Genomic DNA, 224,839 nt, shown 5'->3' with positions numbered 1-224,839 from the left:
TTTAGACTCAACTTCAGATTCAACACATAATACACACATTTTTATAGGCAGCACGAGTACTATCACTTTATTTATAACTCTCAGTGACAATTGGGATGTTTTTATGCCCACCATTGAATAATTTTGCTTTCATATACTTTCCGCTCATGATCGTGTCTTCCCCAACCTTCCCCAATCTTGAAGTCCATCAAAGCGTCAGATACCCGAAAAGTTATGCCAAATATTTATTTAATAAACAAACTGGCATTGGAAAAACAGCAGCAGGAACAGCAGCAGTAACATCAGCAGCAGAAAATAACTTGGACAACTTTCTATGGGCAAATTTAATAAAAAAGTTGAAATACTAAATAGAATACCCTGAGACGAGTGCCGGTAAAAGTTTTACTAGGGATAAATATTACGTTTTTGGAGGCAACAGTGGAAACGGGTATCCAACAGATGGAATTAGAAATCAGAGGAAAAAAGTTAACGTGCGTTGGCATTAATTTGATAATTCAAAACACCGCACGATACTCATACGGCCCATTAAACAATCTGTGAGCTATTGCCAAGCCCCGATTCTGTGTCTCCTTCTCTCTCTCTGAAAATCTCTTTTGAACTGGGGCTCGTTGGTTAAATGGCCTAAAAGTAGACAACAAAAGCAACAAAGCCAAGCTGCGTTTAAGTAGCTCCCTCTAAGCATCCTAATCAAGGACATTAAAAGCAATTGCTTGTCTGCTCGTCTTCTTTGAGTAGATTTCTTGTTTCCTCTGCCACTTTATCTGTGTTCGTTTCCGTCCGTGCTTCAACCTGCAGGCTATTCCCCGGCATAATCGTCAAAGTTTAGTGTGAAAATAAATATTTGCATATTTGTTGTGATTTTACTTTATGCTCCAACTTATCGGTAATCGCTCAGGCAATCAGCTAATTTGTATTAGACCGGAATTAGACAAGACAAGCAGCGTTTACATTTGTGTTTGAATAGTCACGTCGATAGGAGGAGTATGGAGTATAGGTGTTGGAAGTACTCGTATTGGGGAAATGCACTTGAGATATATTAAATGTTGATACCAATCTGTCCTGATTAGCAGAGGGAGTTTTACGTTCGAGTTGCACGTTCTTTAATGATTTTAAAGAGAACTGTATAGAACAACGATAAAATTAAATAAAATTATAATAATTTATAATGGCTTCTCCCATGTAATAAATAATTAGGTAGAATTACTTTTTACTTTCAGGATTTCCATTATTAAATAGAAAGCTCCTGGTAACTTCTCAATTAGCCTTTCAGCCACTCAATCCACCTTATTGAATCTGATTTTCCTTACTGCCGGTTCCGTCTTCCCTTTCTTCAGAAATCGTTTTCACTGCCTCAACCGTTGACCGACTTCGTTCCACGAAACAAACTAATTCATCATTATTGTTTGCATTCGTCTTAAATTGTCCATGGTTAATTAGCAAAGTTTTCGATTGCAAAAATCCAAACAAACAGTGAATGAAAGCTATTGCGACTCCCCCACTGTTTGAGTCAATTTTAAAGTTTAAATGAATTTCGCCAGTGAAGGCAATTAGTTGGACTGTCTAAATACGGAGATAATTATTTTTTATTGCCAGTTTTTTTTTTTAATTATGCACATTTCCATAGCAGACACCAGCATGCTTTATTTATATTTTTGTCGCGTTTTCAAAAGGAGACAAAAAAACCATAAAACAATGGGAAAGCTGATACGTTTTGTATGGGTCTTCATTTGCATGAAAAGCACAAAGGCGACCACAAACACATATGCAAATATACTCACACACATATATTCTTAAATATATATAAATATAGTATATTCAACACATACTCATACATACATATGTATGTTCTGTGTGTGTAAGAACAGACAAATCCCCAGGCGCGCAACAGGACGACACTGAAACCAAAATCCAAAGCGACATTCCAGAAGCAGAAGCAAAAGCAGCCGCAGCAAACCTGAACAAAAACAAATTAGGCTTAATGGAATATGTATTAAATTAAATTGTTTTATAAAAAATTGAAAGAAAAAACCTGAAGTCGTGGAGAAAAAATTGGTTTGAGCAGGAAGCCTCCAACTCTGGAGTCTGTTATGGACAGAAGAAGTAAGAATTGAAATCGATTTTGTGCGTATTAATGCTACAAATTGAAAGGAAGTACGACAAATAAGGGTAGTGGAACAGAATCCATACATTACATTGATATTTTGGGAAGGAGATTCAATTACAGGGAAAGGGCAAATCTTTATTGAATGGATTTTCAGGTTATGTAGTATGTCTTCTGGCGAAATCTTTTTTGTATATATGTACATACTTAAATAAGTAGCAGATTTTGGAAACACGAAATCGAAGCTCTTCAATAAATTATTTATTTTTGGTAATCAATCTGGCGAAGAAATGTTGAGTCTACCTTTTAAAATTCCATGGAATTCCACAGGTACCCTCCGTTTACTTAACTCCCAATCAAAAAAGAAACATGAATAAAAATAATAAAAAGAGGAACAAATTCCCTTTATAAAGTTGCCTGCGAAGAGTTTTTCTTCATATTTTTGCACCATTGTCGCATGCAATAATTTCCGGTTGGCAATTTCCGTTGACAAGTGGAAAATTTGCCTGGCAAATGGCCTATAAACGAAGGAAGACCTCTGATCAACTGAAGCTCTATGGCGGGTGAGGATTGGAAATATTTTTACGGCTTATTAAGGTCACAAAAAAAGCTCTTTCCAAGCTCCCAATCCCGGCTGAATATGGCGGCTCATAAAAAAATGGTAAGAATATTGTTTGCTATTTCCGCTTTTGGGGGAAAATAAGAAGACAACAAGTAAAGGTTGACACTACAAGGACACGCCATGTCCTGGGCGAATCGGAGCCTGCAACTTATCGCTTTGAGATGGGTCATGTGTTGCTTTCGGTTCAAGGACTCGCGATACAATTAAGAGGGGCGCGCAGGAGGCAGAACAACGATATTACGCATACGCCTAGTGGCTACTTGGCCTCAGGGCCCGTCACCCAGATAAAATGAAACGTAATGCGCTTAACAAGAAGTTGAGAGCAGAGCCAAGCCAAAAGGTAACTTTATTTTACACATTTTATTCTTATTTTTTGGCTTCCTTATGTGGCTTTGCCTGGGGCCCCAATTAGCAGCTTGGATTTCACTTGAGCCAACCAGATAAGGCCCAAACGTAGTAGTTGGCTTAAAAACCCTGCCACGTTGCGAAAATGTGAAAAGTTTAATGAATGTAAAACAGTTGCTGAAAATGTGAGTTTTATTCGCAGAAAATATTATTCGCAGTAACAGAAAACTGGAATTTCAGTTCCAGAAAATGTTAATTAAGGCCGTTCAAAAAACCAAAGTAAGTCCCGGAAAGATAACCAGCAGATGAGTCACTTAAATCAGGTTTACTTTGAATACAATATGTTTGGCTGAAGCTAAGCATAATTAATGCCACTCTTAGATTTCAGGGAAATGTGATTTGTGAGAGTTTAGAGCACGATTTGTCACACAGATTTCACTGACAGATTGCAGACTCTGTTCATATATCAAGTCAACTGTGAGTCAGGATCCACAGTTCCCAACTATTTCTAACTACAATCCGCTTATCGTACAAGTTTTCAGGCGTCTATCTGGGAAAAAATCTAGGGGAAGAAGAAAAACGAAACCAAATTCCACATTATTTAATAGCTTTGTGATATGAGAGCACAGGGCAACAGCCAAGAGTTGGCCAGCTTTTGTCATTGAATTTATGTGCTCGTTAATATACTATATAAAAAAACCATGGGACATATATAACTTTTCTTTTTGCTGCAGTTTCAGGGTGTACTTTTAGTTGGTTGTAAATTTGAAAGCCAAAATTCTGTCGCAAGCGGCATTCTTTTCGACGGCAGCTTTAATAAGGGAATTCTGTGAGAAAGGCAATCATTTACAGTTGATTTAATAAATAATAAAAGAAGGTAATAAGAGATTGATAAAGGAAGAAAGAGGGAAAGATAAAGGCGGTATGAGAGGTTGCCAAAGGAAGAATCCACAAGATAAGGTGTGGGAGTAAAGCTGCCAAAAAGGACAACGCTCTTGAGCGTCCAACCAGCTGGACATTGGACATTGAACACTCCGCTCTCTACAGAACTCTCAACAATTTCCGGTACATTTATTTGCTTGAATGGCTCTCGTTGTGTTGTTGCTGCTGCTCCTTTGCCCAAACAATCCTTGTTCGCACTCTGCTTCCCCTGTTTCACTATCTCTCTATCTCTCTCATTGACTCGGGCTTAAAGCCTTTTGCTCTGCTTGACTTGACTAGACGACCTGCAGCTGAGCCCTTGAATTATGGAAGCGCATTAAGCATACGCCGCGTGTGACGAAACTAGCTTTCTGACTCTCGCCTGCTGGTCGACCGCCGCATGCGACCACCATAAATAATAATGGCTCATTCTCTTTTTATCCTTCGACTATGCGACAGCACTTTCGCTTCCGCTTAAAGGCCAAACAGGTTTGGGGTTAATCACTTGATTGTCAGTGTTTCTTTCTGGGTTGTTTAATTGTGGAGTAAATATTCTACAGTACTGCAATATATTTGTATGAATGAAAAGGACTTAAACTCTTTTCTACTTGCATTTTTCTCCAGTTCAAATGAAAGAGTGAAATCCACCTGATACATTTATGTATGTATTAACGCCTCTGCTGAAACCTCATTGTTCCAGTTTGGTTTGTTTAATTCCATGAATTAAGCATACATACACAGCCACATACACATACACAGATATAGCTTCCTGACTGTTTTTCATGGACAATTAATGGTTTGCTCATGTAAATTAATTGTATACCACCGCAAATTCATGATTCATGTGGGGAATGATGAAAGTATATCATTAACCTCATTCATTGTTAATACGATTGTTGTTGTTATTGTTGCTGTTTTGTGTCGGTGCAAATTAAATTTCATAATTGAAAATGTATAATGCTAAAAATGAGACGTTTCGCTCCCCTTTGCTGCCTTGCGGATTGCATTCGCTTTTCATTAAAAGATTAAGCGGAAATGTGCTTAAAAGCACACCAGCACACACACCCATATACACCCATACATACACCGTTTTTAATAACTTCATGTGTGTTGAGACATAAAAATGATTATTGTTAATTTTGCAGCTTGGCGGCGATAATGAAAAGTAAAATGCCGCAAATTGAATCACTGTGCGGTGTACTTGTATTCATTTTTAATGCTCTTCATTCTCGTGTGTGTGTGTGGTGGTAAGTGTGTTGTATCTGTGTGTTTGTGTCTGCTTGTATCTGCAAGGTAATAAAGTAAACCAGCGACAGTTTGTGTTGTACATTGTTGTCTGGCATCCTGATGCCCCTGAGGCCACACAAGAGAGAGAGAGAAAGGTGCTAAAGTAGATTTACCCAGACTGAAAGACAGTTCCACCTTCATTTCATAATCATTATCCCAGGGTGTATGGAAATGCCAACCGAATACGAGTACCATTGTTCCCCCTTAATATCAGGGAAACATAAAAATGTACACATTTATTTACATAAAGTACACACAACAAAATTTCCTGCTGCATTGAGGAAGACAGAGAGTGGCAGGATAATAATGTCTGTGCCGCATGATCCCAACAATAATTTAGCTGATAGCCGAATTCCAAAAGCTGCTGACACTGCGGCTCAGCAGTTGCGCGTAAAATTAAAAGCCAATATGGGGCATAAAATCCGCAAACGTGGCGCAAAAACCTCATGCGGGGCACACAAGATGAGTCTGGGGCCATATACTCGTATACAGTGGAGACAGCATTATTGTATCGTTACAATGTGTGAGCAGGAGTAACAGGAGGAGTATGTATCTGCAGACCCACAGGAGTATCGCTTTTGATTGCCGCCTGCCACTTGATATCCTGAAGAAATAGGAGGAGGCCTCCCCGTGTGCTGGTATTCCCACGGGTTCTTAGACAATATTTGCCTAGCCCATACACCTGTCGCACACACTCCACTAAAGCCATCTGTCGGTTTCCTGGAAGTTCAAAGGCATACACACGGCGCTGTATCAAATATTTGCACACCGTGCCCGCGTTTGCCCCCATCACGTACTGCCTAACAAGTTTAGTTATTTAGTTATGGGTATTCATACTTATTTATATTCATATGGATCGCATGCCTAGGCATCTCCTTTGCCTAATAAATGCGTATTTATTGACATTTGTTCTCCTTTTATTGGGGCATATCTTTGGGGAAAGCAAATTCCATTCAATTGTCCTACAGACAGCGAGAGAGAGAGAAAAGGTCCAGCGTGAAATGTCTAAAAATATTCATAACAATCATCATTGTATGTTTTTGTAACGTGAGGACCCAATAAAAAAATATAAATGCGAAACACACATTTGTGTCTATAGCATATGCTTTAAAATTTTCTTTCCAATATGGAAAGAAGGTGGAGTTTTTTGGGTGGTAAATGTGTGTTTTACAAGACTTGACACTCTCTTTGGAGGATTATGATGTATAAGTTTAATCGCTGATGAGATGTACGGAAGTTTTAGAGATCAGACTCATTATACTCTGCAGTTACTTTCAAACAAAAATTGTACAGCCACTGCTTCTAAAAAACATCAATTGGGTTCCACGTGTCCCCCTTGAGGCTTGCTTCACAGAATTGGTTGCATACTTTCCAGCTGGCTGACTGCCTTATGAATCACTCTCTTACCTTGATTGATTTTCACTCATTTGCAGTTTATCTTGCGTGCGGCGGCATCTGTGATGAAAGCTGCTTTCCTCAACAGCTCAAGAGAGACGCCACCATTCGGACCATTCCCTCGCTCCCGATTAACGTGTCTCGCACTGAATGCCAGGCAATTTGCGAGCACCGTTGTGGAAAACTTCGCGGGGCAAGCTCGTCGCGGAAACCCAAACCGCGACCACCTTTTAAATACTGTAAATAAGTCGGGAGTAAGGCGGGATGATGTTCTGTACTGTACTGTTGCTGCAGGTTCTGTTGCTTTTGCGGCTGTTGGAGGCAGCTGGCTGACAGGCTGAGATTTATTACCTGGCACGAGGCTGGCTAACGTTAATAGCCGGGGGCTTCGTCGAGCTGCCTGTTTCAGAGCTCCTCCGCGTGTCTCGTTATTGTTTTAAATGCTTAAAAAATGCTAGGGAATTTAGCACGTGTCCTCGTCGAGAAGGTCCATGTAACAGCTGCCAGGGCCAGAGTGTTATTTCTCTGGCATCATGTGACGACGCCGCTCAGTCTCACCCGTGTCCCCGTTCCCGTTCCCCCGTTCTGGTCTCTTATTTTTTTCTGCCTTGGCATTAATTAAATTTCGTGTTGACTTTAAGACGTCCTTGAGGAGGACAAACAGATGATAAGAGTTGCCTTCGATAGACACCCGAAGCGAACTGAACTGGGATCATCTTGCCTGATTGACATCTTGCATTGTGCGGCTCTTGCCGCATTGTGTGGCATCAAGCAGCTATTGTCTGTCATGCATTGTCAAAGTTTTACATCGCATCTGCTGTTTGCCCCTATAACTCCTCTCGCATATCGTGCCATCATTGTCCCCTTGCCTCCCCCTTTCCTATCCTTTCTCAAAATCAAATCATGCCCTGGTTGCGTTGCCAGTCAAATTCCATTAACGAAATTCCTTCAAATATTTGCATACGCATGCCAGCGATTACAACGGAATGGAGTTCCTGAATGTATGGGGAAAAGTCTGTCTTCCTCTCTGCCTGTCGCCCTGTCTGCATCTTCATTTTCATAATTTTGCATGGCAGGCAGGCAGGCTGCCACATGTGGCAGGACCGAAACGCCGGACTCGGGGCCAAATCAAAGCAACAGAAACTTCCACTTATGTAAATTTCTGAGCGATGGCGACGACATCTGCAACTATAAATTGTGCAAACAGTGGAACAAAAGCACATCTTTTCATTTATAAAATGGTCCTTTCATAAAGAGGTTTATTTTCTTAACAATTGCGCTTATTTTTTCCACTGTTCTGAAGATATTTCCCTTCGGTTTGGGCATGAAATATGTGCAGCATGCATTCAGGCGCATTGGCAACTTGTCTGAGAGACAAATGTAATTTAAATTGTAGAAAAACATATAACTAAAATGACACAGAAAGAGAGGCCAGATATACATAAGAGAGACTTATAGAGAATACGAGAGGAGATGGAGATTTGTAGTTGACATGCAAGATGCGGCTGGGCAGGGGATTATTGATTGAAAACTGTTGGCAGGAATACGAGTAAGTGTATACTTATGTACGTATACGAGTAATGAAATGACATGTTTGTGTTGCACATGAGAAGGATCTTAACTGAAGTGCAATGGAAACTGATGCTGAGGCTTAGGCTCGGCTTAGGCTCCAGGGAAATGGAAAATGAAACGCTTACATTTCTCAAGGACATTATTGACTGCCAAAATCTTAGCAAAATTCAATATTCAAACGCACAAGTGTCAATCATTTATATTTAATAGAAGAAGTCATCGCCAGATGTGGCTCTGCTCCGACTCTCCCCCCTGAAATGTTGTTCATTTAATTAAGTCAAATAGAAACAGAAGCAAAACACGAAACACTTTTAATTTAATTGCCCACAATTCCTGGCCAGGCGCTGGAAGGCAGAAACACTTTTCATTTAAATTCTAATTGACAATGTCATGTTGATTGCAACAGCAATAGCAGCAGCATCGGCACTCGAAAAATAGCACAATTTCGACCATTTGCCTTCCGCTTATGGGAAATTTCTCATTTTCGCTGCGTGTTTTCTATTATTTCCACTATTTTTTTGTAGTAGTTGGAAATCGTTTTTCGGGCCTGCTGGCAATCATTTGCACAAAATCTCTCTGGTATGCGGGCACCTGCGGGGCCAAACAGACAGTGGGGACCTGCAACATTCAATAGCAGTGGTCTGGATTTGCATAATCAGTTTGAACATAGTGCAATTAAGCAACTTAATTCGAGCGGACTAAAATAATGAAAAGCATAATGAACGAGGGCCAGAGATCGAAATTGAAATGAAATGTAATAATAGTAACAAAGAGGTGGTCCCGCGGGGTGCTCCTAAATTCTGCGCAGGTAGCAACGCTGAACAAGTAGAGGCAGAGCAAAAACTAAAATGCATTTGATGTTTAATTGGAGCATTAGCTGGGTGGAGTCGCAAATGGTTACAAATAAGTGGAATGTCTTGTATTGCTCTGGGAGTCTTATATTCCATTGTGGTCACAATAATTTGCACTAGACTGTATGGCAACACTGGAAAAGGCCGAGCAAAAGCTATTCTGAATGGTTGAAAATGTTTTGTATATCCTTCACTGACCGCAACATGCTTCTAATCATTCCCAAAACCCATTAATAAACAAAAGTCCAGCTTCAACATTGAAACGATTTTACATTTCATTAAACATCTTTCCGCGAAATCAGTTTCATGCAATACTTTTAGATCCACAGATCTTTTGTTATAATTACAACAATAGCATGGGGTATCAAAGACTGGCACAAACAATTATTTTGTGATATTTAAAAAACCATTAGGCTAAAAGCTTGGAATTAGGAAAACCAGTCAGACGATATGTAGGAAGGAGTGGAAGGAGGGGAAAAATAGAGACCGAATGGAAGAAAAAGTATAAATCAAAACTGGAAAATATTTAGCAGACTTTAAGGCGCCCACCAGTCGATTTATTTGCTTAGCATTAAAGAAAGGAACTGTGAGTTTTCCCCCATTTCCTGTAGCCTGCCGAAGTCCTCATCGATGCTTCGCGTGGCTCGAGTGGTCTTGTGGCCGACACACGTTCGAAGCATTCATGCAGCTCGATTGGGTTCATGCCGGAAACAGTTTGTATTCAGTTGGAAAATGAAAGGACAGATGGGTAAATTTAAGCTCTTTAAGAGTCAAACATGTGGCCTAGAGGTGGGGTCTATGTTCATTAGCATACTTGAGCAACTGCAGCATACATAAAATGCACTTAATTGTGCCTGGCCATCCAACGTGCTGGCACTTGATGAAGGCTGTGTGGCCAACACACAGTCACACAAAGCTCAGAAAAAGTATATGGAGAAAAAACAGCAGTCATCCCACACATTCTACCCTCAACAAGGCCATACACACACACACACACACACCCATTCATAGAGACACAGACAACCGAAAGAGCTTTAAATGTTTCATGACGGGGCTTAGGGGCACACAACAATGGTCTAGCCCCATGTTCTTGGGGCATATAAACAGTATAAACAGCAAATTAAAACTTTAAATATGCATGCGACACGGAAAAACACGACACAGGGAATTCCATTATTCAGGACAATTGCCAGCTCTTTAAACCAGCGTCACAGTCAGTCAGCATCATCATTTTTGGGGGAACTCATTGAGCACACAAAATGTAATGCACTCAAATGAGGGGCAAAACGATTTTGGTTAACAATTTTATTTGCATAAATCACTCATACGCCAAGGTGTACACGCAGGGTGTTGAAGGGTGTGGGTGTGAGGTTGTACCAGGGACTGGCGGCTGCGGCTCCGGCTGCTTCTGACTGGTAGCCATTTTGACTCGAGCACACAACGAGCAACGAAACATGACACGGCCAAAATTATGATTTATGAATTTGCTTTCAAGGCGTCTGCGGATTGCATGGTACGGGGAGGGAAAGTTGGCTTAAACTGAGGTTGGATTATGTTTAAATTACTGTTAGCGCTTTTGAAAAATAACTAGCTTAAATAGGGTGACCTGAAAAGAGCCAAAAAGGGATACTGAAAAGGAAGGAAATATTATAAGAAAGAGGTCGAGCAGAAATAATAAAATAAAAATAATAAACAATAAACTTTTAACCTTCCATCCACAAGTCATGAATGTTGTCTGAAACAGAAAGAGATTTAAGTTATTGCAATGGCCATATGACATGAAAAAGATATCAAAAGCTATACAATTTCAAAGAAGATACCCAATCTGTAAGAAACAGTTTAGAAATATCCAAAGTTTGGCCACAATTCAACTCTTTCTATTCCACACAGAACTGACAACAGACTCGACTGTAATTAAAGCCAGCTGAGTGAATGTTTTGTCATAGACATTTCAATTTGTCTTGCATTTTGACAACCACAAAACCCAGACCCAGGCAGAGACCTGGACCCAGACACAGACCCAAAGCCAGACCCAACTTATAATTCACCGCACGTGAGCCGAGGCCCACACGTCCAGGGTGAAGGATCCTTGGGCTTGGGCCCCAGGATTGAGGTTGGGGCTTTTTGGCCACAAACAACTTTTCCCTGCAGTGCGAGAGATCGAAAAAGTTTTAAGCTTTTCTCCTGAATGTTGTCTTGTTTATTCGTTCGGGGTGTAGTTTTCCCTTTTAGTTTTTTTTGGACAGAGCTAAGTCCCTCTCTACTCTATTCTCCACTATGTCCCTGTATTATTTTAATGTGAAAAGTTTAATGAGTATGTAAATATTTATTGTTGTGCAATTTGCAGGAATCCGGAAACGTGTCGACAAAAAGTGTGGACAACTTTTAGTAGATTCTATTTTTTGCATTGTCTCTTGTGTGAACATTTAATTAAGCCGGTGCTAAAAGGGAAATATTTACCAATTTGTGCGTAGGTTAATTGTTTTCACAGGACACTAATCCTGCACTGAGAAAAAATATTTTCTATGGTAAACAGTACAAGTGACACACCTACCTTTCTTTTTGGAAATGCTGACCCAACAGCAAAGTTTCAGTTTAATTTTTAGTATTTCGGGCCATTTACTCAACACAATTACAAGGAAACTCCTCTGTTGGCCAAAGATAAACCTCTCGAACCGGTACAAAAGCCAAACAATGGACAATAGTCGGTCTTCTTGCGTATGCCGAGCACATAGCCCCGGCTATGGAAATTGGTAGCATTCTCTGGTCAGCAAATTTGAAACTGAGTGACCTGGGACAGCAGTTACCTTTTAGGCAAATGAGAAAAGAAAAGAAATTTTGCATTTGCATGAGGATTGGGACTTACTGGAGAGGATTAGGCTACCTCTAACACGGCCAGAGATACGTGATCTAAGTCCAGAGCAAGAGGGGCTTCCAGTTGTTTTTTGGGGAATTGATTTAATGGGTCTGTGTATCCGGTAGTTCTTTGGGTTAAAGCACTTTATGTGTGTGTGGGATTTTCCCAAAATTCTGTGTAACTTTCCAACACCACCCCCCGACTGACCAGAGAATAAACACAACCAAAGTTTGGAAAACCAAAATACAGCCAGACTAAGCACGTAACAGATTTACTTACTCGTTTACAGTCGAACACTCTCTACTTCGTAGAGGGGACACTCTCCCACATAGATTTTGCCACTCGTTCGCACACTCTCTCCCATAGAATTGGGTGCCCACATCTTGCCGCAATAAACATTGACATGCACTTAAAAACTTTGTCGACAAACTGCATAAATAAAACCACCAAAAGGCAGAGAGAGAGAGGCCTTCTCTTCTCCTTCGAATGGGAAAATCACATGCACACATTAGCCACAAGATTTACGAGTTTTAGGATGTGTGCGTGTGTGTGTGTGTGTGTGTGTGGGAAAATGCAATTTAGCAACGTTTCGGAAAAATGGTTGCAAATTACAAATTACGAGTGTCGACATTTACCAGAAAGGATTTCAGTCCAAACGGGACACGCACCTGTGCGGGGAAGGTCGAGAGCCGGGGAATCGCACACAAAAGTTTATTAGCTACTAAAATGGGTGTAAGAGTAGGTCGGAAAATTGTCGCGACCGCAGTGGCTTACATAATTTCGACGTCAGAGAGGGGCAGAGCGGAGGAAACTGGGTATAATTGTAAGTTATTTATACACTTGAAGGCTTTTCCTGTACACGTTGCGTATACGCAACAATTGTATAGCCTTCGGGCCTTGTTCTGTTTAGCTCTTGCTGTTGCTGTTGCCTGGCTGCCTGGCTGCTTATAACAAGCTGTTAGCAATGCCCTTTTAATGTGGCAAAAGGCCTAAATGGCTTATACGAGCATAAGGCTTGAGCCATAATTAACGCACAAAAACGGAAAGAAGTTTCGTTTTCATTTAAATTTATTTAAATTCAAGCCTGGTATATGTATATATGTATGTATGGTATGTATTGATTGTCAATTTCTTCTACAACAAATAGATTTCCTTTATTACAAAAAAAAACCGTCCAGAAGTGCTAGTTTCAGCAGCTGGCACATGTTGCCCCTGGAGGCATGCCTGTTGCAAGTATCCTCACACATTGGTTGTGACATGAAATGGATTTGCATAAGTTTTTGACTTGTTGAGACTCGATCTAACCCATGGCCGATGGCCATTTATCCAGAGCGACACACAGAATCTGTTCTGTTGACACTACTCGTACGAGCACCTCTAGGAAAATTATTTGCAAAACAATAAATAATCTACAATTTGATACTGTAAATTCTTAAATTAAGGTGAAGCTGTGGCTTTATTTGATTGCTGAATTTCAGTCAGAAATATTCAACAATATTCAATTTAATCAGCAAAAGGTCTATAAATCTATTGTGTCTTTCATTCTCTTTAAAATTATTTTGTTTTTCTTGCTTAAGAGTTCCAGGTAATCTCTCAGCCAGTCAATATTCAATATTCATATTCAACTTTTACATTTGGCTCCTCTGTCCTTTTGGATGTCCATGTAGATAGCATCTGTGTGTGTTTGAGTAAACTTTGTACGTTCGTTAGGCATTATTGCATACGATAATTTTTGTTGACAGAGTACTACTCTCCTGAGGCACTTTGGGCTTCCGAATTGAATTGATTGAATTTTGTGTAACTTTTGCACAAATAATTGAATTTGCCTTTGTCCACAATAACTTTGTGCTCTCTGCATAATTAGTTTAGTCGCTGGACAATGTTTGTGTGCAGACAAATCAGCTTAGCAAAATTGACAAAAGGTACAGCGTGTCCAGGTCAAGACTAATATATATTTTAAAATTAAAGTTTGGCTACAAATGGGACATCAAACTAAGTGGAAAAACATGGTCGGTAAATAAGGAGAGGTTAACAATTCAGACGCCGAAAGCGTAAATACTCTTAAAGGTAGGTATTTAAATATTTCTAGGAAAAGGGACTTTATTTTTTACAGAGATTTGTTTTTCGAACTATTTTTGTTATGGTAGCCATCTGACATTGACGTTAGATCTTAGATAGGGTCTGTGTAAGGTTACAGAAGTGTTCATTTAGAAATAGAGACATTTATTGTTGCAGTTCATCAAAGATTCATCATATTCCTCAAAATCCCTGCCAACACACTTGCATAGCCCTTATACCTCGCATTAGTGCATAAAAAACTGCGACAGCGAGATAATAAGCCTGGGCATAACATCGAACAGCGTCTAACCGACTATGGGCCCATAAACCGTCAGGCTACTGTCGCATCTGTCATGTGGAAATCTGTTGAAAAGTGCACAAAAAAGTAGTGGGCTGGGTGGCAAAAACCCATTGAAGGACAACTGCAAAAATTGCCAAGGGTGCAAAAACACACGCACCCACACAAACATACTCACACACATACAAATAACAGATGGTGGGGGCAGCAAAAAGTTGGCAATGAAATGAATAATGTATATGTGGGTGTGAGGGGAAGCCTCCTTCTGTGCCGCCTATTGCCTCATGCCTCCGCCATATATACACGATTTTATGCACAAATTACCTGTCACTTGTGCTTACGTATGCGTGTAGTAGTGCATACCCATACCAACACACACACACACATATACGGCTATGCCACTTGGGTGAAAGTTTCTTTTTTTTTTTGCAGAGGTGCGAAAGTGGCGAAGTGTAGAACGACGCTTGGGACCGGATAGGACAGACACTTGTGGCAGCTGCTCTGCCATAAATCTGCACTAACGGAGGAGGATAAATTTATGTCCCACATTTGCCTGGGTACTCCATCCCCCGAAAACCCACGCCTGTAAGACCCCAACCCTCTCTGAGGGGTGTGCAACTGTGCGTGCAAACGCTTAATTAACACGCAATCATCAAAATGTCAGGGCAAGGGCACAGCAGCTATGTAGCGGGGCAGACATATGTTGATATAGAAGGGAGATCTACTCACTATAGATATAGTTAGAGCCACGCATAGTCAACCTATAGTTAGAGTCCTATACACACCATATATCCCCGTTCAAGGCTGTAAAAATCCATATAAATATAGACCAATTAACTCAGATGAGAGTGTGTGCGAATGGTCCAGCCCTCGGGCCAATTGATATGAGTAATGAATGGCCACTGCCCACCTCTGTGTGCCCTCCAATGACCCTCTTTTGCATCCTACCCCCTGGCTTGTTTGTGGGCATGGCCAGGAGTCGAGAGTAGCCATCAAGTGGTTTGTCGATGCCATAAATAATGCTCAAGATGTGGGCTGGCATTATTGCATGTCTATATATACCTAATCAAACAGACGCGACACCTGGATAACCCATATTGAGAGCTCTTACTGTGGTCAAGAGGGTGAAGGAACACACTGGAAGTGCTTGGGGTCACAGAGAGGCTTGTTATTATGTCCATAAATAATATAAAAACATTCAACAGCTGTTTTGGGGCTTATTTCTTTAGGGTTTTCGTAATCTGGCATCAATAAGGATATTCGCAAGGTCTATATAATTCAGAAAATAAACGATTCATTGGGGTATAATAAGATTAGGAGTTATCCCTACTATTCATGTAAGAGAATACCCTCTGCTACCATTCTCTACCATGTATTTTCTATTAGAAAACTCTTTTCTATTGATCTTTTATTCTGCCCCATCACAAGAACTCCCTTTGCCACCTATCGATGCCATTGTATACATGCATCAAGTGGGCATGCCACAGACATTTTCCATTATTTTTACATTTCACAGCATATCAAAAACTGTTTCAAAACTTTTTCTAGCCCCGCCCACCCACAGTGCTATACATTTTAATTTGGAATTTTTCCATTTAGAAAGTTGGGTGGCAGAAAGTTTTTCTTCCCCTCCCCCCGGCAGCGTATGCAACGCTTTTCACCAGGGAACTTTGTGCACCATGCAATTACATAATTCAATTAAAAAGTTGACAATGTAAACGGGTTGGCCCCGTCATTGGCATCGGCTGCGACAAAGCAACATGTCAATGAACAATTCAATTAAACGTCACGCATACGCAGCGCTGTTAGCGATAGCGAAATAAAGCAACAAAAACATGCGGAAAAAATGTGCACAGAGTGAGACTCTAAGAGAACGGGGAAGTACTTCCGTTAAGGGAACCAATATGAAAGGATATTAATGATGGATCCTCACAGCGGAGAGGTCGCACACAAATCAGGAAACACAAATGAATGTAATTAATTATGCGAACAATTATTCGGGCAAGGACCTCTTTCTGGCACGTGTCTGAGCCACCTGACAGCATTTGAATTGATGACAAATTAATGCCAGCCCCCGAAATTGAATGCAACCATTTATTTAACACCCTGTCTAAGTCGGTCAATGGCCATCAACATTAATTATGCTGACCTTATCCCCACCAGCTTTCCCCAATCTAGATTCCACTCTCTGTTTTTTTCTCATTGTCATAGCCGTATCTCAGGCAAACGCTCAGGCTGAGGCTCAGGCTCAGCTGATGCCTGATCCCCTGTCTGGAGGCATTTCAATTCAACTAAAAGCTTTGGAAATCCCTTCGAAATCAAAGACTTTCCCTTTTTTGTGCTGACGGGCAAAAACTTTTCTGCAAAACTGTGACTACGACTACGACTACGAGCATGTGTCTCTGGAATTGTCGACAAGTTTTTGTGCGCCTTGTCCTTGCCGGCTTGGCATTGGCATAATGAAAGTCTTCTGAGAATGAAAATATGTCCGGCAATTGGAAATAAGCCAACGAAAATTTTAATAGCAAAAAATTGTTATAAATGCAATCAGCCAAGTGACAGTGAAAACTTTATGGCCAAATGAGTATTGCACTCGCACGATGTTGCTGCCCCTTTTTGCAGGGTCTGGTCTGTCTGTGGGTTTGGTTCCAGGCAATTGCCAAGACCCTCCTGGGCTCATGGCCGTTCAATAGCATCCTGATATATGCATGGAAAATGGTAAAAATCTACAAAGAAATTGTTGCGCATTTATTTTCATGGTAAACGGAAGAAAAACACGATGAACAGAAAGTCTGTTTTTTTTAAGCAACGAAATGGAAATGCTCTTTAAGTCGGTGACTTTTCAAGCATTTCGAGGGGGAAGAAAGGAAGTGGTTGTCTTCCAGGAATTATCGAGAAAGATACAAGTATTTATTTAGTCAATATTGAAGGAATAATATTTCTCACTGGTATTTAGAATCTTGGGTAAGGATTTCATAACTTTATTCCACTCAAAAAGCATTCCATTAGATTCCAGCTTAGTTCCTTGACAAGACCAATGTACCCTTTATCAACTGCATACAAATGGTAGGTTTCAAAACTCTGAAAAACATGAATGTGAAAGGTGCTTTATACAGACATTCAAACATTTGTTCCGCTTGCATATTTGACTTTGACTTTGACTTGATAAAGATGGCACCGGAAGCAATTACTCGTGTGTATGGGTGCAGACGCAGACGAGGGCCAAGTTCCAGCTGCAGACCATCTACCTCTCCTTCTTCATTGGCCATCAATGTCAAGGACACTCTATGACTCTTGACGGGCGCCATTCGCACTTATATATCGAACTGTTTTATGAGTCCTTTATGGCTATGGCTTATCAGAAGAGCACAAAAAAGAAAGAAAAAAGATAAACTGCAAATGCGATATAAAGGAAAAAACTTTGACCTGGCCTTGCTGTTCCCATTGATCCCTCCGTCTGGCTTTGTAGCTGATTCGGATTCTCCGGGCACATGGCAAATTATAATCGTCTGCCAATTTGACAAGCCTATCAATTGAATTCCGTTTGGGATTCGGATGCGTACAAAAGTATATCTCAATTATTTTGAGAAGGGGAGATCGTCCCTGATTGACCCAAAAGATGAAATTACAGCGGGAGGGAAAAGTCCTGCAAATTATGTTTATTGTTATGTTTAGTGTGCGATTTCGGCTCTCTCCCCCCAAAACAAATGATAATGTTATGAAGAGAAATATGTTGACTGTCAGCTAATTGGATGGTTAGACCCATGGGAGTAGGTATTGTTAAATAGAAAGAGAAACCTCAGCAAATTTAGCATTGAAATATTCCTCGGGCTCTTACTGTCTTCCCTATAGCAAAAGTTTCTTCTGAAAAGCGGTTAAATTTATATAAAAAACAAAAATCAAATGAAGATATTTATAAAGTTTTCATATAAAGATTTTGAAAGAATGTTTCCTTTTTTTATCACAAGAAGAACCAATATACCATATCTCAAAGCAACTTTATTGCTACTTTTGGCCGTAGAATATAAAAAAGACTTGAATCATTTTCTGACCAAACTTAAGGGTAATTTTCTCTTGCAACCCTCACTCTCTTTGATTCGGGGATTCTCTTGAATACTGGTTTTTGATAAAGTAGGGAAATTTGTTTTCTTAGTTCATTGGCAGTTGACTTTTTTCCCCCAACAACACACATTTGATATTTATGAATGGAACCGCATTTACGGCTTGTCTGAATGCCTCAACATTCTCGATTAAATGGAGATTGTTTTATTATTAATGTCATGTGGCCCTTAATCTTTATTAAAGTGAAAACTATTAGGACAAGCTTTTAGTTAATCGTTTATGTCAGAAGAAACGATTAGTCAGCCTTTATCCATCGCTTAAATTTAGATGGAATATAATGATACAGAAAGCCGTCTGGCTGGAAATTAAAGACAATGCTCCACTGTGTCCACAATTCATTTTGAATATGCTTTTAGACCTTTTGTAGCTTGTACTTTCCTTAAAAAGTTTCAATTGAAAACACAAACAAAATAAAGTTGAGTTAACAAAAGAATTTTCTTGGAAATCGTACTCTCATTTGGCTTCTTGGATTGCCAGGACAATGTCGCTAAGTTGCTGCCTTAAATGGTTTTGATGCCTCATTTTTATGGCTTCTACAGTTGCAGCTGTTCGGAGGTAGTAAATTATGACGGCGTGTAGGAATTTCCGGCTCCATTCGGCTGCTCCTTTGGGCGACACAAGTGGTAAAACCCCTTTGTTATCGTCATGGACAACATGGCGTATGCGCAATTACGAATACGACATGTAGGCGCTGACATTAAACACTGACCGCTGTCTAGTCGTTCGGGTCTCATATTATTTGTCAACTGCCTGGACCAGGCCTATTCCAACACACTCATTGTTGAGCCCACTTTGCGGGAGGGCCATAAAAATTCCACAATGTTGATTTTAATATATCCTTAATGGATGGTCATAAAAAAGAGTTGATGTCCAAGGGGAATCGGCAAGAAGTATAGACTTTGGTATACTCTATAGATGAAACATATTTTTATGGAGAGCGGAATCAACCACTTCGTATTATAGACTTAGGGATGCTCTTTGAATGGAGCATTACTTAATAGATAGGGGAAAACCATTAAACATGTAATGTAATTTTGCACCATTTTCATTACTTTCTTCATCACCATTCAGCTATACCCAACTTTCATGCCCATAAATTGTTCTCCTCAAAATTTATTGAATCCAAATGGGCGCGTTAATTGAATGAGTTGGCCTTCTGAAAGACTGACTCATGCAATGGCTTCACATTTATCAGGCGAAAAGCAACAGCAACTTTGGCTTTTGAAATTAAGCAAAGATTCATTATTTATCCCCTTGAAAATATTCATAAATCCATTGAAGATGGATCCCCTGATGGGTTGGCGAAAGTCATTTCAAAAGTTTCCCAATAATAAAGCCACCGCATATAAATTGGTCAAGGTGAGGCGAACGGCAGCAGGTGGATGGAAGCAGCCCTCCAATATTAAAGCTCTCATCTCAGATAAGAAGATGCTTGAAGTTAACAAGAGGAAACATTGAAACTTTCCTTATAGTCTACGTATCTTATATACATATTAACAAAGTTGACTTGTTCAGTTTTGAACAAATATATATATTTCCCCAAAAAGGGGGAAAGCCAGCAGGAAGCTGGAAATGAGTTATGTGCCTGGCATGCAAAGGCAGAGTCTGACCAAAACTTTTCCCCGAATCGAATCTCCGTTCGGAGTGGCGGGGCCGGTGCCTGCCAGGAAGTGTAAACATGTTCGCAGGTGTTGAGAACTAAGCCAAGTTTGTGAGTCAAGTTTTCAGCGGCAGGCAAATGGCTGGCCAATTTAATTAGTTTTTTTTTGTCTGCTGCACCATAAACAGTTTCCAATTTATTTAAGCGAATCTTTGGCAAAATCGGACCGAACCGCAGGGCCTGGTCGGAAAATGTATCAGGGGAAAGTGTAATCAAGCAGATGGCTACTGTCCCTCTCATCCTCTCTCTCTCTCTCTCCCACTGTGCGGCTTTTGGTCAGCCGCAGCTGGAAAATTAAAGCGATTTTCATGGGTCTTACCTACGTCGATCGAGCTGCAAAAGTTTGCGGTTTGCGGCTTCCGTTCGGGTCGCTTTCCGATTTTCGGTTAACTCTTTTTTTTTTGGTGTGTGTTTTGTTTTCTACTTATAGAAATTTAATTTCTCTGTTTTATTGCTCGCCAAAGCCCCAAAGCAAACAATGTGTATGGGTGGTATTTGCCACACGCCTACCCCCCTGAGGAACTTGTCATATTGTTATGGGGCTCATCCAAAATATTTTCTTTGACCTGTGTAAACTTTTGTGGGGGCATTGCTGGGGTCGTTTTGGGCAGGAGCACACTCCTGCCAAAAGGTCAGTTGGCTGCTAAAAGGCTTCATGCCAAAAAGTTCGGCAATAAAATTCTGTTAGAGGGAGGGGGAAATGGTGTATTGAAAATGTAAGGAAATATTTGGAGGTATAGAATGTGGCCTAGAAAAGGTTTCTATTGGCTAAGGGATTGGTTTTTGTTTAATGATTGAGGTTTTGGTGGGTTAATGCTGGAGTTCCGTTGGGTTGTGGTTGTTGTTGTGGCAAGTGATGTTCATTCTTGGTTATTTTTTGTTTGTTGCGCCACAGTTTGAGAAGTTAGTTCGGTTTGTCTGAGGTCTTTTGTGGTTGGATGAGGTTTGAATGCCTAAGATTCGGTTATTTTAAGTTTAGGCTTAGGTTTAAGGCATCAAAATAAAGCTAATCTAAGGAAGTCAGATTAAAGCTTAATCCTGAGCTTACCTACGCTGCTATAAAATATTCCTGCTATAAATTCAACCAGCCAAAAGCTAATTTGGAAAGCTTTTAATGTTATTTTGAAAGTTTTCTTTTGGTTGCTGTCCAATAAGTTGTTCAGCTTTCAAGCTCCGTTAAAAGCTATCCAGGATATACGTACGATATATGGTATTTTTAAAGTATTACTAAAATATGATATACGAAATTTCTCAAGCATATTCCATCCTTTTCTTAGATGTACCTTTTCTCGGAACCCTTCAAATTGTAATAATATTTTAAAATCAGCTCCGCTCTACATACGAATATTTCCCCTTCTCAGGGATCATTCTTTGAATCCCTTTTATTCATTTTATCCCCTGTTAAATACTCGTACTTTCATTTGCTGACTATAAACAGCAAGCTCAACCAAGCATCAACATCTTAAGCCCCAGTATAAAGTAAACAAGATAATTGGATAACATACTCCCGACCTGACATCGGAATGTCCTGTCCTGTGATATACATATATCACACTCCCTGCCCATTCTACTGGAGTGTATGCTAAGCTGCTCAAGTAATTAAAATGCTTTCATTATTAATGACTAAATGGGCCAAATACTCGTAAGAGGCATATTTTTAGTCAACGATTTTGACTAGCTGAAATAAATGGCCCAGTCACAAGAGCCAGGATGTTGAGCAGGGACATGAGTAAATATATACATACGCACACATAATTAAATTCCTATTAAATGCAAGGAATCGACAAAGGCACCTCAAAATAAGTGGAATATAATGGCATTCACAGGGCGAACAAAGCCCCGGAAAAGCTCCGACAATGCGAATCAAATTATCAACATAATGGCAGCCCAGCAGCTCAGGAACGCAACCCAAACAAAAACGAAGGAAGACTGCTTTATTGCTTTCTACCTATACATAAATATATATACGTATGTATAGGTATGGCCTGTTCATTCATAAATTGGCTTGTGGCTGGAGGGAGTACGTACTGGTTGGCGCGTGTGCTTAGAAAGCTTTTAGTGGGCTAATTATTGGGGTGTCAGCCACTTATAAGCCATAGAGTGGAGTTTCAAGAAGGTCTTACTACCTAATTACTCAGGAATTAAAGTTGTTGCTAGTAAGACTTAAGCCTAATGCGATTAATCACTTTCTCAAGTCTGTCTTTCATTTTCTTCTCTACTGTAAGCCCTATTGGCCAACCACAAAAGACATTGGCGAGAGGCTCTGAGCCTGAGCTAGCTTAAGGCATTGATATATATTTTTGGGCCCAAAAACTCCATTGAGCGTGACCTTGGCTGTGTCAACAAGAGTCAAAATCGTAAATGCAATCAATTACTTAATAATCCCCTAAGAAAACTTTGCATAAACAAAATTTCAGAGCCAATGTGGAATAACAACAAGAAAAACACTCCAATGGTAGGCCGCCCGGCAATAACAAAAGTCAGCTGTTCTGAGACTCTACCGCTCTCTGAAAGCTCTCGGAAAGGAAGAGCAAAGCTTTCGTTATGACCAAGTGGGGAAGCGGGTCAACGCTGCGTATGCGTTACGTTTCACTTTCGTTGCCCACACAGACGAAGTAATGTTGGCTCTGTCTCCGGCTTCGAAGGCTGCTGCGATTGCGACCCAAACAGACTCGTTTTGATTTCAGTTTCAGTTCCCGTGCAAATCCCGAAGCGTTTGGTTGTGTCTCCGCACAACATCACATCACATCCTACGCTCGGTCGCATCCAGCGATAGTCGCGCGCGTATTTCGACTTTTGTGCTGCCCGGAAAGTAGGCAACACGGTTTGTGCTACTAATGCCCCGGAAAACGTGGGAAATGTGAACTGTAGGCAACGCGAACCAAACTGTGCAAGAACTGTGCCCCCCATGCGCTGCCCCTTTTGTTTGGTGTGTTCTTGCATGTTCTTAAAGCTTTAACATTGCTGCAGCGTAGGATTTTTTATGAATGAACCGCTTAGGCGGCAGGCGGTACTGGAGGCATCGGCTCGACTCTTGGTAATTGTGTACTGCGATCCGAGAGTGTTCTTGTGCTTGTGTGGGGGTACGGTCGGAAAGTCATGGCGTGCCGGGCATATCAATAGCTTCAGTCGGCTAGGATGTGTGTTAATGAGCTTGCCTGAGCTGATGCTGATGCTGCTACTGGTGCTGCGGCGGCTGTTGCTGTCTTTGGCCAATGAAATGCCAACAATGTTGGCCACAATTTGAGAGTAAACTCACTTGATGAGCGTTTGAACAGAGGGAATCATGAATGATGGATAAATATTGAAAGTTCAGAGTCCCATTCCGTACAAGTGTTTTTATGTAATATAATTTTAACAGGATCCCTTTTGGGAATCGACATTTCTATAGATATAAAAGGTAACCTTTCAAAACTTCCAAGAGTAGTTCGAAGTCTCAAGAATGATCTAGGAAAGCATTAGGGGTATAACTTTAAGGGTCGATCTATATTTAATTCGAATAGAGAAGTATCTATATTCCTGACGATTAAAATTAACATTAAATCATATTATTGTGATCCGAAATGATGAATACTTATTCAAGTCAATCGTATTACTGTACGTTTCGTTTCCGACGGTTCTATTACCTATGCCCTTTCTCCAGGGCACACTTTTGTACGATCCAGGAAGTGCTGGGGCTATTGAAAGTTGATCCCTCTTATATCCCACACAAAGCGTAAAAGATTTTAAAATATTTTCTGACGGGTCTCACGTGCCCCGCATTTTTGAGGCAGCTTAGCAGTGAGCCACAAGATTAAGGGACCCTTCCTTTGCCTTTCGTCTAAAAGTAGAACATTTATTTGTAAAATGTCTCCTCTGTCGGTGCTCCTGCTGTGGGGCCGGCCCGGCCCGGCTAATACGTGATCAGATCACACAACAAACCGCAACAACAGGAAGGACATACCTATCCCTGTCCCCCTGTAAATGCCCGTCGCCATGGCTGCTATTAAAGATGACACACGCCAGCCGGCTGACGCCTGCTTACATTACGACGTACTCGTAAGGCATTCCGATTCTGCCATCGCCGTCGCTCTAGCCGTGGCCGCCACCCGCATCACTCATACGCACCGTTTGCCGACGCTCTCCCATTGAACTTAATTGCCGAATATTTGTGAGACGTTTCGGCAATTCTTCCACGAAAATCTCCGCCTCAAAACCATAAAAACCCAAAATCCTAAAAACCGTTTTCATTTTTCAGTGAAATTTTGTGCTAAAGCGCTGAGGCTGAAGGATATATGAGACTCGAAGACGGAGCTTGTCCTGTGTACAATTACCAAAAAGCTTTTGCTGGAAATAACATTTGATACACGACGAAAGTCAAACGGCCGAAGCGTTTTAATTGCCTCCGGCAGAAAGGATTTCCTGCTGCTGTCCGAAAGTGCGTGCGAGTCCAAGTCCGCCTCCTATTTCCTCGAAGTGTGCGTATACGTGTGTTCAAGTGAAGTGTGCGTGTGTCGCAGACAGGCAAAGGACCTCAAACAGGCTAAATCTCCTAGGCCAGACAAGCCTTTTTGACCCGTCGACAGCGATCAAAGCGGCTTACCCCATCAGCAGGCAGTGTGGTGTCTGGACAGAAGCACTCACACACATCAGGACAGCGACAGTGTTGGTGGGTGAGTATGCTTTTTGTAATTGTTACGCATACAACATGTCGCACAGCAGGGATTTGATAGGGTGGCATGGTGGGCGAGAGAATAAAGCAAGTCAGTTAAGCACTTAGCTGGGGAGAGACCGAGACCAAGACCGAGACCTCCTTCCTACTTGAGTTATTTCTGGCATTTAAATAGTAGCAACATAACTCTGTTTGCTCTTCCACTTTGAGCTCATAAATTGCAGGGGATTCTGACACTTCGTTCCCTTTCATCTTCTGCTTGTTAGCCAAATCAACCTGCTTGTTATAACAATGACCATAACCCCTCCAAACAGCAGCAGCATTAGCAGCAGCAGCATCCATCCACTTGAGAAAAGAATGAAATAAAATAAATAAAGCTTAGAGAAGGAACAAAAGCCAGGGACAGCCATGCGACACGCGCAAATTGAAGCGACAAAGTCACACAAAAGTCAGACAGACAAATATTTCAACAAATAACAAATGACAGGCCCTTGGGTACGGCGCTAGTCGATAAACTTCCAAGAATATAAATATAGCCAAACAAACAACAAAGGCCGTCTGACTGGAACTGTAATCATTCGCATGAAAAGGTTAATAGAATACTTTTCGGTTGATGAAATGCCTAGCGATTTGCATGCCACTTGGCAGTTAATATTCAATGAGTATATCTTCTAAGAGAGTTTGAGTTGGGTCAGAGCCATGTGTGAATGCTGTGTTGATTAAGAGTTCTGTAAGGTGCCAATTCGGCATAAATCATTTGTGAATTGCCAAGTTTTATTTGATATTCCCTTTTACTTTTGTGTTTAAGAGATATTTAGAGCGAATTTATTATTTAATAGGCCATTTTTGCTAATCAGTTTGGATAGAATTCGACAACCTTTAGGCAACCTTCAGCCGACATTTCACTCAAAAAGAACCACACCACGAAAGCCCTCAATCTATTACCCTTAAGGATTATCCATTAACCCACTTTCACTTCCTGTAACCGCCAAAGCTGTCGTCATCCTCAAGGCCATCTCTTTAAATTAACCAACTAAATGTCTTCTCCAAATTCATCCTAATTTCGTTTTCAGACTATGGTTTCACTATATTCTCGTTGTAGACAAAGTATGGCAACTTCTTAGCTAGACTTAAGCTTTTTCTCGTGCCACTGCCGCGTGCTGTCGCAAACTTTTCAACTTGTCACATACAGCACATAAATCTACACACCGACACACTGGCACACACTCTCTGAAATTCTCTAGCACATACTATATATATATAGGAGTATCCCTATGTGCATATACAGAGCCTATACCCACGCTGCGATGGGAAAACAAAAAGTTCTTGGCAAGGACACACGCTTGTTTTCTTTGTTGTTCCTGTAATTTTCGGTACTCAAGTTAGAGCGCTTTACGAGAGGCTGTCAAAAGGCCAAGTGAAACATTTGTTTTTCCACTGCCTTTACAACTTCCGGCTTGTGGCTTTAACTACGCTAACAATCTACAAAAATTTTGCATGGCTGCCTCTGCCTTTACCTCTACCTCTACCTCTGCCTCTGTCTGGGTATGCAACAGTATGCCGTGCTTTGACATCTTTTCCACAGAATGTCGAGATGGAGACATAAGACAGTTACATATGCTACGCTTCACTGGTCCCGGGACTCCATCAGGATTCTCTTGAGAAAGAGACGCCCCTGTTGTCTAGCGTAACATCATGTTTGTGTAATCATTAGACACGAGGCTTCTCCTCATCCATCCACACATTAGGACTTACGCAACAGAAATGCACAAATCAATGCCACATTGTGTTCCCCGCATCATTGTTTCGCCATTGTTCTCGTTCTCGCTGCCAGACCAGGGGCTCTGACAAAATGTTAATCAAATCTCTTGTTCCGGGATATAACAGAAAAAGACAAATCCCTTGTGCCGGCGTTGTTGTTCCGCGTTGCAATCTGTTTGTGTGTTAAGTAGATTTATGCCACTCCATTATGCCAATGCCATTCGGCAGGCGGAGTAGAGTCCAATTAAAAGGTGTCCTCTTCAACGATCCGCTAGCAGGGCAGAACCAGAGCCAGCCCCCCTTTAAAAAGGCATCCACTTAGCCAGGCAATAACCAGGCCGAAAGCAGAGAAAACAACCTTTTTTTAATGCCAAGCTTTTGTGGCAAATTAAAAAGGAAAAGGCCAAAGAATGACAATCTGTGATGCTCTTTCTCTAGATATTTGTGGGGTAAATAAGAGAGGAATTTGTCGAATTCCCCGTATTCCCATCAAGATAATCGAATTCCTCTCCCCTATAACTGATCCTCTCTGACATTGCCAAGAACCATCCTCTTCATAAAGTCCGCTGTACCCTTTGCCCTCAACTCTTTTTAAGCCTTACATTTTATGCTTTTACCCCCAGACTAAAGACCCATCCAACGTAAAAGCAAATCCAAATCCCGAATCTGGCAATATGAAAAGAAACTCGTTACTCAGATCAGAAATACCGGCGGAATGCTAATGAAATGATGGGCGTGGCCGCTTTTCTCTCTCGGTCTCTTTCTGTCTGTTGAGGAAAGATGCCCCTCAATTTCAGGTTGGCTGCATTTCATTTGACCTAAGCGGCTTTCCTCCAAAAAATTGTATGTTAATTTTTTACGCTGGATTTTCGTTTTTCTTTTCGGGAAAATTTTCCATAATTATTTCTTTGGGACTTTTAACCTTTCCCTTCTTTATCCCCGGCCTCTTTGCCACTGAGAATTGGCTGAAAAATCGTTTATTAAATTTTTTATAAGCTGGCAAAGCATTTTTTTTCGTTTCCCCCTTAGCATTGAAATTTTATACGGCTCTGGTTTTTTATTTGCTTTAATATTTAAATGTAGGTATTTGTATTTCGGGGCAAACATAAATGGAGCATATCAGGGGGGAAATGGTGGAGGATTAAACATCATCATATAGGATGTTTATTTCACAATTTAATGAATTGGTATTTTATTCAATTTTTTCGCGAAAGCTGTCGGTTGTAGCTGTCACAAGTATTTTTTGTTTTTATTTTTCGTTAATTTATGGCATTTTTTTAATTTTTCCACTGCGATTAATTAAGGCATTTTATTTGAAATTAAAATAATTAATTATATTATTATAAACTAAAACAAAAGAGAGGATAATTTACGAAATATAATTATTTAAAAGTAAAACAAACGCTCAATTATGCAGTGGATTATGGATAATGGTGATTGTTTTCCCTTTTTTTTTTTCATTGTTATTTATGGTCTTTTTTAATGAATTAAATCATTTTTAAAAAAGAGAATGAGTGAATGGGAACTGACACAAAAAGCTGATAGATTTATACAATATTTTTATCTTTGAGGATTGTAAAGCAATCAAAAAGAGTCTCATTGGCACTCCTTGAAACAAACCAATTCGACAGAACTATTATTGATTTATATTTCTTATGTCCCTTTTTTTTCCAAGAGTTCTATCCAATTGTTTGCCTTGCGATTCTCCACAAATATGTTCACTCCTTTTCCATACGAATATTGTTTGCCATTTTGTTGACTCAAATATCCGTTTCATATTCGACACCCGAATGCATCTAATTTTTTGCCCCGCATTGTATTTCCGAGCACATTTGTTTACTCCTCACACAGATACGCACGCACACACACGCACTGAAGCAGTGCTTGCAATCTGCTTTAATGCCATATTAAGGCAAACTGAATGGAATTGAAAACGCAAAAAAAGACACAACACACAGACACATGAAGATAGTGGGGGGCGACACTGCCAAAGGACGAAAGGAGGGCACACATTCAGAGACAGACGGACATGGGGAGAGAGAGACACATGAATAGTTGAGCGTTGGGCGAATGCGTAAACAGTCAACAGAAGAAGATGGCCAAAAGAGTGTACACGGGGTTACAGGGAGGAAGGTGGAAAATTGTGTGTGGAAAATGGGGAAACTGGAACGGAAGCACAACAAAATTTTTTTAAAATAAAATCTCGCTGTAAACAGACAAAAGAAGCAGCACGAAGGGGAGCACAGACGACACCAAAGGCAAGGAGTATCAGCAGGCAAAACAAAAAAGCCAGAAAGCAGCGCCACAATTTAAAGCTGAATCTATGGATACCCTTGACGGTGCATCCTTTCTTTGTCTCCAAGGATAACTAGCATACCCTCTGCTAGAGGTTTAAACAAGCAAACAAATTCGAATAGACTCTTAGTTGGCATTTTGAATGTGTGGAAGGTGCAGAAGGTTGGAAAATGTACATACAGATAGATACACAAGTGCACTGTACAGTAGGTTGCATTTACATCTTCCATTACTTCTTGTCTTTTGAGCATTTATTGCGAGAGCTGAAACTTTTTTGTTGGCACTCATTGTTTTTGGTTTCTCTTACCACCCTGACACTCCCTTATGCTAATTTATCTTGTCAAATATGATTTAATGCCCCACATATAAAGCCCCGCCCTTCTATGGTAAACAATTTGCAAAGTATGAAGCGTCAGGGGGTACTCCCCACCAAAACCAATACAATAATTTATTACGAATTTGCTATGTAAAATGATAAACGGCGTCATTTGTTCTACCTCGTATTGTATTTGCAATTGCGGTTTAATTAGAAAATTTATACATTTGCATGCGAACGTTTGTGGAAACAGAATATCTATCCCAAAACACCCACAAAATTAGGGGTATCTTTAAGATAAAAAGCACATTATTTTGGCTAATTACACAGTCTAATTAGGCGACTAATCAGCCAAACAGAACGCAGACCAGCATGCGATTAACAGTTCTAAAATCATTTGATTGAATATTCCAGTTCGAAATGTGAAAATGCTCGCATGTGTGGTGGAAAACGGGAAATCCATGCCACATGTGTGTGTATGAAATACGATATAATGTGTGCTCTCGTGGTTGTGGTTGAGAGTTGAATGTTCTGCCATAATGAAGGCTAAGTGACGGTGGCGTACACGTAATGCATCGGACAATTGACGAACATTACTGACTTTTTTGTGTTTAATTTATTCTCATTTAAATTTTTCATAATTCTTTGGCCATAATTTACATGAATGCGTATTTAAAAGTTCATGATGTTTGGTTAATACATTCATGATTCGAATTGATTGATTTATACATAGCATGGCCTTGGTGAAGTGATGGAAATTTATTATGTTTCTGACGGAGACTATTCGATAGTAGTTAGTGGTATGTATGTCCTACTGCTCTCCTGACTCCTGGCTGGAGCTCCACCAAATTAAACGGTGTCAACCATTTAGATACTCCATATCCTGCTGATGTGGTTTCGCCTTCCTTTGGCAAGTAATTCCTTTCTCCCAAAAGCAATTACAAGTATTCAGCGAAATTAGGGTCGAAGCCAAGGCACAAATTAATGGACTCCAAGCCGTGATTTATGCAGTCTGGGCAGGTGCCAAGCCCCTTTCCTCCAGACTCCTAATTGCATATATATATAAAGGTATATAGATGGATGTACCGGGCCGCGCCATCAGCCATCTGGTTAGCCCTATCTCTCCTCCCCACCCCACCTCCATTGGTGGTCAGTAATTTGCACGACACGACTTGGGGCGAGACGAAGAGGAAGCCTCTGACGATGTCATTAAATGCGCCTAATTAGCGGATGCCCCCGCAGGATTGTTGGCAGCATCCTGCTGATGATGCTGCTGCTGCTACTGCTGCTGTTGCTGATGTTGCTTCTGCTGCTGTTGCTCTTGGAATAAACACAAATTAACATGGACAAATAAATGCCTTTAATTAAAAACTTTCATAGAATCAAAATTGCACTCCTAAGCGTTAATTCAAATAGAAACCAATATAAGGAAAAGCAGAAGGAACAGGCTAAAGAATAGAAAACTGGCTTGAGGAAAAGGCACGAAGGCAAACAATTTAATTTCACCTAACAGTCAACAGAATATAGAGCCAAACCAGAGGCAACAGCAAAGTCAGAGCCAAAGTCAAAATCAAGCCAAGTTGGGGGCGCCATTTTCCAACAATTACGCAATAAACAACAGTCGGGTAGCAGGACCAAGGAGCAAGGACCAGCCATAGAACCCAGAGAGCAGCCTCATAACAAGAACCAGAAACAGTTTTATAACCAGGACCCCGAAAGAGCCTCAGAACCAGGACCCAGAAACAGCTTCATAGCCAAAACCAGGGACCAGGGACCAGGGACTAGCTTTAAAACCAGGACTACGCAGAGAAGGACTCACCATTCGAACAATGAATGAAAACGTAAATTGTGGAAAAACAGGATGGAAATTCTTTCTGGGTAGAGAAAGGAAGTCTTTAAAAATATCCCAAACGACGGCAGTTCGGCCTTTCTCCCCCCAAAATTTTGCTTTACTTTTCACTTTGTTTGCATTTCTCCTAACTCCCTACCTCCCTTTCCACCCTTTTTTTCGGGGCTGTGCCCAAAATTCATTTCTGCCTGACAAGGGAAGTCCCGAAAAAGGAAGAAAATAAAAGGGTTAAATGTGAAACTTGCCGGGATTTAGAGTGTGTGACACTTGGCCTATGTGTGGACGAGATTCGCTCAAACTGGAAGGAATGGTTTATGTAAGCGAAGTTGAAAGAGATATTTGCCAAATGTGAAGGCAAATACTACTTTAGAAAGTTATTTAATGGCAACTGGATGAGGTCCAAATGAAGCAGGATATGGGTTTTCAAATGGTTTAAAAGTGAAATCAACAAATGGAGGGATACCAAAAACTGGAGGATGCCTTAGAGCCACAACCTGAGAGCTTTGTAGAGGATATACTGCAAGCAGCCTGATCCTTGGGCTCGGTTTTCTTTTCGTGCCATAATTAAGGCTGGCAAGGCCTTGACTGAGTGTTTGTTTGCGGTGCATAATTAAAGTCACGCAAGCGAGTTCAATGAACTCATTAAAATGCTCGGTAAACCACAGAAACACTCACAAAGAAAGAGAGGAAAATACAGCGAGTGAAAGAGAAGGACAAATAAATATTAATGGTGCGTCAGCTTATGACATACATGAAGGAGAGTAGAGTAGATATCATCCTCCTTGAGAAAGAAAGCCATAGCGCCGCCAAAAACTCATAAACTTGTCACACACTTTGTAATCTTAAAATGCGGTCTTTCTCTATGCTCCTCTCTCTCTCTCTCTAGATATATCTGTCCACTCTCTATCTCTCTCTTTGAACCACTCTTCCAGTTGGCTGGCTGCCATGAGGATTGCGTGCTGATTTCCGCCGAAACGAAAAGGAAAAATCTAGTGAAAGAAATTCATTAGGGCCGACAAACGCTTGACGTTGGCTCTCCGCCATGTCCATTCAGATCTAGTATATACGAGTATATAGTGGATCTTCACATAACCATTTATTATCGCCTGCAATTTGTCAATGTCGCACTCAAATTAATTCATTAAAGGACATTCAAAGTGATTATGGTTTCCCCATTTAACCAACCAAAAAGCAAACCTGTCCGTTCGGACTCTGACTCTGACTCGGACTCGGGCACTCGTATGCGAGCTGGACAAATTAAAAGTTCTCACACGGCCACAGGAAAATGTGTGACATTTTCCCTCATTTCCATTTGTGTTGAATGCAAATGTAAATGAGCTAACTGGTCGGCGCTCCAGGTGTCCTAAACATGTCCTGCTACCACCACCACCAACAGGATCAGGAAACAGGACCACACAACAAAAACTTGTGTGCTTAGCGCCTCGTATGCCCCCTTGAAAGTCCCGCCCCGCCCCGCCGCTGTGTTGACAATTTGTTTCAATTTTCGCTGCAGTTACCGGAATTTTTTATGTGCGGGTCTAATGCGCTTAGAAGTGGGCCAAAACAATTACACACACACGCATGTACATATACGAGCGCCCTTTTGGCCCAAACAGTTTTCATTGCATTTGGCGCTAGTTTCTCAGTGTTTTTTTTTGGTTTGTGCCAAAACTTTGTTCAACAAGTTTTACGCATAGTTTGACTGTATTTCAATTAGAAAACGCAATGAGAATACGAACCAGATGTGGTCACAATTGAAGAGAAAGCAAGATATAGAGTAGAACGGAAAAACCACCTAAGGAAAATGCTGCAGTAAGATTTCCTGCAGGCCAAGAAACTGTCAGAACAACATCCAAAATTTGTAAGCTTCTCAAAAATACATAAAATCTGAAACCGGCCAATGGAAAACCTCAACAGCTTGGCCATCATGGGGCCATATATAACCGAAAAGCTGTCCCACGTGTCGTATATGGCCTAATCCGGCCAACATGGCATGGCCCAAAGCCAAGGACACACAGGCACACGCCAGAGAGATGGAGCTAAATGAAATTAGTTGACAGCCAGATTGTCGCAGGACGGAGACGAGTCCTAAAGCAGTTTAGTTCCAGTGAAAGCAGTGAACTCTAGAGCTCTTTGGCCAGAAGAAGGTACCAAAAGTGGTAGACCCAGAAGGCGCTCTTGGCCCAAAAAAGGACCCAGAAGAGTCTGCTGCTCGACTGAAAATTCAATTAACCCAATTGGTGGCCGACCAAAGGATGTCACCTAGCCATATATTAAAAGCCAAGCATTGAGGCTGCGCAGCGCATTAAAATCGGCTTAGAATCAAGGAAGAACCCTGAGAAAAAAGAAAAAAAGGGTTACCACACACACGCACACGCCGATACGTAGACACCTAACCCCTTGAAAACTCATTAAAAGAGTTGCCCCAGCAAATAGCAAAAATGCAATAAAAATCGCCAAAAGCCCAAAAGGAAAATGGGGAAAAACGAATACAAATGGCAGACACACACACAGAGACAGACAGAAACAGATAGAGGGAAAGAAAGACCTAAAGAAAATAGGGAAAGCATTGAGGAAGGAAAAACAAATTTGTTGCGTGCGCATAATTAAATTTTTTCTCAGAGATACGAGTGCGAGGAGGAGAGTTGCGAATGTGAGAATATTTTCTGTGGATTCGAAATGGAACTGCAAAATGTTTATGGTCCGGGGAACAGCCCAAATTTATGCAAAGGCCAAGGGGGCCAGGCAGTGGCAGTGGCAGTGGCATGGGCCGCCTCTCACCGAACAAACAAACAAATTTGGCTGCATAAATTTTCAGGCACTCGACCAACACTTTGCCCACACAGTTGTTGGCCAACTAATGAGTGGGCCAAAAGGAGGAGAGCTCTCCGCCGTCGATGCCTCCCCATATAGTATCTATGGGCGTACAGTTGTGATTGTTGACAAGGGTGGTGTGTGGGTGTGCGGTCTCAGCTGTCAGCTAAGTTGGTTAAGCCATCGAAGATGTTCGACCTAAGCAAGTGGTGAACCGAAGGAGGGCTTAAGCTGAGTGAGAAAGGAAATGGATAAAATAAACATACAAATATAAGGGTTTAAACAGAACTGAAGAGGGTATTAGGCAGAAAGAGGGTCTCGAGGAGGTTGCTCGAAAAAAGTTTTGTTGAATTCGAAGGTGACAACAGATAACTACAACTGAAAGTGGTCTACGAGTACATTATTAATATCCGTCTAAGGGAGATGGTTGCAGAAAATCAACAGTTGAATTGGAGTATGTTTCTAATGAAAAGATGAATGTAGCAGAGAAAAGCCTTAAAGATACACTTATCTAATACACTTAAGAGCCTATAGCTCAGACTATTTACTTGTTTCTTTTCTTGTAGTCCTGTGTAAGATGACACAACCGAAAAAGTATTTCCTTAGTCATTCCACCTCGGCCTGCCATCAAACTCGATTTGTTTCTTTGGTGGGCATCCCCCTGAAAACACTTGCCACCCACAAAGATTCATGTATCTACTTAGCCATACTCGTACACAATTCACTTAATTGGCTAACATTACCCGACAAACAGTCGTAAATCATTTATCATCCTATGTATATGTATCGTATATTGAAATCCATAGATATCAACCTGAGGCAAAAAGGGGGAAAAAAAACAGAAAGGGAAAGGGAAAACCAAACCAAACCAAAGCGCAGGAATAAGGAATCGTTTGGCTCTGACTTTTCCTCCTTTATTACCTTTACACGGTTTAAGTGCCCTGCTCCCAGCCTCTTTATACCGAGCTCTTTTTTTTCCTTTAGAGCTCCACTTAAAGCAAAACCAAGAGGTTGGAGATGAACAAAGAGGGCAAATGAGAGAGAGAGAGAAAGAGAGAGACAGCCAAACGCAAATCAAATAAAATGCGAATAAAATTGTTAGGGAAGCTCCGCCTGCACCTCCTGGAAAAACGAGTAGCGTTTTTGCAATTTTCGTCTATATGCAAATTGCTTTTAGCGTTGATTTGGTTTCAAACTGTAACTGAAACCAAAAAGCCCCTAAAGCGAAATGTTATAAATATTTATATATATGTACAATATATATATAGGTAAGTGTATTTATTCTCTATAGATTATATGAACCCTAGGGCAGGAAAGGAACCCGCACATAGATTTTTGTATAGCTGTTCGTATATATTGAAATGATGATATTATGAGCACATTTCTATGTTATATTTGTAGCTCTGAGCTTTCATTTGTGAACTCTCATATTCCTCTTATATTTTAATGAAGGACTGGATGCTGCAAATGCTGACAAACACGAAAAGTTCTCAACATTTCCATTTACATACATATATATATTTATTTATGTGAGTGTAGGAGGCTTCAAAATTTACATAAATTCGTGCAAATAATGTGATGGAAATTATTGTAGATTTTTGTTGCCATTACAGAGTTTTAGCTTTGCTGGAAAATTAAATTTTTTCCCTTAAAGCGGGCAAAAGGAAATGAATGAAGTCTCAAGAAAAAGAAAGAAACGACCCATCATAAATCCAATTCAAAGGAAATCTGTTTATATACAAAAGTCCACTAATAAATGCAAAATCAAGGACACGACGAACAACTTTTTAATATGACGAAAAGTTTGGCTTGGAGTTTCCATTTCATCAGAAGTTTTCCGCCCTCTTTAAGCAACTACAAATACAGTCCCTTAGAATTTACTATAATCCTGGGAAATCCCCTCGTATGCTTCGGTCTGCCATTGATTTAAGCCAAGGTTAGGCAAAGAAAACCCATTCATGTCAATTGGCATATATGGCAATCAAAAGGCACAAATATCATGGGAAAAGTTTCCTCCTTTGCCTACAATTACGGCACTCCAAGAGGGAAAATTCAGCAACAAAAACACTTCAGAGGAGAAAATTCAGCAACAACAAGACCAAAAGGAAAATTAACTAAGAACTGTTCTGTTCCCTAGAAGAGGAGCCTGAATTGTGGGGCATGGCATGGATTTCCCACATGTAACTAAAAATTTCTGCAGACGCCTTCAAGTTCGTTTGTTGTTGCCGCATGCCCCCCATGCCACTTTGCCACTAATTTTTGCACAAACAACAAACGAGACGGAAAAGACGAAAAAAACAAAACGACAAAAACGCCCCCACAGATAAATACATACGCAACGCGAGCGAGCACGCACAGACATGCACAGACACGCTCAGACAGGCAGGGCCAACAGCTGTAACGGTAATAAACAACAAAGCAGCAAAACCAAAGCGGGAGCAATCCTTCCGCCCCTCTCGCTCTATAATCGCTCTCTCTCTCTCTCTCTCTCGCTCTTTCAAAGTTGCGCAAGAGATTTTTGTCGCCAAAAGTAGGCAAAGAAAAAACAGGAAAGGCAAAAAAGGGAGCCCTAGGGTTCGACGCCTTGGATACCCTGAGATATCTATCCTTTGCATTATATGGTCATTCAACTAATATCAGGATCAAGTACGAGATAGTGATCCGATTTGATTGATTTTCTATAAAACCAATAGCTTTACAAAAACAGTCTTAAGACCTGTATACTCTCTGCCTTCCCAAATATGTGGGCCACATCGTAATACCCTCTTTAAGGAGCATACAAAATAATATAAAGATAAAAACACACACGCAACAACAAGAAGAACAAGAAGTGGGCAAACCCAAGGCACAAGGCAGCGGGTGGATGGGTTGGGGGATGGGGAAAAAGCGCGCGCGAATGTTGAAAAATTTCGCACGACGCTGCAAGCGTTACATGTGTCACACGCCACCCCTCTTTCACACCCGTCTCTTTCTGTTAGACATGAATAACCGCCAGCAGGGCGAAAAGATGAGCTGGGAAGAGAGGGAGGAACGAACAGCACTCGCGTGGCTTATACGGCAACCAAAACAAGACACATGAGTAGCACACGCGAGCTGGGATCGGCATCAGCATCGCATCGCATCGCATCAGTAGCGCAGCAGCAACCCTTTGGGCGGATTTTTATATAAGTTCTGCCTCTGTTGCTGCTGCTATAGCAGCAAGAACAGCCATAACACGGCAGCAACAAGAACAACTACAAGCAGATAAAACATAACCACGGAATGCAATCAGAATGATACTCCTCGTACCACGGACATAACAGCTAAAGGCTGTTGGATTCTGGTAAAGATTTATGCCAGGGAATTTATCAAAATGGTGGAAATTTAAAAGTTTAATCCAAAATGAGAGAAAGAGAACTGGATTGCTCGTCAAAGGAACTGAAAACATTTAGCAGAATAGTAAAACAAGTTTATCTCAAGAAATTCTGCGCCAGATCTCTTCCTAAATAAACATCAAAACTGAGATGAAAATGTTTTCATTCCATTACCACCAAATGCCACCAAAATAATACCAAGAATTAAGCCAGTGGAATGGTTTTGGGGTTTGTCAAAGAATCCCTGAAATTAAAATCATGTGGGAGATTAAAGAGAACTCTCCAAAGAGTGTCAAAAGAGCCAGCCAAATGGGGCTATATTTAAAGGCAATTAACACTAAAGAATACTCTGCGTATATCTTATTATTTTTGCGAATGAAAATGTTTGCATGTTTTTATTTCATTACCAGAGAATTCCCTCAAAATGTTACCAAGAATAAAACATTTAATGGTTAACATGTGTGTTTATGATATGTGGCAAAGGATTACAAAAACTGAAGAACCTTGGAGACACCTTTTAACAAACTGATGATAGAATAATGATTTATCTTTACATTGGGTTCGGTTAAATTTCCACCAAGTTAACATGTCTATTTTCAAATGACTCAAATCTAGCTTCAAAAGCAAACAAGAGCGAGTTGAAAATGTTTTCTTTTCATTATCTTTAGGCTCGAGCCCATAAAGATATACAGACCTTAAGGCAAAACCCAATACAAGCCAAAACCAACCTTCAGCCAAAATCCGTCGGCATCCCCATCCAACCAAAACTCCGCCAAAATTCCACCCAAAACCGCATCCAAAAACGCGAGACAGTCAGGAAGCCCTTACCTCAAACACGACCGCAATCAACGGGGAAAATGTTGCCGCCAGCACAGCCGACAGATTGGTTAGCCGCATTTAACGCGACAAAGTTTTTCGGGCAGCCCCACAATTTAAATTGAAATTAGTGAATGGGCAAACAAATAATCCCTGAGAAACTAAATTCTGGCAGTCATTGAGAGGCAAAGAACGAAGATTAGCAAGAAAAGAAATGAAAGCCTTGGGGCCAGGATTAGACAGCCGTAAGATAAAAACACTCAACACAAAAGAAACCCAAGAGGGCAGATCGGGCGTGGGGGGTGACTACATATGTATGCAACCAGGACAACCACATAATTGAGTTATTACACTCACTGACAACACGGCCCAGGGCGCATATAAATTTATCCCCCGAACAACAAAATAAACTAACAGAAAAATGAGGAAACCAGAGAACCAAAAAAAAAGAAGCAGTGAGGAACGCCGAAGAGAGAGGCAATGCATGACAATTTATGGATTCTTGGAAGGGCAGATCAAGTCGCCATATCCATGCGCTACAGCAACAAAAAGAATGTGAAATGGATAAGGAAGAAACAAGACAGTTTAATCTGTTTGGGGAGAGCGACTGCTACGAATATGCAAAAGGGCGAAAACAAATTTCTTGTATACAAGGGAGAGCTTTATGGTGCCACCTTGAGGCACTTTAAAGATCTTTGTCGCACGACATGTGCGTGTGTGTTTGTGTGTGTAGGGTCAACAACAGCCGTTCATAACCGAAAGCATATGATAAATAAAGCCGAAGCACTGACAAGCAGACACGCAGACACCTAACAGACCCTTGATAAATGTGGCTAAGGGTTTGTTTGTATGTCCTAAGTGCCAGCCATCCTACCACTCTCTCTCTCTCTCTCTCTCTCTAGAGAAACCATATCCACTCCTCCATTGTTAGTTTGGTGAAGATGTCAACGCTGATGCTGGTGCTGGTGCTGGTGCTGGTTCTGCTGCTGCTGTTTGAACGCAGACCAGACCCGGCCCTGACTCGACCTCAAGCCGTGGCATGGCCCGTCAATGCATATGTATGCGTATTAAAGATGCTTCAAATACACACACGCTCGCACACTCACTCACACTAACTGCCGCTTGTGCTGTGTCAATATGTATGTAAATAAGCGGGAAAACAAGTGGTTATACATTTACAAGGATGATGAAGGCAGGCGGCATTGCGTATACGCACCATCGACGCCAAAAGCCGTCAACCAAGAATAAAGATAGAAGCATATAGAAGGCCGAATCCTGGGATACCCTGCATAATGAAGCCAGGATTAATAACTATTGGATATGGGCAAGCCGATTTTCATAGATTCCACAGAAATAAATATCCGCTCAATGCTGATCAGTGGGAAAAATTCCATATAGGATAGAGAGTTCTACCTTTTCTGCATCACAAACATTACAAACAAATAATAATAACCTTCCCTACAGAGTAAAATATAGCCATAACTTCCCTATCTCTATGCTTGTGTATACCTTAATAATACCCTTAAGAAAGGACGAGCCGGGCTAAAACTCAATAACAAAATGAAAATAGGCAACATTTCTCAGAGACACAGAAACAGAGAAACAGAGAGAAAATGAATGGAAGAAGGAAAATAAAATAGAATAAACACGAAGCGTAAGATGAGAGATGAGAGGAGAGTGCCAAGAACTGATGAGTCGTGCAAAAGAGAAAAATGTCACAGCACCCAAGATCTATCAGCCACAATACGAAACAAAGCTTTCTTCCAGCGAAGCTACCAGCGTTTTCCCAGCAAGCATTGCTCCACTCACATTTTTATGGCTCGCATCCTTGAAAGTTTTTAATATGTTTATTTATATAAACGCTGGAGCACTGCTACCACCGTTGGCTCGTCAATGTTGTTTATCACAGCAATGGTTGTTATACAACCCCTCCTGCCCCTACCCCTACCCCTAAGCAGTCCTTACGCAGTGTACTACCGTTCTCAAACCACCCCCTAGCCGCTGGTAACCCAGTGCTGTCCACTACAATTTTGCTGCTTTATTACGCTGCTCATAGAATGCCATAAAATTAAAAGCAATTTTGTCGTTGCTTTAACTTTCGTTCGTTAGGGTAAAAAGGTTTTTCATTCTGCTTCGGATTGCATTTACAGTCGAGACACAATGGAAAGGTATAAGAGGTTGAAAGGTCAAGTTGTTGGGAATTTTTCTTTGTTTTGAGGATGGTTTGAGAGCACCTTTTCTATTGGCAATTTGTGTCGAAATAAATTTAATTGAATCTCCTTTAAATAGTTGAATGTAGCTAGCCTTTTTTGGGTGGAAAATAAGACTCATACTCCTCTTAGGAATTGCTGCATTTAAAACCAAAGAACTTTTAAGGTACTCTGTTAAAAGTTACCAAAACTATAATCGAATAAAGGCACAAGTGTGTTGTAAACATTTTAAAATGCTCAGAACTATTTATATTAATTAGAAATTTAATCAAACTTAATTTGGGCACTTAATTCCCCCACAAATGTTCCATATTTCGGCCCCAAAAGTTGGCTTTATTAGAGAGCCCACCCATTTTCATTTAGTCCAGCATTTAGATAGGTCCCCAGTCTGCTCCTTCAGCTTCAGCACAATCCATCATTAATAAAAAGCTGTTGGGAGGCCGACATGCGTGTGTGTCTGGGCCCGAGCCGTGGCCCCATTTTAACCTTCACACTTTTGACAATTGCCCTCTGGCAGCCATATCTTGGGGCATTGTCATTGTATGGCAATTTGCGTTACCACCGACAACTGGAAATCTTTTTTTTTTGGTGGGGGCGGCAGAATTATTTATTTTAGCCCATTGACAACAAAACAGGAGCATCAATCATTTCCGGGCAATCGGATGACAATGCCCCAGAGGGCCTAAGGCAAAAGGCACAAGGCTGTTGTATGCCACAATATTTTTTAATATCTAAATGAAAGTTTAGACTGTCATGTTGATGAATTGAAATATTGCCGCACGAATGCGTTACGCAGGTAATCAAGCATAAGAATTGGCAGGGATTCAGGCGAGAGAGCTCCCCCTCCCGGCATCCAGGAATAGAAGAGAGAGAATGAACTTTACACTTTAAACGGATTTCAAGTGGGTGAGAGTGTGGGTGATTGGGTAGGCTAGGGGGTCCTTTTCCTCAATTGGGTGGCTGCCTACTCCTCATTTAGCTTTGAGTGGCAAAAGGGACAATAAAGCCCAAAAAGAGTTGTGCCTGGTCTAGGTCCAATCCCTCAATGAACTCAATGTTATTTTGAGGCCCAAAAAAACTCAATGAAATTCTAGGAGCAATCGCTCAATGAAATTCTAGATGTGGAAGACGATATGTAAACCTACAAAATATTTATTTAGGCACAATCAATTTTATGGCAATACGGTTTTTATGGCCCAGAGACAGGCCTAAAAAAGAATTTGCGACCTGAATTATGCAGAGCTTGGCTCTCTGTTTCTCCCTCTCTTTCAGGATATTCACATATATGTATACATATATACATCGAATTTAAAGGCTGTGTGGGTGTGTGGAGGTGCTGTATGCTTGTGTGTGGGTGAATGCTTAAGCGTGCATGAAAATGCTGCCAACAGTAGAAACATCAACGGAAGCGCGTGCGTGACAGACTGTGTGAGTGTCTGGCCCCTGCATATACATATGTATATGTGTGTGTGTCTATATCCGTATCCTGCCTGGCTGTACAGCGTATGGATGTTCGTGTGCCAGCGGAACTTTTAAACTAATTTGAAATTTTAATTTAATTAATTTGTGTGCGCATTTTTTAATAAATGTGTGTGTGTGCGGAGGAGATGGCAGAGTCCTTGAACCCGGATATAGATGATGGTGATAAAGAACTCTCAATAAATCAAGGCATCAGGTGCGTGCCTGGGAAATTATGTGGAGCAAATGTGCCGTTGTCATCAAACAAATTGGAAATTGGGGGACATAAAAATGGTATAAAGGAAAATGATTAAGGGTAGAGGAAGTCATCAGAATGATGGGTAGATTACGAGTTGCTTATTGTCAGTTCTCCTGAAATACTCTACCCCTATACTCTTGCAATCTGCTCCTGAATACTGCTATTCTTACTTGCAAACAACAATTGAGATCTTTTCAACTGAAAACTTTTAATGAGAAATGCAATTTTTCCCCCGTCTTTTACATTTTCAGACAGCCTGCAATTTGCCAGCAAATAGAAACACAATTATGGGAAATTCGAATCAAACTACGTCAACGTTCATTAACAACAAAAATACAGGAAACGCAAACAGGCAGAACAGCAACTACAAAAAAATGTAAAGGGCCCTGAGAGTGGACTTTAAAGAAGGGGCCCGCTCAGCTTTTGATTGGAAGTGGAAGTGGGCTTAAAAGTAGAAGGCAACAGGCACCAGAAAACCAAGAATCTCAATTGCAACGACTATTCAGGGGACAAAGGCCGCATTCAACAACAACAGCAACAGTAAACAACCTTCAACAACCAAAAAGACCTTCAACAACAAGAAGAACGAACCGCCAGAAACCACAGAAAAATACGCAACATAAATGAAGTTAACAATCTGTCAAATTGCTAAATTATTTCTGCTGTTGACAGCCTTCTTCTTTCTCAATTCCCCCCATAGTGTTGCCTCTTTAGCCATCAGCTCCTCCTCGACCACCACCACTACCAGCTCCTCCATCAGTTCCTCCTCCCCCTCATCTTATGCCACTTCCAGTTTTATATCTCAGCCAGACAACGTTTCGGTGTCCTCATTGGGTGTCCTTGTCCTGCAAACGGCCAAGAAAGCAAGTGAATCTGGTGCAGCATCAACAGCTGTGGCTACGTGGACTTCCGCAACGACAACAGCCGCAGCAGCACCAACAGAGACAGCAACAACACTTAGTAGCAATTCAATTTGGAAACCAGCAACAGCCAGAGAAGCGACATCATCCACAAGAAACCCACGTAATGCGCGTGAAGCTGAACGTCAGAGACGTCAAAATCAACAGGACACAGAGCGACAGCCACATCCAGACGAGGGCCAAGAAGAGCAGCAGCAACATTATCAGCAACAGCAGCCAAAGGTGCAACAACTGCAACACAAGAAGGAACAACGTCAAAAAAGACAGCACAAGCAACAGCAAAAACCAAATCCCAAGGCCCAACGGGTGGGCGTTTTAATACCCCCATCATTGCACACTGATATGATGCATGTGCAACAGGGCTTCCACAATTTTCTCGACTTTTTCCAACTGCACTTTTCTAATGTCAGCGTCGATTTTCTACGTGATGTGGGTGAGTACACAGAACAAAAAAAAAACAACCGAAAACCCAACAAAAACCCGACCTAGAACCGACATCATCAGGCAGCATCAAAAGCCTGTGTCTGGTACACATTTTGTTGGCTGTAAACCCCTGATGGAAATCCCTGCCAACATGCATTTACACATCGTGTTTTATCGATGATTTGTGTTTGTGCTCAAGTTTCCCTTCTAGCCGCAAAAAAGTGATGGCCCACAGCATGGTTGAGGGTTTCTGGGCCGTTTATGAAGATGAATTGGCAGCTTGTTTGCTTGGGGCTAATGTTTGGGCAAGGCAACAGAGTGGAAGCCATCAGAAAACTTTTCTAATTGAGTGGGAATATACAAATCAAGCGATAGAAATTAAAGATGAAGTTATCTGATGGCCAGCAAAGATGCAAGAAAGACGATTACACTAACCAGAACATTATAAGAATATTAAAGGAATGATTCAAAAAAGATGATAGTTGAAATTCACAGCATCTTTGGGGGGAAAGCCTTTCTGTTAGCCTCAGCCTTCTGCAAACTCAATTTGCATGCATTATGGCTGCCTTCCCTTTCCGCTTTTCGCGCTTTTTCTTCTGCCCTTGGGTTTCTGCCTGTATAAATATTCCACGCTTTTTCCCCCATCAATTTAAACTAATTTAAGCACGTCCTTTCTTTGAGCTGCCGGACTGCTCAATAGTCTTGACTTTTTTATAGTTTCCAGGGCTTCTACTTACAACTTTAATTATAGTTCCTCCAATTAGGAAGCAAAAGGGGAAACTTTCCAGCCTTCCTTCCACCTCCTTACGCCTTCAATTCGTATCATAAATATTTTCGTAGCCTGCCTGTGACAACTCACAATTTCCGCACTCGAAGTTTGTTCTGAACTGTCGCTATGGCTGTGGCTGTGGCTGTGGCTGACTTACTATTTTATTAAAGCCAGGCAAAAGAAATCCTTGGCTTTGAGGGCCCCCCCAACCATTCACAGCTCAAGTGTTTTATGATAGTTTTTCACTCCTGCTCGAAGGGAGAAGCAGAGGCCAATGGCTAAGTAAGAACCAAGAATACTTGTCAGTCGAGAGGAAGAGAAAAAAGAATTGAAAGAAAATTTAAAAGGGGAGATTTTTTTAGAAGATTAGCAGCTGTCGTTGCTTGGATATCAATTACGAGAATAATTGCACAACATGGCGTATGGGCAATTCAATTGTAAATGGACTTGGGTGAGCAGCATCCAAGTCCAATCAATCCTCGGCCATTGTACGGTCTCTTACAAAACATATATTATCCAACTATTTCCCAGAACCAGACCCGGACCTCGAATCGGGTATCCTTTTAATTTCATCCTGAGGTAGGCAAAAGCGATACAATTTATAGATTTTTTTCCTGCCAGCTTTTGTGCACTTGCCAACCATAGGGTCTTCTCTCTGCCCCATAAATTGTCACCGGCAGAGGGAATCAGAGGCGAAAGGGAAGCCATATGCAACTAGATTCAATTTCAATATTTTGCAAAACATAAAAACCAGCAACAACCAGCAACAACGAGCCATATGTACATTAAGGAAAATGGAATTTATTTGTCGCATCGCATGGGATGGTTTGGTTTGCAAATTGAATTTCCCTGTCAGCTCTCTGGAACTTAAATCAATTTAGATGTACTGCATTCGTTAGAAAGTTTTATCTTTTATTTATGACACCTCAGAGGACAGGAGGGCAGCACCTTGCATTGAAATTAAAGATATCAAATTTAAACTTTCCGCCACGCACAGAAATTGTTGCAATTGACAGAAACTTTGGCGCCAAAAGTTTGCCATGTGTAGAGGATACTCGCGCACACCCGTGTTTACTTTCAAAACTAACTGAAAAAGAACTGAAAACTAAGGACAGTGAAATGAAAACTGAGAGCCAAGAAAGCCAAATGAAAGAATAAAACAAATAGCCAGACAGGGGGGACGGCACAGTCAAGGCAACTTTCTAAGACAGTCAGCGCCCATCTCCAGACCCCGACAAAGTCTCGCAAGTTAAAAGAGGGTATTTTTGCTGACTGAAATAAACTCTGCGCTTATCGCGATCTATGGCCAAATTCATTTAAAGAGCTAATCATCAGGGCAAACCTAATTTCGGGTATAAATATTCAGGGAACATAAGCTGAAACTTTGGCATTTTGCACGCAAAAGTTTTTAATTTATCACGAACATTATTTACCAGCGAAAGTTGTTAAGCTTTCGGGATTAGCACAGTATTTTATGTATTTAAGATTACAGATAGTTATATATAGTTTTCATGGCATACTTTTACTAGCTGTGGAATTATATATGGAGTATAATGCACCGACAATTGCCAGTGGCCTAGTGGCTATTGCTGTTGCTGTGAAGTGTTGATCCCGTTTCCACTTGAAGCACATCAAGAACATAGCCTAGAGAGCTGGGCATTCATAATTCTGGCCACTTGTCGGGTGCTTGGCCAGTTACTTGGACTGCCAGACGTTAGTCCCCCGTTAGCAGGCAATGCCCGTAGAACCTCAAAGAAGAGGGGCACTTGAGGAGCAACAATTTTTGCTGCTGTTGCTGTGGCAGACATATTCTCCACTGAGGGCATGGCTGTTGCCTTCATCAGCAGTAACAGTTACTACACCGCTTAAGCACACACATACACACAGAGACACACTGCGTTCTTGGCTTAAATATGCACAAGTTTTTTTATATGCCACATAAAATGTTTCTCTTTCTTTTTCGGTCTGCCCTCCACTCTGCCACCATGCCACCATGCCACCATGCCACACTCTGCACTCCAATGATGACGACGATGCCAACGCACAGATTTAAGTGGCTTCATTAAATTACTGGAGCTACCGAAATACACCAGCGTTGTAAAGACTTTAAATGCGGCCATTAATGCAGACACCGACGTGGACCTGAACCTGAACCTGATCCTGAACCAAAATGGAAACAGTGGGAATAGCTCTGCGAATGTGGACATTGACCCAGCCAAAAGGCAGCTGCCACGTCAGCAGCATCAGGAGGAGCCACAGGGGCAGCAGCATCAGCAGGAGGCTAAAGTGAATCAGTCGTCAGCAGGAGACTGGAATGAGAGGAATCATTGGAACGATGCCCGCAGCTTGGGTCACTGTCATCAGCTGGCCGAACAACTGGCACACGATTATAATAAGACCGTCGTCCTGTGGCCCTGTCCGCGAATGAAAGTGAGTATGTCCCTTTCTTTAAGACCTCCCTCCGTTTTTCGTGTGTGGCAGAAAGAAGCAATGCAGGTGGTACGGCAATCATTAAAAGGAGATGTGTATGGAGCAATTGATTGAAAAAGGTTTTCAAAGGGCATACGAATTTAAGAAGGGATTGAAACGGTTCAAACGAAATATCAGGGAATCTGGGAGAACAGACAAATCTAAGATAATATCAGAATATCAGAAATATATCTTTGAATTCAATAAAGACTTGCCCGAAAGGTTCATTAATCCCCTGATGAATCATTCGTGGCCAGTTCTCGACCACCTCGTTGCTCTTTTCAAGTCAACTTCAAATACCACAAATCCATGTGGCATTCCCGTCGCTAAAGCCAAACATTTGCTGCCTTACATAATTAGTTGTAAAAATATTTGCGGTCTAATGCGAATGTGTACATATTTATTACCTTATGTAGGAGGATTACATGTCGTGTATTAATTAAGCAGCAATTGAAAGGATATAACTACGTAAAAGCCTAGGAAAAGCCACAGGCATTTTGCAGCTAAAATTTGCAATTTCGCAACCCAAACCCTGAAGCAGGCGACAGGAGATGGAAAGAGCAGTCCCCATCCATAGATGGGGATAGTGGGGTGGGATCCAAGAGACAGAAGACTAGTTGGCACCACAAAACTTCATCAAGTCAAGTCTGTGGTCGGAGGAGGTTGAAGGTTAGTTGGCAAACAGGAAATGGAAAAGCAGGCTACGGCCCTGGAAATGAAGAAGAGTTTTCGTTTGAGTGGTCCGGGTGGTGGTGGGGGTGTACTACTATCCGAAATATGCTGGAAAATTGCTTGATGAAAGTCGACGCCAGCATGAAATTACTTTCTGTGGCAAGCGTTGAGCCGAAGGGGCCGAAGGTGAAACAAGGCGCAACACTTGCCACACTCTCTGGAAGTGCATGCCAACAAGTGCCCCAAAGAATATTTTATGAAATTTTCCAAACTCCAGCTGTCACAGAAAAACTTTTGCCAAGTACTCGTAAAAATTCCCTTCGTTACTTTTGCATATTTTTATGAGGATTTTTTTCTGCCTGACAATTGATTGACAAGTGGAATTTTCTCCTTAATCTGGCCGAAAGTTTGTTAACTTGTTGAGAGTGTCAGCCAAGTTATTAATGAAAATCTGAAAAGCGATGAAATCCACTGACAAACTATGACAAAATGATTGACAAATGGGTTTGCCAGTGCCAGTGCCAGTGCCAGTACCAGCACCATAGCCAGAGCCAGTCCCGAGAAATGAGCAATGGCCTTATAATGAACTGCCAGCTTAGACCCCCGAGAGGTTATTGCTGCGAAAGATGTATGGCAGCGAGAAGCACCAAAGAGAGCAAAACGCATATAATTTCCATGCAAATCAGCCAATAATAATGATGCTGATGGAGGAGCAAGAGCGTCCAGGCAGCTACAATATTTCATTCTTATTTTTATGCATGCCAATAACCATGGCCTGCTGCTGCCGTTTAAAGCTCTTCAAGGATGCTCCTTTCCTGAAGAGATCTCTTTGTCTCTCCCATAAAAATGCTGCAGAATCATCAACAAAAATGTTTCTTTGCCAGCCAGCTGTGTCTGTCTGCCGTTCTGTACATTTTTATGAGCTGACTAAGGTTTATGTCAGTTGCAAGTTATTATTGGTCTGGAAATGCACAAATGCACATCAAATGCAGAAGCAGAGGCAGCAGCAGCAACCTACACTGGCAAGTGCTTGGTCAGTTACTAAAAAAAAGCATAGTACTCGTAAAAGATATAACCCACTCAGGGGAAGCACTTAAAATTCCGTCACAGAGCACTTCAAACAACTTGTTACAACCAGCCAGAGCGACATCTAGCGCCGCAGAAAGCCGCAAACTGTCGCAAAAGCTATATCTGACCCAACTAAATCCACCTAATGACTCTCCACATCTCCCTTCCCCTTTATACCTCTCTCTTTTGGGTATTTCCCTTGTGGCAGCTGTAATTTTTCTGCTGCCCTTATAAGTATGCTATGAAATGTTTTCGCTTGGTTTGCACAAAAAACGAAAATGGAGACCCTGCTTAAGTTTTTTATGAGTTCCATTTTATGAGTGCGTTTTTTGGGTCGAAATTATCTTTAAAATTAAAACAAATTTTGTCATAAATTGCGCATAATTAATGTACATTTTTAGAGGGTTTTCAAAGGTAATTGGATTACATTGAAAGCTGCAAAGATATATGCGACTAATATAATGGAACGGCAGCTGAAATATAACTACTTTTGTTAGAGCAAACAAATCTTAAAGAACTTTAATAACTTTAACGCCAACATGTACCATCTCAGACAACACATGATAGCAACAGCAATCCCCCGCACACGTGTACGATAGAACATTAAACCGCAGTTGTTGCAGCCACGGAGCCATGTCTTGCTATATCCTGGCGGACCCCACAAAACAATGTTGCAGATAAAAGTGTTTTTAATTGACAACAAAGCAAAACCCGAGCAAGAAAGGAAGCTTAACTGGTAGCAAGGTGCAGCTCATATACACTTTTGAGAAAAAGCACAACCGATTTTCCATGGATTTGGTTTTGCGGCGAGCCACGAAATGCCTCACATCCAGCCACAATTCGGAGATACCAGAAATATCTGATGCTTTAATAAATGAAAGCCTGAAATGCAATAACAACAGTAGAGAGAGACAACAGAGATAGAGTGCCGCAAAGTATGTTGCAAGACCCAAACTGTGCCACAGGAAAACATACACCCACATACCAAACATAGACAGAGACAGCAGACAGCAGACCATAAACGACATATTCCGCCATTGAATAGTGGACCGCGGGGGATCATTGGGGAGTATACCAGCAACAATGGGGAGTGGACCACAGACCATGGCCCGCCGACCAGCGACCAGCACCACGACTGGCAACAAAGTAACAAAACGTGCAATTAAGTGTGATTTTTATGCGCTCTGCAATATTTATGCGCTGCTGTTGCAATAGCACACGCCTACCGCACAGTCGGGTGCCCTGGCATCGGCCACGGCACCGTCACCAGCTCCGCTCCTAAATCAGCGACACAAATGCCGCACAAAAGTTGCAATTGATGCGCTTTGTTGGCCGCTCCTTCGCCGGGAGTGCGGGAGTGCCGCCAGAGAGTTGGGAAAATTTGCAAACTGCCAGGCGCCTTGGGAATGTACAGAGTGCAAACTGAAAGCGGGATGGGGCGGCCTTTAAGTACGGGCAGGGAATATACCGAATAGCGTTAGGAAGTAGCGATTGGGATAGGGAAAAGGGTCAGCTTAAAGCGTTGACATTGTATAGCAGGGAATTGCGCATACGCCACTTGGGCCAGGCATTTTTGTCGACACTCGCACAGACACTGCAGTGCACTGGGATGAAACCAATTGAAAATTGTATTCACATTGTTGGGTTTTCCCATGGCTAAAGTCTGCTGAAACCACTGTGCCACTGTGCAAATACAGTGCTTGCCGCAGCGGAGCATACATGCACATAAAGACACGCATAGAAGCCCGCATCAAACACATTTCGGGCTTAGTTTTCCATAACGGTCATTGAATCTGAAGAGCCCTGGAAAAGCGCCCCAAAACCGAGCAAAGTTTTTCACCCTCTCAGAGGCGGGGTTTTTTTTCAATACCCTTTTCCAGAGAGAGAGTCGCTTGATTTTGTACAGATGCAATGCAAAATGATGATGATAGATATATTCTTCAGAGGCATCAACCAGCCATCGAATATATTCCATTGAAAGACTTCGTCAATCAAAGGGTATCTAAGACTTCGATCCATTCGGTTATCCTTTCGTTTCTTGGCTTTTTTCCACCCATATCAATTTCATGCAATTTACATCATTTTAAACTTTTGCTGCATTTTGTTAACTTTTGTGGGTTTTTCAACTATTGTTTGAATTGTTGTTGTTTGTTCCGCTCGAATCGCTTAATACGGTAAATTGAGTTTGACCCTGCAGCACACACACACACACACACACACATACATTTGAATACTACATCTGCTGGTATATGTGTGTAATCCAAAAGAACTTGAATAATCCCCAAGAGAGAGCGAGAGAGAGAGAGAGAGACAGCGAAGTTGCAAATAGTTTAATGAAGATTAATGTTGCATTTGAATTGAGGGGCAGGATGGCATTCCATTCCCGCGAGACATTTGAAATCACTCAAAGAAACGCTTGCCTTGCCAGCAAAACACAGTGCAGTGCCAATCTGGATCGACTTTGCCATTTATCTAACAATTTGCAATGAACGCAAGCGAAACAAGACACATGGGAGAAAAAGCAAAAGTGGGAGTCTGTCAAGTCAGAGACGGAACTGCATTCAAGCGTTTGTCAGTCAGTCAGTCATTCATGGGCGACTCTCCCTCTCTCTCTCTCTCTCCCTCTCTCTGTCAGTCAGTCCGTCAGTCATACAGTCACTTGGCATTGCAGTTTTTCATGGCGAAAAGTGTGTGGATACCAACAGTCCGCATACGCTGAGCATTTGCCTTAGACTCAATCAGTTTGACAATTGACAATCGCATAGCCAGTTTGAGAGCTGCCTCGATGATAACGATGACATCCGTTCTGGCTATGCACTGATACTGATATGACCATTCCAGAGAGTGCTGTGTGCATGTGTGCCTGGGGAGGGAGACCCTAACAATGGATCTGTCAACACGATTGGGTTAGGAAATGGAGGAAAGAGAACGCTATTTTAATAAATAATATGTGGAAAGATCCTTGAGCTGTTTGGCTTTTGTGGGGTGTTCTGATGATAAACTATTGTTTGGCTTCTGCTGTGTGATGGATTTCTAAATGGGAATATTTATATATTCAGGGGTTTTCAAATGGTACATTCTCTATAGATACGTCAATTTCTGATTCCTTTATAGGATTCTTCATATTTTTCTGGGACACTTTGGCCTTGGCCTTGCATCCTGTTTGGTCATTGATTTACCGTTTCTAGTTGCGTTATCGCTGCTGTTGTTCTGCTGCTGCATTGCTCTTATTTGCTACCGACTGACGCTGCTGCATGCGCCATGATTGATTGCTGTTTACGCGCCTCGGCTTCGCTCACCAAATGGAATGCTATGGCATTCCATCGCCCGTTCCACATGCCCCATGCTCCATGCCCACGCCTATACCCCTGAGGGTAGGGAGCATTTAAATTGAATTTTGGCACTTCAGTGAATCCCCCTTTTTTGCAGCATTTTTTTAATTCGATTTCGAATCGCTGGGAAGGATTGAATTGCAATTTTTGCATGCCCTTCGTAATTGTGTTTTCCAGACATTCCTATCAGGAGGGCGAGAGCCCTGAAGCCCTAAGCGTGGAACCATTTGAAAGTCCAATAACGTTGCTCATACGCCCCATTGTCAGCTAATCAAACTTTAAGCAGCTTTCCACTTTCCACTTGGCCACTTTTACTACTTCCACTCTCCATTTTCGGAGTCATGGCAGCTCAAATGTGAGTCAGCAGACACAAACACAATTAAGTGCACTCGTGACCATGCCCCATGTGCAACTCTGTATCCTTTCCCGCTGTCCCTTTTGTTCGTTTCTGCTTTGGCCAAATTCATGCGACAAGCTAACAACAGAACTTACAACGCAGCTGTCAGCATGTCATGCTTCCACTCATATCCCCCTTCATTGCAGTTTTCTGAAAGCAGCGCTAAAAACCCGCTGCTGTCCCGGTCGACGACAACGACGATATATACGTAATATTTTGCAGTAGATATCAAAGCAAATGGAGCTTTGTTTGCCAGAATCCACAGAAATGGCAGTAGCAGCAGTCAGAGATAGGAGTGAAGCATCAGCGGAAGATGGAGGAGGTGCTGGAGAAGCAGCAGCAGCATTGTATAAAGATGGGAGGGAACCTGCTGAAGATGACAGAGAAGCTTCAAAAGTAGCTGAAGAATGAGAAGGAGCTGCAACAGCGAACTGAAGATGGAGCTGCAGCAGTATCATCATCAGCTAAAAGAAAAAATTGGCTTATTTACAATGAAGCCAAGAAATGTTGCCATATTTAGGGTCAATGAACCATCACGCCCCTTTGAAGTCAGGCACACATGTGGCACAAATTTCAAAGAAAGCTACATTTTTGGGGCATAAACTTTAAGAGATTTTGAGATTGAGTGATGAAATGAAGATTTGCCTTTGCTGCGAAACTATTAATATCAAGCAAACACACTCTAGCCTCAATTGAAAATCACGTAGACTTTTCCCACACTTAAATGAAAATTACAGCGGGCATTAAATACTCGAAGGCTGCGCCCAATCAGGACCACTTAAGCCTCGGTCACAAGTGCCAAACACATTTGCCTTTAGCCGGATCAGACCCGGCCATAATTCCACTTAACCCTCCTGTTGACTGCAGGTGGCACATTGCACATGCAAGCCAGTCAGTCACACATTTACCAGAGTATCTGTATCCGTATATGTATCTGCAGGTATCTGCATGTGAATCTGTATCTGTGTTTTCAGGTTTGTGTTCGTGTTGATTCCACACTTGTGTGTGCCTGGCTCCTGGGGGATATTGATTTGCGGCTGTATTCTCATTGATTTTTGATTCGCATCACGCAAATTAAGAACAATTTCATTTGGGGGGCTTCTGTGAGTGGCATATTTGATTCGTCTGTGGCAGGAAGTCAAATGCAGGACAAACAAACAGCAGGAGGAATTCCATTTCCATCTAAATAAACTATTATCTCTGTGGGAGAGAGATTTGCTGTGGCATACGTGAAATTGTTGCGTATGACATGGCACTTCCAATATGATAATGCCTGCCTTCATAAATTCACATTAAATGTGCATTAAATAAACAGAACATCTCCATTTATTTACCACAGCTTTTAGCCAACTTTCGAAGCACTTCATTTCATCCCAGAATTATCTTAACATATTCAAAAGCTTCTGTTGAATATTGTTCCCAAGTTTATCCCCCCAGCCACAGCTGTCAGCATCCAACATCTTCGCTGCTAAATCCACTCCTGGCTCGACTTTCTCGCACTTTCTCCGAAGAGATTTGCAAGCGGGAGACAGCTGGCAATTAGCCGGACAGAAACATTCTCTGGATGGTGACCTTTTGCGAAGGAATCTTCGTGGATGGCTGGAGGGAAGGGAAAAAGCCCTTCGTTAGGCTAAGTGGCAGGGACATAAAACCTTTTTGCTTTGCCTGCCATGCCACATTAATTGCATTCATCGTGCGCCCCTTTGGGGATGCAGGCAGCAGCGGCAATTTGCATAAAAATCATAATAAATTCAATGATGCTTATTTTGTGAAGAGTGAAACCTTTTTCCGCATTTTCTCCTTACACTTTCAGTCCTTTATTTCACACAGTGAAAGCGCGAGAGAGTGCTGCTCATAAAAAAGGCAGCACAGAGAGGCTGCCGACCTGCCTGCCTGCCTGCCTGCCACTTAGGGCACCGCTCAATTATTCATAAAGTTGGCTCCACAAAAGTGCTGCACATACGTGTGGCAAGACGAGGCATAATGGTCAGGGGCACAGGACTTTGGGCAGGGTTAGAGCTTCATTTCGTTAAAAATGTAAACGTTTAACAAGCCATCAAATCACTTTCCTAGTCATATCCGCTGGGGACCATCGCCATCACCTTATCCATCCGTCAATCTTTATGGCCCTTAAAACCGTGAACTTTGTCGAGCTGTCGCCAGCTTTAATTCAATTTAAATACAGACAAAGTCCCCTACAAACATATTACCCAACAAAGCTCAACCATTAGCCTATCTATCGTTTTGTCTGAAAATAAACTATAAATTACGGCAAGAGATAGAGTGATTACTCTTCTGGCCAAAAAGCAAATAAAATTTGGCCAGGAAATTACATGGCACAAAAAATGGAGCACATAACTATGGCATTAAAAAGCAATTTGTCGGACAGAAACAAAAAAACCGGATAAAAATTACAGGCAAGCAGAGGGAAGTGCTGAAACTCTTGATACCCTTGAGGATTGATTGTTCTATACATGCCATCTCTGCCGGTGCGAAGCTCTCCTGAAAACCATCATGCCCCCGCATACAAAAGGGTACAGAAAAGCCGATAGAGAGCAAAAAAGAATACATCAAACAAACATTTCGTAATTCAAATCGTATTCAATTTGTGTACAAGACAGCTGAGGAAAAAGTGCAGACATTTGCCATGTGCTTGGGTAAGAGAGAGAGAAAGTGAAAACAATTTGGGAATGCCAGCACGTGCGCATTTGTGTGATTTGCATTTGTATCTGTGTATGTGTAGCCATGTATGTATATGTGTGACAGCCATTTTGGACACTCAGTCAGCTGTGGTCTCTTCCTGTTCCTGTTCCTGGTGCTCCTACTGCCGCTGCTGCTGCTGTAACTTTATAGCACCTCAATTTTTGTTGCCACTTTGCCACACAATAAAAATGCTCTTTCCTCTGTCTATGCCTCTCTCGCTTACACTATCTCTCTCCGTCTCTGTCTTAAATTGAAAAAAGAAAAGAAGCAGAAACAGAAACAGAAAAGTCGGATGTAGGCCAAAACTTCATCCTTCGTTTCCGCCTTCTGTTGGTGTTGGCTCTGCGGCATCTTAATGGGTTCGGTTGCAGCCGCATGTCTTGGCCATTTATTCCCCAGTTAAATGACAGCAAATTAAGTGCCCCATCGGGCAAAGTTTTTGCCTTATGCTTTTCTTGTATTGTATATTGATAATAATGATGGCATCTTCCACCAAAACCAAAAAAAAATACAACAAATAAAATATATTCTCGCATTAATTTTTATCTGCAAGCGCCAGCTGTTGGCTTTGGTCCTTGCGTATTGAAAAGGAATAAACCTGCAAAGACCCTCTAAAAAGTGGGCCACACAAAAAGAGGACTCAAATTCAGCTTGGTCATTGAAAAGTTCCTTGAAATGAAGTTCACGTTTTAACGATCTTTTTGGTACTCGTCTTTTGATAGTATGTATCCTTAGGGAACTTTATAATATTTATGGGTTTAATATTTTTTGTCAGAGTTTGGTCAAAGTTTGCTGGGAGCAAAATCATTAAAGGAAGGGATTGTATTCTTCCATTCTGTCATACATATGCCATACTTTTCCTCTATTAGTTTCCTCTACTGAGGATTTGTAACAATAACCTTTTATGAGAAATCTATAAGAGAATCCATTTCAAGCATTAAAAATCACACAAATCATACACCCATATCCAAACGCAAAGTTCAATGCCAATCAGTTTAATAAACCCGCATAAATAATTCCATTTTCACCAAATGCCAGTATAAGGATATAGAAATCGCCATAAAAGATCAATCGAAATTTGAAATTTGGTTAGATGCCCCTCCGTATACCGATTGTATGCGCCTCCTAACTGAATTATTAACATGTGAATAGGTTTACAAAGCTGTTATGTGTAGCGAAATGTGAAGCATCCAAAGATACAGGCACACGCTCGCACAGAAAAACATGAAACATGGCAACAAAAGATGATGCTTGAGTCGGGATTGGGGATAAGCCAGACCCATGCCTCCATTTCCACATCTGAGCGATTGGTGGGCGGAACTTCTCTGCCTGCCCCCGTTTGACAATCTGCCAAAGAGGCTGGCAAATGTCAAATATTTGCTGAGCTGTGATTAATGTTGATTCTTTTTTTCCCCTGTGCTCACGTTGCTCCTTTGCATAACATCTTCCTTTTTTTTCCTCTGAGGGCCAAGGCCAATTCACCTGTGAACAGACAAAAGGAAAACTCAATAAGGAAAAGCGCAAGGAAAACTCATTTTCCGGCTGCTTGGTCAAAAATAATATATATTTCCACCAGCTGCTTGGCAAATTAATTAAGTTGATTGAACGTTAAACAATTTGTCGTGCCATAAACCAAAGTCCAAGCAATAAAAACTAAAATAAATAAGCATGAGGCGCCTCCAATATACAATGGCCGCAAAAAGAAGCTCATGGCAGAAAGGGGGAACACAGGAAGCGAGAACCAGAAAAGGGGAAAGAGTGGAAAGCTCAGTAAATACTCAGTGTACGATGGCTGGTCACGTTGTGTCAATAGAGCACCCCAAATGCACTTCGACGCCAAATTGTTGCAATTGTTTTAACAATTTGCTGCATTACCTCTCTTCCCCCACAGCGACAGCCACAGCCACAGCCACACTTCCTGTTTCCTGTCACCCTACTTTCTGACACCCCACTTCCTTTGCTGCTGTTTGTATTGAATGGAAAAAGTTTCCTGAACTTTGGCAGCAGCTTACTGGAGGTGCACGGAGGGTAAGTGCAACAAACAGTCAGCTGTAATAATAGGGAGCAATCATAGTAAATCACAAGATTAAAGGGTTCAATCATTCGTTTTATTCGAAAGACCTTGACGGTTCCTTTTTCGATACTTCTTTTGAGGTTCCCAAATGGTTAATACAGCCAATAAGAATTCTATTGAATAGTTGACCCACAAATGAAACCAATTCCATTAGAAACCTCTCCCTTCAGTACCAATAGATCCATTCCATATGCCACTACGTATACGCCTTGTTAGCCCAAAACTAACTCTCGATAACGAGCAATTTTTATTTCTCATAAAGCATAAGTAAAAAAGAGAACAACAAGCCAAGTGAAATTGTGAAAAATCATTGCCTAATCACATCAGAAACCTTTCAATTTCGATCGAAAAAAGTCACCCTCTTATTCAGGGCCTCCTTCACTGATTGCTTCCGGTGTTGCTGTTGCTGTTGCTGTGATTGTTATGGTTGTTGCTGCTTTTCAAATTCAATTTCGTAGAAAATTGTATGTGTCCAAGCTGCCTACACGTATTCCTCTCTCAAAAACGTTTTTCAATTTATTTCGTCTGCCAAAATAATGAAGCCAGGCCTGGACAGGCAGCTGTCCTGCCAGCCCAGCACAAGACAAAAAAAAATAAACTCCATCGCCAGCTCGAATCAAGCCAACAAATGAGTCTAAACAAAAAATGAAAAACAAGCCGACACACACGGACAGCAGCAAAAAGGTCAAAAAGGTACAAATACTAACTTAAAGCTGTCAGCTACCACCTCCCCAGAACCCCCGCAGGGCCCTCCTTGGATTTTGCCCCACATCAATGCCAATGGAAAATCGAAGTTTTTCCCGCCACCCAAACGCGCAAGGACCTTTTTATGCTCGAGCACGACGATGATTATGATGATGAGAGAGAGGGGAGCATAATGAGGGGCAAATGCTGAAGGGAGCATAATAGAGGGATATATTGTATGTATAAGGGGGACCCAGAGTCACAGCATAATAGGGGTAGATATATGTATGTAAGAGGGTCTAGGGGGACTAAAAGTCAGGCCCGCCCCCGATTATTGATTGAAGTTTCGCTCGTTGTGGAATGGGTCTAATGCTTTGATTAAACATGATTGAATTGTCTATGGCCTTGTTGCAGATTTATTTGTCTGACGAGCCTCGTAAATAAGCAAGAGGAAAATCCCTGCCAGACGGGGACTCTCATTATCTGAAGTGTGTCTTTGTTCATTTTTCGAGAAACAGAAGAGAAGAAACTTGAAACTGTTGCAGAAATTGTACATCGCATTGTACAATGGAAAGCAGGATTACATTATGTATTTAATCTAAGCAAAGGGAACAGGCAGAACCGATCAGAGCTTAATTTAACGAGAAAAAGAACTGAAGAGGCAATTGGCCTAACAGATTCATCAACTGAATGTTTATTTTTTCCACTGTATTTCGCACACAAAAAGTTACCGTTCGTATTTTAATTTGTATCACCTTGTTTGCAATTTAATTTTGATTTCTTATTGTATTTGCAACTCATTCTGTCGAATCACAAAATGGATTCCCACTGAATTCTTGGCTTTAAATTGATTTAATTACCTATGAATATGCGGTGCTAGAAAGCAAGAAAGTGTTGATTTAAATCAAAATTTAATTTCTATCAGTTTATAATCCACAAATTGTTCTTCCCCACACACATTCTCGGCAGCCAAGTGGACATACCGGCTGCCGTGTACCCTCCTTAGCAGTTTGTATTCTTTAATTGCTTAAGCATTTAATTTGTTTCACTTTAACAAACAAGGCACTAGAGTTCGTGTTTAGATTTTCATTTGCCTGCCCACAGAGACAAAAGGTGATTGTGGATGGGAAATGGGGAATGGGGCAAGGTAGAATGGGTGATGAGGTTTGAGAATGGGCCAACAACTGGGCTCTGGCAGCCACTGGAGTCTGGCGAATGGGGGAAGGAGGGAGGGAGCAACAACAGAATCAACAGAACAACAGAATGAACACAATGAAATGCCACAAAGATAGACAGAGTTGGGGGCACCGGTAGAGTTATGTTTATAGAGCTGCCATGGGGTCTGGGGACCGGGTCTCAGTGCGTCATTTAAGTTCTTTTATTTGGTGTAACCTCGGCACAACATCTCTTCCCTCCCGCTTACCATCTAACAATATATACGTATCTTTCGTTGCAGATCTCGAGCAATTTTCTGCCATCATTCGAGGCAATTTCCCTGGCCGTGCAAAGCATTGCCAGCAAACTGAATTGGTCGCAGGTTGATATCTATGTTGGCGGTAAGTTTTCTTTCCTCCTCCCCTTTTCCCCCACCCACATTTTCTACAGATTTTCCTCTCCTGATCACTCGGCATTTGCATTGAAATTGCTTTTTGTGCTTAAATGCTGAAATGGTAATGGAAATTTTCGGGGCCGCTGGAGTTGGAGTTGGTGATTCAACTTTTTAAATGGTTTTTATTTTTCTTAGGTATTTTACACTTAATCTAAAGAGTGATACGCGTATCTGCTAGAAAATGGAGGTGGAACGGGTATGCAAATGAGTGAATATTTAGTTTTAGGGGGTGGTACCTTTTCTGAAGATTAAAAGGAAATCGAAAGGAAGCTTAGATCCACTTCGAAAAGATAATTGCTAAAGGAAGCTTTAGCATTTTTATTAAATACATTATAGAATATATTAATCGCATCCTATCTACACAGATTCTCTTCAATGTCCCAATTCATTTTTTCCTTCAGGAAAAGTGTTTACACAAACCCACTTCTTTCTTGCGTTCTGTAAATATTTCCGGCTAGAACTTTTTCCCTTATGTTAGCGAATTTTGACAATCCTTATCCCCCATTCCATTCCCTGATGTATCCCCTACCATCGCATCGTTATCCCAACCCACTCACTCTCCACGATTCCCCTATATGGTTAGCGGGGAAAAGCTGTTTGCTTAAATGTTAAATAAACACATTTCCCCGAGCTTCGGGAGAGGGAGAATCAGCTGTGGGCGTGGCACTGGTGGCGGTCGCGCCCACGTAATACCAAATTATGGGGTCGCCAGCGAATTAAGAGGCAAATACACAGAGAAACAGAGAAAGAGAGAGAGAGTGGAAGCAGGAAGCTGCTGCTTGTAGTCGACTCTAAGTACACGTGTGCGTATACGCAATGCAATTAGTGGTGACATTATTATGATTAACGTTGCCTCTGTGTTCGTGTGTGTGCGACTGTGTGTATCTGTGAGTGTTTGCTGACAGCTAGAGAAAGATAGCAGGAGAGCCGGCAGTGAGGCGACAGAAACCGAGGACCATTAAGTTGACACTGCGCTGCATTTGAAATTTAATTAGGTGACTGAAGCTAATCAGCCGAAACAGCCAAACAGTAGAGCGAGAGAGAGACTGGCTCTGGCTATGGCCCTTGGCCTGGTCTTAAATATTCCGCATGTTGCCTAATTAATTTAACTGCCAATCAAATGCAGCATTTTAAGCAACAGCTGCGGCACGCCCTCTGGCAATCAATTAAAGATTTATCGAAAACACAAGTTGCTCTAATTAAAGTTTTTATTGCATACAAAATGAGTAGAAACCATCCATCCAGGCAATGAAGATGAACTCTGAAATCATCCAGAAACTATACATTTTCTCGGTGTAAAGTCTGCAAATGATTGAGCCAATAAAGCCTAATACTTTTCCATTCTCTCCATAAATTCAGCCACTATTCCTCTGTCTCCAAAAACAGAGATACTCTTCCTTCATAGCCACTTTTCTCCACCCACCTCTTAACTTAATTGTTGGCCATTATTCAACTGTAGCCAAGTTTGTTGACCCGCACTCGAAAAACAAAGCAAAGACCCCAAAAGAAGTGCAAATTATGTGACAGCAGCTGAACAACTGGTGAAATGGCATAAAAACAAAGTTATAAAATAAAACCGCAGAGAGCCAAGGAATCTCCCAAGTAAAAATGTAAATCCGCAGTTCCAGAAGAACACAGACAAAAAAAAGCAAGAAAAACTCAACCGAAATTGAGATGTCCTGACTCTGGTATGGAGATATAGCAGATCGAGGAGGAGGTTGGGAAATCAAATGCCAGCTAATAAAATCAGTCGGACGGCAGTTAAAGTTCTATGAGGAGAAAGAATAAAACCGTTGCCAAAAAAAAGAAAGGAAACTTTAGACGTACTCCAGAGGGTTGCTCAAGGAATAAGGGCAGCTCTAGAAAAGAAAGTTTTGCTAATTTAATTTCAATATTTTGAGTTCTTTCAACCACCACAGAACTTTGTCAATTAAAGATCTCTGCTCTACCCCTATAAACAATTGCATGTTTTCTGAATCACTCCGCCAGGAAAAGTCCTTAAGCCACCCCCCAGACACAAACACACACACACACACACACAAATGGAACACAGTCAACATCTATAGAACGTGACCTCCAGTCCGATTCACACATCTGCGGAGGAGCAGCTGGAGAGTGGAGGGGTGGCAACGAACAGGACCAGAAGTAGGATCTAGCAGCCCCTGATGGCCGCTTAGTTGGGCAAACAGGAGGCAACACGCGCACCTCCTTTGATTTATGCCCCACATGAATCCTGTGGGGGATGCGTTAGGCGGCGGAAGACCCTAACTTTTATGAATAATGCTGCAACATCTTTGTCTATAAATTGGCCATAAAATGGTGGCAAGAGAGAGAGACTGAGAGCGGTAGGATGTGATGGTCCAAGCCCAACATTAATCTCAAGTGTTTAACAATTAACGTGATGGGTCCTGGGCCTTGGGACAGGGCTGGACCAAGAGCCTCGCCCCATTAACATTGCTGATGGGAATGCCTCCCTTTTTATGACAGCATAATTAGGGGAGAGCTCTGCTGCTGTCCAAGCAGCATTTATGATTTGCTTTACACTAAGTGACAGCTAATGGAGTTGGCGACCATAAAAAAGGTGGCCGGCCATATGGCATAAGCTTTTCCATTTTCACTGATTGGTTTGACTTTCACATTGACTTTGGCTGAAAGGCAAAGACTAAAAATTGCAATCTGTATCGGAAATCTTTATATACTCTTGGCAATGCGAAACAAGAAATCTCTGACGGGTCGACGTCTGCTGAGTAGAACCCCTCCATCCAATCCACTCAATTGAACTATGGGGCAAAAGTTTCTGTTCAAAGATTATATCTCTGCTGCATTATGTAAATTGTGTGTATAGCAAAAGCAATTTGCAACTTTAATTGCATTTCAATGGACTGCAGCAACTTTTCCGCCGCCCATTCCGTACCATCCCATACCATCCCATCCCTCCCACAATTGAGCAACCGTGCAACAATGCGGGAGAACTGTCAAGAGTACAGCTGCAAAGTATGCCATAAGTTTTGCACTCACCCCCTTTCCCACCCCCCACACACGCACACGACACGGGCACGAACACGGACACACACACAAGAGTCCATAAAATAAACTTAATTATATTTAAGTTTTTATGCTGCCTGTCACCGTCACGATAAGGTGTCTGCCGCCTCGAAAATGTTGCAATTAAATAAAAAGAGAGAGTGTGGCATATCTTATGCGGCAGAAAGTAAATTATGGCTTCATTTTGAATGCCACCCTCTTCGGAAGCATGCAAATGTGCGAATAATTTTAAAGTAATGTTTCCACAACTTTTCGGCAGATCAGAGGCTGTCATGTTAAGTTGTAAGCCCATATCCCTTAATGGAACTTTCAACTACATGTTGAAAGGGGGCCATCTGTGATGTGAAAGTGGTTTTTGATGAAGGGACAAGTTTATGATGACAATTTAATGGTCAGCGGTCAGTGGATGGGGAGTGTGGAACATGTGGCTTGACTTTCGAAAATTAGGGTGTGTGCTCCGACATATTCCCGATAGCATTATGTATGTGTGTTTAATTCTCCATGAAGTCTGGGTGTTTGAAATTCAAGAATAATTTTCTTTGAGAAGTCAGTTTCCTTGCTTAACTGCATTCGTGAATATTTTGCCTTTGAGAGGAGTTACTTTCACACAAATTATGCACTTCAATGCTTGCTATATCAACTATTTAATTCACAGAAAGATGTTTTCAAAATATGTACATAAGATATCTGAAAGTCTTTGTGGTATCCCCTTCCCTACTCATCTGCTAACCCTTCATAAGCCATATAATGACATCTCGATCTATTTCCCATAAATTTTAAAGCCAAACAACAGCAGCGTTGACATCATCTCTTCTTGGCATACGCCTATGCAAATGATATAACGTATACGCCACGTGTGACATGTGTTGATTACATTTCAGAGAAAAGGAGCAATAACAGCAGCAGCAGCAACACTGCACTGCACTGCATGTGGCTTCGTTTAGATAAATGAATGCGGATCCAGTCAGCGCCCCACAATCTGCTACAATTTCCACAGCATCCCACAATTCCTCTGAGGACTTGCCCCACTCTGCGTCGTTCTGTTTTATGGTTTTGGCCAATTTATTTACCTGCCCGTCCATTTATTTGTGCTTTTGTATATTTTCAGCCAATTTTTTGTTGCTTACATTTTCCGATTTTGCAGTGTCCAAAAAAAAAACAAGAAGAAATAACTTTCTAACTATGTAACCCTAACGGAGAGGAAAAGCGCAGCACGACGCATTTATTTCGTTTACCCGCTGGAAATTTTTGATGTGCGGCACAGAGAGAGGAGGTGGGAAAGGAGGCGGCGGAGGAGGACAGTGCTCTAGGTTGGCGGTGCGCTGTGGCCTCTGTTGTATTATGGATTTTCCAATGCATTTTTTTCCTCTTTACCTATTTTCTTTGAGGGTTTTTTTTGTGTGTGTGAACGCCTTTTTACCTTTTATACACTTTCAAGGGGTATGGTGATTATTTTTATTTAAGTTTTGAGAGAAAGTATGTGCTAACTTCTGAATCAGGAACTTAAGTTCAGGTCATATACTAGTAATATCATATGAATTATGACCCGGCCAGTGCATCTACAGCTTCGGCTTTCGATTCAAGTATTTCTTTCTTGTTTTTTTGGTGTATGTCCGCTGCTGGGGTTTGAGTAGTGGGTGCTGGGTGGTGGGAGAGTTGATTGTAAATAACAACGCCTGGCTGACCAGACTCGCTGGCTAACCCATACTCACACACGCAAATGCTGTGGATTTAAAAGCACTATGCATACACGGATATAATCATATGTACACAAATGTAGGCACTCACACACCAACACAGATACCCACACTGACACAGCTTCGAATGAACGCGCCGCAATTTAAATTTTGAGTCGAGCGCATGAATATTTAAATGTATAAAAATGAGCCAAGGTCGAGGGAATCGAACAACAGATACCCAGTAGGAAGTAAAGCTCTTCGGGATCATGTGTAGAGAGTTCTCGTAATCACAAATCAGACAGAAGGTGGGAAAATATACAATAACAATGAATATTGATATTAGAATATTTCAATATAGCATTGGAAAAATAGTGACAAATATTTGAAAAATAATTGAAAAAGTACATTATAATCTGAAATATTTATATATTTTTTATAATTTCACCGCCATATTCTATGCATTTCTAAGAAAAAAAATGTTATCTTGCCTCATTTAAGACCAATTTTTATCATAATTCAATTTAACATTTTTGCTTTTTTTTCTGGATTTGTTGGTATTTATTGTAGAGTCTTCTAGTAGTTAGTATATATTTTCAAAACATCTTGCATCTTTTAATTACCCCTCGAATAGCATATACCCTTTAACTCTTTGAGAGCTCGGTATGAAAAGCACAAGTGCAAATATGAGCATGAAGAGCGCTCATCTGTGTGGGTGTGCATTATGTGCGAGAAAGGAGGAGGAGAGCCCTTGTGTGCCGGAGAGAGTCCAATGCATTTGCGCGTTATGTGTGTGTGTGTGTGCAACAGACAGTCAGCGATATGCTATGCGCCTTTCCTACAGTCCTACCTCCAACTAAAGTGAGCCTTGGCCTTGCCCAAAAGAATACCGAAAAATTAACCACAGTAGAAGTGAATGGTTCACTGAATCCCAGGCACAGATGCCACAACCATAATAAAGTAAGAATTCATTCCATCATGGTGAAGAGCAGCTCTACATTAATCAGAAACCGTATCCTGCCTTCAGGCCTCGGAAGAACAGAACAGCTGCAATGGCTTATCAGGCACTCACTCACTCACACGAAATGGTTGTCTCTGCTCTGCGCTGGCAGTTATTACATTTTATTATCGTTCGCGAGGGGGAGCCCTATGCAAATCGCCCTGAAGTATTCCTGCCGCCAGAAACTTTGTCTTGAATATGGCCAAGAAAACAAAAAAAGGAAATCCCAGCCAGCGTTCCATACTACGTATGACTAAGACGAAGGCTGCATTGCAAGATGTCGTCTTCGTTCTCGTTTTCGTTCTCGTCCTCGTTGTTGGTATATCTCCGCAGAGCTGCGTAATTGCACAATTTTGCACTTGGGCAAACATGCACTTCCATGCCAATCGCAGAGGCGAAGGAGCTCCGCCACTCTGCGCAGCTCAGCCATAAAGTTTTTGGCCAGGGCAGGCAGGATCTTAGGTGCTTCTTTTCCTGTTCCTGGCCAAGTGTTTTGGCAAGTTTTCCCAGCTCACATCTCAGTTAATTAGCGTGTTGTCAGCTGCATTGCTAATTGAGTTGATAGAGGCCCAGGGACACAAGAGAGCGAGGGAAAAGTGATAGTAAAATTGCCTAAAGCAGCTTCTAGCTGCCACAAGTTTTTCCATCAACTTTTTGTACCACACAGAACGACCCCTTCACGTCAGTTCTAATTAAATTTGTAGCTCACACATCGCTGAACAATTTCAAAAATGACACGTTTGACAACGCTGCGTATGCGTAATGTCATATTAGCTTTTCGTCAGAAAATTATAGCAATTTCCTACCCATTTCCAGCCACAAATCAGACAGCATTCGAGTGCCTTGCGTGTGATATTCATAAATTATGTCTAGAACTCTGCACATTGAGCATGATAATGCAGCGAAATCTATTGGCGGGAGTTTATGGGCATTTGCATTTGCTTTCATGATCTATGGAACACTTTGGGCCAGAACCATAAGACAGTTTAATGGAGCCCTTGGGGCCACCGCTGCGGCGGTGCATTGTGTGTTTGTTTGTCTTGTGGATTGCACCTCCGCCATTGAGTGGCGCATTAATCATGCAGATTTTGATGGCGAAAGAGCTTTGTTGTTCAGGAAACTTGGGGGAGAGAACTGTTTCAGTATGTTAAAGGTAGATTTTGGATCCGTTTTGACATGCCTTTGCCTTTCCCTTCCATATCTGTCCCTGCCCTTATTCCTACTCATTCCGGAACAAAACGTAGACACAACTTGAGAAATTCAGAATATTTTCCATAGTTTCTTTTTTACAATACTCTATACTTTGGGCAATATATATTAATCAATTGTGCAACATGCAAGAGTCGGGTCATGGCCAGGAGCACTTCCAGTTCATCCAGCGAACGGATCGAAAGAGTTTGCATTCCCAAATTGGTTTGTTGGTTAAGAAGGCCAAGGAAATTACCGCGGCGGAGCTGAACGAGCGGAGTCTTCGCTTGAAGAACCTTCTCGAGACGGAGGACAAGTTCTACGAGGAGGAGTTCGCCAATACGGTGAAGAACCGCATCGATCAGGACATTAAGGACCGCAAGGAGCATCTGCATGCCATCACGGAGGACCACCACAAGGTTCAAAATAAGTTCCTCGAGGAGAAACGCATCCAACAGGTGATGCTCAACTGCTACGAGATACGCGAGGCACTGCGTCACCAGGATCTGATCGAGACAAAAATCATCCAGGAGGAGCAGATCCTCGAAAATCAACGCAAGAAGCGGCGCGAATGCGAGCGGGAGAAGTACTGGCTGGAGCTGAACCGCAGACGCTGGGAGGAATACGACTGCGCTCAGAAGTGCGAGAACGAGCGACGCGAGAAGATCAAGGAGCAGATGAAGAACGTCCTGGCCGTCCAAATGCTCGACAACGCCGAGAAGCTTGCGCGTGAGGATGAAGAGAAGCGCGAGGATGCACGCATCCTGAACAAATTAATCGAAGAGATACGTCTCGAGGAATTCGACAAGGAGCACCAGGCTGCCCCTCCCAAGAATCTGGCCTACCGGGACGAGCTTCTGAAGGAGATCCATCGCCGCAGGTGCGCCAAGCTGGCCATATGGGAGGCCGAAAAGGCCGAGCATGCCGCCTTCTGTCGCGAAACAGAGCGCCTGGAGGCGGAGGCCAGAGAGAAGATCGCCCAAGCCAAGCGGGACTTTCATCGTTCCACCCACGAGTATCTGGCCTATGTGCGGCGCATGCAGGCCCTCCAATTGGGCATCGAGAAGATGCTGGACGACCGCACGGCCGACCTCTACAAAGTGGACATGTGCACCAAGAACAACATTGCAGAGACGATGCGTCTCAAGCGTGAGGAGGCGGCCCGCTGCCATGAAATCCTCAAGCTGCAGATCTGCGAAGAGGCCGAGCGACGTCTGCGCCTGGAGGCCGAAGTGCGGGAGAACAAAATGCCCGAGAATCGCTTCGCTCATCCGGAGGTCACCCACGCAATGAAGTTCTGCGCGAAGCTCCGTCATCGTGCCGCTCTGGATGCCCAGGTCATAGAAATGAAACGCCTCCAGGCGGAGGAGAACGCTTACTTCGAGAGCCAGCTCCGGGATGCCGTCGATGATCCGGTGGCTTGCCAGAAGCTGGCCAAAGATTTTCTGGAGAACGGCACCGACTACCTTCGCGCTCATCCCAACTGGAGGATCATCGCTTGTGATCCCAAAAAATATGTGTCCCGTCCCCCCATCACCGAGCAGCAGTACAAGGCTCGGCTAGACAATGCCAGCCTGGACAAATGTCCGTGTCCGGAGGCGGCTCGCAGAAATTGCCACTTTATGGCTCAGAAGGGTTGCGATTTGCCACCAGAGGCGCCCTGCCAGAAACCCGAAAAGGCAGCCGCCGGACCCCCAAAGAAGCCTGAGCGCCCTGGCTTCAGAAATTGCCACTGCAAATTCTATTAATTTCTTTCTTTCTTCTCTTTAAATTGCGTTGAAATTTTGTTTTATTCTTTCAATATCTTGATGTTTGCGATATACATATTTAAATAATTGTTGCTGCCTGTAAACCCTCAAATATAGTGAGGTACTAGTGGGAATAATTGTCTAGAAATGTATATCGTATGATATCTATGCTAATAAATTCTGTTTAAACCTCCCAGTGAACTCTTTCACTCTCAGAATACTCTTAAATAAACCAACAACAACAAAAGTTTGCTCTATCAACTCTTTGGTTGACCTTTCGTTCGCTGACATTTGCATAAGCAAACCACACACAAAACCCCTCAAAACAGAGCTCATTATGAAACCAGAACGAGTCCGAATGCTGAGCCTAAAACAGGGTCTACCACTGCCATGCCAAATTATAAACCCAATAAAAGGGAGCCAAAACTAGAGAGGCATCAGATACAGCAGCGTGCAACAAAACAGAACAGCAAAACAGACAGATACATGACACCACCAACACTTTACGTGCCACAAAAACGCAATTTAATTTCGACAGCATACATATCTCTATCGCTCCGTGTCTCTCTCTTTGCAGACGACAATTGGGGCCTAGGACTGGCCATAGCGGCCAACTTGCATGTACCATATCGCATTGAAATTGGCAGGACAGTACGTGACCTGCATGGCCAGGATAAGCCAGGCAAAGGTGAGTACCCAAAACAAAAAAAAAAACCCACTGTAAGGCTGGACAGGCTACTGGCTACTGGGTGCTGCTACTGTTGACGGGCTCATTGCATTGGGGTTTCGACTTTCAGCAATTATTATCACGGCCCCACTGAACGATGACAGTACGCTCCGTTTGCTGGCGAGCATGGAAAAAGTGGAGAATGGGGCTGACTACCAACTGGAGGATGCGACGCCTCCGACCAAACAGCATACGAAAGTACTGCTCATCGATATGGTGGCCAGCTCATTGAATGTCGAACATCGTTTCTACAAATATCTGGCCCGCCTTCGCCGCCGCCATCCACTGCCACTGCCACTGCAGCATGGCGGGGGTGGAGGGAACTCGAGCTCTGTTTCGGGCCTGGTCACCAGCAATCTGTTGGTGCTGACTCTGCTAAGCGATAAGTATCGACACTTTCTGAATGCCGCCGGTCTGATGGCCACAATGCAGAATTTTCGGATGCCACAGGGAGAGCAGCACAACGATGACGCTTCGACTAGTGGGACCATGACCGGGGCCCATCACAATGCCAGTGTGGACAAACTTTACCCTTACATAAAGCTCTTTCCCCTCTACGATCTGATTGTCACGCACATTGCCACAGCGGCGGTCCAATCGAATGCCAGCCGAACGGAAACCATTCCCAAATATGATTTCATAGTTTTGGACATTGTGCGGGATGCCAACGTTCAGGTGGTAGACACCAGCTACAAATGGCGGCCGCTGCTCATCCTGGAGTGGAGTGACAGGAGGAGGATGGTGAGTGCGGATGGGGGCAGCGGCGACTCCTACATTACCCATTCCGTGCAACCGGGCTACGATGAATGGCTGCTGGTGAGCAGCGTCCAATTGTGGCATTGCGGTGCCATCTGTTGGACCATCGTTGCCATCTGTGTGGGCCTCCTGATGATCATTGTGGCAGGCAGCGTGGCCGCCGGCATAGCCCTGAGGTGAGTCTTGATTTATCTAGTACATAACCAGCCATCATAGTGGGGAAGGACACTCGTAAAGCACAAATCTTAAGTGGAAATTCGTGTGAATTTGTAAGCCGGAACACGCTCTTCAAAATTCAAGATGAAACAGAGGCTTTTGGGGCGTAATTAAGATTCGGTTTATTCCAGCAGCAACAGAAAACTTTTCCCTCGCCAGCAAAATAATCAATTAGCACGCCCCAAAAAGGCTGCCACTCGTTCATCTTTTCTGTAAATCCATTCCTTATCCCACGCAATGGCCTCCCAATATCCATGGTATTGGGCATAAAATATATATTTTTGCGCTTGGCAATTTTCATTTTCATCTCGCTGCTTCGCTTTTCCTCTGCTGTTCCTCCAACCACCCACCCCCCACCATTACTATTGGTTGGATGCTAATTGCTTTACATCGCCCCACACCGGGAAATTGTAGTGTTGTGCTGTGCTATCGAATAAAATGTAATTCAATTTCGCTTTTAATTTTATTAGCCACGAAGATGCATCTGCGAATGAAACATTTTGTGCATTTGTCATGGAATTTAGGAACTCTTGGGGGCAAGCAAAGTTCAAAGGAATATTAAGTAACTGAGGTCATGGCTTGGTCTTTTGATGCCATTCCTAGGCGGCATATATACTATGATAACTATATATATATCCACTTTTGGTAATCCCATTTTGATACTTCTATAAAGAGTGCCATATACTCTAAAACAAATTCAATACATCTATAGATATCATTAGGATCCAAAGACAATCAGAAACATCTGTAGACTATGATACTTAACCTTGAAACTATTATTATTTAAGTACATCAACTGCTAATCAATTCTGAGTGCTCTATAGATGGTCTGCACTCATCTCAAGTGATACCCAAACCCACTTTGATTGATCCAAAGACGTCGCCACTATGCTTTTGATTGCCTTTAAGCCACATTTGGATATTTGGCATACGCCTAATTATCATGGCCCGCACTCGAACATGATTTATGCAGGCCCAAAGTCAAGGGTCTGCATGCATCACTGATGATATATCGAAACAGTTAATGTCAAATTCAAATTGGTTAGTCTGTGGCCTGATTGAAATCATATATATTGTACGTGAAAATCAATAGTCAACCGCACACTCCACTCACACGAGTCCTCGACCAGCTCACTCTTCCCATAGTTGGGCCATTAAAACAAGCATTTAATTAATTAATTACATTCATCAAAGCGTAGAACAGGTTGCCACACACACAAACAGACACACAGGTGTGCAGGTGGAATTCCTGGCAGTTGACATTTATGTAGAAAAAAACACATCAACTGCGGTTGAAACAAATCATTTACTGTTTGACATGCCACCGACATTTTCCGGTTTGAGGACACCCGAGGTGTCAGCCCTAGCCACATCCTGTTTTCCCTCGACCATCAGACTCGCTCTCTCTCTATCTGTTTCTCATTAACTAAAAAGCGTTCGCTTTAAACTAGTTAGCACACAACTTTAAACCGCAACAATCAGAGATGCTTTTTTCCCAGACACGCTAAAATGCAACTCATGAAGTTTTAATTAGCGCGAGAGAGAGGAGCAAATACAGAGAAGGACAAACAGGAAGCAAATGGGCGGCTAGCCTCCTAGGACGCGGCTTTAGATACCCTTTTGTGGCGCCATTGTTTGGGTGAAAGCTGTATGATTTAGATATTCATTTTTGATTAAAATTTGCTGTGCGAGGGATTATCTTTTGGAACAAAGAAGTTGTTGCTCTCAAAGAAGTGTTTTCGAAGCTGGTTTGCCCGCAGACTCCGCCAATATACAACGTTTTGTGGGGTTGGGAAAACCCTAGTTTCCCTTTTAAAGGGTAGCAAAAGAGAACCCAACGAATGGCCGGACAAGGCCGTCCATGGACACACCTGTACAAGAAACACTTAAGGGGGAAACACCGCCCCATCAAGGGGAAATATGGAAAAAAGTTAATCCATAACAACGATGCTTAAATACCCTTGGGGTCTACCATTGGACAAAGTGAAGCCATAATCCGCGGCATGCAAAAATGGAAAATATACAAAATAACGAGGCTTTCATTCCCTCAGAAATATTGGGATTATGGAAGGAACCTTGTATATATTTACATTTTCCGCTTCTCCTTTTATTGATTGATCTATGACCTTGCGTAACCTCTTTTTTCATTAATCCCCGAATCATTGTCAACACCCTACACACACACACAGACAAAACTTTTCCCTTAGTTAAGCCCCCAAAAAGTTCTGCCATAAATGGGGGAGTGGCGGGAAAATAGTAAATTTAATGCCAGCTTTCGTTTGTCTTTTTCCTGGGCAAAGGTTGGGAGTTTGCAAATCTAGTTAACAACCGGTACACGTGTGGCCGAAAAGAGTTTTTGCTGCCCTACTTAGAGTGTAGCCCATTAATGCCCCTTAATACACTTAACCCGGACTTGACTTTGGGCCAGGCGGTGGCCACGTGGCCCAACAAACTTCTGGCATAACAATTGCTGCATGAATTTGCGGTTTTCCCGCCTCCAGCTGGACCTCCCCATCCATCCACAAAGTACTGGGGGTCCAGCACCCCGCAACCGGTACAGAACTGTTAGGTGTAACTAAGAATGTGGTAGTTAAAAGTTTTTATAGTCCGAACCGCAACGAAGCCAAAAGGTCTGAGTCCTGTGGGTGGGTCGGATGGGTTAATGGATGCAGATTGCATTGGCAGAGGGGTGAAGAATCATTGCTGAAGGAGCAACTGGAGCAGAAGATGTGTCCAGGACAAGAGGGAGGGGGAGGTGTGTGCTTGATTGGATGCTAGAGCTAATTGAGCCTCCTCCGTTTCCAAGTAGCTCTTCAGCTTTGTTTAAATAGACAACATCTTAGGCAGGTGGCAGGTCTGATAGTAACTCCTGAACTTTTTCCCCCAGAAACTATTTCCTGCGACAGCGTCTCTCCAAAGGACCCAATAAGATCGTCCTATCAGCCAGTGACTTTGTCTTTCCGGTGGATTCACGAAGGGTAAGAAAAAGTAGGGGTCTTTGGGAGTACCCCTTTCTGACTCCCAATCTCTTTACTTTCCAGGTGGACGAGGGCATTGAGGCCATGCTCTGCTGTTGGCTGCAGCAGCTCCAAGAGTTTGGTGGCCCCGAAGTGGACAAACCCGATCTGCTTAAGGGCTCCATTGGATCGCTTAAGAATCTGGGATTTGTGATACCCGGAGCAGCAGCTTCCACGGGTGCTGTGGGGAGCTCCACCACGACCACGGTGAACGGAAAGAGAGGCTCCTCTGCCACGGGCAGCCTGGCCAGGCACAATCCCGCACATCTGGACATGAGAGCGCGCTACAACGGGGATCTGGTGCAGCTTAAGGAGATACATATGAATGGTTCCGCAGAACTGCGATCCAAGGCAATGGATCTCCTAGTAATGGCCCATGGCTTGAGGCACGAGAACATCAATCCATTGATTGGCTGGCTCTCTGATCCGAATCGCACGGCGATGGTATTTGACTATTGCTCTCGGGGATCCCTGCAGGATGTCCTCATCATGGATGAGATCAAGCTGGACTGGTCCTTCCGCCTCAGCCTGCTCACGGATCTAGTCAGAGGCATGCGTTACCTTCACACCTCTCCCCTACGCGTTCATGGCGCCCTCACCTCTCGGAACTGTGTGGTGGATGCCCGTTGGGTCCTAAAGATCACCGACTACGGCCTCAATTCCTTCTACGAGGCTCAGGGCCTGCCACTGATGCCACGCAACGCCAAAGAACTACTTTGGACAGCCCCCGAGCTGCTGCGCCTCATGAAGACCCATCAGCAGCAGCACCTGCATCACCACCAGCATCACGGACGCATCCAGTTTGGCACCCAGCTCGGGGATGTCTACTCCTTTGGCATCATTATGCAGGAGGTTGTGGTGCGTGGGGAGCCCTACTGCATGCTCTCCCTCTCGCCGGAGGAAATCATTGCGAAGATCAAGAAGCCACCGCCACTGATACGTCCCTCCGTTTCAAAGGGAGCTGCTCCGCCGGAGGCCATCAATATCATGCGTCAGTGCTGGGCCGAACAGCCAGATATGCGGCCAGATTTCAATTCGTAAGTGGCATTGCTTCTACCAATTCGACCATTCATTCAAACATTCTTTGTGTCCAGCGTTTACGAGCGCTTCAAGATGCTAAATCATGGGCGAAAGGTGAACTTTGTGGACACCATGTTCCAAATGCTGGAGAAATACTCCAATAATCTGGAGGAGCTAATACGAGAGCGCACCGATCAATTGGATATTGAAAGAAAGAAGACTGAACAGCTGCTGAATCGCATGTTGCCAAAGTGGGTTCTGGATCTTAAAATTATACACTCATATAATAGTGCTCTTTTGATCCTTCAGTTCTGTGGCTGAGAAACTCAAAATGGGCTTGGGCGTGGATCCTGAAGAGTTCTCCGATGTTACCATATATTTTAGCGACATTGTTGGTTTTACAACAATCGCCGCACATTGCAGTCCCGTGCAGGTTGTAGATTTGCTGAATGATCTCTACACGATCTTTGATGCCACCATCAATGCGTATAATGTCTACAAGGTGGGTGATCGCTTAAAGAAATTCGAACTTTAAGGGAAATTGTAAATCTGTCATTCTGTAGGTGGAGACCATTGGCGATGCCTATATGGTGGTGAGTGGCCTACCCGTGAAGATACCCGATCACGCTGAGCAGATAGCCACCATGGCTCTGGATCTGCTCCATCAGAGCGGTCGCTTTAATGTCAAACATCTGCCTGGTGTGCCTCTCCAGCTGCGCATAGGTCTGCACACAGGTCCCTGCTGTGCCGGTGTGGTGGGCCTCACGATGCCACGGTACTGTCTCTTTGGCGATACCGTCAATACAGCCTCCAGAATGGAATCTACTGGTATTTCAAGCTATATTTTCTGTAGCTTACATTCATTAAGGGCTTCTGCTTTCCCCAAAAAGGTTCCTCTTGGCGCATCCACATGTCCCAGGAGACACGAGATCGTTTGGAGGCTCGTGGTGGCTATGCCATAGAACCTCGAGGACTCATCGATATCAAAGGCAAGGGCATGATGAATACCTTCTGGCTGCTCGGCAAGAAGGGCTTTGATAAGCCACTACCAGCACCACCGCCAATCGGGTGAGTATTTATCAATGGGAGACTCTTCTTAAACGTATTTTAAAACCAAAAACTTAAACTTTTCTTAAAACAATACCCTGCTTTCCCTAGAGAGTCGCATGGGTAGGTCATCAACTGCATAAAAGCTCTTCCTTAACTCCTTGATTAACCATTATTACTGACTCCCCCCACAGCTTGGATGAATCCCTCATCAGGAACTCCATCACCCTCAAGGCGCAGGCGAATAAATCCCGAACAAGCACGAATCCCTCATCATCGCAGAGCTCCTCGCTGGCGGGGGAGTCTGTGGAGGTGAAAGTGGAGATTACGCCGCCTGCCAATTCGGATATGGCATCCGTGGGACATCTGCCCAATTCCTATTCTCTGGACTCCAATTCCACCAACACGATCAGTCCGAATGCCACACTCTGTCCGGAGTTTCCCGGCAAGACGACGACGCCCAGCAGCACGAGTCCACAGTCCCGTAAGCTGTCCGAACTAACGCCGGATAATCTACTGAATCCAAACAGCTTCAACCGACTGCCCAACTCTACAGGCGGCTCCAGCTCGCGGCTCTACAAGAAGATCGAGGAGATGATGGACCTGAGCTCGCCCTACAACCACTACAAGTGTCTCAGTCCCAGCGAGAGCAATCTGACCCAGTTCTACGATGGCAAGTATCTGTACGGCAATGCGGGGTCCTGTCACGGCGGAGGGGCGGGGAGCGTGGCCAGTGGTCCGGGCAGCGGTGGCAGCTCGATGGGCGGCAGTACGGCGAAATTCGATAGCAAACCCGGCTCCAGTCGCCTGCTGCGTCGCCAGTTCAGTCTCGATCGCGACGACCAGCAGGCGAAGGGAGAACAACAGCATCAGCACTCTCTGCAGGCCACCAACTACGCCGCTTTGGTGAGTGCCAGCAAGAGCTCGATGCTGGACATTCCCATCATCCATGACACGTCGCGCAGTCCCAAGGGGACGCTGACGCGGGCCCACAAGCAGAACTCGTCGTCGATCACCCAGGATCTGGAGAAGATCGAGGAGATACCGCTGTCGCCGGCCTCCTCGCAGCATCACAGCAGTCTCGATAGCAATCTCAATCGTAGTCCGCCCTCCACTGTGGAGGCGCAGTCACCGCCGCTGCCACCATTGGCCATGAGTCCGCCCCTCCTGTCGGCCCCCACATCGCCGGCGCCGTCCCGCACCCTCAATGGCATCTATGCCCACAGTCCCAACAATACCAACAACAACAATGGTAGCCCCAATACTGCCCCAGAGCTGACCCTGAATGTGGAGCAGCTCTTGAGCAGATAGGGCACAATCTAAGGCCCAAACGTAGCCGTTGGCCAAAAAACCAAGCTTTAGGTCCTCAAGAAGGCCAAAAAATACAACCGATTTAAGAGTACGAATACGAATACGAATACGAATGAATCTGAGTGTGAGAATACGAATGAGAGTAAGTGTGAAAGTGCATGAGTTTGTGGCAAGTGTTGTGATGTGGAAAGCAAAGTACCTCGGATGCATGCAAACTTGGTTCCAGCTGCAAAATGAAAGTACAATTTAGTTGAGGATTAATACAACCCATCACTGTCCATTGTTCCATAGAATGAATCTTATATAAACCTTATCCTCATCCTCAATGAGTGCCAAAATCCTGAATACTGAACAACCAAAATCGGAATATAATCAAAAGCATCTGAAACTTCTCTGTACTGTGCTGTACTGTACTGACTGTCTCCTGGTAATCAAAAGAACTACAATATTATATGTATGTATATCTGATCTGATCTAAACTTTCGGGCTGTTTCTTTGTTCCACTTGCATGGGTTTTCAATTAACAAAAACTAAACATAGAATATACAATATACATACACATATATATTATATATTATATATTATATACATGATGTTCCTTTTTCGAGAATAAAAGAAATAGCGGACATTCCATACATACATATTTACGAGTATCGTATAAGTATTGCGCGTACGTGAATTTAGTTTTCTAAAGACAATCGTTGTTACTTTTAAATGAAATGAAATCTAAACTATATACCATAGGAAGGATAAGAACCGAAAGGAATCGTTTGTCTCACTATCTAATGATATATATGTATATATATATATATATATATATTTTGTAACCGCTCTTAGTCTAATCGGATTGTAAACTACTCTCATCATCCACTACAGTGCATGCGTGTGTATATCTATCCCGGATTAAGGAAATCAACCTAAAATATCAGTTCTAATATAAAATAGGTCTCTAGCCAAAATTCAAGAGGAATATAATTCAAAACTAACCCACACACACACACACACAACTTTTATAACTAACCCCAAGAAAACCTAGCCTATGATGTATGTATAAGTAAGTGTAAAACCCATCTAAACTATCATCATCATTATTATTTGCCTCTCCAAGATATCCTGCTCAAATTTGTGACAATTACGGTGTCAATTATGCCAAAATCCAGAACATAAAAACTAAATGAAAATGAAATCCGAATAACCATTAAATATACTATAACTATCATCATTTGCCCCTTGTGTTGTTCATTTGGTATTAATTAAGACCATACTTTTGTTGACTGTCAATTTGTTTGTTCAAATATTCATTTATTTGAAATTTGAATTTCATTCTCTTCTCACCTGAACAAATAAATAAATGCATAAACTTATTTAAAAATCCTCTCCGTTGTTATTAATTTAAATGTCAAACACACACAGAAGCAAAAAACCACTGAACATCGAATGAAAATACTCGTAAACCAATTGGACAGGCCGTTCAAGTGCGGGATGATATCCGCTGTTGCCTCTTGCCATGTTACTCGGGGGAGTGGATTAAATGTTTCCATGGTAAATCTTTCAGGTCATTTTTTTGTGTGTGTATTGTTGCAGCGACAATGCGGCGGAATTAAATATGTAAAGGATTTTCCCGACATTTTTTAACGTTTCTTTTTGAGAGGGTGACAACTTAAATTCCCACAGATTTTTGTGTGATTAAATTTGAGTTTTGAATTTGAGTAGAAATTACAGTGGAACCTTTAGATTTACAAGAAAAATATATCTGAAGAAGTACAACCTTAAATCGAACGTTTTGTTTAGCTGAAGAATTCCCCAAAACCTAAGAGAATTCCTTTCTTCCTTAGATTGCCCAGTGTTCTCCCATTTGGTTGATGCATTTGTTGGGTTTTTATCTTATTTATTGGAAGTGTTTTTTCTTTCTTTTCTCTTTCAAAATTTTTCGCTTCGTTTTGTGTATTTTGGATTGTGTGTGTTTTGTGTGTGGATCGGCAGCTTAGGGTGGAGCTGCTTCTCCCTCGTCTTCCATGTAGTATCTAAAAAAATGCTATTCCTCCTCTTCCTTGTCCTTGCGATGTGACTTTTTCTTGTCGCCGCGACTGGACGATGAGCCAGAGGGGGCTCCTGAACTGCTGCCACCCGTTTTGCTGCTGCGTTCGCTGCGCTCCTTTTCGCGGGATTTTGATTTGCGGCGACTGGACTTGTCGCGGGAGCGGGAACGTACACGGGAGCTCTCCTTTCTTTCTTCTTTCTCCTTGTCCTTGTCCTTTTCCTTGTCTTTGTCCTTGCCATCTTTCTCCTTGTCCTTGTCTCGAGATCGCTCCTTGTCGCGATGACGATCGCGTTCCTTCACATCGCGCTCTTTGCGCTTCTCATCCTTCAGCATGTGCAGATAGTCAACGAAGTACTCCTCGCGATAGGTCGAGTCCAAGGCACGATACCGGGGATCCGCTTCGAACTTTTTCTTGATGTCATACCACCGCGTATGCCTCTCGATGTCGTGACGTTCCCGCAGCATCTCGAGGAAGTCCTTGCGGAGCTGTAAGCATTAAAAAACATTCTTTAGAATATCCGAGCAGAGAATGAAGGATGGATGTAACCTACCAGATCCTTCTTGATCTGCTTGTCCTTTTCACGCCGCCGTCGTTCGCGCTCATCGTCGTAGCCCCCGCGATCTGAGGAGGAGGCGGAGGATGATGAGGCCAAATTGCTGATATTTCCATTGTTGTTACCACCCATGGGCATTCGCTGTGGCGGCGCCATACCCATTCTCATCCCCGGCGGCGGTCCATTCCCAGGACCCATCATCATTCCATGCGGGGGTCCCATATCTGAAATTAAATCAATGGATGAGTAATCAGAGCAAGGATCAAGGACTCAATCAAGACTCACTCATGTTGGGTGGCATTCGCATATTGGGTGGCATCATGCCGCGCAGTTGTGGAGGTGGTCCGCCCATCTGGGGAGGCGGCACATTCATTTGCGGCGGCATTCCGGGCGGCGGCTGATGGATGTGAGCGTGGCCGGGCGTCAGCTCCTTGATGCCGGTGGGCACCCAGCCGGGATTGTCGTTACCCCATTGCGATTCCTGAGTGGGCTCGTAGCCATAGTCGAAGGGCTCTGGCTCGTGGAAGAAGGGTTCATCGGAGGCGCCCGGCGGTGGGAAATTAGGCGCCATGGGTCCCAGGCCGCCGCGCGAATATTCCCGACACTCGGCCGTCATCACCTGGATGGCATTCTCTTTGACACCGCCTCCCGTGGTGGAAATGGGACGCGGCGGTCGCTGCATCATGCCCATGCCCGGCCGTGGCTGGTGCTGCATCATGTTGGGTGGAGGCATGCCCGGCGGCGGCATCTGCATGCCAACATCGTTCATGCTCATCATCGGCATCAGCGGCATGTTGTGCATCCCCGGGGGACCCATATTCATGCCACCATCATTCAGGATGCCAATGGGAGCATTCTGACTCACGTTTTGGGTGAGACTAGCCAGGCCGACGCCGCTTTCTGCCACGCGGAAGCGCTTCTGACGCTCGCAGTAGGCCCGCCACGTCTCCTCGTTGAAGCCGTAGTTGAAGTAGTCCGTGATGTCCGCGCCCGGCTTCCGCCACGGCTTCTCCTCCAGCGAATCGATGCTAAACTCGTGTACAGCCACGCCATTGATGGTGCCGGCACCCTCGAAATCCTCGATACTGAACTTTCCCGCCTGGCCAGCCGGCTTGGCCTTGTCGGCAGCCGTGCCCCCCGCCAAAAGATTGGGACGCTGTTTAATGTTGAATGTGCTCGGCGCCTGCTTGATGTCGCCAATCACCACATTGATATCGTCATCCGAGTCATCGTCATCATCCTCATCGGAGCCGGAACCGTTGCGCTCCTTTCTGGCCGGACCCTCGTCCATTTCTTCGTCCTCGTCCTGGTCTGGTGGCGTTCTCGCCTCCTCTCTGGCCTCGTCTCGTACCCTCGCATGGCGGCCTGTGGTGTCCGGCAGCGCCGCTTCGTCCTCCTCCATTTCTTCGGCGGGATCATCGAAATCGCTGTACTCGGGCACCTCCTCCTTGGGAAAACCAGGCAACAGGGAGGCGGCACTGGAGCCCGGCTTGTCGCCGGCCACCACGGCAGCCAGCGCCTGAGCCTCGTGTTCGGCCGCCAGAGCATCGTCGCCGTTGCCAATCTCGTTTGTGGTGGAGTCCGGATTCGAGGTGCCGTACAGCCAGCTATCCTCGTTCGCGTCATCAGCCATACTTTTGTGTGTGTTTTCGAGGGGTTTCAATTAAAATTCCATGCAAATTATGAAAATTTTCACTTAAAACAAAATTGACGCGGTGTTTCGTTGCCAAAGCGTTCTTGGAATGACTGGCAATGGAGCAAACAGCTGATGGAATGGCGCAATGCTAATCGATAGTTTCAGATAATAAAATATCGATAGAGTTTTTATATTTAAGTGCTGCTATACATGCTGCAAAGCCCAAGCAACATTTAAGGCGGGAGTGTTTGAAATTTTGTTTATTTTAGTTTAGTTGCTAATTAAAGTGTTTTTAATATATCCCTAACCACTGTTCGAAACATACATGACAAAGCACAATCAAATCGGCGTAAGCAGAGCTGTCGCAGCCCCAGTAGGAGCTGTCCAAAGCGCAAATAGTTCGACTGATGCAAAGTGTAACGCGCCAGAGACATTAAAGCGGCATTCGAGTGGGTTCCAAGGATAATGGCATACTCCGCACTGAGAGCTAGTTCTGCAAAGAACGCAAAACTTTATACTTATTTATACTTATACTTCCAGTCCAGTCCCTGTAGTAGTAGTACTCACCTTTCCTGCACAAAATCAACGTCTCAAGAAAGTTCAATTCCAAGACATCGGCCCTTAATTGTTGGGCCTCGTATATTAGTCGTTTTAGCTGATCATTCCCACAGCCATCGATCATAGCACTGATATCCAGAGACCAGTGCGAGGCCCGCAGTATAAAGATCTCGCTCCACACCACCTGGAGGATAGCATCCTGTTGAGGACGCTCCAGACTGCTGAATTGTTCGTTCGCCATCGCCTGTCGCAGGCAGGTGACCAGAATCTGAGCGAGAATTTGAAAGTGCAACGCCTGACCCCCTCCTGCTGCAGCAACCACCGTTTGTGGCAGGCGTGGCGACGGCATAGATCTGCGGCTGTACCTGTAGACGGCAGTCGCCTGCTGGTTCCTCGGACCCCGCTCATCCTGAACGGCAGCCACATTCATGCCCACCGCCAGACACCGCTGAAAGCGGCAAAAGGGACACCAATTCCTGCGCGCCTTATCCACGATGCAGTTTCCCTTGATGGCAATACAGGCATAGTGGTTGCCCTTCCTCACGCTGCGCTTGAAGAAGCAGGAGCATCCATCACAGCAGGAGACGCCGTAGTGCTTCCCCGAGCTCTGATCGCCACACACTTCACAGGAGCTGAACATCGACATTGTGCGTCCCGGTGCGCCGCCTGGTATCGAACTGACACGGAACATCCTCGATATTGATGGTTTTATACTCATTGAATCCCCCATAGGACCCCCCATCGGACATACCCCACAAATGATATGCAAATCAACGACGACGAGTGCCTTGTAGTATTTCAACATGATTTGTGGTTTTTTCGCTATTTGCTCGACGACGAGGAGGATAAGCCTTATGCGGGGGCGTGGCGTGTCAAAAGTGACAATCATTCCGCAGCGTGTTAACAATTTGTAAACAATTATTGTTTTGCCCTATGATTGGTCGCGCGTCGGCCACTCGAAACGTCCAACGGCAGTCCTTTGTGCTGACATTTTGGGTAAACATTGAATGGAAAGGACGAAGAGGTGACATCCTTATGGGGGTGGCAATAAGGGTTTGGGGTTCCAACTGTTTGGTATCTGTGCAAATGAAATGATTCTCCATTCTAAAAACTTAATTATACGTTGACTGCAAATCATGACTTCGGCTTTTTAAAGATGGCTTTGTATTTCTGTGGAATTTCAAAATTCAAATTTTTAACATCATAAAAAAAAATGTCTATAACCTGTCGATGTTGCGAAGACAATGTTGCTAGATTTTGTGAGTGTTTTCAAATGTTGCAGAAAATTATCGACTATATCGATATTGAATACGATGTTTCATCCAGGTGATCATTTACGGTATATTATATACTTGTCTGTATACGACAGAATATACTACAATAACAGGACAAAATATGTTTGACCATTTTGATGATTAACTCAGACACTGCTCCGGCAAGTGCCTATTTCAAATCGGTCATATAAACTAATTTTTTCGCATATGAAAATATGTCATATCGGTATACTTTATTGATAGTGGCGGATCAATTCTGCATCGATGTTTCATCCAGCTCTACTTAAGTCCCCATCACTAAGTTGCTGCTGCTGCAACTCAAGTTGTTTACCTGTTTAAATAGTGGGCTTAGTTGACTTTTTTCATCGGTATAGTTACGGTAGAGTTTGAAAATAAGACGGTATATGTCAGTATATTTCTGTGGGTCAGACAGAAATTTGTATTGATAAATCCGCGGTCACACTGGTGCTGCTGCTACAAGGGTGGCCGTTTACGGCATTTTTAATACTTTTCGGTATTTGTTGAGGTCAAAATTTAAACGACGGTATATTTACGGTATATCGGTATATAATAGTATATTTGTCAATTTGATCAATCTACTAAATTTAATTTTCAACGTTATATAGAAATTCAATAAAAGCAATTATTTAAATTAAGCCAATCAAGTAGAAAATAGATTCATCAATCGTATAAAATTATGTGGGCATGGCTAAATTTTCTATATAGTTAGTAATAATCCACGGAATATCAAAAACGAGGAATATATAAAATAGAACTTGAATTCGTCAGTATATTTACGTTTTTTTTTAATGAGACGGTATGTTTCGATATATTTCTGGAGGTCGGACGGTATATTTGATCGATAAGTCCGCGGTCACACTGGCTGCTACCGTCTTAACTTTTTTTATAAACATCGGAAAATGTAAATAAAATATTTAAACAATACCAAACATTGCGGCGGAAAAGGAAAAGCGCGCTTATCGTTAACAATTCTCAACGGTGTGTTTGGGTCGTATGCAACCACATTTGTGGAATATTAAATGGTTTTCTTGCTGCTAGCTCTGCTGCTCTGCTCCCGTGTCGGACATTAATGACACACGACAAGCAACGCTAAAGAAAACGGGAAAAACAATACCCACTGTGTGTCCGTGTGAATGTGTGTGTGTGCAGTGAAGTGCTGTTGTGAGTGCTTAAGGAAAACTTCAAGAAATCCACGAAGAAGAAGGCTGCAGCAGTGCAACGCAACGAAAGCGACAGATTGCAAGCGGCATACAGGGTGTTACCGAAGACATACCTGCAGTGCAGTGAGTCCCGTCACCATAGAGAGTGTGAGGTGGGGAGGAGCGGAGAGAGCGTTTCATTCATAAAAAAGAGTACATTGCAAGTCCAATTGGTCTGGCTTCTGGCTCACATCGAAAGGAGGTTCCAAAAACACAGATACGCACACATGTGCATTGATTTTTCCAACACATTCTCCCTCTCCACTCTTCGCCCACTTGTATGTGCGTTTGCGTGTGCGAGATCTATGTTTTCTTTGAGATATGTTCCGGAAAATGCCCAGGAAAACAACGATTCAAGTGGTTTTCGTTTTAAGATTAACACATTGCTGTTTGTTCCAGTTTCCCAAGCACACAAATATATTTCCCCATAACATTTGGCATTGTGTAAGGGGAAATGTATGTGTGTGTGTGGGGTGTGGGTTGGGTGAAAATGTCAACAAGCTGCTTGCATACAGGGTGATTTCCTCCACCTCTTCTTGCTGCATTTCCCCCCAATGGGGCACGTGTATTGCGGCAAACTAAACGTGACAAAGCACAAAAACAGCAAAAAGAAATTTACATAAAATACAATTTTGTGTTGCAACTGTTTGGCATTTAACAGTTAGCGGCGTCCTAACGGGGCTCTATATATGTATGTATGGAACATGTGCCTATGCATGTGTGGGCTTGTGTGTGTTTAGTCCAGGTAAAAACGGAAAAGCCAACTTGTAACGGAGAACCGTAGGGAGAGGGAGGAGGGGGAAATAGACAAGCAGAAAAATATAAAAGGCATAACATTTCCGCCTGGTGCCTTCTGCTTTCGGCTGGCGTCCAAAACCCAAAATAGACAGCGACGCTACGCTCGTCGTCGCCACAGCCGCAGTGCCTCCTCTTCATCGAGCGATTATGCGTGACAAATCCGCGATGTTCAAATTTCCCGACTATAGGATACCGCATTCCCAGAAAACCTTGCCTCCATTTCCAGAGACCGTACTATAATAAATCATGATGCAGTATCTCTTGCCTTTGTTCAATATCATGTTATCTGCAACCGCATAAACACTGTCAAGAAGTCCGTATATGTTTGTGGCTTCTTTCAGCACTTGGAGCCCAGCGCCACTCAATGCACTTGCAACACGCCATGCACCATGTTGTTGCTGCTGCTGTTACTTCTGCTGTTGCCATTGCAACATGCACCTATGCCTGCCCCACTTGAGAGGCAAGTCCACCCTAGCCCCGGCGGCTCTCCGCTCCACCTCCCCCCACCATTCTTCCCCACCTCTGTCACTAATTTAAATGCCGCAAGTGTTGTCGAGCTTCCTGTGTGTGTGTTTTGCTCATTAGGGAATAATTTTGCATTAGGCCCGGCCCGTAGAAAATATAATAGAAAAAAAGTTCATAGACCGCAAAACCCCGCTATATATACAGTATTTATTGATTTTATATGAACTTCAATAAAAAAGAAACAAATTCGATACACCGATACACGGTTAACCCAATTCTGGGAAGCCGCCCATACGCTCTTCGCCGCCGCCGGCGGCGCTCCCGAGAAAAGTTTGTTTCTTGATCTAAAAACAACATTTACCTATAGACGCGAATCGGGGAAACGGTCTCTCTCGGCGTAAAGCCAACAAACCTACAAAAAACACATACAAATTGTTAGTGTTTTCACACTCAGCACCTCCCCCCTCCCTCCCTCCACCTATGCCCTGTTTCCTTCTCTCTGGACTGACGACTGCATTGACTCTTAACGCCCTGACGTTGATAAATGAATCATAAAAGCTGCGCAGTCGACGTCGCCGTCACCGGCAAAAAGGCAGACAGGCGCCAAGCGGTTGACTCTCCGTCCCTCTGTCGCTCGCTCTCCCATCATATGTTTTGGCTGCGCCGCCGCCCACATTACATATTAGTGGCGGTGGTGTCTGTCCCAGGGTAGCAATGTTGTTACTGTAATTTTAAATGCGTGAGAGCTGCTTTATTTTGATACCCTTGAAGCAGGTATTACGGATATGATCAAAGTTGCGGCTACGCAGTGAAAAAATATTATACCCAAACTACAATACATAGTTCCTCAGTTCTTAGGCTAATTTTCATCCACAAAGTCAAGATCGTATATTATATACATATGCAGCTGACACTAAAACAAAAGATCGCCAAGGTATCAAAGCATCGGCGCCCGACTAATCTTTTTCTCTTGTTTCGTATTACTGTAATTCCGAATGCGTGAGCTGTATTGTTTTTGTTTCGTGAGCTAATCGAAGTCACTCTTGTTATCGCATAATGTTGTTGTTTTTGGGGGACCATCGGCAGCGTAGGCGAGAAAGCGAGCGAGCGCACAGTGGTCTCCATTGAGAATGGAAGAAACTAAATGCAGGGCATATGGGTGGAATCATTCGCTTGGTGTTTACAAAACACTGTGCGCGGTGGCGCTCTTTATGGCGGCTGATACTCCCACTCTTTCTCTCGCTCTCTCTCTCTGTGCATGAGTTGTGTTTGCCCGTTCCCATTGGGCTGGCGATCGAGAGAGTGGAAATCTGTCGGTGTTGCCTTGCCGGCTGCTCTACTGGCAGTGACACTCAACACTGCGGCGACAGAGGAAGAGCGAGGGCCCCAATCCCAATACCCCCAATAGTCGGATTCAGTTCGTCGGACGACCCATATTGATAAATTTATTTGCTTCTTTATTTGTTGTAGTTCTTGTTTCTCCTGCAACATTTGTTTTGTGTGGGTGTTTTAACCATTCTGAACATTTTTATGAGTTTTTTTCGCATGCCAAAATAAATGAGAGCAACACAACACCCGAATTTGACGTGATCTTCAAGATAATCACATTAAAAAAATAATAAAGTGGGCAAAAATTGTATAATTCTCTGCAGAATTCTGTGAAATATATATTCATACAGACACAGACGTATATGCTATATATATCTGCGTATAAGTATTTGTGATATATTTATCTACATATACATTTTCTTATGTATGACAAATTTTTAAGTTTTTGCAAAACTTATGACTCGGACGCGACTGCAACCGAAGCTAAAAAAAATAATTGATAAAACAACAATCAAATGAGAAGATAAGCTTCGTTTATAGATAACAAAATGTTGGAAATCTGTGTGAATTCACCAAGAATGAAATCATTTCGTTTTTTCGCGAATAAAACAATCTCCTTTCGCTTTTTTCCCCATTAACAGCTGTTTTCGGGCATCAGAACAGCTGTGCATAAGCTGAAGCTGTAGAAGACAACGTCGAGGAGGAGGAGGAAGAAGCCGTAGCGAAAAGAGAAGGAAGACGGGAAAGGAAAGGAACCACCACCACCCACACAAGGCATGTCCAGCGAGGAAGATAAACCACCGGCGCCGCCCGTGCGGCTCACCAGCAATCGCGGTGGCGCTGGCATTGAGCGTGTACCCCTCATGGGCGGAGGCGGTGCCGGCGGCTGTGGTGATGCGCCGCCTGTTGATATGCGACCATTGCCCAAGGGTGAGTGTGTGTGCCATGACAACACTGTGATTAGTATGTGTCCACCAGTGGAACTACAATGTGTTTCTCTTTGTTCCCCTCCAAAGAGCCCGACGATGCCGACCGAAAGAAGAAGACGCTGAAGAACAAGATCAAAGGCTCGAAACCCTCGCACACTGACTCCAAGCCGAACATCTCGTATCCGACGAATTTCGAGCATACGGTGCATGTGGGTTTCGATCCCGTAACCGGAGAATTTACGGTGAGTTTTATGGCTTTTATTGGAATCGTATTGGATCGTTTACCTTGGAATATTTATTATTATTCCATGTGCCTCGCCTTTAATTTTCATTTTGCTAAAAATAGCAGGAGGGAAATCTTCTGTTTTCATTTGCTTAAAACCTACAATTTGATTTAATGAAAAACATACCAAAAGAAGAAACACTTTCACATGCTTAAGGAATTAATTGTGATTTTTGAGTAAAAGAGGAGCCCTGAAGAGCCTTGCAACAGGGATCAATGGTGGTTTCTCTTTTCATTCAAAGATCTTTCCATATCCAATGAAATTTTGCATAATTTTAGCTTTCCAATTATATATAATGTACTCTTGAAAGCACATACTACATACCCTATACCCTATACATACATTATGTTGTTGTTTATCGCCGATATGTGCTCTTTACCGACTTTCTATTATTCATTATTATTTCAAGCTGCCCATGAAAGTAAGTAAACTCCACGTCTAACGCAACGGAAATCTTGCCTCCCTCTTCATTAGTTTCTCTACAAAAGAAAAATAAACCATTGATTGTGTTCCTTTTTTTTGTCTAAATATCAAGCCATTCCCCATTCGATGTTCGTTCCTACCATTCGATGTTTGTTTCAAGATATATCGGTGTTTCGTTATATTCCTTTTGTGTATATATCTTCAACCATTCCATTCGATGTTTCTCGATCGGGTGTTCCTCATTAGTTTCCATTACACCTACACTAGCCAACACAGACAACATATTTATGGCTGAAGCCTAGAGTTTTGTAGTGAAAATGCTTTTAGTCGATGTCCCCCTACTTTCGGAATGATTTGGCCAAGCATTGCTGTATCCAAAATACCTAACAAAAAGAACCCCACCCACCCTGCGCCATCTATATGTGCTCTATCTTTCATTCGCTTAGCTTTCATTTGAAGATCCATAGTACTCAAACGATTTGTGTGTTGCCTTTTACAGGGTATGCCCGAGGCATGGGCGCGTCTGCTGATGAACTCGAACATCAGCAAACAGGAGCAGAAGAAGAATCCCCAGGCGGTGCTCGATGTGCTCAAATGGTTTGACAACACAACCAAACAGAGGCCAAGTTCCAAATACATGACAAATGCCATAACGACGCATTCAGGTGAGGGGACCCTATCCTTTGATTCTCGAACTGTATTCTCAATGTAATGCAATCCTCTTGTCTCGGACAGGCTCTTCACTAAGTCGCGTGAGCAGCAGCAGTCCCAGCAGCACGCCCACAGACTCGGAACTGCATGGCTCCAACAGTGGCGGCAATCTGATTGGCGTCCAGCTGGGCAGCATGACACTGGGACCCAATGCCAACAATGTGGCCGTGGCAGGACAAATGCTGAGCAATCACTACCAACAGCAGCAGCAGCATATTATCCAGCATCAGAATCAACAATTGCACCAGCATAACCAGCATCAACAGCATCAGCAGCATCAGCATCACATTGGCATCAGTCAATCGCATTCATACAATTTTGGCGGCCACACGGCCTCCTCATCCACATCGCAACATTCATCTGCCAATGAGGACGACATGCTCGGGTCACCGCATCAGCAGCAGCTGCAACAGGCCGCGCACCAGCCGCCACCTCCGCCAGTGGCATCGCGACCCGAGCGCACGAAATCCATTTACACGCGACCCATTGAGGAACTGCAGCCAGCGCCATCGCCGTCGCCCATCATAATGCCAGCAGCACCGGCCACAACGCCCACAACACCACTGCAGAACCATAAGGTGATGACGGCACCATCGCCGCTGCATCATAATAATGTGACGACGACGCTGGACAAGAATAAGAACAATGCAAGTGAGTGTTGTGCCAGGACTAGCTGCTATTCTGCTTTTAGTTTAAAGGAGCCAAACCGCCGCCTGACAGCAATATTTATTTGAGTTTATTCTTTAGAGATTTTAGATTTTAGATTAAGAAGTAAAACCATTTGCTGCCAGGCAGTAGGTCCACCCATCTTCTGTTTTGTTGTGTTGAAAACTAATCAACTTTTTTGTGTGGAAGATTTAAAGTAATGTCTATTATTGTTATCTGTATCGCCTCTGTGTTCTGTTCTGTTTTTGAAAAAAAATGCTTCTAATTGCTGCTAAAAAAAAAAATACTTTATAAAAACCAACTGCGACAACAGCGTCTGGGGGCAACTCGACGCCAGCTTCAGCATCAGCATCGACAACAGAAACAACAACAGCAGAAACACAAGGCAGTGATGCAACAACAAGAAGTGCAACTGCTACTATTTTGTCTGCTACTAATCCTAGTTGTACTACCAATCCTACTACTACTTCTACTACTACTACTACTACTACTTCTGCTACTACTACGATATTGCAAGAGCAGTTTGCAGCCGAGTCAGCAGCAGCAGCAACAACAATAGCAACAACTGCACCAACGACTAATCACCATTCTTCTGCTTCCTCCTTTTCATCATTTCCTTCATTCCACGACGATGATACAACAACAACCAACAACGCCTTGCCATCGATCCATTGTCCAACGCCGACAACATCGATGCTATCCATATCTTCCGCTCGGAACTCGACGGTGCCCATGCCCATGCCGCCGCCTCCTACCACCATAACGCCTGCCTCACCCACACCTGTCGCTGCCGTCGACACCGATGCCACCTGCCTGCACACAGACCTGTACAACGATCCCTCAGTGGCGATTGGGAACAATCTGAATGCAACTGCAGTGGCAGCAGCAGGAGCTCCTCCGACAGCGGCAGCTGGCAATCAGATCGCCGTCCCACAGGCAGCAGCGGCAGTCACGCCCAACACGCGTGCGGCCAATGCCAAAAAGAAGAAGATGTCCGATGAGGAAATCCTGGAGAAACTGCGCACCATAGTCTCCGTTGGGGATCCCAATCGCAAGTACACGAAAATGGAGAAGATCGGCCAGGGCGCCTCGGGCACCGTGTACACGGCCATCGAATCCTCGACGGGTATGGAGGTGGCCATCAAACAGATGAACCTCTCGCAGCAACCGAAGAAGGAGCTGATTATCAATGAGATTCTGGTGATGCGAGAGAACAAGCATCCGAATGTCGTGAACTATTTGGACAGCTATCTGGTGTCCGAAGAGCTGTGGGTAGTGATGGAGTATCTGCCGGGTGGTTCGCTCACGGATGTCGTCACTGAGACCTGCATGGACGAGGGACAGATTGCGGCCGTGTGTCGGGAGGTGCTGCAAGCCCTGGAGTTCTTGCATGCCAATCAGGTGATCCATCGTGACATCAAAAGTGATAATATATTGCTTGGCCTGGATGGTTCGGTCAAGTTGACTGATTTCGGTTTCTGTGCGCAAATCTCGCCGGAGCAATCCAAACGCACAACGATGGTGGGTACGCCGTACTGGATGGCGCCCGAGGTGGTCACGCGGAAGCAGTATGGTCCCAAGGTACGGATTACTCGTTACTCTCTCTCCTCAAGATTTTAATTGATTTCTTCTTTATTCGACAGGTTGATTTATGGTCTTTGGGTATCATGGCCATTGAAATGGTTGAGGGCGAACCGCCATATTTGAATGAGAATCCGCTGAAAGCCTTGTACCTCATTGCCACCAATGGCAAGCCAGAGATTAAAGAAAAAGACAAGCTGTCCGCAGCATTTCAAGATTTTCTCGATCAGTGTCTGGAAGTGGAAGTGGAGCGCAGAGCCAGTGCAATGGATTTGCTAAAGGTATGATTATAGAGTGATTATAGATTATTTTATAACTATTTCTTGTACGAATCTTTCATTAGCATCCCTTCCTGAAGCTGGCACGTCCATTGGCCAGTCTGACGCCTTTGATTATGGCCGCCAAAGAGGCCACTAAGGGCAACTGATTGTCAACGAAGAAGAAAAAGCTTATTTAACCATTACTAATGAATTACTATTGCAAAAAGCAGCAAGAAATTCTTCAGCAACAACAACCACAATAGCAAGAACAAGAACAATAGCAATAGCAACAGTAACTGAAAATCGCAGATGATGATGGATTATAATCCATCCAATAATTATTAATGATGATTATGATGGATTAACGATTATGATTATTATGATTACTATTATTAATTATTTATATAAACGTATTATATACATACATATATTATATTCTATTATATTATATATTCTACTCGTAACAAACAAAACGCTAAGAGAAACTGCAACAGAGGAGAGCAAGTGGCGAAGAGGAGACAGACACACGCGTAGTTCAATTTACACAACAATTTGGTTTCCAGAATGAACACACCCACACACACAAACAAAACCCAACCCCGACCTTACTTTTGGCCCACACATCATCGAAAAAAACCTTACAAACCTTTGTTATATACCAAAACTTAAATTTACATTACATTTGTATTTTGTATAGAAGAAACGAAAAAGTTGCATCAAGCATTTTGAATGCTCTTGAAATTTGTACACTTAAAAGATCATTTAATCATTTAAGAAAGAACAAAAAAAAAAACAATAAATATTTACTTTATAGTTGTCCAGATTTACATTATTAAACATTACAATTGGTAACTTTTGCATTTAAAAAAAAAATGAAAAACAAAACAAAAATTATATATATATTACATACGATATATGTACCATGTATAAAGCGCTACTTTTGATTTTTTTAAATTTATTTCTCCATTCAATTTCTATAAGAAAGCGTAAGAGAGGACGAAGAACTGCTTTGGAATGCTGTAACTAACTAATCTAATGACTTGGAGTATTATTGCTGATTTTAGTTTAGTTTCTTAAATGCTTTATGTAATAAATATATACACATATATATATTTTTTATATGATTTTAATTACATGTTTTATTTGCTGCTCTTTTATTTTTGTATGCTTTTTTTTCTGAGATTTTTGAATAGATTCTAGACCCTGCTACGTACCCCCATCCAATGGTCCTCCCTACCAGATTTTGTATGTCTGTGAATCAAAAAGAAAAAACACATCTAATTGTAATAGAATTTACTAATTATATTTAGAGATATATAACACACACTGTATTTTTCAATTTACAAACAAATGCAACGTGGTTTATTATAGAGACAACAAGAAAACACCAACAACAAAACCCAACCTGTAGCAATATTATATAGAGAGAATGATATATATATAGTATATGGAGAATCGAACAAAAGCAACACACTAACATTGGTAGTAGTATAACTAGAGAATAAACAAATAGCATGTAAAATTCGATACTGAACCATGGAGACAAAAGCCAGAAAACCCCCAGGCGATAGAACGGATAGAAAGGAAAACCAGTTACTTTGTGCCTAACCGAAACCGTAATAATGCATTCAATAAGAGCAAAACACCAAGTAAATAGTTTAGTGCGAGTACATATACCTATGATAGAAACTAACAGATGATCTAGCCGTACGATGGTAAAGAAATAAATTATAGAATAGACAGTCAACTAAAACACCAGCTAACATAGGGAGTGCTAGTGGAGTGTTCGAATGGATGGTGGGTGGGGGGTTGTATAAATGGGAGGTGGGGTCTAGATTAGGGTTCATCAAGAATTGATAGGGGGGTTCATTCAGATTTCGTTAGCAAAAATCATTTCATTTCTATCATTGAGAATAAAGTGAGGATCAGTGGGAGCGTAGCTTGGGATTTATTAAGAATTGATTTTGAATAATCAAGAATTGATTGGGGGGTCAGTGACAGCTTGGGGATCGTTCAGAATTCTTTAGTACAGATCATTTCATTGGGATCATTCAAATATCTTTCGTACAATTCGTATCATTAAGAATTGATTGGAGTTATGTGAGAGTTTGGAATTCTTTAAGAGCCGAGTGGAGATAAGGGAAAGCACAGATCAGCACAGATAATTTTTTCGAATCATTAACAATTTAATTCAGACCTCATTAGTACGGATCTTTTCAGTGGTGGCGATCTTTATCGCACAATTTCCAACTTCCATTATCATACTGGGTTCAACATTAAGGACATTATGTGACATTAGGCCATGGATCATTAAATTATTAGATGCGATATTTCGATCAGCGGATACCCTACAAAACAATGTGTGTGTATCGTCCCTCGTCCAAGTAGCAGACCGTTTGGCTAGTGGAAAATTCGTTAACAACAAAAGAAACAACAAACCAAATGAAACTTTATGATAAATGAGAGGAAAAAGAATTTTTTACAAAAACACAGCGCATTATTTTCGCTATTAGTTCCTAAACAAAAAAAAAAACAACAAACATATAGAAATTGGAAGAACTATTCGATGAAGAGGAGAGGTGAGAGAATGATAATGGAGAGCCAAATGCAAAGAAAAGGAAAAGCAAGGAAAAAGAAGTCTGACGCCTGGCATTGGAAAACGAAATATGAAATATATGCAACTAAAATTATGAAGATTATTGTATTGTATTTGTGTATTGTATAATTTATGGTATGCGTATTTATAGATTGGTAGAAAACAAAACTTCTGCAGAACAGAACGAACGAATGTGTATTAAACAATAAATGGTAGCAATGAACCGCGGAAGGAATCGATGAACGATACGATGCAAGAGAAATTAAATGGTATATAAGAAGTACATTTAGAGATAGAATTATGAAATTGCAAATAAAAGATATATATATATATATATAGGTGACAAATGCAAATCTTATATGTATATATACATATATTACATAAATGATCAATAAATATATATATATTGAAAAGTAGACAAGTTTTCTCCTTTTTGTTGTGTGGATGGTGTACGTTTTATTCATTTGTAAATAATTAAAATATTAGAAGCTACACAGGACTAAAATAATTTAATTTATTAGATTAAATTGAATATAGAGCTTAGCGTTTAAGCGTTGTTTTTAGGGTGTTGGGGGTAAAGGGCTGATGGGTTTCGGGGGAGGGCCATAGTGCCACTATTTGTTCCGACGCGTTGATTCGGAGGCTGTGGGTGGGGGCGGTGGTCCACGTTTGTTCAGCTCCTCCACAAACCCCACAACAATAACGTTCCTCTCCTCCTCCAAGTGGTCGAGCACCAAGTAGCTAAAGGAAAGAGATATTTAAGCTCTGATTCAGAAGAGGGGCTGGCTCTATGATGGCTCTTACCGCTTATCGTTCTTGAGTATATCTTGTATTTCCTTGAGATGATTGGCATTTTCCTTGATGAGATCGCTGCTCTTGTGGGTAATGAATTTGCACTCCTGCAAGAGCTCGCGCAGCGCCGTCTTCGCTTGCAGCGTTTTGTCCTTGATGTAATCCTTAAACTCGCGCTCCCCCTTCTCCGAATTGTACTTGAGATACCGCGGATCTTCTTTAACCAACTTCTTGATCTCCTTCCAAGTGCTCGTCAGCTGTAGGGTGCTGATCTCGTCGAGCATTTCGCGGAATCTCTCGCGTTTCTTCTTCATCAGATTGTCAATGTGTACATTGAAGATTCTACAAGAGGAAAGTAAGTATGGTATTTACAATATTTTATGGATTTCTGAACATACCTCTCACGATCATCCCGATCGAGTGGCTCGATCTGCTCCCATCGATGATCCTTGCGCAGCTGTCGCTTCACCTCCTTCCACGTGAAGTCTGCCGTCCTCACGAGATCCGTCAGCAGGGCTGTAAAGTGTCCAATGCTCTCGTCCCGCTTGTGGTGCTCACGCTCCTTGTCCCGATCACGCAGATGACCGGCCAGGGTGCGTTGCACCTCCTTCTCCCTTTCCCGAATACTCTGCTCTGCCCGAAGCTTCTTTTCGCGCTCCTTTTGCTTTTGTTCGGCCTCGCTCTCCCGCTGGCGGGCCACTTCGCTGTCATCGCTGCCTGCCCGCTCCTCGCGCTCCGACTCGTCATGGTGTTCGCCCTCCTCCTGCAGTACAATCAAGGACATTTTTAGTAGAAAGAACACTAAAAAAAGAGATACAAACTTACGGGGGAATCTCGTTTTTTGCTCTTCTCCGACTTGCTCTTGTCCTTCTCCTTGTCTTTGTCCTTGGAGGATTTACGCTCACGGTCCTTGTCCTTGGAGCGACTACGGCAACGATCCTTGCGGCTCTTCTCCTTGTCCTTGTCCTTATCCTTGTCCTTATCCTTATCCTTGCGATCGGATTTACGTTCCCGATGACGCTCCCTCTCCCGCTGTTCCCGATGCTCACGCTCTTTGCGCTTCTCCTCCTTCATTATGTGGAGATAATCCTCGAAGTACTCCTCCCGATACATTGAGTCGACTATCCGGTAGCGCGGATCCGATTCCAGCTTCTTCTTGATGTCATACCAACGCGTATGGCGCTCAATGTCGTGCCGCTCCCGCAGCATATCGAGAAAGTCCTTGCGAATCTAGAGAGTGTGATTGTAAGGGAGGAGAATGTTTGACATGACAGCCATGCGGAAGAGAAAAGAAACAAAGTGCACGAGTTAGAGGTCTGGCATTGATACGAGTCTTTCACTTAACAATCTATGGGCTTAAAAAGCAAACTTAGAGCTTAAATACTAGTAATTTCTTATGGCTACTGAACATAGTTACACTCTTCTTGTTGCCTGCAAAAGAGAATGATTTTGGATTAGTGTTTCAAAGACCTAACTGAAAAGGAAGTTGTTCGATTAGTTTCAGGCCCTGGCTGCGTGGAGAGAGAGAGGATCTACATGTAAAAGCAGGACTTTCAGACCACAGAAAAATGAAATTAAATGAGTGAAAGTTTACTTGACTTTTTTGGGTGTGGGAAAAATACAAATGTGTATTCAATGTACTTCTATCGTTTAAGCAGAGTAAATGCAAGTGCATATATGGGAAACAAGCAATAATCAGACCACCTTTTGCTAAATTCCTCTCTCTGGGTTTCCGTCTTTAGAGCAGGGCCTTTAAAAGGATTACATTAAAAGACTTCAGGCCATGGCCGAAGTGTACAGTGTTTATAGAGCTACAATAAATACATATAATAGTATACATAATAAAGGTTAGAGGGATGGCGGGGCGGGCGCCGGCAAGTGCAAAGATCTGATCTCCATGGACATGGGACATCGGATCTCTTTGCGCTGTGGGGCCACACAGAACTCTTGGGGCGGGTCGTGGGGGATGTCTTTATTATTGTAAAACATAAACGGAAAATATTTGGTTAATTAAATTACGTATTATTCATACTGTTTGCTCAGCGGCCGAAGACACCCTGCAAGCTGTGGCTCTCCTCCGATTGTTCCTCTTGCTGCACCAGCTCCTCCTCTCTCCTCCTACCTCCTGATGGGCCTCTCTCTTTCTCTCTCTCTCTCTCTCTGTGTACCAACACGATCTTCAAATATCATCGTGTTACATATGATTACAAAATGCCAATAACTCCAATGCCATTCTCCATTCAATATCCATTATCATCACATCCTCACATCACATCCTAAATTTCGGGGGCGACGTGGGGCATGGCATGGGGCGGGAAGTGGAAATCACACCAACAATTATTCAGGATATTTTTCAGTATTTTGGCTGAACCTTTTTTTGTTGTCATATAAATTGTCTTTTTGTTTTCCAAATATGTTTCATTTTTTTTTTTTTTGCAGAAAAACAAATTTTTAATGGAATTTTTTTTGTTTTGTTTTTTTAGTTTTTTTTTTTAGAAAACTCACCACACAGATTGCGAGCGTGGTGTGCGTGGTGCGATGACGACGAAGATGTTGTTGAAGATTGTTGTTGTTGTTGTTGTTCTTGATGTTGCTTTCGTTTTGTGTGATGGTGGTTTTTGGTGATGTTTTTTTTGAGTGGTGGTGCATTTGTGCTGTAATCTGTAGCTAGTAGTAGCAGTAGCTAGTGGCTAGGGTAACAGTGGCCACAGGCAATGCATTTTATTGTGTGGTGTGGGCATCATTTAGCGACACAACGGAACCACATGGTCGTCGTCGGTCAAAGGGCAAATGCAATGCAGTTCAGGGTTTCAGATTTGGTTGGGTTTCAGTATCAGTTTCGGTTCACACACGTTGTTTTATGTTTAAAAGTTAACAAAAAATCAATCATATTATGTAAATACGCTTTGTATACAGATTAAGATTAAAATATATGTATATAGAATATATTGGTATATAATTGGCATAGATACATCGATTCATTTTGATACGTAAGGAGATTCAACAGCATCGTATAAGTAGTACGATTTCCCTGCCATAAGCCTACCTGTTCTTTTTTTAGCTGCTTGTCCTCCTTCTCCCGACGACGTACGTCCACGATGTACTCGTTGAAGAGGCTCTCGCGCTCGCGCACCTTCTCGATGGCCCGATAGCGCTCCTCCTTGGCATTCTTCTGGCTAAACTCTGAGAAGGAGGATCTGCAAAGGCAGGGCAAGGGTCAGTCAGCAAACCATTCAATCGATCGATCAATCAACCCGCTAAACACTCACTTGCCATGCAGCCTGGCCTCCTCCATAAGGCTTCGGAAGTCATCGCGCTTCTGTCGCATCTTGTTGCGCTTCTCCTTGCGCTCCTCTTCGGCCCGGTCCTTGACATACTTTTCAAATACCTGTTTGCGTTCCTTCGATGTGAGCAGCAGATACCGCGGATCAAAGACAATCTTGTGCAGCTCCTTCTCCCACGTGCTGAACGCCGACACATCCTTCTCCCGCAGCATCTCCTTGAACTGGGTGACGCGCATCTCCAGGGGAATGAGGGCACGCTCCTTGGCTGCCCTCTGCTCGGCCTCCAATGCAGCATCCTCGGACCGCTTCGATTTTGTCACTAAAATGAAAAAATTTATTAAAAGGGGGGGCCAGAAATGGGATTTATGGGCACTCAATACTTTTCTTACCCATCCGCACGCGCTTGGTGGGGACCTCCTCGACACTGGACTCGGATTCAGTGCCAATCTTGATGACCTCCTCGTCATCCTCCTCCTCCGGTTCAATGTGCTGGACCTCCGGCTGCTGTGCCTGCGCCTGGGCCACGGCTGAGGCTAGCTCTTCTCCTGCTTCCTCGTTGGTCTTCTGTTCTGCCGCTTCAGCGGACTTTTCCTCCTCCGTTTTGAGCTGTTCGGGTCGATCGTTGACCGCCTTGTCCACATCCTCACGGTTCATTAGATCCTCGGGTCGATCCCAGACCGAAGTCCGCGTCGAGGGATTGTAAAAGAAGACACGAGCATCGCCAGTCCAGACCACACACCAGGGTGTGCCCGCAATGGGGGTGCTCGTAACTGGGCGAGATTTGTCCGTCTGCTTGGCCGTGGCCGCCGCTTGCTTCTTTTGCTCCTCCTCCTTCTTGCGCTTCTCTTCGGCCGCCTTCTTCGCCTCCTTCTCCAAGGCGGCTGCCTGCGATGCCTTTGCACTCTCGGTGTTCGCTTTCATGGCGGCGGCAGCTGCCGCGTACGCCATTTGGGGATCAAATCCCGGTGGCGCCGTGCCCGGAGGCATGTGCATCATCGGGTTGGGCAGCAAATGGGGTGGTATTCCGCCTGGAGGTCCCACTGCTGGCGCCACACCGGAGTGTGCAGCCATGCGGGCCGCCTCCATGTCCCTCAGAGCCTGCGGCTTCTCCCACACGCTCTCCCCGCGCGCAGCATGATAATAATACGGCCTGCCATCCGGAGCACGATGCTCGGACCATTCCGCTGCCCGTGCAATCACCGCTGGATCTATGACGCCTGGCTTGATGATCAACGTCTTGGCTGGCTTATCCTGGCCGCCTGGCGGAGCGTGCATGTGCTGCTGCTGCTGTTGTTGCTGCTGCCATGGCGGCACACCCACGCCCCAGGGTCCACCGGGAGCAGCACCCCCCGGGAAGCCATATGCAGGCGGGGGCATGCAGAAGGGCGGCTGACCAAAACCAGGAGGCGGCTGCATCCCAGGTGGCTGAAACATGGGCGGCGGCTGTTGTCGCACATTGGGCGGAGGCTGCGACAGCAGCGGACCGGCAGCATTCGGCGGGGGTTGGCTCATCAGATGAGGCGGTGGCTGCGATGTCAGATGGGGTACTGCTGCTATCTCAGAGCCCAGAGATGGTTCGCCAGTATTCACATCCGGCTTGACAGCCGCATTGGGCGGCCTCTTGGCTATCTCCTCTACCTCAGTTTGGGTCATTATTTTGACAGTGGGCCCATCCGGACGTGTCCAGGTGGTTTCGCGCGTCACCGCATGGTAATAGTAGGAGCGTCCATCCTCCGCCTTCGTCTCCACCCAAATCTCTGACGTGGCCGCCGCCACACCATTTGCCCCTGGAGGAGGCATCTGTTGGTGGTGTGTCGGCGGCTGTTGTTGTTGCTGCTGCTGCTGTTGTAGCGCCTGCTGTTGCAGCGTCTGCTGCTGGGCCGAGTGCTCGCCGATGGGGCGGCCACTAAATGCATTAAAAGGTTTACTCCTGGAATGCGACCACATTTAGTTTGCTTCGATATCGGCATCGGGTGGAAAAGTCGGCGCCAGATACTTACCAAGTGACATCGGTCGGTTTTTCCTTCGCTATAGCAACGCCGTTCGGCCCCTCTTGACTGGCACTGGAACTGGCACTGGCACTGGCACTGGCACTGCCATTGCCATTGATGTTCAGGGCGACTCCTGGAGGAGATTGATCCGCTTCCTGAAAGTTTACCGGCGAACTGGCCCGCTCACTGTCCATGCTCTCGTCTAAACTGGTTTCCATTGCACACAAATTACGCGTATTACACTTTTTTCACTTTGCATTTAAAAATTTTCACAAATTTTTCTGCACTTTTCTGCCGATAGGGATGTAAATACAAGCAGGTGTGCTTTCGATACGTGTTATCGATTGTTGTCAAAACACAGTGCTGGCTATCTGCCTAGAGATGAGCACGATATTTTGGTCCAGCTATTTGAATTTTGGAAATATTAGCAAATAGACTTTAAATCTTTATCCTAGACAAATAAGGTGTGTACAGTAATTAATCTTTACAATGTTCAATCTCTGCTTTAGCTGTGATTGCCGATTTAAAACACTCTTCTGAACAATAGCAGGTCCGTGTAACTATCGCCCAGCGTCGTGTAGTAGCACGACCCCACCCCCCACACATTCAAAACCGAATTGTTTTTCTAACACGTGCAGCCGCGGTTTGCAATGGGGAAAATACGGAAAATAAAGACACACACCCCCGCCGGAGTAGGACTGGATGCATCCCTCCTGAATGGCCAGGACATTGACAGCGAGGAGGAGGGCTGCGGACCCATTGAAGCGATCAGTGTGCATCTACAACGACCGGATGTGGAGGAAAAGCTGAATGGACTGCACTCGTTCGCGGTGCTCGCCCTGCGAAAGGAAAAGGTTCAGGAAATCTGCCAAAGTAACTTGGTCCGCATTGCTGCACCCATGCTGTGCGACAAGGATATGGCAATTCGCGATGCCGCCGCCGGTGCCCTGAGAAATCTATCCGTGTTTGGATCAGAGGTCTGCGATTTCCTCGTGGACAATGATATATTGACTGCCCTGCTGTCGCTGGTGGCGGGCTACGACCTGACGAAACCTGTGTGCTTCGAGTCCGAGCTCCATGCCGACATCTTTCTGCAGGCCACACACTTGCTGCGGAATCTATGCGAGAGTTCTCCCACAGCCACAGAAGCGTTCAACCAGTCGAATTTCTTGAGGAATCTGTTGCTCTGCCTGGACTACCAGAAGTTTGGCCTGGAGATATCCATTTCCGTGGCTCAGCTGGTGCTAGTGGTCTCCGAAAACAACTCTAGCTCGTGGAACCTCCTGGCAAATGCCACAATTCTGACAGAACTACTGAAAGTAACGGAAGGAAGCCACAGCTTATTGTACCTTAGCGCTCTGGCAGCCGGGATTCTGTGCAATGTGCCCGCCTGTTCATTGGCCTACACGCGGGAGATACTCTGCAGCCTGGACAAACTGCTGACGATCGACACGCATGCGCAGTTGATGGGCTGCAAAAACGAAATCAAAGACCTGAAGAGTAAAAACGAAGCACCCGTGCTGGAGATCTCCATGGAAACGGAAGAAATGTCCGAAGCACAGACCCAAAATCAGCCAAAACCCCAAAGTGAAGCGGATTCTGCTGTCAAGAATCTGGAGTATCTGTTAGATGCCCAACGTCTGGTGGCTGAAATCATCACCAATCTCGGATCGAGTGACGATCAATCTGGTTGGGGCTCGGACTCGGATCAGTCGGAGACCGAAAGTGTCGTCGATTTCGATATGAACGAACAGTCGGCTGACAATGATGCGGGTGCTCTGCCTGTGAATTTCGTGGAAACCATCCTACAAAACAATGTGGTGCAGAAACTGTGGCAAAAATCGCAATCCCTCGACACCGCACTGGAGAAGCTTCTCTCGCAGCAGGAGAGCATTCGCGAGAAGGTCTCGAAAATGCGTGTCTCCTACCTGATTTGCCTGCAGAATCTGTGCAACGTGCTGTCGGTGCACGATCTGGGTGGCCACAATGACATCTACAACATGTGGTTCCACCTGGGACAGCAGGCCTTCAAGGGTACGGAAGATGCAACGATAATGGAGGCCATAACATCGCTAATGCGTTCCGCCTTGACGCTCCTGAAGACGCGCAAGGATCTCTTCAGTCAAATAACCGAAAATGATCTAAACATGATCATCGAGAGTGCCCAAAAGTCAACAATTATGGATATACGCGTCAATTGGAACCGCATGCTCGGCACACTGGGCTGCCTCTTGTCGGAGGCCCTAGTGAAAGGCATTGTCCAGTTCCTCTTGAATTCCTGCGCACAGGAGGAAGATCTGTGGGCCATGTCCGAGGGACTGGATGCCTTGATGGACATCTTTGCTGACGACGATTGGCCGCAAATCATAGCCGATTTGAATATGTGCGAGCGTGTCCAAACCCTCGAGGAACAGTTCAAATCAAAGTTCAGACAGCAGCGACGTGACCTTAAGGAGCGACGTCCCACCATATACACTGTAAAATCAAATTTTTCACGCTTTGTATTTTATTTAAACAAAAATTGTAAGCAATAAAATGAATTTTGACCAAACGAATCAGGCATGCAAATCGGCAAATCGTTAAATGAAATATATGGTAAGCCAGTAGTATTCCATTCAATACGCAATGATATCTGGGTGGAAAATGTTGCAGCTGGGGCTGGTGTGCCTCCTCCTGTTGGTGGAACTGGCACTGGCCGTCGGTCCTACGGGGGTAGATTTCAGAGCCTACAATTACTGCGATGAGAAACTTTGTCCCGAGGGAACGACACATGTGGCCTGTAAGGCACGGGAGAAGGTGAGTATCCCAACCAGCCATTTCTTGAAAAGACCTAGGTGCCACGTAGGTGTCACGCATTATACAACTGTGTATCTTGATCCACTGAACAGACACTGGGCAAAAAATGTTCGATGGATGCCGACATAATACCAATCGAAGGCAAGCTACAGAGCAGTCTAGTAAACCGTATTAATGAGCTGAGGGATAAGGTGGCCCAAGGGGGCTTTAGTGGCTTGACGGCGGCTGCTAAAATGGCGACCATGACTTGGGACCCGGAGCTGGCCTACCTCGCCGGCTTCAATGTGCAGACGTGTGATCCCCACCTCGATAAGTGCCGGAATACCCTGGTGTACAGCACCGTTGGCCAGTCGGTGGCCTATCGCGGCCTCAGCTCTAAGCATCGAGAGCTGGTTGAGATCATCCACAATGCCATTGGCTTGTGGTATCGTGAGCACGAGGTCACCGCCATGGATGACATCTTGAACTACATTGGACCGCACTTTGGGTAAGGTAAGATTGGTTGCCAATTCTCATGGGCTAACTCCCCGCTAACTCGCCCCGCAGAAAACCGAGAGAGAACTTTGTTCAAATGGTTGTCGACAATTGCAATCGTGTGGGCTGTGCCATCGTCCAACAGACCAAGAACGGCTGGCTCCAGACCTTTCTCACTTGCAACTACGCTTTCGCCCCTGTGCTGGGTCAACCCGTTTACAACAGCAGCAAACGGGCCGGTGATGCTTGCCAGTCCGGCCACAACCCCGTCTATACGAATCTCTGTTCTGTCGATGAAGTGTACATGAGGAATGGGGTATCGACCATAGTCGATGTGCGAGAGCTAAATCGTTTGATCCCTAACCGAAGACCACGAACCGAAGAAGAAAATGTGACAGAAAGGTTGCAATGGTATACTACTACATTAAATCCTCCAAATTCCTCCAGTGCAGCATCAGCTGGCGAAGAAGCGCCACCATCAGCTGCTGGTGAAGAAGTAGCGCCAGTAGTACGTCGCAGATCTGGCAAGATTCTTAAGCGTAAGAGTCCACTCCGGCAGAAAACCAAGGTTCAAAAGCGTACAAGTCCAACACTCAAGAAAACGAAGATTCAAAAGCGTACAAGTCCACTCCGCCAGAAACCCAAGGTTCAACTAAGATTGATGCCCACAATCGGACATAAGGTAGGATTAGCACGAAGAAGCAAAATCCAACGCAGAGAAGGGGAAGCTGCAGCAGCAGTAGGAGCTGCAGAAGGAGCTGCAGAAGGAGCTGCAGAAGGAACAGCAGCAGAAGGTGCAGCAGCAGAAGGTGCAGCAGCAGAAGGAGCAGCAGAAGGAGCCGCAGAAGGAGCAGCAGAAGGAGCAGCAGAAGGAGCCGCAGAAGGAGCAGCAGAAGGAGCAGCAGAAGGAGCCGCAGAAGGAGCCGCAGAAGGAGCAGCAGAAGAAGCCGCAGAAGGAGCCACAGAAGAAGCAGCAACAGAAGGAGCAGCAGAAGGCGCCGCAGAAGGCGCAGCAGAAGGAGCAGCAGATGGAGCAGCAGAAGGGGCAGCAGAAGGTGGAACAGCAACTGAGGGTAAGAGAAACCACACATATTCTTTATATATTTTGTACATATACAAAAGAGTGCCCAAATCCACAGTATTCATAAAATCACAGATATACCCATCCCCTGCCCCTTTAATCGGTTACGAATCATTACGAATCTTGCCTTCAGTCAGAATCGAATTACGCTGTTGATGATCCCCAAGGTGACTGCCACGGGCCGATGGATGGCCGGGACTCCCGGGAGACGTCTCTTCTCTCATCCGGACCGTGCCGGCGCCAGGGTGTAGTCAACATTGACTTCCAGGTGGTCCTGCATACCATCACTAGCATGGGCTCGTTGGAGCTCAGCTATTGGACGCTGAGAGACAGGTCGATCTGTGGCACGGATAGATCCCAGCAGCTATCGCCCCGCGAGTTCGAGTGGGCCACCAGCTCCTTGAAATCGTCGATCTGGCAGAGTCTCGGCGGGATGCTCCTCATCCTCCTCCTCCTTTGCCTCATCGTCTTGATCTTGCGTCTCTGTGGCGGGAGTCCGAGAAGTGAGAAAGAGTGCTGAATTTTTATTCAGGGAAAATATCGAAATACTACTTACTTATAGAGAGTCTAGCCTCATGGAGAGAAATCTCTTAATTCGTACGAATTTATCCGAAATGTTAATCGCAAAAATTTGCGAAAACCAGAGCATGGCTATATGTCTTAAGACTGTCCTTTTTGGATGGAGGCTAATATAATTTTTGCCATTTGTATTTCCAATTTCATCTTAATTGATATTTTTCCGTTATGCCTTAAATGTAATTTTTGGCATTGAAACATACATACACAGTTATTAACATCGAAACTGCAAATTATTTGCACTCAGTTTTCTGTTGTTTAAACTTCGATATACGTATATATATATATAAACATTTGCACCATCCATCTTCAGCAGGTGGCGGTGAAGCAGCAACTGGAGAAGGCGGAGAGACCACTGCAGCAGCAGCAGCAGATGGAGAGACCACTGCGGCACCAGCAGATGGGGAGACCACTGCAGCACAAGCAGCAGATGGGGTGACCACTGCGGCAGCAGCAGCAGATGGGGAGACCACTGCAGCAGCACCAGGAGCAGATGGGGAGACCACTTCAGCACAAGCAGCAGATGGAGAGGCCAATGCAGCATCACCAGCAGCAGATGGGGAGACCACTGCAGCACCAGCAGCAGATAAGACTACTGCAGCAGCAGCAGCAGCAGATGGGGAGACCAATGCAGCACCAGAAGCAGATGGAGAGGCCAATGCAGCATCATCGGCTGATGAAGAGGGCAATGCAGCAGCACCAGCAGCAGATGGGGAGACCACTGCAGCAGTAGTAGATGGTATTGCTGGTATTGCTGCAGAAGGTGAAGGAGAATCATCATCATCAGGTGAAGATTGGGCACCGCCAGAATCATATTCTGATGAATCAGAAGAAGATGATGTAGACACCTCCCTTCGACTAAAAGAATTTCCAGATGAAAAAGAAGATCAGAAACATGAAGAACAGCAGGCGGCAGAGGATAAAGCCCGGATTCTAAGGAAGTTCGCTCGCTTTCTGGCCATGATAAAAAGGGCTAATATTCTCAACAAGGAAGGCAAGGTCACGATCGTTACCACGAACCATGAGGTGGAGTACAATAGCAACAAAGTCGTGGAGCATAGAACTAACTTTAGAAGTCCAAAAGGCAAGCGTTTAACCAACAGAGCTCGACGGCTACGTCGGAGGAAGTGGAACTGGTACAGAAAAGGAAGAGCGAACAAAGTCATGAAACGTGGTAGAAAACAAAATGGGCCCGCGGCAAAAAGCCATCAACGTCGTCGTCGTCGTGGTCGTGGTCGTCAGCGTTCCAGATCCAAGGCCGATGCCCGTTGGATTGTTGTGGGCTGAATGGTTGAATGCTGAATGAATGCAGATGTTCCAGAGCCTAAAGAATATCCTTTTTCATAAATAAATCAATGTTGAAATAAATGGAAATGATATGCGCTCCACTGCATAAATCTTGTATGTTTGTTTTTCTTTTTATACTCCGTACTACACATACATTTTTTTAACTAATCTACGATTCAGGACTATCTATAACTTCGCAATTGCATCGTTTTCCAAATATCATTCATGCGCATTCGTCCCTCACGCAAATGACTCATCAGGGCATCAACGCCCGCTTGTATGGGGGTAGCAGGGCGCACACTGCCAAACCCACTGCTTTCTCTTGTACACGTGGCCAGATGTCGATGGTAGCGCCATTGGGTCTTGTACGACTTGTGGCAGTGGTTGCAGGTGTAGCCCTCCTCACCGTCAGAGCCTTCTTCCTCGTTTTCTCTGTTGACCGAATGCCGATTGTGGTTGGGACTGATCCATTTGGGCTCTGTCTTGATGAGCAGCTGTGTCTTGTTCTTGCGCCGCAGCTCCGACTGGTGATTGTACCGCACGTGATTGAACATTTTGGACATACTGGTCTTGGTGCGATTGCAAAGGGTGCACTTGAGATATGATCGATACGGCAGATGCTTGAAGCAATGTTTCTGCAGCTCGGATCTCTTGGTGGTGGGCTGGATCTCGTGGCACTGCAGACACATGCTCTTGCGTCCAGCCTCCAGGATCTTGAAGCTATTCTCAATGTAATGCTCAAAGTCGTGCTTCTCGAACACATGCTCCCGCCACACATCCATGGAGTTGACCTCCTTGCCGCATTTCGGACATAAAAAGGTTAAGAGTTTCATGAGTCCGCTGGTGGAGATTTCCGTATCGGATTCTCGATTTGGGCTGGCGGACATGCGTCGCCGTTTGACGCTGTTTGCACCAACAGCGGCCGCCGAATTTTCTGGGTCTATTTTCATTTCCTTCTGTAGCTGCGCCACTTCATCCTTGCCAAGAGCATCGATCTCAATGATGACCATCTCTTTGTTCTCCGCATCCCCTTCTGCTTCGGCGGCTTCGGGATCATCGAAAAACTCCTGGCAAAGGGCATCCAAATCGGCCTCGTCCTTGGGAGTCTGTTCCTCCTCCTTGCGCACAATATCCTCGTACGCCGTCAGGCATCTGTCAAGGTTTACTTCGCTCACATTCGGTTTGGTTGGGGTGGATTTATCCTCCTCTGCCTGCAAATCAATGTCCATTAGGGCCTTTTGTAGCAGATCCCTGCGTCTGGCGTCCGATGTCCCTGGCGGACGACCGCGACGTTTCGGTAGCAGTCGTCCTGGTGCCGCAACCGTTGTCGTGGCAGATGCGTTGGGGTTCGGATTCCTTTTCATTTGTCGCAGCTTCGCTTCGTACTTTTCAATCTCCCGAATGTGTGTGTCCAACAGATGGCCATTGAGTGCCCGTCTCCTGGTGTATGCCATGCGGCAGTGCACACAGCGATATGTTTCGCTGTGGTCCAAGTGCATGAAATAATGGTACTGCAGCAGAGCGATTGTCTTATGTGCATTTTCCACCCACTTAAAGCAGATCTGGCACTCATGGAAACGCTCATCGATTTGGATAAAGTTAAAGTCCGAATAGGTCTTCTTCAGATAGTTGTGTTTCTGCAAAGGAAGAATGGATTTTAGCCACCAGGAGGGACGGGACCGCATTACTCACTGTATTTAGATGCTGACGCCACTCGGCCTGTGTCCGGAAAGCCTTTCCGCACTCGGGGCATATGTACACCATGTGCGCCTCTAGGCGAGCATTCAATCTGCTTTGTTCGTCCGTCAGCATCATATTTCGCGACATTTTTGAATCAAATTTCTTGAAATTCAATCAAAACAAATTTTAGACGCACAAAATTGACATCGCATCCATCAAATGAAAGCGATAGGTCGATTTCGATACATTTGGTGGCTACGGAATGCATCACTGCCATCCTCACATCGCTAGTTCTGCAATATATAAATTTTTAGTAAAAACACAACATTTTTAAATTGTAAGCTTAAAGTATTAGTAGTAGGATCAAATTGAATCAAAATTATCATGTCGAGTGCATCAAAGTCCACAGTAAGCAGAACTTGTCTTCTTTAACTTTTCTACTACACCCACTACTACTTTCATGAGCAGCAAAGCGCCGCCGCCAGTGGCAGCAGCAGCAGCAGCAGCAACAGCTCCACGTCTGCAGCAACGGCGTCAGCATCCTCGTCGAATGTCCAGGAGTTTAAGATCCGGGTGCCCAAGATGCGAAAAAAGCATCATGTTATGCGTTTCAATGCCACACTGAATGTGGATTTCGCCCAATGGCGAAATGTGAAACTGGAGAGGGAAAACAATATGAAGGAGTTTCGAGGGATGGATGAGGATCAGCCCAAGTTTGGGGCCGGTTCCGAGTACAATCGAGATCAGCGCGAGGAGGCACGCCGCAAGAAGTTTGGGATCATAGCGCGCAAGTACAGGCCGGAGGCTCAGCCCTGGATATTGAAAGTCGGTGGCAAGATGGGGAAAAAGTTCAAGGGCATTCGGGAGGGCGGTGTGGGTGAGAATGCAGCATTCTATGTGTTCACCCATGCCCCGGATGGTGCCATCGAGGCGTATCCCCTGAACGAGTGGTACAATTTCCAACCCATTCAGAGATACAAATCTCTGTCGGCGGAGGAGGCGGAGCAGGAGTTCGGTCGTCGGAAGAAGGTCATGAACTACTTCTCGCTTATGTTGCGCAAGCGTTTGCGTGGCGACGAGGAGGAGGAGCAGGATCCGGAGGAGGCAAAACTACTTAAGGCAGCGACCAAAAAGTCAAAAGAGCTAAAAATCACCGACATGGACGAGTGGATCGATTCCGAGGACGAGTCCGACTCGGAAGACGAGGAGGAGAAGAAGAAAAAGGAGCAGGAAGACAGCGACGATGGCAGCAAGAAGGCCAAGGGGGGCAAGGGCAAAAAGGGCGCCGACAAAAAGAAGAAAAAGCGCGATGTGGACGACGAGGCGTTCGAGGAGTCGGACGATGGCGATGAAGAGGGTCGTGAAATGGACTACGACACCGAGTCCAGTGAAGAGTATGTCTATCTCGTCATTATCTTTTATCTGATTCCCACTTGTTGACACACTTGTTGCTGCCCACAGTGAACCCGATCCCGAATCCAAGCTGGACAAGGACATGAAAGGCGTTGCAGAGGAGGATGCTCTACGGAAGCTGCTTACATCGGACGAGGAAGATGAAGATGAGAAGAAGTCGGATGAGTCGGACAAGGATGAGGCGGATGGTGAGAAAAAGAAGAAGGAAAAGAATAAAGAAGAAGCCTCTAAGGACAAGAAGAAGAAGAAACCCTCGAAGGATGACAAAAAGGCGAAGGCAAACGGCAGCGGTGGCGACTCCTCCACGGACTTCAGTACGGACAGCACAGACTCCGAGGATGATCTCAGCAATGGGCCACCCAAAAAGAAGGTCGTCCCCAAGGACAAAGAAAAGGAGAAGGAAAAGGAGAGTGCCACCAACAACAAGCCATCGACCAGCAGCAATGCCAACAAATCGCGCTCTTCCACGCCCACGCCAGCGAACAACGATGTCAGCAAACGCAAGATGAACAGCCTGCCCAGCGATCTCACTGGCTCGGACACCAGCAACAGTCCAACCAGCACGCCGGCCAAGCGGACCAAAAACGAAATCAGCACTTCGCTGCCCACATCCTTCTCTGGCAGCAAAGTGGAGTAAGTGCAACCTTTAAATCCCCTTTAAATAAAGTTTTCCTAACCATGTTTCTTTTTCAGGGACTATGGCATAACCGAGGAGGCAGTGCGGCGGTATCTCAAGCGTAAGCCGTTGACTGCCACCGAGCTGCTGACCAAGTTCAAGAACAAAAAGACTGGCGTCTCGAGCGATCGCCTTGTGGAGACCATGACGAAAATATTGAAGAAAATCAATCCCGTGAAGCACACCATCCAAGGAAAGATGTATTTGTGGATAAAATAGGCTGTAGACATGTGATTGTAAGATTTTTACATTTCACGTTCATTAAATTTAAGCTCAAATTGCCCTAAGATGTGGCCCTCATGAATTTGAAATTGTTTTTATTTTTTTTTTTTTTTTTTTTTAGGATTTAAGTTACCAAGCTACCCGTGAGTAGCGTGGGATTATTTGGCCGCCCGCCTTTTGTAGGTGGAAATTGCCAAGTCAAAGAATAGAAGATGTTGGAGTACTGTTTATAGCTTTACATCAATTTCGTCGATGAAGTCAATTAGTGTTTGGTACGCGCTGATGTTTTCTTTTTTAAAGAATTTGTAAATATCATTATATTTTCTTAGAGATGGGAAGTTTTGTTGTGTTGTACTTTGTACAATTAAAAATTAAATGCGAGGCGTTATCGATACTATCGCATGTATCACATATGTTACTAGGAACTACATGCATTTTGGCGAGAGTGTGCCTATCGAATGCGTTACCACTAAGCAGTCTGTTGATTCTTTTAGCGTCAATGGCTTTAAGCTTTGTTTTATTTAGGAACCACGGTTTGGATGATGTTGAGGGGAAAAGCGAGCAGTAACCTCGGTGCTTGATAGTAGCAAGCTCGGCGTATTCTCTCTCCCATTCTGCTTTTAAGATTCTGTGTATTTCGCACATAGCGTCTTTAAGGTTCCATTTAACCACTGTGTATTTTCCTCGTCTGTGGGCTTCTTTGGCTGCTGCGTCAACTGAAGTGTTCTGAGGGATGTTAGCGTGTCCGGGAATGTAGTGAACCTCTACAGTTCTTAGATGTGGATTTTGTTGGATCTTTTCTCTGATTTTGTAGGCGATAGAGTTATCCTGAATGTTCTTCGCCAGAATGAGGGCCCCGTTTCTGCTGTCTGTCAGGAGCGCGACACGAGGAAAATTGTACAAAATAGCATGGTCTAATGCCTTCTCGATAGCAAGGAGCTCGGCGGACAACGAGGAAAGGGTTTTGTGCGTGTAATAGCTATCTAAAAAACCTGTCCTATCGTGGAGGAAAGCGGCGCTGGAATGCCCATCTGCGACTGACCCATCCGTGTAATAGATTTCAAAACCACCCTTTGTCAGCTGATCCTTCTTTTCCCCGTGGAGCAGCATGATACCTGCCTGGTCTATAGCGTGCTTGTTGGGTGCAGAACCCTTGAAAAATTCTAAGTCGGAGCTAATTTTAGTGCAAATTGAAGCTGTGTTCTCGAAAACCTCAACTCTATCTATTATGCTGCCAAACTCCCGATATGCCTTAGCGTAGCCCGTGTTTAAATCCCTATTTGCTGACACTGTTTCACTTGCTGGGAGATTAAATGCAAACACCTTAACCAACTCTTTCGCCGCCAGGAATCTCATCCTGTAGTCCGGGGGAAGTTCTCCTGTCATGTGATATATGATAGGAACGGGAGTGCAGATTATCAGACCCAGCGACTTTCTGAGGTGATGGTTGCAGTGGGATTTGATTTTGGCCAAGGCAGATTTGGACAGGTTGCAGAATGATGAGCACGCGTACTCTAGCCTACTTCTGACAAATGCCTTGTAAAATATAAGCCCTCTTTTGGTGCTGATACCATAGTGACACCCACTGAGTAATCTGAGAAACGCACAGTTTCTGTTCGATTCCGAGATGGCCAGATCAATGTGACCAGAGGCTGAGTTGTTTGCTGAGATAGTCCTGCCTAGGTATTTGATCTGCTCTACTTGTCTGATCTCAACTCCTTGATGCGAGATATTTAGCGCAGCTCTACGATGGTTGAAGTAAATCACTTTAGACTTCACCGAATTGAATGACAGGTTTAGCCTATTGCATTTTTCTTCGAACTTATCTATACTGTCTTCCAGCACACCTTTCGCAATGGATACGTCTTTATGAAAACAAACTATGAAAAAGTCATCAGCATACTGAAACAGTAAGCAGTTATGACTGTTAATATCATGTAGTTCGGCTGTGTAAAGGTTAAAAAGGGTTGGGCTGAGACAGCTACCCTGGCTAACACCTCTGTTCACCTCTACCTCGCTTTTGCCCTTTATGAGAATTCGTCTGTTAAGGAAGCTGGAGATCCAAGCCGTGAGGCTTGTATTGAACCGCATATCCCTCATCCTGTGCTCGAGTGTGTCCACTCTTACGCATTCGAACGCTCTTTGTAAATCTAGGCAAGCTGCGACAATCTGACAACCCCTCGCCTTCAGCGCCAGAACTTTGTTGATAAGGTCGTTGATGCAAAGAGCCGTGGACCTGTTTCTCCTGAAGGCATAGGACCTGACCGGCAGCAGGTCACAGTTTGCTATGTGCTCGTCCAACTTCAACTTTATCAACCCCTCTATGGATTTAATCTGCGTTGTAATCAAACAAATCGGCCTATGGTTTTGGAAGGAAGTAGGGTCTGCATTCTTCTTGGGGAAGGGTACCACTTTTATCCTGCGCCAGACTTCAGGGATGACGCCACTCAGCCATACTTTATTTATAATTTCAAAAATGTCTTGTTTTTTCCCACTTGGTAGCTTTTGAAGCATCCTGAACGAGATGCCATCAGGGCCTCTAGCCGAATTGGGGTTCCTGGTTTTTAGGAAGGCCAGGAATTCTTCCAGTTCCAGGGGTTCCGGGTCGTCTGGTCCTAACAAAGGGGCAGGAATTTTCTTAGGGGGCCTACTGTTTGACGTCGATGGGGTTACTTTAACCATATTGAGAAAGTTTTTGTCATCTTCGTTCGTCCATTTGTTCCCTACATTTTTGATTTGACCGTATTTTTTGATGTTCTTCACCCTGCTCCACATAGAGGGCGATGAGGAGACCTCTTCTATAAACTTGGAAAAGTTGCGCTTTCTAAGATTTTTTACGTGATTTTGTAGATTTTTGTCAGCTTCTAAGGTTGCTCTGGCATCAGCCAATTTTTTGGTGAGGTAGAATTTTTGCCTGCAAGCGTTTCTCACGCGAAAAAGTTTTTCCGTTTCCTCGTTCCACCATTTCTTAGCAACGTACTTGTTCTTGCTTGGGAATGTGACCGTGTTTTTTAAGGTCAGGGATTTCACTTTTTCATTGAGCTCCTCCAGATTTGAGAAATCACTTGCACCCAGAATCCAGGCTATTCTGTTGTGAAGGATCTTCTTGCCTTGGAGGGGGGCATTTAGGCCTTGCACTGATAATACAATTGGGAAGTGGTTGCTGTTCGTAATTTTTGTTTTGAGGACTTGCCAGTTAATAGTTTCATTTCTGTAGTTCGAAAAAGAAAGGTCAAGAACGGAGAATTGAGATGGGCTCCTGGAGAAGGTTGGCGAACCGTCGTTTAGGCAGATAAATCCGGCCTCCCGGGTGGAATTCTCAATGCTGCGACCCTTGCGATCACAGATCGGACTTCCCCAGATAGAAGACCTAGCGTTGAAGTCCCCGCCCACTATTGAGGGTATGTCAAGCGAAGCCGCGAATTCGAAAAACTTTTTTGTGCCCGATTTAAACTGTGAAACTGTTGTTGATGGCGGTGCATATATGCTAAAAATATTGAAATTGCTCTTGAGGTTTAATGTTTTTATTCCTAAAATTTCCAAGTCGTTCTCTATTTTTAAAATGCTGAATTGAATGTTTTTCCTGACGTAGATGCCAACCCCGCCGTAGCCGTCCTCTCTGGGCCTGCAGAAAAAGTTATAGTCTAAAATGCTGCAGTCCGCGTTGTTCAACACCCAAATCTCTGAGAGGATGGCAATATCTATTGCGTTCTTGTCTAGGAACATTGAGAGGAGCTGTTTGTTGTTGTTGTGTGTCAGACTTTGAATATTTAGCTGAAGAATCTTCATTGTTGGATGTTTTGAGAACCAACTGCCATCCCTTGGGCAATCTGACGCCTATCTAGTTCTGCGTTGGAAGCATTGACAAATTCTCTAATTTCCTTAATAAATTTATTCGCTAAAGAATCCCCTTTAATGATGTTGCTTGGATCAATCAGGAACGCTGTGAGTTTGGCTCCTAGTGCGTTTAGCTTATCCTGGGCCAGAGAAGATGCCACGGATGACGATCTAACAAATTTCTCGCTCATTTGGACGTAGTCTGAGTTTATTGAGTTCTTCCACTCTGCCATGTTGGCTGCTGCCTTGGCCGCCTTTGCGTTCCGGGCGGCAACCCTATTGGATTTGGTCACTTCCGCGAAAGAGGTGACAGAATGAATTTCCCTGTCTAGGAAATTCCCCTTGATCCCTTAAGTTGGGGGAAGTTCTATCAAAAAGGATCGGATATCTAGCCTTGACCTCAGCTCTAGTTAGGTTTTCCAGTGTCATACACTTTTGAATGGCGTACGCTTTTTCCCTGGCCTCACACTGCGGGTGGGTGGCAGCATGTTTCCCCTTGCAGTTAGCACAGACCAGCCCTGAGCAGATAATATCTTTGCTGTGATCTTGTCCGCATTTGAAACATTTCGCTCCACTCTTGCAATGTTGCGCCAGATGGCCAAACCTAAAACACCTGAAACATTGAATAAGCTGAACGAAAGGTTTCACTTCTACTTTAGAATATAGAAAATTGATTTTGGTTGGTAACTGCTCTCCTCTGAACCAGAGTTTCACCCTGCCAGTAGGTACACGTTCCCCCGATGCTCTATCCCTTCGCGTAATCCGAACTATCTCCTCAATTGGGATATCCGAGGTTACAAGCTCCGCTAGCTGTTCCTCCGAGTAGTGCCCGGGGATCCAAAAAATTAGCCCTGCTTTTTGGACGAAGTGCCTAAAGATTCGGGTTGAGTACCCTTGAGCAGCGAAAACACTGTTTTCCACTAGCCCGTTTGCACACTCCGCCGACCCGCACACAATCTTGCACCTGCCATAGCCCATTCTAGCAACCTCCTCGATATCGCTAATGCCCTGTTTCAGCAGCAGATCGGATAGATCAAACTGGTTTATAGCAATTCTGGCATTAGTCGCACTCATTTTGTCGATGTATGGGCCTTTATGCCCCTCATAATACTTGTTAACGATGATTTTGCGGTTACTTCCGTTTTTCGTACTCACGGAAGCCACACAAACCGCGTCAGTCTTCTCTCTCTCTTTCGTCGTAGAAATGTTTGATGTCATGCTTGTTGTCGTGTTCGTGGACATGTTTGTCGACACGTTCGTCGACAAGTTTGGTTTCTTGCACAGCAGTTTAGAAGCCAAAAGCTGCGGAGCCGTTTTTGCCGCCATCTTTACTCCTACCCGCATGGCGGATTTTGCTTCTCCATCCCTTTTTTTCAGCGTTTCCATGCGAATTTTAACTCCCGTCGCCTTCTCCGTGGCCATCCTTGTCTTTCCTATGCTTTCCATGCTTCTCAGGGTCCAGACGGAGTTCCAAGAGCCGTTTTAAGAGTTATTCCGGAACGCCATGCAGTAAATTCCAGGTTTTTCGACTTAATTGATGAAGCTTTGGGAATTTCTTCGCGCCGTCTTCGTAGGCGTGTGAGGCACCCCTAGAAGCTTCGGAAAATGTCTTTTTGATTAAAACTATCAGCGAACGTCTTGAAATATGTTAATTTTTTCCTTCCGCAAACAATTTTAGGTACGCGCCATACCGTGAATTTGAAATCGTTTTTATTTATTATTTTATTTACCCCTGGTTGGTAGAAGCGATAACATCGACGCACCAAAACATCGATAGTCCAACCGATGGTTTCAACAGTCATCTCTAACGGTTATCGCGAAGCACAAGTCCGTGTGGGGGAATGTAAAAAAAAATAAATATCCAATAATTACCAAGTCAAATCCTGATTTCTCGACTGCCATGCTAAATAACGATCTGCACCAGTGTCCCTGTTGAATATTACCGACGCATAGATATCGTGCAGTGTCCTAGAATAGCAGCAAAATAGAACGCAATTGTTTTGCGATGGCGACGAGTGCTGGCGAAAAGGCGAGCGAGTGCTGAGAGAGAAAAAATCGGTTGCAGAAATAAACCCCCAAGCAGCAAAACAGTGGCAGCCAAAATCAACAGAATTCCTGAAATAAACAATAACCGAGTGAGTTCTCGATGGGGTGTACGTGAATTAAAGGCCAAATAAGACAGGAAATCAGCTCAGCTGCTTTGTTGTGGTGTTAATTAAGCAGCAACACACACATACACACATGAAAGCACCACCCACCCACACATATGCGGACGGAAAGAGATACGCCTAACAAAAAAAAAGCATAACAAAAGCCAGTGCATTAATTTGTTGGTAAAAATTTAGCGTTTGAGTCGGTGATTTCTTTTGATGGTCGCTTCAACCCTTTTCACCTGTTGTCCCTTTTCCACTGCAGGTACATATTCAGATATTACAAGTGTATTGGTATGTAAAGCAAAACCTTGAATTCGCGTTGTTTCGTGCGATGTGCGCCTTGTAAAGTTCAAGGTATTGCCACCCATGCGTGTGTGTGTGTGTGGGTGGGGTGGGTAACGCGTGTGTGACAGCCTTCAGGGGAAGCGGATTAACGCAAAAAATAAGCTGTAACGAAAAAGCCTTGCCCGCTATCATTAATAAGGAAAAAAGGCGGTCCTGGCAGCCTTGATAAGAATCTCCCTCCCCCTGGGAAATGGATCCAATGCCGATGGGGGTATTCTAGGAACTGAGTTTGTTTTGCATAAAATAGAAACTGGAATACTAGAAAGAACTCCAGTCTAGAATCGCTTCTTTGCTTACATTATATGGAAATGTATCCATTGTGCACTTAAATCACTTCTTAACAACAAATTTCCGCTTTAAATCAAGAATCAGTTGTTTGTTTTAGTTGCCAGGCAACACAGCTGTTCCGCAAAACAATCTCAACTCCGATTTGTTTACAAGAAATCAACAATTACCTCGCTGCCACACACACACACACAACCAACTCCCGGATGTTGCAATTAGAAATAGATCTCCCTTCGAAATCTTATCGCATCCACGCGTTTCTCCGTTTGAATTACAAAACCCTCTCTCCTAGAGCCCCTGGCTGTCTCTGTCCAATCGAGTATTTATTTATTTATTATTTGCTCATCCAATTAAAGTCACGTTCTCATTAATGTTTCTGCTGCTGCTGCTTCTCTGTCCTCTTTTGTAGCCACATTTCTATACACGACGATGTGCTAATGCCTGTGACGTTTTCCCTTATTTAATTATACATTTAAGACTTATCATTAGTGACATATTTGCGGTACATGCTAACAACTCTACTTTGGACATTTTTTGGTGAAAAAATTCCACACTTGTGTGATTGCATTCTGGAAGTCTCTGAAACTTTGGGCTGTGATTCATCATTCCCTAGGGCTTAAGCCGGCTGAAGAGCCCCCATTCTTGACACAGATTCGGCGGGCTATTTATCGGAGAAGTTTCTAAAATCTATGCCGCTTCAATTGATGACAAATTGAGCTCAATCACGGGCCAAAGCATAGCCACAGACAGTTCCGTTGCGACGTCAGCGAAATGCGCTGATTGCTTACATAAGTTGTGAAAATGCATTTTCATGGGTCTCTGTTTCTGTTTCTGTCTCCGTCTCCGGTTTCGGGCAACAGCTGTAATGGGGAGAAAAAAGTATACTTTTTGTGGAATAATCAATACGCATACTCATACTCGTACACGAAAAAATATAAAAATAACGATCACAAGCCGTTTATCTTATCAGCTGAGCTGTTTGTTTGCCTTTGACTTGAGCTGGCATTATAAACTCTGTTTCTTTTACAATTGCAGTCCTAAAAAAAAGAACAGCAGGCTGTGGCAAACAGATGAGAGATGCGAATAGTGCGAATGGTGACGACAGCACAAAGCAGCAGCAGCAGCAGCAGGAGCAACAGCAGTGGAAACAACGAGGGGCAACAGCAATAACATCAGTGTAGAAGGAATAATATTTCACCGAAAAACCACAAGTTGCAGGCCGCCAGGCAGCAGCAGTAGCAGCAGCATGACCACAACAAAGAGCTGCCACGTACTGGCCCTGTTGGGTCTGTGTCTGGTCTGCCATGAGGCGGCTGTGGTCAGTGGACATGTGCTCGTCTACAGACGCATCTCAAATCAGGCAAGTATTCTATATACATGTGTATTTCCATTGACAGAACAGCCAATACTCATTTGTTGATATTTCTTTTGGCAGTTGATCGAGGAATTCAATGATTTGCCAGCACAATTTGGTCCTCTACTGCCGCCGAATGGTCTCAAGGTGTATGTGGTGCCGGCCATGCCCCATTCCTATGGTTGTGATACGCTGAGTAGGCCACCGCATTTGCTTTATCCATCAGCGGCCAAATTTGTGGCACTGATATCACGCGGCGGTGGGTGCACCTTTGAGGTAAAGGTGCGTATGGCACAGAATGCAAGCTACTCAGCTGTGATTGTCTACAATAATGAAGGGGATGATTTGGGTAAGCAGCTCCGGCACCAGCGCATACCCGCCGTATTCAAGTGACTTCCCTGCCGATTGTCTTACTAATTATGTCTCCAATTTGCAGAGCAAATGTCCGCCGATAATCAGTCGGGCATACACATACCCTCCGTCTTCGTGGGCCACACAACGGGTAAGGCGCTGGCCACGTATTTCACGCCCGAAGTGGTGCTAATCATCAACGATGAGCTGCCCTTCAATATCAACACACAATTGATATTGCCCTTCTCCATATTGATTGGTCTCTGCTTTCTCATCATGGTAGGAGCGATTCAATCTTTGACTGATTTACATATCCCCATTTTCATTTCATTCATGGTTTGTGTTTCGTTCTTTAGGTCATCTATATGATATATAAATGCATACGCGAACAGCGTCGCCTGCGTCGCCATCGACTGCCCAAGAGCATGCTGAAGAAGCTGCCTGTGCGGCGATACACAAAGAACAATACGAACAATAAATATGATACCTGTGTGATCTGTCTGGATGAATTCGTTGAGGATGACAAGCTGCGTGTGCTACCATGCTCACATCGTAAGCGAAGATCGCTGTAATCCAGTAGATAATACATATATATTTATACGTATATCTTTATCTTGCAGCCTATCATACACATTGCATTGATCCCTGGCTGACCGAAAATCGTCGCGTTTGTCCCATTTGCAAGCGCAAGGTTTTTACGAAAGGCGAGACACGTGCAAGTCGGAATCGACAGCCTTCGTTGGATAGTGTCACGGACACGGATGATGATACAACGCCGCTGCTGCAACAGCAGCCAAACGGTGGCAGGCAGGGTGGTCAAGAGTCCACCTCATCCGCTGCCAGTGCAGCTGCGGCTGGCAGTAGCTCAAGTGTGGCAACAGCTGCTGCTGCTGCTGCTGCAGGCAGCACACGGCACGGCACCTTTCGACGTGCTGATGCTGGTCGGAATCCATTTGAGGCGCAGGAGACTCAAAGCTCGGATGATGAGAATGGTGCGCTTGATGCTCTGCTGATTGATTGAATCATTTAGTAAATTCTCTTCTTTGTTTTTGGGAACAGCCCTGCTGGACTCTGCCTCACTTCCGGCCACCTCATCGTCGTCCACTCATGAGCGCATGAATCCATTCGATCGTGCACCAAATCTACCCGCACATCTCGCTCGACAGTTGAACGAAGCACGTCCCTCGATTTGGTCGCGCATCAACTTTGGGTAATGCCTATTTTTCATTGTATTTCTTTTTGTGTGTCTGGACGCTAATTCTGAATGCATTTTGGCAGCTTCCTGTTTCGTCGTCCGGCGACTGCGATTAGTGTGGCAGCACCTCCATATCTGGAGCACGTAGAGTCTGGAACTAGTGCCGTGATGGGGCTGCCCGCGACAACTGCAATGACAACAACAACGGGGACAATTGCCGTTGCCACGCCCGCTTCGAATAACATCCTTAATCCGAATTTAAGCGGCTCGTTCAAGGATGACGACGATATGCCACCGCATCGCTCCATCTACGAACCCATAGCAATCAATACGCCAGCGGCCGCCAATGATTCGGCGTTCCTGCAGACGCCCACGCAGGGCGGCATAGGCGTGGCCGCATTGCCACACAGCGCTGCCGATCGTCAGTTTCTCATATGAGATTCCCCCTTAGTCATCATCGATTCCCAAAGAATAACACTTTTTGTTTTCTAATCAAGAATTATTTTTCGTTTGGGTTCGCTTTCAGGAGAGAATCAAAGAGAGAGAAGGAGAGAGAGAGCTGTGTGGCTGCCAGCTGCTTTGTTTTAAACAATTAACGAATGTTTATTATTAAATATTAATAAATATGTATGCCCCCCCAGATCTTGTGTTGGCCTGTAAGTCCGTCACGCCCACAAAATACACAGGCACACAACACACACACACACACGTACATATATATGCGTATAAAAATTGTGATTTATTTTATATACATTTTACAAACCTAATCGCACGATTGGCACAGAACCACAGAAGAATCACCCGCCTACCAAATTTACCAAGACAAAACGCAAAAAATACCACATTTAAGATTTGAAAATTGTTTTTTATTTTACTGATTTTGATTTCGAATTAATTATTGTTTATGTTTTTTCTTTAGTCAAACATACCCCAAACACTTGCAACAGAGCGATTCATGGAATTAGTTTGTATTTTTAATTTGAAACAAACACACACACACAAAAACAAACAAAACAAAAACAAATGAAATTAAAGCAAACAAAATTTGATTAATGAATGATTGATGTGGCATTATATGGGCCTGTACATTGTATATTATTCTCGATTTAACTAATTTTAAGTTTACTATAAAAAAAAGAAACAATATTTAAACTAAAACACCTCCAAAATGTTGCAATTGATTTCCGCAGAAGAGTAGTGAAAAACACAACACAATAAAACATATACAATATATGAATGAATGTACGTTTCTTCTCCTTTTTAAAAATATGATAAAATTATATTTCAAGTTGCCACAAAGTCCACTGAAAGTAGAACAAAAAAAAAACCAAGTGTTTGTGATTATTTTAATCCAAAAAGAAACCCTATTATATGAAACTGAAGATAAAACGAAATTCAATTAAGGCATAGATGCATTCGAAAAAACAAACAAAAAAAACCAACCAAAATATATAAAGTATATTTAGAAATGCTGTGGCAGTGTAATTTAAATTTAATTTACATTCAAACAAAAAATAAACGTAATAGATATAAAAAATACACATGATCTGGAATTGTTTTGCTCACCAGATCAGGGTTATTAACAGATAAATGGAGGGCTTAAAGAGTTTCAAGGGGGCTCTAATAGAAATTAGAAGAGTCCTGGTCTTTGGACTGTAGTTGGGGTGTGAAATGAGGTCCAATTGGTTCTAAGCAGCTGTTTAAATGCTGCTTTTTGAGACTTCATGGCTAGAAATTTAGGAGCAGCACTCTGTTCACTTCAAGGATGGGCACATCGTTGATGATTTAAACTTTACCCTTTGAAATCTTGGTCGGGATGGACAGAGCCTGGAAGAAACTGGTCTTCTCGGGTCCCAAGCCAGGGTTCTGTGCTGGGATGATGACGTTCAGGGGAGCGATGGCATCCGGACGGTGCAACTTGTCGCGGACCTCGGCCAAATCACCCTTGGTGAAGACAAAGCCAACATTTCCCTTGATGTGGGGTAGCAGCTTCTCCAGCTGGGGATTGTTCTCCAGATGACCGCGAATGGCCTTGCGCATCATGGTGTTCTTGCTTTTGGAGCCTTCTTGGCTAGAGATTTAGGAGCAGAACTCATTTTACTTCAGGAAATAATAAGTGATTCTATAAGAAATCGTTTTTGCATATATATTCTTCAATTCTGTTTGATGCTATCTTGTAAAGAAGACTCTTTAGAAGTAGAATACACAGAATACTTTAGCCCTTCAAGCATCAATTCTAAGAATGATACAACATATTTATCTAAAAGGTTCCAGTACCTGTATTCCTCTATTATTGTGATCCTCCTCCACTTCTGATTAGTTTTCCATAATGCGATGATGCCTTGTTTAGCCAGCATTTCATCCCATATGGCATCTAGATTTCAGATATGCGACGTGTTCCTATCTTTGAATCCACCCGAGTTTATTGGTGTCCACAAACCCTTGTGGCCTCAATATCTTTATGACTTAAACCTTTACTCCACCATCAAGTGGATTAGCCCCAATTCGAAGCTGGTTACCCAGGCATCCCAAGCCTCCCTGCTGCCACGCTCTACCCACTTCTTTAATCCCACATTAACCATCCATAATTACACCTAATTACACGATTGTTTTCCAACACAACACAACACGCGAACGGCAGTAATAGACAACTCATTTTGGATTCTTACGCATGTTCTTTCAACTTTAATTATAGTCGGCCTTTTTTGTGTAGAAGGAGGATTCATTGTATTTTCTGTGTGTTTGGTGTTGATCCAATCCAAGGGCCTGGGAAGCACTGCAGCTGCTGTCCCGAATGTACGTGTAGGATATATATATATATTGGAAATTGGTATATATCTATGTATATGCCATATATAGATGTGTTTTTTTAGGCCACCATTTACGTACATTTTGTGGTTGGGTTGTGGGTGTGAGGGATAAATAAATACAAAGTAATTCTCGGGATTTTTACAAACGTTTTTCACTTTATATAATATAAGAGTTATTTTATAGCATATATAGTTTATATAATTACACATATCGTAGGAGTATACATTAAACAGCATGTATATTCTTCATTCATTCCATTCAGATTTTAGGTTGAGTAATCAGCACTTTTCGAAGATATTATTACAATTTTTCTAGAGAGAGTGTAGGGGAGATGTCCGATCTGATCTGATGATATATATGGGATATATAATGTATGATTTGTACAGATTTCATGTGAGTGTGTATGTGATTGTGATAATTGTGGGATAATTGATACAATTTTCAATTTTAAAAATGTCGACAAAGCTATGTACAAAAAAAAAGACAGAATACGCAGCACGTTTAAGAACTTATAACTAAAGAAACATAATGTTTTATGGGTTGCATGGGAATTCCGCTTCACTTGACCACAAGCGATTGCTTGAGATGCCGCACCAGACCGGAACCAATATCCTGCACATCGGGCCATTGACGTATCACAAAGATGACAAAGAAAATCGATAGAAATGTGGTCAAAACGCGTACCCTATAACCAACAAAATTGCAATTAGTTTTCCACCTTCAAGTTCTTTACTGGAGAAACCCATACCTTGTTTTAAGAAATGGCATTATAATGCCCGCTGCTGTGGCCACTAGTAGGAGTACCACCTGTAATACCGTTAATACCACATTGATGAGTTTCACAACCAAGGCCCTGGCATTCGAGTTATCAATGCCCTCAACGGTGACATATTGTTGCTGTGACATGTGCTCCATTTTGGATATCTGCGAGAGGGATTACATGAATATGAATGTGAATATGAGTCTGTTCTCCTTTTGCTCTAGGCTGGCTTACCCTCGTTTGACAATTCTCAAGCACTTCGTTGACATCACGTAGTCTTTCATCGCTTTGGTATTGTACTTTCTCCTCCATGTCGGCAATCGTTTGCTTTAGATTCTCAATTTCATTCTGCAAAAGGATAAAACAAAGGGCCATATTTATTTTTGGAACCGTGCCAAAAGGGGAAAGGAAAGGCACCGTCTCGTGTCCTACAAACCTGATGTAATTCCGTCAAGTCATTGATTTGCTCTTCGAGTCCCTCGGCACGATATCGTTCACTTTCGAGTGTGGCTGTCAGGTTATTAAATTCCTTTTGGCTTGTCTGTGGACGGATAGAGAATTAATGTAAGTCCAGAGAGGGAAAAGAGGGCGCGTACCTCTAGCCTTTCCATGCGCTCCTTGAGCTTCTCATTCTCTGCCTTGCGTTCGGCCAGCTCTGTGAGGAGTGTCTTGAGGACTATGTGATATTGGCTGGCACCAGATTGGCTCTTGCCAGAGCTGCAACAACGAAAGAGAACCCTCGTTAAGTACTCCCTGTTGCAAAGGGATCCTATCCCCCCTAGCCATATGCTTACCCCGCTGGTATACTCTCACTCGTCACGCTGCTGCAATCACTGCCATTGTCGCTGTTGAATTTCCCTGTGCCGCTGCCGGTTCCCGTATTATTATTGTGTCCGCCGCCACCCGATCCTGTGGAGGTTCCTGCACCTGGCACCTGCTGCTGCAGTCTTTCGTTGGCTGCCAGTACATCGGCGGCATTGGCCGCCTGCATGCCCTGCAGCTCGGCATCGCTCATCTGATTGATGTTGTCGGCGCTGCCAAACTTGTTCTTGATGAGATGGGCAAACTCTCGCGGCTTGGACATCACAGAGCCAGAGAACCCGGTGATGCCGTCGCGTATGTTGCCACCCACGTTCCTCAGACCCTGGCCCACATCGCGCAGGACCTCGCGCGGCTGTCGGTGCTGGCTCTTGGTCTGGTATTGATGATTCTGCAGATCCTTGGCTCGTTTCGTATAGTTATCGAGCTTCTTCTGCAGCTGCGAGATGCTGTGTGCGCTCTTTTGGTTCTTCTTTTCGAAGACAGCCTGTGGAGAAAGAAGGGTAAATTAATGGGGGGGGACTTTCCTCCAAGAGACTGGCGGGACTCGTACCTTGATGCGCTGCAGCTGCTGTTTGTCGGCGCTGGCTGCTAGCTTTAGATATTCATTGACGTTATCTGAAAGGAAATAGATACTATATAAGCTTTCTGTGCCTTTATGGACTCCCTCTCTCTCTCTCACCATCTCTGGCAGTTTGCTCTTGTCGTATTGACTCCTTGGTGCATTGGATTTTCGTGTTCAAACGATCGATGGCCTGGACACTGGAGCTCCTCTCGTGGGTGCATCTCCGCGGTCTTTTGCTGTCAAACTCATCCGACACGAATGATGAATAGTAGTCCTCGTTGCCGGACAATCGAGAGTCGTCTAGCCCACTGCCTGTGCCAGCACTCCCGCCACCGCCGCCTCCCTGGGTTCCTCCGCCCACCACACCTCCAAAATCATTCATATCATTGACGCCCACAAGGCCGCTGTAGGCCAGGAGGCCGCCCTGATCCGAGCCATGGGTCCGACGCTGCCTCTCGCGACTCCTTCGCCGGTGGGTGGGGCTCTGGCTTCGGAAGCCACGTGCCGCCACCCCACCGCTGCCCAGACTGCCGGTCACCGTGTTGCCGCCGCTGTAGACAGCCGCCTGTGCAGCTGCCACTGTGCTGGAGGAGGCCGAAGAATTGCTATTGGTGTTCCCCGAAGCGGGACCGGAAGCGCTGGTCGCTGCTGCTGCTGTCGTAGTCGTTGTGGCTGCTGCTGCTGCTGGTCCTCCAGATGTCGATGCTCCTGCTGCTGCTGCTGATGCACCTCCTGACGCTGCCGCTGCTGTTTGTGTGGCTGCCGCTGCCTCGCTGGCCCGCTCCCTGGACACTGGTAAATTGTGGCGCATAGAAAAAACGGTACGAGTGATGGGGTTATTGCTATTTTTCTATTTCTATTTATATTCCTATTTCTGACTGTTCTTTTGTGAATGATAAGATCATGTAAAACTAGATTAAGTTGGCACAAAAGGTAGCAGTAAACTTGTTTACAATAAAATACAAATTTTCCACATGAAAAAAAAAAGAATGATAAGATCGCGCGAGGCTCGCCGCAGCTGGGAAAAATGTGTTGCATGCACATAGGCACCGGCTTAAAATGAAAGCAGTGTCATCCGCTGTGTGAGTGTGTAAATGAGAGGGCGGTGGTGGGTGGTGGGTTGCAGGGCGGGTGTTAGAGAGAGTGTGCAAGTGCAAGTGCAAGTGCTGCTGTTGGTGAATGCTGTGTGCGAGACAAAGAGAGAGAGAGAGAGAGAGAGGAAAGAGAGAGCGTATGAGTGAGAGAAATAGTGTATGAGTATGAAGCGTTATGTGATGTGAGAGCGGGAGAGGGTGAGTGATTGTGTGAGTAATGGTTGTATTGGGCAGGGAAGCGAGTGTGAGTGATGGGCAGAGAGGAGAGTGTTGATGGCTCGGCCGAGGGCTGTGTGCGTGTGCTTTTCCAGTGAGTTATGTCTTCACCTACATGAATGATTGACACTGAGACCCGTCCGCATGGTCTGCGCGCGGGCGAGAGAGAGCATAAGCCGGATAGTAGAAAAAGAAGACAAATAGAGAGAGGAAGAGAACAGCGCCAAGCGTTTTAATAGCGTTTTTAATCGCGTGCATGCCAAAGAATTCAACAAAAACAAACAAGAAAAGGCAGGCACAATGAACACTCGATAATTGGGAATAGCAAAAGGGAAAATACAAGAAAAACTATTAATTTTAATGAAACAAAATTAACAAAATATAGATTTAATCGATTTAGTAACGAAATATCGTATTTATAGTATTCCGCTGTACAAAAATTATTGCATTTTAAAAATACGATTTACTAATGAAATATCGAAATGTATTTAATGTATGATTTAACATAAAGCTAATACTAGATCTGAAATGATTATATACCTACATTTATTAATGATTTATTGCGATGGAAATTCGAGATTCTTTTTTGTTGTGGCTTGTGTGTGTGTGTGTGGGTATGTAGGCTACAGCACAATTGACATTCAAACGGTTACAAAAGCTGAAGAAAAGGTAAATAAAGGAAGAGAGAAAAAACAAAGAAAATATATGTAAATGTGTGTGAAAAGTAAAATAGGAAAACAAATGGTTAGAGACAAAATATATACAAAATATACATAAGTAATAAACAATCCGCAATCAACAATCAATGATAATTGCAAGCACACAAAAGCAGGCTTTACTTTTTCAATAATTATCTTAAGCGCACAAAAGCAGGCTACAATTTTGTGGGTTTGCAAAAATGTGGCCCTGTGGAAAGCTGACTGCTGCAATACTCAGAAGCACTGGGCTGGGCGATTTCTAAGGGAGGGTAGATGGGTGCCTGGGGGTTGCTTTGCAGATGAGTCATCATTGATATCTGGAGCATAAATTGAGAGCATCACATATGCCCCAAAAAAAGAACAATTTGTGGAGGGGAAAGCTGTTTGTTTGCTTTGTTTTTTCCGCCCCCCCTGACTAAAAGCCCATTGCTATAATTGATATGGGATGCGTTTTAATCTTTATAAAAAGGTATTTAGAGGTTTCTTCTTTGGTATTGGTACACATATAAATATTTAAGTATCGGTAACGGCAGAATAATTCACTTAAACTTGATTAATATGTGAATCACAGCCTAACTTTGTCATCTTAAGCGTTATTATTCACAAAGCTTCTTTTTAAAAACGTTTAAGTATCTTTTAATAAATAAAACACTAAAGTAATGTTATATACCACATAACAGTAGAGTATTGTAAGCCATTTAAAAGGCATCTTTGATATGCACTCGTATCTTTTCTTTAACCATTAAAAACCCGCATTCAAGCTCCATCTTTAATCTTAAATTTCATTCAGAATCCCATATTTGCATCTTCTTTAAGCAGACAGTTTTCTATCTTTTTCCCCTCCTCGCTGACTGCAGACTTAATAGCCGGAAATACTAATTGAATCAGCAGCAGCATCCCACTGATAACAACATTATTCCCTAGTTAGAAACAAGATTGAAAGCCCCAGACCTAATCATGAATACCCATTAAACGAGTGAGACCCAGACGATAAGATGATGAAGGAAAGAGGAAGCTACAGCATTAAGACACGCGCCAATCAAAGCGATTATGAGGCTGCGAAAAGCAAAGGAGATAGGGTACTACTCCACCCTAAAGATGGACAGATACATAGAGGATGGAAGCGTACTACTTCTCCCTAAAGATGGACAGATACATAGAGGATGGAAGGGTACTACTCCTCCCTAAAGATAGACAGATAGATGGTTCCTTAATTAATAATTTACTTTGTTCTGCGGTGCTGCGACTGGCGGATGGACTGCGACTGGCGCGTAGATTCGTACTCGAGCCCCGTGTTGGACGCAGTGGCTGTAATGTTAAGAGATCCCGACTTGGCACCGCATTAGGCGTTGAGTCCATTATTGCATCTTGTTGCCATTCAATGGGAGATCAGTCACACTCTACGAAGAAAAGAAAACCCAAGGCAAAGAATTAATTATAATATTCCAATCATTTGTTATATGTATTTCTAGGCTACGGAACACAAAGTCCAAAGGTGATTCAACTCTCCAAGCATTTAACTGATAATCCAATCCACAATCCACAATCACAGCTATAAATAAGTGAAATACGAATAATACGAAAACTGGAGCACGTTTAATTATGCAAAAATTATATACATTTTTGGCATTGTTTAGCGGGTGTTCGATGATGAAAACCATCTGATTATATGGTGTAAAATATTCCAAATATTTTCTTGTAAATACAAGAAGCCACCAAAAGCCATAAATTCAAGTGTTTTTGGGATTCAATATAGAGGAATGTTTGGAATTATACACTGAAGAAAAAAAGGAACATTTAAAGGTGTTTCTGGTTTATACACTGAAGAAAAGGAAAACATTTAAAGATATTTCCGTGTAGGAATAATCTAAAATGGATGAGAGTATGTTTTTTCTAGATTTTTCTAAAAGAAGGCGATAAAAGTAGGTAGATCTGGGATTATTCGATTCTAATAGTGATTCTTTCTTCCTTATTTTAGAAGTTTGATGGTAAAAACCATCCCGAAATCGATCAAAATATAGTTTTCTTGAAAAGCATACAAATATATAGTTTTTTTGGATAATTTTTTATACAATCCTACACTCAAAAGAAGACTTTTTCATACAAAATCAATCAATCAGATTCAACATTTTTTTTGGGTACCAAAATTTGTTTATATTACCCCCCTTGTCGTTCAGTGCATGTTCGTATAAGTTTTTTTTATAAACCTGATATGGTGTCAATTTATTAGAGATAATGGTACAAACAATCTCTCTCTCTCTCTCTCTCTCTCTGTATGCCCAGTAGCCGCCATAGTATCAGAACGGGAGAACACCTTATATAGATCGATTATGTGGCCTCCTCCGACTGCTGTACATACGAATTTTGTAGAACTCAAGTGCCCTGAGCGGCATGCCAATGGATGTTTTATAGCAGTCAGAGGTGCAGACAGTCAGGGGACCAGACAGGAGAGACAGCCAGGGGAGAGGCAGTCGGAGTCAGAGGTGGAGGACACATCATCATCAGGCTTGTGGCACACAATGATAACAATTGTTTACCCGACTATAAACATTTATACAAACATTATACAGACACAAAATTGTGTTATTAATAAACCAACGCCGCGCCGCCTTCAGCGATGTAACACCTCTGGGCGTCAACGGGGGAGGAGGGGCAGCAATTAGAGTGCTGTACGGAGGGTTCCGTACATGTTCCGGTTCTTGAAAATGTTTACTAGGAAACGACTTAGGAAATGTAGGAATTTCCAAACCAAATCTTAATTCTGGCTACAATAATCAACCGATCGTAGCCCTTTTCAGAAAACTAATAGTTAGGAGATGGTAAACGCTTTGTTCTGTCATGAACATGTCATGGCATGTATCTAATGTACTCAATATGTACAGTATATAATCCCTTTCTTGGCCTTAGTCATACACAAGACATACAATTTGTTTGTTGTACTATTGGGCATTCCGTTTTGAATCATTCGCTTGTGAGAGGGTACCGACTTTTGTGCATCGCCAAGGACTGTAAAATTTGTTGGTGCAAATTTGTAGACCGAAAGCTCCTACATTGTAGAATTCTGGGACGAAGACGAGTAACCGGCGCATTCAACATCTGGATAAAGGTATTGTATGCTCTTTCACTAAACCCCAACTAATCCCAAACCCCTTCTCAAATTTCCAACAAAAAAAAGCTCATATTTTAGCAGAAAATACCTCCAGTTCCATTTAATGTAATCCCCTTTCAAAAGTTAATCCTCAGTTAATCTTTGTTGAAGAAGTACTCGCACGATGCTGAAGAATGCCTCAAGCACTAATCAGCTTTAATGCGACTTTATCTTTCACTTTCACACCCATTTGCATACCGAAGAGACCGGAGACCTACCCCATTGTAACTTTAGTTGAGAAAATCAATTGAGAGAGGAACATCCACACCAAATTCCCCGCCCTGCCTGCCCCCCCCCCTCCTCCTCGTTTCTTTTCACTTTCGTTTACATTTTTTTCGGGTAATTTTCCGTTTGGTAAATCCCTTGAAGCTCACAGACAGGCAATCGCATAAGCATACGCATACAAAGAGATAGGGAGAGAGAGAGAGAGAGAGGGGCTCTTTAACAGTACTGTAATTGTATGCCTTGTAAGCCCATTCCATTCCGTTCCAAGCGGCAGAGAGAGAAAGAGATAATACTTAGAGATGGTAGCCATGGGCCTGCGTGATCAGTCCCATCAGCACTGGAAAATAGCACTAAACATTTACCATATAAAGAAAACCTGATAGAGGATGGAATATGGAATATTCTATGGATCTAGGAAGAGTATCTTTACTCCCTCCCAGACTTTTGCCTTACTAAATATAAAAGCCTTATCAGCAAGAGAACAACATAAAAAGGGGTACCAAAATGTGCCACTAAAACTGATCATCCCATAGGGTATACCGATTTGATCGATCTAAGATCCCAAACTGCTCTTCAATGATTCGATTTTACACCAAAATGCAATGCAGTCGATCGCTTCGTTCTTCAAAATCCACCGATAGTCACGCTCCCATCTCCAATAAAGATGGACTTTGCCTGTCGTGCGTCGCCGCCGCTGCTTGCTCCTCGCCCCCCTCCCCACCGCCCAGGCCAGTGCGCTTTCAACCCAAATGCTCATCTGCACTTGACTGCGCCGCAGCACACAGCAGATAAAGAGGGGGAAGCGTAGATAAGCAGGGGGGAAAGCGCAGATAAGCAGAGAGGAAGGCCAAAGAAAGAGGAAGAAGGATAACGGAGAGAGAGAGGAAGAGTGCGCAAGGGGTAGAGATAAGCAGAGCAAGGGGTGGGGAGGGGAATACTGTGCTCTTTTTTTCGCTTACTCTTTCTCCCCAGCATAATCATTTTTCTTTGTTCCCCTTTCTTCGGGCTTTCGTTTCGTCTCATTTCGTTTCGGTTTTTTGTTTGTCCGGAATTTTAATCAACGTTTATTTTGTAACCTTCTTTTTTGTTGTTGTTTTTGTGTATTTTGTTTTCGTCTCAATCGCTTTCTTCTCTGAATACTTCTCCTGCTTCGTGGAGTGATATTTAAACAAAAACAAAAGAAAACAAAATAACAAAACCCAGGCATAAAGACTAAAGAAATACCCTTTTGTAGGCCAAATAAAAATTAATTTAATCAAAATAATATATGCTATTTTTAAATAAAATGTTAATTTAAAATAAAATAAATCTCATCTAAATGTGGCTCTAAAAGGTTTTGCTGTCAAGCTTAAAAATAAATTGAAAATTAAATAGGAAATTAAAATTAAGGAAATACCCTTTTGTAGGCAAAAAAATAATACAAATGTATATATTTAAATTAAGTTTTAATAAAAATAAAATAAATCTGATCTAAAAGGTGTTGCTCTCAAATTTAAAAATAAATGGAAAATTAAATAGAAAATAAAAGAAATACCCTTTTGTAGGCAAAAAAAAAGAGGTACATATATTTTAATCAAATTTTAATTGAATTTAAAATACATCTGATTTAAATGTGGCTCTAAAAGGTGTTGCTCTTAAGTTTAAAAATAAATTAAAAATTAATTACATTTTTTTAAAGACTAAACCACCCTTTTTAATTTAATTAGAGGGCATTCACAGAAATACATCAGAAATAATTGTGGTGCAAGGTGCATTTAAACAAAAGCTGTTTTTCAGGGTCATTGACATCGGCACGAGCTAAACTTTGTCTCCCTCCCTCCCTCTCTCCCTCTCTCTTTGTAGACTTATCTCTGTTTTGGGTTCGGATTTCGCTATATGAAGATCTCCACTTTCAAGTCGCAAAAGTCTCGTGATAAGCAGCTCTGAAAAAAGCTCACTTCGTCATCGTCAGCTCTACATATACATACGTAAGCACTATCAGCATAAATGGGGGTCGTCTGTTATCACTAGTCTATTCCCCATCTCACGGATCCACAATATCAAGTGCACTTCCGCATTTGTCGCCCATAAGAGTAGTGGAGCTCAAAGTCCAGAGAGAGAGAGAGAGAGACAGAGGGAGATAATTTATCAAAAGATAGAACAGAATAGACCCCGACCTCAATTATGCACAAAAGAAAACAATTTACCGAATGACTCAGTGAATGAAATGCGGCAACGTTGCCCGGCACGACAACAGATACAAAGATAGTCTTTTACGGGCCATGCAACATGTGGCCATGCCTTCCTCTCACCTTCGACCTTTGAGCAGGGCCTTCCTTTCACCGAACTCCCATCAAAGACCACCATCCACCTTTCATGGAATACCTCCCATTGGAGACTCCCATGCATCGGCTCCATTAGTGCAGCCCCGCCGGCTGGTTATCATCTGTGAAGGTCACCACGCTTGGATTATAAATATAAAGAACCGCATTAAATTATAAGTCTGAGCAACAGACAGCGACAGACAGCCCCAGACTGTCATTCAGTCAGCAAATAATTACAGTCTCATTTTGCATTTCCATTGGGTGCCCATTATATACCCACCACCCACTCCCGCCACCCACTGCCCTTCCTCCCACTCTCATTCCTCCTCCAGCTCGCCTGCTTCTTCCATCTTCGCCCATAAGTCGTAATTCTATCATTAGCAATAATATGGCTGTGTGTGGAAATGCTTTTTATAGACGACAAAACACAACATATGCTAGAGGCACTCGCCTGTCTCTCTGGAGTCGATTTGCATTTGAATTTCGAATGATCTCATGAGCCCAGACGCTTCTGGGTCTACGTCTCCCAGTTTTAATTGAGTTCAAGACTCAAGAATTCAAAACGATCTTAACTCTGGGGCATTCCAGACGAACTTATCTTTGGAAATCTAGAGGAATAATTATCATACATTTACCAATTACATTCTGAAATCATGTCATGCACGGAAATGTAATTATTTCAAGGCTGAATTTATGGGAAATACCACTTTTTCTTTAGTACTTTTTGATCATTATCATTATAAGGATTATAAATTTGGTAGGGCCACAATCTAGGGATTACCTTCGACAATCGAAGTATCTTTACGATGGAAGTATCTTTTGTCCAAAGGGGGTAATAGTTTTGTCATAATATCAATCTACGAGTAATCAGTCACTAGAATTCTTTTTCTATCCATCAAAAGTCTAAACTCCAAGGTTTGCCGCACATTCTATATTCCCTGTAGATCTAAAACCTTAATTCTTCCACACAATTGTCGTCTCTTTTTTCTTTAAGAACTCCCTCTGAATCGTTTAAAGAAAACTTCCCTAAATCTTCTATAAAATCTTTCTCTTTTACTGGACATCAATCTATCTATCTATCTATCAAAAATCTTCTCAAAATTTCGCTCATTTAATTTCTAGTAAATATTTCATAGAATTTTTAACGAAATTTCCCTAATTTTCTTTAAAAATGTTCCCCTTCGATTCCATTATTCTCTAGCAATCTAAATTAATTCTCTAACTACCCATCTATCTATCTTAAGTTCCCTTCTTTCAATTTCCCTCATTGTATTACCCTTTTCATAGCATTCCCTCCACTTTACCGTCACTCCCTCTCCACTCTCTTTACACCTTTCCTCCCTGTTCTCCCCCGTTCATTCGCTTCATGGCTTATGTAAGAAATACGTACTTCAGAGATACAAAACGAGCCAAAACCAACAGCATAACTGTTGGCCAGGTCAGGGCTTGGCGTGGCTTGGCTTGGATTGTCTCGGTTTGCTTTGGAACATCCATTGAACTTGCGCTTTGTTGATGGCGGGAAAAATGAAAACTTTGCAAAGTTTTCTTAACAAAATAACAATAAAAACACACAACAAAAACAATAAAAGCGAAAAAGAAAACACAAGCAAAGTGTAAAGATTTTTGAATGTTTTTTACGGTGTGGGGGGAGGGGGGTGGGGGGTGGGGGCATTATTCGTGCGATTACGAGTATTACCTCAGTATTTTAACAACAGGCGCATGATGTGTGGGGCCAAATGCACTTTAACCCCGCCGACCCCACTAAAGCGAGGGCATTAAGGGGGTTCTAAAGGCTCTGTATGTATCTTGTTTAAAGTTTATCTTTTTAAATTTCAATCTATTTTTAAAGGGTTTCCTTCATTGGTTTTCAATCTCAATCTTAAAGGGTATTCTTCTTCCAGTACCAAAGCGATCTTTAAAGGGTGTCTTTCTTCTATTCCCCAATAAACCTTTAAAGATATCTTTCTTGGGCTTCCCATAGATCTTTAAAGGGATTTTTCGTTCATTAAAATCGATCTTTAAAGAGTAATTTTCTTCTATTCTGAATCACATTTTTGAAGGCTATCTTTCTTCCATTCCCAAACGGTTTTTAGGCTTATCTAATGGCTCTTTTCTTGGAAGAAATCAATCTTTGAAGAGTGATCTAGGCTCATTTTATTTTAAGAATTCTCATAGGTTATCCACTGCTTTTTTCCTTCAAAAGAAAGCGGATCTAGAGGGTTCCCGGAGTTCCCAGAGGGTATCTAATGCCTTTTATTCCTTTAAAAATTTATCTTTAAAGGGTATCTAAAGCTTCGGCTACCACAAGAGTTAACCTTAATTTCTTGTCAAAATTTGTTGCTTGTGTTGCTACAGCGCTTGTTTCTGCCTTGCGGTTTATTGTTGCAGGTGTTTAAATTGTTGTTAAAAAAAGAGCGATTGTTGTTTTTGCTGTAACGAAAAGGTAGAGGAGCCGGCGGAGGGGCCGAAGGCGGAGGAGTGATAGCTGCCTGCAAAATGTCGCAGAGAGACAGAGGCAGCACTTTATTGGGGTCTCTCTGACAACTTTGTTCTCATTTGCAACGAGAGAGGGGCAGAGAGAGGAGAGTGGGGCAGAGAGAGGAGCGTGGGGCAGAGAGGGTGAGGGTGGAACAGCGGCAAAGACCGGGAGGGAGGCATGGATGTGACAACAGAGTGCGAAACAGCAAGAGATAGGCGAAGAGAGAGGGAGGTAGTGCACCTGGTGTCAAGTACGAAAGGGGAGGGTAAATATCATCGTTCATTGTGATTCATGGCGCGACGCGAAAAAAAAAAATACAAACGAAAAAGTTGCGCAACATTTCATTTGTTTCCATTTTCAGAGATAAGCGCTGAGCGCACTCGAAGAGCAGCGAAAAGCTGTCATAATCGACTACAGCCAGACAGCAAACCGCAACGAAACGACAGCCAGAAGCACAAACCACAGAAAAAAAGCCAAAGGAAAACCTAAGAAAAACGATATTACAACCCAGAAAAAAAGGTATTAGCTACGGTACTAGTATATGGCTAAAAAAAATATAAGGAAAACGTTGGCAAATGCAAAGAGAAACTACAGGGAACCATAAAACCCCCTCCACTACTATGAAATATCCCTTACAATGATTGACGGTAATATTTACCAATATCTTTCAATCGTTACATTTTAGATAAATGTTTTTCTTTTTGTTAATATTTTAATATATCCTTATTAGATAATTGTTAATAAAAATATTAAAATAATTAATAAATAAATACTAAATAAATAAAATAACAATAATAAACAAATTTTAATAAAAAAAAATAAATGAAAAAAAAAAAATGAAAATAAAAAAATAAATGTATGTAAATAAAAAGAAACAAATATAAATAAAAAATTTATAAATAAAAAGAAATAAAACAAAATATAAATATAAAATTTTTAAATAAAAAGAAATTAAACTAAATTTTAAAAAAATAACAATTATAAAAAAAAGAAACAAATATAAATAAAAAGAAATTAGTGAAAATAAATAAAAAAAATATGAATAAAAAAATTATAAATAAAAAGAAATGAACATGAATAAAATATAAATACCAAATTTATAAATAAAACACACACAAAAATCAATTAAAAAAATAATTTTTAATAAAAAGAAATTAATATAAATAAATATAAATAAACCTTCTACCCTCGCAAGGAAACCATTTTCCCCCTATCCCCTATTTTCAGACATATAATCTAATCTGCTGTTCGATATGCAAAATACAATACCCTATGTATACCCTCGCCATCGTCAGATCTATTTCTCTTTTTGCACCGCATTCAACCCCAAAGATATCAACATTTTGCAATGGTATTTTAATTACAAACAAATCTCACTTATCAATCAATCAGTCACAGGTGCGGTTCAAGTATCTATTCGATTGGAATGTGGCATATAGGAAGAAGATACGATACGAATACGAATATGTACAAATTCCGAGTGCAAGTGAGGGCATTTTTTCGTTCTTTCATTTGTTCCTTCGTTATCTTTTATAATTAGTGGGTTACAGGTTACACTTGAGTAAACTAAAGGTAAACTCTAGATAAGATAACGATAGATGTAGGAAAACATTTGCATTTTGCATGTACAAGTGTATATCAACATGTACCAAAGAACTTTAAACAATCTAGGAAAGAGTGTTTATAAAACTTGTTAAAATACAAATCTCTGAATATACTTAAGTAAAAGCCCCAAAGATGCTGCTGTGGGTGTTCCAACATGTTCTTAAGACTCATAAGACTCAAAACCAGTGCTTTAAAGCTCTTGCTCAAGTCCTAGTCTCAAATTTCAACAGGTAAAAACTCCAGCCACCACAGGAAACATGTTCCTAAGACCTAAAGACATGTTCCCAACTTTAGAATGTGCCCAAGGATGATGCTAGGAGCTGGCAGCAAAAAAGAAGGAAGCATGTTGCTTAGACATCTCCGAACTCCACAGTTAACAATGTCTCCAAGGAAATCAAGACACATGCTGCTTCGACTTCAAGGAATGTTGCCCAGACTTATGTATATTAGCATGAGTAGGCAATACTCTCCAATCTCCAGGGTAAGAAATGAATCTCTCCAAATGAATCAGCAAACCATAAAACACAAAGATAAAAATTTGATTTATGATACATTCGCTCTCTCTTTCTTTCTATCTCTCTCTTGCTCTTTCCATCTTTAATTACCGCCTAAATGAATTTGCGTTTTTCCCGGGAGAGACGCCGTACCATAAACCGTAGGTAAACACAGACCATAGATGTTTCCAGGCAACGATTTCCAGCGTTTTGGCAATATTTATCCTCAGGTAGCGCCAGATAATGAGGCGCCTAATGAACATATTTTTATGATAAACACACACAGTACTACATATATGTAATGTTTTTTAAAGATATGAAAAAGAAGAAAAGTAATAAAGTCATGGTAGAAGAGTGAAGAGTGGGGTGGGGGGGTATGGATAGGCATAAAATTGCAAACGATTTGGTTGTTAAATATTCGGTTTATTTTTCTTAGTTTAAGTTTCCTTTTATGCAACAAATTTTTACGTAATTTTATTTCCTATTTTACTAGGGTTTCATTCAAAAGAAAACTAGTGAATACTCTCTAAATACCCAGTAAATACCCTGTACTATATCTATTGCCTCTAGTCCTTAAAACATGATCCCAAGAACTGCATTCATCTGCTATTTTGTACGGAACAATACAAAAAATAAAAGGCAAAAAGAGGAGGAAAAAATGGCAGAAAATACAAAAAAAAAAAAAATGCAAAAATAAGAGAAGAAGAGTAGAAAAAAAAAGTCTAAAGGAAAAGAAAATGACAAAAAAAGAGGCCCAATAGGAAGAAGAATAGAAAAAAAGGAGCCAAAAAGCGAAAAAAGGAGCCAAAAAGCGAAAAAAAGGAGCCAAAAATCGAAAAGAGGGTAGAAAGAGGACAGAGAAAAAGAAAGAAAAGAGGCAGTGGTAGACAGGATTATAATATTAGAGCATTATGTCCCTAAGACTTTCATTAGAATCATCCCAAAAGATCTACAAACTCTGCAATCTTTACCCACCCGCAATCTTTAAAGTTCTCCAATAACAAATATGTATATTGTTTATTTATTGATTTATGGCTTGACCGCAAAGAAAAAATGTGAGACTTTGAGATACGATGGGATTCGATTGCAGAACCCAGTATATGGGAATCCATGAATCAGCTCAAGTTTTCGCAAGCAAACAATGATATCAGATTTCCCTACATTCTCTACTGTGTTTTCTTTCTTTCTCCGTTTTCCTGATGATTCAAGGGTGATTCAAATTTTGTATATATCGGAAGTGTCAGCCACAAAACAATGAATCGACTGTTGGTCTGTCTTTCGGGCTTTTGTTGTGGGCTTAGCCGACTCAACACCTGAGGCTGATTAATGTCAGGTGTCCGATATGTGGGTTTCTCGCGTGGACACTAGATAAGAAAGGCGTCAACGCGTCCCACTCTTCGGGCCCTCTCTCTCTTGATGGCCAATTCATGTTCCAAGAAAAGCCTAGTCTTCGCCAAAGGAAAACCACGTGAGTGGGAAGGAAATACTTGTTTACAGCAAAAAAATAATAAATACAACCCACTCCAAACAAGTAATTACCTTTATGACAGTTATCTAATGCTGACTAGTCTTTTCCCCTTCTGTCTTTCTCTACTTACGTATCTCTTCCGTTGTTCCGTGGCTCTCTTCCGTCCAACTATTAAAGCAATTGCTTTGTCCCACTTTCTAGAGATACTCTGCCCCAGAAGATACTTTTTCGTGTCTGCTGTGGTGCGTGCTTTTTCCTCTGTTTTCCTCCGACAGATCATCGCTCAAGCAGCTGCTCTTTTTGGCCATGTGGTTCCGTGTGGTTTCGTGGGTGTTGCGGCCACTTTGTCACTTTTTGTTTATATAAAATTAAAAGATTATCGAACTACAGCCTTGACCTCTGGCACCAGGTGAAGGCTGGATGCCTCTTGCTATGATGATGGGCTGATGGGTGTGTTCTTGAAATGGTTTTCGAGCATACGATTTATGTTTGAATTATTTGACGGAAATAAAAGATACAAATTTTTGTCTAAATGCCACATCTCAGAGCTTTTCTCTGACCTCCAAAGATGTGCTTGAATTTCTAAACATTTTCTCTGCCACAAAGAAAGTTCTCCCAGAATCATTAGGAGTTTTTGTAGCTCTCTCTCTCTCTGACAAAAGATGTATCTTTCTCATATGACAAATGACACCATAAAAACACTCAAACTCTGGGGCCCGATGCCCTCTGGGTGCCCCATCTCTGCCTCTGAATCAGAAAATGTTATTGACCCGCAGAGCTCCCAAAAAGTCAATTAAGCCTCCGGTTCGGTCGTCTGCCTGCCCCCCCCCCCCCAAAAAAAAAAAACTCAAATATGACGAAATGGACACCGCGACGCTTAAGGGCGTGGCAAATAATCCCCCATCCCCCCCCCCAGGCCTCAACTTTTTTGTTGAGCAATTATACGCGTCATAATGTGCAAACAATCATCGTTTTTGTTTGGCAATTATTTTGCTTAAATGTTTCGTAATGAATAAAACCAAATGAAATGAAATTAATGATGGAAATGGATGAAAATGTCAGGCCAGTCGATAAGGAAATGCGAGATGAGTTTGGGATTTAAAACTAAAGGAAATTAAGGGATGATTCTGCAATTCGAGAGATGTTCCAATTCCAAGAAGAAATCTATCAAATATTCTTGGGAATGGTCTTTCTTCTTTTGAAGAAGAATATTCCTTATTCTTTTCCTAGAACCCCCATATTTTCCCTTCTCTTGAATAATATCTACAAAAATAAGCCTGCGAATCATTTAAAAAAAAATAAACAAAGATAGAGATATCTCTTGCACAATTTTTCAATCATTTATTTGCATTTAATGCGATTTTTTCTGGTGACAATTTGTGTTCTGTCATGCTTTTTATTCAGTTTTCTGTTGAATATTATTCGGTGAATCATTGAATCAGAGATCAAGAATACAATCAACCTGTTTAACATTTTTACAACGAATGTTGTTCAATGAATTGACAGCAAAGAAAAAAAAACAACTCATGAAATACGTAAGAAAATCCAAAAACAACAACAAAAGGAAGGCAAATACAGACGCCCCATCGCTCGCATGACTAAAATGCAAATACCAAGAAAGCAAACACAAAAAAAAAAGCACAATAACACGAATAAATAAAATGCAAAACAAATAAAATAAACATCAACAAATCAACAAATGAAATGCTGAGACGCCGAAACGCGTCCAAGGAGTGTGTCGATGAGAACCGGAAAACATGGCAAAACAAAAGGAAAAACAAAGCAAAAACCAAAAGCAAACTTGGCATAAAATCAAAAAAACAATAACAAATAGAGACAAATACAAATACAGTACTTGTACTCGAATTTTATGCTCATTTTGGTATGATTTTTGTCGCGTAAACAAAGGAAAAAAAGGCCTCAAAACCAGAAAGGAAAAAAGCTGCTAAAAACATGATGGACATTAGGAATACCCTATTGGAATTTTTTGGGAATAATTTAAACTGATGGGAGCCTTAAATCTCCATTGTTCTGAAGACTGGAAGACGTAAGGGCGAGCTTCTAGGGTTAAGACTTAAGAATATGAATTATAATAGATCAAAGCATAAGAAACGATCGGTTTTAAGACTTTTTCCAACAGTTTTTCTAACAAGAAAAGTCCTATAAGAAATACCGATGGGTAGTTATTGTATCGTATTGTATGTGGATACGATTTTGATCCAATTTTAATGAAATAATAGGGTTTTCCATGGCATCATTTATTAAACTGTTTTTCCGAGGTAGATATTGTTAATTTTTTGATTAAATTTTAAAGAAATAAAAGTGTTTTCTATGGAATCATGTATTAAAATATTTTTCCGACTGTTCTTTCGTATAACTATAGGTTTTCGAGCTCCGATTTTGATAATTTCTTGGTACATATATACTGCCTGAAGTATTCGTAAAAAATACTTCCCCTTCTTTGCTTTACAAATCCCTCTTTTAAATCAGCACACCCCGTCTTCTAGGGGGTAACAAAAACGTGTTTATCGAAGCCCAGCAAGCCAGAAGGAGATAGAGATAGAGATGTTGTACATAAATAGAGCCAGAAAGAGACGAGAGTTACGAAGCCAGAAAGAGTTGGAAATCGGTAGAACAACATCGAATACGAGATTCTGTTGTGTAGAAGGAAGTGTGGCACATGAGGCATGAGGTGCCACACCTCCTCATCCTCCCCCCACCACTGCCCCCTTATTCACCCGCTTCCAGCATGATTCATGATTCATGAGTGTATTCGCTTGATGAATTTAAATTGTTCCCAACACACTTAAAATTAAAACAAAGAGCAGGAAAAGTGAGCTGACTTTTGATTTGCATGAAAAATATGTGGCACCCAACAAAAAATCCGGCAATTAAATGGAGCTCTCTCGTGGGCGGACAGCAGCTTCCAAAAACAAGAAACCAAACAAAAAAAAAACACCCACTGTTGTGGCATTGAAAAGAATTTCCATTTTAGTAGTACCCAAAAAAGGTATTGGCTTTTGATTTCAACAATAACTTATTGTGTTGATAGGGATCTTTTATAGGGAATTTTAAAGAGCTTTGGGAACAGTTGAAATGCCCTTCAAAATGTTGTAAATATGCAGGATATTCCTAGATATATTATAGCTATTTCCCCTGCTCCTGAAACACCTGCTTTGACGGCCCTTATTGTAAGAGATTTATGGCTGAATCTTTGTATGGTTTTCTACGAATTTTCGAAATCATTTCTAATAAAGCTGGCTACACCCATTATTAAACAGACTTTAAATATCATAAAAATACAATTTAATATTAAGATTCTGAAAAAAATTTTAAAATTTAAAAACCTTTTCAATTACAACTCTAATTTTTATTTTTTCCTATTAAAATATGGAATTTAGAATATTAAAAAATATATTTTAATATATAAAAAATCTTTCAAATCAGATTATAAAGCCCACAGTCCACAGAAGCTATATTTTAAAAGATATAATGCTAAAATTTTGTATGGGGTTCTATAGTGTTTATATCTGTCTTTCTACCAAAAATCATCCAAATAAGTTCATAATTACAATCCGAGTTAAGGAAAACAAATCTCCAAAATATGAAGAAGAGTACCGCCGCCAAGGAGTACCTTTTTTTAGTAATAAACATTCCTTAGGCTCCTTTTAAAGTCATACACTTTTACAGAGTACTGTCCCATCATCTAGAATCTAGATCATTTACTCTTCCTAGAGAATGACTCTTCCCCAAAGTGACTCAACCCCTTCTGAAGCACTTGAAAACCATAAAAAGCCGCATCTCTATGTATTTGTTCTTCCTACAAATTGTTTTTAGGGAAGTTTCTCCTCTGCCAGTGCGAATGTGAGTCATATTGTAGCGAAATGGGGATCCAGAGCAGTGCTTCCTCCCCTTCCTCCCCTTGGGTTAGATTAGATGACCAAATACGTACGTATTTGACACTGACCTTAAAAGTTAACACACAGCAAAACACTAAAGTTGATTGTTGTGACTGTTCAGTTCTCTGATGATGGGATGGATTGGCATGGAGTCCCCCTGCGGTTCATTCATTCGTTCGTTCGTTCGTTGTGCAAAAGTTTTCAACAACTTCCGTTTGTGCACGAATTTACACATAAATTGTTAAATTGTTTTTTGCACAAAAAACACAAAGAGAGAGGGGACAAAAGTTTTCACTTTCACCTTTCGCTTGTTGGCAGGAAGAAGGGGAAGAGGAGAGACCTGCTTGTCGTCTGTCAATCAATAATTTATTATTTGATATGTAAACATCATCATATGGCAGAGAAAAGAGAGATAAGGAGGGAAAAGGCAGGAAGTGGGTGAGAGAAGAGACAGAGACAGACATATAGAAAGAAAGGAAGATTCAATCAAAGGAAAGGCAATTCTAGAGGAAGTTTTATAAGGAAACCATGGGGAATCGGGACTAATTTCAGCACCGGAACCAGTTCCGTAACCAGAACAGCTGTTTTTAAAAGGTATTCTATAAGAACCAGATGATTTTCGCATTGGAACCGATTACCAACCCAAAATAAGAACAAAAATATATATATACTGCTACCAGATTATTCTTAAGAATTACTTTACCAAGAACTTAGCCCCAGAAGCGCTTTCTTTACTATTCTTCTCTTGTACTTCCCTATACTTTTCCAATTAGCTCTAATAAATCCTCTTATAAACCCTGACATCATCTGGAATTCGATTATCACTCAAAAACTGCCACATTTTGTATGTGCTAATGAACTCTAATCTCAAAGAAATTCCACTTCGTAATAAGACTTCTGCGTATTTCCTATAAAATACAAAGAAAAAGCAGCTTTATAAGGCATGTACCCAACCGAAATAGCATCAGAAATCTACTTAATATGGCATGCACTTCCCTCAAAGTGTTTCAAATAAAGGAATAGTCATAATTTTGCTAATCAAACGAATTACGATGATTAAATGTTGAACAGAAAGATTAGCGGGCCCAGAGAGAGTCTAATCTAAAATCCGATAGGAAATGTTCTTAAACGATGAAAAGGGTGTACCGCAAAAGGGGGGGCTTATAAAGGGTTTCCTTCATCAAAATTCCACAAAATTTAATTAGTAATATTGACCAAAAAAGGACCTAATCGGTGGGCCACTACTAAAGCCATAAAAAAACAAGCTGAATGGCACAAAATATTTTAATGAAATGTTTTGCCGAGGGTCTCTTGTTGCTAGGAGGAGCACGTGTGCTGCCCGCTCCCCCTCTCCCACTCTCTCCCTCTCGCATTCTCTGTTTCTCTTTTGGGCACACGCCCAAAACAACATGCCAGGGAAATTCGGGGGAAAGACTAAAACAAAGCGTAATGCAAAAACGAGAGGTTCGAGAAGTTCAAGAACAAAATAAAACGCAAACGAAAATCCCAATTTTTTTTATTTTTTTTTGGTTTTGCTTTAATTAAATATGCAAATAATTTTCGTGTATTTTATGCTGATTATATTGCATAATAATGCACGATATAAGGTGTGTATTTTGAGAGATTAAAGGGGGGGATTGGAACTCGAAACTCCGAGAGTAAAACGGAAGCTAAAAGAGAAACAGAAAATCAAAATGAAACTGGAAGTGGGGCACATGACAAAATGGTAATTTATGGAAAGATTTTTGTAGTGAAAGAGGAGGCAGGCAAATTATTGATTGAAAATTAATTAAGATCATTCACTGATTGACAGCACAGACAGCCCCCCCTTGGTGGGTATTTCCTAGTTAAGGCCCTATATGACAATTACTTAACTGAATTATGCGACTGTATGACACTTACTTGGAATTTTATAGAATTATAAGAATATTTAATAAATCAAGAAAATATTTGCTTTATCAGATATTTCTTTGATGAAGGGAATATTCGTTTCCATTTCAAAATTGTCTATGATTCTAAAAGCATCAAGCATACGAGCATAAATTCCCCTTCCTCTGCTTTATTTCATTCTAAAACATTGGCTAACTGTTGATTGATTGAATGACTCTCATTTTTCCACACCCCACACCACCGCCAAATCGCTAGCTAGCTTTCTCCCTCTATCTGCATAACAATTGCTAATCTTACGCTCTCCCACTCTCTGGCCGCCGCCGCCGTCGCTCTTTTGACGTCACCTGCTGGCTGGGTCTTCGCCCTCTCCAAAAAATTCTAGAGGTGCGCTAATGTGTGCGTGCGGGTGCTCCGTGTGTGTAAGTGCTTTTGGCGCCGTTGGCAACAAACTTTCGATGGGCAACAGAAGAGAGTGAAGAGACAGGGACAGGGAGAGGGAGAATTAGAAGAGCCGAAGGCTATTCCATGCACGAGGCAAATTAAACAAACATTTTAGCATAAGAGAGCAAGCATTTTTCAATGAAAAATATATTTTTCAGTTATATATTCTATACATTCTATACATGCATGGCTGTAGTATATAGCAATCCCCCTCATAAATAATATCATCAGTTGTCAGAGATTAGTGGGAGAGCGAGCGAGTGGAAGAGGGAGGCTTGGTGGATCTGCACACAAAATTAAATAAATAATTTAAGCACAGAGATTCCTCCCCAAAAATAGCCATAGCCCCAACCTACCATCGGACACATGTAAGTGCGAGTGGGAGAGGGCAACAGCGAAAACAGAGAGAGAGATGAATATGACAATTCATTTCATTCACTCACTCATTCATACAGTTATCATTTCTGTTAAATTTAATTCAATTGCAATTGTTGTTGCTGTTGCTGCAGATTCAACCGTGCCTGTCGCCGAACAACCAACAACAAAAATAGGGAAAAATATTCTCTATAGTTGAGTGCCCGTCGACAATGGAATACCCTGTGTAGACAGGTTGATTACAATCATTCGATCGTAATGTTGCTTGATAAATTTATACAAATGTCACTCCAAGTCATCGAAATAAATAGAAACTAAATATATGTCTTTGTTTTATTATTTGCAGTATTGATTATGGGTCTTCCCTCTGTGCAACAGGGTATCAGAAAAAAAAAACAGGAAGAAGAAGCAATCAAAAGAAAAGACAACTTTTCTTCAAGAGGAACTGCGGTTGATGAGCAGAGAGAGAGGGAGAGAGGGAGGGCAGAGCAGAGACTGCAAGAGATGGAGAGACTCTATGTGTGTGCATAGACTTTTTTCTCTGATTTCTTATTGCTTCTGTTAACATGCCACAAAACGCATTTTCTCTCTGTTATTATTATGAATTGAATTGAAGTTGTTATTAACTTTAATTGTGCTATGCAGATGGTGTGGGGATGTGGAATGCAGAGGGGGGGAGCAAAAAGCAATCAAAGTGCAGTCGACCCGCTGCAGCAGCAGCAGCGAAAGCTTGGCCATCCGTGTCAATTGCCAGGAGCGGACACAGTCCGATGAGGGTAGGGGGAATAAATAATCTTCTGTATCACCAATTAGCATCGATTCTACTCTCCTTATGGGGCTGCTACCCTCTTTGCCCACCAAATTGCTGATTGATTATACGTTTTATGCCGTCATCTTTCTTATAGGGGACCAACATTGTGCTGCGCCCCTGAACAAGCCTCTGTCGATCATTCGATATTGAATATTGAAAGAGGAAGCATGCTGCCATCCGTTGCATGGACCATGGCCCAAATCCAAATCCGCCTCTGGACAAACACGTCCAGGAGCGGAAAGACTAATGATTGATTGTTTTGTTCTGCCTTTCCTCTCCCTTCATTGCGGGGGGGGCATTCAAAACGTGCTTTTACCCTTGGACCAAAACCCGCTCCTGGTCAAGCATAACACACACACACCCGTGCATACGTGGGCTGCAGGTACGTGCGTGTGTTTCCACTGTTCGGACAATAGCAGTATGTGTGGGTGTGGTTTTAGTTGTTCTTGCTTTGTAGTTTGGGGCCCACATATACACATATATGAATACATATACCTATATGCATGCACATAACGCTCACTTGAATAAGAAACTATAAACAATATTCGGCACGCACTCACCTCTGAACCGCCCGCTGCAGCTACCCCACGCTTTACCGCTATTTTCACTCTCTCTCTCTCTTTTCTCTTTCTCTCCTCCACACCTCTTTCGTGTGTGTAGTTTTTGGCTGCTGCTGCAAACTGCGACGCCCTTTTTATGCCTCTTTTCACTCTTCCTCTTCTCTGCACTAACAATAACAAATGCACACGGACACGAACACACAAACACACCCACAAATACCGCGAGAGACCTGTTTTGGTGTGCGTTAACAACAATAAAACTTTTTTTCACTAGATTTTTTTTTCCTGCTTTAGCACCTCCTTTGGGCCCGTTTTTCTTTCGCTGGGGCTCTGCGCATTGCACGGTGGGAAAACTGGTTTTCCTCTTCTCGTTTGCGCGACTCTCGCGTTTTTTTTTGTACTTAAATCATTAATTAATTTAGTTGCACTTTACTTTTCTTTGAGGATTATTATTTATGCGCGAAACGGAACGAAGAACGCGCCGCTAAAAATCAACAAAAGTATCAACGGAAAAGGTCACTACCATTTGTTGTTCGCGGCGCCAGAAAAAATGTACGAATGAGGTGGTGGAGAAAACGAAAAAACAGTTGTTTATGTTTGCATTGGAATAAGATGAGAAAAAGCGGGTATGGACAATAGGTAAAAAGGCTCAGAAAATGCAACGCATGCAAGGTAATATCCACCCTTTTCCTAACATACCATGGGGGGAAGTTTATAAAATTTCCCCGCTGGGAAATTGCTGCGGAAAAAGAGGGTATGGACAACAGCCAAAAAGGCCCAGTAAATAAAACGCATGTAAGGTAAAATCCACCGATTTGTCTAACATACCATGAAGGGAAGTTTATAAAATTTCCCCCCACTTATTTTTGCGTGGCAAGTATGAGCAGCAATATGACCGTCTGACCCACCGCAATATACCGGCGAAAAAACGAACTTAGCCCGCTTAACCCCATTCTACTTAAACAGGTGAGGAGCTTGAGTACAACGGCGGAAAATAATACTGTTTGTTAATTTTTCTTCTAGATCCATCCTAATCAACACTCTAGACCCTAAAAATATACCTTCAACCTTTTGCTGACTCATGTTGCTGGCGAGCTAATGTTTGGGTTCAATATATCGATATATATTTTTCATATTTTTGTGCGATAAGTGGAAATGGCCAAAATCCGACAGTCTGGCAGCCCCATGCACACATCGCCTTGGCCTTGCCACATCAAAAATGTTAAGTGCCCGCGCACTTTTTTGGTATTTTCTATTTCAAAAAATTTCTCATAGTATGTATCGGCGCTTTCCAGTATTTATCGGTTATTTATTTTGCTGATCTTATTACTAGCTTAAAGTTTGAGAGCAATAGGCCGCACAATGATTGCAGAACTGCATTCTTCGCAACGGTTTTTGGGTCTCTTCCAATCGGTTCGCTCTTTTTCGCTCTCTCTGAATGTTGATAATTCCATACTTTTAAATGATGTACTTTAATTAGTGTAATTGGATCGACATAGGTGATGATTGAAACTGCTTATCCCAACCATTGACCAGGTGAACCCACTGGGAAATGTACGTGATGTTAAGGAGCTAGATCAGATTCAGAATAATGTTCGGCAAAAATTTGTCTTGGATAGTATACCATTCAGGCTGAACCATTTTAATAGCCGAAAGCTGGACACAATGGGTATTATAATTTTTATGTAATTTTACTCTTAATACTTTAATATGTTACTAAATAGGTTACTTTTAATATTTACACCACAAAATATTTCCAAATATATTGCGTTTTCGATTTCCAAAATGTGTTTCAAAACTTGTTGCTGCAGCAGCATGTTTCACGTAACCACTTACGTTTTTACCGTTGGCAACATTCAATTTGTATGGGCCAGCAGCATGTCCCACAACATGGCGCGGGATGGGCAACAATCTGCACACCCTAGGGAAAAGGATATAGGATTGAGGAGTTTTTGTCATCCCAGGCTCTAAAGAATGCAAAAACTATCCAGTTTCTGTTTAAAAGGTATTTCAACGATATTTCACAGTGATCTTCTTACAGAGACCAAGAATGTAGATATACATATGTATATGCGATAGAGCGTTTTTAATTACTTTTTAAAGCAGCTTGGAAACCATAATTTTAACATTATTAGAGGAAATAGGGTATACAAGTGACCCATACTCATAACGATACCTGTTGACCATCAACAAAGACGTAACATTCCATACAAACTTACGTTTCATGCCGAGCTTTGACTTTATTTTTTAAACCTTGTTTTAGAAAAAATGCAATTAAAGCAAGGACGAAAAACTAGCCAATCTTGTAGAAAATTTCTTTATAAGTCGGATCAAATTTTGTGGGCAGAGCTAAGGGAAGCCAGAACTATTCAACGGAGTATCAAAATTGAGCAATAAGAACGATTACTCACTTACGTTTTGTTTGACTTTTTTGGCTAAAACCTCTTTTTAGACAAGATCCAATAAAAGCCGGTATTCAAAAGAAGCCAGTCAGGTAGAAGATTGTTTCATTAGTCGGATAAAATTGTGTGGGCACGGCCGAGGGTTCTAAATAGCTAGTAATATTAGGGGGAATATCAAAAACGAAGAAAATGTATGATGGAACTAAAATAATTCGTCAGTGTATTAACGGTATATTTTGAAAATGAGAGGGTATATTTCTAAGGGTTACAAGCGTTAGTGCCTTTGCTCTTTCCGTTAGTGTATTTACTATCTGCTTCTGCCCCGTCTTCGCACAAAACGTTTCCTATTTCTGCTTTGTGTTTTTGTTTCTTCTCTCAGCGCTTGACGTGAACGGACGTCGCCGTGTCGTCCTCGTTGTCGTCGTCGCCGCTCGCGTTTGTGTGTGTGTAATATACCATTTTTTTCGGGGCGAGAATAAAACGTTTCTATACTTATACAATAAATTCGTAAAAAAAGCAACAAAGTTCAAACGTGAGTGCGACAGCATTGTGTTTGATAACTACAATTTATAATATATAATAAGAGAAATAATTACGTGAGTTTTGCTGAGATATGTGGTGTGTTGGTGTGTGCACGCGCGCCAGTCGGCTAGAAAGAGTCGGCAAATCAGTGCCTTCAAATATATACGTGTGTATATATTTATGTGCGCGATACATATGTATATATAAAGTGCTTTGCCTGCTTCTGTGCATGTGTGTGTGTAAAACAAATGCTTAAATTGCAACAAAGAAAAAATATATATGTAAAAAAGAAGAGCCAAGCAAAGCAGAAAGAGGAGAGAGAAGAAGTGCAAGAAGAAGCAGCAGCCGCCGCTGTCGTTAAGAGTGTATATGTGTGCGTGTTTGTGTGAGAAGCAGCAGCAGAGAGTGCATTTGTGTGTGCGTCTGTGTGTGAAAGAGAAGAAGCAGCAGCTGAAATTAAATCAAATTTAAAGATGAAAAGAGCAATATGTTAAAGTTTTTAATCAATTATTTCGCATTTTTTGCAGCGCCTGAAACAACGAAAAAATATACATAGTTCATAAGTAATAAAGTTAATTATAGTGTTTATAAAGTGAACTGGCGGTTTCAGCAAAACACTCCCCCCCCCACTACTACACCTCCCCACTACTTTCGCATGTGGCATGTTTTTACTGCTCGCGTGCCGCCAAAAAAAAGTGTTTATGAAAACGGAATCCACCAAATACAACGAATGGAATAGGATCCAACAACTTTTAAAAGATTGAACGAAGAGTGTGAGAGGCGTCAGCTAACAGAAAGAAGCAGCCATAAGAAAAAAAATATAAAAAAAACAGCAGCAGCAGCAATAGGAAGAAGTGAGAAGGAAGTCAAAGCCGGCAGAGCAGAGGAATAGCATTTCGAAGCCGGCAAAGAAGCAGCAGGCGAAAAAGGAAGCTGAGAAAAGAGCAGAGCAGCAGCAGCTGAGCCGGCAGAGAAATAACAGCAAAAAAGGGACAGAAGCAGCAGCCGGCAGAGCGCTGACTGCGCAAAAAATGTGAGTACAAATCCAACAACAACAACAACAGAAGAGAGGAGGCAGTGCAGTGCGCGCCCTTTTCTTGTTTTTGTAATTATTCGTTTGGCTCTTCTTTGCATTCCCGCACTACCGTTTCTTATTACATTTTTCTGCTTCAATTCTTAAATTTATTGAGAAACTCTGTGAGAGAGTGTGTGTGTACGGCCCGGAAATGGGTTGCGGTTATAATGATAATGGGAGTGTGTGCCCTCCCTGCACCCACCCACTCCATTATGCCTTTTGATAAGAGCGGAAATGTGCTGCCAGACCTTGGAAATGTATATCTGTGTGTTTTCTTTATTTACAACACTTATCGCTTTGCTTGTGGGCCGGATATTTGTGGGATTTGGGCCACTTTAATTGCACAACATTTGATTGTGGTTAAAGCGGAAAGAGCGTGTGTGTGGGATTACAGTGGGCATTGGCTGTGCTGGAAATGTGTAGAAATTTCTGGTATTTTTTGGGCAGATTTAATGCAGAATATAAGGTCCTATTTTCCTATTGTCATACATTTTATCTCCAAAATAAACACAAAAATATCCCTTTGTCCTTTTTCTCTGAACCAAATTGCTGAAGGCACTTTTCTGTCGCTTCATTTAGGGAAAATCCTTTTGTTCAAACGAGAGGACATTTAATCTCTCAATTAAGTTGGCGACATTTTCCTCCATTAGCCTTTCGGCGGCAAATCCAATAAGAATCTAAAACATTTACATACTGTCCACAATGTGTGTGTGTGTGTGTGTGTGTGTGTGTTTGTGTTTTTCTCTGTTTTTCCTGTCGCTTGTTGCCTTTCGTTTTATCGTTGTTGCCTGCCATCAAAAGTAATGTATGCTGTCGGTGGCAGTCTATAAAATCCAATTAAAACAACCAAAAAGTTGTACGCACACACACACACACACGCACACTCTAACACGTGCAACAAAAATACCCAAGTTAAAGCCCGGTCTTTTATTTCTTTTTCTTCTTTTTCTTTTGATTACAAGCCAAAGACCAAAAACCAATTATGGCCAACTAGTTAGACTTGATGCCAAGATCGCCAACACACACACACATGCAGAGTAAGCGGTATAGGAACAGTGGGAGCGGGAGAGAGAGATGGATATAGGACCACTGTGTGTTAGAGATGGGGAAAAGTTTTGGGGCTCCCCAAAGCCACAAATTTTTAAAAGCCTTCAAAAATTTTAGAGGAAAATAAAACCAAAGAGTGTATGAATTTTAATGGCTGCAATATTTTTGTATATATAACCGTTTCCAGGAGGATTTATTCATTCTCTGCCTGTTAGTATTTTTTTCGTGCGTGAATGGCGTCTATCGCGCCCATCCCTAATGCGTGCCATTTTCCCGTTTAGCCCCGGCCTGACTACAGTCCACACACCATCCACACAAACAGACCCAGGCACAGTGGAACTGTCAATTAACAGTTGTTGCAATTGTTTTTTCTTTTATGCTTTTTGCATAGAGAGAAAGAGAAGGATAGAAACAGACCGAGGCTCGAATTCGTCTCCAGAATTAATTTCTCTTTTTCTTTTCGACTGCTTTTAGTTGCAAAAAAGAAAAGAAGTAATTGCCGAAAGAGAAATCTACACAAAAGAGGAAGGAAAATTAAGTGGGAGGACAGAGAGAGAGAGAGACAGGAGAAAAAAACGTGGGCAAACTAAACAAAAATAAGTTTCTTCTGTTTGTTGTTGCGGCTTTGCCTTCGGCACTCTGCTGCTGCATTGGATACCCATACACACACACACACAATACACCGACACACACTCGAGTAAAATTAAAAGAGAAGAAAAAAAAAGACAGAAACAGACAACGGCCGCTGTGGGCAGCGCAGCGCATGCACTATAGCGGCAGAGCGTCGCAGCTTCTGCTTCCCACTTTATTTCGCCTTCATTGATACCCTTTTGAAAGAGAGGGTATATTTGTTTTAAGTAGATTTTGTCTTCGATCATAGATCTGTGGAGGAAATTGTATATTTCTTATGAAGCAAATATAATTGAAATTCCAAAAAATATAAGAGGGTATCCTAAACCTCGCCACCCAAGAATATAGGCTTTCGTTCAGCGCCTTCTACTGTCCTGCTGCTGGCATCTCTAAAGCAGTGCCTCTGCCTCTGCGGTTGCTTCATCTTCTTCCTTGTGTATGGATATGCATATGTGTGTGTGTGTGTGTGAGCACATCTGCATATATGTATCTCTGTATGAAAGCTTGTAAAAATACCGTTGCCTTGTAATGTTTATTGTATTAGTAAAGTTTTTGGTGTGTTGTGTGTTTTTTTCTTGTCTGTTGTGCTTCTGCCATCTCTCTTCATCTTCCTGTTTGGCACGGCACTGTTTCTCCAACTTCAATTCCCATTTGCATCATTTACAGTGGAATTAAATGTTATTAATGAGAAAATAGAGGAAAATAAGCACAGAATATGAATGGAATACAAGGCGTTGGAAAATTTCCCTTGAGGGGACACCAAAAGCAAAGACTTTAGAGATCTTCTTCTCCTAAGTTTTTATTCAACAAAAGTATTTCCTTATTTATATGTTTACTCTGAGATCAAGGAAAATTGAGGAAATTTTATAGTTTTATGCCGCTGCCTCATCGTTGCATCTATAGATGCTATATCCATCGAATTCATACAGCAATTGCCTTTTGTAGCTCTGTGTATCTGTGAGATACGAAAATAGTTGGATTTTGGAAGTTCGCTGCCGCTGCACTTTTTCATGTGGTGGACGAAACAATGCCATAAATACAACAAACTGTGAAAGAGAAAAACACAGAAATAGATAAATAAATTGGTGGCAAAGAACAAGGAAAAAACTCGTACAAAAATAAAAGGGGAGGGTGCACGGTGGATTCTATGTGGGGGAGGTGTGCGGCCTGTTGTAAAATCTTGTTCAAATATTTAGAGAATTTAAACTTAAATTTAGATATTTTCAGAGGGAAATGCAGAGTGCAAGTGGGATAAGATAAAAGTTCAAATGCAGCTGCAACGGAAACGAAAATAGATATTGGAAAAACTTTGAAATTATAAGAGATCCCTAAAGATCTGTCAATAGATTTCTAATCTACAAAGAAACCAAAAAGAATGAAGACTGAAAACTGGCAACATCGCACACACACACACACAACACCAAAGATCTTAAGCACAGAAGAGAGGGCCGGGCCGCTCTTTGAAGAGAAGAGGGGGGGATGCTGATTCTATTCCCAATCTCTGCATCTAATGTTCCGCATGGCATACAAAGTTGCAGTTGTTTCGTATCTTTTGAATAATAATAAAAAAAAAGCTACAACAACGGTGGAATCGGGAGAGGAAACCAATAAAAGCAGCAACAACAATCATTGCTGGGCCGCCAAATGCAGGGCAGGGCAGCGGAACAGGGTCCAAGGGAGTGGGGAGGGGGCCGGGGCCAGGCTTCACGTAAACTTCATTTACTGTCTGTCTGGTCTGCCTGCCTGCCGCTCGCTCTCCTTATCTGTCTATCCCTCTCTCTCGCTTACTCTCACTAAATGCTGCTGCTGCACGCAGTTTCTGTTTCGGTTTTTGCTGTTGTTTTTCTGCTGCTGCTTCTGCTTCTTCCTATTGCTCTTCTTCGGTGTTTGGTTTTTTCTGTCTTTTTTCTAGCTACAATACAAAATTACTTTTTGTGGCTTGACTGGTGAGGTCGGCCTCTCCCGCCAGCCATTCTCTCTATCGACATGTGTGTTGTGTTCGTGTGTGTGTGTGGCTTGCTCTTCGTTTATCTCTTGCCTGTCTCCCTTTCTCTCTGGCTATGTGCCTTCTCTATCGCTATCTCTGTCTTTTGCTTATAGCTTTTATTTAGTTTTTTGTGCTTGGGTTTTTTTTTTATAATAAATGTTTGTGGGGTTCATTCAACTGTCAAAAAACCACACACATGAAAGGTGAAAAGAGAGTGCAAGGAGGGAGAGAGGGAAAGAGAGAGAGAGAGAGAGCGTGAGATCGTGCATAGAAAATAAATAAAAATACGTTTGGCTCTGTTTTGGCTTCTGCTTCTTCTGCTCTTTGTTGTTGTCCTTTATTTTGGTGCACATTCACATGCCATACGGGTATGACACTTGCTTTGGTTGCACATAAGATCATATCAAAAGTAAGTGTCACTCCATAAGGGCAAACCATACGGATATGATACTTCGTTGAGCATCAATTTCATGAATATTTAATTAAGTAAGTGTCATATTTATTGAAATGTTTTGTTTTTTTTTTTGCAAAACTTCGCTTCTTTTATTCCTTAATTCGTTAATTCATTCATTCAATCAGTCACCAATCAATTCTACAAATTGAGGTTAATCCTCCACATGCCCCCCCCCCCCCCCCCCCTCCCCCTCTCTTAACCTACTCTTTGCCTTTTTTTGCGCTTCTTTGTGCATTTTTCTTTCTTGCCAATTCGGCATTTAATATGGGGCTTCGCTTCGCTCAAAATCGAATCAGCCATCGATGGTCACCCTACAGGCCCCACTGACCCCCCCTGCTCTCTCCCTTGCCCTTTTGGGGGCCTGAAGTCAATGGATTTTTTGGTAGCTGTGTGTTTTCCCGCGTGTGCTGTTCCCATTTAAGCTTTAAGTTTTCCCTCGAAACACAAAAATCGATGGACGATGGCATTTTTTTTCGTTGAAATGCAAAATGTTTTTCTGTTGTTGTTGTTGTTTTGCTCTAGTTTTTGTCCAGTGGAAATTTGTTTGTTTTTCCCTGGCGTTTTTCGTTGATTTTTCCTCTCTCGCTGCTGCCAAAGCGGAAAAGCGGGAAAAACATGTGCATTACAGTTGGCCAAAAGACACAGTGGCGTCGCCTGTCAAAAGTTGCGAAAAACATAGCCCCAAAGGGTGGCAGAGAGAGAGAGAGGGGGGGGCGTCAAGGAAAATCCAAGGAAAACTAGTAAAATGATTTAACATTTCCATAGCGCCCCATTTTCCCAACACGCACGTAGAAATTGGGGAAAATTTACTGCAAAATGTATATAATTTTCTTGACATTTTACCCATTTTCCTTTTGCCCAAGGAGGTCCCGAAAAAGGCTTCAATTTGGGGGCCTTTTTCCCTTTTTTTCTTTGATCAGATGGCGTGATTGACTGATTGACTTATTTATCAAGGATTTTGGGCATGTGGACTCGTTTTTGTTTTTGCTGTTTTGGCAGGACGTCAGTGCAGGCTGTTGGGCAATTATCCTTTTTTTTGGGAAGCAGCATTTACGTAAATGAGAACTCATTTGAAGGTAAAAGTATCTCATAAATACGCCTATAAAAAGAACACACGTAAAGCCCTACCCCTACTCCCTAACTAGGCATCTATGTTGCCTCTAACTAAGTTTTTGTGTAGATATCCTCCAAAGAGATCCTTTGAGAGAGAGAGAGAACCGCCTGCATCCCTCCCTGTATCTCATGTGTGTTCGTGTGTATCTCTGTATCTTTTCAGAGATACCTTTCAGTTGGCCTCCTTCTCCTCCTCCCCCCTGCCTCTGCGACAGATGGTTTATCCTGCTCCATGCTCTCCCTCTCCCCCGTCAAAAGCTTCATCCATTCTCCCTCCCTTGCCTCCTGTTTTCCTTCTCTTTCTTTCATAAGCATCCTGTCTCTTCCCTGAGTTTTTCCATAGATGGATTTTACTTTGGACGGGCCCGTCCGTCCTTTATGCTAAAAAGCCATAAACATAAACAAGGCACACACACACACACATGTCCCACCTCCTTCCCTGCCCTCCACGCCCTGCCGCCTCTTACATGGCAACAGCGAAGGAAAATCGATAACAATTTATATTGTGTGTGTGTCCCCCCTCTGGCCCTGTCCCTGTCCCTATCTCCATGCCAGATATTGCTTATGTATTATGTATTTTCGTTGTACATGCGCAAAATTCCACAGTCAACACTCACTAACACCAACAACGACCACAACAGACACAGATACAGATATAGATATAGATAAACTATATATAGAGAGAGAGAGAAGGGAAACGACAACGACAGTGAGACCCAGAGACTGTGCAACATTTTTCTCGGTAGACAAAACAAAACAAAAAGCGAAAGACGGCTTTGGGGAGGCGCCACCACCACCACCCCAAAAAAAACCCCTCAAACCAATGGAAATGCCGCCGCCGCCTACACCCAGAACCCCTGGCCTTCACAACGGTACTCTCTCTCTCTCTCTCACTCTCTCTCGCTCGCTCTCTAACCTCTGATTGTGATTCTGCTTTTGTTTGTGTACCCTTTTTGGGGGTAGCGAAGAAGAGGGTATGTTGATTTTGCAGAGAAGAAAGAATATTTCTATGCATACTGCTTCAAACACTGCTTCTTCGATGTAAAAAGGGTACAGGATCACTGCTTTAGAACTGCTTCACAGCTTAAGCTTCCGATTCCAACTGATTATACCAAAGAATCCTCTCTATTACACTGCTTGCTAACGGTAGAGTAAGAAAGAGTAAACCACTGCTTGCCAGGCCAGGCTTCCCCCCTCTCTCTCTCTCTCTCTCTCTCTCTCTTTATCCTCTGTCTGGTAAAGGTATCAAAAGCTTCGACACTCTGTAGAGACCTTCTGTTGTTTCTCCTGTCCCTCTCTCTCTCTCTCCCTTTCTCTCTCTCACACTTGCCCTCTCTTTTCTCCTCTTCTTTCTTTCATTCAGCGCTGTCATTATTTTCATTTTCAAACTTTTTCTCCTACTGCTGCTGCCTTCTAAGCCATCAGCCCCACAGCAACCCACCCACCACCCACCAGTCGACCTCATTCACACAATCATCAGCCAGCCACCCAACCACCCCCCAGCCGCCCCCACACTCATGAGGCGGCGCTCCCCAGAGCAGCAGCTGGGGCACAACGCACATTTTGATAACATTTTTGATAAAAATAATGCGGCAACAACGCCCCAAGCGTTGCAACTAGGGCGAAGGGGCCAGGGCTTTAGGGGGTAAGAAAAAGAGAGAGGAGGTTGGCCGAGGGGGAGGGCAGAGAATGGGGGTTTGGGGATGTGGGACATAGGAACGTGCCAGGTCAGTGGGTGGCGTGGCTTTTTGCGGGTGGCTTTTCGTAGGTGGGTTGGGGGGATTGGCATCTTGTCTGCCACACACACACACACACACACACATACATGTGTCGTGTGTGTGTGTGTGTGTGTGTGTGTAACTAGTTTTTGCGCCCATTTTTTTCCCTCCTTCTTTTACTTTGGTGGCATTCTTTGTGCCCGCCGACGTTGCCGCTTTGGTGGCTGCGCGCTGTTGCCGCACTTCACTTGAAGCCTCAATCGGTGCGGTGGTAACGGTAACGGTTTTGGGGGGGGGGGGGGGCGCCTGTACAGCCGCCATCTCGCTTTGGCTTTCATTCATTGAAAATGAAGATGGATTGTGCGGGACCCCTACCCTCTGTGGCTCTCTCTCTCTCTCTCTCTCTCTCTCTCTCTCTCTCTCTCTCTCTCTGTCCTTAATCCTGTGTCGGTCTGCCCCCCTTTATTGGAGGAGTTTTCGCAAACATTTTCTGGGTTTTTAAATTGCTTCAATTTCAAATTTTATGGAAATTGTGATTATTTTTTGGCAGCTTCTTGGCAAAACGATTTTCAATTACTTTAATTATGTAGAATCTATATTTTTGCAAGCAGTGTGTATACTTTTATACTTCAAAGGGAATACAGATTATAGCAAATTTTGTGGTAAAAATGGTATTTACTAAAGGGAGACGAAGATAGTAATTAAATTCCACTGTTTAAGCACTGCTTCTTGGCTTAAAGCACTGCTTCTTCCAGTGTTTCACAGCTTAGAGCACTGCTTTCGAAAGGAAGAAGCTGCTGATTGGCAGGGAGCTCCCTAATCTGCACTGCTTTATAACTGTAGTAGCACTCTATTTTCGTGCTTCTACCATGAAGAATATGCACTGCTTTAACGCTAAAAAGCACTGCTTTGCAGATGGTCATTTATTTATGAACCTAGGGAAGAGAAAATCGATGATGTCCTTTAAATAAAACGACTTATGAAGAGTTAGCCCCTTAACCCTTCTTCTATTAACCCTTAATGGCCCACAGATTTTCCTTGAATTAAATTAACTTTAATTTCATGGAAACTTTTCATGGATCCCAATCTCCTGTGTACATAGACTGTATTCTGTATCTTTTTGGGGTAATTACATTTTCCAAGGCAAACACAAAAACTTTTCCCATTATTTTTGTTGTCTCCCGAAAGCATCTTCCAATCTCGTGACATTTTTCTAGAAAGATATTAAAGCACAAAAGTCAAAACAAATGTTTGGAAACTTTTCATTCGCATCTTTAAGTGTTTTTTTTTTGCGATAATTTGAAAATGATAAACGAAAAGCAAAGACGAAAACAGAATGAAATATTAGACAGATTCGGCCTTCCACCTAATGGCCAATTAGATGTCTCAATTCTTGATTTCTTATCGCTGGAGAAAGAAAATGGAAAGCCAGCTTTTGGGCTTAAGAGGGAGATTGAGGATTGAAAATATATAGGAAACAGCTTAGGGACTTAAAAGTGGAAAGAGAACAGAAGACAACAGATTTAGGAATATTTTGAAGGTGGTTTAGTAAAGAAATCTCCACCTCAAGAGTGTTTCCAACTTAAACCATAAAGTTATATGCCTTTTCTCATATTTTTGTATGCCAAAAACATGGATATCTCATCCCCCAATCGACCAAAATAAACATTAATATAATTCCATTGATAAATGACCTGAATTTCCACAAAGAATTGACTTTTGCTGCCTTAAATACTTGAATAGCTTTCGCTGAAACGGTTATTTCTATCCCAAAAACCGAAGCTTTCTTAAAGCTTAACCACAAAAATTAAATTTCCAACCCCTCCGCCCAAAAAAAGGACGAAAATACCCGAGAAAGTAGCTAAAAGCAGCAGAGAACACACAATATGCCACGCCCTCGGTGTGGGCAGTGGGTGTGGAACCCCCGCACCTCCCCCAAAAAGGGAGCCAAAATGCCAATCCTTCCCTCCTACCCCCCACCCTTACTCTGTTAGGGCGCCCTTTTCCATCAAAATTTGACATTTGGTATTAATTTAAGGCAAAAATAATAAAAGGAAATGAAAAGGCAGGGGAAGGGGAAAGAGAAGTCATATTTGACGTCCTTGCCTGGGGGCCGTTTGGGGAGGGGGGAGGGGTGTGGTGGAAATTTAAATGCAGACGCCATTTTCTATTAGAGCCGCACATTAAATTTGATGGAAAAGAAAGAAAAGTAAAGAAAAATAATATTCCTGACAACACCAGCAGCCACACCCCCAAAGGAAAAGAACCCACATAACCCGATAGTCCCCCCCCCCCCCTCCCTCTCTTACTTTACCAAAAAATCCTGAGAAACAGAAGCTTCTGCTTTCGCCTGCCTGCTGCTCCTTTTTTGTCTTTGCTTCTTCTCCTCCTCCTTCTCCATTGTACTTCGTTTTCTTCATTCCTTCTTTCGCCTGTCGCTGACAGCGCCCAAAAATACCAGAACTAAGACACAGAGCGACAGAGAGAGAGAGAGAGAGAGAGAACATGCCGCCCCTGGGAAGGACTCCTACTTTTTGGGAATATTCCGACAGGGCACCGCCCCACACACAAAAAAACAAAGACTTAAAAAGGCAGAGTCTTGCGTCTTTTGATACCCTTAAACCATACACAAGCCAACATCTGCTTAAAATCGATATACTCTTGCATTGAAACAGGGTATCAAAAAAGTTTCTTTGCGAAGGAGAAGTTTTTCTGCGCGGCGGTGGGAGGGGGAGTGGATGGATCCAGGGGGTAACGCTCCACAAAATGATTATTTTTCATGCTTTCTCATTTCGTTTTACTGCCTTTTCTCACACACATACACACTTGCACCGAAAGAGCAAAAACTTTCACAATAATGCCGCTGCCGCTGTCGCTGCCACTGCCTCTGCTGCTGCCTTGAGGGGTGGCTGTGAAGTCAACAGCGCAGCTGTCCACCCACAAGACAAGTGGGAAAGAAGGAGAAAGAAGAGTACCAGCAGCGGCAGCACAATAAGAAGGAGAAGAATCTGCCTCACGTGCGCTGCTTACTGCGCTGCATTTGCTCTAACTCAAGTTAGAAGCAGCGACAGCAGGAACAACAAAACAGCAGAAGCCGCGACGTCAGGCAGCAGCAGCATTGTCTGCCCTTGATTTTATCGATTTGCGCTCTCACATTCGGGGCTGCTGGCAGCGACGTTTGCGTCAGGCGTCGGGCGTCAGAGCAATCGTTCTTCTTCTCTCTCGCAGCCGAAGCTTAGCTTTTATATGTATAAGCCCCGGCCGGCTCCTGCTCTCGCTGCCGCTCTTCCCCTCCGTCTCTCTCGCTCTCTCTGTGGTCGGTATGTACATTATGTGCTGACTGCCGACTGTTTCGTTATTTATGGCATTTAACCCCACATGGATGGAGTGGGGTGGCCACCCAGCCACCCACTGCCGGCACTCTTCCAAATTGCTTTATACATATATATAAGGATATATGTATTGTATGTGTACTCTTGCTCTCTCACTCGCTCCCTCTCTCTCGCTGCTGGCGCTTTAATCTTTTGCCGACAAATATTTTGCAGCATTTAAATTGTCTGTCTGTTGGTACCGTTATCGCTATCATTATTGGATGGTCATTTTTTGTTTTTTTTTTTGGTGCATTTAAGTTTTTCATGGAACCAACGCCCTCTGCTGTCTCTCTCTGTCTCTCGTATCTGTTTTGGCTCTCATTTAAGCGAATGTTGTGCGAGGTCCGGCAAATGTTGTGCTACTTGTGCTTTAGTTACTGTTATTCTAGACTTTCTGTCTGTGTGTGTGTGTGTGTGTGTTAATGGATTAAATACAGGTGCAAGTTGTTTCTATTTTTGGCTAAAGCTAATTTAGTTACCATTTATGGGTTAAAGGGGGAAAAGGAATGGACAAATTAAAGGGCGCTTAAAGCGGAATGGAAGTAGAAATCTTTAACCCTGGAAGGTTTGCTGTACGTTTGATGTAGAAGTCGTTATGGCGAAGAATGAGCTTCTATCTTGATGAAATTCCATTTACTAATGGAATTCTTTAACTAAATTTAAAATACAGTCCATGATTTATTCTTTTATTGAAAAGAAAAAGCTTTTTTCAACTTTAAACAGCTTGGAAAAGCGAAATCTAGCAAGAAAATGGGAAATCCCACTGTAATCCAAGTGTTTTCCTTACAGAATGACCACTTTATAGGTTTCTGTTTTCTGAAACCATCATAGAGCTCTTTAAACGATCCCAAAGTTTTCTTTTTCCTAGAATTTTCCATGTCTTCCATTGAAAATTAAAGCTAGCCTTGAATAACAGCTGACCAAAGCAATTTACAAACATCTACCTCTTCATATCCATTTATTTTTTCAGCTTGAACACACTCACTCCCATAAATATATGCCCCAAAGCACACCCCACCCACACAGCACAGACCAAAAATAAAAGAAACAAAATGTAATGTGAGCCTCCCACTCACCAGTATATCATTCGCTTAGAATCTTTTATGTGTCCCGTCCCGTCCTTTTCTCTTTTTTTTTATATATACCATTTTATTATGGCTTTGGGGTCTGGTACTATACATACATTATATTTTAAGAGCACCAGGCTAGGGCTTTTCCTTTGTTTTCCCACAGCATTAGGAAAACCTTTTTGGGCCTTTCTATAAATCTTTATTTAAAAAAAAAAAAATTGGGGGAAATTTATGTAAATGGATGTTTATTTTGGGTTCGGGATTTTTCTTTCACTTCATTCCTTTTTTTTTTTTAGATGTGTGATTTATTAAATAATTTATGGCTCCAGAATTAAAGGAAAAAGGTTCTCTGGTGGTTTTTGATGAAGAAATAAATTGATTTTAGGTTGGAAAATTACAGGCGTACTTTATATATCCTTTTTCTATAGTAAATCTTAACCCACAAATAACTCAACAAATCTGAACCCAAACCCATAAATTCTGCATTATTTCGAGTTTACTTTGCAGTTCCTCCAGTCTTATCTGATTATTCCTCCCCTTCCAATCGTTTGCCTTATCTTCCCCTTTTTGGAGGAAGATCTGGCCTGCCTGCAAAAAGCAGAGACTGCAAAAAAAAATAAAAAAATAAAAACTGTCTGCTGTGTGTTGCAACACACGCCCATTTTTTGTCATAAAGGCTATTAACACCATTAAACGGTAAAGTGAAGACGGGACTGGAGTGCAAACAGTGGCGTGGGGTAGCGTAGGGCTAGGGTAGGGTGTGGCAGTGGCCCTCTACCGTTTCTTAACCCCTTGTAACAAAACGCAGCAGCAAAAGTGTAATAAAATACGAGTCGCGTGCTTAGACATCATAAATATAAAACTCACAGGAAGACGCCAGTTAGGCCCCCGCTGTGCAACGACGCCCCTGACCTCGCCGCCATTCAATCCATTCTTTGGGGTGCAGTCACTCGAACGTTGAAAAAGTTCTTAAAGTGCTTCAACGAAGAGCAGCAAAAGCACTTGAAATTAAATGTAAACATGACGGGACATGTCCTTAAAGTTCTGGCTCGGCACTGGCTTTAAGGGCCGCGCCGCTGTCTCTCTCTCTCGCACTTCTTTCCCTCTGTTATTTCTGTACTCGCCCAAATGTTCTGTTTAACTGTTTCCCCCATAAAAGCGCCCCATAATTCTTCTCCGTTTTCATGAGTGAGTGTTCCGCTCTGATCTCTAATTGATATTGAAATTCGAATCCCATCGTTCCTTTCGGTCCCCTTTTGCCCCATTCCAAACGTTTCCTATTCCAATTCGTTCCCCCGGGTCCACTCGTTTTGTTTTTGTTATGGACAAGCCCTTTTTTCATGGCTTTGCAGTTGTTGTTTTTTTATTTGTGTGATAAAAATAAAGCGATAATAAATAATATGGCGGGGCAACAGGCGTTAAAGTTATTGCACTCTCTCTCTCTCTCTCTTCCGCAACAGCTGTTTTCGACTTGAGAAAGTTGCATCAAAAGTTCAATTGCCTTGCCCCCACTCCAGTCCACTCCACCCCCCCTCCCCCCGCTTGCAACGTCCCATGAACTGCATCGTCATGCTGCACTCCTGCCACTCAATGGCCATAAACCCGTTCCGTTCCCCTGCTCAAGCGCTCCACAAACCCCCTTTGCATTTGCATTATTTATTAGCTGTGACTGTGCTGTGTCTCTCTTTCTCTATCTGTCATTCTCCCGCTCTTCTGTTGTTTGTTTCGTTTGCCATTTTTTTTTTTTGCATATGTTGCATAATATCCGCCAAAGGAAATGCAAAGGAAAGAAGAGATTTATATGATCGAAAAGGAGATAAAGATAGAGGGAAGCTACTCCATATCGTAGGTCAGTTTTCCAAAAGGAATAATGAATGAAATATCTCTGAATAAAATATAGTATCTAAGCATTGAAATCGTGACTGTCTGAATCAAATAAATAAATAAATCATTCATGAATGGAATGCAGTGTAAATCACAGAACCCTCTGACCAATAGATAGTTTTTGTTGGCCAATTATTAAATCCACAAACAAATCAATTATTCCACTGTTATTCCATCATTTTACATTCTGTTTGCAAGTTTTTGCATTTAAAACCTATCCAAAGGTATCGAAACCCTTTCCAGGACTTCTTTTTCCCTCTATTTGCATATGAAATTTGTTTATTCAGGGCTCTTCTTTCTATGTAATGACATTTAATTCGATAATTACAGCCTTGGTCTACTCATATATTGATTTTCAAAGATAATTACCAAGATCCAGACAGGCAGATGGGCCAATTCCCCATTGTTTTACGAATTACTCAAGCGATGAATCAGCCGCAGACGAGTATTCCCCTCTCTGTGGGTTTTGGGCTATATTATTATTATTATTAGAGCGACTTAATTACTTACTTTTCCATTTGATGTGCTTGTAACAATTGCAATTGCAATCCAAACAACTGTGTGAAACCTTTTTCACCCCTCTTATTTCTTTTTCTGTGTTTGCTTTTCGCTTGAGTAAATATACACCGCAAAATTGTGGTAATCGATACGCGGACGGATAGTTTATACAAAGTGACGCAAATTATATGGAATTTCTGCTAGATTTCTAGGAATTTATTGGATATACTATACCTATCATTTGTTACGCCCGATGGGTGACTCAGAGTGGGGGAATACTGGGAATTAATGGTGGGAAAATGGTAAAGGGTTTCAATGCTTGTAGGGTTTTAATGGGGAATAACCTTTGAAATGGGGTTTTGATGATGATTCATCGTTAGAATCATCTTTTCTATAGAAGAAAGATGATTCGGACGATGTTTGATATAAGCTATTTGAATAAATAAATAAATTAAATAAAATTAAAATTCAAAATACAAATAACATTTAATACATTTTTAAATTATTATTATGTATTAAAAATAAAGTTTGAGAATAATTTACTAATTTATTGATACTAAAACTAATCTCTAATCATCAGTTCTAAGAAAATGTTTGTTATTTATTGGGAATTTGCCTTGAAAATCACTTCCGCAATTGCTAATCTTTGCACTTCTCAATTGATTTGCACCCAATCGTTGCTTATCTATCGATAGCGATAGAAAATAAATAAAGAAAACAAAAATAAATAAAGAGGCAAGTGCCAGAGAACCCACTTACCTAGAAAATATGGAACATTAATGATAATCATGCAAAAGTAGACCATAAATAGAGACAACAAAATCCACAGACCAGCCTACATATCGTATTGCTTAAACAACAACAAAGACGACGGAAAACAAACGTACAGAGCGCCAAATAATAAATATTTACATACATATATATTTTGGCATATAAATAAAAATCTGTGTCAAATAAACTTTGCATGTTTATGGCGCGAATTCTCATTCTGCTCGACAGACAAGAAGGGGGTGAGGAGCAGGAAGGAGGGACCACCAGATGACCTGCTTTTCAACTCAATGCGTGATTCACGGAAAGCGGTACCAAGTTCAGGCTGAAAAAAAAAAATAATAATAAGAGCAAAAAGTACATTAAAATGTGTATACAGAAAGAAATATACATAAAAACAAGTACAGGTGGGTATTTATACTATAAAATACTGTTGATTGGGGTATGTTCGAAGAGAAAAACTATCTAAAGAAGGCTATGGAAAGGAAGAAATAGAGGTGAATGATGGAAACAAAGGCAGAAGAATAAAGCTTACTTTTTATTCCTAAAGTAAGATCTAATAATAAGGCGATTGCAATGATTTTTGGTAGATAGGTAGAAAATATCACTGTATATTATCGTACCAAATTGTAGTTCAATATCTTTTAAATTGTGGATACCAAAGACTTTTCTAGGTGTGCGCAAGATTATCTTCTGCCTTACTTCTGCTTGGCACCAACATATCCTCATACCCTACCTTTACAGGGTATTAAAAGTGCATTAAAATGGCATTTTGAGGCTATAGATGGCGCCACTTGCTCATGCTATTGGCTGCACTCTCTGTGTGTGTGTGTGTGTGTGTGTGTGCGTGTCAAATGCGATAAGAATCGCCGCACGAAACGTATGTTCTTGACAAATGAAACGCATAATGAAAGAGGGAGGGGGGGACAGGGGCAGGGACAGCAAAACACACAACTGTTGTTGATTATTACAGCGGGCCCCCATAACGGTAAAACTTAAAGCGTCGATTACAACACAGACACACACACACACACATTTCCATGCAAGTGGAAAAGAGATGGCCATAGAGGAAGCTAAAAATTGTGGCCCAGCCTGCCGTCTGCTGCTGCTGCTTGCACTTTAATTGAAAAACATGCAAAGAGAGGCAGAAGCCCAGGGGGCTATGAAAGCGACAGGAAGATACCCTGCAAAAAGGAAAGCATATCAGAAGAATGTCCCTCTGCGATACCAAACATCTGATAGGAATAGTCATACCCTTTATGCAAGGGTATAGCAAAACACACACACACAGTCCAGTCGAGTCCCCATGAGTGTGCCAGACAGGTTGTTGGAGGAGCGAAAAAGAGAGAGAGAGAGACTTAAAACTCGAAATTATTAAATTGCTATGAAGCGGTGAAGACTAGGGTAGTGGAAAAGGGAGGGGTGGGAGGGGCGTAGGATAGCGCGAGTCACGCATAAACGAATGAAGAGCAAAGCAAACCACGCGAGAGAGAGGGAGGGAGACAGAGCTGGCGCGAGGGCAGATAAAATGCTAAAACCGTCTGACGTCTGAGAGTTCACTTCTGTGGGAATAATGGAGAGAGGAGCGAAGAGGAGCAGCCGCCGCCATGTGAATGTGGTTGAGCGTGCATGTTCGTGCATGTGCGCGCGTGTTTGCCTGTGTGTGTGTGTGTGTGTGCATGATAAAGGTCGTTGGCCATGCGGCCGACGTTGAAGTCGCGCGATAGCAGCAGCGGCAGCAGCAGCGGCAACAACATTGTAGTCAGAAGAGCGAATAGCAAAGCACAAAGAGAGGTGGAGAGCGGAAGAGATGAGCAACACGGCGACGTATTTAGCCTAAGGGCATGAAATGTATTGCAGGTTTTTGATACCCCCCAGCAGAGAGGGTATGATGGTTTAGTGCACAGCAGGTACCCAGCTAATCTTTGACTCCTTTTCAAGGCTCGATCTATATCCTTTATCTGCCATCGAAAATATCATTCAATTCATAAATTTGTTGATAAAATACAGACCTACAGGGTATCAATAGCTTTGGTTGCCTCTATAGCTGTTGTTTCTGTGTTGCCTTTGTTGTTTCCTCTGCTTTTGTTGCCTTTGGTTCTTTGGGTCTATGTTTAGGCCTCGTTGCCGTCGACTGAAAAAAAAACACGTTCTGTGCACCACACGACAGTCGTCGCAACACAAAATAGACAAAGAGCTCCAACAAACCCACAAAACGGACAGTGAGACGCAGGGCAGGCGAGAGAGAGGAGGGCGGGAAAGAGTTTGCTCTGTGTGTGGGTGTGTGGTGGCCTGGCCCTACCTTTAAGGCCGCTTGTGTCTGTGTTTGAGAGTCGAGGAGGGGCCCCTGCAGTGTCAGTGACAAGCTAGTGGGCTTTAAAAACCAAAGAAGATATGAGAGGAGGGCTATTACCAGGGTAAAGCCCATAAAAGTCCGCTGATAAATGGATGGGCACGGGATTGAATGAGCCCAAGGGGAATAATAATCTTAAAGTAAGGAATATATGGTTTAAAAGGAAGATATTCATAGAGAATATGTAAGAATTTCATTCAGATTTGGAGATCCTGGGGTAATATGATGCGGAATGATTGAAAGATTTATGAAATATAAAGATATTGTAAGGAAAACTAAAGAAAATTAAGAAATATATTCCTCAGAGTATTGTAGTGCCTTTAAGTTTATGAAACCCTTGTAAATTCTTCTAATATTTCACTCTTTTAAAGCCCAAAACAGAGATGTGTTCCATCACGTGTTCCAAACTGTTTCAAATCCACTAATTACGTATCTATTTCCATTTGGAGGCCTCTACTTTATCTAATTGGAGCACCCTTGTTACCCAATCATCAGTCAAACTTATCTGTTCCATAATTGACAGAACATTTTGAAGCTTAAATTAGACAATGAAACTGATTTGAGACCTTCAAAAATAACTGGTAGTCAGGTCTGGCCAGGGCCAGTACACTGCAGACCAACTCTAATGATTACCTCATTCAAAAGACCAAAGAAACTTCTAAAGAGAGCCGCAGTTAATAGCCAAATTGCGAGATCTCAAATTAGTTGCAAGTTCAAAGCTAAAGTTTAGACATGCTTTAAGGCTAAAATTAATGATACCTTTAAAAATAATATGTTAATTTGTGTGTGTACGTTTTCCACAAGCATTGACCTTTTCTGTACCTGAAAAATATTACTTATAATCTCAAGATTTTTGCGGTGAGAAGAGGGTGGGTGGAGGGGAGGGGAGGGTAGCACAAAAAAGGCAAAATTGCATTGCATAATCTAGAGACAAGTAGAACTCGTTGTTTATTTCCTTATTTAATGTGGCACTTGTTGGCGTTGCACTCGCCGCTGTCCCTCGCTCACCCCCGCTCTTACTCTCTCTCTCTCCCTCTCTCAATGAAAAATGAACACCTGCGTTGTGTTTGTGTTGTGTGTTGCGTCTGGTCTGCTTTTTATTCGGGCCCCCACTGTAGTTGTTGCTGCTGTGTGGCGTACGTGACTCTGGCACTCGATGCAGTTATGCTGCTGCTGCGGCGGCTATTACGTCGTCTATGCACTCACAGACACAGACACACACACACACATACACACAGACCAGCACTAACGAACACCTGTCACACATACAGACACTCACTCCAATCTCTCTCTCTCTCTGTCTCTCTCTCTTACGCTCTTGATTGCTGACCAAAAAAAACAAGTGGGAATTTGTGTAGCTTGTGACTAAAGGGATACCTGTTACGCAGGAATAAAAGTTTAGACGAACATTAAGAATTTATTGGTGCCAATAGCCACACCTGTGTCATATACTCTCCATTTTACAGGGTATACCACCCTGTTAAACTCGCTCTAATGCCGCTGGCTATCAACGCATCATCATGTAGGTGTCTCGCTTACACTCGAAGCCATTAGCCAGCGGGCCATCAGCCGCAGCTGCTGCCCCCCCCACCGTCTCTCTCTTTCCCTCTCTCTCTGTGTCTCTCTCCTCACCTTCTAATGCTGCGTCACGTTTCTGGTATTAAAATGTTTGAAATTCTGATTGGGAATGCGGAGAGCGAGCGTGCTAGAGAGAGAGAGCGAGAGCGGAGGTGGTGGTGCTGCCAACTGTTTTTTCGGTTTCTCTTGCCTGTGCGTGCGTTGCGGTGCGACCGCGAACGCGCTGTTGCCATATTTCACGCAGCAGCCGCCGAAATACAGAGCTTCAATTAAAACAGGTTTTCTTTGTTGCCAGAGCGAGAAAGAGACACAGACATAGAGCAGAGACATGGCTAAGAAATGCTCATGATCGCCCCTCTTCCTCCCACCGCCCCCCTCTTATTTCCTTTTTTGTTTCCACTTGTCTCTGTTTTATCTTCTGTCTTTAATTGTTAAAAATGTTCACTGACCTTTGCCGAAAATACCAGTTTTTTGTTTCCAATTTGTTGTTGTACTTTTTGCCAGTACGTTGTTTATTCAGATTAAATACACACTTTTTTTCGGCATATTTTACTGTTGTTCCGCGGAATGGGGAGGGGAATGGAATGACCTTCAACTTGATTTTTTAATTAATTTCAGTTCAATGAACCTGAAACTGTCAACACACGGCACGGGGCTCTGCCTCATTTCCATATTTTACATTTCTGTTTCCTCTACGTGTTTTTTTTTCAGGGCTTTTAAAAATGCACTCAAAAATGTCTTTATTTATAAATACATAACGCTTCTTTGTTCGCTTCTGTTCTGTTTTGATGGAAATATTAATATTTTTGGGTCTAGAAAAAAGTTAATCAGAGTTTCGGGTAAATGAGAGGTTGACAAATTTCACTTCTTTGTGATTCATGATGAAATGAACCAAAAATTGATTCTTTTCTGGCAGATTTCACTTAGTCAGTGTTTTGTGGGTTTATAGACAAGGCAGCGCTGCCAAACTTCACTTTTTTTCTAAGCCCAAATGAATGAAGGTAGTCTTTAGAGGGTTAAAGGCAGCATCTTTGAAACACACACCTCAAAACGAATACTGAATACCTTTGCGAAAGATTTATGTCTCAACGTTGTCATATTTCACTTCCCGTCACGTTGCCAAACTTCACGGTGTAACTGTAAATATATTGTGCAGTTTTCACTTACTTTAAGCTGTGTTTTTCCTCTCTCTTTCTCTGGTTTTCTATCCTCTATCTATCGTAACTCATCTTGGATTACAGCAGCTTCTTCCCTTGGCAAAAAAAACCTCCTCCTCCCCCCCTGGCATCTATCTCCGTTTTAGCCCCATAATTCATGAAATTTAATCGCTTTTCTCAACTTCTTTTTGTCTCTCTCTCTCTCTCTCTCTTTACACCCATATATTTTTCTGTACTTTCTTTGGATTACACCCTATATACATTTTTTCTTTCTTTCTTTTATTTTAGTTTTAGTTTATGGCTCGGTGGCTGTGCCACATAAATTTCTTTTGCCACAAACAACAAATTTCTTTTCTTTCAATATACATTTTTTACCATATTTCATCTGGCACCAAAAGGAGGCAGACCAGACCTCTCTCGAACATCCCAAGCGGAAGACCCCTCGAAAACCCAACAGGCCTGTCCTACTCTTTAACCCCCAAAGGTTTTTTTCCTATATTTCTTTGATGGTGGGGGTAACAATAGAATTTGTTGCCTCTTCAAGTGCTTTCAGACCAACGCCCGACAAACCAGCGACCACCCAAACCCCAAATCAAAATCCCGGAACCCAGAACCTCTTAAGGACAGACGCTCAACCGTAGCCCCCCCGCTGGACGACGTTGCCCTCGAATAAAGTTAGACAGATTTTATTACAGCGGGATTGCTACTTACCCGGAAATGTTTGTTGCAACACCCACCCTTTCCATCCAGGCCACACTTTTCTCGAGCACAGAAAGAGAGCGAGCATGCACCTTTACCATCCATCCATCCATCCATCCGTCCATCCATCCGTCCATCCCCTGGGGGAAACTCTAGAGCCAGAGTCTAGTGGGCGCGCTGGCAACCCTTGTGGCAGGTTCTTCTTGTTGCATTATTCACCCTGTCTCTCGCGGGGATAGCCAAACCTCAATCGTCCTTCCTTCTATAGTTCTATCCTCTCAACCTGTGCCAAAGGGAAGGATGTTTCGAATTCTATTTTGTTTTTTTTTGCTTGTGTTTTTATCGGTCTTTGCTTTCTGTTCCCACTTGCACCAGGAACAGAGCAACCCTGCCTTTTGATGGTATGAAAATTGTCAACAACGCAGCGCAGCCGTGGGATGTTCTGTATTTTGTCATTCCGCTTTCAATTCGTTTCCTTTTTCGTACTGCTTTCTGTCTCTTCCTTTGTTTTCTTTTTGTTTTGGGTGGAAGGTTCGGTTCGTTCTACATTATTATTTTTCTTTTAACTCTGTAATTTAGACCCAGGCTTTTCTTTTATTTATTTAAGGCTGCATTCTTTTAGCCATTTCCTTTGAGCTATTGTCGGAGGTTTCTTTCTTTCTTTCTTTTTTGTATTTTCAACATGTTTTAGTAATGTTATTGGGGGTCCAACGGTCGGGTTTCGCTTTGGGGATTGGTTTTTGGCTGATTGTTGTATTCGCTTTGTGTTTTACGTGACCATTGGCACGTAATGTACAGTGGAACACGGGTAACAAAAAGAGAATATCGAATGAGATATCGAGAGTGAGAAGATTGACAAAGAGAGGAATCAATCAGAAAACAGGAGTGGAACCCACAGATGATTCGGGAATGGAATGGGAAGGGAATACTACTAACAGATGATTCGGGAATGGAATGAGAAGGGAATACTATTGGATGATTTGGGAATGGAATGAGAAGGGAATACTATTGGATGATTTGGGAATGGAACGAGAAGGGAATACTACTAACAGATGATTTGGGAATGGAATGAGAAGGGATACTATATGATTATTTTGGAATGGAATGGGAAAGGAATACTAACCGATGATTTGGGAATGGAATGATAAGGGAAACAATGCAAAAATTACTATAAAAAACACTTTGTTTCTAGTAATGAGAGATACAAATGGAAGATTTTACCAAATTTCAGAGAAAAAAATTCAAGAAATTAAAGAAAAACCCTAAAAATTATAAATGTATTACAATACTTTCTCTGTGATTCATCAAGTACCACAAACCCCTATTTAAATGTCAAATAATATTCCGATGATTCTCAATTCCATTTTGATTCCCCTTTGAACCCCTAAACCACATTTGTAGATGATTATTCACTTAGCAAATGGCATCTTCTTTAATTTAGAACCATCTTTCTATGCGTTCACATACCACTCCCAGTCTTCACTCTATTACATCCCCACATAATAATTGAACATCTTTCTTTATAGATATAGATATAGGCATTCCTGCTGTCTGCACCACCGCCACCCCCATAATTTCAAACAATTCGAAGCCTTCAGGGCGTTGGAGTTTTAATTACTGACCCATTTTTCACACTGCCACTCTTGCACCTTCCCCTGCTGTTGCACTGTTGCCGCACTTCACACGCACACACACTCTCTCTCAGAAACAAAGCATTTGCAGTGTTGCCGCATTTCACGGCAGGCTTTAAGATTAAAGAGCCAAGCAGTGCACTAAAAATTACATTCTAGTGGGAAATTCCATGTATTATATATCCGTATATATTCCGAATGTTATGTTGTTCCCGTTAGTGCTTGTAATTATGCAAATTTACATAAACATAACCTACTAACTAACGAACGCACGCAATTGAAACTAAAATGCAAGGCAGCAATGCCCGCCCCTCCTCCTCTCTCTTTTTCTCTTTGGCATCTCTCTCTCTCACTCTTTCTCTCACAGAAAATAGTTGACCTCGTTTTTTGTTGGGTGGAAACTGGTGGGGTGGTTGGCAACGGGGCGGTGGGCGGGGGGATTGTGCACACACACTTTTACTGCAATTTTTGTTGTTTTTGTTTGCGGGATACCCTACGAAAGAAAGTGTATTACGATTGTGCAGGAGAGGTGGAGAAATTCTTGATAAGGGATAAACAAAGTCGATCAAGGCAGTCAGATGGAATTATTATAGAAAATATGGTATTTGAGAAGGTAATGATATGATACTCTAAAATATGCAGCTATAAATCGAAATCTATGCGATTTCCTATAAAAAAAAAACAAGTTATATAAAGATTTTATATTTCTAAAAACAAAATCTAGAAGAAAAACAAATTCCCATAAGGGAGATTTTGTGGAAAATCTTCTTCAGTTCTAAGAATAAACCCTTCAAATGTTGGAATTCGAATTATCATATGTTTTTACATAATTCTACAAATATTCATGAAAATCGTACCACCATAACCATAGTTATCATAGGTATTATGGATCTTCAAGGGTATCTGTAAGATGGAAACCTTAATTCCTTCATTATTTTGCATTAACGGAACGCAGAAAGAGCGAGAGAGAGGTGTGGTTGAGGCGCCGCCTGTCGGTCTGTAGCTGTAGCTCTGCCGGTGCCTCAGCCGCCGCTGCTCCTCTTCTGCCGATGCTGCTCCTCCTCTGCTGCACTCATTTTGCATGCATGCATTCTGCTTGCTTTTATTATGATGTTTTTTGTCTTTGTTTTTTTTATATTTTTTCTGTGGCCTGGCAACTCTGTCGCTGTTTTGGTTTTGGCAAGTGGGCGGTACATGGGTTGCCCTACTTTCGATTCTCCCTGCCACTCTCTACCTCTCTCTCTCTCTCTTTCACCGGCTTTTATTTTGTTTTGTTTTTCTCCTTTTGTGCAAAACTGCGGCAGGTGGAAAAGCACTTTTCATTGCTACTAACAGAGAGAGAGAGAGAGGGAGAGCAAGAATCGCCGTCATTCAGTGAATGCATTTTCTCCGACCACCTGCCTCTCCCACTCCCACTCCCGTTTCCATTCATTCAATTCTTTCTCTTGGATTCCCCTTTGGAGACGGGGTTCTTTGCTCCTGTTGTTTGTAGAATTCTTCTGTCGTCTGTCTACTGCTTGTTTATGACGATCTTCAGAGTGTAGTGCTGTCTTCTGTGTTGGGTTCTGTTTTCTGCTCTGCTTTGCACGAATACCTCTGTCAAGTGCTTCTTTTTTCTACTGCCTGCTTGTCCCGACTTACTGCATTGTGCATTATCTTTACCACTGCTTGCTCTCCGTTTTCCCTGTATGAAGAATCCTGACGATTGTTTTCGTTTTATTCTTGGTAAAGATTTCTCGTATACTGCTTGCTTATGGCTTTCTGAGTACACCTCTATGTTTACTGCTTGCTCTTTAGCACTTCTTCATTGATGACCGACTGCTTTCTTTTACTATGCTTTCTTCTTCATTGCTGAACTGATTCTTTTGTAGAAATCTTCTGCCTACTGCTTACTTTTGACTGCTTTTTCTTCGACTCCTGTTGCTTATTTATTAAAATTACCTTTCTCTCTTTTGCCTTGTCATGTCTTTTACCCTCCCTGTTGCTTTTTGTAGCATTCCCCTGTCTACCCTGCACTGCTTGCATTTGATACGCTCTTCCTTTGAAGAATTCCTTTCTTTTTTCCATCCGCTCCATTCATTTCAATTCATTCACGGTAACAAAAAGTAGACACAGAGAGAAGGGTTCAACAGAAGTGGGCGGCATTTGTTCTTCAGTTTCTGTTTCCACATTTTCCATGTTGCCTTTTTCCACGTCCTTGTGCTAAAAACAACAACAATCGGGGGGTCGGCAGGGCCGAATGATGGGTGCTTGAGGCTTGGAAATGCTTGGGAAAAAATCGATAAAGCAATTAATGCAAAAATAAAAGAGTGGCAGGCGGCACCACCCCCCAACCCCCCAAAAGGAGGCGACATGGAAGCAGCAACGCAACCCTGTGGAATATATGTATAAAAATAAACAAGATGATGACGTTGTTGATGACGAAGGAGCAGAAGCAGAATAGCGGCAACGACTAGTCGTCTGTCGTGTTGAAACCTCCCCCCGAACCCAACCCAACCCAACCACCACCGACAAACATTCTCATCAGCGACAGTAGAAGCAGAAGCAGAAAAAGAACCACCCGCTCAACCTTCTACTCCTCCTCGACCCCATCCACAGAGAAAGGCGAGGCTGTTCACAGAAAAAAAAAAACCCACCCGACACCCGCCACTTGGGTACACACACACACACGCACACACACTCGCACACAACGCCTCTGTTGGGGTTTTTCTATACCCTTACCCTTGAAGAGGGCAAGGGTGTCTTCGTTTTGATTAGAAGTTTGGTAGTAAAAAGAAGAACAGGGATTCTCCTAATTTATAGAGTATTATTTTATTCCAGAATTGCATTCACTAAAACAACTTTAAAATTAGATTTTGAAAGCGTTTAGACAAGGAAGCAGTAAACTCTACAAAGCAGTTCGAATGGTAATTCAAGCAAGATCGCTTGTTAAGATAGCTCTACGGGGAATAGATGTGACAGCTAGCAGTGCTCAAGACACCTACAAAGATGTGTTAAAGCAAGCAGTGCAACCATACAGAAATCGGAATAAAATAAAGCATTATAAAAGATAACTCATTAAAGAACACAAGTAAAGCAAGCAGTAGATAAAGTTAAACAGTTGAGCATTTGTGCCACGACAAAAACGTTGGAATTTCTGATAGCAGTTTTGATGAATTTTTCCATAAGTTTTCAGTATATTTAAGCAGTTTTTCAATATTTTCCGTAGCTTTTTAGTACATCTAAGCAGTTTTCAGTATTTTTCATAGCTTTTCAGTATATTTAGGCAGTTTGGAGAATTTTCCGTGACTTTTTAGTAGCTTTTCAGTATATTTTAGTAGTTTTTTCAGTATTTTCCGAAGTTTTTCAGTATATGAAGCCAGTTTTTCAGTATTTTCCGTTGCCTTTTTAGTATATCTAAGCAGCTTTTCATTATTTTCCATAGCTTTTTAGCCTATTTAAGAAGTTTTATAATATTTTCCCTAGCTTTTTAGTATATTTAAGGCAGTTTTTCAATATTTTCCGTAGCTTTTTAGTACATTCAAGCAGTTTTTTCAGTATTTTCCGTAGTTTTTAAAGTAAATCATCGACCTGCAAGGGTATTTAAAGCCTCGAAACAATAGGACTTTATTTTTGATTATTTTGTCTTTTTTTCCAGTGTGTTTTATTACTTTGGGTCTCTCTCGTTCTTTTATTGCTTTTGGCTGCTGCTGCTTCTGCTTCTGCTTCTATTGCTGTTCTTATTGTTATTGCAACCCTCGTGTTGCTATGCGGGATATTTATTCCTCCTCCGTTCCATTAAAGAGCCAAGAGCTTTAGCTTTAATGAAGAGAGAGAGCGAGCGAGCAAGCAAGAGAAAGAGAGCGCAGCGCATGTCTGCGCCTGACTTTAATATATTTTAATTCATTTTTTCACTCGACTTTTTTTTCTTGGCGCATGGCATGTCACTTCCACTTCCACTCTTCGATTGAGGGGCAGGCCCCTTCATTCAGAAACATACGCCAAACAAATTGCAATTTATGTTGAATTAAATTTATTTATTTATTAAGGGAAATCCCCTCAATGGAAAATGTGGAAATTTATGATTTAAATGTTGGTAATTTATTAATTTAATTGGGAACTTGGTGGATAAATGGATCCATTAGAATTACGTGAATATTTGTTGGGGGAAATGCAGGGGAAGTTCTTTAAATTACCTTTGGGATTCCTCAGATCTGTTGTCCAGGGAATAAACCCCCAAGTTCTAATGAGTACTTTGAAGTTGATGTTTATGCCCTAGATATTTCTCATCCACTTTGATATTTTCCTGTAAATTCACCAGAAATTGTATTATCTCCGGCTTAAGGAAGAGATCCTTTAAGCTCATTTTTGGGCACAACAAAATACCAAATATTTTCAGTACTTTCTCAACTTTTTCGCCCAACTATTATTGGGAAATATTTTCAAAAGTTGTTGGCAACAAAATTATCCATCGTTATCCTCGATGTCTGCCAGGAGCTGCCTCAAGGCGTAAATTCCTTAGCTGAAAATATTTCTAAACGAAAATATCCTCGAATATACTGGAAGCTTATCGTGCATTCCCTTTTGTTGTTTTTGCTGTCGTCCTGTCAGAAGGATATTGATTAGCCGGATGCCGTTATTTAACAACAAAATCCCTGAACTGTCGGAAGTTTTCTCAATCCCCCCCCTCATACCCTCCATCCTCTCTCTCTGTCTCTCTTTTCTGTGATGTTTGGGATTTTTTGGGTTCTGGCTCTCGAAAACTGTTTTTGATGAGGGTTTTAAATGACAAGCAAATGGTCAAAAGGCAGCGGAAACTACAATGAAAGCGCTTATAAGGAAATGTCTGACAGTCCTAGGAATATTTTTAAGTAATTTTCTATGAAAACTCGAAGTCTTTAAGGCGGTAACGCCAGCCCATCGACCGAGGGGCATTGCTGCATGACGCGTGAAAATAAAGGAACTTTAGAGAAGGTGCAGAGGTGGCAAATAAATCATAGAGAAAAATATATTTAAAAGGTAAAAATACCTAAAAATAAAGGAAACCACCCTCCGAAATTCCAAACTCCGCTCCTGTACAGCACTGCTTCCCACCTCCCTACCCCACACACATGTGTGTGTGTGTGGGTGTGTGGTGCCCGCCCCAAAAGTCAGGCCAAAAACCTGGCACCAGGCCCCAAGCCTTTCCCCCCCCCCTAAAAGCAATCATCAACATCATCTTGCCACCACCTCCGCAGCAGCAGAGCAGTTGGCGTCGCAGCCGCAGTCAACGTCTAGCGTTTTTATGCCTTTTGCCAACTTTTCAACAACTTTTTGCATATTTCAGGCCCCAACAGAGGCGCACACCCGCCCGCAGAATCGCCTCCTTTTTTTAACGGGTTCCGCCCACATTACTGTATATTTGATAAGTTTTTGGGTTGGGTGTGGGGTGGGGACCCCACTTTTACTTCAGGCCTGTCGTCGTTTCGTTTCTGCCTCGCAGTTTGTGTGTGGCAGCACCCCGACAGCCATTACTTTCCCTTCGGCCTCCGCAGTCAGTATCCTCTGGCACAAACATAGTTTATGCTTTTTACATAGTTATTTTTCATCATCATCAGCATCTGGTGGTGGTGGTGGTGCTGCTTCGATGCTTTTCTGCTCTGCTGCTGCTCTACCACTGCTTAGGCACCTCCTGTTTCTGTTTCTACTGCTTTTGCTCCGATTCTATTGGTTCTGCTCTGCTTGTACTGCTTGCTTCTACTGGTTATTGTTCTTTTGCATCCTCTACTGCTTCCTTAACCACTAGTTTTCCACTGCTTTACTGCTATAGCTGCGTGTCTCCTCCTTGAGCTATGCTTTCGTTTTCTACTGCTTTCTCTTAGGATTCTTCTGCAGATTCAACTGCTTGCAACTCCAATGCTTTTCTGATACCTCTCTGCTGTGTTGCTTCTCTATTGCTTCCTTCCTTTCTTCTTTCTTTCTACATTTTTATTCGCATTAAGGGGGGAGTGTTTGTTCCACACAGCCGCAGGGGCCTATCGTCTTAAGCGAAAGAAAAACTCTCTTCAAAAGGACTTTTTCCTTCTGCAGAGGCAGAAACCGCCACCGACTGCGCTGTCGTTCCACTTGCTGGCCCCCACATCCTCCCCCACTTCCTGTTTTTCGATGCTTTAAAAACATTTAACCTTTAAAGCAGTTTTCCCAGTTTTCTTTTGAAGTAAAAAGTTTTTTTTTATCGTTCTTTTGCGATAATTTCAAATCGATTACTCCTTTTTTTCCTGGTATCTCTCTGGTTTATGGTTTTCTCCTCTAATTCGCGCTTTTCTTTTGAACTTTTGGGTCTTGGGTTTTCCAGCACCTTTTCGGCAAACAAAGTTTTTCGTCTTGGGGTGGGGTCTCAACAGAAACCTCCTCCTAGTGTGTGTGCTTGGGGTTTTTTCTTCTTCTGGATTTTTTTTTTGGCATTTTAACTTCTTTTGTGCGATTTTTTGTTTGTTTTTTGGTTGTGGCAATGAGATGGAGGGGCCTCTACATGCTTCAACAATGCAATAAAGGGGCTTTGTTTAAGCGTCAAATATTATTTATTTAAGTTTTTATTTCCTTCAGGTTTCGATTTGAGGTGTAATTCAATTACAATTTTCACTAGATTTCCATCAGTTTATGAGAATTGATATTCCATTGCCCTTTTCTTCGAAATTTTCCTTCAATTCTATCATGATAATTCCCTTAAGAACTGTCTTTCCTTTATGTTTTATGTATTTATTTATTTATTATTCCATCAGTATATAGAAATCTATTGATATTCCATTGGCATTTCCTTCGAAATTGTCTTTAAAATGTATCCATAATCCATTCTGAACCCTTTCTTCCGGCGTAAAGATATTCTTGAAGATTTGCAGTCGATTCTTTTCTTGTTTTTGGGGCATATTTTCAAAGAAGTTGTCTGTATTTTTTACTGATCCCTTTAATCTTCGGTTCTATCCTGATAATTCCCCTAAGAACTGCCTTTTCTTTGTCTTAAATTCCTTCCCAAACAACATTTAAGTCTTTAGTTTCTATAAATATGCTTCGATAGCGTGACCAAAGCTACTTGTGGCATTCAGTCCTGTGTCACTCCATTATTTCCCCGCTTCAAAGTGCCTATGCCATCAGTTAAATTTCAACAACTTCACCTACATGACATAAAAATCATCGAAATGGGTTTTTATCTTAATTTCTTGTGAATTTAATTACAATGTTTTTGCCTGCCACAGCGTCATGAGGCATTGGCATGTTGTGGCATGAGGCCAGTGTCTTGCACATTTTTTGTTTTTTTTCCTCAACATCCCTCAACGGCAGCTGCTTTTTTTCTTTACAAAAACCGCAGGACGATTGATGGATGACCTTCCTTCCTGTTCGTTCAATGGGGATCCCCAGAAAGGGGAGCTTCTGTGGCACGTACCACAATAAAGACAGCAAAGGGTAGATGATACTTTTCTTTGTCTTTTCCTTTCTGCTTCTCCTTCTCCTTCCTGTGGCATGTCATGTGGCGGCAGGTGTTTGACTTGCAGCCGCCGCCTGGTTTGATCCGACCAAAAACTATACAGAAATGTCTTTTCTGATACGAGTATTGTGGTTTCCGTTTGTCACATGTTTCTCTTTTCATTCAATTGTAAGTAGGTCAAATGTTTATTCCTATCTTATCGGTGGGATTTTCGTGTTGTTGTGTTTGCTTTTGGTTTTAGGAGAGCAAACGTTTGAAGGCAATGCCCCACAGGTGGCGCTATGTATAGAGACGAAAGGCCCTTCCTTATCTGTTTGAAGGGACGGGGGGGGGGGGACGGGGGGGGGGAAAACTAATCAAAGCGATTTTTATGGAAAATATCACATCAGAATGTTCCATTCGTATACTAGCCTGTATATTCTATATGTGAGTGTGTATTTCTAGATGGTATATATGTATGTATATGTTTTTAGATTGATAATCACTGACCTCAATGCTTATTGAACAACAACAACAGCACCGCTGTACAAATAAAAGAAGACTTTGACCCCTGATGCTGCTACAGAGAAGAGAAGAGGCATTGCAACGCATCGATAATACCCATAGCACTCCATGGGTGTAGTCTGTATTCTATGTGTGTGTTTTGGGGGGGTCTTACCCTACGAAATAACCTTTCCCAAAGCTGTTTTTCATGGAGAAAATGTTGGGTAAATATATTTGTGTGGTGCAGCTCCAGGGCTGTTTAATAATTTCCACCATAATCCCCCCCCCCCTACTTTTATTTAAACACTTAATTATTTGTCGGAAATATTTCAAAATTCCAGAAATATTTATGGGGATATTCCCCGAAATTCTCCAGAATAACGCAAACTTTTTGCAATTTAAATTGCATGGGCAAATAATTTCTAGAAATTTCAGAAATTCCATAAAGGCAGCTGTTTAAATTTTGGAATTTTCAATGAATGAAGCCAGTGGCTTCCCAACTGTGACGATCAAACAGTGCTCTGAAAACTGTAAAGATATTTTCACACCCGGAAATAAAAACGAACGATGAGGGAACCTTCGCGCTAACATGCAAAATAAACAGAAAATTAAATACAGTGGGGCCTACGAATAGAGAAATTTAGAAAAAGAACAGACTATAAAATGAACAGAAGTTATATATGAGAGGAACCTCTTCGAGCGATCACTGTAGGTAGCTTTTCGAAAATTCATTGAGCAATACAGCACCATTTCCAGCGATAATAATTAACGAGAAATCAAAGCGTAAACTAATTTAACCTTCGGCCAGGCAACAACAAAAGCAACAAAAGCTAACAAAAACAATGACACGCTCACACGTGACCCTGAGAGCAGGGAAAATATTGTACTAAATGCAAATGGAAAAAACCAAAAAAGTGGCAAAAGCAAAGAGGAAAAAACAAATGAAAAACAAATAAAATGCAAAGTAAATTAATTTGAAATACAAAATAGAAAGAGAATTAAATTAAACAGATTATGGAGCAGAAAAAAAACACTAGGCAGTGCAAAGGGGGAGGGGAAGAAGGAAATGTAGGCAGAGCAAATACAGAGATAGAGCCGCTCGATGCAGTTGCAATGTTAGCTAACAGAAAGAGCATTAAAGGGAGAGACAGAGAGAGAGAGAGAGCGAGGGAGAGCGAGAGTGCAGTGGACGGAGGCCCTGTTAAACGGAATAATTGACTAATTTCTTAATTGCCGTCACAATTTGCTGACCTTGACACACTATGCAAAAAGCACATCAGTGACGAGAGAGCGAGAGAGCGGTTGAGAGAGCACAATATAAAAACCTATCAAAATAATAATAAAACTAGTCGTGGCTCTCTCTCTCGCACTCAGAACGATTATGCTCGCGTTTTTATGGGCAATTTGTTTTTATTATTTTAGTTTTTGTGGATATCAAAATAGAGAGCAGAGCGGCGGAGAGCGAGAGAGAGCAGAGCGGCGGAGAGCGAGCAGCCAAAGCAGACAGCGTGGCACACAGGCAACAGTCATAAAAAAAAAGGAAAACCAAAAACAAAAGAACAAAAAACAACTGAGAAAACAAAGACACCTCGCGGCTCGAAGATGTTGATACCCTGGCAGATAAACCGTTTGCCAAGGCTGCTTTTGGCTCTATATGGTGCGGATTTGTAATCTACTTGGACATACCCCTCCTCCATACCATCATACCCCTTCTGCCTTGGGTATGCCCAAAGACTAGCACAAATAAATAGAGGTTTTTGCGTGGGCGTTGCCTTCGCAGCGCCTAGAGTCGCGTGTATGTAGGTGATATAAGCAGAAGAGGCGAGAGAGAGCAGTCACGTGCATGTGTGTGTGTGTGTGAGTGTGCGGGGGCCTTTTTAAGTTGATTAAAAGCGCATTCTGCCGATGGCAAATGCATCTCTCGTTCGCATCTTCCTCTCGCCATGCTCCCTCTCCCTCTCATAATTGTGTCACCCGATGCCAACTCTGGCGAATGTGTGTGCTAGAGGGAGAGCCGGTGAAATGTGTGTCAAGCCTCAAGGGGCAAAAATGTTATGACAACAATACCGGAATGATACCGAATGGTTAAAAATAGAACACCAGCGGCTGTCTAATTAGTAAACCATTTCGAAATGATGGTGGAATGCAAGCAGGAGAGAGGAGTACTGGATCCTCAAAGTAAGAGCCATTGAATGTAATCGATACGGCGATATATTCATGGTTTAATGATACTCTGAAACTATTGTTTATGTGCCAATTGCATGACGAATTTGACCTCATTTCGATTGATTATTTATTGGAGCAAAGAAACATTTTACTGCCACAATTTGCAATGGCTGTTGCATTTTCCCACTGATTGCCAGTCACGCGTTAACGTTGAATGATAGTGCAGGAATGATGGATAGGTGGTGGCCACTTTTCATAAAGTACCTGATTTATGGAGCATGGCCTATCTCTAACTCCACTAACAACCTTTTCTAACCTTCTCCTATGTCTCCATTTTCCTTTGCGTATGCGTAATTTCTACCAAAGTACAGACACAACAAAAGTCTTTTTTGTTGCAGACTTGCTTTTTGTGGCGCCCCACCGCCTGCCAGCCGGCCTGTCTGATGATTTTCAATGGATTTTTCGTTAGAAATGTTGTAGAGATAGACACGTACAGACACAGAGACCCCCCTCTGGCTAGACAACAGCCTGATGCCAAAAGGATATTTTTGGGTAGGACGCAGGACCTTTGTCGTCTGCCGTCTGGGGGTTTTCTCTGTACCTTAATGGAACATGACTTTGACTTTTTGATTTTCGGTTCGTAACGAGCCCTCCACAATTTACGGTTATGACCACAAATTATTGCCAACGACTGCTGTTGTTGCCTTGTTGTTGCTTGTTGTTTTTGGGGTTCAATGTCTGATAAATGGGTTTGGCCATGGCCCTGGCCTCTGGCTGGAATCTATGCCCAAAGGCAATGTCTGGCTGCCGCCAATTAGCCCTGACATATACATGGCTCAGAGGATGTTCTATAGAAGAAGGAGAGACATTTTTCGAAATTGGGGGGGGCCTTGTGGGCATTTGATGGCAGGGTTTGAATGGAGTTCAAAAATACAAAGATCAAACGACTGAGGAGCGCTGCTGCATGACGCGGGACACACAGAAGCAGTGTTATAAGGTTCTGCCCAATCCTCCCGAAAGGTATTCCCAATTCTTAAAGCACCTCCGCCCTAACCCTTTAATCACTTTCTCTGTACTGTAAAGCCTTCCACATAGTTCATGCCTCCTTTCAATGCCACACGAGACACGAATGAACATAACTCTCTCTTAAATTGTGAAATGACCAAAAAACATGCGTCGTTCTTAAATGCTTAAAATAAAATTCATTCATTGCCCCGGAATATTGATTAACAATACATAAATGTTGTGTGTGTGTGTGTGTGGATGTTGTTGTTGTGTTTGTGGTCTCGTTGACCGGCGAAATGTGTTTACATATTCGTCGTATATATCGCATATGTACGGGGGCGTTGGGGGTGTGGCAGGCAGCCGCTATGGCAACCTCCTGATGGGGCATACATAGCTTTTGTCTGCTGTCATAGCGCTGTACATATGACAGGATAAACACACACGCACACAACATTTATGTATTGTGCCCCGTGGGGCGATATCCGAATGTCGAAGTCGAGCGCAAGAGAGAGAAAGAGAGGGGGAGGAAGGAAGACAGACGACATTCGGGGGGGGCTTTTGATGCGCGCACGTGCATGCATAAACAAGAATGATAGGGCCACATAACGGTACATACATGGACCCATAAGCGACGTGTGTGCTGTACATGTGAGCCAGCGACGGAGAGCGGAACGTGGGAGAGCATGTGCTTTAAAGCACATTATGTGCTTACGCTACGGTACTGTTCGCTGCTGCAGTTCTGTTTTTGTGCTGCCAGACAACAGACAGATGAAAGGAAGAGAGAGAGAGAGAGAGAGAGAGAAAGAGAGAGGGAGAGTGCAGAGTGCGGAGTGGATTCGGGGCTTTTTGGGTGTGTTGAAAATCCATTCAATTTAATGCGGCGCTTGTGTCTAGCCAACAAATTTTAATGCTACACTTGGCTCTAACCCTCTCTACTCCTCTCCACCCCTCTCTTTACCCCTCTCCACCCCTGTAACCCTCTTCCTCTGTGTATTTTTATTGAAGCTTTAAAGCTCTTTCCATTTTTAAGCCCAAAACATGCACATTTTGCAATAAGCTTTAATTAGAAAATGGCCCGCGTCTCATTTCTTTAATATTAACCACACCCCCCGGCCCCCAAAACAGGGGGTGGATATTGATTTTCCTGCGGCTTGCCGCCACCCTCATAGAGGATTTTTTAAATGAATGAAAGCTGTCGTCAACGTTGTTTTATGCTAATGAAGTCACATTGTGTGTCGTCGACGTCGTCTACACGCCCACAAAAAAAAAAAAATGGAATCACATTAAAATACAGTACGAAACAAAAAAAATAAATATTAAAAGAAGAAGGCAAAGGCATTGCGCTGAAACGTGCCTCGAATGACTAATTAGCATAATACAAAAAAACACAACAAAAATCATATGAAAGTCACCCTTACCTTGTTGCAAAAATATAGAGGGAACGAAAAGAGGTGTTGCATATCAATGTAGTGGGGATATATATGTACATATGTATGTCTCGGGTAGCAAAATCTCCAGAGTGTGGGAATACTTTCAAGATACTTTCCACAGTAAAATGTTTGAAGAGAAGCTTTAAAACCCGAACTGAAAATTAAATGAAACTTTGAAAAGTGTGGAATAACGCAGAAAAAAGGGGAGGTATTGTGGGAATATTGAGATTGGAATGGAACAAGGCATCAAAGCGAAGAAATATATCAAGGATTACTCTTGTTGGGGAATAAAAATTGTCTCTCTTGGCGGAATAAACCGATTTTCCACCATGAATAATAATCCATGAAACAACCTTAAAAAACTCTCTCACAAAATGATTACCCATTAAAATAGTTCCCATATAGACATCTTTAATTAGGATCGCTCCACATATCATATTTATATAGAAAGTAATTCGTTTTTTCGCCGCATTTTACTTAGAAAATCGTAAAAATCTCAGCAAACTCCATTTCAATAATATGTAGACTACATTTTCGCATTAAAGCTACCATTCATTAAATATCAGCCCCAATTTATAGTTTTATTAATTTTTTTTTTTTAATTTTCGATTATCGCATATCACAGAACCTTGATTTACTTATGATTTACCATTGTTCTCTGTCTTTTCTTCCTTTTTGTTCTCTTAATTATAGACTCGAAAACAAAACAAAAGGAACATTTTGTACATAAAAAAAATGCGCGACAACGGTAAATGGCAAACCATGCGTACCCTGGAACGCAGTGGAATGAAACCAAGAAATAGTTGGAATGCCAGCAGCGATCTTTAAATGCGAAAAAAGTGGAGGCATTTCCCGGAGACGACGAAAACCTATCGATGAAGAAAATGTTGCTGAACATTGAGGAAAATGCATCGTTTTCTTAGCATACAGCAAAATATTAAATTACGCAACTATCATCAGTTACTTTTGTATTTTGGGGCATTACCAACACTGGCTGCCACTGCTGCTGGAGGAGGAGGAGGAACGAAGAAGGGTACGACGAAGAGAACGGGCAGAGGAAGTCGCAGAGGAAGGATCTGCAGAAGGATAGCAGAAGCAGAAGGCGAAGGAAGAGCTGGAAGAACACAGAAGCAGCAGCAGCAGCAGCATCTAAAGAGCAGCTACATAACGTAACAATAAACGTAACGCAACGTTACGTTACGTGAACACACAGAGAGAGAGAAAGAGGGAGAGAAGAGTATAAATAATAATTATTCTTAGCCCAAAATATACATTATTAAACCCAACGCTGCCACTGTTCCTAAGACAACAAAAAAAAAAAAAAAAACCAACCACAAAAGAAAAGAGTAACATAGCCCGTAGTCCTTAAACGTAACCCATAAACGTAACATAACGACACACACACACTCGACACCAGAATCCTATCCGAATCCTAGGCCAATATTTCGATCATCATCAAGAATCAGTACTACCATCTAACTCTACCATCGATCATCGATCCTCCCTTGCCAAAAAACAACCGACGGCTGTGGCAGACGAGGGAGGCGACGCAAACGAGGAATATGGCAACACCGCAGGTCAAGGACTTGGTGTTGCGCTCGCCCTCTGGCTCCCCGGAAACGATTGCCTACGCCTGGCCCCTGCAAATAGGCCATGGACAGGATAAGCACGACAATGGGATCGATATCATTGATACGATTAAGTTCGTTTGCGATGATCTGCCATCGATACAATCGGCCTTCGAGGAGATCAATCTCAATCAAATTGACACTGCCTGCTATAAGACTATGACAAATCTTGTCGATCGCTTCAACAAGGCCGTCGACAGTATTGTTGCATTGGTAAGTATCCCGTGGCCATATCTATGCATAAGATCCCTATTATATGGTTTTCCTTCCATCTTCCTCGTTTAGGAAAAAGGAACGTCACTGCCCGCCGAGCGATTGAATAAGTTCGCTCACCCTAGCCTTCTAAGACACATTTTGCAATTAGTTTACAATGCTGCCGTTCTCGATCCGGACAAACTCAACCAATACGAGCCCTTCTCGCCGGAGGTCTATGGCGAGACGTCATACGAATTGGTACAGCAGATGCTCAAGCATGTCACCGTCAGCAAGGAGGACACGTTCATTGATCTCGGTTCCGGTGTGGGACAAGTGGTACTCCAAATGGCCGGATCCTTTCCGCTGAAGACTTGCATTGGCATCGAGAAGGCCGACACACCCGCCCGCTATGCCGAACGAATGGATTTGTTCTTTCGCCAGCACATGGGCTGGTTCGGCAAACGTTACTGCGAGTACAAGCTGATCAAAGGCGACTTCCTGGTGGACGAACATCGCGAGAAGATCACCTCCTCGACGCTGGTTTTTGTGAATAACTTCGCCTTTGGCCCGACGGTCGATCATCAGCTGAAGGAGCGTTTTGCCGATCTGCGCGACGGTGCCAGGGTTGTGTCCTCCAAATCGTTTTGTCCCTTGAATTTTCGGATCACCGATAGGTAAGAGTTTACTCTTGATCTTCCAGTACCTTAATCCTAATCTTTGTTCGCCTTTCTGTTGTAGAAACCTTTCGGATATCGGCACCATAATGCATGTGAGCGAAATACCGCCACTGAAGGGCTCTGTTTCGTGGACCTGCAAGCCCGTCTCGTATTATTTGCATGTGATTGATCGCACCATACTGGAGCGATACTTTCAGCGGCTGAAAACCAAAGGCGGCAACGATCATCACGAGCATGTTGGTAAGTTGATTGACAGAAAAGGCTGACGGAAGGATTAACAAAAGGATCTCGGATCAGAATCGATAAATCACCAGAAAATCACAAAATCACAGCTTTTTTTGTAGTTATTCTTGGTTTTTCTTTATTTCAATCAATCAATCACTATCAAAGTCGTATCAATCTATCAATCATGAACTTGTATCAATCACTAAAATCGCTTTATTTTGTAGTTATTTAAGATCAATCATGAGAATCTGATCAAGCATTAATAGCATAAATCGTATAAATTTTTCAATCACGAATTGATTTTCTACCTCAAACAGTCACGTTTATCGTTTAAATTGGGGTTTCAAGCACAAATCAATCACAAAAATAGCTTAAATTTTAATTTTTCTTAAAGATCAATCATGGATATTTTATAATCCGATGTGGGTCAATCACAAAATCAATTAAATCAATAAATGAGCAACTCAATCAATCCGAAAAAAGGTTTCAATCACAATCAATCATAGAAATTGTCACAAAAAGCTTTTTATTTATGTATTCAATCACAAATCAATCACGAAACTCGCTTAAATTTGTATAATTTTCAAGATCAATCATGGATTGGATAAATATAGTGTTTGTCAATCACAAAATCAATCAATCTACAAAAAAATTACGATATAAAATATAAAAAAATGAAGAAATAAATCCAACCAATCAATCAATCACGTAAATCTTGTAAATTGGGAATTCAATCACAAAAATCGCTTAAATTGTGATTTTTCTTCAAGATCAATCACGGCTATCGGCTATTTCCAGCGTTAGTCAATCACGAAATCCTGTGATCAATCCTGAAATCGTCTTAAATCACAATCCAATCGCAAGATCGTCTCAATGCACACATTTATTGGTCTAGAAGCCAGCTCTTTTCCCTTCAATCATGATGTACTAATCGAAGGATCTCTCTCTTATCTTCAGGTACCGTTCGCACCACACGTGATCGCGCCAAGCGTGAGGCAAACGTTGGACAGCAGCACAACAATCATCATCATCATCATAACAACAATCACAACAACAACCACAGCAACAACAACAACAATCATCTGCAGCGAGAAAGAGAGCAATCGAACGGACCGACCGGAGGAGCGACCATCAATCAGCGGAATCAATCGCAATCCCCGGCGAATGTTAGCGGCGGCGGACTAGGAGGAGCAGCAGGCGGTGGCGCCACAGCAGCTGCCTCCAAGACGCGCCAGCAGTTGCAACAACAGCAGCAGCAGCAACAGCGGAGCCTCGACATGGAGAGCAGCACGGAGAGCGACGGCGAGGCAACGAATGGCAATGGCGGCAACACCACCACCACCACAACGACCACATCCGCCTCGAATGGCGGCGGTGGCGGTGGCAGCAGCGGGCCCATGACGCGTCGCCTGTGGTACGACTTTTCCAGCTCGAAAGGCAAGAGCTCCCAGTCGGACGATGAGGAGAACAACAACAGCAACAGCAATGGGGGCAACACCAGCGTCACGGGTGTGCGGCAGGCGCGTGCTGCCACGCAGAAGAAGCGGAAGAAACTCACCCGCAAGGCGGCGATTGCCAGCAAGTCGGCGGCAGCGGCCCAGAGGGAGGCGGAGGCCGCCGCCGCTGTGGCTTTGGCCAGCAAGGACTCGTCCTCGAAGGAGGATGCACCGCGTGCCGCCAGCGCCGGGCCTGGACGCAAGGGACGCATGAAGAAGGGGGCCGGTGGCAGGGGCAGGAAGTCCCTGAAGATCGTGGGACTGGATGCTTTGCACAAGCAGACGGTCCTGAGCACCACACAGGATTCCGCGGCCAAGAAGCTGCCAGCGGCACCGGGCACCGTCGACCAGCAGCTGACGTCGCTGCTGACGGAAACGATGTCCCATCGCGAGCTGGACATACCAGCGGCGCCGCAGGACACCCCCTACGGCCTGCAGATCCTGCTCGAGTGCCTGCGCTCGCAGTACATGTCCTTCATGGATGTGATGAAGTCGAACGCCTATCTGCCGCAAATCCAAAAGAACATTGCCCAGGAGCAGGAGCGCATGTCGCGCCTGAAGAACCGGGCCAGCCAGCTGGACAAACAGATCAAAGTCCTCATTGACGACAGTGTGGCGCTGCTCAAGGTGCGAATGAACGAGCTGGGCATCAATGTGAACTCACCGAACGACCTGATTGCCCAGGCCAAGGAGATTGTGGGCAGGCACAAGGACCTGCAGCACACGGTTAGCAAAATGAGGAACGAGGTCACCTTCTACGAGGGCGAGCAGAAGATGCTGCTCAGCAAACAGCTGAAGAATCTGCCGGAATACCAGAAGCTGTGCGGCAATGGCCCCATCAATGGCAAAGTGAAGCTGGTGCCGCCGTCAGAGCTCTCGGAGACGACAGCCCACGAGCTGGTACTCAAGGAAATAGCGAACACCCTGAGCCAAAGGAAGAAGCTGTACGCCCAGGTCTCCACCATCGAACAGGAGACCACAGTGCTGCAGAAGACGGCCGAGGACAGGAGCACAGCGGCCTCACTGCTGGCCCAAGGCACAAACATTACTTTGGCCAGCAACAGCAACAGCAGCAGCAGCGCCGGCAGCAGTGGCTCTGCTTCAGCCCCAAATCCTGCCTTGAATCCTGCCCCACCCAAAGCCAGCGGCGTCAAGGGTTCCCGACGCAGTCGCGAGCATCGCGTGCGGTCACAGGAGTGGCCCGAAGTGCCCGAAGTGGGCAAGATCCAGGAGGAAAATCCCGAGGTGTTGGCTCTGAAGATTGTGGAGACATGCCGGCAGATCGAGGCAGGCACCTTCCAGGCAAAGACTAGCGCGGCGCCGTACCAATTGAATGGCAAAAACAAGGAACCGCAAATGCCCACCGGTGCTGCGGCTTCAGTGAGCATTAAATCCTCGCCAGGAGCGGCGGGAGGACATCATTACAAGGACAGCACTTTGATGCCAGCACCGAAGCAGCAGCAACAGCAGATGCAAGTGCAACAGTTGCAGGTGGCACCCTCACTGCTGCCCAAATGCGAGCTGCCAGGCATGGGAATGGGCCTGAGTTTGGGTTTGAGCCTGGCGGGACTCTCCGCCCGCAAGCAGGAGTCCCCGAAGGTGGCAAACTTTGAGGATCGTTTGAAAAGCATCATTACGACAGCCCTGAATGAGGATCAGGAGCAGAGGAGCAAGGCCATACCCCCGGAAATGCCACCACAACCCTCGCCATCGCCCCTGCAGAGTCCCGTGTCGAAGCGAAGCAAACAGCAGCTGCACCAGCAGCAGCAGCTGCCGCCCTCGAGTCTGCACAACATCATTACGGTGTCCACCCAGGGATTGATGCATCTGAATGCGAATACCACCATTTCGCCCATCACACCGCCACTGCCGGGACCCGGAGCGGGGGCCACGGCCTCGACGGCCCCGCCACCGCCCGCGAATCTCCCGTACGGGGCATATGGCGGCAAGAGCACGCCCACGGGCAAATATCAGGCAGCCAAGGAGCAGCACAGCAAGTACTCCCCCGCCAGGCAGCAGCAGCATACACCATCCTCGGGCGCTGCCTCAGTGCCGCCGCCGCCACCGCCCCAGGTGCCGGTCTCCTCCCACATGGCAGCGCTGTACGCGGCCGGACAGCCGACGGCACCCACTCCGGCGGACTTGGGCTACCAGCGACGCCGTGCCTCGGTGAGTGCCAGCAGCTATGAGCATTTCCTCGTACAGCAGCAGCAACAGCAACAGCAGCATGCCCTCATGATGGCCGCGGCCGCGCATGTGGCACAGCGACAGCGAGCGGAGGAGCATCATCAGCAGCAGCAGCAACAACAGCAGCAACAGCAACATCGATTGCAGCAGCAGCATCTCCATCATCATCACCACCACCATCCGCATTCGCATCCGCAAGAGTTCAAGGCCCCGCCAGCGGATAATCTTCTACAACGCTCGAGCAGTCGCGATCAATTGGTGGAGCCACCGCCACAGCAGCAGCCGCACAACATGGAGCTGCTGCCACGAGCAAGTTCTGCCAACTCGGATTACGGGGCATACCGCGTACGGCCGCCCAGTCGTCCCAGCTCGAACTCCTCGCAGCCGGACTACACGCAAGTGTCGCCGGCCAAGATGGCGCTGCGCCGTCATTTGTCGCAGGAGAAGCTCAATCAACATGTGACGCCGCAGCCCACACCGCCGCCGCAGGGACTGCCGCCACCGCCCACGGGCAAGACCATTGGGGATCTGGTGAATGGGGAGATTGAACGGACGCTGGAGATCTCCCATCAGACGATCATCAATGCGGCCGTCAATATGAGCACCAGCGGGACCCAGTTCATGGAGAGGGCCTTCAACGAGCGGGCCTCCTCCAACGAGCGGCTGCTCATCAATCTGAATGCCCAGCGGCCGGAGCGAGTGCATGTGCGGCCGCTGTCGGACGAGTCGCAGGAGGCACATCCCACGAACTATGTGTCCAGCGGTGGGGCAGCAGCAGCCCAGGCAGCCGCTGCCGGGCAGGGCAGCAACAACAGCAACCTGGCGACCCTGGCACATGTGGCATATGTCCAAAAGAGCGCGCCACAGAGTGGCGGTCGAACGGCGGCGCCAGCCACACCCACGCCGGCACGTTCTGTCAGAGATTCGTATCAAACGGTGGCACTGCCGCGAGCGGAGATGAAGGGCTGCATTGAGGCGTACTTCCACGATGAGCAAAAGACCAAGAACGTCGGAAGTGCAGGGGCAGGAGCAGCAGGAGGAGGCGCGGCAGCTCTGAGAGGACCCCGTCTGAATGGCGCCAATCCTCCGTTGGAGGGTAAGTATTCCAGGGAATCCTTAGCAGCGATCCCATTTCACTGAACCTTCTCTTTTTCCTTCCTTTAGGTCTCGCTGCCTCACTCCAAGATCATGTGCGTGCCAGGAAATACAAAGAGGAGACCGAAGAGCGACAAAGACGTGCAGCAGCAGCTGCCTCATCCTCCGCATCGGCACCGTCTGCAAGCGCAGCAGATCTGCAGCAGCATTATGGACAGGCCCCACCCGCCCATAGCTATCTACACCATCCGATCCATCATGGAGCAGCGAGCCTGAACGGCAGCAACAGTAGCAGCAGCAGCGGCAGTACACCGCACAAAGTGGAGCGTAAGCTGTCGAATCTATGCCACAAATAAATCAAGAATCCGTTGCTCATCTTTGAACTTTACTTCTGCCTTTTAGTTGGGGTCAAGCGAACCTCTCCTTTGGCGCCGCATCATCAGCCGTCGCGACCCTCGAAGATACCCCACTATGAGCAGCCGCATGTCCATGCCCATGCCCATGCCCATTTGTATGCCAATGGGGGACAGGTGCTGCAGCCGCCACCGGCACACGATGCCACGACGCCCTCGCCAACGCCTTCATCCTCGTCCTCGTCGTGCGGCAGACGCAGCAACACTAACAATGGGAAAATGCTTGTGGAGCCGCCGCTGCTGATGAGTCCGGAGATCAATTCCCTGATGGGCGATGAGCGACCGCTGCAGTTGTCCACGAATACGCATCATGTGATGCAACAGCAGCAGCACCACCACCAGCAGCAGCATCATCATCACAATCATCAGCAGCAGCAGCAGCATCTGAGGGTAGCTGCACATTTGGGGCATTCCCATGGCCACAGTCATAGCCACAACAACAGCAGCAGCCACAGCCACAGTCATAGTCACGGCCACAGCCACAGCCACAGCACCACTCCCACATTGGGGGCAATGCAACGCAATGCCAATGCCAATGCCAATAATGCCGCCGATGATGGTAAGCTATATGTGGGCCAATCCCAAGAGATAGGGCCAAAAGCACACCAATATCCGTTACAACCACCGCCTGCACAAGTATTCAATAACAAAGAGCAAAAACAAAAGTCACACAATCGCCTCTACCATCAGCACAAGTATTCCACACGACTCTCCTCCCACGCCCAGTGGGTGGCAGAAGATTTAACCATCAAGAAGGTCGAACCGGAAAAGGAGTCGGTCTCGGATGAGGGCTCCTCGACTTCCGACTCCAAATCTGATTCAACTTGATTTTTGGACACTACATACACTCACTCACACTCACACACACACACACACGCACACACATTGTTATGCACCACTAAATAATACAATTCTTATTTTTAAATTTGAACATTGAAAAAAAAAAATAATCAACTAAAAAAAATTCCTTAAATGTTGCGTGTGTTGTTTTGTAGCCTTGGTTTTTGTCTCCATTTACTCGTAGTGCACTACATTGTTTTTTCAATTGCTTAATTTTGTATTCTTTTTTTTATTTTTGGAGTGGCTTTTTTTATAATTTTTTTTTTAAATATACTTTATTTGCTTTAATAATAGAGCTGTGCAGCAGAAAATGCAGACTGAAAGAAAAAAAAAAATAAATGATTCAAAATTTATAAATTTATATATTTTCCCCCACTTTTTTTTCTTGTTAGTCCATAGAATAATTATAATGAATAAATTGTACGATTATTAAACGGGTTTGTCATACTTTTTCACACTCATTAAAATATCCAAGCCAAAAGCAACATTTTATGTATCATATATATATAAAAAAAACCAAAGACCAACAGCAAGAATCAACTGTAACCAAAAGCCAACAACATTCGAACATGCTAAAAAGTACTATTAAAAGATTATGGAACACGTAGAGTCGTTTCTGGGATTTTAAGAAGAGAAACACACTCTCTTTTTCTTCGTTAGTCGAACTGCTTAACCTCCCTTTTACTGCTTACCCTCTTTGTTAGAAAAACTGCTTACATTCTCGTGCCTTCTTTGGAAGAACTTCTTAGCCTCTCAAGCTCTTCGTTGAATGAAAATCGTGTACTTTTTGACCCCAATTTCCATTCGTCTTCTATGTGTTCTATAATTTTTGGCATAGTATAAACCACCTCTACGCCTCCCACCTCTTTATCCTAAGCGTCATGCCAAATCAATCATCCAAATATTTGCATATATAACATGCCATCCGAGAGACATATACACCCCACACACACACACACCACACCCTACACTCAAAACTCTTTTGTAAAAATTACAATTTCAAAATTAACCCCAAATCGAACTCAAACTTAAACTCTTCTGGAATGTTATTACAAATAATATGCATAATTAATTTTCAATTATACTAAACGAAAAAAACAAAGATAATTGGTAATACCGAAAACAAACAAAACCCTAAACCATCTTATCCAGCCCTCCTTATGATCCCTATTCTATTATGCTCTACTCCATACAGTTAACGATTTGGCAACGCAACGTACTATAACTAATTACGATCCCAGACGTCGCCTTCGCACGACTCTGTCGGGCGCAACGAAACTATCGGCACTCGTCTATGAGAGTAGTAATCAGAATTACAATCAGAATTTGAATTTGAATGGATATGTCCTGGCCGATAGTAGTAGTAGTTGCTCCCACAGTATATCCCCCAAATAACCATTGAATCGAAATCGATTGATTTTCGAAATTCGAACAACCTAAAACACATGTTTGTTGTTGGAAAAGATAAACCCCATATAACACGAAAAATTCTACAAAAAAAAAAAACTACAGAAAAAGACAAACATTTAATTTTTTGCGTTTAATAATTTACCTACTAAAAAAAAAAAAGTACAGAATTTATATGCCAAAAAACAAAAACAGATATACAATCCGTAATTTAAAAAAAAAAAGACCCAAATTTTTATGAAAATTTTAACGAGCATGAGGTAAGTTCTGTTGCCGCTAATTGGTTTTCCTTTTAAACGATTATGATTTTACTTATGATTTTCTTTTGATTTCTCAATTATAATTTTTCGTAACCACTCTCTTTCGTTTATTCATTAACCCACTTACACACACACACACACACACACCACAGAAAACCCCCTTGTGTCCACCCACTCACACACACAAAACATTTCCCCCGCTGCACGCAAAACGCAACGCAACTGTACCACCGAAAAAAACAAACAATATGCTTAGGGCCACGCACACGCACACACGACGAATCCTAAAAACAAAAATGAATCCAAAAATCACCTCACAATCCAAGATCTCAAGGATCTTGTAAGATTATAAAATATATCCCATTCTAACGCTGATTCTTCCATATCCCACAGATGATGTCATTGCCGCCGATGACGAGTCCCATTGGCAGCATCGCGTGAGCTCTGGCTTCGATCGATTGGTGGCCTTTGCCAGCACCGAGTTGGACAAGACACGGCGCAGCATTGACGGGGACACAGTGCCGGCTTCGATTAGCTGCAACACATCGCCGGACTCGGGGATCACGCACAGCAGCAGCAACTCGGATGCAGTGCGCACGTTTCTGTCTACGTCGTCCAGCTCCTCGCAGCTGGAGCTACCGATCGGCAGTGGCGGCAGTGGAAGCAGCAGCCACAGTCTGTACGGCAGCAGCCAGGGGCACAATCTGAGCAATCATTTGCAGCAGCACAACAACAGCGGCGGCAGTGGGAGCAGCAGCAGCAGCAGTGGCGGCAGCAACAGCAGTGCCCACAACATGGTGCATCATCAACAACAGCAGCAGCAGCCCCTGCAGCAACTGCCATCCCAGCAGCAGCAGCATCATCATCTGACGGATCATCTGAGCAACAGCAGCATGAAGTCCACGGCTGGCAGCTCCCTGAAGACCGTCTCCCCGGTGGATCCCAGTGCCATTGACTCGCCGCCGCTGTCGGATGTGGGCCTGCCACGGACCCCGAGTCCGAGTGCGGCCAGTGTGGCCACGCCTCCGCTGGCGAACGCCCCCTTGGGGCTCGGCAACGAGCTGGGTATACCACTGAAGTACCAGCGCAAGTCGAAGAGCGGCTCGGAGAAGCACTACAAGAAGAAGTTCTGCGAGCGGAATTGGGAGTACGATTGCGACGAGCTGTTGGCCTACTCCAATTCCAGTGCGCCGCCCACAGCAGCCGATGCGGCTGGGAATGGACCGCCCGCCATGCTGGACACGGCCAGCGGAGTTGGAGGAGTTGTTGCCTCCATGATGGGTGGTAAATCGGTAAAATCCCCGAAAGAGAAATCATCGCCGCACCACAGTGCCAACCATAATGCCGGCTACCATCACAAATCATCCAAGTTCCGGCCGAAGGGCAAGGACTGGGACTGGTCGCTGGACAGCCGCAGTCAGACGGGCGATGGCCTGCTGCCACCCACATGCCCTCCGAACGGGGCGAACAACAAAAATAATAATAACGCCACCACCACCACAACGAGTAATTAATTTAGTAAACTAATTTAGTTCAATTTTGCTGAATGGAAAAGGAAATTAAATCCAAAAACCGCCCCATGCGCCACAAAAGTATGCAATGCTTCATGCTTTTCTTTAGCCAGATTTTGTTTGAATGTGCACACACGATGTGGTGGAAACTAATCAGTTTTTTATAATTTTAACTAAATGAATTGTGTTTTTTCCGCATAGTTAACTTATTGTATAGCCCCCTCCGCCCACCCAATCGTCCCTCACATTTGTTTCAGTTCTGACCTGCCCGGCCACTTCTACTATATATAGTTATTGTCCTGCCCCGCCCCCGCCCCCGACTACTACTATTACTACTTCTACATCTAGTGTGTTTTTATTTGAGAATTAAAAACCATTTTAAATTAGGCTAGACGCGTTTTTTCATATTAGTTTTGTAAGAGAAGAGTTTGAGGATCATAATGATGATGATGAGCCCCCGAGAATGAGAATGAATATGAGAAACCCCACAACACTTTGCTGATTGAACAATGTTACTGACTTTCTATATTACCGATTACCAATTATTACCAACTATTATGTATTTAGTTATTTTTCTCTTTTATTGTTTAATTACGTTTTTTGTCCCTAAGTTGAAAGTTTTTGCCTTTATTATTAATTTTGAAATAAAACAAATTGTCAACTAATTAAAGAACCTTTGTTTTTCTTCTGTTCTGTTCCATCTTTTGGTTTTGTGTTTGGTTTTGTTCTTAAAAACGAAAGATGTTTTGGGACCAACCCCTCCAAAATCGAAATCCGAACCCGTGACCCGATTTGTTCTTAAAGAACGTTGCTTCCAACAAAATCGAAAACGAATATTCGTATATGGGAAATATATGATCTTAAACGAGTAAAAGATTAAAAGTAAAAGTAGCAAGAGTTTTTTCTTTGCATTAAGAGACTTGGCAGCAATAATATTTCAATAATTGAGCAGCACTTTATAACGATATATAATATAAATATACATATGTATATTTATATATGGCACAAGACAATTTCACATTTTTTTGGTACTTTTTTCATATATCTTTTTTATTTTCTAAAGTTGTTTTTTTAATAATGCAAATACGGAAATAGAAATATGGGAAATATGGGGTGCTATAGGAGTGCTCAAATAAAACAAACAGAACAGCAGCAACAAAGATGGTGTGTACTTTAACAGATGATTAATCGCAAAAACAATAAATCCAAAAAAACAAAAAAAAAAACACTGAACAGTAGAGGAAATTAGATAATGTATACAAGCAACATGCAATATGCAATATGCAACATGCAGTAGCAGCAACAGCAGCAGCAACAGAACAACAAGTAACCTTATTAATTAAAGAATTTTCCACCTCAGCGAGATAACAACAATTTTATATATATATATATATATATTATAGCAGGCATATACAACATATATACATACATATATTATACATATAATATATAGAAATCGGGGAAGAAACTCAACAAAAAATATCAGGAAACCAATAATTAAAAAATGATTTACAAAAAGCATTTAAAAAACAAACAAAAAACCAGCATAACACCAACAAAATATATTAGCAAACAATAAACATTTAACAAAACAAAAAGAAATGCATATAATACCAATAATATTAAAAGAAAAAAAAAACATATAATTAAAAAATATATATATAGCAAATAAAGGGAATTTCAAATGTGCTATTAGCGTAGTAATGATTAAAAAAAAAACCAACAATATTATGGAACTAATAGAAATACTTCAAGGGGCAGTACACACGACTTTTATACGTACATACAATATATATATTATGTACATATTATATAGGCATATACCCATTATATACAGAGTCCGAACTAAAATCGGGGAAATCGGAAATGGGAAACGAAACGAAATAAAGTGAAAAACAAGTGTTGTAGCAAATGGAATATTATTTTGGCGCTATTAAAACAAAATGTCATGTAAAATGCATATAAAATATTAATAAAGAATAGTTAAATTTACATGTAAAATTTATAAAAAAAAAATAAAAAATAATAAAATAAATCAATAAAAAGAATATATAAAAATGTCGGCGAAAAAAATGTGAGAAGAAGTAAAGAAAACACATTAATAAGCACACACACACACATATTAACATTAAAAAGGTATTATTATGTATATTTAACAAATATTTATTGCATATTATTATTTTAAACTTAAACGTTTAATAAAAAATATTAAAATATAATTAACACAAATGCAATGAAGTGAGTTTTAGTGGGATTTCGAAGGAATGGAAAAGTCTCTAAAATATTCAAATGTATTATCGGATACTTTTGGACATTCATACCATTTTACGGAGTACCGACGGAGGCACAAGAATGAGAACTTCGTGGGACCGGGACCCAAAGAGTAAGAGACTAAAGACTGGGCTGTAAATCGTCTGTAGGGAACAGCATTCCCAGTGCTGATCCATCCCCAAATTCGATCAAAAAAGAGAGAGATCTGGACAGTCGTTTCTGTTTTCGTTTTTCTGTATTTTATGTCATTCAAATATCTTATAAAAAAGTACAGTTTTGGTTCCGTTTTAACTTGAATGCACTGTTGCTGTATACATAATTGCATATCAATTTTCATACATATCTCTATAAAGTGTTCCCGGTGACAAATATGTTCCACTAAATTTACATACCATACTTATCGGCTATTGGTATTTGCATAGTACATACATACATACATACATATATTTGTTATCTATTGTTTGAAAGCGGAGGATCCTAGGGGGTGCATTTGTTAATCTTTCGTTTATAGAACTTACGACATTAAATACATATTGTTTTGTTTTGTATTGGATTTCTGATTATTGTAGGACTCTATGATTACGGATGCTGACTATGCATATAAGAAATTCTCGGCTCTGCTCTGTTGAAACTCAATTGTTTCCCCTAGCGTTTCGCATGTAAATGAGTGTATATTTGTTTAATGTACTCGTATAACATTCTATTAAACTATTTATGTGTGTATATTTTTTATTTTTTTTTAAGTTTGTATGTATATTTATTTTTGTTTCTGGTTTTTCCTGTGGTATATGCATTTTACACATGAATTGTTTTACAATAAAGCACATTAATCATTTTTTTTTTTTTAATTTTTTACAAATATGTTTTTAAAAACTTTAGACACATTAAAATTGTTTTTTTAGAACGGAATTTTGTTCGGGTAATAGACTTTTACTTTGTTGCACAAACTCTGAAATAGAAAATTTTTTTTTAAAGCTAAGTATTGTTAAAATTTGGAAGAAAAATAACTGGGACCGCAAGAAACGAAATTACAACTAGAGTTCCAGACACTAGAGAACTCGCATGAAATCCAAAGGCTGATAGGTCATAGGGTAGGGTGATAGTTAACATAAAATCCTAGAGAACTAACCGCAATTCAAAACGCGATTTAAACAAAAAATATATAAAAAAACATTTATAACAAACAAACACTTACATCTAATCGAAGAAGAATCAAAGCATTACAGATAAAAGAAAGATAGAAAGTATAGTAATAGAACGATCAGGGAGTGGGGGGAATAGTGTTAGTAAAATCGAAGGAGGGGCCTATCCATATAGCTATGTATATCCATATCTGAACAATTGAATACCGTACAATACCATACAAACACACAATTGAATTCTGACAATCTCCGTTCCATATGACCCCTGAATAAACATGGGAAATATCTCACTATAGAAACTGTTCTGGGGGTCATAGGAATACTCGACGAATGCCGAGACTGTATGTAGCTCTATAGTTCTCTAAGATGTACATTCGTTTTACAATTACATATTGTTTGTAAATTTGTTTTCCGTTTTTAAAACCGCTGCACACGTTTCCTTCATTCAGACTTTAAGTTCGTTTCGTTTTTTGTAAGGTTTGTTCAACAGTAAAAACTATCATCCATTTACATACAGAAATCATCATTGGTTTAAGGATTAGGTTAATATTACAATAACAATATACAACAGTGGTAGGGGACAGGGCCTGAGGGTTGCAATAGATACGATAGATCGAGGAGCCCAAGCCGGAGCTCTCTTCTATCTTCCGCTCGTTTTTGCACGTGGAAATATTGGATAGTTTTGAAACCAATGAAAGGCTAGAAGCTAAGCTGTGGTTTAGAGTTAAGCAGGAAGTGTGGGATATTTTTGGCGAAGAGAAAGCTCATTCTGTGTGGAAGAGAGACAGACACTGATACATTGAGGCACGGGATTAACTAGACACGAAATGAACACAACAATGAAACTAATCGAGACGATCGGATCGGATCGAAGAAGGTTGGATCGAAGATTCATTCTACAACTGATCCACATGCTCCAGCAGATAGGCCACCACTGTGGCATCTTCTGGCATTTGGGAAACAGACTTTTCATCCACCTTCTCCTCTCCTTTTTTCTCTCTGGGTTCGGTAACCTCCTCCTGAGCCTTCTCTTCGTGCAAATTCTACAAGGTATCCAGTATACTGCTGGGCGAGCTGTCATCCATCAGCGAGTCCGAGCTGAGGGTCAGAGCGGGATTCTCATCGCTGCACGCTGGGACAAACGCAGACGAGGGCACAAGGTCGATGGTGCAGCCATTGATCAGGAAATCCCGATGCAACTCCACGGGACTATAGCGAAAGCAGGGCGTGGTTATGGGCGTCGTGGGCATCGACTTGGATATATCCATCGTATTGCGAGCGCTGTACGAGAGGTAGGACCCCCCTTGAATGCCATTGCTCGATGTTTCCCAGTTGAACGATGGCGAGATGTTGAAGAAACCATTTGTGGCATTCAAGTTGCAGCCTCCTCCTCCACCGCCATTGCCACCTCCATTGCCATTAAAGCCCGTCAGATTGTTGTTCTGTTGCTGATGCGGCAGTGGTGTGGAAGGCACAGAGCGTGAGACAATGCCCGCAGAGCCTCCGCTGCTGTAGCCAGAGGACGAGCCAGCCGAGGAGCTGCATGTGGTGGCCGTTTGCTGGGATATGTTCCCAAACTTATTGTTGAAGCTCGGCGATACAATGGCACCCACATCCACTTCGTAGAGCAGCGCGGCGGCCGCCTCCACGTCCTTCAGAGGGGCCACTGCCACCGAATTCTGGCTGTTGCTGTTCTCCGAGTAGAAGGTGTCGCTCGCATAGCTCGAGGCCTGAAAGCTGGCCTGACGATTGAAGCTGGGCGATGGATGGCAGCTTCTCTGTAGCTGTGACAGCGGCACCGACTGCGATCGTTGCGTCTCCGTCAGATCCAGATCGTCGCCACCCGTCAGGGCCAGGCTCGTCTCGAGATCCATAGAGTTCTGGTTAATCAAGGGATCCGCACTGTTCGTGTCTTGGAAGGAGTTTGCTCCACCAAATGGCCAATTTCCCACCATGCACTGCTGCAGCAGCGAGGGGCTGGGCGGCGCCGAGGCTGAGGTGCTTGTGGGATAGCTATAGACATAGCAGCGTTTTCTACGCGTTGCTCCAATCATGGGATCACGATTGCCATCGCAGTCAAGGGATTGCTGTTTGGTCAGCAGACTAGAACGTTGCCGCATCCGCGTGACGCCAGGACTGGCAAAGCAATTTTGTTGATTGGAATTTGTTGGATTCTGATTCTGCGGCATTTGATTTGTTGTGGTGCCTCCTGTGGCTGCTGCTGTCGCTGATCCTCCTCCATTGTTGATGTTGGGGGATATTGGCAGAAATATGCAATTTTTGTTGCTGCCATTGCTAGAGGCATTGCTCAGGCTGATCTTTCGCCTGTTGTTCGGGTTAGAATTGCCGTTTGTGGGCAGCTGTTTGGTTCGCAGCTGCTGTTGCTGTTGCTGCTGCTGTTGTTGTGGTTGCTTTTGTTGGTGTTGATGCTTCTTTGACATTAAAGCCAGAGACGCTGAGGCAGAACCCACATTCGCTTGACCGGACAACATTGTCGATGAGACGACCAGGCTCCCCTGTGGCGAGGGCATGGCCGTTGTGGCTCCACGATTCGGCGGCTGGGGGTGCTGGGTATGGGTCTGTTGCTGGTGCATCGCTGGCGCCATTCCCGCCTGTATCGTTGTCGTCGTCGACGTTATTATCGGTGTTCCTTGTGGATTTCTGTTCTGTTCTACAGCATCTAAGGAATTCAGTTGTTTTTCCTCAGCGTCTCCCATCTGAAAATATTGAAGCAGCTCGGTGTCGGGCTCCTCGGAGTTCTCCTCATCCTCAACGGGCAGGAAATAATCGTCCAGCTCGTGCTTATCCATATTACAGATGCTAATCACCCGCTCCCTTGGCAAACCCAGATTCTCCGGCAGTCCCGAATCCTCTGCAGCGGCCGTCAGGGCAGCGGCACTCTCCGCCGCCAGCAGGCGCTTTGCACGCAGCAGTATCATGTTGCTGGAGACCACCTTCGGTGTGGTGTTGTTGCTGTCCATGCTGCTGGAGGGGCTCACCGAACTGGAAATCATCAATTGCGCTGGCGGTCCCATGGACATGGGTCCCGGCGAGATGTCCGGTGGCGGTGGTGTCGCCGCAGTCGTTGTGATCACGGGCGGCACTAGCAGGGTTCCCCCGCCGCCCGTTGTACCGCTGCTCGGGGAATTGGCCCAAAATCCTTTCGTTTGCTGGGCTTTTAACACTTTTTTGCAGAATATATTGGATGTATTGTAGTCCTCCACCTCGTCCTTGATCACCATCGTTGTGGGCGATGGCTCATCCTGCTGCTGTGTGAGCACTACCGTTGGGGGTACAGCCACGCCCATCTCCATGATCTTGGGCGTCAGATTACGCACCGCACTGTTGCTTCGCTGTTCGGTGGCCAGGTTCATGGGCATCATTTGATGCAGATAATTCATTGCGGGCTGCTGCTGCTGTGGCTGCTGTTGTTGCTGGGACTGGTGTACGGGTGAGTCTATAATCTCCTGCTTGATCTTTACTAGCTGCTCCGTCTTCGGTTCATCAATGGCATCCTGACTGCTGCCTGCATCTTGCAGCCCAGCCACCAATTGATTGCAGCTCGACTCTGAGGATGTCGAGCCCTTGCGTTTCTTTTTGCGTCGCTTCTTCAGTGGTCCCATATCCTGGAAAAGGAGATTGTATGACCCATTCTATGGTGGTAGCCCCTGGCACCCGAAACTTACGGCCAAAACTCGCTTCTCTTTGGGCTCCCGGGGTGTGTACTTCTTGGCGCCCAAATGCACGCCCATAACCGTGGCATTGTTGCTCTTGATCCGCGTGCTCAGCTCTGCAATGCTGTCTAGTTTTGTGTTCAGCAGCTTCTCCGCCCAACTGCGCACCACATCCCAGTTCTCGCTGTCGCCTGTTGGCATGGGAGGCAGCACAACACCCGGGGAGTGATTCATCTGTGCAGTGGCTATGGCTGGAGCAGCAGCTTCGTCTCCTGTGATTTGTTCGGTTTTGCACAGCGCCGGCAACTGTGGCGGCGTTAGCTTTGTGGTCTTTCGCATGGCCGCATAGCAGTAGCGAGAGTTTCCACGCGTTCCCAAACGACGTGGACGCACGCCCGGGAAGACCTGCTTCATTACTTTGCCAAAGTCCGCCGTGGACAGGGGCTTGATGCTCAGGCGTTCGCAATAGGCGCTGGAAATGGAAGAATGTAAGAGGGTTCTTCTATGGAAATGAGGTTCTCCCACTCACATGTAATCATTGTATACATCCTGCTTTGGTATGGAGACCTGTGCATCGTGTTCCAGGTGAGAGCGCACCCAATTGATGGTGTGATTGATCTCTGAGCGTGTGCCCAGCGGATTCTGTGGCTGTCTCAATGGATCCGAGTCCGCGCACTCCCCCGGCAAACGCAGATAGAGAAATAGTTTTTCGATTGGCTTCAAGACTGCAACACGTTCGAGGATCTGCGAGATTTGTAGCTTCGCATTGTCACTGGAGGGGGTGGGAGAATAAATACCACAAAGATCCCCTTCAATCAATATATATACTCACTCAATGCTGGCCTCAATCACCTGCTGCACGCGTCGCATCTTCTCCTCGGAGGCAGCGGTCGAGTTGGACAGCGCATTCATGACATTCTCAGCAATGGTGGAATTGATGACGCCACTTGTCGTGGGAACCGGCTCGACGGGATGCCGCTGGGCAGTAGGACCACCGCCCGCAATGACAGGAGTCGCTGTGGCTGTGATCGGTGTGGTGGTGCCTGCTGCCGTGCCTGTACTCATGGCATGCATCAGCTGTTGGGCCGTATTGAAGTTGAAGGCATTCGCAAAGGCATTTCCCGCGGCCGTTGCAAATGCATTCGGTTGCAGTACGGACGTCGTGCCACTGCCAGCATTTGTAAACGGCGTCGGCACAAAGCCGCTGGGAGCGGGTACGGTCACGGATACAGGTACATTTGTGTGGTGGCTCGTGGGCGAGACCTGGGGGGGACAGTGGGGCCCAATGGCAGTGCCCACTGGCACGATGGTCAGGGGCGAGGCCTTGGCATGGATGATGGACGGGGCCTGAAACCGTCCCGAGGTATACGGTATGTCCGCTGGCTGTATGCCTGGGAGTCCAGGAATCGCACAGTTGCCATACGGATGACTGCTGGCTGGAAAGTTTGGACTCGGATTCGGATTCGGGAGCTTCTGGAGCGGGGTGGAAGCCGAGGCTAGAGCTGCTGCTGCTGCTGCGGCTGTTGGCGCCGCCGCTGATTTCGTCCACTGCGCACCCAGCTGGCCATGCTTCTCGGACATGGTACAGGTGCTGGCTAGGTGCTAGCGGCGCCTCCGATTGCCCGCACTCGTTTAGCTGCTCGCTTGCTCTGCTCTGTTGTTGCTCTGTTTTTTTGTTTTCTACTGTGTGGATCTCCCCTTTCTCAAAAAGATTCCCGAGAGCGTGTTACGCACTAGCCGGACGAGCTGACGCGTGTGTGGTGTGGAGTGCCTTAGGAGATGAAGATTGCGGAGTCGATAACTGGCGCGACGAACATTTTGACGGCGACTGTGACGACGACGAAACGACACAACGGAAGATACGGATTGCAAGATAATAAAGCATTTACATCTTCGCTTTTCGCTGTGGATGGGCTGCGATTCGATGAGCGATGTGCGGGCGCCCTGGCCTTGCTACGCTCACTTTGTCGAGTAAAAACTGTCTAGACTATTCTAATGCCACTCTGCATGCGACTTTCTAATTAGACTATAACTAAATAAAATGGAATAATCCATTTTTTCGATTTACGTCTCGAAATTTTAACACAGTGCTACCCAGTGTGACCGCGGACCGCGTAATCGTAAATATACCGTAAATATACTGACGAATTCAAGTTCTACTTTACATATTCCGATTTTGATCTTCCGTCGAATATTACTAGCTATATAAAACATTTAGCCATGCCCACATAATTTTATCCGATTAATTAAACTATTCTCAACTTGACTGGCTTATTTTAAACACTTGCTTTTATTGCATTTTGCGTAAAAAGAGGTTTTAGCGAAATAAGTCAAACAAAAAACAAGTAGCGAAATAGGTCAATCAAAACAAACGAAAAAGGAATTTCGTTCATATTGCTCAATTTTGATATTCCATTGAATAATGCTCACTAACTAAATTTCTCAGCAATGCCCACATAGTTTTATTCCATTGATGAATCAATTTTCTACAAGATTGGATAGTTTTTAATCCTTGCTTTTATTGTATTTATTGTAAAAAAAGGCTTAAACGAAAAAGTTCAACAAAAAAAGAGTCGCTATATTGCGTGTAAGCCGTATATAGGCCTTTGTATACCCTATTTTGTTAATTTTATATGAAGATGAAACGTGATTTATAAAGACCTTTTCTCAAATTGATATTCTTTAGACATATTCAAGTACATTATTAGTATCTTGTGTATATTTATCTCGATCCTGATACCTACTTGATTTCCTACTTGATTGGCTTAATTTAAATAATTGCATTTATTGGATTTCTATATAAACGTTGAAAATGAAATTTGAAATATCTTGCGTCTCGAAATTTTAACACAGTGCTACCAGATCGTCAAAGCACTTAATGGGCTATTTTTGACCAAGATTTTGAGATGTAAACACGGTGTTGCATTTAGATAAATAAAATATTGTAACTACCCAAATTAACAAATGTTAATGTGAACAGCATTAATTAACAAATACATGTATGATAATGCATGTGAAAACAGTTTTTATTGTACATAGATGTTTAAACTGTTGTCGGTATCGTTACTTACCAGGGCAGGCAACAATGAACCAGTTGAACATATGTCTCCCAAATGACTATAAAATGCACCAGTTAGTATATCAATAAGAATTTCTTGGTGATATATTTTAACAATCTAATTTTTAATGCTCCTTATCTGTAGGATCTAGATATAAAAACACACGTATGCATATTGTTTAGAGAACCCCTAACTGGAACCAGCGATTCTAGTGGAACTGTCCATCCCTGTGGAAATAAAATGGCCGAGAGGCAACACTTTCCGTAATACATACATTTTAACACTGAAAGTAGTGTAAATACGGCGGTTCTTTTAATATTAAGCCGAGTAACAACAATAATGCCCATTGAACTTGGTCCAAAAACATGTCGGGTGTGCCTGGAGGAGAGCCCACGCCTGCAGCGTCTCGATGAAACACGCGAGGAAGGCGAGGAGACTCCAAACGAAATGCTCATACAGCTGCTCGGAGTCTCGTACAGCAAGGTAAGTGCCGTGCCCCCCACTCGCACCCATCACATACGTTATTTGTGTGTTAAAAGTGCGTTTTTTTTTTGCGTTTCATTTCAGCTGAATGACAAGGAGAATATACCAGAGGGCATCTGCAAGACTTGCAAGGTGGAGCTCAATATGGCCTTTCAGTTTCGCGAAAAGGCTTTGGTGAAACAGGGGAGAATAGAGGAGTATTGCCGGGAGTTGGGCATGTTCGATGAGGCGGATGAGATGTTCATTAAGGAGGAGGATAGTCAAGGTGAAAGTGAAATTCAGGGCGAGGAGACGCTTTACATTCTGGAAGAGGGAGTGGAAAAAACCGAAGGCGGCGACTACGTTCTGATGGAAGAGGACGAAGAGCAGGAGCATGAGCTTGGGCAGGAGGAGCAGCAGGAGGACCAGGAGCAGGAGCAGGCGATAATAACAAATAATATTGAGTATTTGGAGGATAACTATTCCATCGACATGAATCCAGAACATAGTGAAGTTCTCGAGACCAAATCGTTCGAGGAGACGCCAACACAGCAAATGGTCCTCACAGAGGCGGCTAATGCCAGTATCAAGAGCAAACGTGGACGCAGCCGCCGTGTAGATAACCTTCGTGCTTCGAATGTGATGAAGGGCGGCTACATTTGCGATATCTGTGGCAACTACTACGAGAAACGTGGACGTATGATGGAGCATCGTCGTCGTCATGACTCTGTCTGTCAATATCAGTGCGAGTAAGTGTGGGGACGGCTGTGGTTTGACCATTTTAATGATTTCTTCTTTTGTGTAATTACAGACTATGTGATGCCGAGTTCCATGTGCGAGAACAGCTGCGCAAACACATGTTCTCTCACACCGGCAGCAAGCCCTTCAAGTGCAGCTGGTGCAGCCGTCAGTTCTTCTACGAGAGCGTCTTAAAGGCTCACGAGAAGTAAGTGTCTAAAAACTTCATTACCAGCATCTCAACACACCTGTCTAATTGTTCATTTCCTCACAGCGTGCATCGTGGCATCAAGCCGTATGTGTGCAAGCTATGCGACAAACCATTTGCATACTCCCATTCTCTGACCAAGCACGAGCTTATCCATTCGGACATAAAATTGTACCGCTGCGACTATTGCCAGAAGGACTTCCGTCTGCTCCACCACATGCGGCAGCACGAGGAGACCAAATGCCATCAGAATGCTGTGTTGATTGCCGAGAACGCGCGCGCGGAGATGATGGGCTACGATGGACTGCACGAAGTCAAGCCATTATCGAATCAATGACGAACAAATAGATACTCCTTCTAGATGTTATCATACTCTTCAAAATATATTATCTATGTATCACCTGAATAAAAATTCAAGTTAATGTATAGCTAAAACCCAACTAGAACTACAAAAATACTAGAAATACAAAATAAATTATATATGTATGCCTCTTCCAAGTAGAATGGAGAGCCCAGCATAACGCAGCCGCTTTCACAGGCGCTTCACATTACTTACAATAATATAAATATCCATATCTGTTGAATGTTTATTAAGAATACTACACTTGAATGTCTATGAATGGCGACTGCCAGACCTTAATTGCAGTGTCAACATAAATCTAGTCAAGCAGACAAGAATCTATGCGTTTTTCTAATATATTATTGATGTCTTAACAATTTAAGTGTATACTTGAGAAGCACAAACAGCCGAGTCGCAAAATTATTGTTTCAAGATGTTGGATAGCAACCCAGCCGCATTGTGATTCTTGTTTTTTTTTTTTTAAGCGATTTAAGATGAATTGATATCTATATTAACCATTTAGGTTGCTTTAATGTATATACATACATATATATATTTTGCTGGGTAACCATGAGCAGGCAAGGCGATATAGCCTAGCTTTTATGAATATGGGCCATAAAGAGCTTCCCGTAAATTTATGTAGATATAGAAGTGTATATTTGCCTAATGTTTATAAAGAATACACTTTAATGTCTGTAGAATTTTAATTTATCTTAGAAGGTGTTTATCTGCTTTCTAAATACGTTTGACCAATTTAAATAACCCTCACCAAAATGCAGAAACGACACTTAAATAACATGTAATATTTAAGAAAGAATTCTTGATGCTTTCTCTGGAATACGATTACAAGTATACAATACATACAATATGTATATGTTAGTTTGCAAGGAAGAGACTTCCAAGGAAAATAGGCTTCTATATATATATGTATATCTATATAAATAAACCAAAAAAAATTCCATGTTTTTTTTGCTTTTCCATTGTCGGTCCGAAAAAGATTCTGGAAGAATTTTTAAATAAAAAATTACATTATCCGATCAATTAATGCTTATATTCTATCAAGTTGGCTAACTGTTTAAATAAGATGTCCTCCTGAACTATTTAAAATAATGTTTAAATGTGCCTGGAGACGTCTCCAAATATCACTTTTACATGGTTTTTACATGCGCCTGTAGAATAATGGTAGTTTTTGGAACTACTGAATTTCATAGTAGCGCCGCCCTACCTTTATCTACATGTCAAATGTATCATGTTGTTTTGGTGTTGCATCGTTCAAAAAGCAATAAATATACACTAAAAGAATATTTAAAAACATTGTTAATATGCAAACACATGCAAAAAGTAACGCTTTTTAATACCTCGAAATCGCAAACAAAAATTTAAAGTATTTTCCTGATAATATTGTATGTTTTCTCGCTTTGATTCATAAAGCCCTGCCCCTGCCCCTGTTCCGCTTTACAGTCAAAAAACCAGTAATAAACATGAATATCCTTTAATTTAATCAAAGAGCTTCAATTGCCAATTAAGGGGCAGGGGCGTGCACAAAAAGAAATGGCGGATATCGGGGAAGCCCCAAAAGAAGCTGTCAGTCGTCCCCGAACTGCTCTGCCCCTGGGAGTAAAAATCCCAAACGAAATTGAAGTGCCGGGCAATATTTGATTTTCTTTATTTGCACAATCAATGTTGGGTGTTTTTCGGGGCCTTTACTCTCCCCTTGTGGGTGGGATGGGTGTGTGTGCGGGAGTTATGTTGAAAATTATGCAATAAATATGGACGGCTACATGTCGCCGCGAGTAAATAAAATGAAATGCGAAAAAAACAGAACCAATTTGCACCGGAACGCATACAAAACATGAGGGAATGTACCATATCAAAGGAAGTTCCCCCAAATTACATGACTTGAATAAGTTTTTTTTTGTGTGTTCCTCTGCTGCTGTTGCTGCTGGTGTCTTTCTTTTATTTTGGTTGTTCTCTCCTGTGTATTTTTACCACTTTAGTGTTAAACAAAAAAAATAAAATAAAAGAAAAGTTCGTATGGACACTGGGAAAAACCTTTTACACCCCCCATGGAGTTTTGTATTTGATTGCGGGATGGTGGTGGTGGTAGTAGGACGAGGACCCACAGCAGGATGAAGTGAAACAAATTCAAACAAATTTGCACGCGATTTGACATGTCGAATCCATAAAAGCGCTTCAAACGATTGGATTATGGGTGTGAACGTAGAGCCACAGACGAAACTCAATTGCCAAATTGAGATTCGGTCCTTTTAAACTGATTACGAGGCAGTCCAGGCTATCAATTGTAAATTTATGTCCCCCTACCCCCAAAACCCTTTTTTGCCTTTACCTTTTCGGATGAGGCTTAGCCTTGACCTGCGAGCCATGACTCGGCATCGACTCGACTTGACTCATCAGAAGAGGCGCCGCCGCCGCCGCCGCCGCCGCCACCTTTTTGTGGCAAACAAATCAGTAAATTTACGAGCTGAATTGCAAATTCAGCAGCAGCTCTGACATTGGCAAATCTTTGAAAGAGTTTGCATATGAAACAGGTACATATAGAAGGCCGAAGAACTTGGCCAGCTTTCCCCATCTTCAAACTGTCTATCTCTCGTGAGTTCTCCCTCTCTCTCTATCTTTCTCTGTGTAGGTGTCTGTGGGTTGAGTGGCATTTCAATGTCAAGTGGTTTAGAGGAAAGCTCAGAAATCAAGACAGGAGTGTCGCCATCTTCATCTCTATCTGTCCCTCTCATCTTTGGCATCAACTATTCTGCATAATTCATGTATTTTATTAAAAGAAAATGCAAAACCAACAACGAATCCAACTCCATTGCGGGTAGTGGAAGTGGGAGGTGCAAGTGGAAGTGAGGCGAGTGCTTGTCAAATGGCAGCTGTAAACTAAATGTTTTATATTCATTTATTCCAGAGCATAAACAATGTGAGCATCACCGAGACAAACCGGAAGACCTGATGAGAGATCTCTTGGTGTTCATACATATATAGTATAAATGTAGGTCCTGTATAAGTTTGCATAATATTATGAATGCCATGGTTAATGCATGTGCAACAGGATGCCTCATGCCTCTACCATTCCCATCCTAAGGAAATTAGTTGCTCATGGTCGAAGCATCCAATGGGGATGTGCAGGGAGTGAGAGAGCATCCTACATCCTATCGGCCCGAAAGGGAAAGCCATTTAAATGCCGAGAAATCCCTTTCAATGTAGCGCAACGTTCACGCTTGAAAGCCAAACCAAAACAACAGCAAGAGCACTCAGAATTGTGGCGGGGGCGGCGGCTCTCTGATGCCGAGGGAGGGATATACCCATAAACCCAGGCACGCCGCCGCCAATCAATAAAAGCCGAAACAACTGACGCTCTGGCGCATCAAATATTTGTAGGTCTCGGCCAAAGTTAAGATGTGGAAAATCCCCCGCAAAAACATTCGACGAACCGAACCATTAAAAGTAAACGCTGTGGAAAATGAACGATGTTTCCTTGAAACGTGCACAAGAACAGTCACTGGCTCTGGCATTGAATGAGATTTGCCTGTAATAAACACAAACAAATGAAATAATTTCTATAGCAAACAATAAGGCAGATAGATATATAGATAAATCTTTATAAGGATGGTTACACTGAACGAAAAGGCAGTTCGAGGTCTAGGAGTCTGGAGAATAGAATATGGAAAGGCGATGGGATTAGTTCTATATTCGGATGACAAGAGAAGGTGGTTGGAAGCTTCCAAATTTTCATCTCACAATTGAAGATCAATTTTGTATCCATCCCAAAGCCAGAATCAAAAGGTAAGCTGCTGTTATATCTCTATTTCCTTTCAGTGTAGGCTCATCTAAGGCAGCTTGATTCGTTTATAGGTCTATCTATGTATAATGTATAATGAAACGGAAGGATGGCCATAGACACGGCGTCATGGGGGGGTGGGCGTGCACGGTGGGCTGTCCAGTTCGTTTTGCCAAATTACGCATACGCACAGTTGTTCCGCTTTTGGTAGGCGCCATAATTCATGACACACGGCGCTCGGCACTTGGGCAAACAGCCCACGGCCTCACAGCCATACGACCCACGGACCCTCCAATAAAGACATCGGCAACGTAAATTGGTTTAAGCTGACGGCAACGGACAACCCACCAGCTAAACCTCCTGCCACATCGACTTTGACCTATTGCCCCACCACGCACGGAGCAGGAGATGGAGAGACTTGTAGGGGGAGAGCATTTCTAAGCAAACAAACGGCAGGAAAATCAGGCTAGGAACTGAAGAGTCCTGGTCCTTTGCCCATGGAAAAGGTTATGCCAAATTACGTAAATTTTTGAGGCTCAGCAATAACAAGCGCATTGCCCTGGCTACCGGAAACAGAGAGAGAGGGATACCATTATCCCCTCCTGTGGCTTTGTGCGTGTGTGTGTGAATGTGAGAGGGAGGGATATCCTCCTTCAGATATAAATCATTTAAATTAACAACTTTTGGTTTATTAACAGAATTTATTGGCAGCAGTTTGTGCAGCATCAGGGGTGTGCCCGTGTGCCACCCGTTGCTGAGGTAAACACGTTTTTGGCTGCCACTTGCCACCAGGAGGTGGCCACCTTTCACCATAAGAAGGAGCGTTGGCTCGATGATTTGTTATTTGTTAGTGAAATGATAATAGCAACAAATGAGCTTTTATTGTTCCAATGGCCAAGGGGCCGGTCTTCCGTGCCTTAAAGCCGCGTCGTCATTGGGTTTACGATTCGATATAAATTCATGAAGGATAAGCCATTCAAAAGGGGATTTGCATAATTTGTTGCCGTCCCTCCATCCGTCTCTCTTTTCATTCTCTCTCTCTCTTTGTCAATCTTTATAGCCGTCTCTTTCAACCCCACTCTTTCCCCTGTTGGTGAGCACAACAATGAGACTCAAGTGAACAATGGGACCGCAATTACAAAAGTTCTACGGGATAGCTGCCGCCCGACCGACCGACGACCACACTCATTCGGGATCCATTGTGCTTCTCGACAGTTGATCTCTATTCGAAGATGTTTCATTCCTGGCAGGGAATGGGGCCGGTCGTTCGGTCTTCGAGGGAATCGGTTAACCTACCAAAATTGAACGGAAACTGTGTTCCAGCTCCAACATTAATCAGCCATTAATATTGTGTAAACCAAATCCGTCAACAGGCAGCAGGCAGCAGATGCTGTTGCCAGAACAGACCTTTTCCGATGTATTTTCATTTTGGGAAAATATGATTGTTTTCTCTTCTCTGACGCACTGCCAATGGAACACGATGTTGCTGCTGCTGCCTTTTGAAATTTAATTCCATTCTGTGTAGCCCGGAATTTTGATTCCGTTTTTGCATTTAAATTTAAATATAAATTGACACGTGCCAGGCCTTCACCAAACAAACGGCAATGGAGGAAATCGGAACTGCAAAGGGACCGAACCCAAACGATGGGCACGTGTATGAGTGATTATTTTGAACTTGTTTTGGGGGTGGCCCAAGAGTTCACTCCCTTCAAGGGGATGTCATGCCCCTGGGGGATGGGTTTCACTTTCATGTGTACTGTTTGTGGCTCGCTGCCCCATCTTTGACAGCGAATTAAGATGCCAACAAGTGTGCTACAAGTGCCTTGCAATTATTTTTGATTCATTTTTGTGGGAATTTTTGAGGCTGTTGTGATTTTATGAGACTGCCAGCCGCAGCAAATGATTACTGCCATGTAGTTATATAAAAGGAGTATATTTTCTGATAAAAAGCTCTCTAATAGTTGAATTTTTTATTTAAAGACAAGTCGGCACTCTTTATATACATTTATTTCTGCCTTAAACTTTGCCAACTTGAATTTATTTCGAGCCCAATTCAAGGCTCATCGACAGCCAAATGATACGTTGACCAAACGTAAAGCCCATAATGACAGACAATTTATTTTTTCTTTGGGTTTTCGGCTGCAAATTGGAACAGTGCCACGCCCAGACATGCCACCACCGAATGAGAACTGGATGGGGTGCTCGTGCCATCTCCCAAATGAAGATGACAATCACTGAATGTTATTGACGATGCCCTACCGCCAAAAAAAGTTCTGAAATCAATGTTGATGATCTCGCTTTTCCTTCAGGACGAAGAAGCCGAAACTTTCTCATTGTTATCTATCAGTATCTGTGCTCTGGGGGAGAGGTCAGACCAGAGCAGGAGCAAGAGCAGGAGTAGGAGCAGGCCTCGACTGTCCACAGAACTGTCGCCATTGCGTGGCTTCGATGAAATGGAAAATATAAACAAAATCATTTGTCAAAACATTTCGAAACAGCTTTGCAAACTCTCGAGCTCGAACTAAGGGGAATGGCACGGGGACGGGCAGCCAGCCGCCTCAGCAGCACGGCTGTCCACAATAGACGGTGGTGTTAAGGCGGAAACGGAAATGGAAGCGGAAGCATGAGTGCGAGAGAGTTGCCAGAGAATTGTTGGCCCAGTCCGAGTTCCTCTTCGCCCTTCTGCTCCTGTTGCTGTTTCTGCCGCTGTTTCCCCTATTCTTCTACTTCTGCTACTGCTGTTAAGAGGTCAGTGGCTGTTTCTCCCACAAGAGTCGGGTTGACTCTGGGCTTGCTCTCATGATTAGTGATAAGAATGTTTTCTCTTTTTTTGCTTTCACTCCGGGTGCCACACTGGTGCCTCTAACTTTCCCTGCTGGTTGTTCTGCCTTTTGTGCCAGTTTTGCCTGTTTTGCTTCTTTTCCAGCCATGTTTTTGGGTCTCTCTGAGCTGGCTTTCGACCAAACATCGTTTGCCAAGCGATTTATTTCAATTATTGATGTTGAATGTTGCCTTTTCTTTGAGTTTGGCTCGAGCCTTGTTATGTGGCCGGTTAGATAAGAGTCGAGTCTCTGGGAATAAGTAGGGTATTCGGAAAGGGTAACAGAGCAGATGAAAACCAATTTCCATGGCCGCCCGAAAGTATGCAACGCATAATCCGGTTACCCAACATTCGAGGGCGCGCCCACAGCATATTTCCGCTTTATAATTATAATATTTGCAATAACAATAACAGCGCAACGGATTTCGGGGGCCCGTACATAATTAGTGAAATGTAAAAATTAATCAATTTTGTTATAACCCAATTATTGGAAATTGCTAGCAACGCAATTAAGCCTCGTTTCCCAAAAATGGTCAAAATGCTAGCCATTGCTGCTGCTGTCCCATTCAGGCACAGGACTTGCCCCTCCTCCAGCTCTCTTTTGACACACATATCTCCCACCAAATAATAATAGAAAAAGCAAACAACCAGCGCGATATGGGTTCCGATTTAGTTACGCCCCCAAAATGCGGGTCCATATGACGGGGGCATAACTGAATATTGTGTACTATATGGTTTTATTTTTTCCGATACGAGTATGCCAAATGAAGCTGGTTGAATGCTGACTACTGACTGCTGGCTGCTGGCTCTGCCTGGCCCCAGACACAATTTGTAAATTTGCATTTGGTGCGGCAGTAAATAATCCCGCGAACGGATAAAGTTTTTCATTTAAATTATGATCCAATATGTACGACGAAACCAATACAATACTGACCGAATAACCGACTTTTGGCGTCGGCCACAGAGCACAAGATATATAATTTTAAAGACTAAACGGATATACATGTGAGTGTAGTGCATCATCAGCCATAAAGAGAATGAATGTACGATATAAAATCACGAGAAAAAGTCTCTTCATTTGGGAGGAAAGTGTCAAAATGTATGGCTCATTAGGAAGATATCTAAAATTGGGCAAACAGAATTGAATGCCAACGTAATAAATGAACCAAATTGTATCTATTTTTTTCGTATATTTTCTCCTATTTTTTTTTTCTATTTTTCCGTTGTCATTGTAAAATATACAATAACAGATGTTTTTTTCTAGCAAAAATGATAATTAAATATATGGTAAATGTAGCCAAAAAAGGGCTTTTAGTCATTATACATTATATTAAAGTTAATATATGTTATTTATGACAAATTTATGACAAGAGAAATGTGTGTGCGGCATAAATCAGCAAAAGAAATTGTTAAAATAAATGTTATACAAATATAAATTTAATTTGAAATAAAACAAAGTGCAATGTGCAATGAAATCATTGACCCCCCACGAGTGAAAAGAAAAGCAAGCAGCGCTTTCAAATTAAATATGCAAATGTCCGATCCATGTGTGCGTCGCATTGCAATGTACTGGGAGTACATAGCATACTAACTAAGTTAAACGTATAAATTATTTATATGTATATATATTATTCAGATGCACGGAGTGAAAGCTATTTATATATGTATGTACCTATAAAAATCTATATATCTCTCTGTACATGGGGCTTATGGCGGCGAATGGGGGTATTGAAAATATTCTGGAAGAAATGCAGCCGGCAGCCAGCAGCCAGGCAGCGTACGTTTCACAGTTGACTTGAATGTAAACATGAAAAGCCAGAAAAACGAAAAATCATATTCTAAATATACACAACCGATGCTCTGAGAGAGCGAGGAACCCAAGCAAGAGATTCGGGAGAAAGGAAAGAACAGAGAGAGAGCCATGCATTTGGTCAGACATCGTTTGATTTCAAATGTTTTTCAAATTCTATAGGTAAAAGAATGTGTGGAAAATTTTGTTGAGGTAAAACTAAATACACTTTGGGGAAAGTTTTACAAAATTACCACAAAAGATTGGTAGATTTTTCCACATTTTTAGAATGTTGTAAATAGTTTCTTGACTTTTAAAAGATTCTTTCTTTTATAAGACTTATAATTGAAAATAGAAAATCAATATATGTTCTAAAAAATATATATGTATATCTCCTCAGTAGGGTGACACATCGTGGCCCAAAAACCACGCCCAAGTCAAGGCAACCCTCTGCCAAGAAAAGTGTATGATCAATGTATAAATAAAATGTGTGTAGGTTTTCCTTCGAGTGGCAACAGCTGCATGCCGCCGCTCTGCTGCTCTGTTGGCCTTTTGGAAAATTCATTGGTGAAAAGCCATGAGTGAGTTTTCCGCTGGCTGGCGATCAGTGCGCGAGAGTGCGTCGTCGAGCGAAGGTGCCACAGCGAGAAGAATCCACCTAAAGAAAAAGTCCGTGCGCCAACGGGAAAACTGTAGCCAAGTGAAAGTGTAAAGAGATATTTATAGAAAGTCTGTGCCATCACCACATATACATACATATATCTGTGTATATAGGATATATATATATATATATATATAGCAAGAACCCGAGAGATACAGAGGGAATAGCAGCATCGCAGAATGACGGATGTGCCAGAGCCCGTGCGCAAGTGCGCCAACCTGTTGAAGGGCACCAAGAGCGATACGGAGAAGTTCGCGGTCCTCTTTATGGTCACGAAGCTGGTGAAGGGCAGGGACGCCAATGCCGAGGGCAAGAAGCTGCTATTCGAGGCCATCGGTTTCCCCTTCCTCAGGAAGCTGCTCGTGTCCAAGGATCTGCCCAGTGACTGCCCCCCGCTGGTGTACAAGAGCGTTGCCCTCTCGATTCTCACGTGCTTCTGCCAGGAGGAGGAGCTGGCCACGCACAAGGACATTATTGATGCCATACCCACGCTGCTGGAGATTGTCGAGCAGGCCGACGATGAGGACTACGAGGACAATCTGATTGTCGTGAGTGAGGCCTACAGTTGCTTGAAGAGCATTGCCAGCCATGCGCCCGGACAGCAGGCTCTCCTGGCCACCGGCGCCATCCCCAAGATGTCGCAGATCTACTCCGCGCAGAGCTTCCAGACAGACGAGGCCCTGCACCTGATTGTGTTGCTGGTGAACAAGTTTGGCGTGCTCTCCTGGCCAGAGGATCCCACGGCTTTCCATGCCCTGATCCAGCGGATTGCCCTGGACATGGAGACTGATCACACGGACAGGAAGTACGAGCTCTGCCGGATTTTGGCCGACATCCTCATCACCTGTCGCAAGGAGGTCGTGAACAACTCGCTGGACGGCCAGATCTGGCCGGAGAGCTTGTTCAAAGGCTGCGGGGATATTCTGAAGGCCAAGATCGGGCCCAAGCAGCGGGATCCGGCCCTGCATCTGATTGCCACCACCCTGCAGGTGCTGGGCATTCAGTGGGCCTTTATGGACGAGCAGAAACAGTTCTTCCTGTCGCTCCTGCAGCTGGCAGCCATCGAGGTGCGCATGCAGATGGACGAGAAGAAGCTGGAGACGACCTTCAAGCAGGCCGAGCTGCTCACCTGCTGCTTCGTGATCCTCGAGCAGTGCATCGAGTATATGGCCACCGATCAGCTGGACCTGGAGCCCAAGGAGAAGCAGACCACGTACACGGCCCTCAAGGGTGCCTTCAATCAAGTGATGGCTGTACTCACGCGTGTCAGCAATGACAAGATCCGCGAGAGCGGGAATCCCCGTGATAAGAACTTCATTATTGCTATCGTGAGAATCCTGTCCGCCTGGCTGGCCCAGGAGACCACAGCCATGCGTCCGGCCATCTATAAGCTGCTGCCCTTCATGCTGAAGGTGGCCAATGAGTCGTTCCATGATCTGAAGACCTGGCGTGCCGGCAACCGGGAGGGTGAGGAGCCCATCGACGTGCTGAGGATTATGATGCCCGCCCTCTGCCACTTTGCCGTGGAGGATGAGGCACGTCGTGTGCTGTTTACCCACAAGCAGGATGAGGTTCTGCTTGAGTCTCTGGAGCTGTACTTCAGCATTGCCCACTGGAAGCGTCCCCCAATCCCCAGGGCCGAGCGATTGGCGCGCATGAACGAACCGGATCCAGTGCCCACGCTGGAGCAGAAGGCCGAGATGAAGGTGGCCAGAAGTGCCATCGTCTCGCTCTGCAACATCCTTATGAACTTTACCGTGCTGGAGCCAAAGCGCGCCGAGGATGGTGCCACCTTTGTCAATCTTTTGAAGTATGTGGTGGAGAATCTGCCAGAGCTGAAGGACACCCCCGATAATCTGGTTATCCACGGCAATCTGGCTGTCCTTGGTCTGCTCCTGCTCAAGCAGCAGTCAAAGAAGGTGAAACAGAACGATTTCTCCATCTGTCGGTATATACAGGCCACCATTCGCTTCCTCTGGGACGCGTACAACATCGACGAGAGCAACGATCCCACCGCCCTCGTGGTGTCCATTGCCTACAAGGGCAACTGGTCGGATCTCTCGGAGCTGTGGTTCTTGGGAATGCAGACCATGTGCGGTGTTCTGCCGCTGGTGCCATGGCTTTCGGAGTTCGCCCTGGAGTCCGGCTGGGCCGAGGGCATTGTGAAGACGCTGAAGAAGGTGAAGATTGGCACCCTGCCGGCGAATGTGAAGTCCGCCTACGAGGACTTCCTCTCGCAGCTGGTGGATGTGAATGGCGATGTCCAGGAGGTGCTCAAGAAGGCCGATGCCTTGCGCGTCTGTCGCAATCACAGGATGATGGATCTGGGCAAGAAGCTCTTCGGCGACTGATGGATTGATGCAGAAAGTGGAGAAGTGCGAGTGGTAGTGGGCGAGAAGCCCTTTTCTAGAGGCATTTTTTGTGTGATGATGTGCGAAAAATGGCAAAATATTTTGTATGGATTTTATTCTATTTTGTATGCTCTATTTTAATAATTAAACACTTATAAGAAATCTCAAAAAACGAACAACCGAAAAAACATATTCAATAAAACAACAATTTTTAAAAACACAAAACGGAAATAAATTTCCCTTTGTTCCACCCCTCCCGCTACGCCTCGCAGTTTTTCCTTTCTTTTCCCTTTGCAAACAGTTGCTCCGACCATTCATTCAGTTTTCAGTTTTGGTTTCGCTTTCGGTTTTCCCTCTGCTCTGCTATTCTTTTTTTTTTCTCAGGGTTTTCTGCTGTTGCCATTGTTGTTTGCTCTTTTTCAGCAGGCACTGTGCTGTGGGGATTAGTTAAAAAACTTGTTTTGCTTGTTTTATTTTGGAACCAGAAACAAGAACAAATGCAATATGTATAACCCGAATATATATGCAGCACTGAACACGTCACATTTACTTATGTCCCGACCGCACAAACAGAACCGTATGGGAGACGGGGAATGACGAGTGCAAAAGCTGACCAAAAATAGTAATAATAATAAGTGAAATTTAATTAAAAACATGCAACTAAACTTTCTACCCCTCGAAACATGCACCGGAAACAGGGAATTAATAATCTCCTGACACTCGGAGTGACAACATTTTTGGTTTCCATTGTGCCAAATGTGCCCCTGCCACATTTTTGGCCAACAACTTTTTCGGGGGGGATTGATGATATGAGAGACTAAAAACCAGTTTAGTAATAAGCTGAAGAGAAATTGTGAGTTGTCTAAGAGAACTTTTGCAGCATTTAAATATGATGAATGGAAATATTTAGGATAGATAAATCATGTTCAAGAACAATGCAATGAAAGCTCAATGTTAGAGAGATTAAATCCTTGAAGTTTATTCTTATTTTTTTTATATTTCTATATTCATTTTAAATATATATTCAGCATGATTTTCTCATTGTTAATTGGCTTCGCTAACAGCCCGTGAAAACGTAGCCACTAAAGAGCTTAGCCTACATCTTGGAATTCTCCCAGATATCTATCTGTCTGTGTGTGTGTGTGGATGTTACCCCCAACTTGCTGAGATGCCAAATTGCTTGTTAGCCATGAATGAAAATAGAGGAGCAGCAGTAGCATAACAGGAGGAAGGAGCAGCAGCTGCTAACCAGAGGAAAAGGCGAGCATAAATCTACAATAAATCTTAAATACATATTGCGATGCCTGGCAGGTTCTGCTGCCGCTCCTGCTTCTGGGACGCTCGAGGAATACACACACATATTATACGAAAAGTATCGCTCAATCGTTGTGTTATCTGCCCCACACTACGACTATTGCCACCTGACAACCATTTCTCTTATTTCTACAAAGAGCTCGTGTATCCGTTTGCGCTGGGATTCTCGTTGGGTTTTTATTACGATATAATATTTTATTGTATACTCGTCGTACCTTTAGATGTTTGGATATTTGCCTTCGCTACATTTGAGCTTCAACCCTTTTTTATTTGGGGGGTGGGCCATGGCCATGGACATGGGCATACATTTTTTTACCCATTTTGTTGGTCTGCAAAATGTGTAAATTTGCCTGAGCCGTTTGTTGTGTTTTGTCATTGAAATTGCTTAGCCTGGACTGGGAGTCCTGGCTGTGTTTTGTGTGGAAGTGCCTTTGGATTTTTCGGGGGCTATTTGTGCATTTGACAAAGGTAATAAAAAGGTCCTTTGGCTTCGGAAGAGTCGCTTGCTTGTTGTTGATTTTGTTTGCTATATTTGTTCAGCTCCAAAAGCTATAAAATATATTTACAAACATGCGACACAGCAAGAGTGGCTTTTGTGCAGGTTCTTGTTGGTTTATTTTTGGGTTTCTATGGGGCCTAACATTAGGATGGTTGCAGCAAACGTGTTTGGCTCTAATTAAAATTAAAAGGCTTCTGAAATGAGAGTTCTTTAAAGTATCTGTATCTTACATCTTTAAGCTGAGGGACAAGTCATAATTAACAAAGAATTGCAATTTGCGATGATCCATTAATTTAGCCAGTCAACTCGTCAGTCAGGCAGCCAGCTAAAAGCAGAAATGCTGAAAAAAGAAGGGAGCACCGCGCACCGCTCATGTGCCACACGAAACACTACACGCGATGGTGCAACTCAAGAGCGTCACAGCAACAAGTTGAAGCTCCACCTTGATTGCAATTAGCTGCAGCTTTACCCCCAACATTGTTGCTATCCTAATGAAATGAAAACAAAGTTGGGAAAAATTCAACGACGAAAAGAAAAACAGACAAGAAGATGAAGACAGGTTTCGCTTTCCCCATGGCAACATTTAAGGCTGCCACTTGAGGCAACTCGTTGACATGCTGCTGGCTGCTGGATGCCACACCCACTAAGTGGATGGCTTAAGTTTTGAGCTCTGATTACTTTCAGGAATCAGATATATAAGAATATATGTTTAGCTTTGGCGATAAGAACACTTGATTTAAGAGGTGTGAAGGATTTACAGACCATTTAACACCACGAACGCAGGACTCTCAATAAGAATATCAACGTATTCATGTGATTTTGATGGCCATATTCAATTGGCACTTGTTAGGGGTCTGTCTAGCAGTCTCCCCTCCTGGTTTTATCTCTGTGAAAAACCAATTGCTTTAAGTAAAAGCGGTCCCTTGTTCCTCCCCCTCGATGATGCACGCACAAATGCACACCACACCCCGAAATAAAGTCCAAACATTGGGGAACTGCTGCGCTGCTGTTTCCTTCCTCCCCCGACAATAATAATGCGAAATAAAGTAAATGCTGCTCACAAATTTCCAATTGAACGTAATTGTTGGAAGGGGGTGTGTCTGGATGTATCTAAGGGAATGCTCTTAACACTTTTGCTTTTGGAAAATGGCTAAGCCAATGGGGAATACCAGTACTACGTTCGTTTCCTTCTTGGAATGTCTTGAGGAACTTTCAAGCGGGCACGCTGGTCCCACAACAAATTAAAATTAATGCAGACTTCGTGGAGACACCAGCAGAGGTGGGGCAGAGGCAGATACTGGAACACCAGCTGCTGCAGTTGAAAGTGGCCGAGTCATAAATTATTCAAGACACTTGTCAGCCACAACTGGACCCCGGCATCAGAGTTCCAGCCAGAGAGACAGCCGAACGATTTCAGCAACATATGTCTCTGAAATGGACCTCAATCTTCATCCAAAGTGGATATATATGTAATATAGCTGTGCCTCAATTTTGGTTACAAATTTAAGCCACATGCTGTTTAGTTTCAGCCTTGACCTTGTCCAGAATTGAGTGAAAAGAGAAGCGCCCAGAGGCCGGCCTGCCACAAATTTTATAATCTTCATAAATTTTGCACGACTCATTGAACTTGGATTATCGGATACCAGCCAGCAGTCCAGCCAGTCACAGCCGCAGTGTTAGTGGCAGCTTCCTTTTGTATCTGTCATTGAATGGTATTTGAGGGGTATTTGCTTTTTCTTTATGGCGCCTTTTTTTAGGTTTTGGTAATTAAATTTGTCATGAGGCTCAGTTGGCAATCGGTTGCGGGTCAAGAGTCATAAAAACTGACGCCCAAAAGTAGGCAACGCATAAAAGAGCAATCCCTCTGACAAAGTTTCACCAACATTGGCCTTGCTCTCTCTCTCTCTCTTAACTTTCTCTTTCGCCAAAGCTTTTTGGCCCAAAGCTCATTTATTATAATTTTGTTGAATCCAAAAGCTTCATTTGGGGCTATTTCTGCCTCTGATTCTGTTGCTGTTTCTGCTTCTGGTTGTTAATGATGCGTTAAATTTAAATGGCCATAACAATTAACGATAATTGCTTCTCAAGTTATTGTGTATAATACTGTTTAGAGTTTTGTGGAAGAATTACACAATAAATTTGCATAGTTATGAATGTCATTCGGCTAACAGTAATTTCAGCCCTTCCCCAAATCCTTTTTGTACCCATTTTTGGTGCACTTAATCGAGCATCCTTTTGCCTTTGGATTCGGTTGGACTTTTGTGGTACTTGTTGCCATTCTATTCATTTTTATTACAGTTTCAGGGAGTTTCCCAAGGGTGGGTCGAATCACTGCCAACAGGTAATACAAACAATAGCTCTCTGCCAAACAAGGAATTACATTACAATGCCATCGAAAGTCCAAAACAATATGAATGGAAACGAAAAACTGGCAACCCAAAACGAGTTTTACTCTTAAAAATCGACTTTTTGTTTGGGGGCAGGCATTTATGAAACATTTTTCCCCCAAACTTTGGCTTTGGCCTTTTCAATTTGATTCAATAGCAATTCTCTAGGCTTCCAGCAGCCCACGCTGCGTATACGTAACACAATAAATTATCAAAGTACCGAAAACACACACACATAAAGGAGTTCCGTACGTGGAGCTGCGAGTGAGGGAAAACGGCAGCGTCAAAGGTTAGTTTACGGGTATACCTCCCACCTATAGCTGCGACCCTGCAGATTCCCCCATTCAAAACACAATAAATATTGCAAGTGGGCGTCGAATATCCCAGCCCTGTCTCTCTGTCTGTCTATCGGATTGGTCGGTCGAATCGGTTGAGTTTCTGTTTGTTTGCGTGCTTTCCCCCGTTCGATATCAACAAGAAATTCAAATAAATGCAGACTCGTAGTCTTAGTCGTGGGCCCACGCTTTAAAAGCTTTCAAATACAATAATTTATTTCATTCCACAATGGAAGGACGGAAGAAAAGGGGGATTGAAGTGGCTGCGAGGATAGGGGAGGAGTATTGGTTGCAGCGTGTGTGGGGATGCCTCCATTGATATCGCATCGCATGTGAGTGTCTGTACATGCATTGATGTGTTAATTGCCGTAGCTGCAAGGAGGCCAAGGAAACGCGGCTATAAGATAAACCAGGGTTGTCAGCACTACTAAAGATATGAATCCTTTTACTTTTGAATTACATTGTTATCCAGTTAGCTTTTTTCATCAATTTATACCTTAGATAAACAAGAGATTGTCAGCCCCTCTGCACCCATAAATCTTCCAAAATTTTCAATTACTTTATAGTAAGAATGTCCTCGATTTAATAGTTTCCAAATGTAATAGTTTCTATCCAGCTAAAACATATAGAAAATTCTTTTTTCTTGCTGCAGAATGTGGACAGCCCTAGGGCGCAATTTCCGTTGCATCACATTCCATCCCACCACCATGCCTGCTAATAATTCTTACACATTTTGTGTGTAAAAGTATCTTCCTTTTTTCTTATTTTTTGTATTTCGCCTGCCTGCGTGCTCTGCTCGCCTGAAACAATGCATTTTATCTTGGGCTCTTATACATTTTATTTTTTACTCTTTTCCATTCAGCTTTGACATAAGAACGCACACACATCCACCCATACATATCTATACACATTGTAGCAGAGGCTGAGACGCTTACACATTAGGGTGAACCCAAGTAGAAATTTTCCTGCGAAATAGATATCCGAATGGAGCTTATATTTAATGAGCAATAAATTGAAAGCAAAAAAAGCTTTGAAAATGAAAGATATGGCTATAAA

General features: G+C 42.9%; 16 protein-coding genes and 1 pseudogene across 27 annotated transcripts; 10 read left to right on the top strand and 7 right to left on the bottom strand.

Annotated features, from left to right (window-relative positions):
- Positions 1 to 22,776: 22,776 nt before the first annotated feature.
- Positions 22,777 to 76,977, top strand: LOC108157621. Its single transcript, XM_017289757.2, has 15 exons — positions 22,777 to 23,018; positions 24,327 to 24,741; positions 42,123 to 43,224; positions 46,031 to 46,413; positions 58,839 to 58,938; positions 68,226 to 68,336; positions 68,446 to 69,307; positions 72,235 to 72,325; positions 72,389 to 73,401; positions 73,459 to 73,635; positions 73,694 to 73,886; positions 73,948 to 74,212; positions 74,275 to 74,452; positions 74,543 to 74,554; positions 74,626 to 76,977. The coding sequence occupies exons 3-15, from the start codon at positions 42,495 to 42,497 to the stop codon at positions 75,740 to 75,742; spliced, it is 5,232 nt and encodes a 1,743-aa protein (XP_017145246.1). The 5' UTR covers positions 22,777 to 23,018; positions 24,327 to 24,741; positions 42,123 to 42,494; the 3' UTR covers positions 75,743 to 76,977.
- LOC108157622 (trichohyalin) lies at positions 65,921 to 67,844 on the top strand. The gene has a single exon (XM_017289758.2). It carries the CDS (start codon positions 66,047 to 66,049, stop codon positions 67,646 to 67,648), a length of 1,602 nt encoding a protein of 533 aa, XP_017145247.1. The 5' UTR covers positions 65,921 to 66,046; the 3' UTR covers positions 67,649 to 67,844.
- Positions 76,978 to 77,023: 46 nt separating the features above from the next.
- Positions 77,024 to 80,079, bottom strand: LOC108156993 (pre-mRNA 3'-end-processing factor FIP1). Its single transcript, XM_017288786.2, has 3 exons — positions 78,623 to 80,079; positions 78,335 to 78,561; positions 77,024 to 78,269 (listed from the first exon to the last, which is right to left on the bottom strand). The coding sequence occupies exons 1-3, from the start codon at positions 79,968 to 79,970 to the stop codon at positions 77,778 to 77,780; spliced, it is 2,067 nt and encodes a 688-aa protein (XP_017144275.1). The 5' UTR covers positions 79,971 to 80,079; the 3' UTR covers positions 77,024 to 77,777.
- A 98-nt stretch (positions 80,080 to 80,177) lies between these two features.
- LOC108154306 (nuclear receptor subfamily 2 group E member 1) lies at positions 80,178 to 81,434 on the bottom strand. Of its 3 annotated transcripts, XM_033389196.1 has the most exons (3): positions 81,283 to 81,375; positions 80,541 to 81,208; positions 80,178 to 80,466 (listed from the first exon to the last, which is right to left on the bottom strand). In XM_033389196.1, the coding sequence occupies exons 2-3, from the start codon at positions 81,175 to 81,177 to the stop codon at positions 80,255 to 80,257; spliced, it is 849 nt and encodes a 282-aa protein (XP_033245087.1). In that variant the 5' UTR covers positions 81,178 to 81,208; positions 81,283 to 81,375; the 3' UTR covers positions 80,178 to 80,254. The 3 variants fall into 3 exon arrangements, with proteins under 3 accessions (XP_033245087.1, XP_033245084.1, XP_033245085.1); XM_033389193.1 differs by having other exon boundaries at positions 80,541 to 81,434; XM_033389194.1 differs by having other exon boundaries at positions 80,376 to 80,483; positions 80,541 to 81,434.
- A 1,258-nt stretch (positions 81,435 to 82,692) lies between these two features.
- Positions 82,693 to 91,579, top strand: LOC108156699 (serine/threonine-protein kinase PAK 1). Of its 3 annotated transcripts, none has more exons than XM_017288346.2 (8): positions 82,693 to 83,109; positions 86,259 to 86,547; positions 86,634 to 86,788; positions 87,753 to 87,918; positions 87,989 to 88,615; positions 89,454 to 90,211; positions 90,274 to 90,492; positions 90,555 to 91,579. In XM_017288346.2, the coding sequence occupies exons 2-8, from the start codon at positions 86,394 to 86,396 to the stop codon at positions 90,636 to 90,638; spliced, it is 2,163 nt and encodes a 720-aa protein (XP_017143835.1). In that variant the 5' UTR covers positions 82,693 to 83,109; positions 86,259 to 86,393; the 3' UTR covers positions 90,639 to 91,579. The 3 variants fall into 3 exon arrangements, with proteins under 3 accessions (XP_017143835.1, XP_017143836.1, XP_033245083.1); XM_017288347.2 differs by having other exon boundaries at positions 82,694 to 82,804; XM_033389192.1 differs by lacking the exon at positions 82,693 to 83,109 and adding an exon at positions 85,699 to 85,788.
- Positions 91,580 to 93,490: 1,911 nt separating this feature from the next.
- On the bottom strand, positions 93,491 to 99,457 carry LOC108155338 (transcription elongation regulator 1). 6 transcript variants are annotated; one of them, XM_017286087.2, is made up of 8 exons: positions 99,144 to 99,457; positions 97,524 to 99,073; positions 97,129 to 97,462; positions 96,906 to 97,056; positions 94,685 to 95,089; positions 94,258 to 94,622; positions 93,872 to 94,201; positions 93,491 to 93,808 (listed from the first exon to the last, which is right to left on the bottom strand). In XM_017286087.2, the coding sequence occupies exons 1-8, from the start codon at positions 99,350 to 99,352 to the stop codon at positions 93,682 to 93,684; spliced, it is 3,471 nt and encodes a 1,156-aa protein (XP_017141576.1). In that variant the 5' UTR covers positions 99,353 to 99,457; the 3' UTR covers positions 93,491 to 93,681. The 6 variants fall into 6 exon arrangements, with proteins under 6 accessions (XP_017141576.1, XP_017141578.1, XP_017141580.1 ...); XM_017286089.2 differs by having other exon boundaries at positions 97,533 to 99,073; XM_017286091.2 differs by lacking the exons at positions 93,491 to 93,808; positions 93,872 to 94,201; positions 94,258 to 94,622; positions 94,685 to 95,089 and adding exons at positions 95,942 to 96,255; positions 96,365 to 96,549.
- A 60-nt stretch (positions 99,458 to 99,517) lies between these two features.
- LOC108155339 (HEAT repeat-containing protein 3) lies at positions 99,518 to 101,689 on the top strand. The gene is made up of 2 exons (XM_017286094.2): positions 99,518 to 99,598; positions 99,682 to 101,689. The coding sequence occupies exon 2, from the start codon at positions 99,785 to 99,787 to the stop codon at positions 101,666 to 101,668; it is 1,884 nt and encodes a 627-aa protein (XP_017141583.1). The 5' UTR covers positions 99,518 to 99,598; positions 99,682 to 99,784; the 3' UTR covers positions 101,669 to 101,689.
- Positions 101,690 to 101,744: 55 nt separating this feature from the next.
- LOC108153891 (allergen Tab y 5.0101) lies at positions 101,745 to 103,736 on the top strand. The gene is made up of 4 exons (XM_033388342.1): positions 101,745 to 101,930; positions 102,023 to 102,417; positions 102,477 to 103,214; positions 103,619 to 103,736. The coding sequence occupies exons 1-4, from the start codon at positions 101,760 to 101,762 to the stop codon at positions 103,734 to 103,736; spliced, it is 1,422 nt and encodes a 473-aa protein (XP_033244233.1). The 5' UTR covers positions 101,745 to 101,759.
- Positions 103,737 to 105,425: 1,689 nt separating this feature from the next.
- Positions 105,426 to 107,276, bottom strand: LOC108155341. The gene is made up of 2 exons (XM_017286096.2): positions 107,041 to 107,276; positions 105,426 to 106,985 (listed from the first exon to the last, which is right to left on the bottom strand). The coding sequence occupies exons 1-2, from the start codon at positions 107,173 to 107,175 to the stop codon at positions 105,531 to 105,533; spliced, it is 1,590 nt and encodes a 529-aa protein (XP_017141585.1). The 5' UTR covers positions 107,176 to 107,276; the 3' UTR covers positions 105,426 to 105,530.
- A 34-nt stretch (positions 107,277 to 107,310) lies between these two features.
- On the top strand, positions 107,311 to 109,421 carry LOC108155340 (general transcription factor IIF subunit 1). Its single transcript, XM_017286095.2, has 4 exons — positions 107,311 to 107,436; positions 107,497 to 108,422; positions 108,490 to 109,074; positions 109,135 to 109,421. Exons 1-4 carry the CDS (start codon positions 107,413 to 107,415, stop codon positions 109,334 to 109,336), a joined length of 1,737 nt encoding a protein of 578 aa, XP_017141584.1. The 5' UTR covers positions 107,311 to 107,412; the 3' UTR covers positions 109,337 to 109,421.
- A 5,546-nt stretch (positions 109,422 to 114,967) lies between these two features.
- LOC108156976 (E3 ubiquitin-protein ligase RNF13) lies at positions 114,968 to 120,297 on the top strand. The gene is made up of 8 exons (XM_017288768.2): positions 114,968 to 115,311; positions 116,995 to 117,319; positions 117,395 to 117,662; positions 117,750 to 117,943; positions 118,021 to 118,216; positions 118,285 to 118,656; positions 118,724 to 118,874; positions 118,943 to 120,297. The coding sequence occupies exons 2-8, from the start codon at positions 117,206 to 117,208 to the stop codon at positions 119,295 to 119,297; spliced, it is 1,650 nt and encodes a 549-aa protein (XP_017144257.1). The 5' UTR covers positions 114,968 to 115,311; positions 116,995 to 117,205; the 3' UTR covers positions 119,298 to 120,297.
- Positions 120,298 to 120,572: 275 nt separating this feature from the next.
- Positions 120,573 to 120,938, bottom strand: LOC108153893 (annotated as a pseudogene).
- An 858-nt stretch (positions 120,939 to 121,796) lies between these two features.
- LOC108156445 (transmembrane and coiled-coil domains protein 2) lies at positions 121,797 to 146,090 on the bottom strand. Its single transcript, XM_017287903.2, has 10 exons — positions 145,521 to 146,090; positions 127,049 to 127,222; positions 123,932 to 124,606; positions 123,803 to 123,867; positions 123,225 to 123,736; positions 123,027 to 123,147; positions 122,867 to 122,971; positions 122,665 to 122,778; positions 122,419 to 122,594; positions 121,797 to 122,355 (listed from the first exon to the last, which is right to left on the bottom strand). The coding sequence occupies exons 2-10, from the start codon at positions 127,179 to 127,181 to the stop codon at positions 122,229 to 122,231; spliced, it is 2,028 nt and encodes a 675-aa protein (XP_017143392.1). The 5' UTR covers positions 127,182 to 127,222; positions 145,521 to 146,090; the 3' UTR covers positions 121,797 to 122,228.
- Positions 146,091 to 148,288: 2,198 nt separating this feature from the next.
- On the top strand, positions 148,289 to 196,606 carry LOC108155537 (histone-lysine N-methyltransferase, H3 lysine-79 specific). 3 transcript variants are annotated; one of them, XM_033389763.1, is made up of 9 exons: positions 148,289 to 148,454; positions 148,972 to 149,477; positions 184,696 to 185,843; positions 185,916 to 186,499; positions 186,564 to 186,742; positions 187,685 to 191,506; positions 191,575 to 191,832; positions 191,908 to 192,477; positions 194,819 to 196,606. In XM_033389763.1, the coding sequence occupies exons 3-9, from the start codon at positions 185,565 to 185,567 to the stop codon at positions 195,937 to 195,939; spliced, it is 6,813 nt and encodes a 2,270-aa protein (XP_033245654.1). In that variant the 5' UTR covers positions 148,289 to 148,454; positions 148,972 to 149,477; positions 184,696 to 185,564; the 3' UTR covers positions 195,940 to 196,606. The 3 variants fall into 3 exon arrangements, with proteins under 3 accessions (XP_033245654.1, XP_017141896.1, XP_017141897.1); XM_017286407.2 differs by having other exon boundaries at positions 148,289 to 148,518; XM_017286408.2 differs by lacking the exon at positions 194,819 to 196,606 and adding an exon at positions 193,954 to 194,293 and having other exon boundaries at positions 148,289 to 148,518.
- Positions 196,607 to 198,423: 1,817 nt separating this feature from the next.
- On the bottom strand, positions 198,424 to 205,126 carry LOC108156747. Its single transcript, XM_017288409.2, has 4 exons — positions 203,856 to 205,126; positions 203,553 to 203,795; positions 203,036 to 203,495; positions 198,424 to 202,975 (listed from the first exon to the last, which is right to left on the bottom strand). The coding sequence occupies exons 1-4, from the start codon at positions 204,602 to 204,604 to the stop codon at positions 200,393 to 200,395; spliced, it is 4,035 nt and encodes a 1,344-aa protein (XP_017143898.1). The 5' UTR covers positions 204,605 to 205,126; the 3' UTR covers positions 198,424 to 200,392.
- A 1,165-nt stretch (positions 205,127 to 206,291) lies between these two features.
- LOC108157114 (zinc finger protein 616) lies at positions 206,292 to 207,930 on the top strand. Its single transcript, XM_017288995.2, has 4 exons — positions 206,292 to 206,565; positions 206,650 to 207,293; positions 207,356 to 207,490; positions 207,557 to 207,930. The coding sequence occupies exons 1-4, from the start codon at positions 206,422 to 206,424 to the stop codon at positions 207,825 to 207,827; spliced, it is 1,194 nt and encodes a 397-aa protein (XP_017144484.1). The 5' UTR covers positions 206,292 to 206,421; the 3' UTR covers positions 207,828 to 207,930.
- Positions 207,931 to 216,836: 8,906 nt separating this feature from the next.
- LOC108157473 (neurochondrin homolog) lies at positions 216,837 to 219,457 on the top strand. The gene has a single exon (XM_017289552.2). The coding sequence runs from the start codon at positions 217,077 to 217,079 to the stop codon at positions 219,246 to 219,248; it is 2,172 nt and encodes a 723-aa protein (XP_017145041.1). The 5' UTR covers positions 216,837 to 217,076; the 3' UTR covers positions 219,249 to 219,457.
- The last annotated feature ends 5,382 nt before the right edge of the window (positions 219,458 to 224,839 follow it).

Source organism: Drosophila miranda, chromosome 2, assembly GCF_003369915.1.
Source record: "Drosophila miranda strain MSH22 chromosome 2, D.miranda_PacBio2.1, whole genome shotgun sequence".
Taxonomy (NCBI): Eukaryota; Metazoa; Arthropoda; class Insecta; order Diptera; family Drosophilidae; genus Drosophila; species Drosophila miranda.
Note: the sequence above shows the minus strand (reverse complement) of the source record. Positions and strands in the feature narration are given on the sequence as shown.

Bases quoted from the DNA above. Each gene is read 5' to 3' on its own strand.
- LOC108157621 (XM_017289757.2), top strand. From the start codon at position 42,495: ATGAAGTTAACAATCTGTCAAATTGCTAAATTATTTCTGCTGTTGACA. The intron at 46,414-58,838 runs GTGAGTATGTCC...CTTTCGTTGCAG, and splicing joins GGCCCTGTCCGCGAATGAAA to ATCTCGAGCAATTTTCTGCC. The intron at 73,636-73,693 runs GTGGGTTCTGGA...TTGATCCTTCAG, and splicing joins CTGAATCGCATGTTGCCAAA to TTCTGTGGCTGAGAAACTCA.
- LOC108157622 (XM_017289758.2), top strand. From the start codon at position 66,047: ATGCAAGAGTCGGGTCATGGCCAGGAGCACTTCCAGTTCATCCAGCGA.
- LOC108156993 (XM_017288786.2), bottom strand. From the start codon at position 79,970: ATGGCTGATGACGCGAACGAGGATAGCTGGCTGTACGGCACCTCGAAT. The intron at 78,562-78,622 runs GTGAGTCTTGAT...ATTTAATTTCAG, and splicing joins GCGAATGCCACCCAACATGA to ATATGGGACCCCCGCATGGA. The intron at 78,270-78,334 runs GTAGGTTACATC...TAATGCTTACAG, and splicing joins AGCAGATCAAGAAGGATCTG to CTCCGCAAGGACTTCCTCGA.
- LOC108154306 (XM_033389193.1), bottom strand. From the start codon at position 81,420: ATGATTGTCACTTTTGACACGCCACGCCCCCGCATAAGGCTTATCCTC. The intron at 80,467-80,540 runs GTGAGTACTACT...CGTTCTTTGCAG, and splicing joins GTTGATTTTGTGCAGGAAAG to AACTAGCTCTCAGTGCGGAG.
- LOC108156699 (XM_017288346.2), top strand. From the start codon at position 86,394: ATGTCCAGCGAGGAAGATAAACCACCGGCGCCGCCCGTGCGGCTCACC. The intron at 86,548-86,633 runs GTGAGTGTGTGT...TCCCCTCCAAAG, and splicing joins TATGCGACCATTGCCCAAGG to AGCCCGACGATGCCGACCGA. The intron at 87,919-87,988 runs GTGAGGGGACCC...TGTCTCGGACAG, and splicing joins TGCCATAACGACGCATTCAG to GCTCTTCACTAAGTCGCGTG.
- LOC108155338 (XM_017286087.2), bottom strand. From the start codon at position 99,352: ATGGAAACCAGTTTAGACGAGAGCATGGACAGTGAGCGGGCCAGTTCG. The intron at 95,090-96,905 runs GTAGGCTTATGG...CACACTCTCTAG, and splicing joins AGCAGCTAAAAAAAGAACAG to ATTCGCAAGGACTTTCTCGA. The intron at 94,623-94,684 runs GTAAGTTTGTAT...ATTGTACTGCAG, and splicing joins GCAAAAAACGAGATTCCCCC to GAGGAGGGCGAACACCATGA.
- LOC108155339 (XM_017286094.2), top strand. From the start codon at position 99,785: ATGGGGAAAATACGGAAAATAAAGACACACACCCCCGCCGGAGTAGGA.
- LOC108153891 (XM_033388342.1), top strand. From the start codon at position 101,760: ATGATATCTGGGTGGAAAATGTTGCAGCTGGGGCTGGTGTGCCTCCTC. The intron at 102,418-102,476 runs GTAAGGTAAGAT...CTCGCCCCGCAG, and splicing joins TACATTGGACCGCACTTTGG to AAAACCGAGAGAGAACTTTG. The intron at 103,215-103,618 runs TGCAGCAGCAGA...TCTTGCCTTCAG, and splicing joins GAAGGTGCAGCAGCAGAAGG to TCAGAATCGAATTACGCTGT.
- LOC108155341 (XM_017286096.2), bottom strand. From the start codon at position 107,175: ATGTCGCGAAATATGATGCTGACGGACGAACAAAGCAGATTGAATGCT. The intron at 106,986-107,040 runs GTGAGTAATGCG...CTTCCTTTGCAG, and splicing joins GGCGTCAGCATCTAAATACA to AAACACAACTATCTGAAGAA.
- LOC108155340 (XM_017286095.2), top strand. From the start codon at position 107,413: ATGTCGAGTGCATCAAAGTCCACA. The intron at 108,423-108,489 runs GTATGTCTATCT...TGCTGCCCACAG, and splicing joins GACACCGAGTCCAGTGAAGA to TGAACCCGATCCCGAATCCA. The intron at 109,075-109,134 runs GTAAGTGCAACC...TTTCTTTTTCAG, and splicing joins TTCTCTGGCAGCAAAGTGGA to GGACTATGGCATAACCGAGG.
- LOC108156976 (XM_017288768.2), top strand. From the start codon at position 117,206: ATGACCACAACAAAGAGCTGCCACGTACTGGCCCTGTTGGGTCTGTGT. The intron at 117,663-117,749 runs GTAAGCAGCTCC...TCCAATTTGCAG, and splicing joins TAATGAAGGGGATGATTTGG to AGCAAATGTCCGCCGATAAT. The intron at 118,875-118,942 runs GTAATGCCTATT...GCATTTTGGCAG, and splicing joins TGGTCGCGCATCAACTTTGG to CTTCCTGTTTCGTCGTCCGG.
- LOC108156445 (XM_017287903.2), bottom strand. From the start codon at position 127,181: ATGGACTCAACGCCTAATGCGGTGCCAAGTCGGGATCTCTTAACATTA. The intron at 122,779-122,866 runs GTTTGTAGGACA...ATCCTTTTGCAG, and splicing joins ACTTGACGGAATTACATCAG to AATGAAATTGAGAATCTAAA. The intron at 122,595-122,664 runs GTAAGCCAGCCT...TCCCTCTCGCAG, and splicing joins TTGAGAATTGTCAAACGAGG to ATATCCAAAATGGAGCACAT.
- LOC108155537 (XM_033389763.1), top strand. From the start codon at position 185,565: ATGGCAACACCGCAGGTCAAGGACTTGGTGTTGCGCTCGCCCTCTGGC. The intron at 186,500-186,563 runs GTAAGAGTTTAC...TTTCTGTTGTAG, and splicing joins AATTTTCGGATCACCGATAG to AAACCTTTCGGATATCGGCA. The intron at 186,743-187,684 runs GTAAGTTGATTG...TCTTATCTTCAG, and splicing joins CGATCATCACGAGCATGTTG to GTACCGTTCGCACCACACGT.
- LOC108156747 (XM_017288409.2), bottom strand. From the start codon at position 204,604: ATGTCCGAGAAGCATGGCCAGCTGGGTGCGCAGTGGACGAAATCAGCG. The intron at 203,496-203,552 runs GTGAGTGGGAGA...TTCCATTTCCAG, and splicing joins GATGTATACAATGATTACAT to CGCCTATTGCGAACGCCTGA. The intron at 202,976-203,035 runs GTAAGTTTCGGG...CTCCTTTTCCAG, and splicing joins AAGAGAAGCGAGTTTTGGCC to GATATGGGACCACTGAAGAA.
- LOC108157114 (XM_017288995.2), top strand. From the start codon at position 206,422: ATGCCCATTGAACTTGGTCCAAAAACATGTCGGGTGTGCCTGGAGGAG. The intron at 207,294-207,355 runs GTAAGTGTGGGG...GTGTAATTACAG, and splicing joins GTCTGTCAATATCAGTGCGA to ACTATGTGATGCCGAGTTCC. The intron at 207,491-207,556 runs GTAAGTGTCTAA...ATTTCCTCACAG, and splicing joins GTCTTAAAGGCTCACGAGAA to CGTGCATCGTGGCATCAAGC.
- LOC108157473 (XM_017289552.2), top strand. From the start codon at position 217,077: ATGACGGATGTGCCAGAGCCCGTGCGCAAGTGCGCCAACCTGTTGAAG.